The sequence below is a fragment of the Thunnus maccoyii genome, chromosome 13 (assembly GCF_910596095.1).
Source record: "Thunnus maccoyii chromosome 13, fThuMac1.1, whole genome shotgun sequence".
NCBI classification, from domain to species: Eukaryota; Metazoa; Chordata; class Actinopteri; order Scombriformes; family Scombridae; genus Thunnus; species Thunnus maccoyii.
In genome coordinates this window covers 12,772,515-13,024,759 of record NC_056545.1, presented here as the reverse complement: position 1 = coordinate 13,024,759, position 252,245 = coordinate 12,772,515, and the positions used below count along the sequence as shown (strand labels likewise).

At 38.7% G+C, this 252,245-nt stretch overlaps 3 protein-coding genes and 1 long non-coding RNA gene across 6 annotated transcripts; 2 read left to right on the top strand and 2 right to left on the bottom strand.

Moving 5' to 3' along the window:
• Window positions 1–28,494: 28,494 nt before the first annotated feature.
• gabra1 (gamma-aminobutyric acid type A receptor subunit alpha1) lies at window positions 28,495–56,898 on the bottom strand. The gene is made up of 11 exons (XM_042430674.1): window positions 56,875–56,898; window positions 56,592–56,724; window positions 54,135–54,240; window positions 49,916–50,028; window positions 48,800–48,867; window positions 46,753–46,973; window positions 45,058–45,140; window positions 43,698–43,841; window positions 42,849–43,001; window positions 29,509–29,711; window positions 28,495–28,856 (listed from the first exon to the last, which is right to left on the bottom strand). Exons 3-11 carry the CDS (start codon window positions 54,212–54,214, stop codon window positions 28,536–28,538), a joined length of 1,386 nt encoding a protein of 461 aa, XP_042286608.1. The 5' UTR covers window positions 54,215–54,240; window positions 56,592–56,724; window positions 56,875–56,898; the 3' UTR covers window positions 28,495–28,535.
• Window positions 42,878–120,532, top strand: LOC121909868. The gene is made up of 5 exons (XR_006099540.1): window positions 42,878–42,926; window positions 84,870–84,988; window positions 85,381–85,473; window positions 119,161–119,248; window positions 119,356–120,532. It is a non-coding gene; the product is annotated as an uncharacterized LOC121909868 (long non-coding RNA).
• On the bottom strand, window positions 100,837–138,849 carry gabra6b (gamma-aminobutyric acid type A receptor subunit alpha6b). Of its 3 annotated transcripts, none has more exons than XM_042430669.1 (10): window positions 135,815–135,866; window positions 130,672–130,796; window positions 130,198–130,265; window positions 128,859–129,079; window positions 128,150–128,232; window positions 127,452–127,595; window positions 126,808–126,960; window positions 121,831–122,102; window positions 110,352–110,608; window positions 100,837–100,910 (listed from the first exon to the last, which is right to left on the bottom strand). In XM_042430669.1, exons 3-10 carry the CDS (start codon window positions 130,198–130,200, stop codon window positions 100,898–100,900), a joined length of 1,146 nt encoding a protein of 381 aa, XP_042286603.1. In that variant the 5' UTR covers window positions 130,201–130,265; window positions 130,672–130,796; window positions 135,815–135,866; the 3' UTR covers window positions 100,837–100,897. The 3 variants fall into 3 exon arrangements, with proteins under 3 accessions (XP_042286603.1, XP_042286601.1, XP_042286602.1); XM_042430667.1 differs by lacking the exon at window positions 135,815–135,866 and adding an exon at window positions 130,943–131,104; XM_042430668.1 differs by lacking the exons at window positions 130,198–130,265; window positions 130,672–130,796; window positions 135,815–135,866 and adding an exon at window positions 138,720–138,849.
• A 4,404-nt stretch (window positions 138,850–143,253) lies between these two features.
• On the top strand, window positions 143,254–214,079 carry LOC121910887 (gamma-aminobutyric acid receptor subunit beta-2). The gene is made up of 9 exons (XM_042432273.1): window positions 143,254–143,932; window positions 144,080–144,177; window positions 144,859–144,926; window positions 174,719–174,939; window positions 190,721–190,803; window positions 202,485–202,622; window positions 204,997–205,149; window positions 207,548–207,792; window positions 210,995–214,079. The coding sequence occupies exons 1-9, from the start codon at window positions 143,850–143,852 to the stop codon at window positions 211,340–211,342; spliced, it is 1,437 nt and encodes a 478-aa protein (XP_042288207.1). The 5' UTR covers window positions 143,254–143,849; the 3' UTR covers window positions 211,343–214,079.
• Window positions 214,080–252,245: the final 38,166 nt, after the last annotated feature.

Here is a 252,245-nt window from a genome sequence, read left to right as displayed (position 1 = left end):
ACTCTCGGTGATCTGAAATTTTTTAAACCACATCTGAAATGCCACCAGACTGGATACCACTTTGTCATGAAATCGTCCTCAACAAAACTGATTCTAGTGTTTTATTTTCCTTGCCTGTTATTTTTATGCAATTTTTAAAAAATCTGCCTTTATTAGACCCCACTTAGAAATTACTCTTTTATCTAACAAGATGTCATGCTGTGTCATTTCGTGTTCTCTGCTGATTTAATGAGGGCCCCCATTAAGAGTAACATCTCTGCTTCTCTTGATTTGCTGCAGTTTGCTTTTACCTTCACGTTGCTAATGGTTTCTGCCATATTATACACATCATTTTAACTAGATACACAATCTAAGTGCAGGAACAACTGAGTGGACGTTTTCTTTTGGGAGCAACATCTTATTTGTATCATTATTGCATTTTTAACAGAATTTGCTCCGGAAATCTCATGTTACAGCATGGGAGCTTGGAGGTTTGCAGCTGAACAACACCATGTTATCACCATGGAGGATAAGAATTAGAATAGGCTTGCTATGAGATGCCAACAACCCCCTCACTGTGAACAGGCAGCTGTGGAGGGTGTGAACTGGTTCAGACTTGCAGGCATTCAGATCTGTCAACCTGAAGGGGGCACAAACCACCAAATCAATCACCTCTCAGGCACGATGGCACGCCTAAACAGACTAATACCCTCACACTGTTTGCAATTAACCTGGCAAGCTATGTGGAATTGTGGGTGGATCTCACTTTAAAGACAGGTCTTTAAAGACACGGTTTTAATCCTGTGCCCCTTGTGTTAATTGTTCAGTTATCTTTTGTTTTATGCCAGATAAATGTATGTTGAAATATCCTTTTTGAGTATTTTTATATCAAAATATCAGTATTTTCTCTTCCTGTAAAATGTTTTCAAATGTTTGATTTGGGGTGTATACAAAAATGTATCCAATCAACTGTGATTTTTGGCAATTAGCTAAATGCACCATAAAACCACAGCCGACTGCTTCTTAGTCGTCATCAGTAGCAGAGGAATATCATTCAAAGGGGGGATGTGTGTTTGGATATTAGTGGGCAGAAACTTTATTTTCATTTTCAAAAGAATGTGGCTGAGGTCTAATTTATTCATTTCTCCATCCTCTCCTTTTAGCGGTCCAATCAAAGCGGAAGGCTTTGATTTAAATCCCTCTTGTAATTGTACACCGCCCACATATTCCACTGGGAAATACTGTAGGTCACAGTACAGAAGATAACTCCTGAAAAATGCGTCTATGACTGAGCAGATGTGATTAATGATTTTAGGCCAACAGTAATGTGCAGTTTGCCAAGATAAGGGTTCAATTATTCTAGGACTCACAGTATAAACCTGTGTAGTGAAGCAGTGAAATACACTTATAGCTTCATATAAATATGATATTGTTCTTTTTTCCTCCATGTGTGTAAAACAGAGTTGGCTTGTGAAACAGGACAAATTCCAGATGGATCTGACAATAAAGTGAAATCTAATCCACAATAATCTAACTATGATGGGTGGATCTTTACTTTCAAAAGAAAAGAAAAGAAAGTCTTATTATTGCAGACAAACTTGAAGGGCCACTTTGGGACACGCATCATATAGTGTACATGTTTAGAATGGTGGAAAACCTTGGCTTTTTTAATTTCATTTTATGTAATGCACAATCATTGTACACATAATATAGACTATATATTTTAGTCCAATAACTCAAATTATTTACAGCTAAACAGTTCTTTTGGCAGTGAACATAAATAAATAAATCTCACACACAGTCCTCTTGGAAATGCAAACAGTGCAGTATCAAAACTGGAGCAACATTAGGACCTCTGTCGCTTCTCTTCCAAAGCAGCTTTCTCTGTTTAAATTTGAACAAACAACCTTGAAATCACAATGGGACTAAAAAAGTCAAAGTGAGAGTCAACCATCAATCAATTGGAGAAATATAGATAATATTAATTTTTCCCAAATTGTTGTAGATGAAAGAAAGTTCAAAAAGGCAACTAATGTGGCTCTGTCTAAATTGTTATGATCCAGTAAACCACCCATTGTATAAGGATTACTCAGAAATTCAGTTTGCCTGTAACAGTCAAGCTCAGTCATCTAGTTTCTATGAGGCTGCAATGTGGTGTGTAAGGCTCCTGCCAGCATCTAACCGCTCCACTGTGATTAGGGGGAAATTTAGCTGGCTGATTTCATAGCCTCTTTATATAGTATTTGGTCTGCTTGACGTTAAGCAGGTATAATCTCCACTCCCAAAGGTAGATCACAGGGAGTTTCTGCTTTCAGCCCTGGTATTATTTCAGAGGCTTTTATGTTCTCTTTAGGGTCACGGCTTTATCAAACACAAACCACAATTGAGCCCAAAGTCACTGATGCAGATACTACAGATTACGTATGAGGGGAAAAAATGCCAGAATAGAGGAGTGGTGCATGTTGCAGGCTTGAGTATTGCCAAATAAGTTAAAACAGTGGGATACTGGAATATGTGGAGTGTTGAACTCTTAGGAATATGTCTATTTTTTTTTCTATGACCCCTTTGTAAAGCAGACAAACTTAAGTGTGTGAAGGTGGCAACACAGAAACACTTCCAAACAAACACACACATACACCAGGTGCAGATGCCAAAATATTTATCTGCTTTGGGATGTACTTACAGTATGATACGTTTTTCTATCAAAAGTAAATCTCCCTATCATTACACAACAGTTGCCATCAAGATTAGCTGTTCCCCTGGCAGAATGCTAAAACCCTGAAAATTCCAGCAATGCTTTTAGCGCCGCTGAAAACAACTTTATAATGAAAAACAAATGTGTTTCTGCCTGTGGCCTTCATCACACCCTGATTTTCCCAAAATAAAGTTGTTCCCTTCAGCGCTGCAAGTGTCGCTGGTATTTTCACCTTCAAGGTGGCCTCTCCATTCTAATTCACCTCTCTTGTCGTTGAAGATGTGCCAGAGACCCACTTTGCCAACTGAAGAAGACTAATGCTCTGCCATCCCCCATTCATCTTCATCACTGACTTGAGTTTCCAAAAAAACTGCAAAACTTAGTTTTAAAATGCACATTATCTTTTCATTTGATTGTTTTTTGCTATACAGACACATTTACTTTTATCACAAATAAAAAGCATCAGTGTGGCTTGACCTCAGAAAGAGGATAGATTTCTAGCACTAAGTGGACAGTCCCAAGGCAACACTTTATTGTCACATTGACCATCAGCTATATGCTCATGTCTCTGTGATTTTTAATGACTTCCAAAGCACCACACCAGAGGAGGAGCAGTTTAGTCTATTTACTCTGGCTGCAGTACTATACATTCAACATCCCTGTAGATGCAGAGCACGTTACCTAAGTCATTAAGAAAACAGTGGGGGGATTAATTCTCAAGGCAATATTTTTTGTGTCTCATTTTGATAATATTAAAAGGGTCTCCTAATGGTGGCCTAAGGCTCTGACTCACCCCACTGTAGATGGGGGTGCAGAGCGCTGCTGTATCTTTAGTTATTCTTTAGCAACATGGTGCTGTCACACAATATGCCAACTTGATTGAAGTATAACTGTAGGAATGATGTGTTTGGAAAATGTGGACAATATTATGACTTTCATATAAAAAAAACGAAATTTCAACCAGTAGAAAGTGAATCTCTGAACCCACAAAATGACACACTGAAATACTGTTAATCATACAGTATTACCTATGAGGGAAGAGGAAGGAAGAATATGGCTTTTACAGGAAACATTATTCTCACAGGGTAGAGCAACGCATCACCACCATTACCATGACATTCAAATGGACTAGCAACAACTTTAATTCAGCTCGGCAGTTTTATTTTTTATGAATACAGGGCCTACCTCGCCTAAACAGTGTAGTACATCTTGACACACCCCAGTGGTTTTTAATGCCTTTGATTTAAATTCATTGCGTAGGAGAAGGTTTTATCTAAAGCTCATCACTCTTTTCTGCGTCTCCATCAGGATGCTTACATAACATCTTGTTCAACCCAAGGCCATAGCACTCATCCCATTGTGTGTAACAGGCATATTGGTTACTCACAACAGTTGATAATGTGCTCGACCTTGTTGTGTTCAGAGTGGATGGGGCCTCCCATTTTGTTTCTGACTAAGAGGATACCAACAACAAAGGCTGACGTATCCACAGAGTTCAGGGCCATTAACTCCCTGAAAACACCACAAAAGTGTTGAAAATATAATTTTAAACTTTCTATCACAAATAACAAAATAGAAGTACTGTGTAAACAAATTCTATATGAAAAGCTAAACACTTTCTGCTCTTGTGAGGAGACATGGCTGATTTATATGTTGCGCCATTACTGAGGTGGCAGAATCTAGCTGGTTTTGGGAGAGTTCACAGTTGCCCCCCCCCCCCCCCCCCCCCCGACAGATGAATGTAGAAATTATTTAGTTTAAAAATCCTAAAGTGAAATTAGCTTCTGGGGAAAAAAAAACATTAATATATTGCTTCAGTGTGGGTGTGAAAGTGCTGTGTTGAGTAGCTTAAACCCATCAGGAATTACTTAACACTGGCTTATCTTGAATTATAATCAGAAACATAATTTAATTAAGGTCAGAAACACATGATAGTTCAAAAGTGGAATTTTGGAGCCTCTGCAGCTTCTCTAGTTTCTGTTTTGATTTGTTTTTTTCCAAAGTTGAAGTTTTTTGTTGGAACAGCTGATAAAAGCACCCGATGAATGCAACACCAATATTCACTTTCCTTTTAGCTCTGTTTTAATTTCTCATTTAACCTATTGATATTAAAAAAAAAAAAAAAAAAAAAAAAAGATAAGTGCAGCTTTAAAGATAATAAATGGTTTTCACTATCATCACTGTTTTGCCTATTAGGCCTCTACTGTCTTCATGCTACATGTAGAATCAGCTCCAGTATATATACAACCCACTAATGCCTCTGAACCTACCTGTATTTGAGTACCCTGACTTGAGATTTGGCTGTAAACCTGTTGAGTGCTGGTCGTCTCCTGTCTGTGTCTTTTATCTCTCTCTGCTGAGCAGTGGGAAGTCCCTGGAAACATATTCCTTTCTGCTCCTCTGCTCAGCAACCTTTAAAGGCCCTGGCGGGAGCCCCGGTGCCAGCCCAGCTTGCTATATGAACTCGGACAGCAAAGATATAACTGTGTGTTGTATGTCTCTATGAATTGAGATCTTTGGGCACCTCACAGAGAAATACCACCAGAAGAGTCAACAGAGGTAAAGTGCACTGCTGGGGTGTTTGGAGACACACCAAGGACAAGACTGTGGTTTTTGAGATATGGAGTACAGGAAATCTGCCAGCAGCCCCAGGCACACCTGAAATATGACAGGGAGAGATAATAAGAGAGATACACAGTTAGAAACAAGCTAATAGGTAAAATAGAAGGAGGTGAAAATATGCAGGAATTGCAAATAAACAAGAGCCTTTGTTGATAGTTCCCCCTGACAATAAGAGATCACATCAGGAATTGCTGTGACTCCTCTGACACATCAGTTTTACAGAGAGTGCTTTGTTTATAAAGCAGCCAAATCTATTCTGGATCAGTGGGAGTGTCTTCATGTCTGTTGCCTCACCTAAGGCCATCCGCTCTTACCTAGGGAACTGAAACATGCTTTGTGTCTTATTCAGGGAGAAAATAAAGTGCCACGGGCTGAAAGTGATGCATTTGGTGAGTCTAACAACGGACATTACAACAGCCAGGAGCACTAATGAACCAAGTGGTATCAATGACCTTTGATAATGACCCCACAGTGGTTAAATACCTGGAACTCCCCGCCAGTCAGTTAGAACTTGGCCCCTTGGATGAGAGGTGAAATGTCTTGGTGAAAATGTTGTGTGTATGATTCAGCTTTGGGAGTATGCTTGAGTTCACAGTAAAACCCCTGGTTATGCTTTTTCTTTTTTTTCTTTTTTCTTTTTTTTTTACAGGCTTTATGTGATGAGCTGCTGCATTCACAAAGCCTAGTTAATTTCACTCTCACTCATAATTCTAAAGTAAATTCTTAAAACCTCCATATTGTCCAGTCCAGCACAACTCTGCATAAATATACAGACAGCCCAGAACAACAAACTGCAAGGTTAAAACAACCTTCTAAAGTAATTACCTTAATTAATATTTCGTTTTCTTTGTTAAAGCAGCTGAAATCAACATTTTATATGAATAATGGATCAAATGACTATTTGTATATGAAAAGGGTCAATGGTATTTAGGAACCCACAGAGAATTATGGCACGGCTCTGCAGTTCCCCTCAGCTCTACAGAGCTGTATAACCTCTTTCAGCTCATTGTTCTCATTTTCTGGCCCACAACTCATGCAGAGATAGTCTGCCTCTCTCCACGAGGGGAAAACATTGGTTTGACTTTAAATGAATTCGGAGATTAAATATGTTTCCAAAATCAACTAAAAGAAAAAAGAAAAGGAAAAACCAAAATAAATCACACGGCTCACAGAGGATATAGAACAGACCGAAAAATATTTGACACGTGTTGGTGAGTCACGCATCCAGCTGTTGTGTTCACTGTTGCTGATTGACCCGTACAGCAGCATGAAGCAGGGAGAGTACGGTGAATGCCTTACAGCACATTTAGTGCATTTGGAGTTGGTTTAAAACTGAATATTGAGGGGAACAAAACATGTTTTCAGCTTTTGGAGGGATCTAAAGAGACAAAACATGTTTGTTTTTTGTTCAATTAGGAGAATTTGTTGCCCATGTCTTACTCTTGCTATACTTATGTATTTAATTGCTAACTGTTTTCTTATCAATTATGTATCAAATCATAATTTTAATTCAAAAAGAGAACAGGCATGTTATTTAGATGTGAAAGAAATGTAAAACACTCCAAACCTTACTTGATTTTCAATTAATATTTATGAACAAGAACAAGTGAACCCCACAGCTAAAGTCTAGACAACCATGACTATGTGATCAGGTTCCCATTGCTGCCGCTGCTCTGCTGTCAAAGAATGGGGACCTGACTCTGCAGTCAGACGCTGTAGAATAATTGTTAGGTCTTTTACACCCAAATAGGTTTTATTTCATAAAAGTGCAACGAGCTCTGAACCAAAAGATGTGCCCATATCCCCAGAAAATAGCCTTGAGCACTGTCACACTATTCAAGAAGTTGGCCCATCCACAGTAAATGGAATAGCTCCAGGAGGTGTCGCTTGATGACATCAAAGATTTGTCAAAACTCTCTTGTGTATGACTTCCAGAGAGTTTGCAGAGGTAGACTGGATGAACCAAGGTCATAGAGACATATAGTGTACACTTTGACTTGAACAACATTTCATTCGGTCCAAGAATACTTTTGAAGGATGCAATTGATGTCACAGTATTCAAGGTTAAACTGACTAAACAGCTGTTTAGTTCTGTACAATGTGTGCATGATAGATCCTGTGGAATCGGACAGAGATCTTGCAGTTGTACACTATTGTAGTATGAAAAGTCTAAAAGGATTGTTTCAGCCTAAAATCTTAATACTATTGAAATATTATAATAGTCTCCCAGCCAAAGACGTGGGTGGGCAATGTGTGGGGAGTAATTGATATTGGAATTATACTTTCTGGGCGAAGTACAGAAACCTATCAAGCCAAAGAACTGGCCTGAAATGAAAATGTAGAGACGGTACATGAGTCCACTCCTGTCGATGTTCTACATTGAAAGTTGATGAGATTCAGTGTCCATTTATTTTTTAAAGATTTTCAATTATGCAATGCTCCCCTTTGATAGGCGTCATGTAAAGGTCAATTTTGGCTTCACACATTGAAGGTTTGAGTAATTCATTTGCTGTGGCACATTCATTTTTCTCACTTGCAGCAAGACGAATGAGGACTAATGTGGTCTGCCTGCAGTGTGTTGTAAATTCAGATTCATGCACTAGTGTGTTAAATACTATATGAGTTTCAAAATTATGCAAAGGGCCATATTAACAAACTTTTTGTGTTGGAACTGTTTTCAAGAGAGGATATAATTTTACACTAACTGTTATTGTGTGACCAGTTACAAACAAGTCATGAGGTAGCCACTGAGCAAAAGTCATCTGCTGATAAGGACCATGAGATACAATTGAAAGCCCCCCAATAAAGCTAGTAAGGGGACATTGAATGAGGAATATCTCATCAAACTACTTTCTTTCCGTTTTATTTTTGATCATTCTAAATTAAACAAAAGAAAGAAAACATAGTATTATGCAGAAAATGGTCTAATGATAACACTAAAAATAAACACACTAAAGAATAATATCAAAGTACTGTTGTTTTCATTTTTATATGTGTTGCAGCAGGGGAAACCTTGAGTTTGCCTGAGCCATCTCTGACTGAAGGAGTCAAACTCAGTGTATTTTTGTTCCTGGCAACACAGAAGGTCATTGAAAATGTTTCCTACAGTTCTGAAAACATGACCTAAAAGTATGTTCTGTATGTTGACATTTTTTGTCATTTGGGATTTATAAACCTGTGTCTGGTTTTATTTTCAACGGTCCATGAATGTCGAACGAATGTCATGCTGACTTTGAGAAAGGTACTTATCCTTCACAGGTGCCGGTGGTGCTACTCAGCAGAAGAAGAGCATTGTGTTAGGGAGCCTTTAAATGTATGAAAGTTCATCCCCAAGAAACTGAACACTCCTGAAAAATCACAAAAACAAAAGTCTGTCTTTAAAATGGCAGGCGATCACATCATTAGCACCACCATTGTTGTGACTGCATTTAATTTCATCAGTCTTAGTGACAGCCTCCTCTCATATTGTTCATTGCATTATCAATATTATAATCATAATCATCTGATTCAGACTTCATCCCAGGCCTTTCACTTTAACCATCCCCCATCTTCGGTGTCGGATGGGATAGTAGGAATGAGCATTCAGGGGATGGAGGTAGGATGTAGTTTTTCTAATGTGAGAACAATTACCTGGATGCATGATTTGATTTAGAGCAGAAAGGCAGCCACAACCTGTGAAGCATAATGGATTTAGCTAAGTAACTCTTAATGCTTTTTCTGGAGAGCATTCAAAACCTCTATTGGATTTTTTCATCCTCCCTCCTTCTCTTCCCCCCCATCTTTTCCCTGTCACTAACATTCCCTCCATCATTCCTCACCCTGCATCTCTTTTTACCGTGTCTCTGTCTCTGCAACACATCCTCATAATGAAACAACCACATAGGTCGATTGTACCTGCACTCCAGAACGACTCATAGGAGTGTTTCCAAGGTGTTTCTAGAAAAACCCATAGGAGCATTCTGTAATATACTTCTCTATCAGCAGTAATCGTAAAAAAATAATTATGTTTTATGGTGTGGTTAGGGTCTGGTTAGATTTAGGCACAAAAACCACTTAGTTATGGTCAGGGAAGGATCATGGTTTGGGTTAAAATGATCACTTGAAATGTGGTGTGGGTTAAAGTTACTTCCTTAAAGTTACACAACCTTCAAAGCAAAGTTATGGTTTTTAAAAAACTGTCCTGATCCGCATTTGGAAACATGACACTCGCAGTCGGAAACCAGAGGTGAACAGCAGTCTCCTGCAGCTAACTCCATTTTTTTTCCATCTATCTATCTAACCATACACCCGACCCTCCACCTCTGATTATGGAAATTTGTCACCTTATATTGACGTCATTTGAACTTCGTTATAATTACTATGGCCGCTAGATAGCATCTGTCACTCAAACATAACTATAGGTTGTTTTTGCTGGCTGAACTTTCGACCTATACTGTGTTTTTTATGTGAGGACAGGCTGGTCCCTGCCTTCACCCCTGCTTCCCTTGCTGCCTCTGCCTCTATATCATCTGGTCTCAAGGTGCCAGTTGTGTTGAATATGAAACTCGCTTGGACGGCTGCAAGACAGCATGGAAGTGTCACTGCAGAGGCAGAGAGAGAAGGGTATATGAGATAACGGTGGTCTTGCTATTCCATGCCAGTGGTATATCTGATATTCTGTCATTCACATGCTAACCTACCGTGGACCCTTACTTGAAATTCAGTGCATAAAGTACTCTACTGTCAGAATAGAGTACAATAGATTATTTTTTTCAGCTTGAGTTTGTTTGAGTATGTTTGTTTTCTGTTCCCAACTGTGAGTCAACAAAGAATTTTTCAAACGATTATATAATTGGGTATTGTATTGCATTGTAACCTTGATGGCTTTAACAAAGTACTTATTTTAATCAAAATCATGATTTATCCCCAAACCTGACCAACTTGTTTTTTTGTGCCTAAACCTAATCACACGTTATTACAGATTTAGCCTGTTCTGCTTGGCAAGAAAATTTAATTAAAATGTTTCTTCTTTCTGAAAAAGGATACAATAATACAATATTAATTTCAGATTAGGCTGTTTTCCTTTCAATTTCCTATTGGGCTGACATGGCTGAGAAAAAGATAGGTTAAGGAGTTTTTACTGTTTGGGAGAAAAATGAAGGAAATTTGCTTCTATTGATCTTAAAAGTAATATGTTTCCTGTTTTCACAATTTGCTATCAGATGGCTTTTTTGCATCTTGCCACACATTCACAGAGAACAACTAACATTCTTACTTGACTCGCATGACAAAATAAAGATTTAAAGAAACCCAAACACAGTATGAAAGCAAGATGCTTCCATGCTTGGTTCAGTGGCCTTTATCTGTCACAAACTGAATCTGTCACCTTCAGTGGAATTTACTGTAATTGGCACTTTGAATTAATGAAAATCAGATTGTGTTGACACACATGCATCTGTTTCGACATTTGGTTGCACAGCATATTCATGGATGACAATTTTCTTCGTTTATCTAATTGCATTTCAGTCAGAGGGAGTTTTTCCTCTCAGAACAAAACACCAACTTTTGAAAAATTCAAATGCAAGAACTTTATGCATTTGACTTTGAGACATACTTTGGAACAGAAAAGGCAACAGAGAGCTGGAGGCTTGTGCAGAAAAATAGGGGAGAAAGATAGATTTGTCAGTGGTCAGGTTTGAAATATAAGAATGATATAAAATCAAGATCTTACATGTGGCCAGCCTCTGAATGAATACTAACTGATACCAAAGGCACATCACGGCCTGCCTCTGTCTGGGCAATGTGTTAATAATAGAGACGAAAATATCACCTCAAAATTGCCACAAAAAATAATCTGTTTATCGTGATTTGGCTCTGTGACACAGAAATAACAAAATGCAAAATAACATCTGTTACTCTTTAAATAATAAGCTATCGGTAATGTAATTTGTGTTTCCTGTTGTGTGTGATTATTTGTCAAAAGCACAACAGAAGCAAAAGTCAAGTCTTAAAAACAAACAGGGAACTGGATTGACTACCTGCTTCTGTAAATAAGATGGTTTTGCTTCGATGAAGCAATAGCAACTTGAGCCAATTAGTGTCAAACATGTCAATTGCTTGAAACTAATGTTACATGGCTTGGCACTACATGACTGACTTATATAATGAAAGTCTAGAGAAAATTGAACCCAAAATTTTATGATGGAACATGGTGGAATTGCTGCAGGTTGACATCAGCATTCACACTAGTTAAATTTGACAAAGTTACAGCATACTGCTGTTCTGCTCTTTACTTATTTACAGTCCAGGTAACAATAAGGAAGTTGCTACAATTAGCAAAACAAGTAAATCACAGCAGAATTCTCTATGGCTGCACAATAACTTTGTTTGACTTCTAAATTAAAGCAATTACACAAAATATTCTCTGACATTGACAGCTAGAGTGGAAATGCAACGTACCACACATCTATAAAGAAAAAAACAGGACTATGTTTGGTTGTTTGCCTCCATTTCATTCTTGGTTTTCAAGAATCCTAAACAAGTGGATGCAGGTACTTTTTCCCACCACCCACATGCTCTCCATTCTCCACTCTCTCACTCCACTCTCATTAGATCACAAATCCCATTTGAACTGGATTACCAACTGTAAGTAGACAACTTCCCCGTGTCCCCAGACCATCAGGGGCCCGAGGGCTTCAGATTCAACCCATATGGCAATTAGTTTGTGGTAATTTGATTATTTTTGGATAATACTGTATGCACAACTAAAGCACAATAAAGATTTAATAAAAAAAAACATATAAGCCAAGCCAAAATGATAGAAGCATCTGCACTATTACATAATCATGAGGCCGCCTCTTGTAGAGGGGCTGTATCACAGCCACCCCAGAGCAGAAGATGTTGCTTGGCATTGGAAAACTTTAAAGGGGATGTTGAAAAAAGCAGGTCAGTAGGCAGGAGTACAACACACACATTGTTTGGAGGCTCATGAAATCAAGTGAGTAGATTCAGTGTGACAGAGAACCAAAATCCCCAAACCTTCCATTATTCTTTTTGTTCTGTGATGATGTCCACCTGCTGAGACACAAACATACAACTCTGTCTTTGTGTCTAAGTTCGTCCCAATATCCTGTTCTCTTCTTTTCTCTCTTCCACACTCTGTCCCACTCTCACTGCCTTCAAGACAGGCAAAATGTCAGAACCTCCCATGTGAGGGGAGACATTTCATGGTTTTTAACAGCTCTTTCATCGCCTTTCCACATGTACCTCTCCTCCAGCCAAGTGAGTTGGACTTGGGCACAAAAGAATAAGGAGAAAGAGAGAGAAAGAACAGACAAAAAGACACATCAACTCTGTCCATTCGATTTCAAAGCACCCTGTTAAGTGCTTGTGTAGTTTGTATAGCTCTGTCTAGGGATTGCCTCTCAGGTGTGGAGAAAAAGTTAGAAAGTGCATGTAATGTAATTGATGAATGTGCATGCATGTACTGTATTTATATGTAAATTGAAATGGGATTGTTTGTTTAGCTGGGTTTTTGCAACAGCCAGCCAGTAACCAACCAAATATTGCAACACCTCCCCCTGCTGGATCTACTGCAGTGAGATGAGCAGATGAATAATGGAGGCGCCCTCTCTCTATCTCATTCTTCCAGTCTCTTACTCTCTTACCCACTTAAGCTTTCCCTCTTTCTTTCTTTTTGTCCAAAGCCTCTTCTCTGCACCAACTAGTCAATGATTGTTTGAGTGTTTTAAAGACTCTTCCAACCAATCTATCTATCTATCTATCTATCTATCTATCTATCTATCTATCTATCTATCTATCTATCTATCTCTGTAGTTGTTTACATGGTGGGCGGGGTCAGAGTGCCAGATGACACAATGTGAAACAATAAGGGGTGGATGAAGAGGGAAAATGTATTGCCTGAGGGTGGAACAAATGTCAACAATAACAAATTACATCAGCATCAGCAGTGTGTGTGTGTGAGAGAGAGAAAGAGAGAGAGGAGGGGTAACACAACAAAAAACAAGTATTCCTTAAATAATTTTAAATATTTGTCAGTGTTTATGGTGACTAACCACATAATTATGTACTAGATCAAATTATGATAGATATTGAATTTATTTGTGCTCAAGGTGACTGTGTGCATGTGTGTGTACGAGGCATATGGGTCCATGTCAGTACAGTATGCTTGCACAGAGCAAAATGGAGAGATAGAACACAGTCATTTTTTAAAATCATACGGATCTTGAATGTTTGAAAAGGAGCCCCCCCCCCCCCCCCCCCCCCCCGCCCCAATCTTTTACTCTGTGGCCCACTGTATCTTGGACTCTGAATCACACTTCAAACACTGCAGTTGCCCAAGAGAGCTGATTTAAAAAAAAAAAAAGAGAGAGAATCAGATGAAACTAGTGACAAGGCACCATGCTGCAATAGACCAAAGTCTAAGTGCTCTCTATTAAGCCTGGTGGTTTTGCCCAATGCAGTTACAGAACTGAATATCGTACATCATTCCATTTACACTCGACGGGTAGTCTTCAAGTGTGAGATTCAAGTGTTTTTGGTCTTTGAAAGTTGACCATTAAAATGATTGAATGAATATTTTATATTCAAAGATGTGGCGATATTGTTTTTACACAGCTGAGACCTGTAGTGGCATCAAAAAAATGTGGCTGGGGGAGCTGATGGGGACCTTCATTTGTAAAAGAAAAAAATGTCAAATACATAAAATAAATACTGTAACAGTTGAGCAAATCACTTGTTTATCCAGTGAGAAGCTAAGCCAAGCATTTTCAAATGTGTAAAACACAACATAATACATTAGGATCACAACATTAACATTTCCATTTCAGTTAAATGACAACACTGGAACAGACTCTATATAACTTTCATTTCATAACCGTGACATTCAACAGAATGTCACCACCAGTGGCAGAGATGCACACTGACTATTTGTAGCATGACTATTTCTAGCTGCAAAACCTGCACTGACTAACTGCAGACATTGCTTGATATTATTGCTAATGGTCAAACACACAAATGACGACACAACACACACAAATGATCACACAAATATACGTTATATGAGCCAAACAACAACCATTACAAAGTTCCTTCTGCTGACAACTAAGTATCACTTACACAAGAGAACGATCTACCTGTTTCATGATTAATTGAAATGTGATCTTTAACAGTATTGATGTCCAGTCCTTCAGTTCTCCCACTCTTGCCTTGAAACCCATTCTTCAGTCAACAGTTCTGCTTTGTAGTAATTAATTTCTCACATTTAGCTCTGTCAGGTCTCTGCTATGGTTGCCTGACCAGTAGACCTTACGGTCAAACTACTTTTGTAGCATTCTTGTTGGTATGATAAGCTTCCATTCACACTGACAAACAGAACAATTGCTGCAAGAATTACAGCTAAGGTTTGAAGCTGCAATTTTTAACCTGCAGCACATTATCTTTTGACTATACTTTGAAACAACAACTGTTATTCAGTACGCTGGAAGACAGCCCCATATGTTTCGATTTGCTTCCAGTCTGATCAGGATCCATTTGCTTTCCCCAGTGTTTGCATTTAACCCCGCTAACTGTTGATGGATGCTTTAGCATCCCATGCATCCCTCAGGAGGTGATGTGAGATATGTGTCGATTCAGTGTACACAGTCTATCACGGCTTGATTTATGGTTCAGCACAGTGCAGTATGTGCTGCCTACCATACACAGAGCAGCAGATTGAGAGCCAAACCATACATCTAAAGATAAAAGGCTCTAAACAGGTTCAGGTTGGTTAAGATGAGTTTTGACATTGTGTGACATTATGTGAAAATGTAACAACAGATGTGGAGAAGCATCTTCTCTACATGTCTGGTTTTGTTGAAATGATTCTCCTCATAATTGCATTGCAAAAGCATGATGTATCTTGACTATACATCCAATTAATGTTTCCCTCTATGCTTCCTTGGTCTCACACCATGTTATCCTGTAAGTTATTTATTGATTTATGCTCTTGAGACTGGTCCCAAGAGCAAATTATATTTTGTACCTGTACAAGCCAATACATTTACTAAGGTTACAGCTGGCACAGTGTCATACTCTCAGGAAGTCAGTTTTGCAGGGTAATCCCTAGTGGGAAACACAGCAAAGCATTCTCTGAAAGTCCATGGTGCAATTATCTGGAGTAAGAAATTGTGATAAGAAGTGAAAATTAAAAAAACAAAAATGCTATGCTCTTGTGATTGAATTCGATAGAGTCTGTGCCCTTTAAGAGGCTATTTTTCCTCCCAGAGTAGACGGTTTCGAAGGGGCATGTCATGGTAACAAGATATGATTGAATGGCAATGTGTGGCTGAGCAGAAGTGAGCTTCATAGCATTTTGAACTGCAGAGCTTGTTAGAGATATGCACTGCAACTATTGGGTTTGACAAAGAACATCCGGAAGGCCTTGGAAGAGAGAAGGAAAATTGGGAGGGATGGGAACATACCGAGAGAAAGGGAAAAAAAGAGGAAGGGGAGGGTAAAATAATATTACAAGAGAGGAATGAACACAAGTGATCCCCTCTGAATCCCTGAAGGGTGAAACTGTGCTCAGGTTGAACAGGGCACAAGACAAAGAAGAACCATAACCAGGTGATGCTTGGGCTGACCGTGGTAAATGTGGGTTTATACTGTGATTTATAGGGGTGAAGAGGAGAGAAAAAACACTCTAGGTGGGACACACACAAGCACATGTACATTCACACATGTGCATGTAGCACATATGAGCATTGTATGCACACACAGGCACTCCCACACAGAAAACACTCATCATAGATACGAAATCACACCATGTAACTGGCCAAGGGGAAGCTATAAATCTATTAAGTTCGTCAGATTTATACTTACCTGTGGGCAAATGTGTGTGTGTGTGTATGTGTCTACTGCTCAACAGGCCTTCTGGCTGTGACAGGTGCAGTACTGTCGCTGCATGGGGTCAATACTGTAGGCTACATGCCCACTGGAGCTTACTGTAATACAAGACAGCTGACAGCACACACATTTCAATAATACCCAGAAAGAAAGTCATTTCCAAACAAAAAGTTGTTCTAAATAGCCCAGCACTGAACCAAGCAACATATTGTCCGCATTGGATGCAAGAGTATTTATGCTTTGACCTTCAAGAATTAGGCAGTGTTTACTGACTGTGTAGCCAACTAGCTTACTGCAGCAAAACTGAAGCCAGGGCCATTGTTTGGAATAAAAGAATTCAAAACCGCAAACGGGTCAAAATTTGTTCCACATAAATCCAGTTGTAGGCTATTACTACAAAGAGTGGATTGTATGCTGCAGATATGGTGTCTGAATCCACAAGCACCACTGTACACAAGAAGAGAGTGCACTGCAAATAGAGGTTATACACATAACTTTAATGATATTCAATTGGTGCATCTTCAAAGATCCTACATACCACAGCAGTTATTAAATGCCATTATTAAAGTTAAAAGATCCATTGTTTCATAAGTGCAAAATTAATTGGGCAGTGGTCTAACATTACAAGTGGCTCCATATGCCTCTATAATGCACTGTGTCTGTGACTCTCATTAACTGGTGTGGTTGAGGTAGTGTTTCTGTAAGCAGTCAGAAAAGTAGTTAATTCCACATGAAAGCCCTCACTTGCAATTTAATGGAACAGGGTGCATTTGGTGATGTAAGCCAAATAAATTACCCCTCTGTTGTCTGGTATTAAATATAACCACAGATTGCAACAAGCTTAAGACCTCTCTACATTCAGGATGCTTGGCTGGCAAGTGCAAAGCACACAAATGTAATCCAATGATGGTAAAACAGCAACTTTTAATTATGTTACGTAACTGTCATTATATAAGGCAACCCTACAAACAAATTGAATGTGTATCCCACGGAAAAGGAAAGCAATTTTGAAGATGACAAAGCAGCTTTTGTCCTATTAAAGTCCAGAATACATATTTAGAGGTGGAGGAGGAGGATGTAGTTTGTGATTTGGAAGAAACAGATGTGTCAATACAAACATCTAAAAAATAGGAAATAGGAGGTTGGGAGAAAAAGCTGAAAGAAGTCTGTGAAGGAAGGTGACATGAAAGGGAAAGAAAACAGTTAAAAATCTGATTAGAGAGAGACACAGAACATGATAAACCATCAACAATAATTACAATATATTTTCACAATAACTAGTGTTTTTCATGTGTTTTACACGTATCATACTTGATACTATATAATTGGCTTTATGTTTTACTACATCTCTGCTCTCTGATCATTCCTGGGTTTTTCTTTGCCCTTTCTCTCAACTCATTGTCATCTTTTTTCCTTCCTAGAGTATTTTTCTTTCTCTCTACCGCCTCCACCCATATCACTGTCACCCTCCACAAACCCCAAACTTCTCCCACTTCACTTTTCTCTGTAATTACCCTTGTTTTTCTCCCCCTTTGTCTTCTATTCTGTCGTCCTATTGCGCCTCCTTTTCCGTCTTATTTCCTTCTCTGACTTTTTCTGCCTCTGGACCCTCACTCATCCTTGTTCATCATCTCCTCTTTTCCCTTAATCTATCATTTTACATGCCCTTGTGCATGCTCCTCTCCTCCCACCCTAAGCCTATAGCTCCTTTTTTCTCGCCTCTCAGTTCACCTTTAGTTACTCAAGCTCTCTTTCTGCCGTACTTCATTTCAATCTTGGCACAAGATCACTCCTCCTTCTGGAGAGCAGAGCAACAAAACATCAATTGCAGTCAAAACTGATGGGATGGTTGAATGGGAGATCAATGGTCAGGCTGACCCTGGATGTCAGCTTCAAAACAGCGGGTGAGACAAGGAGAGAGAAAGAAACAAACAGAAAAAAACTAAACTGTGAAGATGAGGTACTGGCATTGTTCTAGACTAGAAAGTAAATTTAAAGATGAAAAGGAGAAGACAAAAGAAGACCTTATAATGAGATCTGGGGGAGGAATGGCAAAATGCTGATGATATCACAATGGCCTAGAGAGTATGTCCCATTCTTATCCCTACCATCTCCCAATCTTTACTCCGGACTGACGAGTCTTGCCTTTGGCTACTTCCAGCATCATTAGCTGATGCCCAGTGTTCTGTAGTGTTCAACCAAGACTTTAACGACTAGCTCATTTAGATAAACCTGTCACTGTGGTGGCTCTGCAAATGTTATGTTATATGACTAACATTACCCTTATTGCAAAAAGAACAGCTCGTGGGCTAAAGTCTGCATTGCTTTGCTTCGGCAAGCTGCCCGGGCCAAGTTTAGCAAGTCATTTTCTGTGTTCTGTGCAATATTATGGCTGAAAATGGTAACATACCCCACGAGGGACTTCTTTTTCTGTAGTATTTGCATCTAAGCACATTTGAGGTTGATGCTATCATCATATCGGGTTGCTTTGTGTCTCGGTAATTTGTGGAAATCTCATGCAGCGCGACAGAGCCCCTCAGGGAAATTGCTCCGTCGTCCAATGAGGCTGAAATGAACAAAACACAACTCTGGAGTTCAGTTTAGGGTTGAACATCATGAACAGATAACACAGCACAGGAAATCAAATCACAAGTGTTTGATGGATGTGATAACTTCACTTCTCACATTGTAGAACTGTTGCTTTTCCTTGGTGATGTAGCTTTTTTTTTTATTGTAACATCAGCCAAGAGTTTGTCATGCTTGGGGAGTAGAGTCAGTGATTGCAAATTATTCTCACAGCAGCAATGCAGAAATACATTAATTTTGGGTACTTTGTGTCCCAGTATTTAATACAAGCACTATAAAGAGGAATTATAAAAAGAAGTATTCAAACCCTTTGCTTAACATAATTTTTATATTAACAATGAATCAACTAGTGACTAGTTTTAATGTGAAAGAAATCTCTCATTGTGATGAACCCACAGGGAATCGCAACTCTGCTCTGTAGTTACTCTCAGCTCTATGGGGTGTTTTAGCATGTTTTGGCAAATTGTTCTGGTTTTACAGCCAACAACTTTAATATTCTGGTTGACTTTTAACAATCTCACTGACCCTGATAAAATAGGCAGATGTTGTTAGAGAAAATGTTCTGCCAAACCCACCGTACACAACCTGTCTATCATCAAATGGTAGACAGACAACATTACTGACTAGCTGGTGAATATAATGAAGTATTTTGTAACTGAAGAGTCAGATATTTCCCAAAAGGAGTCAGTGGAGACCAAACCAGAGCTAAAAAGAGAGTGAATATTATAGTTACATTTCCCAGGTGGCCACAAAAACAGCTCAAAATTCATGTTAATGTTGCTCTCAATCTGCTGGATTTGTAAATGGGAAATTGTAGGTATTGTATATGTCAGTGATGTGTTTATACTGTGGCATGTTTGGCTGCCCCCAAGTTGCGTAAAAAAAGAAAGAAAATGCTATTTCAAGTAAAAGTAGCAATACCACAACTTAAAAATACCCCATTACAAGTAAAAGTCCTGTATTCAAAAATGTACTCAAATGGAAGTACAATAGTAATAGCAAATTGTAGTGAAGTAGTAATGTAAAAGTATTCACTAAGCAGCAAAATATTATTATACATCATATTATTATTCCTGATTATAGAACTACTTTTACAATGTTGAGTTCTTCTAACTATTTTGCATATTCTTTGGTGGTTCAGTCTACAGCAATGCATTTTTATCTTTATCTTTTTAGCGCTTTGAGTTTCACTTATTATCATTATTATAAAGTAGCTATACTCCATAGCCCTAGCTGTTAAAGCAATGTTTTAAAGCAAAGTAAAAAGTACATCTGCAATGCAGTGATTTAGAGGTATACAGCATGTAGCATAAAATTTAGCTAAAAGTTAGTTCAAGTACAGCATCTCAAAGTTCTACATTAGTACAGTATTTGAGTTAATGTACTTTGTTACTTTACATCACTGTAAAGTTACAACACATGGACAGACACCAAATACTGCTTAGGCTTTCTGCTTATACCAGCCTGTCTCAAAGAGTCACTATAAAAAGGTTGGCACTCTGTGTCATAATACCACCCCACATTACTGCTCACAACATTTTTCTGTTATGTACTGGGCATTTAAATTTTATCGTATATTCTATCCAAGAAGCCTTCAAAAGTCCAATTCAATATTGACTCCTTAAGCCCTGTTGGAGAAAGTAAATGACTGAATTTTAATGGAAAAAAACAAAAAAATGTATTAGGTGGTTGGGACTTTCTATTGTATGTAAATGTTTTCAGCATGTGTACAGATGGGAAATAGTGTTTAAAACAAACAAACAAAAAAACAAACAAGACAATGCTGTCCTTGGGCACAACGCCTTTATAACAGAAACATTTAATTTCAGTGGGTGCACAACGTAAAGTAATTATCTTTTGCTTCAATTGCGTTTTCCTTGCTGTTTATGTATTCATTTATTCATTTCAGCTGAGGGAGAAAAACAAATCACAGATCCTGATACCTGGCCAAGTAATCTGTGGAGTCTTCCAAAGGAGTAATTGGGGAAAGAGAGACAGCGGGCAATGGAAGAGACTGAGAAGCTGAAGCAAAAGGACGGAAAAATGAGCAAGCAGGGAGAGAACTAATAGAAATCTCAGGAGACGTGAGTCCCTGATGTGGCTATTGCTTGGGAATTTAGAGCCTGGAGAATTGAATGTGGCACAAGGTACCTTTGATGTGTGTGAAAGACAGAGTGACTTTTGGCTGATCTGTAGCCTCCATCATCCAGATGGAGAACATTACCATTAACATGAGAAATCTCAAATTTATGGTAAAATACTCTGGGCACAGTAGTAGGCTGAATGTAGCACTTATTTTCATCTTTCCACCAGCAACATTTTCAAAAAGGATGCCCACAAAATTGTAATTGCAATAACATTCCAAAAACGTATCCCTCGAGTAGCAAACATTCACTGCCTGTAGGCTTGAAAAGTAGCTCTGAAAAGTTTGAAGTTTGCTCCTTTGCAAAAATCATCAGCTATATTCAGCTCTGATTCACAACAGTCAAAATGGATTCCAATGGGAGAAGAGGAAACAAAAAAAGGGAAGAAAGACAAATAAAAATGCATAATCACACAGCATAATCCACTTATCTGCTATTGTCGCATATGATCATACATCTAATATAAGTCAAACAAGAGTCTATAGCCATGCTAGCATTGTAAGGCGTTTCACAAAAAATGACAAATGTGACTGTTATGGTGGCACTAGAGGAAAGGTCATTGGATCATCTAAAGTCGTAGGATTCATCATCTGGGAACCATGAATGTCTCTATCAAATTTAACAGCAGTCCATCCAATATTTGTCAAGATATTTAATTAGAAATAAAAATATCAACCTACTGGTCGCCCTAGAGGAAAAGTCAGGGGATCACCAAAGTCAGTAGGATTCATCCTCTGGGGAGCATAGATATATACTACATTTCATGGCGATCCATCTGATAATTGAGATATTTCTGTCTGGACCAAGGTGGTGGAAAGACGACCAGCCGTCTGATCGACTGACAGACCAACATCGCTGTTCAAAGCCAAGTGTAAATTCAAGCATGCGCTATACAAAACGTAATATGAAACTCCTTCTTGGGGGAAGAGATGAATTTGAAAATAAATGCCTAACATACACCAAGGAAATGACACACTAAACTCCTAACCACAATCAATCAAAATCAAAGGAAAACAAAGCAGCAGTGTCAAGTATAGTCTACAAGAAAACAAAAGTAATTTACTAGAGATTATTAGGTTACCCAGCTACCTTTGGCCTTGGTATGCTTTTGCCAATATCACAAAGCTGGCTCAATTTTGACTGTGGTAAATCACCATTTTAACTTGTGCTGCATGGCAAGTCTGCTTTGGAACAAGTTCACCTCAGAGGATCAGATTGAAACATGTCAAAATCCCACTGGTGGAAAAAATATGCAGATCCTCTCCAAGTAGATCCACTCAAGTGGTACCACAATGTAAAAATACCATGTTACAAGTATTACCAGCAAAATGTACTAAAAGTATGGTAAAAGTACTCACCATGCATTCATTTCAGTGTTAGATAATGGAGCCCACAAGGTCCTGAAAATAAGTTTTGAGATGTTAGCCTGCTAGCCAAACTGTTTTTAGCAGGTTATGCTAGCTCATTAAATGTAATGTTTGATTATTTTAATCTGAGCACGTAGCATTTGTACTGAATTGAATTCTTTTGCTTTAAGAAGGGTGGTCACTGGTAATCATGTTTCTGTTTTGTCTTTTTCTGTGCAACTATTGCTTAGTATAATGTAGGAATTGGTTGAATTTGCATTTATTTCTGCAAAAACACGATTCATGGACAGACTGTTTAATGCTCTTCTAAATGGAGTTCGTCAGGAAACAAGAGACTAAGGAAAGGATGATGCTATTTTAAAAGGGAAAGGAGTGTTTGTACTTGTGAGAATAGCCATCCACGCAATGCTTTTGTGAAATTCAAATGCGTGTTTAAAAACACAGATTAAGAGAAAAAAAAAAAACAGAATATGCATTTGAGGCAGAAACAATTGGAGTACAATTCATTCTGTGCCTAAGACTGAGTGGGACATGTCCCCATGTATCAGCCCCAAATCTGTGCCTCTGAGGGAAAAAGTGACAGACAGAGAGAGAGAGAGGAGAAGGAGGAGAACCAGGCAGAGAGAAAGAGAAAAAGCCTCTCCTCTCTGCTCCTCTTCTGCCAGCGAGAAGCAGCTTTATTACATAACAGTCTCAGGGCTTGGCAGCTCACATGCTTTTAAGGAAGAAGCGCACGTTCCCCTGCACCTGAAATCTCGTGGCAGGGTGGGAGAAGACAGGGATGAGGTGGAGGCTTGAGAGCAGAGGCAGCAAGAGAAGAAGAGAAAGGGTGAGAAGAAAAGCAATAGGGAACAAAATACAGATGTCAGTTGAAAGATGTTTGGACTGACCTTTTCTTGGTGACTTGAAGACAGGCATTAGCCAATTACTATAACTCACACTGATAATAATTACCACAGCTACCTTTGCTTTTATAAATGTGCTTTTTTGGATTAAATATTTTGAGCTTGCAACTGTTGGACTGCAAGGTAATGCCTGGATCTTCAAGCTAGTTTCAACCATAACATAAATACCTACAGACAGATTAATAGTGACGGCTGTGGCTCAAGAGGTAGAGTGGGTCGTCCACTAATCAGAATGTTGGCGGTTCGATTCCAGGCTCCTCCAGTCCATGTATCAAAGTGTCCTTGGGCAAGATACTTAATCCAAAACTGCTCCTGATGGCTGTGCCATCAGTGTGTGTGAATGATTAATTCTTACTGATGCACAGGTTGGCACCTTGCATGGCAGCCTCTGCCACCAGCGTATGAATGTGTGTGTGAATAGGTGAATGTGGCTTGAAGGGTATAAGCACTTTGAGTGGTTGGAAGACTAGAAAGGTGCTGTATAAGTGCAGTAAATTTACCATATGTATTTATTATATTATATTGTATTTTAATAGTGAATTTCAATGTCACTGATTAACAGTAAAAAAAAAAAAAAAAACAGTAATATGAGATTGGATATGGAGTTAGGAAAGTTAGGAATATGGGGAAAATACTGCAGGGTTATGGGTTGGGTTGTTTGGGGTTAGGGTTCAAAGTCAGGGTAATCGTCCTGTTGCAGAAGCGAGGGCTCTGACGTGCAGAATATTAAACCCAACACCTAGCAAACTTAAAAAAGTGATGGACCTGCATGAGTTGCTTCATACACTGTTATACATTTATGAGAATATACTATACTCATGCATTTTATTAAACTAGAGATTACAAACTATGTGTCACCTGTAATGATTCTCCTCACCTAGATATTATAGGATGTTAGGCAGGTGGATGAGCATATGCGGAAAGAGTGGAGATACTGTACTGAAAAATTATACCAAACACCTAATTTAAAACATTTGTAACATCCCGTCAAATGGAGTGGAAATTTAATCATTTACTAGTAGAATATTAAGGTCACTAATACAGGCCCGGGGAAAGATGTAGTGTATAAACTCTGCCCTGGCATGTTTCAGGCTTTTCTTGTCCCAAATGACACCACTATTTTATGGTCAATGACTTTTACATTCTGTATATTTTATGTTGCCTGTCAACATAGCTGATTTATTTATTAATTAATTCCATCTTTTTTTTTGTATTCATCCGTCCAATGAGACTTTTCCAGCAAATCTTGACATCTTTTCACACGTCACATTAAATACCGGTTTCTGTAAACACAAAAGTGACACACATTCATAAACTGACGCATTTTATGATCTCTACTTTTACTACTTGATGATGTACAGTGCACTCGAAGCTCATACTTAATGCTCTGACAGATACCTATGTTTTCAATGAGTTAATAAATCCTTGTAATTGCCTTGAAAAACTGCATAAAGTGTCCGTGTCTGGTAATCCACATCACAAGGACAGAGGTATAGCCACGACTTTCATTTGTTTTCTTTTTATTTAAAGACTAATGCAGAGAATCAGATTCTACAGGGCCATATCATAACCAAAAGAAAACATTTACAGAAGGTTCACCATTTCATCTACATCCATCAGAACCCTTTCAGTATCAGTATCATTGAACTACCATCACATTCCTGTGTACTGCATGTGGATGTTTGTGTGCGTCTTGTAAGTGTGTGTTTGTTGATGTCCATATGTATACTGTCCCTCTCTAATTACTCTTACCCTAATCAACTTTTGTGCTTTAGAAAATTAGTTTATTTTTTACATTTCAGTGAAAATCAGAACATATTTTGCTTGATAAAAATACAAGAAAAAACTCCAATAGGTATCTAGGAATAACCAAAGACTCAATGTTGAAAAGCAAGTGCTGCTGAGAACTGCAATGGACCTTGCATCAAACATAATGAAATAAATGACTGATGTGTCTACAAATGTGATATATACATGTATGCTCTGCATATGAGTGTGAAGGTAAAAGTTGGAAGCTCATGATTGCACTGTGCCTCATATTTCACATTCTCTCCTTGGAGCATTAAATGTAGCAAAACCAGACCTGGCTCAAAAGCATTTGAAAAAGGTCTACTGTGTAGCATTTGTTTGATCCTGCTTGGAGTACAAGATAGGGGATTATTAAATATATTCCTATCAGAAAAGTTTACAAAATTCACTTTTACTTTGAAAGTCAAAACTTTCTGATACTCCCTGTAATATCTTTAAACTTTGGAAAGCAAAAGATAAACAAAATGATCCATTTAGCAAAATAACATTTTCACCTGCCTCCATTTTTGTAATGACAAACAAGCTCGAGGAATGAACAGAAATATTATTAATAACAAGGTGATCTTGTTACAGTTTTGCTCCTGGTTTTTCAGTTCAATCACTTTATTGCATGTCTCTGGAGAAAAAGTGCAATCCACAATGAAAGCCATTTTCCCTTCAACCACTGACAAATCCAAAGCGCAAACAAAAGAGATAATCCGCTGTTTTCTTTGATGTCACCCTGTATAGCCATGGTTTAATAAAAAAGCTAATGGGTGTGCAGCTGATATAAAAGCTAAGCTTTTTTTTTTATTTATTTATTTTTATAATAGCTTGTAAATCTGAAACACAATGGTCGGGAGAGAAGGTCAATGATGTGGTTCAAAGCTGTCCTTGCATAGCACGAAGCTGACTACATAAATGTAATGTTATTGTTCTTCTAAATGTGCAAAATGCATAACAATAGGTTGATAATACAAAACAATATTCATCATCATCTTAGCTAATATCTTCATTAATAGAATCAAATACTGTATGCATTATGTATTTTACATATGTATATATATATTTTCTTCATGATAATAAACATAAATACAGTAGTTTAGAATTCAGATATCTTTATACAACTCTTCATCCTGAACTTTGCAGTTCCTTGACCCTCTGCTTGTAGGTTAAGTGGTTGTGAACATTAGTCTGCCATTAGGGGATAGGTTCAGTATTGGTCATAATGATAATGCAAATAATAACAATAGCAACAACCACCGATGTCTCTTTCTATTCCCTCTGGTGATAGCATGATATCTTCACCCCAGTGCACAAACACACAGACAAGTCTGCAGGGATCTCACATGCCTTTCGGCCTGTTCAGTGCCCAGTAAAACATATTCAAAAAAAGCACACCCAGAGCCTATAATGCAATACAATGCACCCCCACTCCCCGACAAGAACTGTGGAGATTTTATGAAACGAGGTCAGAGTGGGAGGCAAAAGGCTTCACAAACCAAGATGGACACACAATACAATGCCTGTTATATCTTTGACCAAATCTAAATAATTCCTAGATTTACGTGTACAGCATACAGATGAAACTACAAGTAGGAGGGGTCAATGTAAAGCTACAATGGAAATCACCCCCAGACTGAGTGTCATGTTCAGGTCCTAAGAAAAGCCCTTGCTAATTAATATTGCTACATTAACATAATTTAAAATGGACTGTTCAGAAACTGTAACGTGCCACATCAGAGAAGAAGCATTTCCCCCTAATAAAATGTGTGTTTTTAGAAGTTGAAAGGAAAAAAAAAAAAAAAAAAAAGGAGCAAGCAATGTTCAAGACAAAAACAAAAGCATTCTTTTCACATTTGCGTTAGTTTCTGTTGGTTTTTCTCGGAAGAGGGATTGACATCATGCTACAAAAATATATTCATCTTCATCACTATCGTAGAACTACAAGACAAGTCCTCTGTGCGAAACACAGCGCCGGCTAAAGTAAGATTACAATGCCACTTCATCTCAACGTCTCCTTTCTCTTTTTGTCTCTTTCTGTCTCTGTCCCTGTCTCTCGCTGTTGCTCACCAACAAGCAGCAACAAATGAGTCCAAACGGGCATGTGATACTGAAGGCAGTGTAGCTGGTACTTTCTGAGTGTTATGTCTCAATTTTCAACTGAAGGGAGATGGAGACTATGGCAAAACAGGGTTAGGGGACACAGTGGGATGGAAAATACAGACGCGCCATCAATCAACAAAGTAGTAGCCATCACAGCTCCGACTCTGCAAACGGAAAAGGCACTTCTCCTCCTTCTCAATGTGCCCCATCCCTCTTTAGGTGAAGCTAACTTTACTTTGCTATAAATGGCGTTTTGGCAGACGAGGCCCCACCATAAATAATCAAAAAACCCAAAAACAAAACAAACAAAAAAGGTAAATAATGAGTGTTTAATTCTAAATGTAAAATGTAATCCAGGATTCAATTTGATGATTTTTACATTCTTACTCATGACTATCCAATATCAGTTTACACCGTTGATGTTGTTGTTGCTGTTGTTGTCGTCAGTGTGTACACAAACACACAGTTGAATAATATTTTACTTCAGTGTGAAAGCAGCTTTGAATGGAACGCTAACTTGGCAGGAAACAGTCACTTAAGCGTGAATTAGACCAGTATATACTCTTTTTTTTTTGTAGAAAGTATCAGAAACAGAAACAAAAATAAATTAAATAAAAAAAAATACTTTTCCATGTATTCAATAAACATACCCTTTAGTTACACTTTGCAAAGCTTAAACATAATATTGACATCTCTAACACTTGATAATATTTACAATGCTGTGAAAGGAAATTAACATTATTTTCAATGTTGAGCACAGAGATGACTGAAATTTTTTGTATTTTTTTTTCTTGATCCCTAAATAAATGGTGTGTCCACTGAGACGTGTTTTATTGCTATTGCAGAAACCCTAACATATTTTGAAGAATGACATAATTAATCTGATAAAACATCTACAGAGAATGGAAGATATTTTGACAGAGACTGAGCGTAGCATTTCACCGCTGATAACAAATAAACTAAGCCATCAGTCAATGTTGATCCGTATTTTGAATAAACAAACATAAATAATAAGATGCCCTGCCCATGCATATACACAAGTGCCTTTTTTACCATGTCTGTGATTTCATGTTTAAATAAAATAGAAAAAAAATAAATAAATAAAATAAGAAAACAAACATAGAAACAAAAGCCCCTAACAAGTTTGGGCTATGTGCAGTTGTAGAATAGCATTCTCTTGGCTATATACTGTATTTATAGTAGCATTTTCTTAGTAGCATCCTCCCAGACCTGAACACCCTTTCAAAAGTCTGTATCGTTATCATTCTTTTTTTCTCTATTTTGTTTTTTCAAAATCTTCAAAATTTAGGTAAACATAGAAGCAATGCAACAACAGGGAATTCAAACCAGCATGGACACCATGTTTGTCTGAAAATAAACACCTTTTTTTTTTTTTTTGGAGGAATAAGAAAGAAAAAGAAATAATTACAGATATAATTTAAAAGGAATGAAACATGGATTAGTGTGGATTGATCCCCTGCAATTTGGGCTTCTTATTCAAGTAGGTTGCCCAGTAGACCAAGTTAAAGGTTCCAAAGAGCAGAGGGAAGGCTATTCTGGCAATCCTGTCTATCTTGCTCACGCTGTTAAAGGTCTTCTTGGCCTCTGGAGGCTTGGGCTTTGGCTCCTCCTTGGGCTCAGTTGGGGGTGGTGGGGCGCTTTTGGCAATAGTGGCCAATCCAGGGTCCCTGGCAATATTGGGGGCAAAGGCTGTAGCAGTGGCGGCTGGGTAAGCTGTAGTGTTGTTCTTCTTCAGGAGTGACTCCTTCTTCTTCTTTTGCTGTTTTTGTTTGTTGGGGAAAGTAAAAAAAAGGATACAGAGTTCAGGTTACGGACATCATCAGGCGCTTGGACTGTGACATTCATTACTGTGAACAATGCTTGTTTAAAGATTTTATATCTTTTACACAGTCACTGATGTGAATGTGACTGCCTTGTGAATATTCAGTAAAATTAAGAATATTGAGTTGAAAAATATGAATTCCTGACAGTTATTCCTGTTAAATTCAGCTATCCATGAAGTAATATTAGTCTCTATTTTTTTTTCAAAAACAGCTGGAGATTGCAGAATACCATGCTGCTAACTGCAACATAGAGACAAGTGGAGCAGAAAGCACAAGATGAACACTAAACTATTAATGTTCATGTCATGTTACACAAATTGAATTTTCTATGAGATGAGCTGGCAACAACAACTAAATGTTCCCTGCCTGGTTCTGCTCTCTCAACAGTTATGTTCTAACTGCCCTTGTGCAAAAATGAATGATTCTTTAAAACAAGAGATTGATGAAATGGGGATCATTTATGTTTCGGGTGCCATATTGTCACCTCACAAACTGTATTAGGTCAAAGCTTTTGTCTATTTTCTCTATTGTTCTATTAATGCAGGGACTCCTTAGGAGCATAACTAATTTAAGACGGGCTTCAAATACCTTCTCTGGCACCACACTTTTTCCATCCCAGGCATATCCCCTCTTGGTGAAGTAGTTGACTGTGGCAAACTCAATGAGGGCAGAGAAGACAAAGGCATAGCAGACAGCAATGAACCAGTCCATAGCGGTGGCGTAGGCCACTTTAGGGAGAGAGTTCCTGGCGCTGATACTGAGTGTGGTCATGGTCAGGACAGTAGTCACTCCTGTAGGGAGACACACAGACAAGATCGAGATGTGAAATCTAATCAAATCTCAGATCATTCAGTTGCTACCATTACTCATTTGTGTAACATAAATATATGAAAAGAAAATATTTGAAGTATATTAATATTATTAATTATATCAAAAAAGAAGAGTGAAACACTCTATAAAATAAAAAATAAAATACCTCCTTCATGAATTTCATATATCAGAAAATTGTGAGTCATGACTTTTACTGATATAATCTAACCAATGCATTCTATATATGGACTATATTTGCTAATATGGAGCAATTTAAAGATGTCATCATATAGGGACACGACATGGAAAGTTATTTTTTTTTATATATACATATATTAAATGAGCGATCAGTTCATTCACATTGATCTATCTGAGCAGCTGATACAGTCTTGCAGCTTGTTCTTTTAATAGACTCAAAAAGGTAGAGATTTACACAGATGCAGCAAGAAGATGCAGTTGACCTCAGGGATACTGCTGCTGACTAACAGTATGCAAGAAAAATAGGTTTTCTCCCTAAATTTGACGTGCACACCAACGCAAAAGCAGTTACAATAAAATTAACAATGAAAAAAAATGTAACATGCATGTCAGCCCTCGAAAATCACTGAAAGCTCAGATGAGAATCTGTACAGAGAACGAGAGGAACTGGGTCAGGGTATATCTAATGATGCAGTGCTCATCACAGAACAGGCTACTGCAGATGTTTACACACCAAATAACATCAGCCCAAGCAGCAAACAATCCACTGATTCAGCCTGGGCTATCATGAGGGGAGCTGTAGAACAGCTGGCTTGTACAGGAATTATAAAAGATGCAGAGAGGACCCTCCCACACACATGCTGTATGTAGAGAGACATGTTTTTGTACAAACACACATGTGCACACACAAAGACACACATGTTTAAAAGAAAATGTAAAACCATCGTTGACTGACTAACTCTCAGACTAATCCTTAGGAAAGTCAAAGAAAATCTTTTGATTAAAATATGAGAAAATAAGGCCATGTGGGGTAGAGCAAATAACAGGAACAGCAACGGTGGGTTATAGGGTTGCAATTTGTCTTCCGGCAAGTTAAGCATCTGTTCCTCTTTGCCAATGTAATTTTATTTTGTTTGGTATATATTGTTATGATGTTTAAGACTTTTTTTTCACTTCATAGTCACTTCAGTGTGTTTGAAACTAATGTATTATCAAATCCGTGCAGCGACTCTCCAGCCTCTTTGTACCCCGGCAGTTGCTTTATGTTGACTTCAAAACACACAAATGAAAATAAAGTACCTCTGATAAAGCTGCTAAATGCTGTTAACTGGTGTTTAACTTTATATGACTCACAATTTTTAAAGGCTATTGCAGTTACAAAAATATTTAATAATATATATATATAATGATATTTAATATTGAATATTTAGTTATAAAGAAAGGAGACCTGCATTAGTAAGAGGGAATGGTGGCCACAAGGTGACTAAAGAATAATGATAGAATATTTTCTCAGTAAAATCATCAAACCAAAGCTTCAAAAATAGCTATTTTGTTTACTCAACACCTTTCTGACACATTATATAGCAACAATGGCAACAATTTATATACAGTAACCTTCATACATTTAGTATTTGGATTGGATTGCATCATATTGTACAGTGTTCCTGGTATTTTGTCCATGCCCTCTGAGATGCAAAAGCAGCTGGTACTGAGTTATTACATGTGTCCTGCAATGTTACTCTTTCCCCTCAGAATTATGAATTCTTCTTCTTCTTCCTCCTCAATTCTGATGAAGTGCTAAGTGATGAATCACAAACTCCTCATTCTCCCACTCGCCTTTCTCTTGCTTTTGGCATTGCTGACTTGGTGCTGTGACATGAAGCATAAAGGATGATTATTATGTTCTCATTAGTCAGAGCCAAATAAATGATTGGTCATTAGCCATAACTGAACAAGACACCTCTGATGGATTTACTGGATCTGCATCGTAGGTACACAGGGTGCGTGGTCATACATTTCTCATCTTAATTATGACTTGAAAGGGAATAACAAATAAGTGGGTCAACGTTATTTATTTTGCTGTAAATTATTGTTATTTCTGAGGAATATATTGCATGTTCTTTCATCAAATGTCCCAGATAAGTAATTTGTTGAATTGGACATACATGAATAATCAGTAACAGTAACTCCTGCCTAATTGTCACACATGGTGTGATTGCACTTGACAATTTGAAGGAAAAAAAAAAAAAAAACTACCTACAGTTAAACACAGACACTGAGATGTACAATATGAAAGCCATCTTTATACTAAGTGTATTAATACAGTTGTGTGATGTCATAAATCCACACATGACCACGTTATGCACTGTACCCACTGCTAAGAAGGGAAATTGAATGCTTTGTGGGAATGCATGGCAGTAGGAGATATGAAAATCTTAAGTGATGCTTAGTCACAATTTTTTTTACCAGGTTTTCACAACCTTCCAACTCAATTATGTTCATATACAGCTAATTTGTATATGCTAAAAATGTTTTTGTGGAGCCTGTGCTGCACTTTTAAGGACAAGTCCACAAAACATTCATTTTAAATGTTGGTGCAAATGTTCACCTGCCACATTTGTCATTTGTTTTCCCTAAAGGAATATAAAATATGTACATGGTGCTGGACTGCACATGAGCAAAAATCAATGCAGGAAAAAAAAGGTTCACATTTTGTTATTGTTGTGATCCTTTGTTTTCCTTGAAATATCTGCTGAAGGCAAGTTCAGCATAATTAAGGTGCTGATGTTTAGGCAATTACAGTATAAGCACTTGGTTAAGATTAGGGAAACACTGTCATGATAAATAAAAAAATGAATGCTAAAAGAATGAGATGAGGCTCCAATCAAAAGTCAAAAGACTTAAGTTATCCTCCATGCAACATCTCACTGTTGCATGCAAAAATAAGGTGTAGAATGAACACATACAGTGCGTCACATTCAGGTGTAATTTGACTGGAAACACCAGCTTGGTGTCACAGTTAAAAACTATAACAAGTTAAGAACAGTGTCTTGAGGTTCCCAGCGGTGTATGACTCTAGCACTAAGGTGTCACTTATGCTTATGAGGTGGGTGCCAGAACATTCTCCACTGGAGAACAGCCAGTGCAAAGTGATTTAGCCAGCAATCATGTACAGCCCCTCAGCTGGAGCTGGAGCACAAAAGAGTGGCACCTCACATCCTTTCCTCAAGATGGAGGGAAGGGAGATGAATAAGTGTTCAAAGGGACAGTTGTGGCTACGGGTAACAACTGCATAATCATAATACATTCATTGGAGGAGGATGAAGGCCTATATGCATATCTGGAGATACACGGGGTACAATGGTTAGAAGGGATGAAGGCAGGTAAGGGATGGTGGATGGAACGGTGGGTGGCAACAGAGTCTTGTCAATCTGTCAGGTAGTTTGTTTGCCAGTAAATCAGTTACTTTTGTGGGGGAGGATAAAGGCAGCACCACTGGGTATTACACAAGTCCTCACAAAAACGCCCCGATGCTTGGAATCATATATACTTTACTGTGTTTGACAAGCTCTGTTGTCATGGAAACAAGTCTTCCAACTCCTCCAATGTCTTACTACCACAAGAGAAAATGAAAAGAAAAAAATAAGAACATTTGGTGTAAAAAATTGGAACAATGCATGACTTTTACCGTCATAAAGCATTGCATTGTTGCTTGCATGCACTAATGTGTTTGAGGGTTGCATGTATGTCTTTGTTTACAATCATCTGCATGTGTAAAGGTGTTTGTGTGTAACTGTGCTAACAAGGTGGGCAGGTATGCATTTTCAATGTCCAGGAAGTGTTTCTGTTTAGTTATAGCCCTATTTAGGAATCATTTAGAACACTAGCAAGTTGATTCATTAGAACATGACTCCAGAGCTGGTTTTAAATGACTCCATTTGACATGTTGTAACTAATAGACTTGAGGCTTTGAAGGCTGTTAATGAACAAAGTCACTGATCTGGAAAGTTCTAACTGGATTAATAGTGGTGTAACTCAATTCTTGAGAGTCCCTTCCACTCAATTTAGCTCAGTGTGCACAAGCACTGACACTTGATTTATATGATCTTCTAATAAGGTTTTTGCTTCTGTTTGCAGACAGACAGACACACACACACACACACACAGGGAACAGGGCAATATCGAAATGTAGAAAAAAAAATGTCAAGATATAAAGAAAGATGGTGCAAGAAAGCAAATTGGAGGAAACTAAGTTAGAGATTTAAGGTGATGAATGACAAGGCAAGACGGACTATTTCAAGGTGGAAGAGCTATCACTGCTGCCTCAGGCAAGAAAAGGTTTGACTGCACAAAGGCAAACAGTCCAAATGGGCATTTTTGGAAAATGCGGAGCAGATAATGTCCACTTATTTGATCAGTTTCTGATACAACAAGGTAAACTTATAGAATTCAGAGTTAAGGTCTCTCAGTCTAATCTGTCTGATAGACTTTTAGTGCTTGACTGCCTGTAAGAAGCTGGAGATTAGAAAATAAATTGCTCCTGGCATGACAAAATATAAATTGGCTTTTTAAACTCAACTTTGTCCCTTAAGGTCAAATAATTTTTCAGCATAAAGTGCAAAGTAATTGTGTATTATTTTTTATTAATATTTATCAATCAATTAGTCAGACTTTATTTATATAGCACTTTTCATGCAAACAAAATGTAACACAAAGTGCTTCACACAATAAAACAATAACTACACACAAAGCGATAAATGACTTTGTAATCAATCACTCACTAGCTACCAGCACTCAATAAAAACAGGAACTGAGGAAACGCTATCATAAATCTCATCAATTTGCAATGAGGGAACACCACAGGCAGGATCAAAAATAAATAAAAACTCAAAATAGCAAAATAAGGTAATAATGGAAAAGTGAGGTATGAAATAAATAAATAAATAAATGAATAAAAACTCCAAACAAAGAGAGGATAAGTATTGATGTAAGTAAAACCAGAAATAAAAGGCAGGGTATTAAAAGGAAAACAATCCAGAAAATAAAGAATAAAATAAAAGGATTTCCCGAGAAGTAAAACAGACTAAAATACTTAAACAAATAGACAAATAAATAAAATTCAATTCAAAGCCAGACTGAAAAGTTGCTCTTGAATTTGCTTCAAAAAATATCAACATTCTCTGCTGCCCTCAGGTCTTCAGGAAGGCTGTTCCAGAGACATGGATCATAGTAATAAAAGGATGCCTCACTGTGGGTTTTTGTTCTGACATAAGGTAATTAAAAGGCCACAAACAGAAGACCTGAGGGTTCATAGGCTAAAAGCAAATCTGATAAATAGGTAGGACCAAGACCATTAAGAGCTTTATAAACCAATAAAATGATCTTAAAATCAATTCTGAAGCAGACAGGTAGTCACTGCAGAGACTTTAAAATTGGTGTAATGTGTGCACTCTTTCTGGTCCTAGTCAACACATGTACAGCTGAGTTTTTAAGTAATTGAGCTATATTCTTTTTAGGGAGACCACAACGCAAAAGTGTGCATTAGTGTCTCTGTGTTGGCTTGAGAGAGAAACGGTTCTTCAAATGATAAAATTCATTCTTAGTTATGTTTCTAATGTGAGGTTCAAAACTAAGATCTGAATCAAAGATAACTCCTAGCATTTTTTACTTGTTGACAGGGGTTTAAAGGTGGGGTCAGTGATTCTAATCCATACACTTTTTGTCAAATTCAGTGAATATCTCATCACGGTCCACTAGCTGTCTCTTCTCTGTGTGCGCTGAAAAAAAAACCCGGTGTCCAGTAAATGGGCATGTAAACATAGTGGCTCAGAGTGAGCCACACAACACTATTCCAGCCAATCAGCAGGGGACATTCATGCTCGTGCACAGGACAGGGGGAAGTCCTAAGAGCAGCTGTCTGTGTGCGGACATGACATTCTCCCGTCCCAGCATGGGATGAATGTTGGCGGAGAGCTGGCAAACTGGATTGAGAGAGGCAGTGACCAATTCACATGTAAAGTGTTTTCTCACGCAACAGAAATGCTTCTATTTTATTAAATGTATCAATACACAATGATCAGAGACAGAGTCATGTTTAGTGAAGAGTAATCTGAGTAGGCAACTGTTTAAATCACACAAATATTGCGCTGTATATGTGTTTTGAACTTATTAATTTAATCAATTAATCAATAAATACAAACACTGGCGATTTGTTCTCATGGAGCTGACATGCAAATTATTTTGGTTCAGTAAATTTCTGCTGTCAGTCACCCTGGTGAAGGCCAGGTTTGTCCGGCCACTGTCCTCTCAGCTTTCCAGGAGCTGCAGCTGACAGATGGCTGCTTCTATGGACAGACACGCAGAACACAGGTCGAGTGAGAAGTGATGAGGTCGCAGAGAGGCAAAGAGTAGGGATGGACTGTTGTGCTCACATGAGGCGATTTCTTTTTTTTGTCCGCTTGTGATAAAGTGTGAGAGGAACAGAAGTGATGCTACAGCTGACACTCTGGATTCCACCATATTTCTCTTTTGGTCAGTGCCTTGGCAATGCGTGTCCATGAATTTGGGGTGCGTAGCTTCTGAAGGAGCATGAAAGGAGGTGTGTATGTGTTTGGGTGTTTAGTACAAATATCAACAATCTTTCTCCAGAATGACTGACTCTACTTTTAATGCCAGTACTTGCAGTTTTGCATGTAGTTTGTCTCTCTAAGCTTCAGTACCAATAACCAAGACTTTAGTTTTGTCCTGGTTGAGCTGTAGACATTTCTTAGCCATCCATAACTTGATATCTAAAATACAGTTAAGAAGGGCATCTATTGGCCCTGAGTCATCAGGAGACACCGCAATGTAAAACCGTGTGTCATCAGTATAGCTATGGAAATTTATGCCATGCCTCCTGATGACGTTTCCAAGTGGCAGCATGTAGAGGCTAAAAAGTGTAGGACCTAAAATTGAACCTCCTCACATAAAAACAAAGGTTCTGGGGTATTAAGATTCATAGGCTGACATTAACATAAATTTGATCAAATGGTGTCTATTTTATCTATGAAGTGGACTGCAAATTCTTCACATTTCGAGTTGGTAGACATACTGCTAGACTCCATGAAAACAGGATTAATTAAATGGTCAATGGTTGAAAAGAAGATTTTGGGGTTATTCAGGATGTCGGTTATCAATTGTGAGAACTGTGCTTGTCTTGCATGTTTTATAGCCTTATTGTAAATTTCAGCTGTTCACGGAAAATTTGATAATTGACCATTCATTTATTCTTTCTCTGTCTTCTTTCTGCTGTCCGACAGTTTCTCTTTAATTGTTTGATTTCCTCATTTTTCTAGGGAGGTGTCAGATTAGAAGTGATCTTTCACAGTTTTATTTTTATCTTTCTGACATTTTATTTGCTCTGTTGCTGACTGGTAGTACTAACTTCAACACTTGATTGACAACCCTTGAATGACGGGCTTCAGCTAATCTGACCATTCTCAAACCGGTGAGTAAAACGTACTGCTCAGCCATTGGATCACAGCCAAGCCCCAGACAAATCTCTGTGGAGGAGAGTGAGCCTTCAGAAACAATGGCTGTGCTCTCTCTCTCTCTCTCTCCCTCTCTCTACTCTCATGCTCACTGGTTGCAGGCAGAGATTAGCTTCTGACAATGTTTTGACTGAGTATGCAACCAATCTAACATGACAACCAAAATGTGGGATGAGGTCAAAAGGACATAGTGAAGTGGGACGCCTGCTCACTCAAAGAATACACAATCCTTTAAATATGATTCAAATCGTATACCTAGTCAAAAGAGGGCTTTGCAATTTTTGTTGTTAATGTGCTACAAACTCTCCATCAGAATACACAACTACACCTGAGCAAAGTAGAGACAATAATTGTCACACATTAGCAGCAAAGATACAAAGATGTTTCCGGACTCCCTTCACTGGCAACATTTTTTTCAATCAAGACAGTCTGACATACTTATGCTGCACTAAACATAACTATAAGATGTTTTTGCCTGTAATTAATATTGTAGGGGAAACAAATGAAATACACTGACAGTGAATGTTTTGCAGATGAACATTTTGCATTGGCACTGAACAGTTTGAAGATATGTTCAATATACATGTTTCCTCATTATGCTGATAATAAATAGCATTTGGATGTCATTTTTGATACAAAAAAAATCATATTGCCATAATAGAAATAATGCAAATAAAATGTAATAAATGTAATTTTTAGAAGATGTAGTAGCTCTCATGTATATCACAGATCATTTTAGTTGTAGTTTATTTGCTCACTTACTGTATAGGAACCTATAGATCATCAGTTGGATCTCATACTAATAAATTAATGAGTATCAGTCTTGTGTAAGTTGTAAATACTGTTGATGAGTGAGCATGATTGTTGTGTCGCGGCTTGTCAAACAACTCTTCATATTCCCTAAACCAGTCCCAGGAGCGAACCTGTCTTTGTTGGATGTCTATCATCATCTCCACTGTGCAGCGGCTACTCATTTATTCATGCCTTATCAATAACTGAAGCCTTAGGGGGGGTCTGACTCAGAAACACATTACCTCTAGCATCATTACGTCACCTCTGATTTACATAAATGAAAAGATAAATTGACATATTGACTGGCAGGTGAGTTAAATGACTGTGCCATCACCACAGCTGTGAGAATTGTGACACACACACACACACACACTCACACATACAATGTTGTCAGCTAGTATTCATGAATTTATGAGCACCCACTGGCACACAACCAACATGTGCACATATAGCGAAGAAACACATACATTGACACACGCTCACACTTGTGTACATACACAACCAAACTACAATACACACACCCACATACACACTAGGTGTTATTGCTTAATGAGCAGATACATTAAACAGCGTCTTGGGAGAACCAATAAATATCCAGCCAATCGTTCTTAAAGAGGAGAGAAGAAAGTGAGCTAATCTTCTGAGCGCTGCTGTCCCTGACAGCTTAGAGAGAGAGAGAGGAGGGGGTGGGGTGGGTAAGAGAGAGCACCATATCAGCACTATCAGTGCCTGTTTCCTTTTGGTTTTCATCTGAACTGCAAATAAATCGCCAACAGTTTTCCACTACACCAAACTGGCTATAAACTAATCAGCCTCTTAATCGGCACAGTGATAAATAAGATAACTCTACCCACTGCTGTGTTTTTAAATTGCCTATTCATCTACAGGGCAGGCTTTAGGAAAAAAGATTTAGTGCAGAGGCTGTGCTTCATAGTCACATAATGTAATTTAAACAATGTTTTCAATGCTGCCTTTGCTCAAGTTAATGGGGTTTATGTGTCAGCTTTGGACATCTGTGTTGGAAACATAAACCTGATCATGTCTGTAGTAATAAGAGAGCAAATATAGTATTACGATAGTTTATTTATGCTTAGCATTGGTGCACTGTTTGATACATTGTGATTCTGCTCTAAAATGAAAATAAAGGGAAACCAAGTTGTGTATCGGGAGGAATGACTGTATTCATGCAGTATAGTCATTCCTCCCACAGTAAATATGAATAATTAGTAAATAATTGAATATAAACATTGTATTTTATTTTAATGATTTGGGGGTTTTGTATTCCTAGATCCCTTTTCAGACAAGGGATATGTAACATTACTGGCTTCATCCGTGTATCTGTTTAGGTAATGGCTTTTTTGTAATCTTTATGTAAATGTTCCTTACAGCTTTATTCAGACATGACAGGACATTAACAGAAAGAGACAAAGCTTGCGTGATATTTGGCACCTGGTGAGTGAGAGGGAGTGGTGGTACAAACAGCAATTAATTTTAAAGTCATGATATGAGTGGGGAGAGTTTTTTTCTGTTCGCTCACATACCGCATCAGTGATGGATGGATTTAAATATTTTGTCTTTAATATCATAATCAGTGACCACCATGGGCATGAGTGATGCTTGTCCCTGATTTGCACCCTGAATAATTTTTTATTTAAATCAAATCAATCATTTATTAGAGAATTCTGCAGCCTACTTTATGATTTTTTGCAGTGCACAAGGAATGGCAAGACGTGATGCTGGGAGTCTCAATAATTCCTATTTTCCCAGATGTTATATATAAAGCATTTTGCTGAATATTCATTCGTTCACATGTGCAATTGGAGGTAAATGAAAATCAAAAATATAAGGGGGCAGCGCTGGTCTGATTATCCTTTTGGTTGTATGGTTGAGTTTTGGCTCATTCACAATTTTGTGGTTTGTTAAACCAATTTTATTTTCTTGATACCTAAGAGATGATAAACTAACTGATACATGTATCACAGTACTCTTAATAAGAAAGAACAAGACATGCATTTACAGTAATATCTCTCTTTTTTACTTAACCTTGTGCTGTTGTAGCCTTTACTTTAATGTGACTGCATTCAGTGCCGTGTTGCAAATGTTACAGAAATGTTACTAGCGTGACCTAGTAAGATTGCTGTCATGACTTTTATGTAAAAGTGACTCGGGCGCTTATTCAGCCACGATACAGACATGTAAAATTACAAGCGCGTCAAAAAGGGGCCTGCAGTACATCCAGTGTTTATCGGCATTCTGAAACTGCTCCTGTCAAGCCTTCAGCTGCCTGCCTCAAAACACATCATACTCATTGAATGTACAAAGCACAATTTACAAGCGCAGCTTTCAAAATAATCAGTAAATACAACAGTATAAAGTCACAACAAGAAAAATTGAACCAGAAGTGTTGAGACACATTTCGCCCTGTACACAGTGAACATTGCATGCACTGTGACCTTACCAGACATTAACCTTGTGTAACATTAACATCCTATGCATTATTACAGAGTTTAAATTGATTATCACCAGGTAGCTTGTTGTTGCATATGATTCACTAAGATAAAGATATAAAGTATTTAAGCAATATAAGAACCTTTGTGACAAGACAGCTGAATGTACTCTTTCATCCTAATAGCACTAGACACGTGTACAATGGTTTGATATACTACATAAATCTTTGACTTAGATGATAGTGAAAGGATTAAGATGGCAATGAAAGATCATGATTGTCTGCTATGTCTTTTTAATGATTCATTTACAGCGATATTGACATTGTAACCTCTTTGAAGAACAGGCTCATTCATCTGCTATCTCAGATGATGCATATTAATCACACGAATGACCTACCTATACTGTGGTGCTGTGTTGGTCTGTGACTTCAAAGCATGTATATGTGTTTATTGAACTGCGTATGTTTGTGTGTGTGTGCATGTATCCATACGCAGCATGCATGTAATCGCATGAAGCAGAACCTGCAATGATAGCATGAGGGACACACATGCCCTAGATAGTTGTTCGAATCTAATCTAGGCCATCCTCATTTCCCCTCGACACATGACAAGCACTGCAGGTAGCTAGCTGTGGCATGCGCACAGACACACACACACACACACAGATACCAAAACATTGCAGGAATGTTAGAAAAACCTGCTGGAGACTGCAGAGCTGCAAAATCTGGTGCCTGTATAATGTTTCTGGGAAAGCTCTTTAAGTAGTGGGCCAGAGGAGACACTGACATCCATGAGAAGAGAGAGAGAGAGAGGAGAGAGCAGAAGCGAGAGTTAGAGCATGTGAGAGAGAGAGAGAGAGAGAGAGAGAAGAAGAAGAAGAAGAAAAAGAAGAAGAAAGAGTGTAGGGTGAGGTAACTCAAGGACATTCTGCCTGCTGCTGTGCTTTGCTGATACAGAGCATGCTGCAGACTAGCAAGAGCTTTCCTTTTGGGCAGCATTATGTAAGACCTTAGTGTGACAGACAGACAGATACACACCAGATACACACACATACACAGACACATACAAACACACATATACACATGCCCAGACACATGCACATAACACACACAGCCAATGTGTGTGAGTGCACACACAAACACGGACAGGCGCAAACACACACACACACGCTTGTAGACACACATTCAGAGCACGTAAATCTAAATTCACACTGAGCCTTGTGCTTCAAATTCTACTGCAGCCAGCCACAGCTGATTAAAGTTCTTGTTCACCTCATTGGTGCAGAGGCCGAATAGAATAGAATAGAAATATTGTACAATGTATTTTGGATAGAATATGTAATAGTTCAATTAATCTTTTAACATTTAATATCCTTCAAAGAAATGGTTCGACATTTTGGCAAATATGCTTATAGCTTTCTTGCAGAGAGTTTGATGAGAAGATCGATATCACTCTGTCGTCACTATGAGGTTGCCAGGCAACCAGCAGAGACTCTTGCAAGTTAATGTACCCGGCCACTGTGTGCCAAGAAATAGTTACACCATGTAGAACTACAACTTGTCCTTTTTCCATTTCTGTTTTTGCACAAATTAAATAATTTAGATAAGTGTTAATTAGTGAGATTTAGAGATGTTGTGGGGCCATTTTTGAGCTTTCAGCAAGAAATATTCCCCAAAATGTTGAACTATTCCCTTAAATGAATGATTATTTTTTTGTCCATATCAGAGAATCTGTCTCCAGTGATGTAAAGCGTAGAGTCTAGACATCACACTCTTCACTTTACTTTGATTGTTAATCAGAAAGTCATCAAAGTCAATCAAAATACTGTAATACCATGAATAAAAACAACGGGACGCCAACCTTTTTTGGAAGCAGCCTCCCTCACACAGAAATCATATCTTGTATAGCAAATTAAAATGCATGGTTCACATAGTAGCAAATACAGCAGAGATATGTTTTCAATCTTGGTGGAAAGAAATAAAGCTGCAGTCAAGGGTCATTGACTGCTGCTGCTGAAGCTGTATGTGGCTGAACTGTGTGTCTTACAGTTGCTTATATTGAGTCCAAAGCCAAATGGAACAGACATCACTCAGTAAAATCACTACAAAATGTTAAATTGTGACATAATTATGATATTAAGAGGCTTGCCATGTATTTGTTCCATTTTGAGGGACTTTTTTTTCATTTTATTATATCAGTTCAGCATTTTTTAAACAGCCCAGTTTGTTTAGTACCTTGCCCAAAGGCACTGTAATTTTGAGGGGCCAAATGTCTCATCATCATATCTTTCACAATGATTTTCCAAGAACAGATTTAATTCATTTCAATTTCATTTCTATTTGTTTAGAGGAGAAGAGAGCAGACGACTCACCAAACACAGTTCTGGCAGGGACGGACTCTCTGTTGAGCCAGAAAGACACCTGGGAGAGGATGACTGTCATGATGCAGGGTAGATATGTCTGGATCACAAAGTAACCAATTTTCCTCTTCAGGTGGAAGTGGGTTGTCATCACAACATACTCTCCTGTGGTTGGTAGACAGAGGACATTAAGAAGTCAGGGAGAATTAAGCTTTATTTAAATTTACTTAAGAAGTATATGTTAGGGGCATCTGTTGTAACTCCTCCTATAATGTTCTACAGAAATAAGTAAGTGGATCAAATAAAATAGTAATGAAATGGATTTTTAATGTGTCAGCATAGCTTATTGAAACAAGCCTGGTAGGTGCAGTCACATGTGAGAGTGTTGCCAATAAAGCAAAGCATGGATTGGGGGTTACGGCTGTCTTAAGAATTACTTTCTGCCTGCAGCAAGCGTGACTGCAAACAGGTCACCCATTTTATGCTGTCACTAATTTTTGCCAGTATCAATGGACCAAAAGGAGGAAGTGGAAAAAAGACGTAATGGCCAGTAGGGAAATTATGAATCTAGGACATGGCCTGTCATTTGTAAAGCGACAACTGATGCCACCAAAGATGCAGATGAAGTGATGCAGCTGTCAATTGTTTCAAGATAAGTGAGACTGATGGTTTTTTTGTGAGTGAGCAGTAAGAAAGTCTTACTTAAATCATTGTAACCAGATTTAATTAGGTAATACAATGCGACACATTAATGATTTCAAAATACAAAACCTCCCTTTACAATTTTATTTATTCATTTTTTTTTTTATTTTGCAACAAACAGTATAATTAAGAGCAAAATGTTACCAAACTGAAACCCACCTGTGCTTGACTGCACCACACCAGAATCCACACTCTGCCCCATCAGATCGTACTGGTTTAACCTGGACCCATCCTCTGCCACCACCACAGACTGGGCAGCCCCTCTGGTCCACACATATACCACCTCTGCTCTAGTGTAGGCATCTGACAGGGACGAACAGAGTGAAAATTTAGAAGTTATTTTGCTGCTGGTTGTCTGCCATCAAGTGTCGCCCTGCGGGTTGTATTTTTGGAGCTGTTAGGAATGCCAGGTGAAAAAAAAAAAGACAAATCTGAAATGAGGTCTCCCACTAAAATCCTCTGGTTTTGTCTCACCTCATCTAATTTTGTCTCGTCTTGTCTTCTCACATCTTGTTTAGTCTGCCCTCATCATTTGATATTCAAGCATTTTCTAAATTTCACCTTGTTAGTCTCTGGTAACCTCATCTCCACAGTTTCATCAAATCTTCTGTCTATTATCCAAGCTTATCCTGTCTCATATTTTATTCTAATTTTTTCATGAGATGTAATGCCATGCCATGTCATATCATGTTATGTCACGTCATGTCATTCCTCGACTTATAAGGAAACAAACAAACAACATCCCAACAGGACAACATGACCTTAAAACAGCTAAGTCAGTCGTTTCTTCCCTCTGGCCACCCAACCTGTCAAAACTGCAGTGTGGCTCGACCACTGCAGAGATGGCTCGACTGCAGACTGCAGTATAAGGAAGAGAGCTCATCACTGAAATATTTAGGGAGTGAGTTCAATTTTAAGGGGGTTGAGGCTCGGTCCTCTCACTCACGCTGTGCAGCTGTCTGAAGAATGGCACAGAGACAGTGTGATGTTCCCCATTCTATCTGTTTCACTTCTGCTGTATTTTTGCTCTTGTTTTCTCACTTCCTCTTTCCTCATTTTTTTTTCTTCACTCTAGTTTTTCTCTCATTATCTATTCTTATCTCAAACCTCCATCATTCTATCTCTTGTTGTGCCTTCCCAAGGATGATGCAGGGTAGGGGTAGCTGTCAGCGGTGAGCAGCTGGTGTTATGCTCTGGAAATATTACAGAGAGTGCTGCCTTGGATAAACACAGGTCTTCACGTTGCATGCCTGCCAGGGTCTTGCAGGGTCTTGCAGGGCCTGGCAGGGTTGAATGGGGAGACCAGAGGGGCCTTGGCGGACAGTTCCTCTGGGACAACAGCTGTTACCACACTGTCATCCCTTATCAGTGACTGGTGCCGGGGTCATGCTTCCATTTGGATTAGGTAGTGACAGTGTGTCAGAGAAGCCTGTGTGTGTGTGTGTGTGTCTGAGTGGTGTGTCCACGGACATTTATGTGCATGTATGTGATGTTGTGTGTGAATATAGAGGCCACTTACAGCTGCCAAACTTCAGCGGACAAGCATGGGCATCCATAGGGAAGTCTTCGAGGTGCATGGGGCACTCTGCTCTTACAGTAAGCCTAGAGAGATTCCCACAGACATGGACAGAGAATTAGAAAAACCAACAGCAAGGAAAATAAGGAAAACAGCATTTGGCACAACCGGAAAGAAGGAAAGCATGGTGACAGTGCTGGTTGAGGATTCAGAAAGAAGACAGGGAGAATTAAGGCACAACAATGACAATTAAGTACAGTGAGACAACAGGAACATGTGGTGTACTATTTATTTCCAGTGTCTTTCAGTGCCAAATACTGTCGAACTGCAGCTACTTTCTACCAAACCAACAGAAACACTCCAGTTCCCTGAGCTGTGGGTTTCTATTTTCTGACAGCTTGGTGAAAAACAGCATGTCAGGCCACCCGTGACACACTAATCTCCCATCCATCCCTCATCTCGCTCATCTGTGACAGCAATATGGGCTCCGCCTCTACCTCCTCCCCCTGCTACTGTAGTAAACATGCTAAAACAAATGTTTTATGATCCTTGCCTTAGACATCTCACATTAGCACCGCTCTGTGGTGTGCATCACGGTTTGTACTGTCTTTAAGGGTTTTATTTACCTGCCTTCTGCTGAAGGGTTCTAAGGTGCTACATGCGATCCTAAACTCAGCTCAGCTAGTCGTACACCTTATCTTCCTGCTTGCAACTGTCAGGTAGGATCCCCAAAGTGATAAATCACAACAGGATAAAAGAATTTTATTTTTCCTGGTGAACACTACAATGGAAAAATGACAAATTGTAGTGAAAATATATGTGGTACACACGGCTGACCATAATCTCTAAAGAACATATAAAACAATAAAATGAAAACAGAAATTTAGTACTGTGATATATCATTTTTTTATAATACGAATCATATATGGAACATGATGAAGTGGAGTAGTGTGTACATTCAGTTAAATGCAAAGATCCTCAACAAAGTTATTCATATTTTCTATGTCATTCTTATTGACAAAAAATTCCATGACATAACCACAAAACCAACAATGAATTCATTCTACATATTGTCTGTGTAGCTAAAGCCTTATATAGCTTATTCATCTGCACCATAGAGCACCGTTGTTGTCCAGAAATGATTAAAAACACATCAGTGAGTCACACGTTACAGTGGGTGGCATGTTCCTTCAGAACCATGAACATGGGTGCTGTACATTTACTTACATTTGAGTAATGTTGAGTAATGCTCAAAACTACAGTGCCCAGCTGTGTTAGAAATTTACTGAGACTTAATAAAATAAACTATACATTTGTGACCCATCTTTAAAGATTATTGTCTTCAATGGGAATAAATGGTTGTTGGGTCACAGAGTACTGGGAACTTGGAAAGCACTGAGAGACGCACACTCAACAAGAAATATATAGAATAAGGCTAGCTTTAACCTTTTAGCTGAAATCACTGAAAATGTAATGAGCCATGTTTGTATTCCTTTACAGTTTATTCATTAAATCACCCTTGTTCAATACAGATAGTGTAGATCTAATATGCCCTTAACTCTTCTTCTTCTTCAGCAAATGAATGTACACTAGTAGCAACATGACACAATGTCCCCGCTTCTCTTCTAAGCTCAAATACCTTTTAGTCTCTCTCTAAAGTACTTTATTGATCTGGTATAGTAAAACATGTCAGCCTACCTCATGGTGTATAGCAGTGTGCCTTCCTCTGTAATTCGCAGAAGCTTGTTAGGCATGGTCATATTGTGGGCCACTGACTTCTTGCCATTGTGGAAGAATGTATCGGGGGTCCAGATCTTGCTGGCCATCAGGTTGTTGAGACGCAGCACGGCCATAGGGCCTTTGAACTTTAATCTTTCATCCTTCCAGCTCTGTCTGAAGAAGACATCAATGGTGTACTCCTACAGGTGGATGGTGAAGAGTAAAGAAAAATGGTTAAATAAAGCCAGACCCCCACCCTATAGCTGCTTTCCTCCTTCTAACTGGCTTGGGGAAGATGCTGAGTAATCCGACATTTTTTTGCCTCTTTACCCTTTTACGTGTTCTCACTTTTCCCCTTCTCTTCCTCGTGTCACTTTGACTTTCATATGGCAGCATTGGCCTAGTTTCCATGCTGGTAACTGTCTCGTCATGTTAAAGGCTTTGGCAAACATGGTGGACGGAGGTGCATGGTTTTCTGCCTGGTATCTTTTCTAAAAGAATGACTCCATTATAGTATAGTCATTGTTCCCTCTTTAACACAGAAATATGTGTGGTTGTTTTTCCATTTTTCTTCCATTTTATTATTTATATAATTATGGTGTAGTCAGTTTAATGCACTAAATAAAAATGGAGCATCACTTGGTATATGGACATTTGGTATTGCATTGTTAGGTAAAGCACCAAAAAAGATAATTGTTAGAATTTATCTTTGGGGAAGCGTCTTTGCTCAGTAATCTAAATTATACTGGACACAAAAAGGAAGAAGTGGACACAAAATTAGGAGGACATTTCATTTTGAAGCCAGCTAATGACTATAGCTGAGAGCAGATTTTAATGGTTCCACATGACTACCCTGCAGAGTAAAGGGAGCCTGTAAAAATTACAGTGCAGCCTGTTTTTTTGTTCCCCCATCCCTCTTTCCACTCAGCCTGCGTAAGATAATTAGCATGAGTTGAAACAGAGATTCAAGGTAATAGAGGAGGAAAGGGAAAGGCTGAAGATGGAGACAATGTTCCTCAGCTTTTCCTTCTGGCCTTAACACAGCAGCAAAATAGTCCTGGCCTGCATGTCAGCCAGTGCAATTAACTGAGATTATGTCAAATAGAGTACACACACTTCACGTGCATATAACAGGAGTGATTTTTTTCAAGTGCTAAAGGAGAGGCAGTGAGACATTTGGATGAGATTAATTGGCTTCCAGTGCACGGGGCAAAGATCAGATGCTCATGTTTGAACAGCCCACAGATTTTTTTAATGTAGTATATTGAAGTAGACTAAAGAAATCATACAAATTATGTTTCATATTTTGATGTTGCATTTGAATTAGATATTTAGATTTTTACTTTGATGCAACCATTTTTTTTATTGCCATTTGCTCTCTATCATCTTATCAGACTGGAGTGCTTATCAAGAGTTTAAACAGAATCTGACAACAGCTTGACCTTCTCAAGCACAACTCATAACATGTGTGTAGCTATATTTTTTCATATGTAATTACATTTGAGGAGTAAAAGACAGATCAGCGCCTTAATCCGGTGTAAAAATAACTTCTAGAAAGCTGTATTTTTTATAAAATCAGTCAAAGTTGTTTCCGGGCTCCATATTTTTCAGTAAAGACAAATCAGAAACAAGATTGTTCTCAAATATCGATACTCTTACAAGCTAAACAGTCTTTGCTATCTATCTTTGCTATCTTTTAATATTCCCAAACAAATCAACGTAGTTTCTGGTTGGGGTCAGAGTTCATGACATATATCAACATGCACATAAACGTCACATGCAGTCATATTTACATGGGTGGCATTTGTGTAGAGTGGCATTAGAAACCCTGCACCAGCAAATACATATCACACAGTTGACAGTTTTATTAACACATCAGGAATTAATGGAATGAATCATCAAATTAATAGATATTTTACAGCTTAGACAGCATTGTGTCCAGAGAGGTTAGAAGACAGGGGTGATGGTAGAGGGGTAGACATACGGGGGAAACTAGTGACATTTACAGAGGGAAAAAGAGTCTTACCATGTCATGGTCCGAAACTGGCCCAATACTAGTCACGAAAATGTCAGTCTTGACTTCAGTTACACGCTCTGTTGAAGCAGGAAATTGCCAGAGAGAGTGACTATCAGTGGCATTCATTATCCCCTAACTACCTGTTAATACAAGACCACCTGGCTAAAGCCTCTGATCCATTCAATCTATTCAACATTATTTTTAACACTCAGACACAGCAACACACACATACACAACGTAAAAAAACAGCACCATAAAAATGCCCATTTCGGATGTCGATAACCATTTCTGTTGGTATTGGTTTCAGTGTCAGCTCCATTACCCGGACAGTGGTTCAATCTCTTAATAAATTCACACATTGCTGTTTTTCTGGAAATATGCCACTCTGGTCCCATAATACTGATAGCAAAAATGGGTCCACTGGGGATTCATTTGGAAGGGGTGGCTGAGACGATTAGTGTGTGTGTGTATGTGTGTGTGTGAGGGTTCGTTCTTTCTGATTCTGAAACTGAAATATGACAGCATGATTTATGAATGATACCCATCATAATCCATAATTTCTTCCCCTTGGCTGCTGAACTTGAAGCAGGCCCGGTTTTATTCGCCTGTCTGTTTGATGCCTGCTGCATCACAGTGCGTGATCCTCAGTGTCCTTCACACACCAATTTGCACATTATATTTCCCTCTTTTCTCTTTCACTCTCTTTATCTATTTCTCTGATTCTCCGTTTCTGGATTTGTATCTCACTCTCTCTGCCAGTTTGTTTCTCTCTCTAACAATGGACAGCTGACAGTAGAGTTAATAGGAACCCACACAATAAAATGACATCCACTTCGTTATATTACAAGTGCTGGCTTTATGACAATTCACTGTTTCACAAAAAGAAAGCAGCAGGTGAAGAATGAGTCTCCAATTCTTTTTTTAACAATCACACAAAAAATCGGACACTGAAAGCAAACCCACTGCCATAAGCTTTAGTTGTGTGGATATTATACTGTGTGGTCATGTGCATAGTAAACTATTTGTAGGAGTCACCAGGATGATATTTGCATATTAGCAATACGCCAATGATTCAAACAGTCACCATGAGGAGCAAAATACATTCAATGACTTGGGTTTACTGACCTCCCAGTCCTGGCCTGAGACGATTGTCATAGCCATCCAGAAGGCTGTCTAAGATCTTGGTGAACACTGTAGTGTTATCTTTCTGTTCATCTGTCATGCCGTTCTGCCCAGAGCTGGCAAAGCAAAGAAGAAGATTTAAAGTCACAGCTAGAATCCAAAACCACAGTCAAAACTGCCAAAAGTGTAAGAGCAAACTCTGAAAATGAATCATGTATCAAAGACAAAAAAGTGGATTTCTGCTCTGTAGTTAGCAAGACAGCTCTGTTGATGTACATGGTGAGCACAGAATGCAAAAAAGAAGAAAACTCTGTCAAATCCTGTGTGACACTGACGCATTTCACTGTTGTTGCCAATTTGCAATTCACAGTGTGTGACCATGATGTTTTAGATCATACTGATATGAGATGAAAAAGCAAGTGATTGTTCAGAGGTGGACTGGAGAGGAAGGTATCCCACAAAGCCAAGTTATCCTGTATCATCCCTTTGGAAAATATGTATGGCAATAAAGACAGGCTTGCAAGTGTTGAAGATTTTTTCATCAGAGGGATGTAAAACAGGGCATGCAGAGCACACATGTGGATACGTACACACACCCACACGTAGGCACAATCTCAGAGAGAGAGAATAGAGAAATCATAATACATTATTTATACCTTAATATGGTCTTTTAGACCACAAAGGCCTTGCTGAATGTGCTCTTTGAACAACATGAAACAAAATGCTTAGAGCAACGCCGAAAACATTCACAATCAGTAATTGTGAGCACAGAGTTGTAGCATCTCCGCACATAAATATTTCAACATACTCATAATCAGGAATACAGCCCCTAATTATACTGTGTATCATAAAGGCAGGATGAGACAGGAATGTTTAGAGAGTGTGTGTACATGTGTGTATTTGCATACCTGAATCAATACATATATGTACTGTGGGCTCAGGGTCTGTGCACATATTTAAGCCTGAGTACACATTCATCCATATGTTTGCATCTGTGTTTGTGTTGATAATAATCAGATGCAAGTCTCCAACAATGCAGTGTATCCGCTAAGCAATCACCCTCTCCCTCTTTTTATGCCAATAGCGAACCTCGCTGGTTTGATTGCATGCTAAATAAACAGCAAATGTTTGGAAACAAGCTATTCTAGCTGAACAGCTCCAAGGAGAGGGAGAGGTCATCAAGATTAGTTAGCAGGGACCTGCACTGGGAGGGAAGGAAAAGTAGGAGGGATGCTGGGAGGAAGAGTGGCGTCAGAAGAAACATGTGAGAAAATCTCCAAAGAATAAACAAATAAGAGAAAAAAAGATGGGGGATAACAGAGAAGGAGGAGGAGGAGATGAAAGGCAGGAGAAAGAGGTTGGGATAAGGTGAGGATATTGTTGAGTGAAACTGGGGAGTCAAGTTTTAGAGAGACACAGTTCATATTCAAAGCTGTGGGATTGAAGCAGATTGAATGTGAGCTGCTAAATATTTTGCTTTCTAAATAAGGATGCTCCATCCGCGTCACACATGGATTTGTATAAAAGGGTTAATGCGCATCTCTGTGCCACCAGTTTCCCTTAATTCATGAGCATCCTTCTATCTGCCAAAAAAGAAAAAAAAACCCAACTCTCTGAAAACCAAAGCCAGCATTAAATTGTAGAAACTGTGATGAGCAATTTTGTTTTGCATCATTCTTGAAGGTAACAGTTTGGAAATACTAAAATACAATACAGTAATTAATCTGTTTTGTTCAGGTCTGGGAAGCCAATTATGCATAAATACAGGAAGCAAAAATGACACGTTAGCTGAGTCTAAAATAAAACCTTCCCTTCCTTAATATTCTTACTTTCTACATGTATTTAGGCATTTCAAATTTGCCAGAGACATTAAAACAGTTGTTGGTACGCCCCAAGGGTTACAGTCCTCTTGTGATATTCTCCACCGACAAAGAAAACAAGCAAGCTCTTTCAAGTTCACCAATAATGAAAATGTATTCAATGTTGGAAAATACAGAGGAAAATGTGTCCTCATTAATAATCAGTGAAAGTGTGAAGGTCAAACTTTTTGACCTTGCCTTCCTTGAATGATGTAGTCTGCTTTATTTTACCTTGATTCAAGATACTGACAAGTCAATTTAGTCATCTCAACCTTGTAGCAGAATTACATTTTTACACGTTAAGAATGAATGGAACAATATGACACGTATATTTTTTTTAACACAGACATTTTTACAGTGCATACAGGGAAACATGGGTGGAGGGGGGGTTTGGGTTGTATGTCAAGGAAAAGAAAAGAAAATGGAGAGGAAAAAGGTGGTGTGGAAGAATACACATGTTTATCAGCCAGGGGCCACTTCCTCATAAAACATTGTACACCATCCCCATCTACAGGTCATCTGAACAGCAACAGTGCCGTTCACACTCACTCTGCCAATGTCTCTCTCTCTCTTTCTCCATTTTACTGTACGTCTCTCTCTCTCTCTCTCTCTCTCGTCATACTCGGATATCTAATTATAAGGCAATTTCTTTCGTTGGCAACATACTGTAGCAGAGTGCAAGGTCTTCCTGATTACCGTGTCTCGTTGGAATCCCCCAAGGTGTATATGCGCGTGTGTGTGCGATTCTGTATTTGACTTCAAAAAGGGGACTGGATTATACAGTAAATCTTTGGGTGATAATTACTTTGCAGTTTGCAGTGACAGTTCATCAGTAAAGTAATCAGTACTTTTAGATTTTCTCTAATGTGCTCAATGTACAGCGCATCAAACCCAGTAAATCAGACCCTCCATTTGCTAGTTGGTACATCTCAAACCTAAGCTATGGCTGTGATTAATCAGTTAGATCAAATCACTGTGCAAGTCATTGCTGCAGTGCATCATATATTTAAAATAAGACACGTTCCGTCTGTGTTGTGCATGTGCTCAGGGCGTGTAAGCTGAAACATGTTCGGTAGATTGGATGTGTATGTTTTTTGTGGTGTAGCTGTGTTGTCACTGAAAGAGAAGCAAGCTGGACCATCTCAAAACATCACCATTCAAGTCAACTGCCTGTGACAGCTCTACTGAATTATTCAGCCGGGCAGAAAAGCCTGATCCCTTCAGTCTCTCCAGGATTCACAAGAAGAACCACAGTGGGACGAGAGCTCACATGATATCATGCATTTGCAACATCCGACAAATTCCACTATTGTTATTTTATTTGTAATTGTTTAACTGGTCTGAAGTAGGGTTCAATATCAAAGTTATCCACAGTAATCCAAGCAGTGGAGTCAGATTATGATGTTTTGAGACATGCTACACATGATTGGCTGCCTAGTGTTTTCCATCATGTGGGAATTGATGGAGTTGCAGTCAGTGAGGGGGTTTTATTGCTGTCATCTCTCATCAAATCATTCTCTTTCTTCCTCTATCTGTTTGCCTGCTTCTGGTTAGGTGACATCCAACACCTCAATGTTGACATTGAGAAGTGTGTCTGTTCATCGACCCTACTATCCTGGCAGCCACTGTCAAGAACACATGTGCATGCATCTGTGCCAAATATCATGGCACAACACACATTATCTACTCAAGACAGCCCAGGTCTGGGAGCTAAAAATGTAAATTTGTGCATTGTCCCATAAGGCTAGTGAACCAAAAAAGTGCAACACTATGGTAACATGAGTAGTGGCTATTTTGGCTCCTTATCTCCTCTCTCTGTGTTGCACATCTTATTACCTCTATGCAATTATAAGCATGGAGGTGTCCTGTGGGGATGCCCCAGTTACGACCACAGTGAATATGCTCTGTGAGAGTGTAACCCAATAAACCAAGCACTAGGCAGGAAGACAGAATATCAGCTCGGCAGGTTTACAATTGGTTGCCCCCTTGGCTGGCTGACTGATTTACTGACATATTTACTAGCCAATTAACCAATTGGCAAGTGAGGCCAGCATTAAATGGTAATTATCCGTTTCAACTCAACTCCATTCAATATTTTACCCAATACATTGTGGTCCTGTTACCGTGTGCAACTATTGCGTTCCAATATATTCATTATAAAGGCAATATTTAGATATACAATAATGTCTGTGCAGCATTTGCATCAAACCCACAGTAAGGTTTATATATACAGTACATTAAAACCAATTAATATGAACAGTGTGAATGATATTTGTGGCATGCATACCCCAAGTTTGAATTTTCCATTGATCCAATGTAATACACCGCTACATGTGCATTTGTAAGGTAAAGTTTGCTCTTACCTTTTGCCACCAAGTACGCTGTTGGCGGCAAGCAAGCAAGCCCACAGACACAGAAAGGCCGTCCTGCTCCGTCCACACATAGTTGCAATATGAGGACCTTTCACTGCTGGAGGTCAGATAGAGAAAGAGAGAGAGAGAATGAACATAATTACCAAGTCATATGAGCCAGTGTTCACCATCACCCCCAACATTTCATCACCCCCAACAAGTATCAATAAACATGTAGCTAAAACAACAACAGCCAATGAGGAGTTGGAGGCTCTGAAAGAAATCTATGTTCCTATAGAGATGCTTTATGTGAGGTTTTTGGTCCTGGTTCTTCCCTCACAGATTTAACTGACAGCACATGAATCAAACCAAATGGCCCTGCCACATGCATTGGGCCATGCATGCCACTTGACACACGCAGCCCCTTAAAGATTTTACATCATCATTTTGAATTAAGTGTCACATTGACAGAGACATATTCTACACCCTATGTGGGAGACCTAATTTAAATAGCTGCCCAGCATTACGATGATCAGAAAAGAACCTAATGTATACACGACTTTCATAACTGACACCCAATATATGGCTGCATTTGTAGCGCATTATAATTAAGAAGCAATAACAAGGCAACACATCATCGACCACATAACACTCTGTGTGTGCTTGTAGCACCTGTACACAGCCTCCTCTAATACCCTGCAATGTGAAACGCGGCAGTACCGCAATATCAAACCAAATCCCCCTAAAATAAGAGCATTTGCGTCCTCCTCAATCATTAAGCTATGATGTCAGCCGGGTCATAAAGTATGTAAGCAATAGTCTGCGCTATTGTGCATGCAAAACACAATGCTCAGATTCACGATCAATTTATAAAAGCATAATCGATCTGCCCATGAAAGGACCAATTACTTACTTATAAAAAAAGCGCTAAACCACTATTTCTCAAACGACTACGAAATTCTGCCACTGACATACAGCCCACATAGACAATACCCATGCTACTTGCTTATGATGTTCAAGGTGCACTGCGAGCGACTGGGAGCCGGAGGACATACAATGCTCTGTTAAAATGAAATAAAAATAAAAATAAATCCTTTGGTTGACAAGGATTTGATAAATCGGGGATGATGCAGATTAACGAATGGAGGAGAAAATCCCGCAGAAGCACACTTTCTAAGTTATTCAGAGGAAAATGTCACCCTCTCCTCTGCCACATATGAATATATTTAGGTTGGATAGAAATTTTGCATGCAACTGGCATCCCTGCAAGGCTGGTCTAAATACATGCATGGCGATCCAATTCTTGCGTGGCGGAGTAATTAAGCAAATGTGCGTTGATGCTGTTTTATTCGGAACGCTGTCCGTGGTGCTGAAACCAGGCTGCCTCCCGTTAAAAACATCAAACGGCTCTTGTTTGCCATAAAATACCCGTTAAACGGTCTTAATTTCGACGGCAAACTCTCCCTTCTCCCCAATGAAACTCGTCTTCGATTCTAGCGGCGTCCAGCAACACAAACCATCCCTTTCTAAATCCGAGTGTTACTCCCTTCTTCCCTTCTTCTGCCTGACAAAAAGGCGAGAAAAATGGAGAAAACCACTTACAGCAGATGGGTCGTGGGTATATTCGGTATCCGCTGCCTATATCCTCAAACTTTTGTGAATATCTTTTCTAGCCGGACTGAATGAGAAAAATCCTCTGTGATCTCAGATCTGACGAATTTTAGCTTGAGGCTGGAGAAGCGGCTGCTGACGATATGCGCAGGTCTCTCTCACTGTTCATTGGTGGTGCTGTAGTGAGTTGAACTCTCTCAGTCTGTCAGCTACACAAAAAAAAAAAAAAAAAAAAAAAAAAATGTTGTACTAAACTACCACATCTGGTCTCTGTACCGAGGTTTCTATCGAAACTAGATGTTTTAGTTAATGAATCGTGCCTGTAAATAAAGTGCATGGAAAACAGAATGCGTCCAAGCGCAGACCATTTAATTTCAGAATAGGCTGTACCAACCTATTATAAAGACTAGCCCGCCCATTTTATATGCAGCACAATTTAACTTCCACTGCTCTCGCCCTAATCTCTTTTCAGTGGCTGCTAAATAAAAATCCTCTTACATTTTCAACTGGGAACCCTTGTTTTTCCCCACCGCGCTTTCCCCGTCTTTCTACCTGACTCCTACGTGATGATTTCCAAGGAGATAAAATTGACATTTATCAAAAGACCGTCTCGCAACCAAGACATCTTGGGCATCTTAGGAACAAGAGTAGCAATCATAAGACCCACTGTAAGTACTTACGATGAGGTAAAAAAAAAAAGAGAATAAAACACGACTGGATTACACAGCTCGGATACGCGCGCACACAAGCAGCGAACAGACACCTCCAAAAAATTTGAAGAAAATCGTGTTCCCTCACCAGCTTGCACTGATGAGACGAGTCTCTTTCTGCAATAAAAATCCTGCTCGAATCACTCACCGTCTCCTAAAAGCCCACGTTTCGCATCGAGACAACAGCACTGTGTCTCTGTTTACAGCCAAATATTCTGCTGCTACAGCCGCGCCACTCCAGACTGAGCACAGAACGGCGAGGAGCGCTGAGCTGCGTGCATCTGCAAGGGAGGAAAAAAAATGGGTTGATGATACCCAGCGTATATTTTTGTAGTCATCTGCGTATTTCAAGTTAAACTACAAATCAGAGGACATTTTCATCACCAAGGACTACAGGGGGAGGCATGAGCGGAAAACAAGGACATTCTTACGGGCAGTTTATTCACATCAGTGTAATTCTTGGTCTCATAAGCCACCTATAAACCCCAGCTGTTGATTCTGCAGTGCTTTTGACAGGGAAGCAACTCATTTTTCGCCTTCAGTTTTGACTGGGGGTTTATTTTCATCACAGCAGGCAGAGTGAGCTGGCAGTGTAGTCACGTCAGTCTGGTCTGCAGTGCAACGTTTCCTCTGTGAGTGTGTATGCGTGTGTTTGTGTGCGTGTGTGTGTGTGTGTGTGTGTGTTGCCTCCTCACGCGTGGTTAAAGTAGCCTAGTGCATGTGCGTGATTAGTTATGAGGGACGTCATGGGCTTATATGCCTCTGTATGCTCTGTCTCTCCCCATCTATTCATTCATTGTCAATCATTGTCAAGCCTTTCAGATACAACTACATTAAAATAATGATGAAAAATAACAAGGCGATTAACCAAATATTTGACAGGGACTTCCAACCCCCACCCCCCTTCCTCCCTCTTCGTGCGCTCTGCTCATATTCCGTCTTCATAACCTGATGCTGCAGGTGCACGCACGTATTTTAATAATAAATAAATAAATAAATAAATAAATAAAACCTCCACCTCCTTCCGTAGAATTAATGCTATTGTAATGCAAGTGGTGTATCACTTCAAGCTGCTTCTCTTCTCTCAAAGCGAGACGCCACCGCTGCATGTGACTCGATTTGCCTGTGAGCGCGTGCACGTGCGGGCATGCATATCCAACACGTGCCCGCGTGCGTGTAGTGTTGGCGCGCGCGTCCGACACGGATAGAGGAGAGGGAAAAAGTGCGACTCTTCGTTTCTCAACCCTCCTCACGTTTTTGAATAACCTTCCGTTCTGACAAAAGGAGAATTTTTCTTCGCGGGGCAACAATAGACAGCTTCTCCAAAACACTGCGAGTGATCTATTCAGCCGAATTTCCAGTGACGCCGCTCAAACAAATAACGGCAAGCAAAGGCGACTTGCCCACTCACAGCTCTCCCTGGGCAGGTGATGGGAACGGATAGTGAAGTGTGTGTGCGTGTGTGAGTGTGTGTGTGTGTGTGTGTGTGTGTGTGTGTAGAGGGCTAAACGGAGAGAGATGGATGACGGTAATTTAGGTGAGAGATGTGCAGGTTATGGGGAAATAATCACTCGCTGTGAACAGTGCTTTTGAATTTTAAAAGAAAGGATATTTTACGAACTACGCCCCTCTCCGTTCTCTGTTTGTGCATCCATCATGGTGCTGTATGTGGTGATAATTTGTTTCGTTTCACACAGTCTTAAAGTACAAACTGTCTCAAATTGACATTCAGAAGCAGTGCGTTGCAGTCAGTCTTTTATCACTTATTGACTAAAAAAATGACCTGCAGCCATTTAAGACCATGTAAACCACTTAAAAAGCAAGTGTGGAAAAGTGTGTTTGTCTTTCTCTGTGACAGTGGTGGAAAGTAACTAAGTACATTTACTCAAACACTAAACTTAGGTACAATTATGAGGTGCTTGTATTTTACTTGAGTATTTCCATTTTTTGCTACTTTATACTTCCACTCTTTTCAGAGAGAAATAATATACTTTCTACTCCACTACATTTATCTGACAGCTTTAGTTACTTTTCAGATGAAGATTTGACACAATGGATAATATAACAAGCTTTTAAAATACAACACATTGTTAAAGATGAAACCAGTGGTTTCCATCCTTTTTGGCTTTTCACATCTTACAAACAGCAGTGTGTAGTCGAGGTCAGATTTCAGATGTCTATGAGTTTTTAACAGCTCCACCAAACAGTGATTTTTGTCCCTCTAAACTTTTCACATGGTTTAATTTCAATAAACATTCAAATGATCCAATATTTCACCAAAATCAAAGATTAGAGAAAAAGTTAAAAAACTGAGAACAGATTTCTCTATCAGAACTTTGTTTTTTCTTTTTTCCTCTCCCATTAATCATCTCACGAACCCTCAGATTTATCTGGTGACCCTTTGGAGGGGCCATGACCCCTAAGTTGGGAACCACCGGACTACACTAAATATAAAATAGTTCAAATTAGCTCCATCTCCTGCAGATACAACAGTTAAATACTGATTAGACATTGATGGATCAGTATTAACAATCTCATGATGTCATATATAATATTATATCAGTCAGAGGGATGGAATTAGTACTTTTACTTTAATACTTTAAGCACATTTTGCTGCTAAAACATATGCACTTTTCTTTAAGTAGGATTTTTCATGCAGGACTTTAACATTTACATTAGAGTATTTTTACATGGCTGTATTGGTACTTTTACTTACGTGAATATTTCTTCCACCATTGCTCTGTGTGTTCAGTGTTTCATGTCACATGTAATATGTGGGTACACATTTGTGTCACTATATGTTTTTGTATTGAGTGAATGCCCGCAATCAGTCTTGAACATATGTGTTTTTAGTATTTGTTTGGCAATTTGACCCTTTAAAGTTAAGTTATCATTGTGGTGTATCACTGTGTTTTCATATGTGTGTGTATAAGTGCACAACTATTTGCTCTATGGGGTGTTCTGTGGAGCCTTTGTCCTCTACTTAAAGCACCTTAAGGCAGGATCATTGTCTCTCAGAGGAAATGCAGCCCTTTGAACACTCATGACACTGAGAGGTTTTGCTGACCTCTATTTAGTTTACTGTCTTTCAAACAATGTGTCAAAATCCTCAACACCCCCAGATTCTTTCTCAGCACTATTCTACAAGCACACAGACGGCAGCAGATTAAGCCTCACTGTCAGTTTATTTGTAGGCAGTGAAGAGCATTTTTTAAAAAGAGATGAAACCAGGACAGGTGAGAGAGAGCTTTTATAGCTTTTTGGAGTGCCCTCTTCACAAGGGAGGAATGTCTTAATTTGGTACATGATGTCACTCAATTGGTGATTCCTTAGGCTCTGTGATGCTCTATTCTCACGGACTTTTCTAGCCAGCGGCATGTTTTAGCTCTGGTTAGGTCAGGGCTGCTCCTCGGTGAAGAGGTCACTCAAGAACACTCTCTGTCCACTGGGCAACAGCAGGCAGGGCTCCCCTCGGGCTGCCTCCAACTGAGGCTGTAGCAGGAGAGAGAGCGGGATTAACCCAAGTGCAGTACTTCAGTTCAATTACTGCAGTAAAGCTTGATTTTCACTTGCCCTTTTTGCCCCTTTGGACTTGTGCATTTCACATTGCTAGAGGGTTGAAACTCTGCGACTGTTATGTCTTTTGAACTCGGACTTAGTGTCTGCTGCTGAACAGTGTCTCATTTCCCTCCTGCCCAGCTCTTGGTATCTGTTCATCTTTTATCCCTCATTCATCCAATATGGATAGGGCAGGCTAATTGAGGCTTCCCACAGGTGTGGATGAATCAGTGGTAATTTGTGAGGGGTTATCCACATGTCGAACCAAGAACAGGAAATCAAAGCTACTGTAGAGCTCCTCCAACAATTGAGAATGAAGAAAGGCTCCTACCAGAGTGGACCAGAATGCTCTGCTGACTGATAGCTGCCATTCTAACAGTTCAACCAGTGGACACGCTGCCTTAATTGTTAGAAACAATTTTATATAAGTATATTCAACAAGTTTTTAAACTGCAACTGTCAGCCACTTAGTGACTTTCCTCAATCAGTCATTCAGAGGAATAAATCAGGATTTTCTAGAAGACAAAAGTGCCTCCCCTCTGTGAGCTGCTCTCTGCAATCAGCCATAAACTGGCATCTCCTCTGACTCACTGTTTCAGGCCGTCCAGTGCAACACACACACACACACACACACACACACACACACACACACACACACACACACACATACACATACACACACACACACACACACACACACACACACACACACACATACACATACACATACACACACACACACACACACACACACACACACATATACATATATATACATATATAGACACACACACACACACTCATATATAAACATACATACAGACTGCATTTGCACACATAAATTCGGATGAACATACTGTATGTGTACACAAATAAAGACATTCATGTGTACTGCTGTGGAAAAGTTTACAACATAAAAGCTAAAGATGGCTCAGTGGTTTGATCAGTTGCATCTTAAATTAAGATTTCATTAAAATGATGAGGGGTTTGTTTCTTGTTCTTCAGCCAGACATTATTACTGCCTACATAAAATCTGGGTATAATTTTCAAGACATAGTTTTAAGAAACATGTTAAAGGACTTAAAAAACATTGGAATACAGCTCAGCATATTTTAGATAAATTTGTGTTTTTTTTTACTATTAATGCTGCCAACCTGCAGCATTTATGAATCACCTGATCCTTTCACACATGTTGTATTGTGTTACAACCTGCATGCAGGCTGGAGAAATCAGTCATTCCTGATGTAACATGTATATGTATATATCTATCTATCTGTCTATCTATAGATAGATAGATAGATAGATAGATAGATATAGATATATATAGATATTCAGCAGCACTGGAGAATATAATAACTTATTTAGGTGTTTACTTTTGTACTAATATTAAAACATCTGCCCCCAAAAATCCAAACCGGTGTTTAAGGGTTTGGTGGTGTGGATTGTAGATTGTATCTGTTTTAAAATACTGAATAAAAAGTCACTGAAGTAGAGCACTGCACTTGAGAAACAATCTTTAGTACTTTTGTCTCCCCTCATGCTGCGGACATCATTAAATTCTGTATTTCATCTCATCTTTCATAAGAGATTGTGCTGTACTTTTCTGTTGAAGCCACTGCCCAGGCAGTAAACACACTTGACTTCACACTTCTGGGTTTCACATCAGACTCTCTGACTCAACTGTTGCATTTGTTAAACCTGTTACTGTTACACTCATAACTGTCCCCAGTAGACAATGGCAGGTGGGAACTACAATTGCCCACAGCCAAGGGGACATGAAATAGCAACTTAAATGTTACACATAAACGTGACTAGTTATAGTGCTGTAAGTGACACTAAAATATAACACATAAATATAACAATTACATAAATAAAATATTATTTTAGATATCATATCTGACAGTTGCTATTCTTTTTTTTCTTTATCACATGGGACATGATTCCTGTAGCACACAGTAAGTTGAACAGCACACAGTGGACTGCCATCATGCTTTATCCACGTTCATCAAATTACCATGTACCTATATATTATAGAACTACCCATCAATATGTATACTGTGTATACGGCGTTATACTTTTATTGCACTATTATTAGTGTTATACTAGTGTCATAATGTATACTATATTATCATATTATGTTGTACATCTTAATTACACACTATAAATGAGTGAGGTAAAGGTAAGTAATTAAAGTAAACCAAGCTGAATAAAATATACAGTATACACACTAACAGATACATGCATATGCGTACATAAAGATTTTGTGCTCATCTCCATTTATATCCCACATATGTTTCACTATGACAAAGGCTCGTGAATTAGCTACAAGCATACACACACCCACATCTGTCTACACATCCATGCACAACACAATGCAAGACAAAATAAGAAAGTAAATCCAAAGCTAAAGTGAGAGATAGTCTGCAAATCTCTGCAGGCAGCTGCATTATGCAACCAGTTGATCATTTCACACTCAAATATTCATGATTGCCAATGAAATGCCATCATTTCTAAACACTATGTGAATGAATATCAAAAGGAGTACACTGCTCAGCTCCATGTTAAGAATACATATATGTATGTGGTAACCTGAGATAAAGGATACAGAGACCTCTCTGCTGCACCACCAAGTACAGATACTATTGATTTTCTGCGTACTAAAACACTCAATGCACTATTTTGTCATACTCCTCTGCATGTTAACTGTGTGGGTGTGTGCACGCATGCATACACTGTGCATGCATGTTTGTAAAAGCTCCTTACTTGCAATAAGCTTTTACTTCTCTTTTTTTTCCTCAGTCATATCTTTTCAGGTGGTTTCATAAACTGTGTATAACTTAATTGTCCAAATCTTACTTAACATGGATACTTTTGAACAAATTGACTCTCACTTTTCATATCACCAAATGGAGATTTGCAACAACTTTGTGGAAGCCAAAGGGAATCCCAGAATAATAAAGGAGATAATATTAAGAAATACCTTTTTGATCATATTTTTAGCTGTTTTTTTTCTTGAGACAATTCAGCATCTTCTTATCTTTACAGTGACACAGTCAGTAATTTCCCTGCCTGGTTAAAGATAACACAGCTGCTTCATGTTGTACAATAAGTTGTTTTCCACTCACATTTAGTAAATTCTACCTCAGTGTCCTGTATTGTCATTAATATGTACAGTTATGAGCCATATTTTGCTTAATTAGCTCCCATGCCAATATGAGGATGAGTATATGAGCTGCTGTTCGACATACAGTACACGTAGCACACTAAAATACAGCTCTAGACCCATGTGATTAAAAAAAAACAAAAAAACAAGTACTAGAATAGTTTGTTCAATTTGTATTCCACCACTGCGTGCCTGCATTTGATTGCACTCCTGTGCAAATGATATACCTGTCTTGTGCATATTGTTATGTTGGGGTTTTTCCCATTCATTTCAATGCAGCTTCTTGGAGCCAGCCTCTAGTGGCCAGTAGAGGTAGTGCCTCAGTGGACACTTCCACAGTTGCTTCAGCTTTCAGCTGTGGTGGCTGCTGCTTAATGATGGTCTTTAGACTTGTAGGCGACACTTAGATGTCTCTGTTGCACAATAAATATTTGAATTCCACAGAATTTCTAAATTTCTTTGTGTCTCTTCCTGCTCAGTTTCTCTGCCTCTTCCTGCTTGGTTTATCTCCATTTTGGCTTTATCTTCTCTTTCCCTCTCAGAAACGCAGATGTCTGCTCATGAATACACCTTTAACATATACACACAAACAGCACTATGGATGCAAGCAAGTAGGGCCACAGAGCGGAGGCAGATCACACAGCAGCAGCAGTGCTATCACTCGTCAGTTTACATAACACTGATTATAACCCTGAGATTTAGCCAACCAACGCGCAACAGTTTGGCCTGGGCATTAAAATCTCACTGACCATCTGTTCCACTGCTTAGTTGCTTTCCTTCAAATACTTTCCTTGAACACTGATTCTACCTAGTGAAACTGTTTAGCTGACTCTCCTGCCTCAGAAAGCAAAACAATTTCAGGTAGCTTTTAGATAGTCTTTTAGCCAGCAATGTTGTCCTGTCTTCAAATTATTTATTTATTTTTTTTATAACTATTGTGTTACTACTCAAAGTTTCTCCTTGTAATGTAAAAATCCATTGTTCTTCCAGAATGAAGCAACTTTATTTTCAATAAAATGTGGTTGAAAAGAAATTTGCATACCAGATTTGCATCAATGAATGTTTGACATAACCTAAGGGACAATTTTTTATATAAAGGGACAGTTCACAATATTTAATCATCATCAAAGTTGATCTGCAGGACAGATATACAGTATATTAGGAACTCTAGTTCTAGAGGAGGAGCTCAGGAGACAAACAGAGCTTGCAATATGATAGTAAGTTATGTAAATAGGCTTACGGCCTTCAATTACCAGATTTGTGTTTACAAACACACTTGCTCCTAAATCTGTATCCCAGTCTTACAAAATGAATGTTTAACAGTTAACACAGATAAAAAAAAACAGGTTTCTGGATGCTTTGTGTTAATATAATGATATGATTTTATAACTTCTACACAGCAAAACAGGTATGGTTGAGTGAACAGAGGCAGGTTCATATTCGTTCCATCTAGTAGGACATGTTTATTAGATTCTGACAAGTCATTATCCTGTATATTCCATTCATTCACCATTCCATTCATCTTTTTACGTCTCTTCATGGCATGAGTCGACTGTAGACATCAATGTTTATGAAATTAAACTGTTGCAAGTGTCACAAGGATACGGTCAGTGCTTCAGCTGCAACCCTGCTGGGCTGTGCTTCTCTGAGAATGCACAATAACTGATCTGTGGTTATATCAATGGTTGTTTGTGTTATGAAGATCAACTGAACATTGTTATCAAGAATTCCTCCACATCTGTACTTATGACTCAACCTCTCTTGCAATGGACCTCCCTTCCATACTGTCCTCCTTTTCCGATATTTCCTCTGAGTGCAGTTTACAAGTTAGAGTACTGACATTAATGGATCATAAACTCTCTCCTCTCCAGATGCAATGGAGAAATTGCAGTGTAGCACCATTAACTATGGCAATTATATGGAATGACAGTTCCTCTCAAACATCCCACTGATCCCAAAATAAAGACAGAGCACGATAGATAGATAGACAGAGAGAGAGACAGACAGGAGAGAGAGATGTTCTATGATTGTTAGCACAAGGTAATGAAACACTGAAAAGGTGACATTATCAACATGTGGGCTGAGAGATTCAGTGAGACTGTTGCTGCCTCTATTTCTGGAGGTGTAGGAGTATATGTGTATGTGTGTGTGTGTGTATGTGTGTGTGTGTGAGAGAGAGAAAAAGAGTGAAGAAAGAAGTGACAGAATAAAAAACAGAGATAGATTGAGGAGATGAAGGGGGAAAAAAAGATTTTTCACATATCTCCTACCTCATTAGAGCCCATCATTCAGTCATCATTCAGCAAAACTGTGCATTTGGATGAAGGCACTATTCTGGGTTGCCGCCACCCAGTTGTTCTTAAATTCCCAACATGCAGCCAAGCCTGGTAATATTTCTTTTTGACTCGTATTATTATAATTACAATTTTTTTATGATTGCTTAAGCACGATTTTGAAAACAGGGCCCATTTTGTCAAAAAACTACACACAATTCACACAACCACACACACAAGTAGCAGAACACTGCAGATGTTTTGCAAAATGAAAAACTTCATTCAAAACAATACAATAATTTATAAAAACCCAATTTTGTCACCTTATGGCACATCATACCATCTGATTCTGTTTGAACTAGTTACACCCTGCGGTGCTATATCTAAAACACTTTTAACATTTCTACTTTTTAATGATATAGTCTCGATTTGATTTTTTCAGAGTTATTGTTAGAGTAAAGTACATTAATATATTGACCAAACACAACACACAAGACTAGTACTGCACACTGATGAAAATATTTGTTTCTCTCCACATTGTCAAATGAGTCAACACATCCACTCATTTCTAAAGGTTGCATTTTGCACTGAAAATCAGAACAGAACATATTCTAAATAGAATATAGTACATAAACACAGCAAAAACATTTGTGGAGACAAAAAAGAAAGCATGAATAATAAAAAAAAAACTTTAAGCACCTTCTCCTCACCTAGCTGGATCTGGCCATAGCGCTTTGTCCACATCATAGGCTCTCGCAAGACAGTGAGGAAAGTATCATGAATGGAGAATCCATCCTTGCACAGATCCTGCATCAATTTGGTCCCAGGCCTCCTCCATGGCTTGAATGAAGGGTATCCTGACATAGGACTGGAGTACCTTCCACCGCCATGCCGGAAAAAAAAGAAAGAAAAAAAACCTCCTCATTGGGGTGTAGGTAAGGGAGAGTATGGTGGGAGGTATTGTAGTGAAATTGCTGATTAAACCAGTTTTAGACCAGAGCAGATCGGTGGAAAGATACATTGTCCCAGACGACAATGTATCTCATCTGCGCTGCATCCGTTTGGTCTTCTGCTGTGACAATGTTGTGTAGTCTGTCTAAAAATGTGAGTATGTGGGCCGTGTTAAATGGGCTGCACTTATATAGCACCTTTCTAGTCCTCCGACCGCTCAAAGCACTTTACACTTTACACACACATTCATACACTGTTGGCCACCATGCAAGGTGCCAACCTGCTCATCAGGAATGGAATCTAATGCATTAACGCACACTCACATAATTTGGGGCTCAGTATCTTGCCCAAGGACACTTCTGTTAAAAGAATTTCTTCGTAATGACCATTTAACAATAGAGACCGGAGCCGGAGTATCAAAATTTAACAGAATTTATTTTCTTGTACAAGAAGGAGCGTTTCGCAGTGCAACACACAGAATGAGGTTACAAAGAAAAAGGCTCCCAGTGGAGTGCTTATAACAGGGTTTTATACACCTTAAGTGGGCGTTACAGTTCTTTTCTTAACCTATCAAAATACAGACTTATAGATAACGTCATGTCTGTTTTCAGTTCTCCTGTCCAGGAGCCATCCTGCCCAACTGACCCCCAGATGACATGTCTCACCCTGTCTCCAACGAATTTTAATTTCTACATCTTCCTCTTTACAAATATAATGCTGAACTTCCTTTAACCTTAGCTGATGAGTCTGCTGATGTTGCAGAGTTGCAGTACAAGACAGGAACAATTCATCATGATCTAGGTAAAATAGTAACACTCATACACAGTGTAATCATAATTTTTATAACAACTTCGCTGACTGGAGGAGCCAGGAATTGAACCACCGATCTTCCAATTAGTGGATGACCTGCTCTACTTCCTGAGCCACAGACGCTCCTTGTGTGTTGTAATGACCTAAGTTGGTGTGGCGGTGAAGGACCCCATTCTGCATGATTGCAGCGCACATTGTGATGTTACCACCAAGTTGGCCAGGGACATTTTCTGTGGAGAGCTACCAACGCGAACTACAGCTCAGGAATGTTTCCATTGCATAGATGAGTACTTCACCCGGAATGGCCTGGAGGGGAAGAATTGTGTTGGTGTCTGCAGTATCAGTGCAGCATCAATGACAGGGAGACACAGCTGCGTCATCAGACAGATACTCAATTGGGCCCCCGAGACTAATTGGACACACTGTTTTCTCCATTGTGAAAGCCTTGCATTGGAAAGGATTTCACTGGAGTTCCATGACGTCATTGATGTGTTCGTGAAATCCATCAACTTCATTAAAAAGAATGCCGTGAACTTGAGATGTTTTTCTCAGTTGTGTAAGCACATGGATGCAGATCATGTCCAGCTGTTGTGCCACAGTGAGATGAGATGGCTCTCAAGAGGACTGGTCCTCAATCGCCTGTTTGAATTGAGGAGTGAAGTCTACTCTCTTCTTACAGAGAAAACATTCCCACTCTCACACCACTGTGTGGATTTGAAGTTCCAGGCTAAGCTTGCTTACCTCTCTGACATCTTTTCACTGCTGAACCAGTTGAACGTCACAGTCCAAGGGAGGAATGGCAGCATATTTTTGGTCAAAGCTTTCAAATGAAAACTGGCACTGCGGACCAAGAGGGCCCAGTAGGAGAGGGTGGACATGTTTCCACTCTTGAGTGAAACTTTGGAGAACTCCCCACAAATGAACATTACTGATGTAGTGTCCCAGTACTTCCCCGAGAATCCCAGAGAAGGAAATCTGTGGATTTTGGACCCATTTTCTGTGGAACCTACTGCAAATTACATGGCTCTGCCCACAGATTTGGAATAACAGCTTCTGGAAGTTTCAGCAGACAGCAGCTTGAAGTTGCAGTGGGCCAAAATAGCCTTGGCTCTTCCTGGATCACTGTTTCAAATGACTACCTTTGCCTAGTATTGAGAGCTGTGCATCAGGATTCTCAAATGTGGCCACAACCAAGACCAAGGCCCAGAACAGACTAAGAACAACCCTGGAGGTTACCCTCAGAGTTGGCCTCTACCCCATCCCACCCAGAGTGGATCTTCTGGTGTCTGAGAGGCAAACTGCAGATTCTCATTGACTACTGCCAACATGCATGAAATTAAGTACTAACTTAGTTTAATAAACATTACTATACAGTTCTATTATGAAAATCTTTCAATGGAAATATTGTATTTTTGGTTTGTGCTATGGGTTTATGTTTATCACAGATATGGAGATTAACTATTGGTATTGCCACACCAAAGATGAAGACTGCTGCAACACCTGTTCTTCATTTTTAACTCTCCTGCCATAGATTATAAAATTGAATAATCCTTATTCTATTGATTTACACAACAACTACTTTTCTTCATCTTGTTCATTCTATTATTTTATTCATTAGTTTGAATTAATAATTGATTCACAGTGATCTTATTTATGCATGTTTGAGTGTTTTGTATCCACTTGTTTTGAGTGCACTTCCTGGTTTTAATTACTTACTTGTTTGCTGTGGCAATTATTGAATCATTAGTTATTGTTGTGTTACAGTAATAGGCCATACTCCACTTCGTATGATTAATCCCTTTTGACTGAGAATGCCCTGCTTTATGGTTTTATGTTGGATACATAAAAAATCCCATACAGTTTTAAAGGACCTCAAGGGCTCCCACCTGTATAACAGGGAGTGGTGTTGTTATAGTTCATTGATACACTTAGAATAGATTATTAGATTAGATTATTAGAATAGAACAGTTTAGCCAAAATATATTAAATTTTTTATTTTATTTTTTTTTATGGGCCCTGGCCCGTTTGAAGTATGAATAGGTGGGCCTTGAGGTAGAAAAGGTTGTGAATCCCTTGGATACATTGTATTGATTTTACTGTAGCCAGTAGAGAAAAGTTGTTTTTCACCTGTGCTCTTGTCAAAATGTCCCAATTACTGGGCTGAATTCTCTGTCCAGTCTCAGTGTCAATCCATGGTTTACAACATGGTCGACCAATGTTGCTCGAATCTCATTGGATAAATTCAGTCTTCGTCTTCTTTGTCCATGTCCTCCTCCAGGTCTACCTCTACCTCTTCCTCCACGGGCTCCTCCTCTCATCCTCACTCTCCCTTGTCCTCTTATTGCAACGTTGCCCTCCATTTTTGTTATAGACAGGTACACTCACCTGTTGCTTTCTTATAGTGCTTACGCCTGATTGATGAGTTTATAATTAGGCACCTAATTGTCTGTACACCTGATGGCCGTGTTTGATCAGTTGGTTCATAGGTGTGGTATTTTGAAAGGCGGTGCCTTGAAATGGCAAAGAAGTGACACCATGTTAGATTTCTGAGTCTAATGTAGAGAAGTGTGTTTAGTGTTTTGCAAAAAGTATGAGGCTGAGAATTTGCTTATAGTTGTGCACATCTGGGCTGAGGTTTTGCTCCTTGAGTGTCAGTTTTCACTAACTGTGTGTTATTTTTAATTTTAGTGTGTAAGCAATTTTAAACAACTGTAACGTCTGAAACCGTATTGTTAGCATATGTCAACATGTCAAATGGTAAGATGGTCAGCTGTACACAATCCTATGTCAAACGAAGAAAGCGTACATTGCATCAACATCAATTTCTACAATTAATTTGTCTTCTTTCTAAAGATCATGGTTCTGTGCTGAATTGCTTTGAAACAAGCTCAGATTTCCTCCCCCATTGACTCCCTTGTTAAAGTGTGTGGAATTAGGGATGACGCTTTTGCAGTTGTGCATTGCAGTATGCTTTGAAGCCTCTCTTGTTGTTAGGTCTCTGTAGGAAAAGGAAAATCCTGCTTATATGGGTTAACTCATGAGAGACAAATTTTACATTACTGATGAATTGAAATGTATTCTCTGTGTAAAATCAAATCAAATGCATGTACAAGATTATTCCAAAATATACTAAAAAGTATTAAAGCAATGGTAGGTAATGTACAGTAGTTACTGCAATGTAATGTAATAAAAAACTGATGAGGTAATAACCCACCTATAATTTCATAAATGTTGAGCACATAACTTTTTTTTTATGTTTAATGTTACAATCTTTTACATGTTGTGATAGTGTTTGCAGTTTGTTGCAACAGGGTGGCCAGTTTAGATTGCATAGACATATTCAGTGGCTAATTTTGTACTTATGTTATTAATCTAAATTAGGAAGTACAGTAGGAAAACCAAATAAAAACAGGTTATTCAGCCCAGCACCAGTATGACTGCATATCCTTCCCTGCTTATTCAGTAAGCTTTTATTTAAGTCTGAACAGGACTACATATTAAGGAGACATACAGATTGGTTCCTCTCTTCTACAAGCTACAACCCATTTTCAGTTTCTCTACATTTTCACAGAAACAATTTTTGCTCTTAACACACACTAATTTTCACACTAACTTACCTCAACCCATTCCCCCAAACAGGACATCATGTCTTACTGGCTTGCTACTAACAAACAGTGCCTTTTGTGTTGGTTAGAATGTCTGGCCAAGATACACTTGAGGTCCTGCTGCCAGTAACTGAACCCAGGTTTCTGCAGTGGTGGGCCACATGGACACTACTGTGGTTTGAAATGTACAAACCCATGTTTTTTCTAGCTGCACAATAGCACACACAGCTGGAATGCTTATCAAAAATGTATCCATGAACTCAATCATTTTATATTGCTCATTATTACACTGTGAAGTTATTATATTAAGTTATTATATTTGTATTTACAAAATTGTCACTGAAATCAAAATGTAATAAGTTATTGCATTCGATGCAAAAATGTATTACATTGTGTGCTCAACATTTTTACTTCACTATAGTCATGTTATTGGATAATCATTTTTTATTAGATTTTTTGTATTACACTGTCTGCAGTGATTACATCAGCAGTAACTACATCATCACTTTCTAAGGCATTTTGTATTATTGTCTAAAGCAGTGGTTCCAAGACTGGGCCTGTAAAGTGTCTGATAAACAAGTTAACACCGAGTTATACATTTAAAGGTGCAGTGTGTAGAATTTAGTGGCATTTAATGGAATGGACTTGGCAGAAATGGAATATAATACTCATAAGTATGTTTTAATTAGTAATAATCACATGAAAATAAGAGTCATTGTGTTTTCGTTATCTTTTATATCTACAATTGAGCCCGCCATGTTGCTCTGACATGTTTGTAGAGTAGCCCATAACAGACAAACCAAACACTGGCTCTAGAGAGGGCCTTTTGCATTTTTTGCAAGTTTCAAGGCCATTGTACGTTCTTCTACATGCTTGCAAGGAGAGGGGGATATTCAATTTGTTGCAACCTCACCGTTAGATGCCACTAAGTTCTACACACTGGTCCTTTAATCAGACAGTTTGTGAAGACATAGAAACAGAACAGATATAGAGGGAGTTAAACAATGCTGATGTCATAGCCTCCAGATATCTGATTATCTGGCTTCTGTTTTTGCCATACTTCAGACATGATCACCCATGTGTTTTTGTTGCTGATGTGAGCAAATCTAACAGACACAGACCTGTACAGAAACACACACACACACACACACACACACACACACACACACACACACACACACACACACACACACGCACACACACAGAGTCATATTTGGAATAACAGCAAAACAAGTGTCTGCTTGTGTGTCTGCCTCTCATCTTGCCACTGTCAAATACAGCTGCTGGCCTTTAGCAGCCCTACTTACATGTAATTAAAGTTAAGGTAAACTGTGTAAAGTGGAAAGAGAAACAAAGTTAATATAAGCCAAGAGAACATGATCATTAGACTGGTGTGCACCTTTTTTAAAAAAAAATAGTTGTTATCTCCAGTTTCGCTACATAAATACTGCTCATTGCAAATGTTAAAAAAAATAACAAAAAAACCAAGAACAGCGCTCACCTTAAAGCTATGCTGTCACTTGCTGCTACTATACTGTTGCTATCACTGCTGGTTCTTGCCTCCATCCTTGCCTACATCCTTGCACCTGTAGGCTCTGAGTCTATGGCTCACCAGGGTGGAAGTTATTATTGTTGCTCCCCTGCTGTGCTAAGCTTGGTGTTTACTTGTGGGGAGTGACGAGGCCTAGGCTTCAATTATCAAAACTATACTTATTCTACATTCCCATGATAATGAATTCCATGTGAATTGGCAGGGTTCAAAAACCTAAGCTCAAGATGTTAACTGGAAGGTCGACAAACTTACCAGTGATTCCATTACAGCATGGAACAAGCCATCGACAAAATGGCTGCAGTGAAACATTGTGATTTAAGGATAGGTCCAATCATTAACTAACCAAAACCAAAAGTAATGGTGTTAATAAAATGTCTCCCATGATTCAGTAACAAAGAGTGCAGCCAGTGATTCATGGGAAATGAAAAGTCACACTTTTGCTTTTGGCTGACTTTCTCAGCCTCTGTGGAAAAAAAACCTCAGTGATTGTCATGAGTACCATCACCTCAGAGAGAGCTACCTTCATCCATGACCCTCAGCCATGTGACTGTTTTGAAGAGCAGGAGAAAGAGGAAATGTGAGGTAGCAGTGTTTCGGATCAGCTTGCAGGATAATAATGAGGTACATGTCATCTCTAACTGTGTAGATATCAGTAACATAAATGTGTTACATAAAGAAAAAGAGTTTTTGAGATGTTCATACACATATTGCCGTATATAAATAACAGCCTTTGCTCCCTAATTTGAATTTATGAGAAAGTCAGGGTTGACCTACTCTTGACCCAGTGGCAGGCATTTGGAAGCATAATATAGAAGCAGTTCACAAATGCGATTGAATGAGACTGTTAGATAAACCTTAGAAAACTCCTCATACCTGCTATAAATGATCTCCTGATTGTAGGCACACGATTTCTGTGTTGTCTTTTAGTCTTTTAAACAAGATCATTTTTTCCACTGTTTTTTAAGAAGGATGGAAGGAAACAAGCTCTGCTGCTGTGACATAAAAAGGCACCATTACATATACATACTGTATATGGACAGAAATAGCTGCATGCATTTTCTGTTCATTATTCACCTCTACAGTAACACCTGGTAACACAATCACACACACATACCCACCCATCCAAGAGCACAATGGCCCTCTAGCTTTGTGCTAGGCAATATCATCCATGCTTCGCCGGTCACATCCAAGGTCAAGAGCTTAATGAAGATTGATGTTGGTGTAATGTGGACCTAGATCGACAGCATTGACTGCACAGTGTTTTGTGTGTGTTTGTGTGTAAACATACATGAGGAAAACCTGGAAAGTGAGAATGAAGGACAAATGTTTGTTTTACTACATCACAAATTTAAATGAAATTCAGATCAGATGTCGTAGGTCTGTAAACAGTGCTTACATGCTGTGTGTTTAGACCATTAGCTTGTCCCAAAATGCTTTTCAACACCCACCAAGCCTCCACTCAGCCTCTATAGCTAGTTGACCATGATTGATGAAAGGCACTAGACCACATTGGTGAGGGAGAGGTGACCACTGGAGCTTACAGAGGTAATAAGGTGTGATGGTGGTTGAGATGGCTGCAGTGGATGTATTAGTGCCACAAACAGTAGAATGTAGGTTCACATTCTCTTAAGCATCAATCCCCTTTTGGATAAAGTGCTATGGCTGAAAAGACCTTACAGAATAGGGCAGTTTGAGAATCATTTGGTTTTATTCAAAGAGCTTGTCATTCATTGATGATATGAATGAAAAGCAGTTACTCTGCAGGTTATTAATGCACAAAGAATCCAAGGTCTTGGTCTTCAACATAAGATTTATACACATATGTATTAAAAATATATGGCAGTATGCCCTCAATCAAATTGTTATTTATCAGCCTATGTAAATCATATTTGAGTGATTTGGTGTATCTGTGATGCTGTACAGTACTTGTGGCCTACACTTTTAATAATGTAGTCAAGCTAAAAACAGCCAGACAGTTTATATAAAAAGGTTAGGATAAGCCTCCAAGAAATTAATGTAAATCAATGTAATGTCCTCTGAAGTGATGGAAAGATGTGTGTGTGTGTGTGTGTGTGTGTGTGTGTGTGTGTGTGTGTGTGTGTGTGTGTGCATGGGTGCGTGTGTGTGTGTGTTGAGCTTTATAGTGCTTGCTGCAGGATAATTAAGTTGAAATGGGGTATAACATACAACTGTTCTGAGTCCCTTATTCCAATTCTAATCGATCTTAGAAGTGAAGAATTCTTCTATGAATGTGTCTGCAAACACCTCTATGAACACTTACAGAAATGGTCTTGAATTTCTACACACTTTTTCCAAAATGTGTAAAGCTTCTAAGACCGTCTTCACCGCAGACCTCTGTCTGAGGTACTTAAAGGATCACTGTATTGATCTTCATATAATAACTTTTCTGTGTGTTTTAGACCATATTTATTTTAGACAGAGTGTTCAAAAGCTGTGAGATTGTTTGTACTTTCTGGATACTGACACATCAGCAGTTCATGCAGATGTTGTCACCCAGCAATCAGATCAACATGCCTATATAAGACCTCAATCAGCAAGCGGAAATTCTCTGACAGAGAACAGCAGTCAAGACAAATGGAAGCAGAAACTAAAAAGGCTAGATTAACATCATTTTGGGGGAAGTGGAGGCCAACAGATACAGTTTATTCCATAGATTTAAAGGTGGACACACAAATAAAGATAAGATGAAAGTGTGGCATGACATTATGAGAAATATATATATTCTGTAAAAAATAAAACTGAGCCTGGCCCATCTTCCCCCCTCAACCTCAACCTGAAAGTCCCCATGCCCCACTACCAGGGCAGTCCTCACCTGCACCAATGTCCTGCACACCACCTACTCCACTCAGCCCATCTGTCTCCTCACAAACATCTAATACACAACCACCACCATCTGCAGCCATGTCCTCCACCCTATCATCAAGCTACCTCTTCAGCCAGACAGCGAGGGTTTGCAAACATCTGTGGCCGTAACTAAGACCTGACACAGCTAGAGAGGGACAAGCATCATGTTTTGAGGGACCTCAGGAAGGTTAAAATATGTAAAAATATGTACCCCTTAATCTTATCCAGAACCCACTTCAGCACATGGCGTAGGAGCGGCAGGGTCCATAGGTAGAGGGCTCTGTCTTTGCCCATAGAACTAGGGTTACAATATCATAATCTTTGTTCTGTTTCACACAGGCTCCACCCTCTACTGGATGTGTTGGATACAGTAGGCAAAGCCTGATGAATGTTCACCCTGCCACAACATGTCATCAGACTGGCTCACTGAGCCTGACCAGCTATAGGTTAGTCACCGTGGCCCTCCTACTACTTTATAAACCCAGCAACCCAACCCAGTAACATGAACATGAAGTGGGTGAAACCATGGCCTAACCTTGCAGGGGTCACAGGTCAAACACCAGACACCCTGCACACCCCATTCCCTGAGTCATCTTGGATCACAGGACAATGTAGGCGTATAATTCTCCGGGTTGGGGGACCAAGACACTGCTGTGCATATGTCCTTGACACTCATCCCTCTGAACAAGGCCATCGATGCTGCCACACCACATGTGGAATGTGCTCTGACCACAGTGGGGGGGTCCTCACCTGCCTGCCTGTAAGAGATCCACTCACAAAGCCAACTAGGGAAAGGGCATTACCATTCACTCCCTCTCTATAGCACACAAACAGCTGTTCAGTGCGCCAAAAGGGGGCAATGCATTCAACATAACATGCCAACGCACTTATGGAGCACAAGAGGTGCAGTTTTGCCTCCCTGGTGTCCCCATGGAGTCCGGTCTGAGAGTGGCACCACTGTGGTCACAGTGAAGCAGCAAACAGCTTGATTGAACTGATAGGGCGCACAATTCACACGCTCTCTTAGCTGAGGTCAGTGCAAGCAGCAAAGCTGTCCTGAATGACAACACTTTTAGAGAGCAGTGCTCCAGAGGTTCATAGGGATCACTCATTAGGGCCTCGAGCACCAATGGCAGTTCCCACCGGTGGTCTCCTAACCCTCTGTAAGAAATGTTTCACGAGGGGGTGGGCAAAGACAGGTCTGTTGCCAAAGCCCTCATGATAGGGGGAAACAACTGCTGCATACACTTTAACAGTGGCATGAGACAGCCCCTTTTCCACCAGATGTTGTAGAAAGGAGAGAACCTCTCCCACTGCACACATCAGGGTGTCCATTCTCCTTTCCTCACACCAGTATTGGAATCCCAACCACTTAGCTTTGTAGCAAGTAATGGTGGAGCCCACTCTTGCCACTTGGATGTTTTGCATCACCTGTGTAGACAGTCCAGCCCGCATCAGCCTGTCCCTCTCAGGAGCCAAGACCGGAGAGGTAGGCCCAATGTGGGCAGCACACTTAGCAAGCCCACCTCTAGGGACAGATCCCTGTCGGGATGGACGAGGGCTGGGCTGCCAACATCTGGATTATCTCTGCACACCATGGCATGGCACAGAAAGGCGATCCAGGGCTATCAGGATGACCAACAGTCTCTCTTTCTCCAGCAACGGGGGAATGAGATGAAGAGGCAAAAAGCAGTCTCCTTGGCCATGACATGTGTGCAAGCATGTCCACCACAAGGGTGGATTGTCTTGATGCATCAGCGAGAGCCAGAGTGGACAGTAGATGTTGTTTCGACTGGCGAACAAGTCCACTTCCACTCTCCTGAACCAGTTCCAAATCTGCTGTACCACCTCATAGTGCAGCACCCACTCATCTGCCAGAGGGCCATCCCTTGACATGAGGTTGGCACCCCTATTCGCCAGACATAGAATGTGGGGGGCCTTCAGAGACAAGAGGTGTTCTGAGGCCCACACTTACGGGTTCTCTGCCATCTTCAACCGGAGTGTGAACTGGATTCCACCCTGCCTGTTGATGTAGGCAACCGTGGTATGGTTGTCTGTTTTCACCAATACATGTATCCCTTGAACCAGAGTCAGGAAGTGCTGGAGAACCAGGAGCACCGCCTGAAGTCTGAGGAGGTTGATGTGTCGGTCATCCCCTGAAGGCCACATCACCTATCGCTCTGCCCAGACAGGTGTCCCCACACCCCATCAGGGATGCATCCGTGAACACTGCTATGTAGGAGGTCACTAGACCCAGTGGTGATCTCGTCAACAGATGCTTTTGGGACCCCCAATAATGCAGGTCCTCCTGTACTGATGGGGGAACATTCACCATGCTGTGCTTGTGCCTTCTTGGATCCAAGAGCAGACTGACTGAGTCAAGCACGACTCCCAGATACTCTGCCTGCTGGCTTGGCTGGGGGGTGCTCTTCTCCCAGTTGATGGCGAAACCTAACCAGGTTAGGTGCAGTACTTAGGCTGTGTGGAAAATGGCCCATTCTATGGACGTGGCAATGACAATGAATTCATCTAAGTAAAAGAAAACCCTTATGCCCTGGTCGCACAGTGGCTGTAGCTCCGTGTCCACACACTTGCCAAATGTGCAGGGAGCCAGGGAGTAGCCAAACGGTACCCTGTTGTACTCATAGGCTATCCCCTGAAAGGTGAAACGCAGGAACTTCCTGTGTTTTGGTGCCACCTCAACATGAAAATGAGCATCTTTCAGGATGATGGTGGTGAACCATTCGCCTGGTTGAACCAGTTCCAGCACTCTCCTGATGGTTAGCATGTGGAACATCTTTTGGGTGATACATTGGTTCAAGATGCAGAGATCCAAAATGGATCTGAAACCCCTTGTCTTCTTGGGCACCAGGAATTATGTGGAGTAAAACCACCTCTGTCTGTCGTGAGTGGGAACGATCAAGACAGCCTGTTTCAGTAACAGGTCCTGGATCTCCTTGGAGAGAGAATCTGTCTCCTCTTGGGAGGATAGATTTATCTCCTTGATGCCTAAGAATGGAGGAGGGACACGGTAGAACTAGAGAGAATAAACCAGTCTCAGTGTCTTGTCCATCCATTCCGACACACAGCTGTGATGCCATGCCTTGTAAAACTGTATCAGAGGACAGGTGGTCAGCTGGAGGGCAGCAGCCAGAAAGCTGTGATATTCCGATTCGGCCCTCTCTGCCGCCAAACCTTTCATAAATGGAAGATTGGCTCATGGGGGGCCAATATTGAAAGGGCTAAACCAACAGTGCGGTCCATGAACGCATCACTAACAGCTGCCTCAGCACATCGTTAGATGTTATGTCAGTGCATCCGTCATCCTTCGTATTTCCCACAGAAATAACCGGAGAGGAGCAAAGCAAACTTGGTGTCTCCTCTCCTTGGTCTGTATGCGGGCCCAGGGCACTACTCTCTAAGGAGGAAGTAATGATGCCAGATGCACTAACATAGCCCTGAGTGGTCAGCTGTATATGCTGGTCCCATGCAGGGCAGCACAAACATCAGGAGACAGTGCTGACACTAAGCAGACATTTGGCGTCCTCACTTCAGTCAATGTGTGGGTCTGAAGCTTTATTCCTGTGTGAGGATATAATGCCACTCACCACCTCACCGTTTCTCAGGGAGATGCGCCACGCCGGCTGGTCCGATAAATAATGGTACCAGCAAGCACAGTCTCACCACATTGCTGTGGGCTGTTGAACATAGCCCATGCCGATGTGATGCTCCCTACCGCTGACAGTCATTTCGGAGCCGCTGACTATCCCAGAGCCTAAGCCAGCTTCTGCAGGGGTTTGTCCGCGCTCCTCACTCCAGCATGGGCCACTCTGCGGTCGATGCTGCAGTGGCTCTGTCAAGGGGGGGTCAGGGGGAACCCAACACAATCCGCTGCCATGGCCATAATCTTCTGGAAATCATCGCAAACTGAAGTTGGCGGCAGGTTTCCAAAGGTCAGTGGAGTTGCAGAGACAGATGAGAAGGTTGTCGCCATCATCCATTGGAGCAGCTGCATGGAGAGTCTCAGCTGAGGCATCAAGCTCAATATCGAACTCAAGTTCGCTCTTGTAGCAGCGGAGTGAAACATCACAGAGCTGAAAATGGTCCCACTGTCGCTGGTGTTGAATAGGAGGGAGTGCCCAGCAGTGCATGCAAGGTGGTGTCTTAATCATGCTGCTCTCTGTGTGGTCCCGTCTGAGGCACTCGAAGCAGAAGAGATGACTGACGGCGGCGGTGATGAGACTGGGGCACGACAGGCAGAAATGAGCTTGGAGCAATGACTCTATCTACGGAGAGGAAAGATCAGTGAGCTGATTTCACATCGCTGAAGAGAGATGGATAAGTGAGCGGCAGCAAGACACTGCTTTAGCTACTGGGTGAGCCACATAATCGGTAGGCAGGTCCTGATTGGCTGGCTACGTACATGCAAATTTCAGTGGGTGATTGGTTGCATGTGATTGGAGGAGAGTATAAAATCCAGAAGAGGGCGGAGCCTGTTTGAGATAGAACACTCAATTTTCTGTAATAAAAGTGCAAATCTGGTGTTTTTTAATAAAAAAGGGATTGATCTAAACTAGTCATTGGATGCCTACTGCTGTTCTGTTTGCTCTGCTCTTTTAGAACAATCCATATTCTAAGAACATTTGGGCCTGTGAAAAAAAATGTGTATTCCCTTTTTCAGAGGGTGATTCACCATATATCACATTGGCCCTGAAGTCAACATGGTAATCCTCTTTTTGTCCCCTGTGTCCTGTGTGCTTGCTGCACCTGTGGCATTTCTCAAGCTATGATTTGGAATTGTCATATTAATGCTTTTTCTGACCTCCAGGGCCAAGACATCAATCTCTGAAGAGGGAATAGAATTGTGTTGGACACCTGGAGCCATTCACTCTGCTAAGATAACCTGTCCACTTTATGATGATGCCATTTGTGTAAAAAGAGGTGGTAAATTCCAGGACATAAGGCTTAGTTTAGCTTCCCAGTTGATAGCCTGCTTCTCTGAGGCAGTGTTGTTGGAATTCTCATTGCTACTGTATAGTTGTGGTTATGTTTATTCTAATTTACTCTGGTTTCTTACTATATTTTGCTTTTTACACCTTTCTCAAGTAAATGTAGGTTTTAAGGCAGAGGATCCTAACCCCAAGGCCGCAGACCAAAATCAGGTCATGGGCCTTTTCTACCTCCCACCACTCTGACATTGCTGTAACAAGGAGGGGATTGACCCTTGTATCTCTTTCTTAAAGGACCTCACTGGAGAGGTGGCCTCCCATATGTATTTACATGTTGGCATGCAGCTGATTCTCTCACCTTTTTAAAATGGGCAGGGAATGGTCTACTTCAATGACAATACAACAGAGTGAACACATTAGCTGCTGAGACAGCAGATTGGAGTTTTAACTCTACAAACAGACAGAACTGTTCTGGAGGTTAAAAAGCAGTGCACAAAGGGAATGGAGGCACTACTTAAATCTGGAATTAGGTAACTCTAATTGCAGAGATGAAACAGCTCTGGCAAGATAATTACTAATAATACTGCAAAAAACTGTACTTTTAATTGTAATGAATCAAAATCTGATAACACAAAGAGTCACTTTGGAGTTTTTGTAACTCTGAAAAAAGATTTCCATTCATTGTTTTATAGCTGAAAAGTGTCTCTTTTGTAATGACTGTGTGTGGGAAAAGTGTTTTTGGACCAGTGTGAGTCACATGACCAGCAATTCAAACTGTGGCCACTATGCAAACATTGCTTCACAATCCAGCACTGTTCCTGCAGGTTTATTAGTAGCTAATATTTTAAAAGTGGCACAAACAGATCAGGAACTTAACAAATCATTGATCAAACAAAGCATTACACTTCATATTTTATGTTTGTGCTATCCTTGTTCCCGGCTATTTCTTGGCCATTAAGTTCCTCTTGAAAAAATGTTTAACTAGAACTCAATTTTATGCTGAAAACATCAAACCTGTGACCTTTATGTTAGCGAGTAGTCTGTCTAGGTTAAATTGCCTGGAATTTCATTTTCAAAGGATCTATTGTTGGCTGAGGTTTTGTGGGATGACAGCTGTGCTTCCGATGGCTATAGGAAGAGGAATGTTTTCTTTTGTTTGAGTTGAGTGTCTGGCCTAAAATGATATATGCTGATGTGAAATGTGTCAGCTCAACATCGGCCTGAAGGTTCTCCTTGGAGCAAGTATTTACTTGAGCACTGTCAGCATATCGGACCAGGCTGTAAATTGGTTGATGTAGAATACGGCTGCACAAATCCTGATGTGTATTTCTATAGGAAGCAATCTCCAACAAGCAGGGCATCTATGCTGGGAAGAAAGAGAGCAGAGAGGTTGGATTTTATGAGGCACGGCATCATCATCATCATCATTGTTATTGTTATTTGCCAATAAATGTCTACGTCTCAATGCTTATTTTTTGTCACACGTCTTTGCCTTAATCAATTTCTGTTATCATTTAATGCTTCCCTCTCCCCTCTCACTTATCTTTTCTGCACTTTGGCTATGTTCAGATGCCTCCCTTCTCATTTCTTGTCTCTGGCAGCCCCTTTTTTTCTAATTTACAGCCTTCATCCATCCACCCATCCAGCCATCATCCAACATTTATCCACCCATAAACATTCATCTGTCCTTCCAGCCAATCTCTTATCTCCCTCCTACAGTGTCCATTACATCCCTCCCATCCCTTATCCTAGGTTCACCTGTGCTGCTATATGTCTCTCAGACTTCTGCTTCTTCCTTCTCCCAAGATGCTAATTCGTCTTCTTCCAATTCACTCTTTGCCGAGCCCTCTGCCTTACTAAATTATACTTGCTCCAATATTTGTTTCCCATTCTTCAGCTGGTGTGTCTTCTTTGCACCATTGTTCAGTCCCTTCCCGCTTTCCTTCTTTCTTTCCATTTCACTGGAAGGTGATTTTTTATTTCTCCAGACTGATTTTTCAGTTCCCTTTTGCTTTTAGTGTCCTGTCACTCTTATAACCACTTCCAGTGCTTTTTCTCTTCTCTTCTTCTCTTCCTTTTCCTCCCTCATTCCTCTTTAATCCCACTCCCCCAACCTTAACGCTGGTCCTGCCTTGATCACTTTTCCCCACATTCCCTTGCTTCATTGCAGGCTGGATTTTGCTTTCTCCTTCCCCTCTCCCACATCTGTTATACCCATACCCTTCTCCTTCACTTTCCCATATTCTTTCCCTTCACTGTGGGTGTTTTTCTCTCTTCCTCCTGCCCTCCTTTTTCTTCTTCCCTTTGCTCCTTTCAGTGCCCTGTCCCCGCTAATGCTTTCACCTTTGACGTTTGCTCATGTCTCCGACTTCCAAATATAACTCTTCATCATTCGGCATCACCCCCCCATTGCCTCTCTCCCCTACTTCTTTCATGCCAACACCAGCCTCTAATGGGCAAGTATTTCTCCCTCATATTCCCTCTCCTCCCTCCCCCCTGTTGTCCTTCTTCAACCCAACATGCCCCATGCACTCAACAGTCTCATTCAGGGTATTATTTACAGATTTTATAACCCTGTAATATAAGTAGGACAGCACATTTTTAAATAAATTAGAACTATAGCTAAATTTAAAAAGGAGAAGACTGCTTTTTGTGCTCATCATTACAAAAGGACTTTAACCAATCTTTTTCTCTAACCTAACTGGGGAATGATTCATAAATTTGCACATGAAAAAGCCTGTTTTAAGAAACTGGTGTTAATTGTGGTACAGTATTATCACAAAATGTTCTGTTTTTGCCTCCATCAAGCCACATTATATCATAGCCTGTCACACAGTAGAGAATGATTATGACACAGGCAATGTATTGCCAGGAAAAAAAGCTGTTTAATTAATGTTAAGGGGAAAAAAATCAATCTTACTCATACTGTAAGCTCAACAGGGATTATTTAGATTTTGCTTTCAGCTTGGTCATGCAAAACCACCCACCAGTTGGAAATACATAGCTTTTACATAAGATCGACTGCATAGCCTGCAGCAAATATTCAGGAATCAGGGATGTTATTGATTGAACTTAAGTCACTGGCATACACTACATTCTTTGTGCATAAACCTTAATTATATTAAGTCTACAAAGTCTTTAGAGGGATTATTAGTCAGATTCACACCATCATTTTGCTTCCATAGGTAATGGTCAAGAACAAATTAGCATACTGTTTTGCTTATGCATTGTAGCTGGAACAGGAATACACAATAATCATAAGAAATACAATTTATATTTCTGTTGTGTTTTTAGTTTAGATTGTAAGAACCTTTACTGTACTTTGAAATCATTTAATTAAAAAGACATACTTTTGATTACCCTGTAGTGTTTATGGAACATTGTTCAAATTATTTTATGAAGTCGTTGTATAAAGGAAATCAGATACTGCTGAGTATGTTACATTATGGTAGACAGCAGTTCCTCACAGATTCTTATCATTACCCCAGTCTACCTTAACCAGGGGCATGCCAATAGACAGATCTACGTTTCTGTTCCAGGCAGCGGTATGTCTTGGTATGGTTGTGAGTTCCAACACAGTTGAGGGTGGGAAGTCAGTGGGGGATCAGGGCATTTACTTCAGCAAATTAAAAGCATTTCTCAAGAACACATTAGTTTATTTTATTTATTAATTTAGCATGTTAGCATGCAAAAATTTGTTAATAAACAATAAACCTAAACTACTCAAAGTAGTCCTTTGTTTTGTAAGTATTTGGTCATAAACCAAATATAAAGTATTTACTTTGTTACAGATTTTGTGCCAATTCATTGAGTAGATGTTGAAATATTTCACTGGATAGCTGAAAAATTTGACCTGCTGGTGGAACTGGAGGAAAAGTCAGGGGATCACCAAAGTAATCAGAGTTCATGCTCTCAGGACCATGAATATCTGTACAAAATTCCTTGGCAATCCATCCACTAGTTATTGAGATATTTCAGTGCAGACCAAAGTGGGCCAACCAACCAAATGACAGACAGACCAACATTGTTATACCTAGATGCTTCTAGCACACCAAAAATTGCAACAGAGGAGTGGAGGTAAATATCCGTTTGTGGCTTTGTGGCTACTGTGTGTGTGGACACTGTTTGACCATAACTGCTTGGTGGAAACATAGATAGCGATGTGTTTCATCACGGTGCCAGTATTTAGAGCTAACCAGCCATGAGCAGCTACTGTCAGGCTCTCTGTTTCTCTGCTAGAAGTGTACAGATGTCTGCGGCGCATTGACAGTCACTAGAAGCACATTTATTCCCCTTTGAGACAGTCACTTTGTTGGTACTTGTGTTGTATCTGGGTTAGAGGTTCTCCTATGATAGGTTCTCCCAGTGTTTGTGGGAAAATGCAAGTACATAATGGTAGTGGAACTGATTGTAATACAGTTATCTTTTATTTTGACCAGTCTCATCTTTTGACATCCCTGCATTTAGTTTTTAGCACACATTACTCAAACAGGTGTAAATTAATTTGAATTTGATTTTCAGTCACTGATTAAAAAGCACAGGTGAGTATTTACAGCACCAGGGCAATTGACTCAAAAAACGTCATTATTAATCGGAAGCTAAAAGTTGATTAATAACTGTCTGTTACATTTTGGACAGACTGCTAATTACTATTTCTCTTGAGATTTTTGTTCTTTTGTTTTTTTTTCCCATTTCATCAGGGCAAGGCAATCACGAAAAGCTGAAAATGTCCAGGCAGACAAGAAAACCATTCAACCAAAACAACCATGCCTTGACCCATGTGACACAACTCATCATTCACTTGAAGGCTTGCTATTCAGTAAGATGTGCTCTCACATATTTGTATTAGGCAAGGTTGGCTCAGATTTTTCAGATCGACTGCCATCTTGACATTCTCTCTTCGTATTATATTTGTATTTTAAAGGAGACAGGGAAATAATTGTTATGACAAAATTACCTCCCCCCCTAAACAGTCCATGTCATTTTGGTTTTCACAATTCCTCGATCTCTGAGCTAAAACTATCCAAGACATCCAAATAGGCATAAATCCATCCATCCATCCATCCATCCATCCATCCACTCAGCCAGCTATATCTAGCCATCTGTTATTTCCTCAACTTTTCCCTTGCACCCCACTCTCCCTCTATTTCTACCTCTCTCATTTTTTTCGCCCTCTCTCTCTATCTTGCTTGCTTTCTCTCTCTTCCAAAGCCCATCCATGAGATGAACGTCCCGCTCCAGTGAGCAGTGAGCTTTTTCCCAGACATCCTGACGGAGAGAGACAACCTTGGCAGAAGACTTTATGTAAGCAGTTCATTAGCTTCTCAGCTCTGGACCCCCCACACTCACATGATAATCAGAGTGTCCGCCATGGTGAGAAATTACCCAGAAAAATATCCATTTGACATACAGACTGAAAACACCCCAGCTGGCCATGTTATGCAACTGTGACCCTGGTCTCTTTGCACTGCAGGAGAAAAGGCATTGTGGTTCACAGAAGGCCAGCCTGTCGATTAAAAGTACATATTAAAATTTCTTTATCTCACTGCCCTTTTTAACTGACACTTTTTTGTACAAGAGACACTTCCTAAACTCACGTCTTGGAAACTAGCGCTGTGTTTTGATACAATTTATTTCCACAACAGAGGGTTGTTATGGTACCTCACCTGCCACTTGCAGTGGAGCAGTCGTGGTTGAACAGACTGTGTGTTGCTGAAATTGCCTATTAGGGGATTTATTATTGACTCTGGGTGCACTTACTGTGCTGTGCTGGAAGATGCTTCATATGGAAGCATGCACTACTTTTTCTGAAAGTTTAGAAATTAATGTTCTACAGATAAACACTGTCTTTATTTAGCAAAATGAGTAAGTTATTGTGTAGGTAAAACTGAGGAAGCTTTAACTTTCACAACACCTCTCCCCAGTATCTCACAATACATACAGAAATTGAGTTGGTACAACTGCTTTAATCATTGGTATCACAATCATTAGTAACTTTAAAAAAAAGCATAAATGATTTAAGATGATGTGTATGATTTATTTTTTAAAGAGATCAATAATTTGCACAATGTGTGCCACCAATACACACACTACATGTGAAATTGGCAATTGAAAAAAAACTAATAATGCATCCCAATTACCAAATTTTCAAATCACACTTTATCTTTGAACCAAGAGCTACTAAATGAAGACATCTTACTGCTACCACTAATGGAGTTAACTGGGCACAGACTATCATCACCACAGGATTCCAAATAATGAAGCTAAGTTTTAATTAGATCTGATGTGTTGCCTTAATATAAGATTAGTTGAATAACTGTCCATCATAATTAAACCATTTAGGCTATATGAGTCTAAGGTGCATAACCACATTAACCGCAGAGAACAATTTCCCCAAGATAGCTGAGCCAAAGATTGCCCCACAAATATCAAAACAAAAGGTACAGCTGGTAAATGGTGAAAATCCACTGCTCACAAACATGCAGGAGAGAGCAAGACAATTGTGTTTCTCACACTTCACAAGCAAAGTGATATAGGATCTATGATCCTGCTGATTCTGCCAAGGTACCAAATAAAGGAGCAACTGTATAATAGTTTAAAAAAATGTGCTCAGATGATATAATAGAATAAAAATAATATAACTGATTAGATCTATATGTATTGTGTTTCTTGAATGTACATATTGGTCTTACTAACAAAGACAAATTAATCCCTGATACACAGACAGGATTGTTGACCTTTATGGTGTGACTATTTTTTCTCTTTTGTATGATAAATGTCAAGGCTGATAATTATGATCTAAGAATAATATAAAAGTTATTACGGCTGGCTAAAACACTGAAAATAGTAATGGATGAGGCTATAGCAGAAAGGTGGTTTAAAGCATGAAAGTTTATTGAATTAAATAGGTGAATGAAAAGTATATACTGATCACCACAAAGGTGATGCTGCAGCAGGGTGGAGAGGGAGCTGAACAAATGGCTTGCCTATATAGGTTCGGCCCTCATGCCAACACAGGTACCTGCCAATCAGATGGCCAAGCTTGAGCTGTTGACAGGAAACACCAAAATAAAACAGAATGTAACATGGGAATATTCCAAGGTTATTCATAAAATAATAATCAAAATTCACACATTATGCAGCCAGTTATCCTCACTGCTATAAGAGAGTTGGCACATTTCTTTTTATTTGCTCCTGACCTCAACTGTGTTTTGGATTATCAAACATACATGATATTTTTATCAGTAGTATTCTAGTGAACCATCCTTTGTCACTCACTTATTTGCGAAAGTGCATGCTTTTCAACGTTGAGACAAAAATCCCAAATGATAAACATAATGACAAAACATCTTCTAGGCAGTCTAGTGGGCCTTTGACATAGACCATTTATTGCCCTCCTCTCATCAAAAAGGAAGCATTTTTTGTTTGTTGTATATAACAATAATCCATGTAATGAAGGAATGTCTTCTTTTTCTGTTTTGCATTTGTGAACACATTCTTCAGAAATGGATTATAGTGTAGCACATGATGTTGCTGCTTGAGTGAACACGCAGATCCTGTATGACTATAACAACAGCAGCTGGTATGAGGTGTGGGTGAACCAACTCAAAGTTAGCTGAGGAACAGATGGACCAGCTGGTCTCTTCTGGTGGGTTACCATGGTAATGTGGATTTGACCTTATTTGTGTCTGATATTTCTATTGCCCCTCCACCACCACCTCACCACACCAAATCCTTTCTCTAATAAGACGGGCATATATGTCTATGTTTATATACTCACATGAATACCCATTTGAACACACATTATGTAGCCATCAACCAAAAAACGCACTGTTTGCCCACACACATACAGCATGTACACACCTTTTTCCAGCAGAATCAGGCAGCACCCGCTGTGCTTAGAGTCACAGTTGCCTCTTCTCATTCAGCTTGCTTTCTAAACCCAGGGGAGGTCTCCCGTGTTCCTCATTAGCATAGGTTCTGTCCACAGCATGAGGCCTGCCATCAATCTTCCACTTAAGATATGCAAACGTGGAGCAAAGAAACAGGAGAAAAAAAAATCAGAAGACAGAATACTGTAGGTCACTTTTACAGTAGAGTCTAATCCTGGTTGGCAGAGTATATCTGAGCTGTTTCCATTATTTTTGTTGACCACTTTGTGTTTTATATAGTCCACAGGAATTTCTGGCTAAACGAAAAGAAAGGGGTGAGTTTGCAATAAAGTTTCACCTCTGAATGGTAAGCCACAGAATTTATTGCTGCAATGCATGTTAATGCTGCATAAAGTTATAAAGGAGGCATTAAGTGCTATTCTTTAGAGGATTTCTCTGTTCACTGCAGCTTGTGATTTGGTTTGATAAAGTAGGTGTATTTACATAACCTGTGCTGTTACTGTTGTTGTACAATGAACCGTCAGCCACCTCAAAGCCGAGCTGCTTAAATTTGTTAACGTTCTTTCTCAGCCTGCCTCCTTCATGGCCTGTCCCAAAATGCCTGAAAAATTAAATGCTAAATGCATTGATTTCAACAAGGAGTTCCAACTGCTAAGAAGGCAGATTTTCCTGCCAATAAAACTATTTTTCCTCTCGGGTGCTCGGTGCCAGGAAGCCCGGTTGATGTATAGAGATGTTTTAATGCAAAAATCATGGTGCCTAATATACTGTTGTCAGGTATAAATTGCTTATATAGCTGTTGATATACTGTAAGTGGCCAGGTCAGAGGATGTGTGTATATCAACATACTTTTCTCTCTTTTTTCTATGCTGCCTCATGTTAATATTTTTCTCATTGTTAAAACAAATACAAAAAAATATCCATGTACAAACTATGTTAATATTTTACACTATGAACTGTTCAACTAGTTTCTCATTTCATGTTAGGTGGATTAATGGTCAAGCACACCCACAGTACTGCATATCTACAGTATAATCTAGATGTTGAGGTCACACCAAGCTGCTTAATAGCACTAGCTCTTCTGTAAGTACCGATCGGCTTTTCCCATCACCCAGTATGTACTCTCTCTCTCTCTCTCTTTCTCTCTCTCTCTCTTCCCCCCTGCTGTAATCCTCACAATAAATGTCTTTTGCTTAAACTGCAGTGGACTAACACTATGCTTCACACCCTGATGAGTGTGGGATTTAGATATACCAGTTAGCGGACAGGAACAGGGTTAAAACATACATGACTGGACAGCTGAGCTACCAGCAGTGCTGCTCAGTTGTGTAGTGGGTTTGGTGTTAGTGTCTGAATACAATTCTGACATTTAGCGATATGGTGTATGCCATAAATACAGACAATGATTAATATTTTATTAGTCAGTCTTTTAGACAGTGTCAGAGACTTGAATCAACTCTGTGATCAATTTGTAGGCCACAGTTTGTAGTAGTGGTGTATTGGATTGCATCATATTGTGGTGTCCCTGTCAATTTGTCTACCAATGTATATGAGTCAGTCAGATTAGTGCCCTTGTTGATTATTTGAGTTAGTAATTTGAATGATTAATAAAAATAATTTGAAAGTACTACTACTACTAATGATAAAATTGGAATGACTATTTAGAATGGGTTACTGTTCCTGGTTAAAATATTAAAATAACACATAGTAAAGAAAATAAATTAAAACAAATGAAAACATGAAACAATAATACTACCAATACTAGCACTACTAAATAGAGATTTTGACAAAATGTTCAATATGTTAAAGCTACAGTCCCTGAGAATCAATAAAAGTAATCAGGGTTAGATGGTCCTATCCTCAGTACCTCTGCGATCCCCCCCCCCCCCTCCTTTAAAAGACTGACAAGGGAGAAACCCATCAGGTCTGTTTTGGATGGCATTAGACACATCATCAATATGACCCATCAGGCTTAAAACACTCCCCCTTGTCCCTTTAACCCAGGCCTGTTTCCATGTGTGAATCCACAGTGGCAGACTAGTAGTTTGTTAACAGTAGGTGAAATCAGACAGGAAGACTTTGACCGTGAGGATTGCAAGTTTGTTCCTCCCACACATGAGGAGACTGTCCTCCCTGAAAAATGTCAGAATCAGTTGTTTAAGCAAGTGCCCCAAAACAACTTATATTTACATTCAAATTACTGAAGCCCTCTAATGACCATAGTAATTATGACAGGAGCAATGTAGGTGACAAATACAGAATACAGTGACAAAATCTGCATAGGGTAGAGTTTGGGGTCAATGGCTTGGTCAACAAAAGATTAGACTTTAAGACAGGAGGATGCAAGTCAACACTTACCAAAAACCATAATCACAATCCACTTGGCATGACCCTAGTGAAGTTGACTTTTTAGTCTTGAGTTGTAGTGGGCTACACTGCAATTAGTAAGGAGAGGTGAATCCCCACAGTGTGACTGTGTGAACAGATTTTTCTTCCCATAATGTGGTCAATAAGCACACACACACACACACACACACACACACACACACACACACACACACACACACAGAATGCACATATGCTGCAGAAGCACAAATGCTGGTTTGGTCATTTACAGCTCCCTCATTGACTGTGATCATCTTCTGAAAGTTCCTCTGTCACCTCCTGCAGCTTGTCAGTGGTGACAGCAAGTGTTTCAATTTGATTCCTGTATACAATTCATTAAAATGCCCTTTCCAGCCATTTCAAGTGGATTGTGGATTGTTCAAATTTGAGGTGTTTGACAGTTTTGGTATTTTATCTTGTATGTAGTCCAACACAAACACAGAGAGATGGTGTTCGGAGCCAAGATGTGTTCACTTGTAATGTCTTGTTTGAATAAGACAGTTTTGATTAGAATTCAGTTGGCTAGTCGCCTAGGCCACAGAATCACATCTATTAATTTCTCCTCATAAAAACTGGTCACAGCAACTGTAGCAACTTCATTATTAAGCTGTAGCTTTCAACTCAGATAAATCTGATACACTCTGTAACCAAATGCTATGTTGCTACCCTGGCACACACGGGCTATTTGTCATACTTTAGGTTTAATTAATTGACATAGTAGCATGCTAATCTTATATTTGTGAGTTGTACTCTCAGAATGAAATATATGAAAGGTGAAACTGTGGGGAACAGATAAATCAAGCCGGTCCTCATCTTCATCTTGTGCAAAAGGTGTTGGTGAAGGTGATGAGAGAAATAGCAAGAACCAAATTAACAAGTATGAATGTTGCATAAATGCATACAGAGCTACTGAGTGACAGCTATTGAGTGGCAAAAATATAGCTAGGTTGTAAGGAACAAGAAACAGATGTGTCCTCATGAGTAAATGCATCATGATGCAGAAGTTGAGATGTGACCTTTCACCTGCCAGCGTGGGAGCCCCAGCCGTTGATACCCTGCCATCTTTTTCACAAGCTCTGACTGACCTCTTGCAATGAGAAAAACTTGGTTGCTATGGCATCAAGAGGGATTTTAATAATATGCTTGGAGGTGTTGCTATGTAGAGACTTTGTGGAGACTGGTTTAATGCTGCCAAAGATTGCACCATATCTTCATGCCTACAACGGCAGTAGGTTATTTGAACTGCCAAAAGTGATTAGAACAATGCTTTGTTGAGGCGGTGGTGCATGTTGCTCTCCATTTTTTATGGGTATTGCTCAGAATAGCATTAAGCCAGCCTGATTAAGCCAGATGAATTGAGGACAATAAACATATTCCAACACTGGTTTTATTGCAGAGTTAAAAATATTTTCATAAAAACAGGACTCTTAAGGATTGTGCTCTGTGAACAAATGCAAACAGGATCCGAATGTCTGCAGTAAAATTTCCTTTTCTTTTTTTCCTCTTCACCTGATTAACATCATTTTCCACAGACATCACATCACTTTTTCACTAAGTCATAACTCAGTCAAATCAACACACACAGACATCACACACACAATTTATACAGTAGTGGCAGGATCTCCAATGTCCATTGAGGTTAAGTGTCTAGATTTGTTTAGAAATCATAATGAAGGCGTTCCTGCCAATTTAATTATCACAGACACTTCAGAGCAACTTTATTTTCATCTGGGCATCCTCTGATTAGGGTATATACTGTACCCAACCCACAGTTTATAGAATCAAATCATGCAATAGCCAATAAAACTCTCTCACTTTCATTTTGACTAACTTTTTTTAGGTGGGTCTTAAATACAGTTCATTCTTCATTATTTTATCAATTTAGTTACATAGAGTAAAATTATTTTGTATATTTTGTGCGCAGCTAATCATAGATATATGTACAAATAACAGTAGAATACAGTTTAACACATAAAATGAACCAGTGTAGGTGATTTCTAATTCAACTATTTCTATTTTTTTTGGTTCAGGCCCTGACCACTTGTGGTGTAATTCCATAAATACAGATACAAGTATGCATTACTGTGAAATAAACAGATACAGACACAGATAGTAACTTTGCTTTCGTCCCTACAGTACGAGACAACATGAGGCACTGAGTCCCAGTACTCAACCTGTTGTATCAGGCCCCCTTGATTCACAGGGTGTTTGTCTAAAAATAATTAACTGGCAGCAAGCAGCCAAAAGAATGGAGATGCACTGAGTCCCTATGATCTTGTTAAACTTTCATAGGTTCATAGGATTTTTATTCTTTTCAAGTTTAAAGTTTAAACCAAACTTTGTCCACCTGATCAAATAAAGCTGTACTAATACACAGCACATGGTACATGCCATCACATTCAAAGAGATCAACAGACAAATCTATTCATTGTAATCCATTCAGAAACTGTTTTTGATCTTGCATCAAATATATAGTTGAAGCTCCTCATCTGCTTGGTGTTCCTGAGCGCATGGAGCGCTGGAGTGTATCGAAGGAGGTCGTTTGTCACTGATTCTGTGGTTATTTTTAACCGTCCCCTGTGTGCAGGTCTAATCAGAACAGGATGTTCCTCATCAAATTAACCAGGAAATATATTTCATGAAATGAGACTGGGTCTGTATATACAGTATACCCTACCATGATTTAGCAGACTAAGGTCAATTACACTGGGGGGTTACTGGGGCTAAATGCAGATCAGGGTTGAGTTTTGCAATTTCTCCACTAATGGCTTAAAATCAGAAGAGGTTAAGCTCATTAGTAACTTCATAATGGGGCAATCATCCAAAGACTAACTCATATTTGAAACTAATAAAAAGTCTGTGCTTCTTTTTTTTCTTGTTTCAGCCTTTTTTATTGAAACCAAGGAAATCTGTAAAAATGCTATAATTCTATTTTTCACAAATGTATCAACGCCAGAGCTAAATGTTTTCTCATAGATTTAAAATAATTACTTGATGGAATACAATCTATGAATTGTTTTCTCAGGACTCTGAAGTCAGGGAAAGCATGAATTCTTATTTTTAAACAGATCTTCAGGTAGCTACATAGTAAGAAAATTCTGTATCGTCTCCTTTTTGTCAGTCATTAATATTTGGTAGACAATAAAGAATGACTTTGTTAATGATACAACTGAAGATAATACAAGGTAAGTCTTGATATCCATCTTTATTTTAAAGGACAATCTGGAAGTAAACACAGAAAGTAGCCCCCTCGAATGACATTTTCAACATCTCATTGCCGTATTATTCCCTATATTCCACAACTACTAGTGTAATCACATTTAACAGACATCCTCCCCACTGGTGTATAAGCATTGTAAACCTCTTGCGGTACCTACAAACTCATATCTTCACATATGTGAAGTGAACAGGTACTAAAAGAAAGACACATTATTAAGTTTTCCTCAACGTAAAGAGCAATCTCTCCCTGCTCAAAATGATTTTGCAACAAGTGACAGAGAGTCACTCCAGCTGTGATGAGCGTCTTCAGACCTCATTTACATTCCACACAGCGATACATTGCATGATATTAATAAACACTGAGGATATTCTCCTCTTCCTATTCTGTATAAAAGACAGACTGAAGGACTGCAAGAGCCTTACTGGATCAATGCTCTTTAAAACACTTCAGGCTCATATTTTTCCATATATTCAACAGCTGAAATGTGATATGCCTGATAGTTCCATCCAAGATACTCCACATCAAGTGAAACCTCCTAAGCATTGTTTCACGCGCTGTACTGCCACTGAGCAGCAAATGGAATTGGAGATCTGTGTGCATGACACCACATTACATCCTTCAGAGGGAAAGGAGATGGAACGAAATGAAATGAGATTCAGCTGGCACCTCCACACAAACTACCACCACTAGTGTTTCTGTGGCTCTGTCACCGAGGGAGAGACAGAGAGAGTCTGAGTATGTTTCCCATCTGTGTGACACTCAGTGTTCCCGGGTTATTGGCTGGTTTGTGCCGTTGTGTTTCTTCTTGAGCACCAGCTTGGCATGTCAGGCACGAGAAAGCTGGAGTTCTGCTTGTGTGCCCATTTTATTTATTCGTCTTTTGTTCGAATCTTCTATCCCCCTCCCTCTTACTACTTATTATATTTCACTTCTTATGGTTCTCTCCAGTATCAATTTCTCAGTTTATTCCTGACTTTCCTCTTCCCTTTCCATCATGCCCCTATTTATTTATATATATGTATATGTGTATATATATATATATATATATATATATGCAATATCTTTGCATCTTACCTCTAACCTTCTTTTTTCAGTCTCCTCTTTGCCCCCTCCCTCCCTCTTTCTGTCTGTCTATTTTCTTCTCTCCTGGGTTGACAGTGTGGAAAGTTGATGAATCAGACTGCATGTGACAGTCTGGCATTTGAGTGAATCTGATGTGGTTAATATGGTGCCTGTTGACAGCGTTGTGGAAATCGTTCACAGTAGAGGAGCACTAAGACACGGCTACACTTTGGCCCAGCTAGCCTCACTCACTCCGCTGCTCTCACTCACTCAAGCGTCTGCGTAGGGGGAGCATGTGTTTACTTGTGTGTGTATATGTGTGTCCTTATTTGTGTGTGTGTGTATAGATTATTTTTCTCAGGGGTCAAAGGTTAGCAAAATAAGCTGCCTTCCTTTTTCTCTGCCTACACGTATCATCGTTGCTCGAACAGTTATCCCTGCAAGAGTTCACATCACCATAACAGTGAAAGCCAGGGAACTTCAATGTATAAATTAAAATCATTATCACATTCACCTCTCATACTTACTGTTTATGGTGGATAAGATAACTTCTTAAGAGGTGTTTTTCTGTCTAAACTCTGTTCACCACAGCAAATAATGTGCAAAAGTTTGGCAGGTCAAGATATACTCGTCTGCTTCCCTCCTCCTTATTTAAACCTCCTCACCTAAAATTGATATTTGATTTACAGTGGCACTCACCTTAAACTGAGCACTTCATTGATATTTTGACATTTTTTGGCCTTTCTGGCTTTATGCACACTTGTTTCTGTCAGTTTGATACATTTGAATTCCATGAAAATGTATTTTTTATTTTGATTATATAAATAACAATTAAAAACATTAAACCAGGAGAATCACTATATGTACCTTTGGCCCATTTAGTTTCCATTATTGTATTGTAATTCAATCTTCAAATTCAATAAACAAACAAATAAATCAAGATCCTTCATAGTGAGTAGGTTTATTCGTAAATAACCAATAAATCTTGACATACAAAGTTATGCTAAATTATTGAAACATTCATTTAAAAATCTGGTTGTATTGTTATATTATTCTTGCTGTATTATTCAGATGTTTAACTGCCTGTAATGAATTTGGTGACATTTGGTGAGTTGTGAGTATTTTTCAGCTTTTGCATTTGTATGATTTTGTACATATTTGTGCATGCATGAGCATCTGTGTGCCTCCTCACATATATACACACACCAAAATATTTCTACATGTCAGTCTTCTGTGTGCGTGCAGTAACACTGTGCGCTCAAACTGTGTGCGTGTGTAAAAACATATGGTGAGTCAGTGTGTAGGAGTTGAGTGCCAGTGTGTCTGTGGGAGGAGGGAAAGAGGATAGGTGGTGATGGAGAGGAGAGAGGATTCAGGTTGTGCACCAATAGGTGGCACTCTACCCTTTTGTGATTGGCTACTGTGACCCAGACTAAGACAGGTCTGTGTTTGTATCCAAACAGAACAGGAAGTTGGATGATAAAACTTCAGATTTTGTCAGTCCTGTGGTTATTTCTGCCTGCTGGCTGCTCTTAACGTAGAGGAATGAAAGCAGAGTGAGAGGAGAGAGTGATGGGGGATGGAAGTGGAAGTTAAACCACTGTAGGTGGATGAATGGAGAGTTAACACTACAAGGGTCAAAGGCTAACTTTCCTTTACAGCTAAATGCATGCCTTTGTGGTGTTTAAGGTTCAAAAAAATGTTGGACAACTGGACAACTTTTCATACATGAACTACAGTATGTGTATGTTTATATATAGTTGCATACACATGGTCGTTTTGTGTATATAAAAGTGTCACTGGATGTCAACCAGCGTTCAGTGTCATAGGCTGTAGTTTACTGTAGTGTCACCCATTCACAGAGTAGAACATATTGAGACTGAATTACATTACATTGTATGATTCATTGACTACATGTCTACAAACTACATATCTACTGTTCATAACATCACATTGTTACTATAATCAGTGGGAGTGGTAAAGCAGTCACGTTTAGTGTGCAGTTCATGTGCGAAATGAGAATTATTGGCTTCATACTGTGTGGTTGAAAGTAATAAATGAAACCAGTTAGATTAAACCATTGTAATATTCAACATGAAGACAGGCTGCAATATTATCCAGAAATAAAATTTTGGGCATCTGTTAGGATGAAAAAGCATCCCACATGTTATGCAATAATAATATCACAATAGTAATAAGAAAAATGCCCTGCTAAGAAGGGCTACAAAGACTGTATCTTCACAGTCTTACAACAAAGATTGCATTTTCAAAATCCCCAAATGAGCAGAACCTTAAGGACTATTTTAAGAGTGTATCTCTCACTACACAGTGGTCATTTTATACAAACTGGAAGAGAGAAATAATCTGGCTTTATTGAACATAGTAATATACAATCCTGTGGGAAAAGTGAGGAGGAGTTCATTTATTAACAGGGGACAAAAGACCTGAATATGCAAATTATCTTGGTTTTTTTTTCTGTTGGAGTAAAAACACCATCCTCATGACAATAAAAAACTAATGGAGAGCAATGTGTACAAGGATGTGGAGGAACTGCTAAAATACAAAAGCTGTTGTCTTGTCATTTAAACCAATACAAATGGTTAACGCAGTGCAGCTGATCATCAAGCAGGGTCATACAGTCGTAATACAAATAGCAACCTACAGAAATACTTAATCATATTCACAAAATATATACATAAAATAACAATGTAAAGCATTCATTGTCTTCTAAATTGTGTCCCACAATTTCTAGGCAAATGACAGTGTAGAAATTAAAAAAAAAAAAAAAATTAACACTGACTGAATGAAAGAATCAATAAATCACATGCCTGTGAAATGAAACAGAACAACTAAAGGGCAGTTTACGTCTGCAGTCGCCATAGCAATAGAATTCTATATTCTATGGAGTTCACAACCTTCTACATTCGACAACCCTAACAAGCACATAAAGGGTTGGAGGTCATGCAAGTGCAGTTTTCCCAATGGTGCGATGGAGCTGAGCAGCTAGGCTGGGGTCAGAGGGCAGATCAATTGGGTCACTGCTAAAAGCAAACAAGCTCAGTCATATTTAAAAAAAAAAAAGAAGCACACTCACTCACGCATACACATATACTGTACACAACTCCCTCTCTGCAGTTTATTTCTGTTTGATTATTCAGTTGAAGTTTTCTAAACACACTCAGTCACTGCTGGAGGTGGGAGGTCGTCAGTGGTCTGAGGATCCACCAGGGTTGAGCCAGCACTTCTGTAGCAGTCTGAGTTCACTGGCAGTCAGGCTCTCCCACAATAGAGCCTGACATACAGGACAATAAGGGCTGAAATGCCTTGTCTCTTCAGCATCTGCCTCAGAGACAGAGGGAAGGAGGGTGATGAATGAAGTAGTGAAAGAGGACGGATACAAAGACAGTCCGTACTGTACAGTCTGATATCACTGTTCCTTTAGTCCTCTGGTGTACATGTGAAAGAAAAAAAAAACATGCAACAACAAACCTTCAAATGAACAAATCTTTTACTGTCCATTTTTGACAATGCTAGGCTATAGTTATACGTCATTTCACTGTCAACCGACCAAAAATTCAAAGTACACTGTCATGTGTTCAAAGCTAGCACATCAGATTTCCAGGCAGGAGACCAGAGTTTGCATCCTGTCACAGAGCTGTAACCATGATCTTTCCCTGAACAGAAAGTCTTTTAGTAGTCAAACCATGACCTTACCTTAATAATACCACAGTTGCCAAGCACAGATATTGTATCAAGCAACAATTTAAAATCCTTGGCATTGGATGTAGTCTGGGGTTTTGCAGAATTGTCCAATATCCGTGTCCTTGTCTGGCGATAGAGCTGCTTGATTGCAACCAGTTCATGAAAGCTTTGCAACTTCAGAGTATGGTTTTAGGCAATGGACGCAACCTTGGGGGGTTCCACCAGAGCCTATATTGCATTTATTGCTGCATTGCATATTTTTATCCTTGAAAAGCTAATGTTTGAGATGCAACGATTTAATCATGCATTATTGATTTATTATATCAATGTTGTAGAACTGAGCTCTACCATGCTGGTCTGTTTACAAATCAAAGTACTCAAAGTAAAAAAAAAAACACTAATAATTGCACCAAATGAAGAGCTTCCTCCTGGAAGGAGATCAACTCAAAATGAAAGAAAATGAAAATCATGTTCTTTTGAATGCTCAGTAACTTCTTAAGTCCTCAGTATGTAAGTAAGAACACAAGGAAAATTTACACCAATTGTATAGGGTTTTTTTTTTAACATAAAACAGTTTAATTTTCAAAGCAAGTGCCTAATTTTCATATATACTATGATCTGAGGAGGTGCAATGTGCAGGTTTTTCATTTCGAAAGGTGCCTGTGTTAATAAGAGACACTTTTAATGAGAACATACTCATGGATGATGGATGTCATGAGGAAGCAAACACACATCAGCTTAATTTTAGACACCACATGGCTTTACCACGTTACCCTCTCTACTTAATTGGAAACGGTGCATAATCATATGCAAATCCACACAAGTGGATTGTTAATGAATATGTTTTGGCATTTCGTATAATTGATGATTATAGGTTTAGTTTTCTATTTTTGCTCCTTTTTAAATGAAAACCAGACACCATAGCTGTTCTCTCAATTAATAATTGGCTACTAGTGTAGGGATCTTTTAACACCAGTTAAAATGGCTACAATAAATAGAAACAATAAAGAGGGAAATGATAACAATGTTAGCATTTAAGGCCTTAATCTTCTCAGGGGGAAAGATAGGTTGTTGCCAGGATACATGACGACCGTATTGCATGAGATGCAAGCAAATATGTATACAGAACGTGCAGTCGCGAGTTAACTGTAAGTGTTCTTGCTTGTTTTTATGAATGTCTGACATACAGTAAGACTGTGCCATACATTCCATTAATTATGTTTACATTTATTGTTGCATTTAAATGTCTTATGTGCTATTTCTTTCAACTAAAACCAATTCCTCTGGTTTGCATGTGTGGCAAACTTGAAGATTTGTTTTTACAACAATTTTTCAGTGCCCGCTTCTCTTGTTCCTGTTGTTACTGTGCGTTTCCGTGTTTGTTTTTTCCAAAAATGTTACCAGATGGATCATAGCTTATAACTTTGAGCTGTAATAAGTCATTACTTGTCATTAAATCATGCACAAAGTTTATTTCTGTCCATAGGAAAACTAGGACATAGACTCCCGTTGTGTGAAAATCATGGGAAACAAAATGCAAGTGTGTGGCATGTGTGCACGTCTTAGTCTTCTGTATTATTTCAATATTTGCATGTGCACGTTTCTGCACCCTCATGTGAATGTGACAGTGAATATTCAACCAGGCCAATGTATCTGTGGAATGCACCATAAAAACCCTTTGAAGATTTTGCCTCACATCCTCTGTACTTCATCAGCAGAGGGAAATTAAGCCAATGAACCAAAAAATAGTGTTGTGCAGGGGGTGGGGGTGGGGGGGTGGGGAATAAGAAGAGCTGGGAATGGGAGAGTTAATGTGAGTCAGTCACACTGGATCCAGTCAGGACAACGGGTACACTCATTCCCTCAAGTGTGTTCTAAATATCAGGGAAGGGAATGTGTCATTTCAAACATACATGCAAAATCACTCTTGTGTGGAAATGCATGCATGTCGCACTCATACAGAAATACATACATACAACATAGTAGTGCCTCTGGCTACAGCCTAGCTAGCCTAGCCGTTACAACTTGAATAGTCCCATCCACTTGGGAGAGGGATACAGGAAAGACACTGAAAAAGTGTCATAAGATGTAACTTTTTTTAATATTGTGAAGGGGATATAAAGAAATGAGAGAGACAGAGAGAGATGTATTACCTGTTTGAAATGATTCCAGAGCCTGGGGCCCACAGGCTGTGAGCTCCCATGTCAAGTTGGCAATAGAAGCTGGTACATTGGCTTTCAAAACACTCACTTTCCAAGGGTGTATTTAAAAGAAATACAATGCACTGAGGCGGCATAAAAGAGCTTGACAAGCATCTGTCATCTATTTGTTGTGTGTATATATATATATTTATGTATATATATATATACAGTACATATACAGTATATATATGTGTGTGTGTATGTGCATGTGTATAACAGTGAGTGTGTGTGTGTGTTTGTGATTTCCAGGAAGATGAACTCTGGGCTTAGACGGTGTCCCTGTAAAACAAAAAGAAAAGAAGGAAAAGGAAATAGAATTAGTGACAGCAACAGCAACTGTGTGTGTTTGAGAAAGAAAAAGGGGCACCCTGGTACGCTGCCCAGAGTAAATAAAGGTTTCCCCTTAGATTTATGTAATATATTTTATCATATTCAAACATACACATATATGCATACAGACACCTACACATGCACACCCACTCCATTTCACATCCGTCCACATTTGCCAGCACACAAGCACAAACACACATTAGAATGATGTAACAGCGTACTCTGGTTCAATCTTGCTGTGAAGGCTGGCATCCATTCCAGGCTGAATTTAAATTTTGAATTTATTCAGTCCCTCACTGCCAATGTTGTTCACAAAGACCTTGTGAAACTTGTCTGGGAACCTCTGCCAGGTAGTTCACACCTCCACCTCCTCCGCCTGATGTGTTAAAGCAGGAGACACTTTTGACAGCACTGAGAGCCATTTTCAGCCAGAGAACTTGCATGGCCGTTGGCAAACAAAAGGCAGTTTTCTTTGTGTTTTTGGTTGGTAGGTGGGTGAGGGGGAAGTATGGGTTAGAGTACATGTAGGTGCTGTGTGTCAATGTCCTTTAAAAGGAAAACACGGAGCCACAATTCTGCTCAATTTGATTGATTTCTCAATTGAATACTATTTCTAACATTGTACTGAATGCAGATTTGTGTTTGTTTAGGGAGGCTGTGTACACTGACATTCCAATTTAGTTTAAACCCATGCTTGGCCATATGGTGAAGGAAGCACTTTATGTTCTAGTCCGACAATATTTCACCGTACTGTATATGCTAATTGTGCACTAATTGTTAGATTTGAATTAAGCATTTTACACATAGTACGTATACTGTATGTTTTCACCGTAGGAGGGCGTGAACATTTCAGATGAGTAATAGCATGGCGATATGTAACACGACTACAAATTAGATACAAATATGTGTTTGTCCGTGTCAATGTGACTGCTTCCAAAAAAAGCTATTAGTGCAAATACAGCATTATTTAAATTCATAGAATTATATGCCAACAAAAGTCTCAAAATCCAGCCAGTGCTAACACAACAAAATGGAAGAGGTTCAGTCTAAACTGACAAGAGTGCAGACAAAAACAACTAAAAATTTAAATTAACATTTTAAATCTTCTTACTACTTTTTTTTTTTTAGCAGTGTGAGAAGAAATAGCAAAAACAACTTCATTTTTAAAGTTAACAACAGCAAAACAAATCTTAATATTGGTTTTAAGATAAGGTGTCCTTATAAATGCATGAACATAACATACTACTTGGAAGGAAGAAAGTTTGTATTGAAGTCATTAACATTTTAAATATTCTTTTTTGAGTTAAATGCATGGACTGTTTCCTCAGTGAGAGTTAACTGATAAAGCAGTATACATTATAAGTATTGGTGTTATCATTACCAGCAGTTTACTTATTATTATGCACTGATTGTAAAAACAGTTGACTCGAACATTATAACGATTTGAATGAACCCTGCCAGCCAGTTAGAAACAAATAATTTGCACTTTCTAACCATTACTGTTGATAAAAAAAAGTTATAAATATATTTATCTAAGAAAAAGCCTCACTTGCAAGTAATAACTTTATCTATAAAAGAACTGTATCCAGTGTGACTGGAGAGTAGCGTTCAGTGTCTTGCACTATAGGGTACACTTAGGTCATACAGCTACTGACAGACTCATATTGACTCTTGCAGAGACTGAACTTGTGACCTTATGGTGACAGGACTATTTCTCTTTAGATGAGGCTGCCCTGCTACATTAACTGTATTTGCTCAAGTAACCAGATGGCCAATATGCATCTATACAGTCGGTAAAGAAGACTGATAGGCAAGACATTGGTACAGTCCAACAGAGACAAGATTCCTCTTTTGCTCTGAAATGACTGGATGATTAATGCTGAGTAGATGAGGCAGAGGGACACCACTCTGCTTAGCCTGTTGGGCTGTCCTGTCTTATCAAAGAGGAGGCAGAGTACAGGCAGCTCAGGGAGAGAGAGATGGGGGGAAGGGGCGTGCGTGTGCATGTGTGTGCGTGTGTGTGTGTGTGTAGAGACAGGGAGGGGGTAGCAGAGAGAGAGAGAGAGAGTGTGTTTGAGTGTGTTTGAGAGATGGAGAAAGTGACACTGAAATAAAGTGAGAAATAGAGAAATCAATTGAGTGTGAGGGATAGTAGGAGAGAGAGAGAGAGAGAAAGAGAGAGAGTATCTGAATAGGAAAACAGAGAGAGGGAACAACTTTCTTGTATGAAAACAATTTATCTTCTAAGGATTTGTAAATGTTCACATTTCTCTGCTTGAGTGTGCACACAGACGTCCATTTAAACACAGGTAGCTGTGTGACAGATGCGCTCATGCAAGCACACACAAAGCAGGTGACAAAGGCGGATGTAGCAATTCCCATGGGGCCACGGAGAGAAATATGATAGATAGGGGATCGCTGTTTATATCGGTCTTCTTCGCTCCCTGTCTGAGTGGCCTGTAATTGAATGATCATTACACCAAAGTTATAGCTACGGCCTGCAGTCGAAAATAGGAATTGAGTTGGAAACAGCATTTAGTGGTTTTGATTTATGAGCAACAATAGGGAAGTTGTTTTTCAAGCCTGGCACTCTGATGGGCAATAAAGAGGAGCAAGGCTTATCGCCTGCTGTACCCACTCTGACACACATACACCAGTCAGCCTTCCAGCCAGCAACCAGTCAGTCAGCCAGCTGGGGTCCTTCATGGAAGGAAGTGTTTTCAGCAAATTTGTTTCCTTCATGTCTAGCCCTGAATGGTGCTATTCATTAAAATAGCCTCCAGTCGGTAGGCACTGCTGCCATGGCACATTTATACACTTGTTCGCCTGTATCCTCACAGAAGTAGACACACACACACACACACACACACACACACACACACACACATCCACCTGCACTCACACTCACACAAACACTCCATTCTTCTGGTGCCTGCTATAATAAAAGCAAAGCTACAAAGAGAGAACGGGGTCTGTTGCATGCACTGCTATCTGCTTTCATTTAACTGTAGCTGTATATTTATCACTCTGGAGTGAAAAGGAATGCCCGCTTTCATTTAATGGATGTGATATTTGAATTAAGGTGGATCTAACTCAGCATCAAGGGGTCACTAGTGTGGGTGGCACTGCATAAAAATAGCCATGAAATGTAAAGCCTTAGCTGTGGAAGTGTAAAGCATTGTACAAGGATTGTGATTCAGCTGTGGTCCATATCACTGAGAAGGAATGCTTTCATTTTCACAAAAGCAGGTGTCTACAATCGCTCTTTTCAGACTCACGATTCAGCTCAGTCACATGTGTGTTACTGTAATCTTAACTTTCATTTCCAACATGCAAATTTGTTGGCCAGATCTCAAATCGGATTTCAATAAATCTTGGTTCTCCCAGGCTATATACACAAATCAGGGCAAGCCCTACTCCAACACAGAAGGTTTTGGTAATGCACTAGAAGCTGTTTTGCTTATCATCTTAGGCTAGTGCTACTCCCTAAGCCACACAGATCACTTCTCTCTCAATCACACAGATCATTCAGCGGTTGCATTGATCAGAATGTAAATTATATGTCACTGACTATATGTGACTTCATATATGACGGGAAGAACGCTGGCTAGTTTCAGTGTAATCTAATTTGTAAAGGTTGACATTTTATTTGTGGAAGGCCTGTTGGCAAGATACTGTTTCCTGATGTTAATGAGGGACTTCTTTCAAGAGACACATAAAAATCCAATTTGATCAAGACTGCATATGTTGTGACCGACTTTGGGACCACAACAAAGGAGGGAGACACATGCCAAACTCAACAATAAGAAACTGAAATTTATAGTAAGCAATAACAAATGACAGCAATGAGATGTGAAGGTCACTATCAGTGATGTTTCAAAGTTTATGAACGCAGTGACTAACATGAGGAGTGTAAGAGATTAGGGGTGGGCCTGCATACCAATATGTTATTTGGCAAAGCACAAATATTGGGTTTTTTACGAGCATTTATTTCGCACAAATATTTTAAAAATTATTCGTTTTCGGGAAGAAAAAAAAACAGGTCAGTTACATCACTATCTCAGTCTCTCTCCTCTGCTCCCCTGTAACGTCCATCAGCAGGTCTCACTTAGGGGAGTCACATCAACCTGTTACATGACACACATTTCCTTATTTGGACATCACTCCCAGAGTTGGGGGTGCTCGCTAGAGATAAAGCTGAGCTACTGACACAAGCAAAGTGCTTACAAGGGGCTCTCCATAACCTGTTTTTCCCCATCTCCTGTCCACAAAGTGAGGTTGTAAGAAATAGGCAATAAATGAAAAGTGCAAAGCAAGAATCGCCTTTGAAGTTCTTCTCTACATGTTACACACTGAACTGTCTCTGCGTTATGGGTGTGTAAATAAGTAGAGGTCTGTCTGCATGTTGGCAGTGCAGTTAGTTTTAGCTCAGTAGTCAGCACAGTCGTCTATAATCTGGGATACTCGAGTTTGAGGCCCAGTATGGGGACCTCCTTTGTAAGAGTTTATTCATAAACACTTATTTTAATACTTTAATATCCTAAAATTAAAAGAGTAATGAAAATAAAAATTAAAACTGGAATTTTGCACCTATTTCAACTTTCATTCGAATACAAATAAAAATATAAATAATTTTGCTGCCTCTACAAATATAGATACAAATAAAAATACTGGGCTCTCCCTAGTAGGGATGTCAATGGTTAACTGTTTATCGGTTAACCGCCGAGAATGTTTTTGACTGGTTATGCATGTCGGTCTATAGGTTAATTTGCATACACTCTCCGCTAACAGCTAGACAATTATGTGTTCACAACATCAGATATTCTTTTTGAATGGATAAAGTACTTCTGACTCCAACTCTGACTTCTACACAGATTGTTGCATTGTGGGTTGTTTGTAGCCTTAATGTTGCTAGGCTAGCAAGTGTCTTAAAGTCTGCATAGCGAGTGTGTTAACTTGCAGGAGTTTCTGAAGGCTCGTGTAACGTGTTTTTCTGCCACAGAGGAAATAAATTCATGACAAGTGAAAACGAGTCCAAAGCGTCTTCCGACGTCTCTACTGCAGATATGGAATATGTCAAGCTGCCAATTACCACTGTTACAGAGGATAAGAAGCTCAAAAAGACAAACTAACTGCCAGAGAAAATAAGAGCCTGGCAGTAGAGTGTATGAGTATGTAACTATACTACGATGTGAATTATATTCAAAAAGTAATGTTATTTTTCCAAAAACAGCTTTGGGAAAAGGGAAGGTCATCTTATAATCAGTGTTGTCTAATATTCATATTATTACTCGTATTTGTACCTCGAGTCCGTGTACATTATGCCATGAAGAGCTACTGTGACAAGACACATTGAAAAACACTTTGAGGAGAAGGATGAGCTAAAACAAAGATGCCAAAAAGGACATAAACTTAGTTAAAATGTTCTCAGGCTTGTTGGTACAAAGCCATTTTCTGAGTTCAAATGAACTCAACTGGAAATTCTACCACACCATCTGCAGCCACAGCATTAGGTGATGGGTTTCATTCATGTTAGACATCTTGACATTTACAGTGAGGGTGATGTAACCACAATCGATCAAAGTGACAACCTGTGGTTGTACATGTTCTTTGCACTGGCTGGACATCTACTGGTTCTAACACCTCTGGGATTTTCAGCTATCAGCCCTGGGGCAATGTGTGTTCTATCACCTTCTCTTTCCTTTCATCACTCCCCCTACTCACTGCACTTGCTCAATAATACACTTGAATGTTCTGTATGTACAGACAGCCCTGTGTTTTGCACATAGTCACAGGCATAAAAATTCATACAGAAACATGTTATTTCCCTGGTCCTCCTCTCCTACAAGCAGTTTGTCAGGATCTGCTTTCTCACTTACAGTCCCAATCAATTAATAGAAACAGTTAAGAGAGTGTCACTAAGAGGGTTGGTCTATCCCGATGTCTGCCAACACTGTCATGTCATCTGACTTGTCTCAGCTCAGGCCTCAGGGCTTTTCCCTTTTTAGAGAAAGAGCAAGGCAGGGAATGAAAGGAGCTGAACCCACACAGTTAAAAACCCTTGGAGTCAGGAGTAGTGATGCGCATCGATAGTGTGCACATAAATGCACAACCAGGCATATGCGTTTATATAGATCATATGTTAAGACACATCAGACACAAACTTGCACACAGACATGCATCATAAACAGCTTTCGCCTTCAACCAGTATAACCCTCAGCATTCTGTCAAAGTGTCAAACCTTACAGGCTCCATAAAGGTGATGTATAAGGGCAACATACATCTCTGATGTGATCAAAACACTGCAGTGTGATTTCATCTCCTGACAGACCAAACCAGTATCACAGCAGTTTGTGAAATAGTGACGGAATTTAATCTATAGATTTGTGCACATGGACACAAATTTTCCTTTTCTTTGTGACACTCAGTAAGACTTTCAAAGTAATGTATTTCAATCGGAAATAAGTTTCGTGCCTGCACCATGTTTTTTGGGGGGGGGTTTTTTCTGTCAGTTGGGACTTGGGAGCACAGAAGCTGTATTGTTTTTTTCTCATTTGTTATTCAGTTTTTTAACTATACCTGCTACATTACTCAAAATTTAATCTCAAGATTTTATCCTTGTTTTTATTTCTTCATTTTAATTTTGTCAATGGTCCACGTTGAAGGACGTGGCTCACGGAAGGCCATTGTGTTATGGGCGGACTTGACGCATTTGACTCTTGTTTTGGCTGAAATATCTGAAATAAACCAACATCTTTTTCTTAACAATGGATCATCTACATGCAGTGTATCTTATCTTTTGACGACTCTATTTACAACCCAAAACTGGAAAAACTACAACTGTGATGCTGATTTGTATCAAGCTGCATGGCGTGGCCCTGGGGAATTGTAGTTATAAAAATATTAGTGCATTTCCTAGAATTGGATGTTGTAAATACTGAATTGAGAGCACACTGAGGAATTTAAGGGGATGGTAAACACATTTGTGTTATCAGATTTTAAATATCTAATTGTTAAATGGGTATAAAATAATTAACCACAATTTACCCATATTTGACAGTGCCCCCATGTGTTGACTATACTCACATGATAGATGAGGTCAACAGCTCTCTATAACAGTTGGTGCCATGTCTGTTGCCACTTTTGCTGCTAAATTATAAGCCTTCAAACATGCTCTGACGTCAAGGTTCAAAGGTCAGTTTTTCAAAGCAGGAGCCATGTAGAATCTTCATACTAATATATGTTACTCCTCAGGTCGAGACTTTTCCAATGATGTATTTAGTTTAGCTCTATGACAAAGTTTTTATGACTATTGTCATTATTATTATTTTTTTTTACGACAAAGTTTTATTTTTTCTCATTTCATGGACACAAGTCACCCAAGGCCTTCTTTCAGAGAGCACTTTGAAGGCCCAATATAAAAAATTAAGCTTTTTGTTTGTTTGTTAGTTAGTTGTTTTTTTTTCTGTGGAAATAGTGACAAAATTAGTCACCTTCAGAGATTACAATACTGCTGACAATCTAGGGCATTACTACAGAAAAAGCAAAAATGTCAGCTTCAGCTATACATTATGTTTAGTGCGGATTAGTAAATATTACCTTGCTAACATGCTAAAGCAAAAATATTACCCGCCAGCATTTTCATTGTGACCACATTAGCAGGCTGACGGTGAGTTCAGCCCAAAGCACTGCTGTGCCTTAATACAGCCTCACAGAGCCGCTATCTACTTGCACACATACTGAATGCATATGGGTTTCCTTACCATCATTCATAGTTCACTGTATATGGAAAGCAAAGACACCTACAGGGTGTGATTACTGCAGCCCATTTGCACTGTACAGTGCTAGACACACTGAAAAAACACTGAATGACAAATACAGAGCCTGCCAGTGTTGCCTGGTGGTCTTGTATCACAATTATAACCCACCTCCTGTATCAAGCCTGTGACCACGATTCAACTCTGCTAGCATGTTCGAAAAAGCCATATGGTAAATAATTAGAGCTGAGAGGGTAAGAGCTTTGTGTGGTTGCTGAATAATATATGGGCTCTTGAGCAAGTAAAGAAAAGAAAAAAAAAAACATATAATAGAGACAGATACATATTGCACATTCCCATACCATCCCATACCCCATGACGCACATATATACTCACATGCACACAAAAAAGAGAACTAATACACAAAGTCAAGGACAACTGCACTGTACAGCCTGTGAAATGTACATTTGATCTACCATACAACATTATCTGTGAGTGCTGGGGCAGTTATGTGCCCTGAATCAGGTGGTGTGATTTAAAATATAGCTTTAAAAGTGATCATTGTGCTCAGGATTTTACACATACATTACAGACTCTGTGCTATCTATTATACTGTATGTAATGTGGCCCTAAAAGTACTCACATATACATTGCTTACCTACTGCAAGGAATCTTCCTTTAGACATGTTAAAGTCCACTCCACTCAAAAATTAGTTTTTCTACTTGTTCCCTCTGTTGAATGTTTGAGCTCCACTGTGCAAATATGATGTATGTGCAGAGTTTGACACTAGAGGACTGTTTTCACATTCATCTGCGTGCTCACTGAAAATCTTAGTTAAAGGTGTGTGCCTATGTGCACAATTTGTGACATCACAACTAGTTTGGAACCAATCACGGGCCAGTATTCAACTTACATAAATGTAATGTGGAAAGTTGAAGTAGAAGACATCTTTTGTCCAACAGTTAAACTTTTGAAATTAAAAATATTGCATATTCATAGATTCTTGAGTTTTTAATGAGGGAGAAGGAGGACATGTCATTTTAGGGGTTCGAATGAGATTACTGAACTTTTTTTGTAAAAAAACATATTAGACACTAATTGCTATTCAAAGCAGAGTATTTTATACACATCTTAAAACATGTCTAGAAGGGATCTTTAATAAAATAGTTGACCAATGGCGGGTTCCAACAATTTTGATGAATTCAGACAGCTCATCAACATCAGCACCAACTTTGTAAGGTGACAGTGAACTACATGTCACCAAACATTGAAAACTTTTGCGAATTTCACCAAAACACTCAGTTTCAATCGCTTACTGTAAACATAAAAGTGAAAAGTAGGACATGTGGTTGCCTGTTTTGACTAAGAAAAGAGTTTGTTTTTTCAGTGGACAGTACTGACCAATCCACTGGATGTCTAATTGAATATACACACAATTACAGGATTTGTGCATATATTTTGAAGTAGCCTGATTGACGTTGTGCTCAGTTTAATCAAATTAATCATAAAGAGGTAGTGGCATAAAAATAGTCCCACCCCCACTATTTGTTTTAAGCAGCAACACCACCCTGTGCTCCAAGTGCAAAAAAACAATTGCTGGAATTATTTGTAACAACCATGCCATCTGTTCACCTGGACATCTCCATGGTGTCCTTGGTGAGATAGACAATCCAGTAGACCAGGTTAAAGGCGCCAAACGAAAGAGGAAAGAGGATGCGTGAGTATTTGTCAATGATGCTGGTGCCAGTCAGAACATTGTTGGCTGGTACAGCTGAACCCTGCTGCAAGAAGGCTTGGGCATTGACGGGTGGGTTGGGGAATGTTTTGGCAGGGCGGTCAAACAGCGGGGCAGAGTTCATCCTCTTCTTCAACACACTACTGGCATCCACCTTGGACGGGAAAAGAGGAGAAATATAGAAACCGTAAGAGGAAATTCACATTAAAGAGAATATTACATGATTTAACATGAGGGTATTAATAATAAAACTGGTGCTGTGCTGTTGTACCCACAGAGTCATAAAATCATATCTTATGTGCTAAGAATGTTAATGCAACAGTACAAACTGAATCTACATGTGAAAGGACAACACGTTATAGTTGCAAAGAGGAGGTATCTTATAAAATCAACACAATATACATAGAATTGAAAAAAGCAAAATGAAGTAAAGAAATCAAGAAAAATCCATCTTGATGTTATTTCTGCAGCTGTGAGTTGATCAGTACATGTGGGAATTTGTGAAAAAAATAAAAGATGTCTAGAATGTCAATGAGTACCACAGTAATTAAGCACAACAAAGGAAATCAATGATGTTTTGTTTTTGATTTGATGTGATTTCAATCAACCCGTTCAATGAAGATTGATGCAGTTGTGGGAAGCAAACAAGACACATTAAACAAAAGAGGCTCACAGTATATTGACACATGGTTATCGCCATGCCTCATCAACTTTCAGTAAACCAGTGTGATCTCAGCACATGCTCCCTGCTCCAATAGTTGTAAATCAGATTCAGTATGTGTACAAAGAGAAAGGGAGAGTACATCTGGGTAATAGGTTAAAGAACACCGTGTTGCCTGTAGGTAGAGTCAGAGAGGGTGAGAGAGAGAGACTGAAATAGAGTGCAATTTCCTTTTTAAACCAAAGAAAACAGTATAAAATCTTTTACACAAAGTACCACAGAAATAGAACAAACAGCCTCTTCTTGATGGCTCAAGGTAATCCCGGTATACACAACGGTAGCTCCACTGAATTATGATATTGCTGTCATTGAAATTAATGCATTATGGGCCTTTAAGGAGAAAATAATACAATATTTAACATGTCCCATGAGAAGACGTTATGCTTTATATGGATGTACAATGCATTTTGCCTGTGATTACAGGTACGACTATTTTCAACCAGATTTCATACTGAACATCATTATTTACTATTCATTTGCTAGTTCAGTACCACATTTGCAAATGTAGTTTTCCTAAATTATATCAGATTCTGATTTTGTTATACAGTGTAAATAAACTAGTTCATTGACCAATTAATCTTCCAGCTGTCACAGTAGATGTTTTTTCCAGACTACAATCTTGGAGCAAAACTGAACTTGTGAGATTTAGGCTGGATTTGTGATGTTACAGGATTACATGCCCCTCTACAGGTTGAGAAACTATTAAACCATTACAATCCTCTGCTGAGGGAAACCCTTCCAAAAATGCATGGTGGCCAAGCTCAAAAAAACAAAATAGATTAGTCTGAGTTATTAGTTTCACAAAACTTGACATACTGGCAAATGCAGAGTTTTCACCTAAGACAAAATTTACAATTAAGAATTGTACAGAATGGTGTAATGTAAATAATTACACAATGTTGTAGAAGTTTGATTTGATGTTGCCTTTGTCTCCAAAACAACCTCATCGGTCATTCCATGGCAGCAATCTTGAAATGTACAGTTCATATGACCATTCAACACTGTGGATTTGATTAAATTGAACCATTCTAATCATTTCAGCTCTGTGGAAAGCTCTGATGTCAGGAGCATAACCATGGAAACATATAACAGAAGAAAAAGGGTTTTTTTCATATTAGAAATGAAAGTCTAAGGATAGAGGGTGCCATATGTTGTACAGATTGTAAAGCTCTCTGAGAACATTTTATGATTTTGCTATATATACAGTAAATTCCCTTGACTTGAATTGACTGTATATTAAAGTAACAGACTCTCTTTCGGTCTAAAAAAATACAGAATAATTTTCTTCCTCACTGGTAAACCATAAAACTGTAAACTGTGGTATCTGCAAAACACAAGATCATCTTTCACTGTGGTAAAGTACTGATAGTTGCTAAGTACAGAGTGTGACAGAGAGAGATAGAGGCAAGAGAAAGACTAATGCTGTGTTATGATCAAAAAATACGAAATCCTTAAATTCTCTCCAGGCTTCATTAACACAGTACATTTCGTTAAGGGACAGCAATTGACAGTAAAACATTCTTTTCAGCATTCACTTTGAAAGAGATGAGGGTGAAAATGTAATGGGGTGCTTTAAAAAGGTGTATGGCATGGAGGAAGGTATAAAAAAGCATTGGATCGAGATTTGTAAAACACCATAGCAACATAACAGCAGGGGGAGGGAGTGGTTCTAGGTGATCTAACAGCTCGTCATCACATCTTTAAATCCAATCATTGCTGAATTACAATATGTATGGTATGTTTCATCCTCTTGAATCACTACTCATTTGTAAGGTCATTGACAATTTGAAATTGAGGATTTATGCTCAACAGGAATGTGCTCTTGAAGGTCTATTTAATTTCTGTTGTCAATGGTTGGTGTCCAAAACTCTAACAACAACAGGCTGTGTCTTTAAATGTCAGCTACCTATCACTATAATGGTTTCTCTTGAGGTAAAAGAATATGCAGTGAATACATGTTCCCTGCATGGTCTATGTGGCATGTGTGTGTGTGTGCGTGCATGTGTACTGTACGTATGTGCAGCTGATCCGATACAAAAGCTATTTTTGATAATGACAACAGGCTTGCTTGGCTTCTTTCTGGTCAAATCCCAGAGGGATCAGCTCCTCTTCTCTTTATCCACTGCACTAGATTTCAACAGACCGACTTTGACACAGGGAGGATGGGCACTGACTGATGGATGTAGGGATGTTGTTTGGGTGTGGGAATGCATGTGTGGGGGTGGGTGGAATCTACATGTAAGTGTGTTTATGTGTAGGTGTGTGTATGAAATTAGGTTACACTAAATGCACTCTACCAATATGCCTTGCATGGGAATAAGTGCACCGAGGTTCATCTCTGTGGGTGTTGAGTGGGTGTGTATACGCTTGTGGATGATTATTAGGAGGTGGTGGAGAGGGATATGTGTATGTAAATATAGGCTACTTTTTTATGTTAATGTATGTGCAACAAGCCAGTAAGTATCAGCCATGAAGCCATTTTTACATTGTTTAGATTTAGAAAGTAAAGAAATGATTTAAAAAAAAGTTAAGAGTTAAGGTTATATGATATCACATGTGCTGCAAGAAAACAATGAAGCTGATAAGTGGTAACATACACTACTTATTCATCAGTTGCAAATAAAATGTAATTTTTCGCTTTTACCGTACAATGTTCTCTAGATATCACAACACATTCTCAACATCTACTGGAAAGTACTGTTACTGGACTGACATATACAAGAAATCAACACCTCAAAAGACTTCTTCTGATTTATGACTTCAAATCAGACTCTCCCATCTCTTAGTTATATAATTTTGCACTGAAACTTGATCAAACCAAGTAGCCAATGGAATGCTATGTGACCATTGCTATTGCTATGAAAAGCAATAAAGCTTTCAAACATGCTAGTGACACATATTGTCACATATTGTTCCTCATGTCAACCTTAGAAGAAATGTAAAAAATAGATCACAGATGTTTTCTTGGAATGATAATACGATTACTGGAGGTGAAACTAACACATAAATCCAACATTTCCACAGACTGAGCTTCTCTGCTCTGCTCCTTTGCTTCACTGGACATACAAAATATTTGATTTAAATGTGATGCAAACATTTTATCATTCTGGACAGACAGAGGATCACAAAAAATAGCTTGCAGATACAACCCCGCTGCTGGTTAACAGGTAAAAAAAACAATGTTTTGATGTTTTCCCCTAAAGTTTGAGTAGGAAATGTTACAGTATGTGACTGCGTGCTAGTCTAGCAAACGCACAAGGAAACACATGAATGAGCAAGCTGTTGACGTGATACACATTCCTGCTGTCTGCAGAGGGCGTTAATGTAAACATGCAGTACATGCAAACCATAAATCACAAAGAAAAAGACGACCGCGATGTCCAATATGATATTAAGTGAAACTGGCATCAGCCAATGTCTGTCATGGAAAGTGGGCCTCAGTTTCATGCTATTCCACTGATCTACAGTTGGTAATGATAGCATGCCAAGAAACATAGCAATGTGCCTGCAAAAGGCAGTGAGTGGAAGACTGCAATGTGTCAAAAATATTTAAAAAATGAAAAAAACAATTTTTATTTTATGAGTGAATATGAATATTTTACGAGGGAGGAAATGCAATCAACAGATTTGTCAGGACTCAAGGATACACACAATATGTCTTGGTGTGAAACACTGAATGTAAACATAAGCCTGTTTGTAAGAAAACTCTGCAGGGTACCTTTGGGTACACTACAGGACATCTCTCATTGTCAACAATCTTGCCTGAGCTTGAAAATCATAGCACTCATTCAGTCTAATTATTAGGGCACCAGGTCACCGGGACAAATTCTTGAAAATCAGAGCTGTCCTGATTTAATCAGGATGTCTCTTCACCCAATCAGTGATCACCACTCCTATGACTGTTGGCACCTCTGGCTTGGCCCTAAATAAAGGTCCTCTCTGTCTATCTCCCCTCTTCTCCTTTTTCGCCTCCCACAAATTTTTTATTTCCTGCACCGCGTAATGCACCACCTACTCACACACCAACGACAATTCACATATACACACAGATAAACACCCCCTTCCCCTTTATGTTTACAGTTGTACATTTGATTCATTAAAAGAACCATTTGTCTTGTTGTGAGGTTTCCTTTCCTGCTTTACCTAGCAGTCATAACAGGTCGTAATGTTTTAAATCGTGACTGGTGGATGGCTATTTCTATTCCCAGTGATACACCATTGTTTTTTTCCCTTTTCTCTGTGTAATGTAGAGTCTTCCCTCCTACATATTTGGTGAAAGCAGTCATTTTCTATGATGCATCCCTCCCACTCGCTCTTTCTCTCAGTGTAACACTGTCTCTCGCACAGAACACAACACAAAAACAAATCACACTGGCCTCTCACATCCCTCTCTCCATCTTGCTCCACCAAAACGGACTGGGCCAGCTTTCTCAGCCTCCACTCCGCTTCAGTGTGGTGGCTGCCCTCCTCCTTGCGAGCCTGCAGTGATCTGCTGGATATTCCCTTAATCTATGGCTCTTACATAATCTGCAGCAACATCGTTCACAGAGCCACTGGCTGTCTCCTCGTGTCACTCTCTGTGGTTATCACACAGTTACAGGGCAGAATAGAGGACTGGGAGAGAGGGATGGATGGATGATAGATATAGTGTAGATGGATGGATGGATAATACATTGTATAGATGGATGAGTGCATTGTATGGATGTAGGGGGAATCATTTGCTACAGATTACACGTGTGCATATATATGCGCCTGTATACGTGTTTAAGTGTGTGCTGCAGATTATATGTGGATGTGTGTAGGACTGTGAGGACTAGCATGAATAAAGTGGAGATTGTGTTTCTGTGTGCGTATATATGGACAGCACATTCAAGCAAAAAGAGAGGGAGAGAGGCAAATGAGAGTTGGTAAAGAGATATGCGTGTGCATGAGACAAGACAGGGAGAGAATCTGTGAAGAGAGAATAGAGGGTATAAATGAAGAGCACAACAGGGGACAAGAGAAGAAACAGGAAAAGTGGAATAAAGTAACATGTTGGTGCATTTTTGTATGCGTGGAGGGATGGAGGTATAGATGAGACATGAGCGAGGACATAATTTTCTCTGGGATGACGCAGAGGATGGAAGATTGTATATACTGTGCATTGTTTACATTGCATATGTATGACTGAAAATAAGCACAATGGTAAACAGTGGTGGGAAAGCGATATGTTGAAAAAGCTTCCTGGTCAAGTCAGAACGTGAAAAATTATACATTAGCAGTATAAAAAGAATGTAAACCATCTAAACCAGGAAGCACCAAACACAATGGCATAGAAGGCTCTCCTGAGTAATCAGTGTTATGTGGATGTTGAACCACTGGGACAGCTGACTATGACCTTCACCACAGTGACCAGCACAACCAGTCAACCTCAGAGCCACATACCAGTCTCATTCATCAGAGCATTTTGACAAACACCTTTAAAAAAAAGTCCAGTAAACAATGGAGCAAAGAAAACAAATTACACAGCAAACTGACTGAAAACCAATTCCTCAACAGAGCAATTCAACTGCCAGAATATCTCAAAATACAAAAAACTGAATGAAAGCAAAATACAGAGTACACAACCATCAACTGGTTCTGATTCTGAATAAACAGTTTTGCCTTCACTTAACAATAGAAAAGTATTAATTTGTGCAACTTGTATAACTAGTGAGCATCCTTTAAAAGCAGAAAACAAGACTTGTTTTGCTTCCACAAGAGAAAGGAGGGGGAGAAACCGGGAGAAAAGGGGGATTGCATGGAATATCATATAAGGCTATGTCATTTGGTGAGTAACTATTTTTGCTTTGTTTTATTCACAACAGCTACTAACTCTATCACAGTGCAAAAAATCATTTTTACACAACAGTGAAACTGAAGTTATAGCTTGTCCTCAGATAGTTCAGTGATGTTAAAGTTGGTAAATGTTTAGCTAGCCAGTGTTTTCACAGTTAGAGCGGCAGCCGAATGACATTAATTGGCACTAAACTTCTGTAGACTTAGTTGTAACACTGCAAAGGTAAGAGAATAAGTGTATTGCTTTGTCCTAATTGAAAATTGGCACTACGTTGATGAAGGTTCGTGGGTGGGCCGTTTGTCATTCATGACTAACGTTTAAGGACCAGTGTGTAGGATTTAATGGAATCTAACGGTGAGGTTGCAGATTGTAGAAACATGGCAGCAATGGCAGGCTCCATGGAAGAGGACCCGCTCCCTATGTAGATGAATAAAGGGCTAATTCTAAGGTAACAAAAACACAATAATTCTAATTTTCAAGTGAATATACATTAATGAAAACATACTTATGAATATTATATTGGATTTCTGCCAAGTCTGTTCCGCTAGATGACACTAAATACTAAAAATTGCACCTTAAACCCGTAACAAATGTAGGAAACGACACATGTTTTGGTTTTAAATCGATGTATGTTGATGTTTAAGCCCTTGAGTTATTTTAGTGTGAGGTTAAAGTTGGTTAATGAAGCCACAGTTAAAGAATATTCTGTGTCCAAATGCAATCTGCAAACACAGGCTGTTGTAGAAACTGATACTTAAGTTTGCACAATTGAACAATCTTGTAACATTTTAGAAGTAATTTTTATAATTAACCATATAGGTATTACAACATTTATGAAATGTTTTTGTTTGTTTGTTTGTTTGTTTGTTTGTTTGTTTTTTATTTAACAATAGCATAATGTGTGATAGGTAGACAGCTGGCACATTTTGTTAAGTTGGCAATCAGTAAAATGGGTCTGTAGTCACCACAACTTTTCTCCTTAATTTCACATTTTTGGTTAGTACCCAAACAATTTGACAGACTTTTGGAAAGATTCATCAGTCAGCAACATGTCGAGACAACAATACAAAATACAATCTAAATATAGTTTAAAATCTTTACATTTATTTCATAAGTATCATGATGACACTGTAGTTAAAAACGTTTGAATTTTTCTTGCAGTGTAGTTTGCCATTAATGTGCCATCTGAGGAAAGCATAAAGACAAAAGCCCATTTCTGTGCGATTTTTGCAAGCGGATTTTTTTCTTGTTTTTCATCTTCAACATTAAAAAACACAGCATCATAGGCAATATAACTTATTGTAAGAATCAATGAATTAATTATTTGTGCCTTTATTTTTAAACAAATAAATGAAGAATTCAAAAAGATCACTACTGTTAACCTGGAGACAACAGTCATGGCAAACATGGACCAGTACAAGTAGGTGACGTTGTTGTTGTTGTAGCTGACCATGATTTATACATTATCTCAGGCTATGGGTGGTGCTGTGCTGGTTAAGTGTCGCTGGAGAGTGAATATTGGGCTTAAATTTGACAGGTGGGCAGAAATACAATGTCAAATGAACACTTACATTTCTTATTATCTCCTGGGTTTGTTAAAAGGCAACTGTTTGAAACCCTAACACTTATAAGTCAGATGTTGTTTATGGCTTAGTCCTCTGCTCCCAAGTGGCTAAGAAAAAAAAACATTAATTAAAACCACAACTATAAATACTAAAGTGGAAAACAAACAAATTGTGAGATGGAACATGAAAGGCAGAGTAAATTTGATAACAAAGTTAAATTTAAAAGCCTTCTTAAAAATTTCCACATCCAGCCATCATTCAGCACTTGTTCCAACAGAACAGAACAAACAATAGTGAATAATTATTAATTAGCAAATTTAATGTTTTTGGGGTTTTTTTTTGCTGTTTTTCCTCTTTTTCTTCTTTTTTACTTGGAGTATTATAATGCATAATTGAAATAGAAAATTCTAACTAATTAATCGAGTTATAATGGCTTTCTTTAAAATTATCAACTTATTATTATTTGATTACACAATAGAGATTGGTAATTGGTACAGTCCAGGGCTCATAAACCTCATCCTTCAGTCCTTTTTCCCAGTAATGTAATTATTAAAAACCCATCCTCATGGAGGAGCAGTTTAACATTTTTTTCTTATTCACAGGATGATTCTGTGGAAAGGAAAGTTTGCTATCCATGGCTTAGTGGTGTATCTTAGGGTAAAGGAGGAGGATCACTTCAAAGAGCAGTTGGTAGGTAAATCAATCACTTAAGTTCAGACACACTATACTTTGTGTTACTCTCGTTTTAAATATAATGACTTAAAACACTGACATTGATTCTGACCTACTTATCCCAGGATTGTGGGGATATAACCAATGAAATGATGAAGGTTGTCGTAACCAGAGGTGCCATAATGTCTGATCCAGCCAGTGCAAGGATCGTGATTCAGGGAGCAGAAGTCCTGGAAGACCTGGACGTACCCAGAGCCTGTGCCTTGCTAATGGGGCTGATATGAGTACTCAACCTCAGCTACCAAAAAGAACTGAAAAACGCTTTTGAAGTGTGTCAAAAGATATTCCTTGAGCTGGATGGTCTGAAAGCCAGTCTGAAGGTAATGTCTGTAAAAAATAAACTGCAGTACTAAAAAATGTGAAGAATTAGGCTGTCTTCAAATTCAACAGGAGATGTTGCACTGTTATATATTTGTAAAGTTTTGTTGTGCAACATCCAGCAGTTGTATTGTTGACAGTTGGCAGTATACTGGGTACACCTAACTAAAACTAATGTAGTTGAATACAACAGCACTGCAATAAATCCTACAAGCATGAATGTTACAATGGTCAGTGTTTTGAGACAGTTTTATAGGGGTGTTAGTTTAACTTTATGGTCATTTTGGAGGCTGCAGTTTGCGATGTTTAACTGTATTGTGTGCTATTGGGGTGCTATCAATCTTTAGTCTTCCCCCACTGAAATAAATGGGGTGGACTAAACAGTGCCACACCAGTATAATGCAATATAGTTTTATAGCATAAAGCAGAATCTATACAACATCAAAATGACAATAAAGTTGAATCAACACCTCTCTAAAGCCGTCTCAACAAAAACTCAATATGATTAACCCTCATGAAGGTAGATTTATTGTTAATAAACTGCATTTGATTTAGCTAGGTGGACCCAATAAACTGGCATTTGAGTGTATGTTGATCAGATCTATTTCTGATATTTTTATGTGTTCTTTTTTGGAATTATTGATATGTATCAGATATGTATTTATTATGTATTTGTAACTTGGAAAACATGCTTCTTTATTCCCATTGAAGCATGTAGCCATTTGATGTGTTTCTGCTAACACCAGCAACATTAAATTTATGTATTCCTTTTCACATAGTGTGTAGTGTTATTTTTATATTGTATTCTTAAACATGCACAGAGAGTGAAGCACCGGATTCAGTTTAGGGGACCGGTCCTCCAAAACCCACATTAATAATTTGAATATGTTGTTGTTTTTGTTTTATCTTGTTTAAAGGCAACTTCCTGGTAAAAGCCTGCAAATATTTAACTTAATGTGTTCATCTGGAGCTCCCAAATACACTGTTAGTTTTGGTTAAAACTCATTTGGGTGTTGATTTATTTATTTTTTTGTTCAAGTATTGTTGGAAGTGGGCATTTTTATTTTGTGCACAGATAATGGTATGAAAATTGTTCACGGTTAAAACATTCGTACATAAGTTGACATTGGTTTTACAATGAACAATTTGATCATAAAACTGGAATTGCTTTGTGTAATTTATTCTGACTGAAGTTACTTTCTAATACTAAAAAAAATTAAGGTAACAATTTGCACGGACATTTCTGGGTAGAATGGAAGTAAAATAAAGAAGTTAGAATAACTTAAATTAAGTAATTCAACCACTTAATAACACCAAAACTTTTAAATTAAAAGTAAATTGGTTCAACTTAATTAAACTTGTAGAGAACAAAGCAAACAATGTTGGTGGTACTAAACTAATTGAGTTAGTCTAACTATAAAGTCTCATGGCTAAGTTGGAATTACTTAAAAAGATCCATACAAGAGTGTAAGATGCACAGATGCAAGCAAATTGAAAAAGAATAGAAATTGAAATTGTTATATAACACTGTTTTATATAAATTGTTAAAGATGAAAGCATATTTGATAAAGTGATGTAGATGCATGCAGTCAAGCCAGGTGAAGTCTTTTACCTATACTGTGAGTGAAACATTGGCTCTGATCACCATTTATAACAGCAGCTCAGTGCAATTTGGCAGATCTGTAGTAGTACACAACAGTAGTAATTCTATCGCTACATATATCCTACATGCATAAGTTCATTGTGACAGTGTGCGTGTTGAAGCATTGTAAGGATCCACTTTAATAAACAATGTAATACAAATTTGCACAAGCATAAAAATATGTTGGTATAAGTTGGTTATGTCTCCACTTATTTGTGCAGTTACAGCCACCTGTTACTAATAGAAGAATCATTTTCACACAGTGAAGTCTACAGATTTTAAATTAGAGAAAAAAGTGCATCGGTATTGGATTGGTACTCGGTATCAGCAGATACCCTGAGTTTAGGAATTAGAATCAGTGTCAGGGGATAACAAGTGGAATCAGTACTTTCCTAATTTTGTATCATATTTCCACCAGATGTCAAAAACGAAAGTAAAGAAACTAAGTTTACACCTGACAGCAACCTGTTTAAGATCTGAGGCCAGCCATCTTCACCTGGTTCCTTTTCTTAAGTATGAGTTTATACAGGTTAATAATTTAGTCAGAACACATAAGTGTGAAACAGTGAAGCACACTTACTGAGGAAACCTCTCCGTCGTTCCCTGTGGCTGCAGCTGGCGCTGCAGCTGCTGCCTCTTGAGCTGCTGCCTTCATGGCTGCTGCCTTCCGCAGCTCCCGGTTGGCTTGCAGGGTGGAGAAGTAGTTGACAGCCGCAAACTCAATCAGGGCAGAGAAGACAAAGGCAAAGCAAACTGCAATGAACCAATCCATGGCTGTGGCATAGGAGACTTTAGGGAGTGAGTGGCGGGCGCTGATACTGAGTGTGGTCATGGTCAAAACAGTGGTGATACCTGCATACAGGAAGGAGACAGAAGTTAGGAACATGCTGCTCTGGACATCCTGTAAAACCACAACTGCTCATTTTTTATATTTTTCTTTTTGTTTTTGTGAGAATCACACAAAAGAGATATGACATTTTAATTAATGAGCTTTGGAGGTGCTTCTAGGTGCTCCCGGCCACAGCTCCACACTTAGCACAGTGAGATGACGACAGTTGTATTGATCTTCTCATCTCAATTTTGCCAAGAGAGCAAATGAGCTCATTTCCCAAAATACCAAACTATTCCTTTAATGCTGTTTAGTTAAATGGCTCAATCAAGCAATGGGCCATTTTTAATTAAATATTTTCTTTCCAGTTTTCTTTTATTGATTTTCTTTTCTTTTTCTTCTGTGAACCCTCTGTTTTGAGAGTAATATGAAAGTCCAAGATTATCATTCACATTTAAGAAAAGTATTACTATGACCAGTGCAACATTTCATGATCCTTCACAGAATAAACAGGTGCAGATAATACATGGATAGACAGTGTTACTGTATGTGCTAACTCATGAACATATGTGCAAATGAAATAATTGTGTGTCAAGGATATTCTCGATGTGTTTTTATGTTATCTGTTTCTGTGTTTCTGAGAAGCCACCATATAACTCAAGCCACCATATAACGCCAGGGAATGTGTGTGAATCTAAAACAATGTAGAGGCTTGATTATGCGAGACCATTGCAATCAGTTTGATTTGGAAACACAAACACCCCAGACGCTGAAACACACACACACAAACTAATGTAATGTTACAGTATATACCAGAAAACAACTTGAGGTGAAATAGCTATCATTCAGCCTGCCATTTGACTTCAGAGTGTCTTTTCTCCAATCCAACAGATTGTAGATATTTTATTGTTTAAGTGGCAAACTAAACTGCATCATCTTTTTGGAAATTAGCATTTCAACTCTCTTAGAAAATATACCATCTGGCAAATAGCATCTGCGATCAATTCAGCACACTGTGGAAATGGTAGCAGTTGAAGCACTCATGTCTTCAGTATTTATTAGACCACAAAGCATCAGAGATGATACAGATAGTTCCTAGCAAGGTCTTAGCATGTAGTGAATAATTGACACAGAGGTCTGAAAGCTGACAAAAGTGATCTAAGTGTTTATTTAACCCAAAATGTTTCTGTATTCCTCACCCCTGAAAAGATACGTCTCAATATGTTAATGAAGATGTAAATGCACAAGATACATAGTGCATGAAACTCAGATCTTACATAAAGCTCATGGAGATAGTTTGGGAAAAGTAACTTTTGCAGGATAATACACCTTATTAAAATCAACTATTGATCTCAATTCAAATTTATAACATGCATGTTAGTGCTTGCACAGAGTATTGAATAATATCAAATGACTTGCACACACTGAAAGTTATGATTAATCAAAGCTTTGAATGCAAATTATTAATCACTTATTAATCACTTGGATGGATGGATAAAATAAATATTGTTGTTTCTTGTCAAATTACTCATAAAAAAATTATATGACTATGTATTGCAACATATCACATAACAATGTGCAAAAACTGCTGATACTGCATCATACATGGTAACAAAATCATGAAAAATGCCAATGCATTGTAATGTGTACACAACTGATTTTCCCAAGGAATATCCTTGACTCATGGCATCAGCTCTGTTTCATAGCATATAACTAGAATGTCAAGCCATGTGGCATTTCAGCTCAGTAAGGTTTGCCAAAATGTCACTTCAGGGGATACTAATCTGTCCACAAGCAGACTAACCCGTGCCCCCGCACTGGCACACCAATAAAAGAGACCAAATATCTGTAAAAATTCTGGCGCGAGCCATCCAGTATGATGACCAGACACAAGCCACAAAGCATTTGCTAATATGTGTTTATCTGTTAATAAGCATTTCATAATATGAGATGTCAGTTAGATGATAGAAAGATGAACATAAGAAAGGGGGGATGCGTGTGTCTGAATGTGTGGAAAGATGAAGATAATCCATGAAAGAAAGAAACATGGACAGTTGTATTAGTCGTTATTGAAAGGTGTGAGAGTGAAAGCAACTTGGTTTTTGAAAAGTTTGTCTGCTGAAGTGAGACTGCTCTATGCTTTTTAAACTATGTCAGAACTTCTAAACATCTGGCCACTGGTTTAAGATTGAAGCATACACTGCCAGGATCCCTTTGAGCACAGCCTCCAAGTATAGAAAACTACTTCTTCTACTACTTCTGTTGGAGATTTGACAGTTTGGACCACACAAAAGGTCCACGGCAGGTGCATTTTAGAAACACTTTTTAAGTGTCAAACTATCAAAACATACCAAAAAAATAAATATGAATTACAATCTTGCCTTGAGGAAAAAGCCTCTTGATCAGTGGAAACAGATTTTCTCTGTCCCACCCAGATTCCATCCTTATTAAGTCAGATAAAGATGCTGACAATGAACATCTCTTTTAATGGCCCATTAACAAAGTACATATCTAATTCACTTTCATCAAGCTAAAGCAAGCAGGGAAAAAGGGCCATTGAACACTGCTGTCCATGTTTTTACCAAATGTGCGCTGTAGTTGTGCACATTTCATTAGCAGCCTAGGAACTTATGGGGGATTTAATGTGCCTAATAATGTTGCAAAAGCATTTTCTACACACCACTTCAGCAGTGAAAGCTAACAACTCTCAAATAGAGCACAACCTCCTCCGATAGCCACCCAGCGATGACTGTCTATAGCTCAAGCACAAGTTAAATGATTGCAAAGGGGAGGGGGAACATGGGAAGAAAGCCTGTCAGGGTGGGAGGGAGAGGCAAGAGAAAGGAAGAAAGAAAGAGTGTGGGAGGGATGAAATATAAAGACAGGATAGAAATGAAATGCTTGGGGCATTTATGAGCTTTTATAGGAAAAAGCAAGGTACAAATTAGGCCACACTCAATTAAGTCTGTGAGACTTGTGCTCAAGGGACTTTCAGCTTTCAGAGAGGTTGTTGACAATCCAGTGCACAACGTACTATGGCTTAATGTACTGTCAGGGTGGAGCACACCCATATAGCAATTTGTCTTTTCTTCTCTTCTCTCATTTTCAACCTCCTATCTCATAAACATCATCCACAGCATTAATAAAACTTACTCAGGCAATGGATTTGTTGATTATATTGCTTGCTGTGCTTTATACCAGAAAACTATGCAACTACATACTGTAACTCCAAGTTTGAGCTAATAAGCAAGGGACTTTAATCTAAGAAATAAACTGCATCACAGTTTGAGGATAAAGCTTGGGCTTTTATAATAAGAAATCCAGTATATGGTAATCTTTTTTTATATGTATCTGACATCTAGGATGCCCTGTGTTCACCCAGAGCTCTGTTTTAGCAACATATCAATCCAGAAAATGGGCAGTTTTTTTTTTTAACCTATACCCAATATTGAGTAAAATGAAAACAGCAGGACGAGTGAAGTTAATGAGTCACCACAGATGTGCGTTCCACATGGGTCCTCAACTTCCACGCTAACACTAATGATTTGGATCTATTCTCTGAAGAAGTGTGCAGGCTTGTTGGAGCGCTGGCTCGCTTCCAGAGACAAGTGCAGACCACAGAACCATAATCTACAAGGACCAGCAGTGTTACTCTGCTCAACTCCAGTTTGTCAAGATTTATCGCGAGGGAAAGGAAATTATAAACGATAGGAATGTGTACACACTTTCACAGACTTTCCCAATTTCATTCTCTCTTTGCTTTGTCTCTGTCTTTTTGTCTCTCTCATTCCTCTCAGTCTCTCTCGCTCTCTCTGTCTTTCCTCAGTGTCTCTCACCCTCTCTACTCCTGAGGCTAGAGCTTGGTGGCAACTGTAGCGTAATGTAATGTGAGCAAGCGGAACCTGTGAGTGCTCGGAAGCGGGCCAAGTAAACATCCTCCCCCTCTCGGCCCTTGCATGACCAATTTCAAAAAGGACATTTATTCCCAATTAATTCAGCCCCACCACAGTGGAGGAAGAATATAGATAATGAAGAAAAGTTAAAACATACTGTGATGGCTGTGTCTGTCTTTGTTCTCTTGCAGAAGGATGCATTTTAGGGAGCACTCTGTGCAGTTGAAACCAATCAGAGTGCAGTAAATGGAGAAAAGTATGCTTGCTTAAAGTTTACACAGCTAGACTCACACTGGGGTCAAGTAGTGGGTGGTAAGTCAATAAATCTTGAGAATTATCATTTGAGTTTTAGACACTTAAAGAAAATAAAGAGTCTTGAGAGCTGAAAATGCAGTGAGAACAAAAATTTTATATAAATTCTTGCAACATGTAAAACTAAGACTCATCAGAAAGTGTAAGATATGTCACCAGAGGCATTTAGTAATTCCTAACTGATTGGTTCTGTTCAGTGAATTGGCATGATTTACATTTTATTCCCACATTATAATCCACTTTTAGGTAATTGCTATCATCGAAAAATGATAAGTGAAAGGAAAGCTTTTATAAGACAAAATGCTCACTTATCTGCAAGACCATTTCTTGCAATCTTTGGCAGCTAAAATGAGAGTAATCTTGAAATTTTCCAAATGATTCCAATTGAGGAAGAAAGTGATATGCAGCATGTGCACTTCCATTTTGCTTCAGTCTGCATCCGTGTCCTGTTTTGGAAATAAGCTTGAAACCATGAGTGGAACTTCTACAGCATAGGAGTAAAGTGGAGTTAAATAAATCTTACCAAACACAGTCCGAGCTGGAACTGATTCCTTATTAATCCAGAAGGAGACTTGGGCCAAGATGACAGTCATTATACAGGGAATGTAAGTCTGAATCAGGAAAAATCCCATTTTCCTTTGCAGATGGAAGTGGACGGTCATGATAACATATTCACCTGAGAGAGTAAACACCAAAGACATTTGTGTTTCTATTGGTGGCAAATCAGCAATTCATAGACATAGTAGTAAGTCTGACTTGTAAAAAATACTCTTTTGTGCAAAAATTAATGATGACTGTTTTTAAAATGTTTTAAAATTGCAAATAAGTGCATAATATTTAAAAATATTTCTTTGGCACAAGTCATTTTATAACATTTATAACAATATTTTAAAGATACTTTTAAATACTTTAGATATAATAAAGATTATTTGGTTGGAGTAAAATATCACAGTTACTACATAAGGTATCACATAACCTCAGAGAAACATGCTGTCTGGCTCACATTCTTTAAAAGAAAACATGTCAAACATCATGTTCAAAAGTTGAAACCTGCCAGTGCTGGAACTTGATATAGGATAGGAACTTGAAAGGGTTATAATCTCAAGTCATACTGCACAATGGACAGGATCCAGCACGTAGCACACTTGATCCTGGCTCACAGCTCACCTGTGTTGGACTTTAGCCTCTCGCTTGACACTGTCTGCCCGATGAGATCGTACTGCAGCAGACTGGATGATTCCTGTGGCACCTCGACAGAAGACAGAGGGCCTTTCTTCCACGTGTACACAATCTCGCTGATGGGGTAAGCATCTAGACGAGATGGATAAAGAGCTTTGTTAAAACTTAGACATCTACATCTCACATAAGTGATCATCAAGAAACTTTGACACTTTGAGGAGATAACAGGGAAAGGTAAAAACGTTCCCCGGTTTCTGGCTTAAAAGCATTATAGTTTGCAATCTCAAAGGTATGAAATTAAGTAAATAAATAAATGAGTAAGCATACAAAAAATAACAACAACAATAGCAAAAAACACAAATAAAAAAACCCAACTATACTATGTCTTTTGAAAAAAAAAGGTTTAATGCCACCAATTTTCACGCATACAGATAACCTTACAGAGATACAATTCTGACATTTTTGCAGGACTGATCTTCTATACGCTTGACACATATTGAATGAAAAACTCTTGGCATAGATATATTTATTTATTTTACAGTTCCCCTAATGTACTGTATACGTGACATTTCAAATTGAAATCTTTGACTATATCTTGTCAGGCAGTCAGTTACTCAGTGACAGAGTGATCATTTGAGAGTGACACCATCTGTCAGACCGGCGAGGCTTAACAAAAACAAACTCACAACTCCCAAACTTGAGCGGGCATGCGTGGCCGTCCATCGGGAAGTTCATCAGACGCATGGGGCACTCTGCATTTATAGTTAATCTGTCAGAATAGAGAAGGGTTTGAAATGAGTATTTGATTTATATTTAATGCAATGTTACTGGCAAAGTAATGACTGCAGTTTAAATGGATCCAGTCAGTGTGGCGCGATGCTGATATTACAGCTAAAACAAAAAAAGAAAAATTTGATGTACGATGGATTGATAAACTCTGTAGAACAAAATATATAATGGTTTTTGATATTTTGGCAATATATCTTATTGTTAACTGTATTTCTTGCAAGGGTAATTGACCACTCAAGTTCAAATAATAAATAATATGGAGAAAATATAGCATCATCATCATTTAATAAATGAAGATGATCCTCTTAGATAATCCAATCTAAAAAAAAAAAATCTGTTTCTGTGCCATCAGTTACTCTAGGGGAATTTTTTTCATGCTATGCATATCTCCTCTTGGAACAAAGCTGGAGTCATTTTTGTTTGAATTGCTTTCCAGGCCTGTTTTCAGTATCAGATGGCACATGTCTTGTTTTGGAATGGCACTCTTCATTTTTTTTTTTCATGTCTGTGCATATTCTTGGATGCTTGTTTGTTTGATTTGCTTTCCAGGTCTGTGCTCTATTCCGGTCTTGGCTGAGTTTGGTGCTCACTGTCCAGCAATGTTACCTCATGGTGTAGAGGATAGTTCCGTTCTGCATGATGCGGAACAGCTTGTTGGGGGTGGTCATGTTGTGAGAGATCGACCTCTTGCCATTCCGGAAAAAGGTGTCCGGCGTCCAGATCTTGCTGACCATCAGGTTGTTGAGCCGCAGGATCTCAATGGGGCCCTCGAATTTCAGCCGTTCATCGATCCATGTCTGACGGAAGAACACGTCCATGGTGTATTCCTGGACAGGGTTTAGAGTGTGGGTTAAGGATTTATTTACTACTACTACTATCACTCCTACTGCTGGTGCCGCTTCTGCTCCCGCCGCTACTATCTCCACTACCCCCGGAGAGAATGGCAGATGGGTTTGTGAGCCATGGTTTTACTGGAACCTGCTGGATAGAGTACTGGCAATGTGATTATTAATATATATATTTTTTTGTTTTCATTCCGGAACGTTCTACTACTGCTGCCAGTACTAATAATATTTTAAAGTTGTGTTTGCACATATTTATACATTTTATAATTAATATGTTAAACTATTGTTTTTTGTTTTAAATGGGTTAATATGATTTTTATATCAGTTAGCTTTTAGCAGGTCCATGCAGAACACACACATACTGTAACCTGCCCTCAAAAGAGCTTCAAGATTGTTTGACAAGTTTGTTTATGTATATTTAACAACAGACAACTCTTATACACTCAGACATCTTATATCTTATTTTTAATGGACTATTGGGTCTGGAAATGCAGTGAATAAATTGGTTGATTGGTGATAAATTCTATAAACATGGATATAGTTTATTTCATACTGAGACAATATGAAGTCTTCAGTATGAGTCCATCCTGGATGCTTTTAGATCAAATGGATGGCCTTGCTGCCCTGAAGAGCCTTTCTCATGCCTCTCTATAGAACTGCCACAAGCTTATCACATGGCAGTTCGAGTAGGCTTTAGATGCTGTGAAACAGTATCTAAAGCCTAAAGCCTAAACAGTATAGAGTACAACACACATACAGCCCTCAGCCTATCCCATGTCAGGAGTAGCCAGCCTATCCCGTCCCAACATCAGCCACATCTCTCTCATTCCATCTCTGACGGGGGGGATTGTCAACCAGATTAAAATTCTAAGCTGCACTAATGACATCCTGCCCAAATGCTGGAATAATGAAGGCTGAGAGAACCATGACTTGAGGCTATATGCACAGAGTTACGGAGAAAACTGTGCATATTCTTTATTGTGTTGACACAATGGCAGTGACTTTGTTAATAGATGATGAAACACATGCATGTGTATGACAGTCAGTGAAGTAGCCTGTAGCTTGTGTCAGTGTTTCAGTGGTCAGTGGGGTTTACATACCATCTCAACATCTGAAACAGGTCCAAAGCTGGTGACAAAGATGTCAGTTTTGACCTCTGTAACTGGACCTACAGCAGAAGAATGACTAGTTGCTTTTATACTGACAAACAACTTTGGATCAGACATTTAAATGTTTTTATGTAAATTAATTAAAAATATATATTTTTAATGTATAGTCTATACACAAAGCAAAATGGCCACTGAAAAAAAAAATCGTTTAAACAACAAAGAAGAACATTTTTAATCTTATTTGATTGTCAAACTCAGTTTCCGGTTGTAAGTTGTTATTTTGGTCGTATTGCATAAAGAGAAACTCTAATATTTAACCATTACAGTACAAAAAACCCCCTAAATGATCATGAATCACACACAACTACTGGAGTAAAACTTTATCTTCTGAGAAAAGGAACATCAATCCAATAATTTATGAGGCAATATGGTATAAAATACAACATGGCACGGTCAGTAGCATACCTCCAAATCCAGGTCGCAGCCTATTGTCATATCCATCCAGTAATCTATCCAATATACGCGTGATGTTATCCAAATAGATACTTGTCTCACTGTGCTGATTTCCCCAAACACTGCTGGCACTGTAACTAGAGAACATATAATCAAAGCTTATTTCAACAGATACGAAAATCGCTGAAAATATAGAGTTTCTCAAATGTGCATCCATCCACAGTCTTTGGTTGCCGTGCGTAAAAGTCCGAGAACATGCAGAGAAAAGAGTTGTCATACTCACCAAGACAGAAATAAGCAAGTAAAAAGGAAAGCCATGCCTCGCAAACACCCCACAACTAGAAATCCCTGGTCAACTTTTAAAATCAGCATATTCCATCATTTAAAACCATGATTAGACGCGGGTCAGGTCTTCTTTTAGTTGTGAACCGTGCGAGGATATCGCGCCAGTCCAGCACGACTTGACTTCCCCTCTAGTGCGGTTGCGCCCGCCTCAGCCTGAATCGCTCAGTTGGAAAAACCTGAAGAGTTTTTAAGAGAGTGGAGAGGAGGGACGAGGGGGGCCGAACAAGCCATTTTACAAGGAATAAACTCGTCTCAAGTGCAATTTGGATATTTAGATAATGTTTCTGTTTGATGGAAATAATGTCCGTTACTGTGCTTATCTGATAAAGAAGGCTGGAGAGAAACGAGCGATGGAGAGAAAGAGAAAGAGAGAGAGAGAGGAGGGAGAAATGGAGGAAGAGGGAGAGAGCTTGAAACAAAAACAGCACTATCATATCAATGGACAATATACCCAGTGACCTTTTGAATACAGTATAATTTTTAAATGATATCCTTTTGCTATGCCCTCTCAGCATTTGTTACTTACAGTATCTTTCTGTGCGTGTATGTGTGTGTGTGTGTGTGCACGCGTGTGTGGCTTGGGCATACAAAGACAAAATTGCTACTAGAGATAAAGCATGATGAACTGTGATTCATATAGTGGTTGGGTGGTTAAGTGGAGTGGGCGGTAGATACATTTAGTGCAACTTCAAACTCACAATATCCATAGACCAAGAACAAGAGGGAAATACCACACTGTCAAAGTCAGCTATCCCTGCTGGGCTGACATGAGTTTATTTCTGTTGCAAAAACACAATTGAAGATATTGCATCATTTTCACTGGTGCTCAGTAAAGTTGAGCTTGCAGTGGCACAACTATCAGCTGATGGGTTATGGCACAGAGGCAAAAGAGGAAAGCACAGGTTAGACGTTACCGGCCAAGTGCAAAACTAGAGTCTATCACATGTTTTTAATTATTGTGGTTTAAAGGTTCGGTGAGAAGAATGGCACCAGTGGTACATAGGATCGCTTGATCAAAAGGTTGGGGAACACATAATAGTTAAAGCAAGCACTTTGTAGTAGGGATCTTTTGATTGGATTACCATTTGTGACTTAAAAGCTTAAGATTTTTACAACCTTTGCACTGATGATAACTAACCTTAAACTAACTTGAACCTTAAACTGAAAGACAAGAAATCCTGCAATAGAAAAAAAAAGAGATCCAATGTTTACTGACATTCCAACTTCAGTGAGTGTCTTCACTGTGTTATGTCTTCATTCATCAGTGAGCTAGAGTACCAGCACAACATTATTTTTTCATTATAAGTGGTATCATAGTCATATTATCAATAATTCATGTCGGGGAGAAACATATATTATATTCTTCTGACAGCATTAAAATGTGGAGACTGATTACGCAACATAATCCTTCAACTCTGGTCTCTTTGTGCTCAAAACACAGGTTATATAATGATCTCGAAATATGTTTTGAATCATATGCAAACAACAATGGATCACCAATAGATCAAGTGCAGATCCAGAGTTAGCCCTGTTAAAGAAGATTAGACTTATTGCACTGTATCTGATGACTGTATCTTGGTTTGAACTGAAAATCTCTGATTAATACTAGTTGATTTAATTCTATAGTCATAGTAAAAGTATAGGTTCAGTTGGATTTCAAGTTTTCCATATGTTCTAAACAGATTGTACACATTTCTTCAGAGAAGTCACAGTGACACAACCTCATGTGGTGCAGCGCCATAGGTTGGTATTGTTTGCTGTTCAGACACATAATACATCTAACCTTGCAGTGTTCAGGGGTTCAAACCAAAAATATTTTTAATATTTCTTCTATGTATCCAACTACTCCAATACTACTCCAATACTCCAACCCACCATCCAAGAGTTCTAGCAGCAAAAGAAACAGGCATAGTAGCAGTAGTAAGAGTAGATGTGGCAAGTGTAACAATAATATATGAAACAACAGTATAGTGGTGATACAGTAGGAATAGGAGGGGTGGTAGACAAAGTATTAGCAGTAGCAAGAAACAGCAGTGACCACAGTATAAACTGAAGTAGCACTGCAGTAGAAGCAGTTCTAGTTGTGGTAGACAAAGTCATCAGACCCTGATGCTGTGTTGATCTTATCATCCATGAGGTCAACTCATCACACCAACCACAACGCACTGACCATGAAAGGCTCCTGACCTGATTCACTTTGCTGGCACTAGCTGAGGTTGTGGATGAGCTGGGACAAGAAGTGAATTTATTCTGTTCCTCACTGATGTGCATGTGCTTAACATGCAATGGCCTCTGACGTCACAAGCAAGCAAGGGCCCACATGTACACACACACACGGGCACACTCACATGACGCAGACAAGGGCATTACTCTGTAATCCACCTTAATAGCTGTTTGCTTTAAGTATCATGCACTGGACACACCCACACAGACATTGTTAATCTCTCTGCTTTTTAGGCATGTCACACATTACATGCATACAGCCTGTTCAGTATTAGCACAAAAATTTGCACACCACAATGCTGAATTCATATTTCACACAGAAAGGGCTCTGTTGCCACACATTGTTTAGGTTAGAGACGACTGCCTTACGGGTCTCAATCAGGATTCTGTGAGTGCACTCACATGTGTGCTCTTGCATGAATCTGTGTCTCCTCTGCCTCTTTGCCCACCTGATTTCCTGTCAGTATAGCGTTTACTTTCCTAAATATACAGGCTTGCTGGCTGGTTAACTGTCTGACTGGCTGGCTAAATGGGTGATTGATAGGATGGCTTGTTAACTAGCTAGTTACTTAAATGGCTGGATGTCTGACTGACTGACTTATAGACAACTATTAAAACAAAATGCCTGTCTTCCTGAGTGGATCACTATCTACCTGGATGTAAAGTTGTGTAGCAAGTGTGCCCTGGAGTGCAGGACCAGATAGTTAGACTGGTTAAATTGTGTGTGTGTGTGTGTGTGGGGGGGGGGGGCAAATTACTATATGAACCAGTTATTAATCCTACAATTTGAGAGTCAATTGAGATAATAATCAGCTCCTCCAAATCCTTTTATCAGAGCCATATTGATTATCCTGCTATAGCCAGCATGTTCTGACACCTCATTCTCTATTCCGTCTGGACCAATTCATACATTCTCTGTAATTGGTCATTAGTTTTTAACGCCCATGTCAAGTGAACAATGTTAAATAATTGGAGACCATTATATCTAATAGACAATATTTCCACAAAATATAATCACCAAACCATTCATTAGACTTAAGGTCTGAATTGAGATGAAAAAGGCACAGTGATAATGATGGTATGTTTCATTCCATGAGAACAATACACCTCATATGCCAGGATGGGTAGAAATTCAATTATGTCATTTTAGGAAGTACAATTACTTGGGAAAGATAAGAAGACATACTTTGAAATTCAGGGTGTTTTGATGAGAAAAAAATGCTTTCAGTAAGAGTTTGTTAATTAGTTCATTATCCAACAAAATATGACTTAATTAAACATGTCATGATATGTGCTCTGTTTTTGATTCTTCATAACACATATCGCAGCCTCTCAAACAGCTGGGTACAAAGCTAGCAGTTTATTGCCAGAAACTTTCCAGAACTCGCTGACCTTTTGAGGCAAGAAGAGCTCTCTAATGGCAGAACAAAAGTGTTTTTTATTGTTATTATTATTATTATTAAACTGTATGCCCAGAGCTGGTCATTCAGATTTTTCTTTGGAGAACAGACTGACACTGACACACAAAAGAGCATGCTGTGAGGAAGAGAAAAAAACTGCAGTAACAGAAGACAAAGAAAGAAGGTAAGGAAAAAAAGACCCTTCTTGCTCAAGATCTGATTATTCTGAATGCCTTACTGTAGATCTATTGTTCAGCAAGTACTACACACAATGACAATTCAAAGTCAATCCTGACTTACCAGTGCACAGTACATTAAAGTCGCTCTTACACACTACAGCACTTCATTGCTTATTACCCCCTAAAAAGCATATTGTCTAAACTCATTTCTGGCCACACCACAGTGCTTCTATAAATACACAATATCTCCCACGTGAGATGGACCCACTGTACTTCATGAGCCTCACCATGTGGTATCTATGGTAACCACTTACAGTAGGAGAAACTCAGCATGTGTGGTGGAATGTGTGTGTATTTCTAGACTGTTAAGAACTAAATTTGTTGGTGTGGATAGAAAGATGAGGAATTTCTGGTCATTGCTTCTAAAGGTGACTTAATAAGGTCACAACATAGGTTTAGGGTAAAGTTAGAGTTATGTGAAGGTTAGTGTATGAGTTCATTCAGTACTGTGTGTGGTAGCCAAAAAGGTCTAGGGTAAGGTTTGAGTTTAGGGATGATTTTTGGGTTAAGATTTAAAAGTTAGTCACATGGTGGAGAATACTCACAAATGTGTTTTTATAAGCAAGAAGTTATGTATCGGTTGTGTATGTGTGTGGGTTAGTAGTTGAATGAACATACAGCATGTTTTTGTATGTGCCTCCATAGAAACATTAGCATCCACTTTGCTTAAGACATTAAACTTAGTGGTTTGAAAACTTTGCGACTCAGCCTGGGTGTCGACTTTTCTTTCTCTCAACCCCCACAGCCATGCATCCACAACGCTGCACACACAAACAGCAGTTCTTTAAAATCTCTGCTCCTTAGACATGATGTGCTGCAGCACCTCCAGTGGGTTCTACATGAGGAAAAAAAATGCCCTGCAGTTTCCATGGAGACACAACCACATCATAGTAAGATAAAATAAATGTTGATTTTGAGAAAACAGTTGTCCTCACTGCCTCAGCTGACCTCTCGCCTGACTGCAGCCAAAAGCTTCCCAATAAACTGTGCTGGACAGCTGCCAGCAGCCTGCAGTACAGAGAAAAGCAATAAAGGCAGTTAAAAAACACACACAACAAACAAACAAAACAACAACAACAACACAGAAACACAATTCAATAAACTTTATTGCCTCAAGGTTTGTGTTTGTGGTTGAAATGTAAATGTTATGCATATAATAATTGATCTTTGAAGTGTCAACACAACACTTGGGGTACATCTTTCTGCAGAGACACCAAATTTTGCACAAACCCACCAACACAGACACAAACCTTACAAATATGCATTATTAATAGTTTGCACATGTACAGTACATATGCACATACAAGGGAATGCATTGCACAAACATATTACATGCATAACAGAAGCAGATGAAGCGTGGCACTATTTCTATGGTAACCAATCCATTTTCATTGCAAGACAAAACTTTATTGTTTTTCTGCCTCAGCTGACCTGTAACCTCAACGTCAGAAAAATGCAAGAAAACTTAAGCAGCACAAAACTCAACCAACAGCCCCCAAGAAATATAAAGAAGGCAGAACATAAGTTGAAATGAACAATGACAAAGTACTTTAACATAAGCACTTTCATGACAATTACAGTTTTCATTGGGTTTAGGCTATAGAGTTATAGATAGACGTGTTGTGCTTAGGCGTTGTGTTAAATGTGCTTGTGCATGTAGTTAAGTATTCAGCAAACTATTAAATTATATTTGTACTGGTTATGAAAATATTGGTGGGTATTTGCAAAAAGGTGTGTATGAATGTACTGATTTATAAACATATTTTGTGTGTATCAATTAAAAATCTATTTCAGATGAGGATGAAAGGCTTATATACATTTTTTTTCTCAATTAGTAATTAACTCACTGTTTTGAAACACTGTTGGAGCAGTCACCACATCAATTTATACTGTGCATCACAACTCTTTATTTGTCTTGAAAAAAGCTGTCACTCACAAAAAAAACATTTAACTTCTGTCAAAATTCATTGACAATGAATCAATTCATTAATGAGGGAATCATTGTCACCAAAATGACATTTCCATTTCTCATTGCTTAAGTCAAACTTAAGTTTTAACAGACAGTCCACATTTACTGGACTCTCATTCTCAGTGGGCATCTTCTGTCTCTATTAACAGTAAGAAACTTAAAGTAACAGTTATTTTAAGTACAAAAATATAAAGCTGTTACAACATTTTACAGTGAAGACAAACGTCTCAGTAAAACAAGATCATACAAATTAGAAACTTTTGTAGGGATGCTCCTGGCATGACTCAACTATCCCACCTACATGACTCTGCTGTGATTTCTTCAGAGGCAGCATGGAGGGTTTATCCTTTATCGCCCCCTCTGTGCCCACCTCTTTCTCTGACCACACCACCACATACTGTGCTTTCACATCTTCCCCTTTATATGAGAGGGCTGTTGTCTCTCATTCACCTGAATACATAGAGAAGATATCCTCCTGGTCCATATTCAGCATACCTGTGATACTCACTACATAAAACTTATTATGTGTGATAGTTTGCATTAAATTTTGAGAATAAATATGTCACTAATTGAGTTTACTGGAAAGATTAAAGTGCTATCAATTATTTAGATAATAATAGTGGATCATTGAACATATGAAATATTAATGTTTGAAAGGTATTGAGAGCTCACTGCAATATTTTGCATTTGAGGGTTTAAACAATGAGCATGTTGATGAACACAAGAAATGCATACTGTTGTAAGGAAATTAACTGTGGTTTTGAGAATTTTACATCATGTTTTGAGTGAGAATTATTATTTTCATTTGATTATTGTACTAAAGCAACTGAGAAAAGCTGTAAATGAAGATAGAGCCCCCCTTAAATGGCCACGGTGACCACTTCACAGAAAACACCATCACTCTGAAGTCTGAAACTCAACCTCAAAGCTAATGAGGGTAACAAAACTTAGACACACATACACATATATACCAAATGACAAACTTCCAGGATGTGCATTAGAGAAAGCATGCATCCTTTGAGTGAAATGTTTTGTTCCTCCAACACACTTTTCATTATGTAAAATACACAAATCATTTAGCTTGATGCTGGATTTGTCTGGAAATTCTGAAACATTGCTGTGCATATGATACTCCTCATTTAGCAGATGTAAGAATAGAGATTTATTATACAGTCTCTATGGTTACCAGTTGTAGTTATGGAAAAAGAATCAATGTCAAGTTAAAGTCAGTGAGCCTGCAGGGGTGGTAGTTGGCCAACTCTGCAGAGCTGTGTCTTCAAACTGAGTTGATCCGATTAAGCTTGGCCTGGTCAAAGTAACACCTGGGTGTCTGTGAAGGTTGTAATTCATTCTCCTGAATACATAGAGATGTTGGTTAACTTTATGTTAAAAAATCTCACTGAAAATTTTTTTTATTATTGTAATCAGTTGAGAATTGGTCATTGGTTGCATATTTGAAGGAAAAAATAACACTTAAAAAGGAGTTTTTAACTATAAATTCCCAGTAAAAAGTTTGTGAGTAGGTCTCAGTTTTATACTATTAACATAGCACAAATAAATGTATTCTATCAGAATAGCTCTTCCTTATTTAAATAGCTCATATCCCATATTGAAACTAAAGTGCCACTTTGAACGGCCTCAAGTGTATGCCTCACTGTGTTACAGTAGCACTTGATCTGCAGGTGGCATGGTGGAATGGCGACACTAGAAGCCAACGACTGCGTTATCATCCTGTGTCACCGTCTAAATCATCACTTCTGATGCCAGCACTCCAAAAGAGGGGCTTTTGGCAGAGGCCCTCAAATAATCATCCTATCCTTCCCTCCTTCCATCACTCCCTCCATCTTCCCTCCCGTTCCAACTGTGGCTAAAGCTGACACTCACCCTGGACTCCTGTCAGCAGTTCTGGCAGTGATGACCAACGTCTGTCAGGGGCATAGCGAAAGACTGAGAGTGAGATGAAGGGAGAGAGCGAGTAGAGGTGGGCAAGAAATTGGCCAACTATCTGCCATTTTGGTGGTAGCTAGCAGGGAAGGACACCGCAACCTTGAAGAGATAGCAGGTGGCGCCTCCTCTGGTAGAGGGAGGGTAATGAGGCATAAAGGTTGGCTGATGGACTCCGTTTGTCCTGCTTATCTACACTTCAGAGGTCAAAACCACTAGTGTGACATTTTGGCTGGGACAGGTGGAGATCCTGGTGAACAGCAGCCCTCTGGTGGTGCCAGGGCTTGCATGGAAACTCAACACCACCAGGGTCCTTCTGAAGCAATGTTGATGGGCTATTTTGCCTTCGGTAAAGGTGAACAGTGATGGATGGAGTGCAGCTACTGTACATAGCACAGTGAACTATGGATCCATGGTGACAAATTCATGAACATAATTGCTGGTGAACGAGATCATCACAGCCTTGGATGCAGGAAAAAAAGCCTGCTGGTTATTTAGTGGAAGAGTAATGTGTGTGTTTCTGATTTAATAAAGATAGAATAACATTTGAATGAGCTGGGAAATCATAAATACAAAAACATCTGCTATTAAGCATGGAAAGTATCCTTATTCCAGTTGATATACTGAAAACTACACTAGAGGTTATATATCAACCAGATGCCACAGCACTGCAATGGTTGAACGTACTGTACGTTTTTCGTTGTGCAAGAAATCAGTTCTATACTCTCTGAGAGTATGCTGAGATCTCCAAATCCTGCAACATCACTCAAAAAGTAGTGCAACAGTCAGACAAGTTGTAAACAACCTGACAGGTGAGTCAAATGTTTTTGAAAGAGAGAGAGAGAGAGAAAAGCAAACTCTAAAATCACATGTCAAATTGTCTATTTTGAACATCCATCACACTAATTACATGCACTCATGGTTGTCCTGTGCAATTATTTTTAGTGGCATTATCTGTGCTCTCACTTTTATGTTTACCTCCAAATAAAGTGGTTTAGATAATCTGGCTAAACTGTCCACTTGTTTACAACCTGCCTGATTGTCTGACCACCCAGGTTTGAACTGATTATCTGAGCTATGAGAGTAATACCCAAGTTGTATTAAACTGCAGCTATCCTTTAATTTTAAAGTACTTTAACTCTACAATAATATGACACTGACAGAGGCCGCTGTAATCAGTACTTTTACTCTTGATTAACATTCTGCTAGTAATACTTACATACTTTTAGTTTAGTAAAGTTTTGAATGCAAGACTTTTACTTGTAATGGAGTATTTTTTTCTTTGTGGTATTGCAACTTGCACTATTGCCAGTATTCATTTAGGTGTATTTCCTATCCAGAAAAAACATGCCTTGAACAAAAAGTAAATTAAGTGATAATAAGAATAATAATCTTAGTCATTTATAATTACACTTAACTTTTGCAAGTTGTCTGTTTTATGGTTTCTGAATTCTTTTATGTCTCACTGACCCAAAGAGCTCACCTTGCCAACAATTAGAAGGCTATAATTTGAATGTGCCTTCTACAGGTCTTAAATAGAGCTCTCCTGCTGAGTTAAGGAGCTCTAATCAGCAATGTCAATGCTGTAATTGCAGTACACATAAAAGAGAAATACAGAGAGGTGTTTTAATTACAGGGAAAGGCAGAGTGCAATTTCCATCTCTGGATGGCAAATTGTGTTTGATTATGCTATAAATGTTATGTATGTTAACCATGAAGCCCATGCTTTTTGGTTTTTTTGATCCAATAAGTGAGCTCAAATGCACCTTTATGAGTTATTTCAAAGCAAATAAGATATACACATGTACGTAGATAAAACCAAAATACAAAACCACAATTTATTTATATATTTCATGTCTCTTCACAGTGCTGATGGTTGTTTCAAAGTCACCATCATGACAGGAACTGGGTGAAATGATGCCATGGTGTTTTGGCCAGGTGCTTTGGCATATTGCCACTCCATCTCTGTGGGGCTGGATGGATATCAGACAGTCAATCCATGGGAAGTGTTACCTGCTAAGACCAGACCAGGTGCAAACTCCACAGTAAGACCACAAGCTGTAGAGGTTTATTAAGCACTGCATAGTAATCCATCCTCTTCCCTTACCACCTTCCCTCTGGACATCCCTGAAATGTGTAAATAAATAAAAGCTGATCTCAAAGGCTTTATATGTTTGCCAATATTTGGCAAGGTCTTACAATGGGTTTTAGCAAGATTTAATTGAGGAAACATTCATAGTGTGCCATGTGGTGGGTAGAGATAGAATTATAGGCACACCACTTAACACGGATAAACCTCATATCATAATAAATATGAACCTGTTCCTGTAAAAAAAAGCTACTTTGTGCTTCATAAGAACACTTATTGAAACATTTTACTTTTAAGATTTTAGAATTATGTAGTATGTATGTGTAGTTCCTTATATTACCAACAATATAGGGACACATTTTCCAAAGTTACAGCGTGGGAACTCACCTGCCATTTGTAGACAAAAAGATGCCCCCCCTCAAGGTAAACTATGACAAAAGATGTGTGTGTGTGTGTGCGTGTATGTGTATACAGTGAAAAGCTAAAACTTTTGACACTGAATGTTATGCCCAACTAAACACTAATGTGTGACATTCTCTGCCCGTATTTGAGTTTTTCTTCATCACATTGTTTATTGCCAAAAGAAAAACTAATGTCATGGCAGACGGTGCACTGAGATGTGTTATCTGTGTATTCAGGCACAGAGTCCTCACTAACACACACATAGACAGAGAGAGAAAGAGAGAGAGAGAGAGAGAGGAAGAGAGAGAGAGAGAGAGGGAGAGAGAGATCACAGGCTTCCTCTATACACGTACACATTTCCAATCATCTTGCCAAGATGCCAGCAAACAAACCCAATTTTACTGACATGAAACATCTCAAATGCCTTTTTTCCAAAAAGACATTCTGAACATCCTTTTTTTATTCATCAGCACAGGACAACCTGAATATTGCACTGGCAGAAATACATGGTGTTTCACTGAGGGGCTCAGAAAAGCAGTCATTATATTCCTCTTAGTGCAAAGATACAAAAAGACATTTGGAGATAGAAAATAGGATAGAGGGTCCTTTTGGGAATGTTAAACAATTCAGTTAATCAGGCCAAAATATGGGTTTGCTTGCATCAGTGCCGGTTTCAAAGGGATGGGAACATCCACCCACTGACATTGAAGGGTTACAATACAATTCAGTGCTTTATACTCACAGTATTGTGATTGGCAATGCACTCTATGGTTCTACCATCTGTTCACCCTCTAATGAATATTAGTGACATACAAAATACATGCTCAAAGAGGTCATGATAGGTAAACCCTAGATTGATAGTGATCATCTCCTAGATTTGCCACAAAACCAAACTTATGCATTACTTAAATAGATTGACTTGCTTTTCAGCAATCACTAAAATCTGTGCGTGTATGAACAACAACAATTTTGAGTTTGATACTCTCTCAGCCCCTCCTGGTAGATTACACAACGATGCAAAACATGGTGGCAGTGCAGATAAACTGCCTATTTGTACAATGGGACTGAAAATATACCAGCAATTATTATCCAATTTTAACCTGTGTTTAATTTGACTTTTAAATTCTTCACAGTTTACACTGAATTTCAATTACAATGCCAGGTCAAATTGGGTACCAGAATTTTAATTTTCAACTATAGAGTGGATTCCAATATTAAATGTGAAATTTGCCTTAAGTACGGATCGAAAAAAATCTCAACATGAGTAGATTCACATTTATGGCCACTAAATGAAAGTACAGTAAATTCAGCTTTTTCCTGATATGATCACTTTTGCTCCCCTCCTCTTTCAGGCAGTAGAGCTACTCTAGGACTCCTATACAGGGCTCAATGCTCTAGCATCCGCCTCTGATCCCACCATATCCATGACGATTCGTGTCCGACTTTACACAGTGGCGCACATCCTGCTTACCAGTGCGTGGAGCCACAAGCGTGCATGGCTGCGAGAGATGTGCTGAGTGTAGGCTTCAGTGCATACTGCGCTGCTTCATGTATCCCGCTTCCAACCCTGAGGCACTGCATTGGCACCGCGCCTCTCAGAGTATAAAGCCACGCTTCTCATTTTCGTCAAAGGCCCAATTGCGTGGAGATCGATGCGTGAGCAACTGTTGGTGCAAGGATTCATTTATAGCACGGAACCGACCCCCCTCCTGCGTGTGGCGAGAAAGATAGGGTCAGAGGGGAGCACATTCAGCACAATGGTCAGAGTCAGGGAGAGGGGGTTGACTGAATGCACTAAATTCAGCACCATGGACAGTCACCATGAACAGAGTTGTGTTTGTGTTTTTGAAGGAGTGAGCACAGGTTGAGTCTGTTCTATTCCCTGGCCTTGAGCTGTCAAGCGCTACTACACAATATTGATCAATACTTTTCAATAAGCAGAAAATGAATGCAGATATAGCATATCAATTGAAACGCGCTCTTCATTGGTTTCATTATCTCACATGCGCTGTCACATAATTATAAAGTGGAAGTTTGAGTTGGTTGTCAACTTGAAAACCCAGGCTATTGAATCGACTACAGTAAAGCTGATAGCTCTCTCCAGTCCTGTTGTCACGCTGAAGAAGTTACGCACATTTACACTGGGGGCTGTCCAGTCTAGACTTCCGCTGGAGCCCCGGAGCAGCACTACTGGAGCAGCGGGGTTAAGTGCCTTGCTCAGGGGTAACTACATGGTTGTTGACGGGAGTCTGAAGAGCGAACGGAGAGAGAGACAAACCCACCCCCATAAAACTCCCGTGGATTCGAACCACTGACTTTCCTGTTATAGTTGCCGCTTCTCAAACAGTCACACCGGGAGACCCCCGTATGCCCCTGAGTAACTCGTACTCTTGATTCTCCTTTAAATTTCCTCCGTGGCTGGGTACTACCTCTGCCACTACCATCAGCAGCAGCAGCGCTGCCTCTTGATGTTGTGGTCGGGAATACGCATGCGCCCGGCATTGGAATTACTGCACTGGCAAGAATAAGTTGGATCTCGACTGTCTTCACTAAAAGAAAAAAAAAGACTAAATAAAAGTATGGCAGTGTTCAGAATAAGAAGAATGAGGTGTTTTTGCGTCTGGTTGTTCCCCCTCGTAGTGGTCGTGGTGTGCGCCCAAAGGTAAGTAAACGGGTCGGAGGATGCTCCACTCATTTTTACTAAGTGTGACTGTGTTACAGACGGCATGGAAAATACTTGGACACTTTGTGGTCCAAGAATGTCTCGTATTTAAATGTACTGTGCTCCTCTCTCTTTTTTCTTCCACAGTGCCGGTGTCAATGACCCTAGTAATATGTCTTTGGTTAAAGAAACGGTGGATAGACTGTTGAAAGGTTATGATATACGATTGAGGCCAGATTTCGGAGGTAAATGAATTGCTATTATCACCAACTCTGTTCGAGTTTGCGCCTTGTCAGCCTGTATAATAGTAGTGTTACATTTACGAGGATAATCACCGATAACTCAACTAGGTTTGCAATTTCGAAAAGTAAAACCGAGAATTCTTATCGGCTTCTGCAGGTGCCACAGCTGTGATATTTCATATGATACAGTCGAGTCAATGTGTAAAAACAACCAACAGTACCGATATAATGGGAGAACACATGAGTGATGTGGTTCAAGGATGAACGTGGACGATAAGATACACCAGTTCATTTATTTGAATGAAAAACCACTACAGTGGAAAGGTGGCCGTCTACTCTCAATGCATGTCTGTTGGAATTTTAACAAATAGGTACCCATTGTTGTTTATATCCATGCTCCAATTCAGGTGTTCAGTGCGACAGAAGCTAGATGATTTAATGTCAACAACTTTTAGGGGAATTACCAGCACTTTCACCGCAGCTCAGTGCATCTAATCCCACCCGAAATGAACACTGCAAACTATTATCCGGCTGACAACAGCTAAATTCATAAGTGTTAATCTGTGTTTCCATCACGCACACATTAATGACCGTTTCTTGAAAAAAATATATGTAAATGGTTAATACAGGCTGCACCTGATGTACTGTATTTCTATTGCTTACCGTTGTTTTGATCTGTCCCAGGTCCACCGGTTGGAGTGGGAATGAATATAGACATAGCCAGCATAGACATGGTATCAGAAGTCAATATGGTAAGTAGGCCATTATCACCTCTGCTTTGACAATGAGTGACCGTTTTGGATTAATGTTCCCTGCTGTGCACAAAAGTATTGGCTACCAGGGGAAATACCCTCCCAAACCACCGGGGAAACCCCTCCCAATGCAGGTTTGTGTCGTTTTTTCTGATCACTCGCATCGACTTGTGGATTTTGAGAGCTCAAAGGCAGTGATCGTTTTGTTTGAGGGCTGATGGCATGGATTAGACCTCTCTGAGGTTTTGAAATTTATGGACATAGATTTGTCGTTGTTTTCATAAGCTGATTACTGCTTTTATGAACAGATACACAGCCAAGCATCAGTTACTTCACAAAATCAAGGATCTAGGGGAAATAAAAGTTCAATCTACTCTGACCTGCTTAAGGGGAAGTTATTGTATAAACCCAGGTCTCAACCCTGGAAATATTTCTGGCTAGACAATATGTTGCTTCATGAGAAATACTTTAGATTGTTTGTCATAGCTGGTTTATAAGTGCTTTACTAGAAATAGTGGCAGTGAAAGAACTTCAGAGCTGTGGATATTAGAAGTGGAGATTAAGTTTTGCTTCATACAAGTGCACCTCCTAGTGGTGAGATTTGAGAACTGCACCTCAGTTTACAAGGCTGCATTTTATCATCATGGAAGGTCACTTTTGACACTTACGGTTGACAGGGTGAGCAAAAATTGATATTTATGGTAATATACATGAGATTCTGAAGAGCCCATTGTCATCTTTTTTTTGTAATATTGGTTGTGTCTGTGGTTGACCTCCTCTATTGGAGTTGACAGGTTGTCATTTGCAACTTCTTTTTTGAATTGTACAGATGTGTCCTGCTGTTGCTGCTATTTTGGTGTTAGCTTGTTAGCTGTGATATGAGTCATGTTGCGATGTCAGGGAATGATTATGCGATGGAATATTTTCGGCAGCAGCACCCAAAGGCTGTTGCTCATGTTGTTATCTTTGTGTTCCTGTGGACTATGTTGATGAGTAGAGATGAGATGAGAAAAAACAGATGAAGACAAGTCTATTTGCATGTATTTACACAGAAGACCTGCACAACCATTCACACAAACACACACACACACACACACACACACACACACACACACACACACACACACACACACACACACACATGGATACACAATGCAGGTCTATAGAGGCCTCCACAGTGGCCTTGAATCCTTAATTAAAAGGCACATTTTCTCTGTGTAACTAATGCAAGAGCTTGAAAGCTGCTTTACATTGTGTTTGTGCATGTGTGTGCCTGCAAGTAGAGAATATACTGTATACTTGAAGTATAGACATGAGACATGGATGTTTTTCTAGGAATCAAATACAAGTATTATATAAGATGTTATTTGTATCTGAACCCTAATTACCTAATGCATAAAACCTACTTCATCCAATTTATATGTAGGTTTTCTCAGCTAAAGCAGGAAGGAAAGGCCTTTTTTAAACTTAAATGACAAAATAATGATGTTAGGCAACACAATTCTTATTACTGGTCCATCATTTTGAGTCAAAATAACAATATTTAGTATCAGATTTGATGTTGAAGTAAGTATGATGAATTCATACTTTTTTGATAACATGCAGTAGAGAGTGAAATCCAAAAGAGAAACAGGGAAAAGGGCAAAAAACATTTTTAGCCATGGTGTTGCAAGTGTATGATATTTTGTAGTACGTATATTCTAAGCCAAAAGGACACTCCAAAGTTTGTTGTGCTTTGTTTACTATTATTGTTACTGTTGTCTCAACCGCTATCTCCAGGGGGCTACAAATTTCAGCATGGCCTGAAAAAAAAAACAAAAATTAACAAAAAAAAAACAAAAAAAAAAAAAACATAGAGTACATCCCAGGTTCATTTATTCTTGTTCAGAAATACATCTGGGTGGGGGTTATATTCACACTCACACCCACACACATGGCCAAACAAATAAACCCACTCCTCATCCAAATGCACAAATCCAGTGCCGCGCAACTTCTTTGATCATCCCATTCCTTTGTCAGGTTTGGCCCAGTAAACACCCTCTAATGTGAAAGGGGAGTCATTACCACCTGACCCACTGGAGTGTCATGAAAAGAAGAGGCCACATGTGTGCATAATGGTTTCAGTATCTTTGATCTGCTCCCCTTTCCTATAAATGTAACCACTTTTTAGGACAGCAGCTGGCTTAGAAGCATTTTCCTTTCTTCCATTTCCTCTTGCACAACTGGCTCTTGGTCTGCCACTTATTTTGGTGCTGGGATAGAACCACCCTGTGTACTTTCTTTAGAAAATAGATAAGGCACAAGGATGAGGATAATGGAAAGATGTCACTGAGGGATGTGTCTAACAGTGCCCTATTAGCCATTACAGCAGAGCGGGACATCCACGATATATTCTTCTACCACCCACCACTGCTCTCTGTTGAAGGCCTCACATTAAAAGCAGTGACATGAACAGGTGATAACATAGTGTATATACTTGATTTTACCACAGGGACCATTAAAATAAGGAACTGCAAAGAGGTTTGTCTTAAACCATCTGTTTTAGCCCTCTGTTACCAATGTCACAGAGCAGAAACCCATTTAGAAATAGCATAGGGCTCTAGCTCACTTTAGATGAGTCACCCAACTAAGTATGCAAGCCTTCAAGCGTGACTGGCCCAGAGGACATTAGGTCCTCTCCAGTATTTGTCATGTAAGCAGTTCTGATGTCCAAGTGCAAAACCTGGACTGTTGCAAGGCCTTATCCCAAAACCCCACCCTAACCTCCCTTAAATTGACAGTTAAAGTCAAGCCACTGCAGGTAGCACATGTTGACTAATGAGATGTTCAAAGGTTTTAACTATGTGACAATAACTGACTTTACAGAGTCATATAGCATGTAGAAAACTACATTACATGCCATTTAGGCCTGGAGCCAGACATGGAATGAGGAGGCTGTGGCTGGTGTTCATTACATACCCATAAAAGGTCACTCGTTCCGGGGTGTCAGAGCCAAAGTCCCAAGCCTTTGAGGGTGAAAAGGGATAGGATATGAGTGTGTAAGACCTAGGGGTCAAATTTATCACCTCTGTGTATGTGACAGGAAGAGACAGAGAGAGAGAGAGAGAGACAGAGATAGATAGAAGAGAGTACTCTGACATTAACAAGTTACCATGTGGAGAGCCAGCAGCGGTGCTGATGTTGGAGGGAAGGTCATGTACCTAGCACTGCTGCGGGTTCATTCTGCATGACTCAGAGGTGAACATACAAAGACGGACACACACACTGAATACCAAAGTCATGTTAGACATTCAACCCAAGGCAGGTAGCTTGGCAAGCCTTGATTCATGCACCAGTCAAAGGAGAATACAAAATATGTAGGCATGTAGAGGCATTAGTTGGTTTCTTTCTTCATTCTGTCTTTTCCCAGCAATTCTCTTTTTTCCACCGCCATTTAAGTCTCAATATTTGCTCTTGTTTGAGCTCCTCAGCACTTGAATCTTAAGCCAACATTTTTCACAGGGGAAGAAATACTCCTGTCTGAGGATGAACTAAAGTTCTTATCCTCCTCCAAAAGGCAGAAATACCATTATTGATGCACATAAAGGTCAAGAGGAGCTTATTGATCATTGGAGAGGGCCTGTGAAATTCAGAGCCCCTCATTTAGTTCCCAGTGATTTCCACCTCTCATTCACTTAACAGTTCAGCAGAAGATATCATTGATGGGATGTATGATATAAATGCATCAAGCTTTCACTGAAAACTAAAGGCCTGTAGGATATATTATCCATCCATCCATCCCGCTTTCGTTGCTTATCCTGGACCAGGTCTCGGTGGCATCAGACTTAGTGAGGAAACCAGACATCCTTCATCCCACCAATTTTTTTATTGTGAACTAATATGTTTTGCACTGTGGACCAATGTAGCTATTACAGATTTTGATGTGAGTCTGGGTTGTTTGTCCAGTATATAATGGCAATAATGAGGAAAACATCACCTTAATAAGCTCATTGTACTGTTAATGATACCCATCGATGGATGGATGACATAATTAATCTTTGAAGATAATGAAAGCAACTTAATTTTCTTGAAAGGCTAAAGTGACACTATTATCTCTTTGTCACTGCTCATGCACCCTTTTTGCCAACCCAGGCTTTACACAGAGGGGTTGATCACTGCAGTCTTTGTCAGTACTCAGATTATCTCTAAATTATCTCCTGCTTGATAATGGTTGCATAGTAACCAATGGGAGCGAAAAGCAATGTGTGAAGATTCACAGACTGCACCATATCCCAATCTTGGAGAAATATATAAAAAGAAATGTGTTAAACTCAATTAAAATGTGCAAATTTATGAAGACATTCCAACTTTTTTGTATTACTTCTATTGTAAAATGAACTGTCACACTATTCATATAATCTTCACACTATATTTAAAACTCATAACAAGCTAATGAGAAAACGGGGGTTGACCTTAGTCCCCAGACAAAATCTTGGGTGATAAAGTATTAAGTGGACAAGTACAGTTTAAGATATTAATGTAACGTGTATCCAAGAGCTGTAGTTGGTTTGGATGTTGTGCAGCTCAAAGAGAAGCTCAAAATAAAGATGAACACTGGAGAACTCTTTTAATAAGTCATTAAAAGTTTTAGTTACCGGAAGTCCTATCTTGCAATGAAAAAGTGTCCCCTGCTTATCCACAGTCTATATTAAGCCTGCTAGCATATAGCACAGACATGGACATACTTGTACACTTAGGATGTCTCTAGTGAGGATGTACATTCTCTTTCTGTCCCTCATGTACATACACATATTCACAAATCTTAATCCCCCACTAGTCGCCAGTCATTTTTTCTCATAAACTGGTATGTTAATGTAGCCTCCAGGAAAGTAGCAGTTTGGGTTACGTAATGGACAAAGCAGAGACAAACTCAAGCAGGGTGCACGAGGATTTGACTTGGTGCTGTAATGGAGTCAGCTAGAGTGAATATAATGTATGAGGAAAGCCAGTCTATAACAATATTTAGATGATATATCGGTCTGTCACCCTACACTCATCTCAGAACTCCTGTTCCAGGACAATGTCATTAAAAATTAGCCTGAATTGAATTTGAAATATATTGAAGGATAGCAGCTGACTTATGGTGTAATGCCCTACAAAAAGGCTTCATTGCATATTTAGTAACTTCATGTCTAAAGTTGAAGTCAGGATGGAAGAAAACAACAGGCAGTTTAGACATCCGAACATTTGAACACGCTGAGACGCTTTAAAATGAGATTACAAGTTAACCATATCTTTCCTGTTAGCAGCATCAACTTTATATAACCACTGCACTGACTCTGCTGTTAAGAGAATGTAAAACAGTAGTTACACAAGAACAATCTGGCAATCTCAGAGGAGGAGACTGGATGCAGGTCATTTCAGTCATCTAAATTTGCTAAGCAGAAATGTATTAATCATCCATGCAGCACAAGTATGAATAATGAAAACTTGTGTTGATGAAACCTACAAGCTTAAAGTAGTATTTGATTCTGATCTTTTGGTCCACATGGGGGCAGTGGAACAATTTGTAAACACAACATTGACATATTATAACCTTATATAATTGCAATGCCAAACGTGCCATTGCAACTCACCAATCCAATGAATGTGAGTCCAGTGTTCACTGTCCTTTTAGCCTTGCTTTGGTCTTCACCAACTCCTGGGAAATATCTGACTCACCAGTTAGTTACTAACTTTGTCTGTGTGCCATTTGATGCTGGGCAGTATGCCTACAGTGGGTTTACCAGGGCCTTTTCTTTTACTGTAAACAGGTTCCTGCTGCACTTGGAAACAGGGTAGTGTAGAGTGGCGAGAGTGAACCAAAACAGTGTAAAAAAAGAAAAACAAAAAAGACACCAAGAAGCCTCATAAAGCTCAGGTGAAGTGCAGAGTTGGGTGACAATCCTCTGTGGGTTCATAACTATTATTAGTACAGCTTTCAGCAGTCTGATTAAATAGATGATATGTAGAATTTTTTATTTGTGTGATATGTTGCTTTCAGCCCAATAGCAGTGTGCATTGCAGTCTACCACATTTTCTTTTTTGATACCAGGGGTATCAATAAAGAACAATAAAGGACCCCCCTCATTATATGGTGATTCTACTATGGATATTCGGTAGGGTGTAACCATAACTTCTTCATGGTAAATTAATTCACTCTCTTTAACTCTTCTACTGTCTGATGCAGTAACTTTAACTCCAGCTCAACTGGAGGTCAGTGAACAAATATCAGGTCTGATAGCAACAATCTTGGGGATGATGTATTCCCTTCACTCATAGTACCATTAATATTTGTAGAGAATTTTTGTTTTTGACTGTCTATTTTAGTCTTTTGATTATTTGGTGTGTGGTACCCCCAGGTTGACAACATGTGTGTTATTCCAGTTATTCTGTCATTTTTCATTTCATTTCATTTTTATAACCCTTTCATTTAGCCTTGTCTTTTCCACGTGCCTTCCTCCTTCCTCCTGAAGAGCTTGGCAGCAACCTGCTATGCTTAACAGATTCAGCAAAAAAAGAGAAAAACACGAAACAAACACAGGAGCTGCATACATTACATACAAATACAGAAAAGCTTGCGCAGAGGAATGTCACAAGGGATGGTGGATGGAGTGAGGGTGGAATGGATGAATTGTATGAGTAGAGTGCTGAAACAACCCATGCCCCAACTTGCATTATTCATGCTGGTAGGTTTCCATATACCTCCCTATAGAGTTTTAGCAATCAATTTAGATTACACTCATGTGCCACTTGAAAGCAGCAAAAGGACAAACATTAAGAGGATTGTTTGTTTGTATACTGAAAAGAGGATTTTTATGTTACCAGTGACAATACATAGCATATGGGTAGGTGTTTGATTATTATCAGAACCAATTAACGTAATGTAAATAAAAAAGGTAGGTGGTGGTTGTGTTGCTGTGATGATGGTGGTGATCATGATGTTAGAATAAGGAAGGAAAATCTTTTTTTTTTATAATCCTTGAATGTGGCAGATAAGAAACAAGAAAAGGAAAACTAGGTTACAAAAAATGCAGAACGTATCCTAAGCAATAACAAATTGGCATTTTAAAGCTCCCCTCACATGAGAATGACTGTGCACATTAGATCAGTGTGAGCAACTGTTTCTGCCACCGAAATGCTGATAAGTTTGACAATCAATGCTTTTAGCGTGGGCACAGCCATTAGACTTTCGCATTTTGTTGTGTACTTCACAGCATTTTATCTATTTCCCAGTGACTTGGATGCAAGTTCAATGTTTAAAAATATGAATGAACAAGAATGTTTAAGAATGATGTCTCAGCCTGTGAGTCAGACTCATTCTGTAAAGTTTTTATTAAGGAAAGTCTAGTAGCCTGCAGCAAGTCGCGATCTGCAGCAATAGTTTCGGCATCTGATCTATTTTCTCTGTGCGCTGCAAGCAAATCTGTCAGGATGCACAGAGCAGATCAAGCCGGGAAGGAAGTCAGACACAGGAACAGCATAGAACATCTGGTCAGTGTTCAAAAAAAAAAAAAATAATAATAATAATAAGGTTATTACTTAGTCTGCAGCTCTGTTTGCCAATGCTGAGCACAGTCTGTAATAAGAAGTTACACTTTTGTGTGCCTACGCCTTTGCTGTGATTTGTTTTTACTGTATAAAACATTAAAATCTTTTAGTTTGCTGTTAGCATAGCACTAGCCCACTAGCATTGGCATGTTAGCTCGTACCTTGGCCCGTACATCTGCAAAGATCAGCTCTACATGTGATTAGAAAAGAGCAGAAAAAAAGGAGCAGAATCACTTGTTGACTGGCACGGAGAAATGTGTTTCTAGTGTGAAGAGCCAGACTCCTGCTAGCACAAGAATTGATGCTTTGCAGCGCTTCCGCTTATGGTCTGAACCCAGCATTACAAAGAACTTGGGTACTGCAGTTTCGAGTAGATCCCACATACCTTGGTGTCGTAAATACTCACTGGGACACTAAATTTGTATTGATCTGTAACTAAAAATATTCCCCAACAAATACACATCATACTCCGGTTTGAGTAGTATTTGCTAAAAACTACAGTGCTAAGCCATTTTAGGAAATTACTGAGCCTTATGACAGTTTCATACCAATGTCTAATAGCATAAGGTCAAAGATCAACCTCGCGATGACATCATAATGTTCTGTAAAAACACTTTTCTAGCCATTATTCAATGTGTGCTTCTATATGTATATTTTTATGTTTCTGTGTAGATATGTATTCATGTGTGCATATATTTGTTTTGATCTGTTTCATTTGTTTTTATCTGTTCTTACTGGATTATATTATATTGTTTTTATTTGATTTCGTCACATTTTTGTTCTTGATCTACCTCAGCCCTGTTCTGTCTTTATAGTTATTCTTACTGTCTCTGCTTTTATTCTGTTCTGTTTTTATTGCCTTGTGAAGCACTTTGTAACATTTGTGCTATATAAATAAAGATATTATCATCATTATTATTATTATTATTATTTTTATTATAGGAATAGTTTTCCAAATGCACTTGACTATGGAGGTTTGCTTACCACTGTAGCTGAGAAAACAATCTTGTGATGAATGGGTGAAGAGCCAGGGCTGACTTATTCACTACAGTCATACATGTCAATATAATGATAACTTACATTTCGCCACAAAATACACTTAATACCTTTAATTACATTCCTTCAGAGTCCTCACTACAAATATTACATGAGTCTGGAGAGACATGGATGTAAACTGCAACTTGACTGGGTTTCATGCTGAGTGCCACAAACAGGTGATTGTGAAACAGACTAACAAGTTGTTGGGTTTGATTGCTGGGAATTGTTGAGAATAAGAAAAATATAGAATAACACTGTCCTTTAAGATACATGGAAATAAACAAAGGCATATATCTCTGAAATGATAATCATCAGCTTTGAATAACTAATAAATTAGCATTCTGTCTAATGCAAAAAAAGGAAAAAAAAAGAAAAATAGAAGTACCAAAAGTTATTCTGACACAAATACAGTGCAACAATCAACCTACAGAGAATAATTCCAACAAAAAATTGCAGAATTTGAACCCAGAACTCAGGAGATAAGAAAGTCTTCACTTGGTCAATAGGCAGGATAAGGAAACAATGTCAATCCGATATGGGAAACAAACCCAAAACAGTAACAGGCAGTGAATCAAAAGACAAGCAGATGGCCATATATAAATAGGAACGGACAGAGAGAACAGAGTGAGGGCTGAAACAGTAAGGCAACAAGACAACACGGACAATCTGGCAGAGGCTAACTGTGAGCTATAGACTGTATAGACTGGAGCTAATTGTAGGTGAGGTGCAGCTGGGTGAGCAGGTGACTGGATTAGGTGCTGAGCAGGAGCAGAAAATTCAGTAGCAATAGATTGCGGGTAGGTGAGGAATGGCATATCTTAAACAACAGGGGTGGCTAGTACTCAGAACACGTATTACTGAGAAGAAGCAGAGGCAGCGGAGGGAGGAGAGGTAGACGGAGCAGCTGTCGCCATGACAAGATTACCACAGGTTTTTGTGCAGTCAAAATCTCATAAGCTGTGTGTACAAAGATGTCTGGGTAAATGGTGACTGACACCATTATTTCTGTTTTTACTGTAGGTATCTCTTTAAATCTCATCAGTAGTCTGTTCAACAGGTTCCTGAAGCCAACCAAACTTTTTGGCTTTTTATTCTGTGAATACTCTTTAAATTTACTTTTCCTCGATGCTCTAGCATAGTTTACAGCTTTGTTGCACTCCCTCTCTTATATTTCTATATATTTTATTTTATATCTGTGGTCATCTAACTGTTATCTAGAGCTGCTGTGAAAATGTATCCACAAGTATTGGATGGATTACCTTCATCTGGTTCAGACATTACTTACAGGATGAATTGTAATAACTTTATTGATCCTTGACTTTTCATCTAGCTCTATCACTAGAATAAAATTTCACTTAGTTCAATACTTTGGCTCATGATCAAATACCTCTACACTGTGAAGGAAATCATGACAATTAGAAGTGTGCTGTTGGAGAAAATACTGTATTATTAAATTAATATTATAATGATTATTAACGCAGTGTAGAAGTGTATTCAACTGATCAGTTTTGTCTTTAAACAACATGATGCACTCTTGACCCTATTGACCTTTATATGTTGTAATCACATTGTTCTGTTTTAAGCACATTGTCTCACCAAGTTGTCTCACACCTTGTTTGTGTAGGTGAAATGAATATCTCGTTTATTAGAAAGAAGAAATAGAAATGGTTATCTGAAGTGCGTGATACACAGTGACCCCGATTCTAACAAATGATTGTTGGAAAAGGGGAACTAAATGCAAGAACTGGAAACTGTATAAGACAGGCATGACTCCATATATGGAATTGTTATTAATTATCTTGCAGGAAACAGGGTTGTGCCGACAGTGAAATGTGACTACCCATGAGGTGCTTGTTTTGACACTTGTGTTGGACAGAAGCTGAAAGTATAAAATGTTTGTGTGAGTTGATCAATGTGCTTCTCCCTTGCTACAGAGCTTGGGAAGACTATATGCATATACTTGATTTATTAAAGGCAGTTGGACTGCAGGGAAAAGGCTGTGTCTCTGGTATTTAATTACCTTCATCACCTAACTAGACAGGCTGACTTTTCAGCTGCAACAACAACACCTAATGGCATCACCATCAGTCTCAACTGCACCTTCTGTTTAGTGCTAATTAGCAAATGTTAGCATGCTAATATGCAGAACTAAGATGGTGTACATGGTAAACATTGCCTGCTAGCATGTAATTGTCATTCACTTTAGCATTTCACTCACATCAAGTACAGCCTCACAGAGCCTCTAGCATTGCTTAATTTAGTACCCATGTGGGTTTTTTCCTGTAACCGTATAGATACAATGTATACAGACAATGTGGGGAAAAACAATTGTATTAAAACTGAAAATTCAGCTATGACGTGGGTGTATGCTCACCCCCTGGCTCCGTAGAAAAAGCCTTTTCTCAGTTCTCTTTTCCAAAACATGCTCTCTAAAACATTTATAGCTGACTCCATTAAGCTATAGTATACCCTGCAGTAACGCTTTTTTGTGTGTGAAGTAATTCTTCATGTGTTTGATCATGGTCATCTGAGCACCTTATTAGTGTTTTTTCATGTCTTGGTTTATTAATCAAATTGGTATATCCTTTGAGCATAATCTGCAATATCTAACACTGATAAATGGATTGACGTACTGTGCACACACATTCTTAAATCACTTTTGGGGTATTTACATAGACTTACATTAATTTCCTGGAGACTTACCCTTACCCTAACCATAATATAACCTAACCCTCACCTTAACCACTTACCCAATTGTCCCCAATTGCACAAGTCGTCCCCAATCAACTTGTCTTAAATCTGGTTTGTGTCCCTAAAAGTGACTGAAGTCATACCTGCACACACACACACACACACACACACACTACATACACATGCAGTCAGATACTGCTTAGATTGTTATTAATGTTGCAGACACTGCTTATTGTACAATTAGTAACACAGCTCTAAATGTCAGGGGAAGGAAGGCGTGTAATCAATTCCCCCAGGTTAAACAAGCTCACTAGTTAGGCATCTGATTCACTGTTGCCTGTGACAGTGAATGATGGGGTGGATGTTTAGCCATCAGACAACAGCCCATTCCCTGCAGCTGTAGGTCTAGCTGTTAAACAGCAACATCTTGTTTTCTTGTCGGTGGGCAGAGTGTGTGGAATTGACAGCATGTTGCCGTTGTTCCAGTAGCTCATTGCAGGTCAATAATTTCCACACCTGTCCTGTGTCAAAATGATGTTACTCTCCTCTGATGTTTGCTCATCCTCTTATTTCTCTCTCTCACTTTTGCGTTCTCTCTGCCTGTTTGATAATGACACAAGGCTGGGGCCCTGCTGCAGGGGGGATTAGACAGAGTTACAAATCGAAGTGGGTTAATCGGCCGGCCTACCATTTCGGGAGGCATTTCTCAGTTCACTGGCCCCACTGCTATGTTTGTTTGTGTGTTACCAGTGACACTCACCTGTTGTTAAGATGAAAACAATACAAGTCAACTTATAAGCTCATTATAAGCTGATATATCGTCAAAGAAATGTAATAGATCTACCATCTTCGTAGACATATTGGGAGTGATAACGCAATCTAAGTTACCTTCAAGAAACAGTTCCAAAATGTCACCTGTGGCTTATAAAGCGATAAATGTTCAAATCTGATAGCCAGTAGTTACTCATGCATCGCATTAAAAAATGAAATGAGGACAAATTAATAGCCCTCATATAATCATTGTCCTACACAGCTATTCCTCAGGGTTTTCATAATAGTCAAAAAAAAGAAAAAGAAAAAGACATTTTGTGGTGTTTTGTGGTGTTACAGCAAAATTGCAGTCAGATTTATTTTCACTTCCACCTTGCTGCTAAATCTCTGACCTGGCAGGATGACAGGTTATCTGTGTTCCATATCCAAACTTCTTGTAACTGTTTGTGCCATTTCTTTGAGCCCCGTTTGATTGGAAGTAGCAATGCTCAGTACATGTGCGAATTAATATTTAATATCAAATCCTCAAGCTGAACTGACTATACTATAATCACTGACCAAACCAGTAGCTTTTAGTAGTGGAGCTCCAAACACCATATCAGCTCCATGTGTCACCATGTAAGTCACAGAGACAATTATGATTTGATAACTCTGTTGCACATAGGTAGTAGTTGAACCAGTAACCTTACAAACATTGTTTTTATAGGCATACTACTGTACTGTACTGAACTGACAGTTTGGATCACAAGCAGACAGAACTTACTACTGAACTATGGACAGTCACAAGCAGCACTAAACATCACAGCTTTATGAACAGCCATGCCATTGCTTACTGATGTATGTAATGAATTGTACGTGAAAGGCAATTGCTGAGGGTAGAAAAAAAAATTAACAAACAACATAGTCAGTGATAATGACTCTTTGTGATTGCACCCTGATTATTTGTTTCCAGCAGAGGAGATAGAGTTTGGATCATGGTGAGCCCTCATTTTCCTTCATTACGATACAGACAGACTCATGTAGAGTGACCAGAAGTGAGTACTATACACAAAAGCACTCTTTTGTGTTTTGAGGTAAGACGGCAGTCTGGCTAGATAATTGATTAGAGAGGACAAAGAGGTAACAGGTTTCTTGAGTACCCAAAATTGCTACATGCCTCAAACCAAAGGCTTGACAACGTTTAATCAGTGTTAAATGTTCACTGACAACTATTTAGCACTGGCACATGTTGACTGGATTATTTTTGTCAATCATGGAGTTGACATGGCTCCAGGCCAGGTGTTTATGTATTAAAAGCAATACATTTTCTCTGACACTTAGACTTTACTGTGCACATGTATCTCCAAGGATGGGAACTGGAAACTGCAATAAGTCTTTGTGTCTTCACAGGTGTGTATCATTATTTAGATGTGTATATCTAAAGGGATTTACTGTAACTCTACAGTTTGCAGATGTAATGCCACTTATGAATATATGTATTCGTTTAATGTAAATTACATATTGTATGGAGGGATTATGTGAGGATTGGGGACAGAGGAATCATGAAAGAGTCATGAGGATGAGGTGAATCAGGGGCTGACTTTATTTGTTTTCAATCTTAGCATTTATTGAGATATTATATACAATGGATCAGTTTAATGAACTACAAAAGTCTATAAGCATATTGTTTCGTTTCGTTTCGTTTCATTTCGTTTCGTTTCGTTTCGTTTCGTTTCGTTTCGTTTCGTTTGTTTGTTTTATCAGAAACTCCAAAACATATTGTTTCCATAACATTTAAAGATCCCCTCTAGACATGTTGTAAGATATATAAAAATTCTCTGCTTGGAATAATAATTTGTGTCTAATATGGTTTTTCCACCAGAAAAGTCCAATTGCATCATTAAAGTGCTTAACATTAAATATCATATATTATATATATGCAAATATTGTTAATTTCAGAAGTTTAACAGCTCGTTGCAAGATGTGTCTTACTTCACTATATAGTCTATTGCTAGAGTATGTGTACTGGAGACGTCATGTTTCCACATCACACTTGTGTAAGTTGCATACTGGCCCTTGTTTGGCTCCAAACTAGTTGTGATGTCACAAATCATGCTTGTAGGCACATGCCTTAAATTCAGATTTTCAATGAGCACAGAGAAACTTTCCCCCTTCAGCAAATGAATGTGTAAACAGCCTTCTAGTGTCAAACTCTGCACGTACTGTACATCATTCTGCACTGTGAAGCTCAAACATTCAAGAGTAAGAACAAGTAGAAAAACACATTTTTGAGAGGAAGGGGACTTTAAACATTCTGCTACTCCTGCCTTGAGTGTGTAAGCATCTACTCAGTGTGGTGTAGGGGGGATAACACTCATCACTGTGTGGGACCTATTTTTAGATTGTTAATCAAGGTAACATGTTCAGACTGACACACTCAGTATGATATCCTATAAAGTGTGAGTAGAGTGAGATTGCTTCATTTCGGCTCATCCACCCGCAATGACCTAACAGAGGTCAAAATGATGTGTGTGCATTAACTGTGTGAGTGTGCATGCAGGTGTGTGTATTTGGTTTAGTGTTTGTTGTCAAACACCAAAATAGGGTCTAATGTAATGTAATGAAGTGCTACAATCTGCATCTGTTTGTGTATCAGTTTATTACATTTATTTCACAAAAATATGTGTATTTCAATTCTGTCTTGGGATTTATTTCAAAAAGAGAACTAAACTGAGAGTAAATAAAAGTAACTGGTAAAAATAATGTTTTTCTGAAGCGTTTAGTATAAAAAATAGAAAAAAATAAGTATAAATTAGCCACTTAGCTAACATGGCACAAAGATGTGCATGCAATAGGAGGAGGCTCAAGTGATGTTGGTTTAAAGTGTCTATGAGAAAAATCGGAAAAGCTCTTTTGGCCATTTTGCATGCAGCTTTAAAATGGCATCTAACTTAAATTTATCATCTTCCCTTCTGCTGTCGCCCAGGGTGACAGGCTGCAATGTTGGGTCATGAGGCAAAAATAACACCTGTGCAACATCTGTTAAGCTTTATCCTGCACTGCACAATAAAACATACAAATGTTTTACATGTTTTCAGTGAGGATTTATGGAATTTATTCTTACTGGAAGCAAAAAGTGACCCATGCTTATTCCAAAAGTGCGTATATGATATGTTTCTGGGTTTGCTGATCTGACTGAGAGAGAAAGGGGTGTTAGTTTGAAGCAAAGCGGGTCTGTCAGGTGACAAGGGGGAAAAAAAAACATTGCATAACTATTAATGCACAAATTCAGATTCCATTCACCTCTGTTCACAGTGTATTATCTGTTCATATTTGAATAATATTTGGTTCCATCACTGGTAAATTATTGCCAGTTTTGAAAAACATGGCTGGATGCTTCACTTGGTCTCAGCTAGGAGAACCCTTTGGTTGACTTCAACTCTCACCCTAGTGACTTATGTGTAATAAAGGTTATTACACGATACATGTATGAAACAGTGATTTGATAATGATTTGATCAATGGCATCTGTTCACACACATTAATAATATGCATGCAGTCACCAGCAGCATAAACATTTTTCAGTGACAACACCTGTATCATTTGCAATGCTATACTGACTGAACAAATAAGCATTCAGAGAAAAAATGTGGAGGCTCCTTAACACTGCAACTGTGCAGAAGTACTTTTCCATGTGTATGAGGACTGAAAATCATATAAAGTAATTTTGTATAACCCAGTTTCCCCATTGACACGAGACCAGCAATTTGAAAGGCATCGACATTGGAGAGCATTTGAAAAAGCTCAGTTTTGGGATGTTGGATAGTGCCAGCAAAGTATGGATAAAAACCCTAAACAAAAAGAAAAAGATGTTTTTTGAAAGGTCTATGATTTATTAAGATGAATATGTTGTTTTTTAGAATAGATAGATTGTATTTGTCTTTATTTAAACTTGAAAATCATTGAGGGCAAAGCCCTCATTTACAATGACATTGGCAAGAAGAATTTACTCACATGGTTCAGATTTTCTGTCTTGTCATCATTATAATTGGTCTTATGGATCACTGTGGTTTGGCTCATATCTGACACTAACACATAGATTTCACAATGGGTGGAAACTCATACTGCCAGCTGTCAATGGAGCACAGAACTAGATTCTGCTTTATCAAAGCTTGTCAAAATACATAAAGTTGATAATGGCTATACAGGAGAGACGGCAGGTGCGGATTGGTTTTCACAGTAGCTGAACATGACACTGAGAGCTGATAATGGGATAGCACCGAGAGGGATAATGCAGCAATTGCTATTGTTTTGAATGATACTTTTCCCATCACTTCACTTTCTTTGGTTGTCTGCATATTACTTCTATTTTATACATATATAACAGTGTTTTAACAGTGTTCATTTTGCAAGTTACAGTTTGAGCTTTTAATTGAAATGTTTATTTTTTACAGTGCAAAGTCAGAAAACAGAAAAGAACAATTATTTGTCTTCACAGCCTTGTTGCGAAGGGTCTTAGGTAAGAGCTTCCTTTGTACTTCTCTACAGTTGATAAAATGAAGCCAATAATAATAAAGGGAGTTTTAGATCAGCACTCATAAGATGAAGCCTGAAACAGCTTCCAGTTTTTTTTAATTATTCAGCCTTATATTGTCAGCTGTGAGAGAGTATCCAGGGAAAAGATAAAGAGAAGAGAAAACCTGGATGAGAGGTTAGCCAGCCATATACAGTATACTATGTAACTAAGTGTTTTGAAATGGTTTCCCTCCGGTTATTGGAATTTCTCCTACTTGTGCATTTCCCACTGAGAGAGACTTGATGCAAAAAATATGTGCCCATCTTTCTGTACTTATGTATGTGGTCGTATTCTGTACACTGATGCACTGTGTTCCAAGAGCTTTTCCTAAGTGTGTTCTACATGTCGATGGTATTGTTTTTCTAAGTGTTTTATTGTCTGCTAAGTACTGTGAGTGCTCTCCAGGAACAGGCAGGGGGAAGTATTCAACTCCTATGTTTTATCACTCTCCTTCTGCTGAGGAGTAGATAGTAGTGTAAGTTATATTTCTGCACAATATCCAGCCATTCTGCCCTCTATTTGATTAATACCAAACTTTAAACAAGGATTACAAAAATACTTTTTTTTGTCTTTTATTCGATGCCAGTGGCAATGAATTGAAAAACAAGTCTATAATCTTGATCTCTCTCACCAGTTAAAGAGGTCAGATAGAGAGAGGAACAACTCCCTGGAAAAACAAATAACATTGCAAGGATTAGTGTTGAGCATGATGTATGTGGGGGTTTGTGTGAGATGCACTTTCATTCTGAAGTACTATGGGTATTAAGGCTTCTTGATACTCACATCAAGTTATTATTACTGATTGTTGCATGTATGAAACCACATTTTTGTGTGTCTCTCTCTCAAATACTTTATCTACATGTAAAGGTTTAACATAAAATACAAACAGAGGGTCTTTTGAATTGAACAAAAATATGAAAATATTATTTTCATCATGCAAATAAAAGTGTTGATTGAACTTAAATAAACATGTTTTAAACATGTACACTTTCATCAGGTCACAGTGCAATTTACCAATGAGACACAGCTCAATAGAATGGAGGTCAATGCAGTTTCATTTTTGGTGTTTACAAAGCTCAGGAGTGACATTTGAAAACTTCAGTAAATGTCAAATGTTCCCATTATGGACATTCCACCACCATGTCAACAATTTCGTCTGTAAAAATTTTGGATTTGATGCATTTTGGCTTTTGAAACCCAATTCTAAAAGTCAGACTTTTGGAATTGGGTTCCCCTGGTAAATAATGACCACACTGAACAAAAATACAAAGCAATCTGTTTCCTACAGTTAAAAATGAGAAGAAAAAAATTGTTATTTCTCAAAAGCAAGAATGGCTCTGCAACCAGCTAGCAACTATTTTATGTCCGTCACATAAATATTATTTTTTTTGTGTGTGTGTGTTATTGGTGTAATACTGTGAAGATGGATTGATTTTTTTTAAACTATAACATGGATCTATCCCTATCCTTGTATGCCATTGCCGCACAAATGCGCACACACACACACACACATTCTGGAGCTGACACCCTCCTAAAGCACCCCTGTGTCTCTTGTAGGTCAGTCCAACTGTGAGGAGATATTGCTTCTTCGAGGGTAACCTTGCTCAAGGAGATACTGTATGCAGGCCATCAAATCTGGACTCACACAGCTCTGTCCATGGACAAAGAATAAGACATACACACAGACATACGTGCCTAAAGTGGATTTGTGGTTCAGATACATGTTGATAACCAGTTTACTGTACTCACTCAGGCTCTATACGTGCCATCGATCCACAGATCAGTCTGTATTGCATTATCTTATTGTTGACAATGTGTAGATGTGGTGTGTGCTTCTTGGTACTCTGTTTGAATAGCAATCAGCCTCTTCTACAGTTCCCCGGACTTCCATAATGCATGAGGTGTGGGACTCCTCAAGTGGATAAGTGAATTTGTTTGTGTGTTGTGTATGCAGGGTAGTCAAAGGACAGTTGTCTAAAGCTTTAGCAGCAATGGAAAGGCAGACATTTGGCATGTTTAGTGAAACATAAGTACAACTGTACATCTAGCTAACCAATGACTTCAAAGCATCTGAAAAGCAGTGTGTGGAAGTATTTTGGGTTCTACACTGTAGAAGGCAAAGTAACTAACAAAGATAAGGCTTTGTAAAAAGCAGCTGTCTTACTCTACAATGAAAACAAATCTGCAGACTCACCTGCTGCTTGCCACCCAAGTAGGGCAGTGGAGGCACCACAGACGAGCAGAGCAACGTCACATGCAAATGCAACGGGGACACCATTCAGGAGATGCAAGCTTACATGAAGGAGACTCCTCTCTCTGCAGACATTAACCCACTGCTTTGGTGGTGAGATACAGGGTGCAATATATACCTGCAACTCTAGAAGCTGGCTCATAAATACCTGTGTGTACCAGGAACCTCTGTATGCTCTGAACAGGTGTTCTAATCATCAGGTAATATTGTAAATAAAAAAAAGAGCTGTTCAGCTTGCCTATCAGTTCTATATTTTACCTTGTTGCTACATCTTAAGTTCAAAGCTATCGGCATTCTCTCTTGTTGTCTGTGATTTGACATGATGTGTTGATACAGCTGTTAAAAAAAAAGTTAACATTCAATTGCTGGAAGAATGTGATGTTATACTGGTGTAATGTAAAGTTAAAAAAAAATATTGAAAATATAGTTGTTGTCGTTCATTGTTATGAATATAGTATGCAATAGCAATTAAGTGGGGCCGTTCAGCTTGCCTATCAGTTCTGTGTTTACCTTGTTTGGTAAACAACAAGGTCAATTTTTAGTTCAAATCTATCGGAATTTTCTCTTGTTGTCTGTGATTTGACATTTTCTATTCAGGAAGGCTTTTTCATATTAACTCTTATTACTATTTTCTTTATGTTGTGTGTTATATGTTATTAATACTGTAGCACTTTGAGTTTCACTGTGAATGAACAGTGTGGTACAAATTAAATTTTATATAATATTATTCAGTTGCTGGAGGAATGTGATGTTAGACTGGTGTAATGTAAAGTAAAAAAAAAAAAAAACAGAAATAATGCATGTATTATGAATGGGGGCAGGGGGGAGACACGCAATTCATTAGAACGAATTGGGTGTCATTTCAAATTCATTCAACCTTCATTTTATGCACACACACACACACACACACACACACACATACACACACAATCTCTTCAAGCAAGAGAAGCAGTAAGTGGGACAAATGACGTGGACTGAGACAGACTAATTTTTTCCCTCATATCTTTGGCCAGCTAACCTTCCGTCTAGTGTGACAGCTGAGATTGAAACCTCCATCAAGTTTCCCCATGCCCTCCAGAGGGATTCAAAAGCACCCTAATAATCTGCGTCCTGCTCTGCCCTCTCCTCCCGGACCCTTCCCCACCTATCCCCACCATTCCCCTTTCCGAATTGCCACTCCACTCCACTCCACTCCTCTCCAGGGATACAAAAGGGCCTGCAGATGCTCCAATCGACTCTAATAAATTGTATGTCGTCAGTTAAGCTGCACGGCTGCCAACTGGCAAAGCTGTGAACCTCTGCTTTGGGAGAACTTGAAAAAAAAGGGTTCCTCTAAATATGATTCACCTACAGCAGCAAGCTCTCTTGAAAGCTATGTCCAGGCCAAAGTAAATGATAAAAGAGCAGAGTATGGAGGGAAAACGGGGATATATACAGAGAGTGTACGTGACACTGAGAGAGGGAGAGAGAGAGAGGTGATGGAACCCTTTCTATTACCCTTCTCTAGACAAAGTACAAGTAAACAAACAAGAGGCTGGACTTTATTGAAATCCGTTTCCTAGTTTCCGACATGCCATAAACTAAGGAAATGGTCTGAAGGGGAAGAAAAACACAAAAAGTGTACCTAGTCTAAGAGCTTTAGATCAATGTAATGTCCTTATGGGAATTCAATCTAGAGACCTTAACAACACACAAAAATGTGTGCACTCACTCTACTAGTTGACCGGTATTTTTTGTTATCATTCCAAAAACACACGCATGCATACACATACACACATGTACAAGTATTTCTTAATTCTTTTCATATACCCAATGGATAATCTATTAATTTTGAAATTAGAGTTCAACTGATGCTAAAATTTTGAAGCCTATTAAATTTTGGTTTAAAAAATACAGTAACAATCAATATTTGTTTTTTAGCATAATCATTTTTGGCAAAGATAAAGGACATATTATGCTTTTGTGATTTTCTGTTATTTATATACTGTAACAATGTCTGATATTTATGCTAAACATGGTCAAAGTTACAAAACTTGAGGTTAACATACAGTATGTACCTGCTCTGAATGCTTCATTTGTTTTTTTATACCTTGCCACCTGCCCATTAACAGCCATCTGTTCTGTAGCATTTATTGCTGAAGTTTTTCTGTGTGTCGTTTGCATTGTCCACTCTCATATTTCAGATCGGATTCTGGCTCATACATATATGGATTTATTTGAGAAGTTGACATTTTGAGTAAAGAACGAGAAAAAGTCGTGAAATCCTAGTTTGTTGCATGATTTGTTTACATAGCCTCCAGAGCTGGTGGAAGTCTCCTAAGGGGCAGCTTCCGAGAGCTGGTCCATCAGAAGAGAGTGGGCTCCTTGGGAGGGGGCCCTTAAAGAGACAGGAGCTGAAACGGCCTGTTTCAGACAGAGGCTGAACTGAGGGTCAGCATGAGTTAGTAGAGCCCTAGAACATAGACCTATAAATGTGCATAATATGTCCCCTTTATATTTAGTTATTAAGGACTGAGACCGCACTATGTATTGAGTAGGACATTTTACAGTAGAAAAATAAACTAGTAAGCGCTATCTGGTGGACAAACTTCATAATGGAGACACTGTTTCTAAATTACCCCAAACATATTGTATCTATCACAGTACTTTGGTTATAGATATTTTCTTGTTTTTTTTTGTTTAGCTGTCAGTCTGACTGTCATACATCGGTTCTGTCAATAAAGTGGTTTAAAAATATCAACATTATTCATTCTGGAGCAAATGGGCCAAATGAAAGCCCTGCAGCAGTATGCTTTCCTGTTGCAGATTTATTACATGCAGTGCACAAGCTGTTCCAGCTACAGAGCTGAAACCCAAGGACTCCATACACAGATCTCTTGAGACTGGGGAATATATGTCACTCAGCTCTGTGGGGATCAGCATGTTTATTATTAGGCCTCTTTGGAAATGCTGTGCCCTATGCCAGGTTCCTCATACCATAAACCCGTCGCTGATGGCATGAGGACAGTGTGAGACAGGAAAATGAAAGCCACTTGTTGTTGGAGGGCTTTTTGGAGAAACTAAAGTAGCTGGATGATAGAATGCTGTATGGACATATGGCTGAGTGGTGGTGGAATCACATTTCCTCCCCGCTAGAGGTATTTCAGAGAGAGTAGGAGAGGAGAAAACGAGACAGACACAAAGAGGGAAGAGGCACAGGAGGCTTTGTAGTCAGGCTACTTTAGGATGCAGTCCCACTCCTCAAGGTCAGTGCACTATAGGAATAATTTAAAGCAACATATAACTGTTTCAGGTTTATCATCCTTCAAAAAAATAATATTTGTGGAATCCATTTTTGACAGTCAGACATATGATTGATTAGGTGCTCTTTTACAAAAATTAAAAATATGTCAGTTTTGGAAATGAAATACTCCCCATCTTCATGTTGGCGAAGTTTCAAGAGATATTCAAATCTGAATCCTTTACAGGGCCCTTCAGAACCCATCTAGCACCTCAGAGGCTGATCCAACACCTGTCATGTTCTCTAGACGGCTCCCTAGGCTGTCTCTGTTTAGTGGTAATGATCTAAGCCATTCACACTCGCCTCAAATGTGTTCCCGTTTCCCTTTTTTTTTTTTCCTACCACATGCAAATAGATGCAACAGGAGCTCCTCTGAGATTGAGATGGATGGATGGACGGGTGGAGAGGGAATATAGGCGAGGGGGGAAGCTATAAGGAAAGGTAGATGGGAGTAGATTCATGTAAAGAAATGAGAGAAAATGGGATAGAAAAGAAAGAGATGGAAAAAAGGAAGAGATGGGGCAGATGAGGAGAGGGATAAAAAGAGGGGGGAGAGAAAGTAGCAGAGGGAGGTCATTGCCGGTGCTGAAATCAGAGACTGGAAGTGAAGAGCTGTGAGAATAAAAGCAATTTGCATCACTGCTCCACTGAGTTTTCCAACGCCTTTCATTTACCCCCTCGAAAAACCCTCCCACACCCCCATCCCTTCCAGCAAACTCCCCACACCATTCCACAGCTCTCCAATGGAAAACTGGCTTCAAGGGTAGTGGGAAGAAAGAGATATATAACCAGTACATATAACCAGTTTAGTCATCCACTTTCTGATCCCTCTCTCTTTTCTCTCTCCCAGTAGACCTGTGCCTCCATTTTCCCTCCTCTATCCTCGTACTTCTCCCATCACACCTCATTACTGCCCACATTTTTCATAACCTTTCTCTTGATTTTCTCAGTCTTTTCCTCACTGTCTTTTCCTCCTCTCCTCCGTCTCATCTTTCTCTTCATCCTCTTCCTTTTTGTCTGTTCCCATTTCAAGAAACTGTCCTCTCAGGAAAAAGGGAGCATCAGTCATTTGTTCAAATGCTTAACATGACCCTTGTTCATGTTTATCTGCAGGACCTCTTGCTGCTGTGTATATTATGACTCCTGCCTGTCAGGAGTGAATGTACATCTAATATTCATTCTCCTTAGCTCTGTTTTGCTCTCCGCCAATTCTTGAAACATTGATTGACTGCCGTCTGGTGTTAGTGGGTTTATCAGAGGTTTGTTCACTGAAATCAGCTTCCTGCTGCTGAAAACAGCGATATGAGAGCATTAAAAGTGAACCAAAACAGTAAAACCAGATGTGGAGCTGTAGATATGGGGGACAATTTTATTTGTTTCCATCACAACAAGCATCCCTTTTCACAGTACGCAGAGTGATTTGATTCATTGTTATTATGAGAATATTGTTTATAGTTGCTTTAACTAAGTCGTTTTTGTGCCTAAACCCAGCAAAAATTAAACATAGTGGCAGGTCAGAAAAAGCTTTTTTGGAAGTTAATGACTTAATAGATATACAAGTAGGGCTAGTAACACATGTCCAGCAATATAACTCTAATATTAGTTCTTCAAGCTGTTGAGAAGAGAAGAGCACACGAAGAGAAGCCGTGTGGTGCAGGGGCAGGGAAGGGATGTGAAGGGTTAGTGGACAGGGCAGCTCGCAGGATGAGTGGGGTTGATGAGGTCAGAGTGGGCAGCTGGAACATCTTATTTTGTTTTGATTTCCAATAGTTTTTTGTTCTCCACAAGTTCATACTGATCTTTGCTTCTGAAAAACACTCAACATAAGGAAGTTGGATTTTTTTGTTTTTCTATAATTCTTGGAAAGTGATTCTACACATAGACGCTGAGATTGTATTCAAGGTCAATGTGTAGCACAGCCAAGGCCTGACAAATGTTTTAATTCCCAGCAGCGGAAAGCATGTGATTTGTTATTCATTTGAGAAATGTGAGATGCTTACTTACTAACACTTTTGGCATTCATGAGTCTCCCTGGCAGTCAAATCAACTCGAACTGTAATATCCATGGCATGAAATGCCAATATGAGATTTTGCACAATTTGGCTGCCTGAAGGGCTGACTGACCAAGCATATACTGCAGCATTGTCTGAAATCTTTACCTCTGTCTGAGAAATCTGCCCACACTCTGGCTGTAACACGTGCCCTTTCAGTGATGAAACACAAACTTGAAGTTTGCAAGAGTACTTTTGGGAACACATCATCTGCATGGGGCTATAAAGGGTGGGCTGGGCTTTGTCACAGATTGTTTGTTTGATGGAGAAAAATAGAGTTACATAAGCCAGAGCGTTAATTCAATCGTGCCACACAGGTGATCAGGTGATCATCAGTTGACTCCCTGAGTGCCAGTGCCCACCCACTCACATGATAGAGTGGTGCATTTTTCTTACATAGTGACAGTGTAGACAGGAAACTAGGGGAGAGAAATGGGGAACGACAAGCAGTGATGTGGCACATGCACATGAAGTAGTCACTTTAAACTTAATACATTTAACTGTTCTGTATTACAAATATTTTACGAAGTAAATGCATTCAACACATTTGTTAGACATCAAGGACACACACACTTAATGTTGGTGAATAACACTCAATGTAAACAGAAACTTTACAGCAAAACTCCACAGAGAAACTTTCAGTAAAACTCTACCTCACTTGAAAAAAGGTGACTCTTACAGCAATCAATTTTCCTCATTCAATGTGTTCTTTTCAGTAAAAAGGCTATACCTTAGACTCTGATTTCTGAGTTTAGTTTTCTGACTGAAATTGAGTGTTAGATGGGAGAAAGTTTTATCAGCCTTCATCAAGCTATGTGATTTAGTCCTCAATAAAAGGGGCCAGAATAACTCAGCAGCCGAGGCGACCTGAGCTGAACTCAAACAACTTTAGAGGACAGTTTGGTCTAAATATTACATTTGCCAGTACAACTCAATATTGCAGTGTGTAAACTCTATTTCTGCTTTGCAACATTGTGTTGTTGTGTTGAAAAAACAACTCGGCTATAGCTGCAGTCAAAAAGTTTACATCTGGCACAACAATAATGTCTCATTTTCCATAACAGTGCTAGACTGCCCAAAAAGGCTTTCACTAAGGACGGCTAAAGTTGTTAATTCATGTTTCACTTTCCACATTTAAACAATTAGTTTAAATATCAATTGCAGGCTCATATTGAGAACAGTATGCTATTATATTAGACTTGAATCTGGTCCTTGTGACTACTTGAGGCTTGTGGCTTGGGGTATGATGACTTAATATGACGAGCAAGTCAAAGTGGAGTGGCAAATAATTGTAGCCTGTTCAATTTGCCTATCACTTGCTCAGATAGGTACAAGCTATTGTAGAGTGGTGATGAGAGTACCTCTCTCAGTACGGCAGTATATGCCGGCGGCAGGCCAGGTGAGCAGTCAGCACACTGTAGAAAAGACCTTACATTATCAGATTCTCCCCTAGCAGGTGAGCACACTCATTCAGGCTTTTGATGGTGTTGTCGTATATGGTGCATGTGTCAATGTGTTGAGCAGCAGTATCGACTGTGCTTTGTAAATGTTTTGTTTTGTTGCCTTTATTAAAATCCAATGCATATGCAGATAAAGGCAAATAATGTATGATACAATAAAAACAAATGGGTAAAAGAAGAAAAACCTAAACCTACAGAACCTATGTATTCAACTTTTTTTTTTTTTTGTTTGTTTTGTTTCTTGTCAGGGAGTGTAACTTTCAGTTATATAAATTATACTTTTGGATTAAATGATTTGAGAACAGAGAGTAATAGTTGCAGATATGCACAATGCTGATCATAGAGTTTGATTATTTGATGAATTGACTGACTGACCAATAAATAAATTGAATATTCTTTGTGTTTGAGAAGATCAGTAAGAAATGTATTTAACAATAAGAAATCATCAAAATGAGGAAACATTAACACAGTAGGAAGCATGCTGTGGAACTGGAAATTAGTTATAATGGATTCTCACATTCTGTAGTAGCTTCGAGTGTGAGGGTATAATGATCACTTTGTATTGTCCTCTCCTTGGCAGCTTGGCAGCACAGCATATTCTGCACTCATAAATTCAACATAATTCTTCCTGTATCACTCTCTGTCGCCTTTCCTTTCTCTTTCCATCTCTCTCCCACTCTTTTTCTCTCTCCAACGTAGTTTATGTAGTGATGCTCATTATGACTGTTGTTATGACAGCCTCCCTTGCACCTACATGCGTGCAGCCACTGCAGTTATTCCGGTGATTTACAACCTCCTCCTCCCACAGAGATAGAAAAAAGAGGCACACTATAGCTGTCTTTGAGGAGAGCTTTATGTTCACAGTAAACTTGCCACAGTGGCACCTCCACAGGGCCCGTCCCACAAAGCAAACCACAACTTCCTCAAGTAGATAGGCCTACAATAATTGGCTCTCAGGGATGGCAATGGAAACATTCACTCAGTTTAATAACTACACCCCACGCCACATAACATCCTCCTTACTCCTTTGTGACTGTCAGTTTTTCATGTCAATTTAAGGGTAATTCAGATTCAAAAAGTGAACTCTGTAGTTGGGGGACTTGTGCATATGCCAGAATGGCTGAGGGCCTCTACAAATGAAGCTTATAATGAGTGCTAGCGCCACTCATGATGTAATACACAAGATCATGACTCTTGTTATCTAATCCCTGCTGTTACATATTGCAAAGGGTTCTACTATATAATGACGAGAAAGCCTGTACAATCCAAAGTGCAAGGTGAAAATCACATTGTTTTGTCTGCCTCTCTTCAGCCAGAGAAAACACACACACACACACACACACACATATTTATACAGTATAGTAAAGCAGCTGTGTCAACCCACATACATAAGATGTATGGTTACATACATGTACACTTACAGGAAACAGTCATACTGTTTAAATATGTTGTGCATGTATAATTTCTTAATGTAGTATCTATGGGGGATGAAACAGACTGCAGATGTCAATTTCAGTGTCCAGATTACTAACAAGATAAGAAGAGATATTGTGTGTGTGTGTGTGTGTGTGTGTGTGTGTGTGTGTGTGTGTGTGTGTGTGTGTGTGTGTGTGTGTGTGTGTGCACAAGAAAGCAAATTAGAGAAACCTCCCTAATGTTTAACACATCACAGTAAACCCTTCCGCTTGATGGTCTTTATTGATGAGATAGTCTAGGAGGAAGACATGGCAAAAAGCATCTCTTCAGCCACACGTGCTGTGGTGCAAAGCGTGCCAGAGAGAGCAGAGTGTGAGCTGTTACATAACCGCCAACCAGGGATGGAAGTGTTGGGAAAGCAGCACGTGCAGCCAGGGATTGGTGCAAGTGAAAAGCCCCTCAAATATTAGACCTCTACAGTTATTTTATTGTTGTTTTTCTTACTGCCTTGAAGTCATCACGGATTCTACTATTCACATGTTTTTATGGTGGATGCCTCATTTTTTTGTCAGTTTCAAGTCTCTGCAAACCAAAACTATCCTAAATAAGGCATTCTAGTGTTGCTTCCTGATTTGAGAAAAAGCAATCCCATACAGTTTTTGACCCTGGATTGACTCAGATCTTTCTATTCCAATTCCAAGTCAAATTATTGTGCTGAACGCTGGGATTGCCACTATGTCTTTGAAAAACTAAGTTCTCAAACTCGCGGTTGTCAGCACCCCAAGCCGAATAAGGTACAAACAAAAACAACATGACAAAACCCATTTGAGTCAAACAAGTACGTCACTGAGGAAAGCTGCTCCCGTTTCCCTGACTCCATCCAGTCAATATCCAAGCCCCCTGTCCCCAAGGTGCTGTGGGATGTCAGATCTCTAGCCGACGGACATATTCAAAAATGCATGTTTAGCCTCTTTGCCAGGAAGTGGATGTGCCAGTCATGACAAAAAGATGCCTGAGACAGCAAGTTTATTTAACTTAGTTTTTCATGGATGATTGGTAGACTCCCTACTTCAGTGAGCTATACATGAGCATCTGACTGCTGGCTTGACTGTTTTATTGTGTCCTAGATTTACCATCTGGGATTTTTACTGCAACTGATAAAACTTCCTCTGTTTGTTTATAAATTATTAACCTACTGTATGTGTTTCAGCTTTTGAGTGTATGCATGTGTCTGATATCATAACAGTAGAATCTCTCGTTGTCTGGTGTAATCCGGAATTTAATTGCAATCGATGCTCTAAATTTTAATTTGAGTTTTCTTTTGCACAAAGTTATGTTCAAATTGTGTATTTCTCACCAAAAGAACATTATGTGTATTCTAGATGCCTAACAAATTTGTTAAATGCATTTTCTCCCTCATAAAACCTTTGCAGAGCTGCTTTTTTTTAAATATTTTTAAAACCTGCATTGTTTACATCCATATTTTGTAGCTAGTTTTCTTTTTCCACTTTTTTTTTTCTAGTGCAAGGTGCTACCAACAATGGATCAGCAAAATAGCATGAAAATATAAGAAGGAATGTGCATTGCATCACCCACATTTATATGTGCATAGATGTGCAACCTCGCATGCAAGAGATACAAATAAAATTTGAATCTGCTTATAAAAACATTGCTTTATAGAATAACTAGCGGTAAACACTCTACAGGGTACTTTTAAGTGTCCAAATAAAATATGTACAGGCTTAGCTCAGTACACTGTTGCAAGGACAAGCTTCTTTTATATCTTTCCCATGGCTAACAAGAAATAAATAAAGAATATTGCTCATGTTGTTCATATAAATACATTTCTCCTTTTTAAGAAATGTACATATTATATACAACACACTTTAATGTCTGATTTACACATATACAGTCCCTCAAAGGCTATTTGCTGTCTGTGCTGGACTTGATGTGATGTGAGGGGATAAACCATGCTAGTCTTGTAGGAACACACAGAAGAAAATGGGTGAATATGCAAGTACAACATAGTGAGCCCATTTCGCAAACATTACTTAATCCCAGAACGACAACTTCTTACAAAGCAAATAAAGCACATAGGACATATTTTGTAAAAGATTTTTGAAGTTGCTCAGAGATCATTTTCATTTGTCTGGAACATGTGGTCTCTCTTACTGTCTTTCTCTTCTCACACATGTATGCATGCACAAACTTACAAGCACACACAATACACCAATTGAGCAAGCCATGCACATATGCTATACCCTTTTATCATATATTAACAGACCCAAACTGTCAAACACACTCACCAAACCCTTACCATCTGTCTCACTGTCTCCGTTCCCCTTTCTGACACATACACACTCTTTCACACTGTCTGTCTTAACCTCATGTTTCTATGAACAGAAGGAATTCCCCATTGCTTTGTACTGAGAGTTTTTTGGCCTGTACTTCTACTGCTTTTAAGCGAACTTCATCCAATATTGAAGCCCAGTCTGGTCTAATCTGAGAGCTTGTTGTGGAAAAGTATTAGAGTAGCTGTGTAAAATGGTTGCTTTTTGAAGTAACTGTCTCTTCTCCCTCTTTTCTCTCCATATCCATCTCTCTTCCTCTGTCTCCTGGATGCTTTCTTTCCACTTCACCCATCTCCTTCCCTTCTGTTTTTCTGGCTCTTCCCCTCTCTGTCCTCCTTTGCTCCCTCTGTGCACTTACAGGACTATACATTGACAATGTACTTCCAGCAGGCCTGGCGAGACAAGCGGCTGTCCTACTCTGAGATTCCCCTCAACCTGACCTTAGATAACCGGGTGGCTGACCAGCTCTGGGTACCTGACACCTACTTCCTCAATGACAAGAAATCGTTTGTCCATGGTGTCACAGTGAAAAATAGAATGATCCGACTGCACCCGGACGGTACAGTACTGTACGGTCTAAGGTGAGATTTCAACCTCTTAAAATAACTCTTCACTACACAACAAGACTGCAGGGTTTGATATTTACATTTGTAAATAACCAAAAGAAAAACATGCTGGGGTAGTACGGCAACAGGGAGTACAGCAACAGGGAGTACAGCAACAGATAATGATAGAGTGTGCTTCCAAAATTGTAGTAATTTCCACTTCATGTTGTCAAACACTTCACACTTAATCTTTTGTCAGTATACTTTCTTTCCAAAAATCAAACAACCTGGGAGGGAAAAAAAAATCAAACTTCTCTCAACTTATAACAATGATTGCCGCATTGGACTCAGTCAGTAATTACTTCATTAGAGCTAGATGAAGAAAATTATTGATGTAAGGTGCAATATTGCCCCTAAGTGAAAATTATAATGTTGATGAAATGACCTACTTGTGTCCTCATTTACAGGATATGTGCACATCACCAAGTAAAAGCTTCTGTAGCACTGAATTAAACTATTTTTTAAAGTCTTTGCATAATTTACATGACCAAGAGTGTTAAATATAGTATATACAATATATAATATAGCATATGTAGCAAAAACCTTAGAGTCCAACTGAAATTAAATTGCGAGTTTGTTTTTTTGTTTGTTTTGTGTTTTACTACTTCATATCCATATATCTTCTCTGTCAATCACATTTTCTCCTTTGAGAGCTTTTCTTTTCATACATTCAATCAAATTGTTTCATTGTAAACCGTATTTGCATAAAGAAGAAACATCATCCTTCTATCAGTGGCAGACAGTCTCACTGACTGACAGCCAGAAAGCAGTCTGCTGCACAACCCAACACAAGAGCCATAGACTTTGAACCACAACCCGTCCTCCTTATCTAACTTACAGACATGGACACATTTGTGTTGCATCTTGGTTTGCTGAATGAGCGAACATATAAATATCCACCAAGGAAAATAGGTAGCTAGATAACTAATTAGCTTGTCAGCTGGAGCACTTTAAAGAGCTTAAAAAACATAGCTGACATTTTACCAAAGAACCTTTTTCTTCCTTTCAAAACAAAAAACAAAAAAAACAAAAAAACTAATTATAAACACTGACATTTTAAGACAGCAAAATGGGATCACAATTTAGATTTCAATTGGACTTTGAATGTAATCTTGTCAGATGACTGAGACAACCATTCATCTTAGTCATTGCTTCCTATCCAAAGAACAATAAAAGAGCATATGGTTGCAATTTTGTGATAATGTAAATGAGTTTCTCAGCTTTCAGCATTTAGTGAGTTTGTTGACATCTTCACAGCTACTTTTACATCAGGTTTGATCTTTTTTTTTTTTGTAAACATTTTTCGGGGACAACACTTCACTTGATATTCTGAACATTTCCCCATGCTGAGACTTTTGCATATTTGATATGTTAATATGACATGTCCCACCTGTTTTCCAATCGCCAAAAACAAACCCCTCATTGTACCATATAAATTGATTGACCATTCCACTGAGTTTCAACCTCTCAAAGTTAACATGATGACAGTGCATTTCTCACACCTCACTGATGTCTCATCAGTTCATTTTGCAAGTAGGCCTCTGATGCCCAAACTCCATAAAAAGTTATTGAAAACCATAACATCTTAATGGCCATCATGGCAGCACATAGGCACTGATGTGGGAGAGTGAAATTAAATAGAGAGGGAGATAGACAATGAGACAAAGAAGGAGGGAGAGGCGTGTCTTGCCGATATTGCTCTCGTTGGTTTTCTCCATCAATGTTGTCTGTCTTCCGTACTCACTCACTGCCCTATTACAGTATTCAGCATGTTCTACAAAAGGTTTCATTATGTTTCTTTTGCTGCTGTCATCTCCACCAAACAAACATGTTGGAAGTAACTGTATGTGTTGAGGTAGTTCTGATTGTTGGTGGATGTGATGAATAAAAAATGTTAAATGGCTGCATTTATATAGTGCTTTTATCCAATGCACTTTACAATGTTTCTGCTGGTCATTCACCCATTCACACTCACATTCACGCACACACTCACACACTGATGGCGGTAAGCTACCATACAGGGTGCTGGCACAATCATCAGGAGCAATTTGGGGTCAGTATCTTGCCCAAGGATATTTCGACATGCAGACAGGAAGGGTCAGGGATTGAACAACCGACCTTCTGAATGGTGGACAACCTGTTCTACCTCCTGAGCCACAGCTGCCTGATGAATGCAGCAGGATGAGAGGGGGAGGAGAGAGAAGAGCAATCAAATTCTGTAGAGATGGAGAAAAGCCGTATATAAAGAAAGCGACAAGTATTAAGGAGGGAAAATAAGTGCAGCGGAAAATCCAGTGGGCAGCTACTTGCCCTCTAAACATTACTAAAATCCTAATCTCTTTCTCAGTCACAATTTACTTTTCATGGAACAAGTGCTGAGACCTTGAGATTGTTTTTTTTAAAAAGAAAGCTTTCAGAATGATACTGTTTTATATTCCAGAATTTCTCTCTCAAAAAAAAAATCATAACCACTAGGGGACTTTTCTGTCAAACAAAGACACAGTAATTGGATCCTTACTGTATTATTGCAATTTTTTGTATTCTTATTAATTTAAAGTCATTGGCAGACACTTCATTGAATGAGGAAGCTAAATATTACATATCAGATTTTATATATTCCACTATATTCAAACCAAAATCTGTAACAATTCTAAACATACTCCTATCAATGTCCCAATGTGACATCAACGTGACATCTAGTATCACTGCAACCCATTGTGTTGAAGTGCTTCTCCATGCTTCAGAGTGAATTTGCTCATTGGCTGGACAAAAACACATAGAAGAAAGCTAGAGAGGCACCAATAGATTGTGATGGTCAGATCATACTGAAATAGAACTCAAATAGTACGACTCATCCCTGCGTCAGGTCGTTTGAGTTAAAAATGATAATCTACAGTATCAACCCCACCACTGAATTCAATATGCAAATGAAAAATCCATAATCACTTGGAATAGGGTTTTGAACATTTCCCAAGCACAGCAGACGTTGTGACACAAAGTCAGTGCAAATATTACTTTGGATGTAGTAGGATTAGATTGAAACTGGGAGAAGAAATCCATCACCCTTGACACTCAATATCATGTAAGTAGGATGACCAGATTTTTACAAATCCTAAATTGGGTCATGGGATCTTGCACATGTCAGTGAGTGCACTCATATCCAGGCAGCACATGCAGATACAGCATATTACTGTTCCCTGAAAGCCTAATGCAAATTATGCAGTTATTTAATTTATTATGCCAATTAATTAGAGTAGACTACATGAAAGTTTAATGGTCCCTGTGACTGAAATTGAGCCAATTCAGAAGCCAGTAGTAAAACCAAAGAAAATGAAGTATGATCAATAATAGGGGTTATGCAAATGATAATTCCTATACTCTGATATGGGAAGGATACATATATGAATAAAATATTTGAAATCATGAATACATATTTCAGTATCCTAAGTCAGAGCCAAAGTTGGTGTTCAGTTGTGACAGTTCTCTTTACTGACATGCAGCTCAGCACAACAGCTAACCTCACATCCAAAATGCACTAATGCAACTGACATTTCCATATAAGGATCAACTCTTGTAGCAGAACACACATTAGTGTCCCAACAGTAATACTTTGTCACTCATTACACAATGACCTAAAAAACACTAACAGCAGTTAGCATTACAATATCTTTGAAGTATTTATTCATTTATTTTGCATAAACCAAGATTCCATCACAACAAGAAGCATGGCACTTCTTTATTGCATGGGTTATGCTACGTTACAGTATACAGTATGTCAGAAATGAATCACAAATGCTGTAATATGCTTCACTAGGCTTTCTTTTTTTGCCATTTTTGCATCAAGTGATACCATTCTTCTGCATTAGTGTCGATGACAAAAAAAAAACAAAAAAACATTTGTGACAAAGCCATCTAGTGGCTGTTGGAATTATGACTTTATACAGTAGAGCCACAAAGTCTGCAGGAAGGAGGTTGGGGGAAATTGGATGGGTCAACAAAACTTCTTTAACATGGGGGGCTGTTTGTTTCCTATTTCCTACCAATAGTCAATGTTAGTTTTCTTTCAACCATGACCAGGCTTGTTCCCTAATCTTAACTAAATTGTTATTATTGTAACCATGGCAACATAGCTCCCTTTACCTCAAAAAAGTAGCAATGTTAACCCAAACTATGATCCTGACCAAGTGGTTTTTGTACCTAAGACTAATCAAACCTTAACCATAGTGGTGAAAGATCAGAGCATGGTTTTGTTTTTGAAACTGTGATTTGTAATGTTTCGGAAAATACTGACAAACAATATCATCCTGGCAATAGTGGCATCAGATCAGAAACTAAGTATGTAATTATCTTTTGTCTATCATGACAAAATTCTGAAGTTACTAGGTGAGTATAATAAGAAAACAAAGGTTTGCCCCTAGAATCACTTCTTCTGACCTGTGGTCTATACTGATGCTAATAGTAATCTGTGCATCAAAGTTAATAGTTCATTTGTCACAGAAATACAATATGGATACATTAATGAGGAAATAGTGGCCACATTATCTGTATACACAAACAGTCTGTGGAAAGGAGATTCTTCTCATTCAGGCTGTTTATTGGAAATGAAATTGGATGCAGCGAATCCATAGATGCTGATAATAGAGGAAGCCAGACACAGAGAATGTACAAACAGCTGATGAATATTCAGACATGCACTTACTGTATTTGCCATTGGACTATAAATTCATCCCAGGGATTCATTATGGTGGCTAAAAGGCAAACAGCACCAACCCTTTCTATAGGCTGATACGCATTCATGTGCACACATCTTTTGACACACAAACTGGTGTTATTTTTTTGGCATAAATTGTACCAACCCCACATTGATCTTTAAAACTAAATCCATAATTTCAAAGGCAGACTTTCACCTGTGGGGAAACAACAACAAACAGCAGAAATTGACTTCAGGAAGTATAATAATAATGCAAAAGCAAATGATAACAAACAACAAAAATGCCTGTCTGTATTTCTCAGGCAGGTTAGGTCTGATAAGGCACATATAAAGGAGGGTCTTGCCTTTGTTCTTCATTAGGATTATTCGCTGCTAGATAGGCCTGAATATTCTTTGTTCAACTGACTAGTGTGTTCATTGAGGATTACTGAGCACAACGAGACTGCAGAAACAAAGAGCTTTTCTGTCAAATAGAGTAGAAGAATTAGCATACACAAGTAAGATTTGAGTTAAATAATGATAAAATAATAATAATTTGAACCATACTTTTTATTCATAGTGAAACTTAGAGTGCTACAGTATTAATAACATAGAACACAAAACATAAAGACAATAGTAATAAGACTTAAAAAAAGGAAGCCTTCCTGAAAATAAAGGTTTTTAGGCCTTTTAGGCTTTTTAAAAAGAGACTAGGGTCTGTGCTACCCTCCGATGGTTTGATTATTATTAAGACTATTCAACAAGCATGGTGGAGCAGAGCAGAAGGCTGGATCCCTAACTGCTGCCGGTAGATCTGGTAGATCTGAGTGTGCGGGTGATGGTTTGTGGTATGATTAGATCCTGCAGATAGGAAGGTGCATTTCCATTGATGGATATGTATGTGAGTAGCAAGACTTTGTAGTCAATCCTGAAGGAGGCAGGGAGCCAGTGCAATGAAAACAGAATTGTTGTTATATGTTTGTGTTTTTGTACTCTCATCAGGATCCTGGCAGCATTGTTCTCAATATACTGGAGCTTCTGGATGCTCAAGCCAGGAATCCCTGTGAGGAGCGCATTGCAGTAGTCCAGTCTTGAGGTGATGGTAGAAAGAGGTTTTGCAACGATGTCTTATACGGTCATCAAAAGTCAGCGGAGGGTCAAACCTAACACCTCGATTAGTGACTGAGGATGAAAGAGGGATTTCCTGGCCGTCAAACGTAAGATGAGGTATGGGGGATGACTGAATCTGGTGTGGAGTGCCAATTAGGAGTTTAACTGGAGGAAATATGTGTTTATCCAGGCTTTTATCTCCTAAAGACAGGTGTTGATGTATGACATGGCTGCAGAAGGGCTTGGGGCAGTTTCAATGTACAGCTGGGTATCATCAGCATAGCAATGAAAAGACATCCCATGTCTGCTGATGACATGTACAAGGGGGAGCATGGAGAGGGTAAACAGGATGGGGCCGAGAACCAATCCTTGCGGAACACCACAGGTGGGGCTGCCAACTCTCACACATTGACCGTGAGACTCATGCAATTCACACTTTTCACGCTCTCACACCACATGTGCATTTCCTCATGCAGTGAAAAATAAATTCATAACTGATAATGCAGCATACCTAGAGGACACTGATCAGGGGGAAAGTGAGAAATATACACAGCATAGTGTCTCTCCCTCTCCTCTCACACTCTGTGTCTCTATTTCTCTGAAATTTTCTTGCGATTCCCAATTATATACTGTTCTTAATGCATTCTTGGTTTTCATAGTAATCTAGAATTCTATACAGACATACTCAATCCTACCGGAAAAATAGGACTGAAGCCACTTAAGTGCAGAGTCTGGCAGTCCAATGATGGTGAGGAGGTCCTCTAAGAAGATGGTGTGATCTGCAGTGTCAAATACAGTGCTCAGGTCAAGGAGAATCAGGACCCTGCACCAGTTGCCATCAGCAGGTCATTCACAACCCTCAGCAGAGATGTTTCAGTGTTGTCTGCTGAATGAAAACCTGACTGAAATTTTTCAAATAGATTGTTGTGTTTAAGGTGGTCCTGAAGCTCAGAAGCAACCACCTTCTCCAACAACTTGGACAGGAAAAGGAGCTTGGAGATAGATCTGTAGTTGGAAAGAACTTCTGGGTCCATTGTGGGCTCCTTGAGGAGGAGGCGGGAGACTGTGACCTTCAGACCAGATTTGACACTACCAGTTTAAAGGGAGAGGTTGACACTTTGGGTGATCAGGGGGCTGAGAATGGGGATGTATGATTTGAGCAGAGCTGTGGGAATGGGATCAGGGCACAGGTGCAGGGTTTCATCTTCCTGAGGATTTCCTCAGTGTGGCTCTGTCTGACACAAGTAAAATGGAGTAGAGATGGCAAGCTCCAAGTCAGAGAGTCAATGACAGGAGGAGGCAGAGAGGAAGAACAGGACATCAGATAGCGGATGTTCTTGACCTTGGCTCTAAAAAAGTCAATGAAGCTGGTACATCACTCCTCTGTAGCCTCAACTGGGGAAGATGATTGTGGCTTCAGGAGATGATTTATGGTGGCAAAAAGATGCTTAGGGTTGCCAAGATTGTTATCAATTAGGTTGGAGTGGAACTGTGACCAAGCGTCTTTAAGGGACTTTGAATAAGTCCTTTGATGTTGATGGAAGGTCAGTTTATGGACAGCGAGTCCAGAGAGTATGAAAATGTCATTCCAGGACACATCCAGCTGTTTTTATTTTCAGGTCATGAGTGAACCAGAGAACAGAGCATGAAAAAATGACCTCAGGCGTCTTGACAGGGGCATGAGGATCAAAGACACTGCTCAGAGAGCAGTGCCATTAGTTCATCCACTGATGCAGAAGCTGGGCAGGTGATGTGCTGGAGGTCCATAGTCATGATGGCTGGGTCAATGCTTTTCCAGTTCTGAAAAAGCATTTGACGCTTAGGTTTAGTAGGGGGTGACTATATTTTGCATTTTGCCTGGTGTGGGGTAGTGTTGTGATGTTTCCAACAATGACCTTTAAGTTTTTTGCTTCCATATTCCCCACTGAAACCACAGTGCGAGCCTTTATGGATGTAACAAGTTATGTTTCTTAAAATCCCAAACTCTTGGCATCGGGGTAAAAACTCCTTGTTGGGTGTAATTAGGAAGCTGCTTAAATTCCATAGCTGTGTGGCGGTGTAGGACATCATAATTAAAGCAGTTGCGTCATTTGGGCAGAATTGCAGCGTTGGTAACAGCCACAGTCACCGTCACACAGTGGAGATCATTACAGCAAACATGAGGGGAATTCCAGTTGAAGAAAAACCCCAGTCACTAGAGTCTGTCATTGATAGTGCTGATAGAGAGTGCACAGGAGCAAGACAGGATTTTGTGGCACACCCGAGCTGCCAGGCGGCAGGAAGACACAGCTGCTGTCCTCCGGAGAAAAACAAGTCTTGAACTTTTGGTTGCCGTGGTGAATAATAATCAATATCCAGTCGAGTAAACATTTACAGTAAATGACAAACGTTTTGCCTTCAGATTTTAAATAGCATCGATTTTTTTGTTATATATGAATTTATTGTTACAGCATCCAAGTGATTCGGTGGTATGGGCATCCAACTCCCTATGTTTTCTTGGTAGGGTGTAGGTGGGAAGCAGCTTGCTATGGGGGTTGAGTGCTCTATGAATGCTGTCATTATCTTAAATATCAAGTAATGTGGCTCTAGCACACAGCCCATTTTGTGTCTCTAGATGAAAATGATAGAACTCTGCAGGCAGCCGAATTGATGTAATTCAGATCATTTATCGTATAGTGGCATTACCACTATGTAAAACAATACTCCATTCCAAGTACAGGTCATGCATGAGAAATTTCACTTAAGCCTGCAATAACTGATTTTTTGGCCAGTTTGGAACAGAAAAAAAACATTGACATATCATCATCTTTTAAGCTGATACTTAGTTGAATGTGTTAGTAGCAGATGCCTACTTACACATCCAGCAGTTAGTGAGCAACATTTCATTTATTTGGAGTTATGTTTCTGGCTACTTGAAGAGCAACTTCACACCCTAATTTGAACTTGAACACGCCCCTTTTACAAATTCAAAAAATACACTCAGACCCAGACACACACTCCTCCCAATTGTCTGCCCCCCCTAATACTCGCACATATAGACCCAAAATGTCTTTTTTACTGGCCAACATGGACAAGCAACTGTAACTTCAGTCATCCTGAGTGTGAAATTTAACCCTCACCGTTTTCTTGTTGTTCTGGGTAACACCACTGGCTTGTCACCTTTTTTTCCCCTTGATCTTAAGGGCAGCATTATTTGATTTTCTTTGGAAGAAGGCAACTGCTCTTGTTTTGGTCTGTCATCAAAGTGTCCCTCAGCAGTCATGAAAAAGTCTTAAGAAACAGGTTCATCACAAAACTCATTCACTGGGTGAAAGACAAAATTTAAAAATTTAAAAATGGAAAGACCTGAGGAAGATTCTTTTAAAAAGAAAGTGAAACAAAATAGATGCAAGACCTTCTCTCATCTTGATTTGGTCAAAATATGCATAGACCATGAGTGTGTGACAAACAGTACACACATTTACTTGGCTTGAATCCCAATGACTGCTGGAAACCCTTAAGGCTACTTGGCCCTGATTTGACCTCACAAGTTTCATCCATCCAGGAAGAGAGTCTTTGAGCGCAGTCTGGTAAATATGGAGGGTCACTGCAGGTGATGCAACATATGGGGCTCGGTTGGTGTGGCTGGCAATGTCCTCAGGCAGTAACCAAGCAACCAAGGACCGTACTCAGACTGAGAGAGAAATGCTGCTGTGCATCGTTTGGGGACAAGTGAGAAAGTATGTGAAGGTAAACGGAGAGCCAGACAGCTTCAAACACAATCAGGCACTTACAGACACACACATCCACAGAACGACAGCAACATAACAAACATGCACAGAAGCACAAGTGCACACACATAACCACACACAAACATGCATAACCTTTACCTTTCCCACGCAGTCTTTTCAAAGACTCTGCCACAGGCTCTTGCTCTTGGTTCTACATCACTGACTCCATCTTGACACAGAGATCAGAAAGTTGCCAGAAAGTAACCGGCAATTTACTCCTTGGTTAAACACTTGGAAGCTACAGCCCCATCACCAGCAGCAAATCCATCAGAGAGAAATAAATGCTGACAAAGACTGGGGACAAGAGAGAAAGAAAAGGAGAATCCATCTAACCCTCTTACTCTCAAACAACCTTGCCGTTTCACTCTGGGGGGTGGATAACCCCTGAGGTGTGTAATATGAAACAGCATGTTAATGCTAGAACTCTTCCCTTTGAATTTCTTTATTGCTATTAAAAGGTGCTGTTATGATGGTCCCCCTCTCTGTCTCACCTGACATCCTCTGGCCTTGAATTTTCTCTCATCTCTTCTCTTTTCATCATTTCACTCCTGTGGTCTCTTTTGCCTCACTGCCTTACCTTGTGTGGGTTTTTAGAGAGCCATAAACATCATATGGAAACAGCAAAATAGACAGTTTGTCAGTAAAAAAATATTAAACCTGTACTTAGAATCATGGTTAAAGTTTGGTTAAAAGAAACTTACATGGGAGTCTCCCTATTTTTAACCCCTTCTCCCGCTGTGCTCCCGATTGGTAATTACTCCCATTAATCTCCCGATTTCATATTCTTTTCCTTTTCGTTATCACAACCTGTTCCTGGCACTGTACAGCATGTGTGCGCAGCTGCTCTCTGCGCAGGCAGTCTTTCATCCTGTCCTCTGCTGCTGATGTGATTCACTACCTGCAGATGCCGCCGGTATAGAGAGAGGAGGTACTGGTGTGTCTCAGCCAGTAACTAAATTTACAAGAAATTGCCAAATGTTAAGATATGTGGCAAACTCAGATAAACAGTTAGGCTATATACAGACAACTTTCGTTGTGGTGCGCTGTGGTTGTGTAAAGCATACTGGCAGTGGATGGGACACTGCTGGCAAAGTAGTTTAAAATATCGCTTTTCTACATGTTTACGCTTGTTGAACAGTTGGTTTGATAAAGTACTTATTGGCTTTCTACTCACAAAGGTTTTGTTGCACTTATAGTAACGAGTGTATTGTCAACTCGAGTAAAGCGATATCTTTCACTTCACCGCCCCCTGAAAAAGCCTCCCGATTTTGAAAACATAAATGTTGGCAGGTATTCCAACGTGACTGTGAGTAGGAGAAGGGACGTGAGTTGTTGAAGTTGGAAGCTTTGCATTGAATGTAAACATAAAGTCTTTGAACAAACAGCCAAATTATGCTTTCGATTTTTTGGAGAAGACAGCCACCAACTTGCCAGAAAAATAAACATGCTATTAAATCCATTTAATGACCAATATAGTTATTTTTTCTCTTACTGACCACAACTTGTAAACTGTATGTTCCCAACATTTCACTTAGGATCTACTGTAGCTGCTGTAAATGTAAATATTGCAAATATGAAGCAGTTTAAACAGCATTCATCCAATCATCTTGCAAACACAGGATAATCACAAAACTCAAGATAATCCAAGAAAGCTACAATAGCAGAAAGACAGAGAGTAAAAAGAAAGAAACTACAGATAGGTCCGAACGCTCAGAGATCATGACATTGAGGTCTCAGTCATACTTATTGTGGAGGAATCCTAATTTTCAAAATGTATGAAATTGTTTCCTGCTATCTTAGATAGTATTCTTCAATTTATGATCTTCACCAAACTTGATTATTTAGTCTCTTTTTGAATGATTCTGAATCATTTCTCCTTCCATCCATCACAATGCCAACACAGTCAACAGGTTTGCACGATAAATGTGCAGTTTACCTCAAAATATTTACTATTTACTCTACTATCCATTCTGTGTGATTTGTGGCTATAGTCAAGATGTGTTAAGACTGGCTAGCTACTGGTGTAATTACATTTCTGGGACTGAAAGTGCAGTTGTTCTACTTCAGCACACTTGGGTTATGAGACACAAAACCCAATAGGGCCATATTTGTGGAGGAGGCTAACAGGGACCAGTGCTACCTTACTAACTGTTACATAAACACAAATATAGACACAACTGCCCTTGAGAGTGATATTATAATTTGGTAATCCTTTAAACAAACCTTCAAGCACTGCAAAATAACAAATCTTTTTTATTTCCCTTTGTTTTTTTTATTGCTTTTGGTTTGACCTCGAAATTATTGAGTATTCCACAAGGACTGTTTTGAACTGGGTAGGAGTGGTCCCACCTGTCCACCATATGGTGCCTGTGGTGAGCATGGTTGCTCGGACATACTATGATGATTTATAGACAGAACGGGATGCCTCTCAAAAAGGCATATGAACAAATATGAAAAAAGACCACAACAGCTTTGTGAAAGTATTATCATTAGTTCAAAAGCTTATTGTCAAATCGTATCACATACAATGTGTCATGTTGCTGTTCAATATGCAAGAGCATGAATCTTGCATGGCTTGGATTTTAGAAATACAAAGATTATAAGATGCAAAAAGATTGCCATTGCAGTGACTGTTGGTCTGAATAATGGAAGAGTGAGAAAAAGAGCAAAGAGAGTGGAGAGCAAAAGAGAGCGAGAGAGGCGCAGAGACACACAGGGTGATTATCTCTGCTGTATAACACAGAGGATTGGACTCAAGATGAGCTTCTCCTCTGGCACAAATTTATCTATGTTGTCAGGTGTGCCTAGACGATTACCCACCATGCTGTGCTGCTCTGTGGCAACTCCCTCAGTGGGAGTCAAGTTCTCACACAAGACCAGAGCCAGGGAAAGAATGGCAGCCTATTACTCACAGCCTCGTCCTTATGTTCCCTTCACAAAGTCTGATGGACAACATAACCTTATCTATTGACTCATGGTTGGCGGCTGTTATTATCCCTTATTATCCATCCCTGTGTATTTGTTTTGATAGTGATTGGAACACTAAATGCTGTTATGCTGACATGTATACACAAAATATGATAGGGGCAGTACAGCAGAAGGCTGTTTGCACCTGTTATCGAAGCATTTGCCATGCTAGAACATTTGTTTTTGAGTAGTAGATTCGGTTTATGAGCATTCATGCTATAAATTATCCAGATTTAAACTGCTTTGTTTCATTTGCATTTCATTTCACACAATCCATCTATGTATGCAAGCTAGAAAATGATTTCAAGTAGAATTATAAAGGATGTGGTTTTGATGTTGTTACTCTTTGTCAAAAAATTCACAGTTATATGTTTGAACTAGCTCTTAATAAATAAAGACAGGCTCAGTGTCAAAAAATTTGCATGATGCTGATATCATTTATATCAGTAAGTTGGAAATTTTGATTACATATGACATGTTTTTCCCACTAAAGTAGAGAAAATACAAATAGAGATAAATACTTGATAAACAAAAAGAAAACAAATCAACACTGAGTTTCTTCCATGCTAAAGAACTAAAGAAACCTGGTTCCCTCTCATCACTGATTATATCAACTTTGAGTTTACCATAGCTCGGTTGATGATATGTTTTTATGTCAAAATTGTATTCTGCCAGAGGAAAACCAAAATAGTTAAGTCTCAGGTGTCAGCTTTATGCTCCACTCTCCCTTCTGCCTCAAACTCTTGTATCTGTCTATAGACTCACCCTTAAGGCCATCTCAGCTGAAATGAAGATAATAATCTACAGATTTATTGATCCTTTTTTTCTCAACATACTCCATAGAGTCAGGTAGTGTTGATTTGTGGAGATTAAAGCTAGATCCCTTTCGAAGCTACTACATGGTAATATGATTTACGTTTATCATTTTAAGTACCTTCCTTGGATGATACTTGTTATCTGAATGATAACTCTGAGACTTGTTGTTAATGAACAATGTTGGGATGAGATACAGTGTGTTATTAGCCTATTCCAGTGGCTCCATGTTTTACACATTAAAAACAACTCCCTTGATTTACGTAATGTTCAGAGAAGAACATCCCTGGGCTTATTTATGTGTATGATGCATCATATATTCTCTGAATGCTAAAGTAATTAAACTTCATCGGTGTCTTGAGATGCAGAGGAGAGATAAATTCATTAGCTTAGAGATCAACACCTCACTATAAATCATCTTATATTTTCCGTGTTCTTGTGGAGTTGTGGCAGCACCTTATATATTCTTCCCTCTCAAGTGAAACTTTGGGGTTTAAGGACTTGAAACATGACAAGCTACAGACAAACCCCTAACAGTAACACAGTGGTACAGAGAATTATACAAGGTTTTACCAATGGAAAGCCTCTCTGCTACTTTAAAGGGGAACAGCACATATTTCTTACAAATATTGCAGCCAGTTTTAGTTCATTTACCATATGAAATTTTAGACTTAGTCCAGAGCAGTTGGATTAACTTTCAGAGTGAATCCCATCTCATGAAAACTGGACTGAAGTGAATTAAAATTCCCTTTTTCTTCTCTTTTTTATTTCCTATCCTCTTTATCTGAAAACTAGTGGTACTGAAATATATTAGATCTCTTTTTTGTGCTATTCTGGTCTTTTAATGTGTGTTGTTAATGTTGTTACATGGTTGTGATTGTTGATTTAGGTGCTGTCATGATTTTTTTGCTTTTGTTTGCTTATTTTGTTTGTTTTTTGTTGTTTTTTATGTTTGTGTGTGTGTGTGCATTTTGAAAATCAATAAAATATATTGTTTTAAAAAGATACATGAAAAGCGCTTTGATTCTAAGTGAAGACACATAAAAGAACCCCCCACAATCTCTTAATTATTGTTTATTCATTCACACAACTTTTCACGCTCAACAACAGTGTTCACAAAGCAAAGCACTGTCAGTCAAATTATCCAGGAGGGAGGGATGGAAAAAAACAACAACTTTACACTTTACGCAAATCACACACTTAAATAGGCCTAAAGCTTTGTGATATTGGAGAGATGACACGTAAGTGAAGGAAAATACAATTATAGTGTGATCTCTTGTATTTTATATAACAGATTTGTTGTAACAGTTATTTTTAAGAATACTAAATATTTTTAAAATACTGTAATTTCTTCTGTTGCTTTTCTGTAGTACTATTAGTGGTAGTAGTAGCAGTAGCAGCATTCAATACAAGCAATAATCTTGACTTGAAAAGTCTTTAGGATGTCATTGAGATGTAATGCACTCCCTTTAATCCCAAATATTTCATGAGGGTATGACATGCAGCAGTCAGAGTACAAACACTACTACTGTTATCTCTGGCCAATTGCTGTCACCACTGTCCCACAGTGTTTGATCCTTGCAGTGACTCACATCTCAGGTAGGGTCTAACAGAGGACTCACAGGATTATCCAAACAATGCTAAAACTGGGACATAAGGATTAGCTTTGGGCCTGTAATCCCCATGGAGTTCCCACTTACATCATCACCACCCCAAATTCCCAAAGGCTCCTGTAGAGGTTTTGAGGATTTTAAGTCTTGTTTGGTTACTCATGAAAATGTGGATAGTAAATATTCATTGTATTCATTGATGATTGATATTTATTTTTGGAGAAATGTTATATATTATAGGGGTTTTGATAAATGAAGGTAAATTGTACTCACATTTTTCCGCAGACATTTGTAAACTTTAATTCACGATTGACGGCCAGTGTAGGTCCCATGGTAGATGGGGGTGGGTGGTGAATATATGTACTGTATAAGGTAGATTTGGGACAGCGGTCAAAAATCACTTATCACTCAAGGCAACACCAAAGGAGCTTTAAGGTTTTGTCCTTCAAAGTGTAAGTGAAAACCCCCTGAAAATCTTGTTTTAGCTGATCTCCAGTGGTTTAACTTCCAGGTTAGGGTTAGGTTTTCAGTCTGATGATACGTTAATCTTTAAGGTTTGGTCCTAAATATATCTAATGCAGAAAATTTCTCATATAAATGCAATCCAGGGTTGGCTATGTTCTGATCACTAACATATGATTATCAGTTATTTCATTAAGTTTGTCTACATCTGCTGACAAGACAAGATGCTGCAGTTATTCTATTGAAAACAGCAGATATTTAATTTGCTTTTTATCAGCTTCTACCAAAATGGCTTTGAATGGAACATGATATATCATTGTTTCATGTCTTTTCAGGATCACTACCACCGCTGCTTGTATGATGGACCTGAGAAGGTATCCACTGGATGAGCAAAACTGCACACTGGAGATAGAGAGTTGTGAGTAAATATTTCCTTTATTCATTAATTTTTCCTTGCTGTTGTTTATTGATTGTTTTTCTCTTGTCACTGATGAATTATATACAACTGGACTCCTGAATGTGTTTCATTTTACAGCTTAAATTTTGACATAAATATCTAGCTTTTTCAACTGTCTCCTTTTCAGTCTGCACCCTTATTCACTGGCATAGCCACAGATTTGTTCAGTCAGCTGTCAGGAACTTTGTCTAACCGGGCCTGCACTGGGTCTGAAGAATGTATGCTTTACTGTAGCACAAGGATTTACTCAGAATTTTAATATTTTCAACATAATCCCTCCCATCCGGTTTTCCAGTGTTTCCCTTGGTAAAAGTAGAAACTTTTTCCTTCCTTAATATATCCTCAGCTGAGTTTGCTCTTCTGGAGAGAATGTATTGTACCAAATCAGATAAATACTATAAGGTGTTTTTTATTGCACAAAAAATGGTTCAAAGTGCATGGACTTTGTGTTGGTGGGAATTTGGGTAAAACGATGTTAATCAGCCTTATTTGTGTTTTGGTCCATTCCTTGTCTCAAACAGTTTGCTCTGAATGATCTGTGATTAATACCAGCTAGCCCTCATCAAACGAGCTACTTGTCATAGCCCAATGAGTGCCTCCACCTTCACCAGTGCTGTGAACTACTACTACTACTGCTGTAATGTATGCTGTCCATGGTGCTGAAGTGATATAGTCACACTATTTCTAATGCTCACAGCTGTAGCCTAGTTTCAAATGATATCAATTCATGGCCAGTACATCATAAGGAGTGTCCACCTACCATTTAACCACAACATACTGAATTTTAAGGTTTTATACATCGCAAACCCTTTGTTGTATCTCTTTCTTTGTTGTGAGTTTTTCAAGCACAGCTTTTCATCTAAGCACAGCTTTTCATAACGGCAAAAACTACACAATGTCTGTAGTTTCATTTAATGTACCCTAATGGTATTAGGAAGGAGATTTAAATTTCTCAAATTAATGACTTCTCTCTTTATGACTTCACTTTTACAGTATGTTTTCCCACACAGTTGACAGCCCTGATGCTAGCTGCTGCTCCTAATGAAAAAAAAAAACTTCCTGAGTTGCTGGCACACCAGATGAAAGAGATGAGGTGTAGAGGTGACAATTACATTTTCTTGCAAACCAAAATGGTTTAACTTGCACAAATGTAGTGCAAGTGTAGTGTAATGCATCCAAATGTCCATGACTTATAGACATGGCTAAAGAACGTTACATTCAATTGTGCAACTGAACTGTAAGGCCTATAGCTGATGCTGGTGTACAAAGGGACATAAAATATAAAGAGCAAAGTTTTTATGAACTTGAGAAGGTACAATACAAAGGATTTAATTGTGAGGTTTGGCAAAAGCTTAGCAATGTGCTTATAGTAACAGTACCTTCCTTGAGAATTTTCACATCACTGTTATCGTTAACTCTGATCACATAACATCAGTTCAGCTCTATCATCACAGAATTGCAATTATCCCAGTGCCTTCATGATCACATTCTCTAGTAATTTTCTCTCTCCACTAAATGTGACAGGTGTGTGAATTTGGAGAATAAGACAAGGAACTGTATGGCTTAGCCACTTTACAAAATATGCTGTTCCCAGACACAGGCCATTTGTCCGGCAGCAGCCCGTTATGACCAGTTCTACACGAGAATGTAGTTACAGGAATGCATGAAATTTCCACTGTATGGTAGACAGCTAATGGACGAGAATGCGGTTTGCCTGGTGCATGATGCAGATATAACTCTCCTGTATCAAATTCTATATGGACACTCTCTATTTCCTGTGAAAAATGTTTGTTGATATCAAATGGCAGATTAAAAACAGATTATATCCATTCTCAATAGGAAAATTTGAGGCCATCTGGGCTCAAGGTATAAGTAGTTAGGCTGGTTGCTAGAAATATTCAAAGAAACTAAGATGGAAAAACTTAGGATGGGAAGAACAGCAACCTGGAGGGAATTGAAATAACTAGAGGGAACCAGGAGGTGCAAACCAACAGGTTTGACAAGGTGACTTCAGGCAGCTATACCTGCTTCTTCTCCTTTACTGATGACAGTACAGTTGGCATCACTGCCCTTTTCCCCTACCCATCACTGCCACTTATTAGCATGGGTTTAGGAATGCTTTGTGCAAAAGAGTGTTTAGGGTAAGCAGCTGTCTAGTACCAGAGGTTCTCCTACTGATGAACCACCTCCTAGAGAACCTGAAGTAAGGATCCACTGTCCCTAATGATCTGCTCACAATGAGGACCTGTGAAAGGATGCTCATCAGGTCTCTAAAATATTCTTCATGTTCTTGTTCCACAGAGGAGCTTTTTTTCCTACAGTATATGGAGAGACCTCTAGTGATAATGACTTTCTTTGATTTACCGAGAGGTTTGAACACCCTTCAGCCCTTCCTGTTTGAGGGGGGATGCAGACATGCTGCAGTGTCAGGATTTCACGGATTACAGATGGCTTCACAGGGTTTTTTCCGAAATCCAAAGAGGATATTTGTCAAGGCAAAAATAATATGTTTGTTGCAAATATTTCATTTTTTTCAATCTTTTTGAATTGTTCAGTATCATTTCTATTCTGGGGCCTATGAGGAAATAGTGACTGTTTTTCCATATTTACTCTGACAAATCACATACATTGTTTACGTTACTAGAACATATGTAGCACACCATAAAGGATATAAATATCTGAATGTATATTTTCTACCTTCCATTGGGTTCCATTCATTAGGGTGCAGTACAACAATTAACTCGAGGAGATAATTTCAATATACAGTAAGTTACCTTATCTTTGGATGGTAATGAGAAAACTGAGAACTGTGTAGTTGACTCATGGCGCATTCATGTGCAAATAAAGTACACATAGAAACAGTACCGTCTTACATTTCTCATTCTCAGACACCCTCAACCGATTCTTTTTTTCATGTTAAAAGTGTGTTACGATCTTTTTTTTCCCTTTTATTCATCATAGCAAACAACCGTTCAGCTGGTGAGAAAAAATACCTGACCTTTTCTGTATGGGGAAAACAACATTCTCATCTTCTCATCTAGAAGAAAAAAAGGAAAGAAACCCTTGTGCCTCATTTTCTGATTTGTCATATTCCAGGGCAAAATCAGGAAAGTATTGAAGCAGTGGTGTGTTCACAATATCGTTAAGAGGATGACCTTCATGCTGATATTACTGTACACAAGACTGCTCACTTGTCATCTAGTGTTACTCTTGTCAAAGGGACCAATGAGCAAAAATGTCTTAATCAAACCTAATTGGGAACCTGGTATGCCTCTGGTGAGATGGTGTAGGGCTTGTAACTGCAAATGCTACCTCCTATTGTGCAGTGTCCATTTTGTTTCAACATAGATCAGGGAGTGATGGTGGGCAACAGAGGGGGAGTTGGGGACATTGGCTGTTTACAAAGTGAGTGTGCTTCACAATACAGCAAGTCATCAGTACACCGAGCACTCATCCTTCTCTCTTAATTCGGTGACAGGCTTTTTCCCACTATGTTTAAAACACACTGGCTGTGGTGTAGTAGCTGTGTGTGTGTGTGTGTGTGTTTGTGTGTGTGTGTGTTTGTGTGTGTGTGTATGTGTGGATGCGTGTACATATCAACACCCACATATAGGTTTTAATGTGTGTGTACATGTGTGCACACCACAGGCACTTGGAAATGTGATGTACCAGGCAGATAAAAACTTCAAACCAAAACATGCAAGTTCCGTCTTTTGTTTCATCTGAGCCCTGGGAGTTGAAGGGCTCATGGAACAGCAGTATGAAGGGGATCTCTGCTGGTTTGGACTATTTTGGATCTAGTGTTGCCTTCGATGACGCCACTCATTGGGTTTTTTGACTGTTTTTTTATGTAGCTGTGTTCCCTCTCTAACCCCCTGAGTGTGTCTGTTTATTTCTCTCTCCACTTGTGCTTGTCTCTCTCCCCCCCTTTGTTTCTTTCACACATTTGCCAATGTCAGGATTTCATTCTCTGCTCTTTTTCCATCTTTTTCTTGTTTCCAGTGATTTTGAGTGCTCTGACATCTCATAATATCCTTGGTATTGAGCCACTGAAAGATTCCTGTGATTTAATAAGTTTTGACAGGTTGAATAAAACATCCAATAACTTCCAATTATGAATCAGTATTTGATCCCTTCATGCTGACCCTTCCTCATTATTTTAGGCAAAAGTTAAATTGCTGACCCTGGTTTAATTACCAACTTCTTATCACACAATAACAAGCTGTTTCAGCACAGTGGTTCCTGTATCAGCATGCTTATGAGTCACTGTGTTGTTTTCATTTCCAAAAGAAAGTTCATTCATTTATTATCATTATGAGGTTACCATGCACAAAAAAATTCTAGATTATTATATAAATTTGAGTATTAATCATGTTGAAATTCTTTTTGTTTCCCAGCTTACACAGTTCTGTCACTTTTTGAATAAAATGTTATTAAGGAAATACTACAAACACTTCTCAAAGCACGCTGGAGATACAGCTATGAGCCTGGAGAAGACAACATTAAATGTATTTGTTTACTGGCAGAGTTTCCATTGTAAATGTACTGTTCAATATATTTCTTTGCCCTTTGCCAACCAATTACTCCTTGTAGCTGTATAATTTTATTCTTATTTATAATTTTCTGTCCTGAATCAAATATGGACTTGATGCATAGATAAGGATCATATCCTATAAACTCCTCATTTGCAGCATGTCTGACATGAATGAGAGGTTCACACAAAGGGAAGGAATGGAAAAAGAAAGTACATGTTTATTAGAAGGTATGGAGAGTTGTAAATGGTTAATTCTGGGTACCACAGGGGGATTTTTCCTACTCAGCCTGTGACTAATAGTTCAGTGGATTCATAAATTGCTCACCCATATTTTGGGTCATAAGTTTATAGGAATAAATAAAGGTTACGCTTTATTTCACAGGTCCCTTTATTTATGGAAATGTTCTATGTAATTTGCATATAATAGGTAACTTTTACAGAAAGGGTGGTGAAATTTGGTTTGTTAAATAATTGTTAAGAATCTAATTTATTATTTATTTTTTGCAAATTAACAACTATGAACCCATATATAATAAGTAGGTACTTACCAACTTCCCTCTACATTTTTCTAATAATTTGTTCTAAATTTCCCTACCCTTTCTGCAAAATGTTCCAAAAAATACCTGTTAAATACCTGAAAATTACTTCCAGGAAATTAGTATGAAATTAAAGGACCTCTAAAATAAAAATTTGGTTTATTTCAACCACGACGTCAGTCTTTCCTTAACCTATATCAAGTAGTTTTGGCTACATTAAGTCAAACCTTACTATGATTCAGAAATATGCTCATATGAATTATTTTTGTAATGGTCTGGAGGATAGTCCTGCACAGTCAAGATATACTGACTGGCACTGAAAAACTTAAAGGGGATTGTAGTCTGTGCAAAAAAGGTGGCATTCATTAACAAAAATTAAATATAATAAAACTTGGGCAAAAATAAGTGACATTTTATCTTCTCAGACTCACCTTACTGGAATTTACCACCTGAGATTTCTCAGTCCCTCCTCACATTAAAGTTTACCTATGGTAACACACTGAATCCTTCTCCCACAACTTAACAGTGTCCAGTCACTCACAGTTTAGAAGATGTAATGATGCAGATGAGCAGATGATCTCCACCAAAACCATAGACAGGACAACAAAAAACATCATACAGCTGTAAGGGTAACCCCTTTAACAGATCATAACCCTGTGGAATACAAAAAAAATGCTACACAGATTAAATAAACCTGTGTTCTGTTATTTACAGCAGGCAAAAATTAATGATTAAATTAAGTTTGTTAGTGGGGAAACGGTATAGTGAAACAGGAAGGAAGCATTCTCTTCACACAGCATACTGCATTTTATTGTTTGGGTATCAGGACTTGGACTCATTCTGTCATTCCAAGTTTATCGCTCAGGTAGAACTTCGAGACGGTGCGTTAACTCTTTGCTCATAACTCATGTAGAGTTCTGTGTTGGCTTATCTATAAAAAAAGAGGCCATTACTAATATAGGTACAACTGATAAGAATTACTACTCCTGGGATATGAATACATGATATGATATATAGAAGGCACAGAAAATATTTCCTTGTTCCTCAGACTGTGCTGTTATCTTTAATGCTGTTACTGCTCCAAGGACTTCATAACAAAAATACACTGCAGCAGCTGACTTATTTCTATTATGAGGCAAGGTAAACTTACTTCGGACCTCTGACTTTAATATAACGCTATCACAACCTCATGTTCAGCAATAGCGGATGAGGATTTGGTTTATAACCTTTCAAGCCAAGCCCTGTCATCCTGCATTTGTTTTGTTGCCACTTGCTCAGCATCTCTGTAATGCATGCGTAATCCAGGACTACTAGTGTAGTAGGCCATACAAGATTTTACATCGGTGCAAGGAAATACCATTACATCCATTATTTAAAAGGGTTAAACCCCGGATGTTCTGGGTCACTGTTACACTATACAGTACTATATAGTGCTGTATATGCTGCTCTACCTTCACAGGAAGCTGATTCTAGTAAATGATGTAACATTGACTTCACAACAGCAGCTGTGCACCTTTTCAATAAATCATATGAAGTGTAGGGTCACTCATCCGTTTAACACTGAATACTACACAGAAGCATGTTTGACCTCTTGTTTAGCTGCTTTAGTTTTAGCATATGTGTGACTGCAGATGGCTCTTCAGGTGACAACAAAATGATGAATTTACCATAAGTGCAGCTGCTTAAAAAAGCGCTGACAGAGAATAACTACTCAAACGCAAATTGAGGCAAAGTTGCAGTCACTGATACACTCATATCCTTACATATGCACGCTACAACAAATGGACACATCCTTGTTATTTCTGTATACACTGAGAGGAGAGTGCAGTTATTTCACACAGTTGCTGTGCTGTCGTGATGAAACTATCATTTCATTACAGCATCTCTACCAAGTAATAGTTATATTTTCTGCACCAGCGATCCACATCATATGGACAGAGCAACTTCCACTCTTTCTCTATTGCTATCTCTGTCCATCAGAACCCATTTTTAGAAGCTGCATGCACACATTCTCTGGAGTGTGAATAGTTTCTGCACTTGGGCTTGCATGGCTTATTTATTTATCTTATCTTTAGATGTTCCGTCCCTGTCCAGGCAGTCAGTCAGCTGCAGCTTGCTGTGTATTGCAAAAGTTTGAAGACATTTTTAATTGGACACCAGGAATAACATTAAAGTCGCTTTGAACTGTGTGGAATCAAAAATTAATCTGAGACATATTTAAGAGTGGAATAGCCTTCTCAGCTCATGGGGGAGAGTGAGGAACAGGCAGTTGTTCAGGCGGTTTGATTTGACATGTCCTTTTGTGTGTGTGTGTGTGTGTGTGTGTGTGTGTGTGTGTGTGTGTATGTGTGTGTGGGAGGATATTTTTGTGTGTCCATGCAAGCAGGTCATTATGTGTACGCATACAGTATGCATGCATGTTTGCCTGTGTCTTTGTACATTTGTGTTTACTGGTGCACCACAGATTGTTATCTATTAATATGTATTAACTTGGATGCATTTGTTCCTATAAACCCAGGAAAGAGACAGGCTTCCCAAACCATTAATTGTTAAGACTACAAGTCTGGTTAGGAAGTGTGTAGTTGGGTCTTCAATTATGTTTGGTGATGCAGCATTCAAAATTCCCAATAATATTTTTCATGGTGAATAAATTAGGGAGTTGTAGCATCTTTTGATTTTAAGATACTGGTTCTGAAGTTTGTAAACACTGTTTGCATAAAAAGTCATCTGAATAAAATGATATAAAAGGATATTTTGCAAGGCCTTCAAAATGTATGTCACAATGACAGGGGTGTTTATGTTATAAACTGTGCTCAATATCTAAGTTGTATTACAGGTATATGATGTTTCACACCATTTAGGAGTAAAAAAAAAATTGTTATTCCTGATCATGTTTTGCCCAGAGCCATATCAAAGCCAATGTTTTATCTCCCTCCAAAATCCCCCTTTGCCCATTAAAACAAATCAACTGAGACATTATTTCATAAGCTTGATAAAAAGGCCTGGAGTCAGATTTGGTCAGGGAGATATGCCAGAGTCCCAGTTAAATAGCTTTAGTATTGTATTGCTATCTCCTCTGATGCTATCGTGAACAATTTCATTTATTTTTTGGCCTGCCAGTGCTCCCAGACTTTGGAAACCATGAGAGAAGCCTTTGTGCTATAGCATAAAATACATATTGTCACACCCAAAGATTTTTTTTTCTTTCTTTTCTTTTTTCTTACTAAAATGATGAGTTTGCATCTCGTGCCGTTGTGGAATTAAGGAGCTAATTTCCTCTCCTCTCATTTCATAGTTTCATAGTTAATAGATATACTCTGGACCAACTCTCTTGTATGTGACGTATTGCAGATCATGTCTTTTTCTTGTATTTTGTTTTCTCACTCTCTCTCTCTTCTTCCAGTTAAGATCTGATGCTCTTATCAGTATGACAACATTGCTGTTTCAAAAGGAAAAAAAAATGTTGACATGGTACGGTAAACGATTGGTTAGGTTTAGACACAAAAATGATATGGTTAGAGTTTGGGAAAGATCATAGTTTGGGTTAAAATAATTACCGTTTGCATTGCAATCTTCCCGGTAGATGCTGAGATATATTTTGTGAAAAGTTGGCATTCTGGCATGATGTTGTGTTAAAGGAAAGCTCACAGAGTGTACAAACTACAAAGAGTTCATCCTCTAGGGAGAAGGATTGTTGTAAATTTAATGGCAACCTCCTTTTTCTGTGTTCAAGTGGGAATTTGTCTCTGGTGGTGGCACAAGAGGAAATATCAAGGGATTACCAATAAAATGAACAATAATCCTCTGCAGACGATCCTCACTGACTTAGATTCAAACTTTGTAACTCAAGTAGAGGAGGTTATTCAGCAGTGGTTTTATTGCTTAAGAAATGTATCCAAAATTAAGTTATTTCTGTCTGCCCCTGACCTGACCTGCCTTTATTTCATCCAATCTCAACTAATATAATTTGCTTATACTCTGCACTTAGTATAGAAGCACTTAATCGTCTGCAGTTGGTTCAAAATGCAGCTGCCAGGTTTTCTTTTTTACTGGAACTGAGAGAAGAGAGAGAACACATTAATCTCATTTTACCACCCCTCCTTTGGCTACCTATTGCCTTTGGAATACATTTTGAGATTTTATTGATTATCTTAGGTTAGAAGATGATGATGATGTGATATGACTACCCAAACTATACTGTACATAAATTGAAATACAATATTTTTTGAGAGAAAAAGCAAGCGCATATGAATGCATCAAGGGGAACAAGAGATGTCAGAATGTGAGGGTGTTGAAAGCAGCCACTGAAGAGTCTTCTTTAATAATTCATAGCAACTAAATAGGTCACACAACTATTAATTAAGGAGAGCAGGGTATGGGGGAGGGAGAAGAGTAAGGAATAAGGTAGACTGAAAGATAGATGGACACATAAAGGTAGTTATGGCAGAGCGATTAAAGACTGAGGGGACAGGAGGAGAAGAGCATAATCAAATGGGAAAAAGTGAGATAAAAACAGAACAAGTTAAAGAAGAAGAGTGTGAGAGAAAATGAAACAAGACCAGAGGAAAAGAGAGGAGACAGGAAAGACGGTGTGTTATGAAGGTCTGTATTTTATGAACTAATCAATGAAACAGCGGGGGAGTTCCTTCTAAATTGTTCTGTCAAACAGGCTTTCATTCGTCATCCAGCCCATGCCTGTCAGCACCACCATCCCACACACACACACATACTGAACATACTCATGCAAATCAAACATGTTAATTCACTTCCGTGCTGCTAAATCTCCCTCATCATCAACATGCAACAAAGTAATGGTCACACACATTAATACAAAGAAGAGAGTAAACTTCCACGCATGCAATCAAAATGATGTAACAATAATCGCTCAACTAACATGCATCCAAATCCCCGCTGCAGCTAACATGCAGTTGTAACAACTGTTGCAACCATCACAAATGGTTATTGTGTTATTATGTTCTATGTTGAGATCTTAAAAAACATTCCCGGTTGTAGTTTAATCCACCTCCTGCTGTTACCTAAAATGGAATACTTTGCATGCACATTAGGAGTGAATGAACTTCTTTTTTTGTTTTTGTTTTATGATGTAAGACTACAGTATTTGGTTGTTTTTTTCAGGCAACAAAGTATGTTGCAAGTCTTGGCATTCTCCACCTCAGTTGAGCAAGTTCACACTCATGATATATTCATCGTGAGGAATCGTCCCACTGCTAGCTTGCTATGTAGAAAATATAGCATACTAACTGTGTTGCACTATAAAAGTAAGCTTTGTTTCACTTCTCTAGCCATAAAGGATGCCAAGGTGGAAGAACGTCTTGATTGCTCTGTTTTTTTTACTGCTTTCTTTCTTGGCCTCAAAAAACTTCAGCACTATTGAAAGAGGCATTTAAACACATGCACAGAGATTCACATGGCGAATATATAAATAAACACTTCATAAATTACAGGTTTAACTGTGTTTTATGTAGTTTTAGCAGCCTTTCAACCCTTCTAGAAGTGTGCGCTAACCCTGGCTGTCTCCTGTCTATCTTCGTCTTCGTCTCCTCCTTCTCCTCTCTCATATGCCCTGAAGTCAGCAGACATGACAACTGCAGACAGTAGGCCATGGATTATGCAACAACCAAGTTTCATGGTCTAATGAAAATTTCCTACTTTTCTTCTTGCCTTTTTTAACAGTACTTGTCTTCAGCTATAACTACAGAGTACCGTGTTACTCAATGATTTATTGCTCCTGCCCACTGGCCGCTTTGCTGTCCATGTCTCTACTGATTTGGCCAAAATGAGAGCAAAAGAAGGAGTAGCTTTGGTTCAGATTAATATTAATGGACATGTTTCTTGTCCCTTTACAAATTTTAGTGGGTTTTAGCGATGAAAATGGATGCCAAGCTTGGCTATTTAATCATTCTTGCTCTAGGTATTAATAATTTAGTTGCACATGGGACATAGACAAGACATAATAAAGTTGACTCATATAGTTACATATATAAGGGCTCTCTTCAGCTACTATGTGAAATATAGTATGTTTAACTTCATTTCATAATTTATAGTTAACAGGCATGTGCCTTGCTCAAGAGTACCTCAAAGGTGGATGTTTAGGGGCATTTGAACAAGGCATCCAATTGTCTAAACCCAAATGTGCACCTGTGGAGTCATAGCATATGCCTGGTTTACTGACTTCCTTTCATTATTTCTTCAATTTAAGTAGCACCTTTCCTCATGTACAATAAGCAAGAAATTGTAAGATAAATAGATCTAGCACCACCTAGGTGAGTAAGTAGTTGTAGCAAACAAGCAAATGTTTTCATAAATGCATAGACACAAAAAATATGAGCAGGATATAAGAGTCATTTTTCCTTTTGATAACCACATGTTTTAAGTGAACCAATGACCAATTACCATATCTGCTGCCAGTAGAATGTAAAACAGTGACAAATGCAAACCTAATCATGCTAAGTGATTAATTAACTAGAGATCCAGATGGGATGATTGTGAGCATATCTGCAGATGATTAACAGTCCTCAGTAATTCCTGTGCTCTGTATCTCTCTATCTCAGATGGTTACACGACAGATGACATCGAGTTCTACTGGCGAGGAGGAGACAATGCTGTGACAGGGGTTGACAAGATTGAACTGCCCCAGTTCTCCATTGTGGATCATAAGCTCATCTCCAAGAATGTTGTCTTCTCCACAGGTGATGTTCTGAACAGGCTGAACTGCATGAATTACACCAATCATAAAAAGGGACCAAATTAGGCTTGTATTAGTTGAGGGTTCATTGGACATGGTAACACCAACACCAGAACAATATAATGCATTCAAATATTATAAGACCTTAAATAATTATCTTTACAAATTTTATGATCAGTGTTTGTATATACATACATTATTGTTATTACTTTGCTTTTATTTCCAATTTAAAGAGTCATTTAATTATTTTCTGGCCCTAGAGTTGTTATATTTCATTATCATTATGCTATTACAAAGAGGGCAATATAGCCGTTCATAAATATTGATTCATTTCATTGGTTGCACTTATTGATATGAAAATAGCATCCACTAATTGCCAGAAATGCAAAATATTATGTAAATGAATGAACACACATTCAAATGTTTGCATCAGGCGCTGCCCTCGGAGACAGAAGACACCATAACTTATTTAACAGCAATAAACAAAAAGAATGCTCTGATACAATGAAATATTCATCTCTTCAGCATTTTCATATTCATGAATTTGTCATGCAAGCAAGCAACTGTAAGCGGGACAGTGGTTCTGCTGAATATTGTTTCTGGGGTAGCTACTGTATTGGTTGAGAACGGAACACTAATACAATAAGAATGTAGAGACTCCACCAATGAGGGGCCTTGAGCTGTCTGCAGGGGTTACACATTCCTCCCAACTCTATTAATAACATAATGCTTCCTGATGAATGCACAGTGTATGCCTGTGTGTGTGTGTGTGTGTGTGTGTGTGTGTGTTTGTGTACCATTAACAAGCATGCAAGTAAGTCTACTCAAGTGTGTCCCTGCAGTGAGCCTGATTGTATTACCTTATACAGAGATATGGAAGATGGGGGATTCCCTTTTAACGTGCTGTCTATTGCCAAATGGAGGGACCAACCCTGGGGTCACTCAGAGATGCAAACATCAGCACAAGTGCCTGGGCATTTATCCAATACAAGTGTCATGTTTCACTCAGAGGATAGGCAATGTCATTGTTGCCCTTATGAATAATAAATGTATTTTCTACCTAGGCTGTTTCCTCACTTCATGAAGAAATAATTCAGTGATTCTCTTGGTGGCTCATGCTAAAGTTAGCTAACTGAAATTGCAGAGTGACAGGGTAAGTGGTGACATTAACTAAAAGGAGCTGAGCCTGGTGTATAGTTGATGCTTTCATTTAAAAGGTTTAATCCTCTTCCCTCGCCGCTCCTCTGTTTCTGCATGACTTTCGAATATATTGTATATTGCAATGTATTCTAGCTCTTCTTCGGTTGTAATTTGGTTATGCAAGTCCAACCAAAATACAGCCAATTCCTTAAGCAGAGAAAAATGTGTGCTGATATGATTTGCCTTTACCAAGACCCTGCTGCAGGCTTCATTCAAATAGGGCAAAGATAAGCAAAAAGAAAGAAAAAAAAAAAGACAAACCATCAAACCTCTTGCAGTACTGTGTATGAACACAGGTTGTGGAGAACGGGAAATTTTGAAGAACACAGATGCTTCAGTCTAGTGGAGACAACAAATATGGCTTTTTACTGAGAGCTTCAGAGTTAACAAAGTTAATCAATTAAATGTTTTGGTCATTTATCAAGCCAAAGTGCTTCTGAAATGTAAGGCTTTGCTGCTTTTCTGTGTTTTATATCTGATGTGGGTGGTTGAAAGTAATTTGAAGATGTAATTAAAATGATCGCTAATTTCTATGATTTCTGAGAGAGACTTCTCATCAGAAAACCATATTGGTCACATTTTAAAGAATATAACGCTTACGTTCAGTGACAGAAGAAGAGGTCGAATGATGTTATCTTGCTGTAAATGATAATAGTGACAATAATAATTACAATATCCACCTGTGTTGGACTTTTGAACATCTTTATCTGAGCATTATCATTTTCTGTACACACTTGGTAAACCTTAGTTTACAAAAGTGTACAAAGTGTCTGACTTCAACACTGGAGACTAGCATTCTTGCTTCATCTCCATAGGTCAACTTTAATCAAGTTAGTTTTAGTTAGGTTTAGCCATACCTTTACCATATGGGGTGATCAGTCCAAGGCCATATTTCCCAAAAGCATTTTGATGCTAAGAGACAGTGGTATGGTCATTTTAAGAAAATGAGGCCCTGTTTCATTGTTTAGGTAGGACAAATTGTTGTCTGAACCTATGCTGAAGTCTGATGGTGTTCTAAAATATGCACTGCAAGGGAAAGCTCCAAATTTCTCTCTAAAATAACATAATCAGAAAACATAATGTTCTGGAGCCCTCTTATCTGTGGCAAATATTGTGGAAATACATCACCTAACACTACTTCTAATTGCTATTTTTCTTCCCCTGTCCCCTCTCTGCAGGTGCTTACCCTCGTCTGTCCCTGAGTTTTAAGCTGAAGAGAAACATTGGGTACTTCATCCTGCAGACATACATGCCTTCTATCCTTATCACCATTCTCTCCTGGGTGTCCTTTTGGATCAACTATGATGCTTCTGCTGCCAGAGTGGCTCTAGGTGAGGCCTGCAATACAAACACAGATAGAAAGGTAGACCACGTCAAAACAAGGGTGGACACTTAAATGAAGATTACACTGGCACTGAAATAGGCTGACCAGGGAAATTCAAGCGAGAGCTATGATTTTTTTTTCAATTTCACCTCATTACATCATTCATTTGAAGGGCAAAACAGACACGAGCGAAAAAAAAACAAAAAACATAAGAGTCTACAGCCATGCTAGCGGTTCTGTGAGGCCACATGCTGATCAGAATGATAATCCCAGTATGTTTATGTTTACCATGTTTACGGGGTTAGTTAAGCATGTTAGCATACTAACATTTGCTAATTAGCACTAAATACAAAGTACAACTGAGGCTGATTGGAATATCATTGCAGGTATTTGATCATAAACCAAAATGTTGGACAATTTCAGGGGATCATGAAAGTCAGTAGAATTCATACTCTGGATATCAAGAATGTCTGTACAAAATTTCATGACAATCTTTCTAGTTGTTGAGATATTTCAGGCTTGACCAATTGGTGAACTGACTGACCCACTGACCCAACTACAGATAGAACGTCATTGCCGCCAGCATAGCCAAAAAAAGATAATACAAGACATTTCACATTATGTCAGACAAGAATATCTGCTTAGTGTTAAGAATAACCTTAACACTGAATATTCTGAATATGCTGTCTGTGGTAGACCTGCTTGACCTGTGTCTTGTATGGAATATATTGTTTTAGCTGTAAATATAGTGAATAGGTAAAACTTTGTCTACAAAATTAATCTTCACAGAGATGCAGTTTGTATCTTAAAAATGCTCATCTTATGTTAAATGTTTACCCTTCCAAATTCATTCATTAATTGCTGTGCTTTGTGTCAGTGACATTTACTCATTTTAGACATGATCACCATACATTCCTTAAAGAAAGCACTGCACTGATCCACAAATACAGTATATTTCACTTCTTTTACAATCACTTTGGATGTTAATAGGATCAAATATTCATCCCAGAACAACAAAAGTTGCTGTAGTCCACAGATGTATTATGATGAATGATCAGGTTGATTTGTTTCCACTCTGATTCAAGACCGTCTGTGATTTTCTGGAAATCACAATTTGCCCTTGATTACGTAAACCCCATGTAGCCCATGAGGTTTGTATTGCGATTCTGGTTTACTCTGTGTTTATCGGAAGCTCCCTGTCTTCTTTTCACCCAACTCCATCCACCCAGCTTCATCCATCCTTCTACCCATCCCTCGCTTTAGTCGACAAGGCAATTTCGCTGATTGAAGACTGAGCTGCATTTAGTGATCCGGGGGGAAGGCATGCATGGGATTTAATGGAAAAGAAGGTAATGCTCCATAATGGGGGCGGGTCAACAGAGTTGGGAAATGTTCGGTCACCCCCCAATCTACACCAGATTCAGGAACTACTTTTCTCTGACCTGGTTTAAGGCATTAAAATAGACCTGTAATGGTTGAATCACATGGCCACTGTGCTGCAGAAATCCTTTGTTGTTATTGTTAAGCTCTTGCAGCAACAGCTTGGGAAAATTGCCTGAATCCTATTTTGAGCGATGGCTTTGTGACAGCTGTATAATAATTTAGTAATTGTTTACTGAGACTCTCAATAGAAATGGCCTTAAATAATCACACTGTGTGTGCTTTCAAAGTAGAATACACAGGTGCATGTGGGTGGATTCGTGAGCGCTATAGGAGCTGAGAACACAATTATTTAATCATGCATGGAAAATCATGTTTAAGCTTTAGAATCAGGCCTCTCATGCCATTTATAATTCCTGCATAAAGATAATACCACAGATACACACTATTGTAAGCACACAATATTCAAGAGCCTGTGCTATACTAAAAAAAATATTACTACAAGTCTACAAATTACTGCAAGAGCTAGCATGTCACTCATAATAAGCACAAACTCAACGCATTGATATGCACAGTCAGTCTAGTAACCATCCCCATAGCTTGCTGGGCAAGGCTTTTGAAACTGTCTATAACTTTTCTCAGTGGGAGTTCTCTGCTAATGAACAAGACCATGGTTGACATTTGAATTTCAAATCGCTGCACTGCTTCAGGTATACGTCTTTAGCTTGTCTCCCGATGCATGGTTTGAAGTCATGGGGGTAAGCCCCTCGGTGTCATTGATCCTGACAGGCTTAATAAAGCACAGACATGGTATCAAGTTGATCACAACGATATCTTGCAGTCAGAGGGATTAAAACTGTCACACACAAAGTTAAGATGCCATTCTTCAACAACTTAGAGAATTTTCCTCAAAACATAGTCAGAATATTATAAAGAAATACAAACTCTTACTTACTTTTACGTATAACATTTTTGATTTTTACCACATCTGTTATATTCATATGAATATGTTTTTTCTCTACCAGGTATTACCACGGTGCTCACTATGACTACCATTAACACCCACCTGAGAGAAACCCTCCCCAAAATCCCCTATGTTAAGGCCATAGACATGTACCTCATGGGCTGCTTCGTCTTTGTCTTCCTGGCTCTGCTGGAGTATGCACTGGTAAACTACATTTTCTTTGGACGGGGCCCTCAGCGTCAGAAAAAGGCAGCTGAGAAGACAGCTACAGCCAACAACGAAAAGATGAGGATGGATCCAAACAAGGTAGGACTAGCTTAGCTTACCCCCATAATTTGTAGGCATTTTATTTGCATTTAGAGAAGGCTGATTTTCCCAAGGTTCAGATTATTTTTCTTTCAAAATATGTACAAATTAAAAGAAATTTCTTTATATATGGAGGTGAGCTCCCATACTGCATGTTCACATTAGCAAGTGAAGGCAGTTTTCTTTGCTCTGGATACTTGCAATTGCATATTTTCTTTACTTTGCCATGAATTTTAATTTAATTATTCATAAAGCTGTCTAAGGAGCTCAGAATAATTATAAGCAAAGAAAAGAAATGTCACCATTTCAAATGAAGGGTTGACCTAATGTTTCCTGCCTTCACTGTGCCAAGTAAAGGAAGTCTAATAAGCTTGTACTATTCCTGTTTGAAATCCAAATGAGACATGTTGCCAGCTGAAATACAGGGTAAGAAGGTCTCAAAGTCACTTGGCTCTTTGTCTAGATAGAGAGAGTTGCCTTCATTTTTCCATTTTGTGTTCCCAGCTGACTTGAACCAAATGTTCAGCATTCAGCAGAAATGCAAAATGGCCACCATAACATCGGTATGCTTATATCAATTAAATACACAACACTGACTAGAACTGAGTAGAAAGATGATTGCATATCCTGTAACATAAAGTTAAAAAAGGAGGGAAGTAAAAACTGAGCGATGTTTGAAAACCTCTGATAAAAATATGCTTTAGTTAAGAGCAATGGTATGGGATTCATGCCCACACGCATTTGCAGTTACTTGTGTACAGTGGGATTTAATTGTTTCATAGAACTAGCGCAGTGCCTGTTCAAAACATGCCTGTTTCGATTGCTTATTATTTCTCAAGAACCCAATATGTATGTATCAATTGACAAATGTATTAAATAAATCAATAAGGAACTAATATATTAAATGGTTTAAATCCAGACAGAAACTTCACCAGTGAGACCAAACTGAGGTGGAACCACAGAAGAAGTTTATGGCCTTCCATTGGTTGATTCTGGTGCCAATCAAACATGTCTGCGCTCATATTGGCTAGTTTTACTGCCTCCGCCGCTGTTTTTTTCCTGTGTATGCTTGTTCTTCTCTCTCAGGCAGTTTAATTGTGCGGGGCATGTGCTTTTGTCTGGTTCAGCAAATCAGAGCCCAAAAGCCCCACCCCATTGTGATGTGATGGTGTTTATATCAAACAGCTCCCACTGCACTCAGACATGGAGATGAGTGGCTCACTGTTCACTTGTTTATTCAAAGTTAATTAAACGTGTCACGTGTCCAAAAAACTTCACACTCAACACTGCACTTCCTTTGGTCCTCAGCAGTACACCTGCCAAGTGTGAAGTCAAGTCAGAGCACAGAAGCCCTGCCCCACTGTGATGTGACGGTGTTTACATCAAACAGCCCCCATTGCACTCAGACATGAAGCTGAGCGGCTTGCTGTGTGCTTGTTTACTCAAAGTGTATTAATATTAAACGTGTTGCGTGTCCAAATTGCACCTAATTCGACACTGCACGTCCTTGGGTCCCCAGCAATATACCTGCCGAGTGTGAAGTCGATTGGATGAACGGTTCTTGAGATATTCAAAGAACAGACAGACAGATAGAGATTCCTTGCTTTTTAGTTAGATGAACTAAAGTGCCCATTCAAAACATGCCTGAGACATCCTGCAGTAAGTCTTGAACATACATGCCAAGTTTCATTCACACTACACAGTTCAATAGTAGAGCTTAAGTCTCTGTCCGTGTTTCCACTCGTTGACTCCACGGGCAGAAGAAGAAGCAAATCAACACTTTTTATGTGGTATTTTTGCCTCATCCAAACAACTTCACAATCGACACGACACTGCACTTCCTTGAGTCCCCAGCAATATATCTACCAGGTATGAAGTAGACTGGATGAATGGTTTTCGAGATATGTGAAGGACAAACATACATACAGACAGACAGATTCCTTCCTTTAGATACAGAGATGTACATTGTTGCCAACATTGCTGCACCCACCTACACAAATGCATTCTCATTCCACTACTTCTCAGTTGCTCAAGTAACCATGGTGATTCTGTGTGCTTGCAGTGGCTGGTGGGGAATGTAGTTGGCAGAGATGATACTCTGTATGCAAGAATGAAACAAAGGGATCTCGATGGTCATGACTCTATGTGGGAACCAATCTTTGTGGATGACGCAGCAATTGGACTTGGTGACCAAAAGAATAAGGTACTACAAAAACCTGTTTGAAAAATGCCAAACTGGGTTAAACTGCTACTATACATTTACATCATTATTATTGTTTTTTGTTTGTTTGTTTGTTGGGTTTTTTAGTCACTTTGGGGCAGTGGAACAAGATGTAAACACAATATTGACATATTATGACTTTATGAAGGTCATATTGTGTCTGTGTTAGCAAACACTTGCCTATTTACACATTCAGTGGACACAGGGCCATTGATTTGGTGTCACACTTTTGACCACCAGGTGAATATAAGTGTATTATTCACTTTCCTTTTAGCTCTTTTTTGGTCTTCACCACCTCCTGAGGAAACTACATGGCTCTCTAACTTCTATATGCTCCACTACTTTAATGAGCTAATCACAAAATTTGTCTGTCTATGGTAGCATAGATTGAGTTTATCAAAGTTTTTTTAAATTTTATTTTGGCTGAAAACAGCTGCTTGCTGCAGCTGGAAACTAAGCTGCTGAGCGTGGTAAGACTGAACTAAAACAGTAAAGTTGAAAAGATATTAAGATGCCCAATAGATAATGATAATTCATTATTAATGATAATACGTTTTTCAGATTACACATTGTCATTTCATACATTGACCCTAGAGGGTTAATATAAGAATGTTAAGCAGCTTTGGAGCACCCCAGTAGCCGAATGGTTGCTGCGCATGCTACATAATTGCAACGTCCCTGGTTTGATTCCAGCCAGGGAACTTTGTTGCATGTCCTTGTTTCCTGTCTACGTATTACCCACTAATGACTGTCAAATAAAGGCAAAAATTAAAAAAAAAAGAATATTAAGCAGCTTTAATTTTTTTGGCCTCACAGACTGTGCATCTTCATCAAACCATATAGACTCATCAACAATTCCAAACTCAATTCCAATATATTCTTATGATCTCCACCTTAATGACATATCACTTTTATTCATTTTTTGGTAAAATGTGTTTTATTAGAGATACACAGACAAACTTGACTCCTTCTCTTTGACAGATGGACGCACATGAAAACATCTTGTTGGGCACCCTGGACATCAAGAATGACATGGGAGTTTCAGAGCTGGCTTTGGGTCTGAACGACCCACGGAATACCATGCTGACATACGACAGCTCTACTCTGCAGTACCGCAAAGCGGGGCTGGCCAGGCACAACTTTGGCCGAAACACACTGGAGCGCCACATGACTCAAAAGAGGAGCCGACTACGGAGGCGAGCCTCACAGCTAAAGATCACCATCCCAGACTTGACTGATGTAAACTCTATTGACAAATGGTCAAGGATGATCTTCCCAACTGTCTTTTCCTTTTTCAACATTGTTTACTGGCTTTACTACGTCAATTAAAAGAAAAAAAAAGGGACATCAGTGAAGGCAAGAACAAACAGCAAAATATGTTGCTCATTTCTTGTTTGTATCTGGTTTGTTTCATTTTTTGTGATCTTGTAACACTGGACTTAATTACTATATTCAGGACTGGATCCATCATATCTTGGAATACCACATTTGCTGGCTAACACATGAAAACCTTATAGAAGAGAGATTACAAACATATAAGGTGCCTGTTTCGAAGTCATTGTTTAGAATTTTACACATTTTGTGAATTGTGTTTCTTTGCATATTTTTAATGTTTTTATTATGTTAGATTTACAGTATATATAATTCATTGCCAAATGAATATCAATTATATACAAGTTGACATATTGGTTTTAAATGTACTTTCACTGAGACTGCTTACAAGTGCTGAAGGAAGCCTCAGGTCAACTGGGTTTTCTAAGATAAATTATGTCAAGGAAACAAAATCTCTTGCTAACAGAATTAATTTCATACTTATATTATAAGGGCCTGCAGTTCACATTTTACAATATCATGTAATGTGAAAGAAATTTCAGATTCAACCTTTTTCTACCTTAAAATATTGGGAGACACTTTATAATTTATTTCTAAGCATTTTTCAGTTCATAAACTATATAATAAGGTGGCATTAAATATTACCAACTAAGACCATTCCAAAACTTCCAGATTTTAATTCAGAGTGTTCTCAAGAAGCTGATTGAAGGTAAAAAATGAGTTAATGTAAAGAAGCATAAAGATAAGATATATATGTGAATTTTCATAATTTTGTTTTATCCACTGTGTCAAACTGATGAAATAGATAAAAGAACAGAGAGAGAGAGAGTGAGAGAGAGAAATATGTCAGGAGAAAATATCAGATATTTGTCTTTAGCCAAATTGGCTTCAGTTACTCAAGTATTATCATTATTGTTATTTTTGAATTTTACCCCAAGGCACATGTGCACAATATGTCTTTGGGGATGACTGTATCTGAAGAAACTAGTTTAGTTCTTAAGCAACTATATGTAAATATCACCTGTATAGCATTTATTGTAGAGGTAATATGACCTACAAAATTCCCTTTTCAGCTCTCTGTTCACAACTGCTATAAGGGCACTTTATTATCCATGGCGATTCTTTTGTGGTTTAAGGAAAACATAGATGGCAAAGCTAAAAGGACTCTTTTGGTCCACTGAAAGGCCAGATTGCATAAAAAGCACAAAAACCATAAAATGTTAGCTATTAACACTATAATTTTATTTTATTTAAATTTTTTTAGTGCTGATCATTTTTGTTCTTGTTGCCAATAAGTCTGTATATTGTATTTGCCTCCTAAGTCAGATTTATATAATTATGATAGGTTGAGAACCTTATGCATTGTTTCCAGAATGAAAAATGGGTTGATGACCATAAAGGAAAAGATTAACTTATTACAGATTATTACAGATTATTTACAAATGATGCAGTGCTTTTGGCTGTATGTACGCAAAGTAAATTTTATAAAACATTTTGCACACAAATTCTTAAAAGCCATATTGGCTGAACCGTAGTTCTTCTAATACCTGGTGCTTATGGAGGCTGTATTAAGATGAACTTCATTGATATGACTATGATCACATTTTATGTTCCACCAAGATTAAAATGTAAAAATACAACTGGGGCTGCAGTACACAAGAGTATCATATCCTGCTATACTCCTCCCCATAGATTTGCCACATTGTCCATATGAATGAACTCTGTGTATACAGAGAAGAGGCCATAACACCAAAGTACCAAATCATATATTTAAGAGTGAAATGCAAACTGTCTCTCAGAATTCAAGTCAGAGGAGCCAGTGTGCAAAGTTGATTAGTTTTGCTGTGAGTGACAAAGGCTCTTGTGAAATTCTAAGGTAATTCCAAAAATCACACTGAAATGAGGCCTGGTAAATTGAGCCTTTTACCCCATTTACACCTGGCAATCCATAGCTGGATACATTATTTGGATAAGGAATGCATTTCATGCATATGCATTTTAATGCAAGGGATAAATTCATTGGGATAGGAATGTGATCAGCTTAGCAAGTCCACCTTTGGAGGTGGTCAGGCTCGCATTGTGATCGATCTCAATCTGTGCAGCATGACCACATTCATCGGAAAAGAAAAGTAGCCCAGCAAACTGAAAGGTCAACTACCTCTACCTCTTTGAGATAGCTTAAGCAAGCCCTGCAAACGTAGCTAGCAAGTCTTCTCCTGCATAAATTTGATTTTGAAATGAATGATGTTTGTTCGTGGTATTGCTTTCCTTGATCTGGGATGCACCATTTGTATTGTCAAGTCTGCCAGTCATTGAGATCGAGTCACAAAATGGGCACAATTAAGATAACAAGAACACATTTTAAAACCATACTGGTATAAATGCTAAGACCCATGGATTGAATGTCATTATCCATATGATGTGTCAGGTGTAAATGGGGTCTTTATCTCCTTTGTCTCACATGCTTCTTATGAGTTCACCTAAAACAACAAGGACCTAACTCAAAGGGTTAATTTCTTCTGATCTGTCATTCATTTTGACTGTGGATGTGTGAGTGAAAACATTAGTGGATTAAAACATTAATATTCTAATTGTCTACTTAAAATGTAGCCATGTTTCACTGCATGCTCTGTACAGTAGTAACTCCTGATTTTTGTTTCTCACTCAATTGTTTCATTTCATTGGTGCTTTTTGTGTTTTTAAGTCACCTCATAAATAAGCATACATAAGTATGTAATTACATTTTGGTATTGCAGATATTGATAATGATGGTGATGATGATATTAAAAATATTTACCTTTTTTTTTTTTCCTAAAAAGCATTTATGTAACAGTTATGACTGTTAAAAGAATGACATGCATTTTCAAAAGCACTGCCTGATAACTGACACATAAACTTTGAACAATGTGCACAATTCTAACTTACAACAAGTCAAGTTCAGTTTGAGCCTCAAGTCTTGGACTTTCACCTGGTGTTTACATGTTACTCATCGGAACTAATCATATTCACACTGTGTTGTTCAAGTTATTGAAACCTGCACATAATAACTAAGCTGTTAATTTGTCTGTTTGTTTGTTTGTTTGTTTGGAGGAGGAGGAGGAGGGGGTGATAATTTAGTGATTATGTCAACAAAATTCTTCTTATCATTTTTTGTTTTAATATACCTTTCTCTTAAACTCAAGTGTTTATTTTGTAAGTAAGTTTAAAAAACATTTACACAAAAGGGATCCAGATAGATTCTGAGTTCTATTAGAAAACTGATTATTGGCATTGTAAATTTTGTTTTATATAAATGAGGATGACTTGAAGTCAAATTTGGGATCATGTCCCAGAAAGCATATTTGAATAAGTATGTACAGTATATATCAGAGAAACTATTATTAATCATCAATTGGAACATATTATTCCTGTAAATAAATACATATGAGCTTTCTACAGAAAAGACAAAAATACATTTTCAATATCATTTATACTGTAACATAAAGAGAATGCAAAGGCTGGTGTGAAACAATGTAAATAGTCTCTTTTACAGTGTCACTTGATCACTTTTTTGTTTCCTTTTGCTCTGTTTGTCGAAGCACATTTCTTTGGTTTTGCCAAAATTTAACATGTATTCATGAATGTAGTTGATATTCTTTTGCAGCATGTATGTGCTGTAATGTGTCAGCAAAAGTAACAGTTTCTTGTACCAATGATCAGCTAAATACAGCTTAATGTAAACCACCTTCTCAAACACAAATGTACACACACACAAAGGGCAATGCGATAAAGATGCTGGTAATGCCTCTGTATCAGCCCAAAATTCAACCATCTCAGGTCAGCACAATACACACCACTGACAACACTACAATCACAAACTGCAACTTCAAACCCAGAATTGTACTTATAAGGAAAAAGTACCTTAGTGAGCTTGTTTCAGATGTTTTATCTGTAAGTAGCTGGCTTTCTCTGTTGAGTACAGTTTTATTCCATGATACCGTATACAGTACATAAAGTAATAACAGTATGAAATACTTTTCTAGCATAAGCAGAATCTAAAAACTTAAAATGTCTTAAATCATTAAGGTACTAAGTCCACCTCAGCCATAAACAAGTCTCAACCTACCCAATATAAATATATTTCTTAATCTTCAGAATAATTATTACTATATGTAGTATTACATGGTGTATTTGAGTGTGAGAGTGTGTTGTGGATGTATGTCGGCCAGATAGTAATGTGTTTCCAAAGCACACTGACAACTGGCAAGAAAGGTCTGCTTCATAAGTTCTACACTTTGAATATGTGTTTGTACTTCACAGCGTTTTGTTTCATATATTTTTATACTTCTATACTCCTGTGTAAAAAAAACTGCAAACACTGCTGTTTGGCAAAACCTTGTAAATCCAATTTTGGCAATTTTCACATTTATACTATACAGAATTATTACAGTGTCCTATAGGGGTTGTGAAAACTTAATGACATGTATGCTCATGAAATCCTTTCATAATCCCCTGTATGAAGTTTAAAAATACATGGTCATAAGTGGTTTGAAAATGGCTTTTCTCTTCATTCCTGGAAAGTTAAAGTTTTTGGAAATGCAAAGTTTTCATCAGACGGCAGAGTCTTCTCTGGAGAGCAAGGACAGACTGACATCCTAAAAGCCTAAATGACACATCTTGGTGACAGTGTATGTTTGCACACACTCACAGAAGAAGCCTTAGCCTCCTGCTGCCCTGGACTTCACTCCAAGCAGCATCAATCCTTCTTATCCTCGCAACACCCTCCACCTTGAAAAATCCTTGTATGTGCCACTCACAAGAACATTCCCAGAAACCCAGTGCTGTACCCTTCTCAAAGATAAGCCCTGTAAAAGTCAGTGTCTGTCTTTACTATGAAAAACATATGGAAATGAATACATTGTCAATAAATATTGTATACAGTTCTAAATTTGTGACGTTTTTTTTGCATTTTATTTGAAGAAACTGAGACAAAGGAAAAATGTATTTTTATGATGGATGTGATGTCACACCAAGTTTACCTGTTTATCCAAACTTTTTTGGTTTATGTGAGTATACAGTACAGTTTACAATATATTCAACATTTGTTGTTCACCTAAAAACTAATAGCGTGTCTAGATGTATGCAGACACGTTAACAACTATTATTTCATCATGCTCGAATAGCAGACTTAATTGGGTAAGCTTCAGCTGAGACTTACTAGTTATCCATGTGTTCAACTTGTACAAATACCATAAAACTTAATTCACAACGTAAGTCACAGAGAAATCAATCTTTTGTTCCCCTTTTTCCGTCAAGTCTTTGCCATTTTGGGATTAAGTCCTATCAAACTTCTATCCAGTAAATTGGTTTGTATTTAGCATATGTGACTTTTGTGTACAAGCTGTGCGCTTGTAATTTTGACAGTTAATTAATGAATTAAATTAAATTAATGGTGCAGATCATATTATGAGTTTTTTAAGGCGTTGTTCATTTATGTTATTTGGGAATTCAAAACTGATTAAACACATTTGTTAGATTTTCAAACAACTTTATTCAAAAGCTCAGTAGCTACAAGGTCATTTTTACACTTGCTGGCACTGAGCGGATACATTTTCCAAACCACTACTCATGCATTTGCACTTTACTTTCAAGGCTTCACATCACAAAGATCAGTATTACACATTGTGGCAAATTATGCTTATCTGGAGTTGAAAGATGCTGCCGTAGTAGTTGCCGTGTACAGATATTTGCCATGCTCATCATAAAATATGTGCTACATACGTACATCACTGCCTGGGGAAGCAATTCAAAAGTAGTTTATGGCAAAAACAAATTTTAAAAAAGTACATTTATCACTATCACTCACTCATTCAATGCATCAAGGTTGCTGATCAATTTTTAGTTGTCAGATTTATTTTATAATTGGTAAAGGGGCTGTGACTGTGAAAAGTGACTTATACCAAAGGCTAAATAGTCATTGTCATGGAATTTTCATACATTTTCATAAATATCATATATGAAATACTCCTTAAACTAATCAGACAGAGAGGAGCAGCAGGCTGTCTCCTCTTAGGTCATGCTGCCCTCTCCTTGTGGTCATTGCCATTAGAACCCCGGTGCCAAAGTAAACTATCTTATAGCATGGTTTCTGTGTTGTGACTTAGGGCCAATCTGCTAGGCAGAATCCTCCTCTCTCTCCAGAAGTGTGTTTACTGGGAGTTAAAGTGGATGGATTGAAATCTGTAGTAATACAACATTTGATAACACTGGCTTTTCTTTCTGTGAAAAGGATCATTCTCATGAACTGGAAAGTAAGGAAATTAAATTGTTTTTGTTTGAATCACTGGCTAAAGGACTTCATAGAACTGATAACGATGGAACGTGCAGCCTCAGCCCTGCAGGGGCTTTATAGAGACAATGGCTTAGATGGACCATGGACACTTATGAAAGACTATATAAATAAGAGACTTTTAAGTTAAGTGTTTTTGATTGTTAAGAATAAAACCAGCACAATTAAATAGAAACCTGATCCTTGTAGGTAGAATGGAGTAGTCCTGTTTAAGAAGGATTGGCGATTGTAATGATTTCTTAAACAAGTTTATTATATTTCCTTTGCTTATTATCTGTAACCTCTGGTGTACTGTTTTTGTATTGTGTATGTGTGCTGTGTTGGGTCTGTTTTTGTTTGTTTTGTTTTTGTCCTTCTTCTTTTCTTTCATAATCAAAAATGTAAATAAAAAAAAAATAAAAATAATTAAAGCTGCAAGCAGCATTGGTCGGGACCTCGCACTCTGGCCCATTGGGATCAGATCAATTTGCTTTTTAAAAATGAGGGATATTTCATACAAGTGTGGTGTGCTTTCATTTTGAAAGTTTGATTGAAATGTGTACTGTCAGGTGTGTAGAGACAATAAGTAACTGCAGCTGGACACAGAAAAATACTCATATATTTGAAAGGAGAGTGTGAGCGACCTACAAATCTTGAATCTACATGTTTTTACTATCTTTTACTGTTTTTGAGATATTAGAGTTTGACTTTTAAAGTCTTTTCTTGCTCCTCCTGTGATTTTATAATGAGTGTGTATTGCGGAATGTTTTACAGCACTGAGGGAGTGACATCACCAGGAGCAGTTGGAGAGGAGGATTTTAGAGAAAACTTCTTGTGAAATATCCTCATAAATCCCATGACTTTGGCCAAATCTTACATTAAAAATCATTTCATGGCGAATCCATTGATACAGGTTTGAAAGTGGTCAGACTTTTAGTTTAGACATCAGAAGCCTCTGTTTGACACAAAGTTCATGCCCATACATTGTAAGGTGTAATGTGGCACTGCAACTTTAAAGGCTTTTAAATCCAAACCGTTCAAGTTATTACAAAGATTCTAACAAATTTTTTTCAGCAAATTGTCATAAGTCACTCGTTTGTTCGGGGGCCAAAATTGGGGCAAAGTCTTATTTTGAAAGGCTAATTGCGGACTTCCTGTTGGATTTAGGTCAGGGGTGTCAGCATAGGATTTGTAGGTCTTGATGAGACAAATAATTGAGTTTTGGTTTGATCTCTCTACGACATTCCTACGGGCCATGGCGGCCATTTTAGTTACATAGGTGGCGCTAGAGAGCACATTTTGGCACTTTAGGGGTTAATTTTTACATTTTACCAAATTTTTCACCAGACCTGATGTGTGTGCCAAATTTGGTGGGTTTTTGAGGGGGTCAAATTTAGGGTTTAAGTGGCATAATAATAAAGAAACAAACAAACAAACAAACAAACACACGAAAAACAATAGGGTCCTACTACTGTTCCACTGTTTTACAGTAGTCCTCTGCCTTTTGGGCTCGGTCCCTAAAAAAAAAAAAAGAATCCTCTTCTCTCGACATGGGATGGGCATTGCCAGGATAACTAGGTGCGGCTCAGCTCTCTCCTTCAGACTTGGGGTAGCATTCACCTGGGTGTCCACCCTGTGCACTTACGACTGTATCCCAGTGTCTCCTTGGTCGATCAGGCTGTCAATAAATCTTTTTGCTTCAAGACATCCAAATCTCTTGGTGTTTCTGAATTAGCAAGATCAATATTTCAACAACAAAATAGTTGGGCACCGTTTTAGAATTTTCTTATATATCATATATGAAACACTCCTTAAACCAATCAGACAGAGAGGAGCAGCAGGCTGACTCTTCTTGGGTCAGGCTCACCTCTTCTTGTGGCTGTTGCCATGAGAACCTAAAATGAACTATCTTATAGCAAGGTTTCGGTGTTATGACTTAGCAAGGTCAAGATTTCTACAACATTCAATGTACTTTTAAAGAAATGTACTGTTAAATGTCAAAGGAGCAATGCAGCTTTTAACAAAACATATGTAGTGATTTCAGCTCTGAACATAGGGTCTTGTCAGTTTCATGAAGGTTTTAACCAAGCAAAGATGCCTTTCTTCCTGGTTTGTTAAATGTGTAAGAAAGCAATAATACTGCAGCTGCCTTTTCAAGGTCTCAATATGGAATGGCAAAACAACAATTTGCCTATTTTATCTTACATACACAGCAGGCATTCTAAAAATGCTCATTTGCACAGGTGTACATCAAAGGGTAAAAAATGTGGACAGAGAATATCCATCCAACTTTAAAATGCTCCTGAAAACACATCTAGATGAGTCAGTATCAGTGTTGGTGCTTTGGCACCAACAGTTAGTTGTTAGTGCTAAAGCCTTGAGCTAATGTCACTTGCAACTTGGCTAAGGCTCTTCTCATACAAAATTCTGTAATTCTTTGTGGTATTCTAGTAACTGCACACCATCTAAAAAGTTGTTTTACATTTACGTACCAATACTTCAGGAGCTTCACTTTAACACTTTTTATAGAGGTGTAATGGTAAAGAAAAATTCACAGTTCAGTATGTAGGCCTACCTCAGTCTTGGGGTCACATTTTGGTACAATTTCGGTACAGCAGAAAAAAAAGAAAGGTAGAAAATAACATTTTGGTCCTTTTGAAAAATGTAAACATCCAACAATGGCTCATTGTCTGTAATTGCTACAGAAACTGTTTAGATGTGCTGCACTGGAAAAGGAAAACAATCTTTCTGTTTCTGCAGGAAGTCGGAACATCTGCTGACAGCTGTTTCATGCTGATTTATGGTCTAACTGTGTATAAAATAGTTGAAACTAGCTCCACCTCCAGCAACAGTAACATGCTGCTTACACACTGATGCTTCAGCACTAACCTTCTAAAACCTACATGAAGTGCCTGGACATAGTTTTCAGTGAGTGTAAAGTGTTATACATCATATGATTCAGGGGAGCCTGTCCTTTCTTTTTGGTGCAGTGTAAAGGCTTTCAATTAGGGAATTTTTGTTTTTTCAACATGAACAGTTTTATTTAGGTATTTTGGAGCGCCATGTGAAGTTTGGTGCAAATCTGCCTTTTCCTCAGTGAGTTACAGCCATTTATTTGCATGTTGTCCAGGGTGTTTTCTTAGTAGACAGTGTGAGAATATATAAATTCTGGCGCTGTCTTTATATAAATATATAAATCAGCCTTGATGGTCATAAAGGCACTGTTTAACGTGCCTCAGAAAGCTGATAATCTCACAGTTCAAAAGAAAAACTTGTCGATATCATCCAAAGTTATTTATTGTGTTGTAGAACATGGTCTAGTCAGTGTAGCATTGACGCCACATTCAGTTTCAGATGTCATATATAATAAAATATATGGAAAAATTTAAAGCCATGTTAAAAGTCCATGTAATTGGGAATTGCAACTGCCTTATTTGAGCTGGATTTATTTTCTAGTTTCTCAAGTGGATTATTAAGCTATTTTGACAGTAATTGTTCGGGTCACAGAGTGTATTCTTCATACAACTGCATGCAAGGAACTGTAGCATCTGTGCCTGGATGGTTTGGGATGAATACATTCACTGTTGCACCCCTACTTTTTTATGATCAGGAATATTGTAGCCAAATAAGAAGCTGATCCAAGCCTAAGTGCAGCCTCATTCATTTAAAATTGACTTAAAATCATGGTTAAAAGACAATCATGTGACTATACTCTGTAACTTATTCAAATAACCTAAAGTGTGCTTTGTTTAATGTATATTGTATTGTTGAAAGTATTTTATGTGTACTTATGAAGTGTGCTCTGCTATGTGTACAGTATTGCTGTTCCTGTTTTAATGTATCTATGTGTCTTTTATAGCTGTTATTACACCTGCTCAGGGACTGCAGCTGAAAATTAGCCAAGATGGCTAAACTGGCACATTTACAGAGATGTTTATTAATGTGCAATGTCCCTGTAACTTTAAACTGTATAAATAAATCAATTTAAAGAAAATTTTGAGAACAAAATGCTGTTTAATCAAGTCACCTTATACAGGCCTGTGCATTCATTATAGCAATATACACAGTATATAGTCAGTTGTCTAATACATAATTCTTACATTACTGGTGGTGATAGCTCTAAGGCTGTGCTAATATCAAGACTGAAAAATTCACCAGTATTCCACAGCCAAATAGACTAACCACAAAAAGTTTCTCACTGTGCTAAATGCTAAAACTGTTGGCAAACAAGGCATCCTCCCTCCTAATTATGTGGACATGATTAAAGATTCCCAGTATGACAAATGGGAATGCCGTATCACCATCCACTGTGCCTGTTTTGGCCCCAGAACGTGCCATGTGTGATCACTAGCCTGCCGGTCTTGTGGTGGAAGAGACAGACAGACATGCCCAGAATGTCCCTAGTTCAGATCGTGCAACTGACATTCCTGAGAGCATAGGAAACTGTTAATGAGACAATGTGGTTTATTTCTGGAAGACAGCTGTCACTACTGACTGCCGATATGAAGTAGTGCCACATGATTGCATCCTTATATCTGACGGAATGTCACTTCTAAAGAAATAATGCTGAGATGAATGAGATTCCACAAAACAAAAACTGTGGTGCCCTTGGGCAAGGCACTCAAACAAAAAAGTTGCAGTGGAAGATCTTTGTTCGCAGATACTGTGCCATCTCCAGCTTATAATGTGTGTGTTCAAAATGCATACATAGCACAGTGTAAGCCAGCTTAATCAAAAGAATCTGCATCCCATGGCAACACAGATCTTTTCAAATCTGCATTGCCATTTTTATACGAGCACAGTGTGATGCAAAGATTTGAGACCGAGCCAAGGTGATTTAGAAATAGAGTTCGGGTGGCTCTGGATAGTGCGACATGAGTCATGACACAGAACTGTAGGCAGGCCTGGCATTACAACAAAGACATATGAGTCTGATGCAAAATGCTTCTTTTCATCTGTCACCCACAACACCATTTTTGGTCATCACAGCCTGTGTGTCTGTGTATAACCCACGTTGCTGTTTTTTTATTAGATCATCCAATGTTTCAGATTCCCTTTACAAAGGGAAGCAGTGTTTGTTCAGCCAAGATAACATACCAGCATCATTGTTAAGGGGTGACTCACCTAAGAAAGATACTCATATTTTAAAAGCAGGACTTCATGAGAAATTTCATCTAAATGTATGTGAGTATGTTTTTGCTGATATAAAAAAAACCTGCTTTCCACTCTTCCAAAGGACTTGTGTGAATCATGTTTGATACTACAAGACTTGCTCCAGCAAAACTGTGTCACAACATGACTGATCAATTAGTGCTATACCTTCCACTGCAGCGTCCTCAGCCACAGCTAGCTTCCAAGGACTCCAACAGATACACAGGGAAATCAGTAACAGAACCAGCGGGTTAGTCTGGCAGCAGTACCAATAATGGCAGGTAAACATCCAGAGACAAATTGTTTCCTATGGCCACACATTCTATGTTATTTGAAGCCCCTTTGTTTGAGAAACAAGTCTTCACTTTCAATCTTTTTTTCTTCTTTGCTCCAGCACTATTGTCTTACCTTTTCCACTGAAATCAATGTTTTTGTTTTTGTTTTGTTTTTTTCCTTTAAATTGGAGTGCTAGTTTCAGTGAAGCTAAAGGTCAGTCTATAGGCAACATGAATGAATGGAGAGCATGCACTGATGGAGAGCCAATCTAACATTAAAGCTTCAATGTTCCAATGTCATTCAACAATGACAGAGAATCTGATCTGAAGATATCTCAGCTTGTTGTTGTCAGTATATGTGAAAATTCAGACTGACCAGTTAACAAAAGTGAATATATATCGAAGTTCAACAACGCTGGCATTATCAAATGACTCAGTGTGTCCCCACTAAACTTTATCAATATCACTCAATAGCAGATAACAGAGAGCATTTCCAATGTGCAATTTCATCCCACTCAACAATATAGCAATAGATAGCTGTCTTATCAAATTGACTCAGTGACTGTTTCTCATCTATCTCATTTAATCTCAGTTTAAAATGTGGACCTATTTTACATTGAATTTAGAAATATTTCTGCTGTTAAACTTGAACAGTTTCAGAAAGGATCAATAACTTTGATTTAGTTTGTGTTGAGCCCCTGGATTAAAATACTGTAACTGTCTGTATATTGTACCTGTACCTGAATCCCAGCCTGCACCTCAACCTGCTAGCTTTGGGCCTGTTAGCCTTCACCCCGCACCTTGGACTGCTCCCAAGCAGCCTGTTCTCCAGTCTCTTAGGCTTGGGTTTGTGAGCCGGCTACCTGCCTGTCCTGATTCTGCATTCCCTGAACCCCATGAGACTAAGGTGGAGCAGCTGAGGAGCCACCATGATGTCCAGCAGCCACCCTTTAAAGGGACTCACCATGCCATTTTCACGAGGTACTGTGGAGTCTCCAAAAGGAGGCATGGTCCCCATGGCTTGTGACGTCACTGGCTCTCTCAGCAGCCCAGCACAACAGAGTCTCCACAGAGTCACGCTGCCTAGTGTCACAGAGCCCCAACTGCTGACACCCAGCCTCTTCCTGCAGCTGTCTCCTGATCCTGCTGAGCTGCAGCAATCCCCTGTTCCTACTGAGATATTCACACTAGCAGGCTAGCACTATCATCTGTTTCATTGTGTTTTCTGGGTTTTGGTTTTTTGTTTGCCCTGTGTTTCTTTTCTGTGTTCCTATACTGCTTTTCCCTCCACACCTGCCCTGCATCAGCCTTGTTACCCCTGTTCTGTTCCCAGTGGTTTCACCAGCTATTCAGCTCCTTTCGTGTTCTCCTGTTTCAATCAATCATTCCCCTCACCTGATCTCTCCACCTGCACCTTATGCCCTCGTCAGTTTAGTTTGTATTTAAGTGCTGTTGCTCTGTTCAGTCCTTGTTGGATCATTTGTTCTGTTCAGTTTTATTTTATCTGTATACTTGAACTCCTTTTTTTCTATGGAGTGCTGCCTTTTTTCCTGCCTTTGTTCTGGAGAACATTATATCTATCTATTTTTTATGTTATTTCTTAATCCAGCTACTTGCAGACAACAAAGACCCTGCTGTTAGCAACATTAAACTTCCAATATCCATTATGTTTGTTAAGCATTTTGTGTGCCATGATGTCTACATCTGTAAGGCACCATGTTAGTTTCATGTTGAGCCAGAGAAAGCACTAATAACTGGATTTGATTGGAGTACTATTCATCCATCACAAATAGAGCTCAAGCACAAGCTCGCATAATAACAAAACAAACAAAACAAATTTCATATTACAAAAAGTTCAAGTCATGTGCATAACATATAACATAGCAGATAACAAATAATAGGATGACAAAAGTGACCAATTTAGCATTAAGGTTAATTCTTGAAATTGAAAATAGTTTCTCTGTCTGTCTGTTTCACCATATTTGCAACATGCAAGATGTGACTTGCAACATGAGATCATTTCTACTCAGGTTATGTTTGACAGGTTTAACTAATCAAAAGAAACACCATACTACACCATGAGCATGCCAGATGACTGTAGGGCTATAACTGCAATTTGCAGGTGATGATCATTTATGAAAACCAGGCACTGGCACTATTTTCGATCTGTGTGTAGGCAGTTCTGGCAAATCGCTTTTGTGAAACGTACCCCAAATCATTACTCTGAACAGAGTGCTATAATGATAAAACTTAATTTCTGTTGACTTGGTGGGCAAAGTCTTTGCGCACCAAAGCTATTGAGCTGAGCTGAGCTGTTTTTTCTGTCAGCGATGGAGAACGGGGTTGACAGATTAAAGCTTTACTTTTGTTATTCTGCTTTGTTAATTTATTTTCTCATCTTACGAAACTTCAAGAAACTTCTTTAATTTCTCTGTCTCTGTCTCTCTCTCTGTATTTGTGTGTCCCTAGGTAATTAGGAGGAATATATGTTAATGGGACGCTGCTAGCAGACTAATTAAGATTCTGATTAGAGCAAAGATACTGTCAGCAATGTGAGCGACTGTGTGATTGTGTGCGCTTATATGTGTGTCTTGCTGCTGGCTTGCTTGTCGAGGAAATCACCCCAGCTCCAACATGCGGTGGATGAACAGATTACACAATGTACTGTATCTGTTTATTCACTGGTTAGAAAATGAAACAGATTCTTTGCTAGAATGGTGAATTACCATTTTATAAAAACACAGAGCTTGATTAATTTACTCAGCCAGAGAGTGTGGAGTTGGATTTGTTGAGTAGAAGGTAGTTGTAAACAGGGTGCAAACTCCTGATTTGGGTTTGCAGTAGACCACATGCTGAATTTAAGGCAGGAATACAGTGATCCATCTAATAATGGGCTTATTTGTGTGTGTGTGTGTGGGTGTGCATATGTGTCTTTCTTTCTGTCTGTGCGTGTGTCTGTGTCCCTTTATTGTTTGTGGCTGTGCTGATATCTGTGTGTTCTGCCACTTTGTTGTGTTGCAGGGCATCACTTTGAACCTTGCATGGTACAATGTACAGGCAGGCTATGTTTCTTCCTGCTGGAGGAAAATCAAAGATTTCTCCCTCATGGTGTACATCCACCATAGCAACAGTGTATTGACAAGAGCCAAAAAAAGTCATATTAACAATTCCTTTTGTCTGTCTCTGTCTTGCCTTCTTCCCCTCATTTTCTTTTCATGTGAGTCACACTCCCTTTCTGTCTCCATTTCTTCCCCTCTATTTATTTCTCTTTAACACTCCCTCTTCATCCTCGTCTTCTAGCTTCCTTGTTTCATCACAATTTTCTAATGGAATTTTTTCCCCAGTTTTCTATCTCCAGCATTGCCCACATGCTGTGCCATGTGCATTGCTATGATGAAGGGAGAATCCAGCAGCTGTAGGTTGTAAGAAAGAGTGACACTCATCTGGTGCAGGGAGCTCCTCTGCATAGAGACATGAGTCAAAGTTTCACCCTCTCCCTTTACAAATGACTTACTCATACAGTATGCACATTGTGACTGATGTGAGCATTGATGTGTGCATTGAAGAATGAACTGGAAAGATGAGATTAATTTATGACAGAGAGAGATACTTTGCTTGAAGTCACTTTGATTATACTGAGCTTCATTAACCACCGCAGAAGGAATAAAATACATTCATGTTGGATGTAGCAGGGTGAAATGACACTTTATGATTTGACTCAGTAATATGGACAGACCATTATTTGACGTGAGATGTGAGTGTTTGTTGAAGACTGAACTGTTCTAAATCGATCAAGGGGGTAATCTATAGCTGCTCTGCTTTGACATTTCAAATGGTTACAGTATAGTGTGCATGTTGCAGTGTTTTAAAGTTTTCTGAAAAGGTTAGGGGCAAGTGATAAGAAATTACATTAAAAAGTTATACACTTATGGCCTTAGGTGAAGATTAATAAAAAACTTTATGATGCAATGTAGGCACCATTCAGGGCCATGAGACATTTAGCACAGATTAATGTCATGACCAGCAGGTGCTGTGGCTTTAACCCCATGAATTAAAAGAGGATATTGTGATAAAGCCCCATAATTGTGACAATACTGTGGAGCCCAGCAGGTATCAAGGATGAACTGTTTGCTAAATCTGATCATAAAATATTGTAGTGCCTCCATCCCATCCAAGATGGTGACTGAGACAGAATGTTCTTTGTTTGTGGAAGAGCAAAGGAAGCCATTGAACTCATTCCCTTAGAATCCTTCATGTTTCCCACAATCCTCCAGGTATTTCACATCTGGATGATAATTCTGCCCATGCATCCAATGTCCAGCTAACACTGGTCACTGTGGCCTGTGGCCTATGATCATCGTATCAATAAAAGTGGTGAACACACATTCCTGTCTCTGTGGGGTTTGCAAAGCCGATACCTCATAGAGATGTCGCTGATCAGACAAAAGAACAAAGGAACAAAGACCTCCTCGTGTTTCTTACCTTTACCAGTTGGCCACGGTTTAGAGTAAGATTTAACTTAAGCTTTGTTCAATACTCAAATAATTCCTAGTTTACAACTGGTTGATTTTTAATGCAAGCCACGCAGTTGTTTCTTAATAGTAATAAGCGATCAGTTTCCCCATTATTTTTCTGACATTGACATCTCTTATCTTCCCCCATTGTTACACACATTGGACTCATAGATAAATACCCCTGACCAGCTGACCAGCCAGGACAAACAGGATCACTCCACCACACTGCTGGATCCTCTCAACGCCATTCAGTGAGAAGGATGGACATACACATACATCTGGTCACTTACTAAGATGATCATTACATAAGGCTGACACCTGGGAAGAGGTGGATTTAATGTAAATTAAGTCCTACTGTTCTGATTATTAATTTTTTTCTGATACCCAAATTTTATCTGAATAACCCTGTGATCCCTACAATATCATATTGTGATCAAATGCACAATACAAAATACATTCAGAAATGTTATTTTACTGAATTGGGCCCTTGAATTAGGCTTAGTAAAATTAGGCTAATACTGTTACTAGAGGTTGTTGGAGCAGTGAGCTTTTTATGGTTAGTTACAATGAACCCAATGTTTCAGTCTTTAGTCATGCTCAAAAGAGTGAATTAATTCCTTCAAATTAAAAGCATTTGGTTATGACATTTATTTGTCCTTTGTCCATCATACAGTTGATACAACATGAAAACCTCAAACAGACAGGCATACCTAGACTCCATAGTAAAGTCCATTGACCAAAGATGAAATGCTGTTTCAAAGCCCCAAGGTTTCACATGTAAACGCTTTTTGTTTGTTTGTTTGTTTTAATAATTGAAACATCTCACAGAAGTGGCAAGAAGCTTGAAAGGCATGTTTGATCTATTTAAAAGACAGAGAGTATCAGAAAAGCCTTGGGTGACTGCAGTGACACTAAGACTGATCTTTGCCTTTCATAAATACAATACATGTGTTGGGCCTAAAACCACGAGGTCACACAGAGAAGGCCTACATGTAACCTGTGAGGCCTGACCATGAGGTGCTTTTTCCTTTGTTTCCCCCGAGACAAAGGAATAGCGCCAAAATGCTGCTTAATAATAATTATAATTAATAATAATAATAATAATTATTGCAAATAAACTGTGTTCCTCACAGATCCAACAGTTGGTGCCCAAATTATTGATTAAGGTTAACAATATCTTATTTCCATAATTCATAATTGTCTATGATAATTATGAATTATTGCTAATAACCAAACGCACTACTGCCCGTCCCAACACATGCATGTACGCATGCACATACACTGGAATGTACTGTTTAAAAACAGGCTGGAAGAAGATAAGTACATTATCAGAGGCTGTGGTGGGGGGATGCCATTAGTCATGAGCTGTCAGAGCAAACCTTTTTCCTACCCTTTAAAACACTGCTTTGACAGTTTGGTGAATGAAAAACAACACTTTAATGCAGATCTGCCACAACCACTGTTGTCCTTGTGTGGGATATGCAGAATTACAATGAGTGAAGATAAACCACCTTAAATTTGTTTAGCCTTGGAGGAGAGAACACATTTGCTTTATGCATTGCTCTGGTCCTAGAATAAGCATTAAGAAACAACTCAGTAATTCTAGGCTAAAAGCCAAACAAACACTGATAGTAGTATTGGTAGCATCACTCCCTATATTCCCAGGATTTTTCTCCATAAATGAAGACTGACTGTAAAAACAAAGGTGAAGGAGGTGTGTGGAGGCCAACAATCCTCTACAACTCTGTTTCTCTCTATAGGTTCATATCACACTATGTTCATTAAACCATTCACACCTTCTAGTGGTCCAATTAAATCTGAGGGATTTTATTTAATTCCCTCTTCTAAGTGTACAATGCCCACATATTCCATTTCAATAGGAAATACATCACAGTACTATCTTACAGTTTAGGACTAACATTATCACCCTGCTTGATGCTACCACATTAAGTAATACACCAGCCAACATGGTGTTTACTATTTTTTTTTCCTTAAACCTCTACCTACTCCTGATGATGGTTGTAAAGTAAAACTGAAAGCTTGAAACCTCAATATTGCTGCTGTTCTTTTTGGAGTAACACCACTCTTGATTGGAAAAAAAATCACAAACACATATTCCATACAGGAAATAAGGGCTTGCTGAATGGTTTCATGAATAGGACATTAATATCATGACCACCACAGCTACCAGATCTCAACCCTGTTGAACAACTGTGGTAGATTCTGGACCAATGTTTTAGACATGGCACTCCACCACCACCAAATGATGAAATATCTTTATCCATAATGGTGCAAGAGATTAGAGTTTAGAGACTATGACAAGGAGCATTGAAGCTGTCCTGGAATCTCATGATGGCTCAACACCTCAAGGCATTTTATGTTGTTTTTTTTTCCATTTAATTTGTCACCCATCAATATATCAATTTCAAGTTTAGCTGCACATTATTCAGACACGATTTGGTGAACTTTTGTTGTTTTCATGTGTATAGTACATAGGCATATGTATACATATCTTTTTTTAAATATTTTTACATTTAAAACTCAGATCTTTTATGTCAATGAGGTTTTTATCTTGATGCATTTGTGTTTTATTGCATTTTGTGACCTTATCCTGAAGAAACAATGTTTCATCTCATCTGTATTTTTCATGCTTTAAATGCTGGTGAATTTAAATTTGAACATGTTGTGTTCATGCCATAAAAATAGCACAGAGCACAAATGTGCTTTGCACAACACACATTTGACCTGCATACGCAGGCAGTTCAATAGAAAATCTCTGCAATCCTTGCCACCAACATTGCACTACACTGCTTGATGGTTACTGGCAAAATCGCTATTTCACCTCACAGGAAGACCAAAGTACAAAATGGGTGTAGGTGAAAAAAAACACAGAATAGAAATGTCACTTTGTTTGCACAAAATCAAGCCTTCACAAAAACAGAGCCAAGTCACACGCTGAGCCTATAACCTTCCAGGAAACATTTTCCATGGGGAAGCAAGAAACCTCTTACTGTCTATTCTCTCATCATTATACACCCTCCTCCGACATCAAATGCTCACGTCATACAGACACACACACACATTCATCCAGTTCTCTCTAGTTATCCAACAATGGATTCCTTCTGTTTAATTCCACTCAGGAAACAGGATTGAAGTCATGTTGTCTGTCACCAGGTTGCCGTCACAGCCATTTGAAATCCTCTGCTCATAGCCATGCCTCTCATCTCCTCCTCTTGCTCATTGAAAAAGCTGCTTCACACTTCAGACTAGCAGAAGGATTCTCAATAGATGATGAAAAAAACATTTCGGTAACCCTTCCTTTTACAGTCCCTGAATCGCTAAGTATTTACCCAATAAATACATGGTAAATTATGGTATATAATTGGGTAATTACCACTTGTAATAAGTAGGTATATACAGAGAAACTGCAGCTGAAATACTAAGAAAAAGCTCCTCTGTTACCCATCAACTCAATTAATTACCATGTACTTGTGACCATTTTAGGTTGGTAATACTTGTGTACTTCCTAGGAAAGTAGGCAACCAATTCTTAGAAACACCTCCCCTATTACCCATAAATTCAAGTTACAATTGTAGTTATCCAAGCTTTATGTTGGTAACAGCCCAAGTTTCATTATATACTATCTAGAAATTTAGATATTACTTTCCAATAAATTATTTTTTCTTATATAGTTATTGTTCATGGATACACCCATGTATGAAGGGCTTATTAGATTTACCTTATACTTACCTGGTAGCAACCTCTTCAATCCTCTTCTTTAAAACTGGGTACTTTCCTGCAGAACGTAATTCAGCTGAAACCATGCTGTTAAAGAAAATCTTGTTTGTTTCCATGGTATTACCAGGCTCTTACCATATAATTTGTAATAGATTATTCCCTTTTCCATGCAATTGACACAAACTTGTACCATATATATTCTGCAACATTACTAAGTTAAACATGAAAAAAATTTACTTAGTAAGCAAGTTGTAACTGTACTGTAAAAGGAAGCCTTGTTTGTTTCCATGGTACTACCTTTTTTTTTGGCTTATCATTTGTAATAATTATTCCATTTTCCATGCAGTTAACAGGAACTTGTACCATATATGTTCCACAACATTATTAAGTAAAATATGATAATTTACTCAGTAAGTAAGCAGAAACTGTACTGTAAAAGGAACCCTTGTTTGTTTCTACAATACTATCATGTTTTTGCCATATCCTTTGTAATAATTATTCCGTTGTCCATGCAGTTAACAGGAACTTGTACCATATATGTTCCACAACATTACTGAGTAAAATATGATCATTTACTCAGTAAGTAAGCTGAAACTGTACTCTAAAAGGAAGCATTGTTTGTTTCCATGGTATTACCAGGCTTTTACCATATAACTTGTAATAGATTAGTCCGTTTTCCATGCAATCATTACAAAGTTTTACCTTGTATGTTCTGCATGTTCTTAGTAAGTAAGACATTACAATTTACAGAGTAAGTAAACTCAAACTGTACATTGAAAAAACAATGCTTATTCCTCTGGTATTACGAAGTCCTTACCACACCCTTTCATCAAAATGTTTTTTCTCATGCAATATAAACAAATGTGTATCATATGTTCCATAATGTTACTAACTAAAAAAAAATATTTAATAAGTACACTGAAACAGGAGAACTGTCAAAGAAAGTAATGCTTAATGACATGGTCGTTACATTTTTCCGAAAATAAGTGTGTTTGTAATCATAAAATAAATGTGATAATAAAGTGTAACAATATACACCAACACAACTACTGTGTCAGCTTATAATAAAATACTTACTGTGACTATATAACTGTAACAACTCACAATAATTTATTTAGGCTCTGGTAGCAGTTTACTACTTATATCCAGTTATTTGTATGAATTGTTGGTTTCTGCAGTTATTGTTATTATACTTTGGATGATCACAGAATACCCTTATCCTACTTCCTTACATACCTTATAGACATGAAATTAAAGGAAACTTACACTTCCATTAAAACAAAAATGATAGGCATGAATGCAAAATAAATTGAACCTTGGTATTTTGGACATATACAGTGTGTCCAAATGTATTTTATTGGATGTTTTCATGATAATATGTTGAATGTAGTTGTGCTAGTTTAATTTCTGTAAGTTATTCTGCTTTGTCAGATCCTGTTTAAAGGGATTATAATTTTATGTTATATGAGCGATGTGGGAAATGTATTTCATTTATATGAGCAACGCTTTGCTTTACTGATACAAGATGAAGTTAATTTTCTAGTTAATTTTTATAAAATTAAAATAAAAATCCCAAGAGAATAGGGTTATGAAATTGCGTTTTGAGGAAGTGGATGAGATCTCATTTGGAAGTAGACTGTATGCTGATTTATCTGATTTATTGTGTACTGTATATGCAGATTGTTTTTTTGGGGTTTTTTTTTGTGATGACCCTGGATTTGTAGCTTGGAGTTAACTCTTTGGTGGAATATGATGGCGAGCCAGTCTCAGTGGTGAAACATTCCAAGGGAAACCTGGAAACGGTATGGCTAGCTGCTTCGGATCACATTCTACAGGACTGACAAAACAGATGCCAGATAAGAATTGGTCATCACACACCAATTTATCCATCACACTTTCTTCCTGAGTCAATTGTCAAAACATCCACATGAACATACCTAGTATTTAAGAAGACGTACCATGACACTAGAGGAAAACTGTTCCTGTGGAGGTTGTTACCAGGTAAATATAAGGTAAATCTAATAAATCCTTTATAATTTTACAATAACTATATATGAAAAAGTAATTTATTGGAAAGTACTATCTTAATTTCTAGATAGAACATAATTAAACTTGGGCTGTTACCAACATAAACCTTGGATAACTACAAGTATAATTTGAATTGACGGGTAATAGAGGAGGTGTTTCTAAGAATTGGTTGCCTACTTTCCGAGGAAGTACACAAGTATTACCAAACTAAAATGGTCACAACTACATGGTACTTAATTGAGTTGATGGGTAATAGTGGAGGTTTTTCTTAGTATTTCAGCTGTAGTTTCTCTGTATTTACCTACATATTACCAGTGGTAAATACCCAGTAATATACTATAAGTTACCATATATTTACTGGGTAAATACTTAGTAAGTAGGGCACTGTAAAAGGAATGGTTACCAATGCTTCTTATGGACCTGAATACCAATATGAATTTCAATAAGGGTAATCTGGTCTGTTCTAATGATTCAGACTTCAGTAAAAGCAATGCAACAGGCCATTTCCTACATGATCGATGCTTTTAGATACTCATTTGGAATATCCTCTTATGAATGGATACCAGTGACCAAAGCCAAATGTCTATTTATCAACCAAAAGCCAGAAGAACTACAGAGCAAATAACATACACATGGATACAAACACAAAACATGTTTTATCCAGTTTCCCATTTCCATCACTTCCATAAAACGTTGGACCCCATTTGCTGTCTTGGTCATGCATATTAATCACATGCTCTTTGATGTTAAATATTTATAAACAAACATAAATGTAACAGCATGCTTAGCTTTATATATGTGCTGCCACCCATGGAAGATTGTTCCTCAGTTTATGTAAATAGGTCATTCCTGATGAAGCAAAGAGAGCGAGAGAGGTGCATATAGAGAAAAATAGAGTTAAATGTTCCCTAATGAGTGCATCCACACAAGCAATGGCAATAACAGGATGAAATGTAGTACAGACACACATATTAGTCAGTTTCCCCATGTCCAGATTGTAGCTTTTGTTCATTTTTTGAGACTTGACTTGATTTACAGATGTCAAAACGTAGTTTCTATATGGCATGGACTAATTAGTCTTGAAGCTAAACCTACATTTCCAGGATCAAGGAACCCAGTGAGGCTAATTAAAGGAAGGAAAGTCAATTGAAGTCACAGTTTTTATCTTGAATTTTGAGGCACACAGGATGGAAATTACTGTTTTTTTCCAATGTTCTTAAATTGAATGATAGCTGAAGAACACACACAATTCCCCAGATAATTCCACAGTTTGACTGTCCATAATGAAATAAACACCTGCTTTAACAGTGCAAACATACTAAAATTTTAAAATGAAATGCCCTTCTGTGATCATCATCATGTGATCTTAAAACAACACAACCTTAAAACAAAACGAAATTTTTCCATTTTATTACCTGCAACTTCTAGTATGTTCCCTTCAATGAACCTTATTTATAATTCTGACTGCTCTCTTCTGTAGTGTACATAATTGATGTATATGAGTTGGATGTGTGCGACCCATGTAATAAATAAAAGTAAAGTATAATGTTTGAAATGCCTTGTAATCCAACACGTACTTTGCTTTGTTCAGAATTACATGCTCTGTGAGGTTTCCAATAGAGCTTATGGTCTATAATTACACCAAAACATTTGAATTTCAAGACTCAAGATTTTTAACCAAACATTAAAAAAACTAGTACCACATAAAGTAATACACGTATCAATGCACATTAGGAGGCATTTTAAAACACAAATAATACCCACACACACACACACACACACACACACACACACACACACACTAACACACAGAGAGTGGAAAAGGATGTCCAGATTGTTTCTCACATCATCCCACCATCTGCTAAATTCACCCACACAAACACATACCTTCAGGATCAGTGCACCCACATTTTTTTTTTTGGAATTTGGCAACAAAAGCCATCGGCAAGGTTAAAGTCTGGCACAAGTAAGGCATGTTATTGTGGTGTGTCAAACTGAAGATTATGTTACTTCAAGGTCCATTACTTACTTTACAGTACAATAATATCGTGTTTACAATACAAGGCTGGCGTTACAATAAGGTTTACATTTGCTGTAGTTTTGAGTATTTAAGAAACTAAAGAGTCCTCCAAATTAAATGACAAAATACTCCAGAATGACATATAGAGGCATTTTCTAATCTGACACCCTGAGTTATTAATAGGACATCATTTGTCTGAGCCTCCCAGAATCACTAAAAAATATTGCTGAAAAATGCTTTGATTAAGGTCTGGTTAGATTTAGACACAAACATGAATTGGTTAGGTTAAGATTATGATTTGGGTTAAAATAAACACTTTGTCAAGGTTAAGGGAACTTGTCATTTAGTCAAGAGTCACATGTCACTTTGGCTTGTACAGATGTACATCAAAGGCTTTTTACAAATCAAATGGTACAGGTGTGATCAGATTATATTACAGGAAAAGTATTTGCTTATGTTTGTACATATGTGTGTCTATTTTTTCTCTGCTCTTCAGGGTAATTTCAGAACATTGAAAGATGCTTTCATCTGAAGTGTGGACAGTAGTGATGAACATTTTAGTATGTTGCTTCAAAAAAAAAAGGGACCAAAAAATAGCACAGATGGAAAATTGCACATAATCATCCAAAGCCCCCCCCCCTTGCTCTGCTTTCTAAAACAGACGTCAGTGATGATATCATTCATTCACTCGTGTACAGTATACAGTATAAAAGCCCATGGAGTATTGGGAGGATGAGGTCATCATTTAACATGACCTCCACTTCCTGTAAGTAGCATGTGTAGAGGAAGAGAGGTGCTGTGAAACCCACACCGTGGGCTGTATGCGCCAGGTGGATCCCACAGGGTGCCCTAGCTGTGCACAAATGTTGTAAAATTACATGTTAATCTGCCTGCATGGATAAGAAATACAAGTGAAGGAACAAGCTGAAGCTAACAGACTGGACTGTCTGTCAGTCAAAGCAAGAAAACGGCACATTAGCCACATTAGCACTAAATTATATGGCTCGAGATGTCCGAAATAGCTCCACTTCCACTTAACAGCACATGTGCACCAGGCAGCTCTTTTGCAGAACATTAACACCATGAAAAGGGACATTAGTTATTGACAAGACAGATGAACACACTGATTTGGTAGCTTTTGAAAGTGTGTAATGACTATTGAATATCTTAACCAAAGCATCCATTTGTTAGGCTGCAGTTACAGTATAAATAAATCTTTAGAATAGAGTATGAATGTATTTCATTCTACTGCATGCCACCTTGGAATTGAAATGTGTTCATTGATTCTGTTTAGTGAGCTGAAGTTTAGTGAACAAATGGCTTGAATAGGATCATCCACAAATATAAACATCAAACACACATGCATTCTTGTTTGCCCCTAATCTTCCAAAGAATTTGAATGCAAGTATTGAACATTATAAAATCCTTTAACTCTGCTATAAATACATTTCAATAGATTGTGCCTCTGATGGATTTCTTTGACAAGGGCGAGGATAAAAAAAAAACTAGGAGTGGGAGAAAAGATTCACAATCTCTTTGTATTAGCAGGACTTTTAGAATCTGAAGGCGTAATACAAAGCACAGTGGACATATAGACAAAAAATGATTATTTTCAGTTTGACATTTTGTGGTACAACGTAAATGTATGAACATGAAATATTTCTGAAAATCCAATGGCTGCTCTCATTGAATTTTGTCTCCAAACCACCAACACACTATCTTTTGACTATCACTCATAGTTTCTCCACAAGATAGCTAAATAGAATATCTGTAACACTATTGCCTGCAGTTGTAAAAGTTTGATTAGATAAATATGAAAAATGCATCTATATGTACAGTACCAGTCAAAAGTCTGGACACACATTCTCATTCAAGTGAATGGGAAGGTGTGTCCAGACTTTTGACTTGTACTGTATATATACATATACAAATATACATATACACATGTTGTACGAAACAAAAATAATTCAAATGAATTTACACATAGGTACACATAGACATACTGTATAGTTGAAAAAATACTGCAAAGGTAAACAAAGATAAGCAATAAACATATAACTATTATGCACAGGAAAGTATGTCTAACACTGTCTGTATACAAATCATAGCATTTCTTTAATCTGTACAGTAAGCATTGCAAATAGTGCAGGAGGAGAGGAGGAGTGCAAAGAATACTGGGATAACAACTGTATGCATTATGTAATAAGTTCCTCCATGCACATACAGTAGGTGGTTTATGTCAAGTATATACATACATAGATACAGTAAATTTATATTATACACACTGTTGCACAACAGGTATATTACTCTGCTTATGTGGCCACCAGAGGGGAGAAGTTTGAACAGGTTATGTCCAGTATGTGAGGGGTCTGCAGTGATCTTCCATGCCCATTTCCCGACTCATGAGGTGTTCAAGTCCTGGAGGTTGAACATTTGATGACAGAGATCTCCACAGATCTCATTGTCTTGTTGAGGTCCCATCAATAGGCTGATCCAAACCAGAATGTGATTGATGGGCAGAGAGATTAGACTAAAGGATTGCTGTGTTAAACTGGATCAACAGATGCTGTGGCCGGCAGCGTACTTCTTGAGCTGGTGCTGGGATACATTCTCTGCTGGGCCTTTCATGATGTAGTCAACGTTTTCAGGTCCTGGGTAATTGTTAATGTCAAAATCCTGAAGGTATCAGCAGACACAGAACTTTTAAGTATGGTAAGCAAGGGCAGTGTTGGGGGGGCTCCTTCATGGAGAGGAGCAAAGTAGAACATCTTAGATCAACCTTTCAACTCTACGGGAGGTGAGTATTTGATCCCCAAAAGATTGGTTTTCAGTAGAGAATTCCTGTAAAGGATTTTTTTAAACGAATATATTAAACAGAGTGGGCATGTGGTGTTTATTTGCATATAGATATAGTTAAATGAGCAATACAGAAGGATATTGTGGCACAGCATGTCACTTCAGTTATACAGTGCTATCTATAAGCAATGAATAAGACATGAAAGAGAAATATAAAAACACAAAGAGATTTAATCGAGAATCTTTGATGTAACCGGTTGGCATGTTGTATTGCACAATGAATGTAGAATTTAAAAAACATTGACTACATATCTTACAACCCCTATCGTAAACACATTTGATAAAAAAAAATAAAAAAAACGACAGATGTTTCTTTTGTGGTTTTGTGAGACATTTTAAATACACTTTGATAGTGTTAATTCCACATGAAATGTATCTATAAAGCTATTCACTGCTTGGAAAATAGGCTGCTTTCCAGATGCTAGTGACTATGGTATGTTCCTTCAAAACTGCAGCATTGCCCCTACATTATTAAAATCATTCATAAATGCATTGATGTGAACATGTAACAGTATATTGCTTCCATTTCATTTACCTTATCATGTGGAGCTTGTGCATAATGCATGGCAGCCTATCAGCATTTGATTGAAATACAATAGAAATTAAAGTATTTGATCTCAGACTGTACACTAGATTTGGACATTCATCATGTACTTGAGAACAGTTGATATGGCAGAAGTTTGGCATTTCTTGACAGTCTGCCAGCATGTATGTTATGAACACCGATGCCTTGCGTTTTATGTAATACTATTTTTCATTATTAGTTTCCAAGCAGATTCACATACTATAGCACTTTCTGAACACAGGCATTGATTTTATTGGTTTTGACAGTATAGGAATTTTCCAAGGAAAGAGCGCGGACATGATATTAAAAGTAAGAATGAGCACAATAAAACTGATTTTGTTTCTCTTTTGAGATTTATTTCATTATTTTGATTTGATGCTTTGGCTTCCTCTGGCTGTATTTTGATGTCCATGATGATATTGGGGGATCATGTTTTCCTTCTCCTACACCAGGGTTCTGATTATACCAGCAGACATGACAGATAACAGATGTAACATGCTAGAGTTTCATCAAATAAAACATCCACATTCTCCAACATTTCCATTTCCAGGAGAAGAAGAAAAGAGCAATGCAGTGGAGTAACAAATAGGGTGATCAAACATATTGAAATACTGACACCTCATCAGATGTAGAGATGCATGCACTTTCTAAGCAGCTCTGAATGGAAGCAAAAACCAAAGCCTCCGTTACTGTATGTATTACATTAGTTTGCAATAATACCACTCCTTTCATAGAGAGAAAAAGTGTTAAGTAACATTAAACACTTAACAATTAATCTTATTTTTCTTCTTCTTACCTCTCTTCATTTTTTACTGAATACAGTACTCCAGTGTTAGGAGTCACCCATCACATATAAACATCTTAATTTGCATGTAGATGATTCAAAGTCAGTGACCTTTCCTGCACCACGTGTTGTAAATGATTCTCATAATATTCACTCCATTGCTGACATTTTACTTAAATAGTATATAACTGGGGGTTACTGGTATTCTATATGCAGTCACGGCAGAGAGTAATACGATATTTATGGAACTACTCTATCTTAGTTCTCACAGTAGTAATGCCAGGGTTAAAAAAAAAGACTGAAACATATGAGCACAAGAGACTGGAATTGGAATTTGTATTTCTAAGGCAATGTTTTACTGTCATTCAGATGGAGAAGCATATAGCACTGCAACATACTGTAATTGCAGAGACAGAGGAAATTATTTTATTCATGTATTTAGTATAACATATTAAATGTCCCATGAAATGAAAAATTAACATTTCCAACTTTTTAGCTTACACCCCTGGAAGTATTGTTCTGCCATCTACTGTATATGTCCAAATATAACATTTCATAATAATACGACATGTTTGATGTCTTATCCTGCACCCTTGGGTGGAGGATGCAAACATTCAGTCGATGCATGTATTCTGGGGTTATTGAGCCAACCCTTTGCATCATACAAAAATCTGCAGTTTCACCAAGTACTATTAGCATTAGGAGTCTAAGGTATTCCATAAATGTTAGTTTGCAAAAAACATTTCCAACACCACCATACTATTCCACTACCATTGGCTCAATATGTTACTGGGCATTAAACACTTTCATCTTGATCAGCTTCATCTCTATCCTCTATCACCTTAATTTAAGGAGATAACCCCCCAAAAGCTACTTTATGTGTCCATTTTCTGATTGTTGTTTAGCCTACTTTTAATCTCATGAGTCCTATTTGGCTCTAATAGTTTTTTTGTGTGTGTTGTCATCATTCATTTTCCTGATGCAAATTAATGAAATTTATTAATTGTATTCATATGATATGACTCATACTTTAACTGCAAGATTCTGAGTCCTGATGTGACAGCACCGTTGGTCTGTTGAACTAAAAAAAAAAATACAGTGGTGTCAAAAGTGGTGTTCCTTTCCTTCAAAAATGTATCTTTGACCAATTATAAACACTGGTGTGCAGAGAGCACTTTAAACTGATCAATGCATAACACATTAATGTTGCCAAAATGAAACTTTTGGCAACATTAATGTGTTATGCATTGATCTTTGCTGATAGGAGAGAGCGAGGAGAGATAAAAGAAAAGAACTGATCACAGTCATTAGCGCCAAGGCCCCAGATTCACGTCTCAAAGTCACCAAATATTTTTCACATTCACACACTAATTTTCATTTATATGTGCAGGCAAGATTCTCACACTGAAGGGCCTTGAAACAGTTGCCAATTTATTTTTACAGCACAACATCTAGCATGTAAATTGTCAGTAATTCCAGTAACTGGCCACTGCCACCCAGTGCATGCTGATTGTCTAGCAGTATGTGAAGAGGTGTGCCTGGTCCATAAGCTGTGCATGCATGGCTATGTAACAAATGTGAATGTTAATGTGCCTCGCATCCCCCCACAGCATGAAGCCTCATGTTTGTGTGCTCTCTGATTAAACCATGTGGCTGTGCAGGATGAGTCATTCTCTCGGTCAGTTAGCCAGCCCATCTTGGCTCCTTCTGAAGGCCATTTGGTTACTGGGTGCCTGGCCATTTAACTGGCCAATGCTGTAATGGCGCTACAGCACAGACGGTTCCTGCTGAGTGCCTCCTCTTAGCTCATCAGTGGCAGCAGGCTCACGTCAGCCATCACTTCTCTACTCACTCGCAGTACGCCTGCCTCCAGCAGGCAGTGATTGCATTATGCTGGGTTTCGATTATTGGTTATTGCCTTTTTATATGGAGATTCTGGCCTCCACCAGACGGGGTGCATGCTGCAGTGAATAAGTCAGTCTAGAGAGCATAGAAATGATCATTTGGGAGGAACACTAGAATCATCCGCAGTGCAGTTTCTGTTTATTTGCACAGACTAAAACTGCTTCTATTGCATTTTATTCCTCTCATTCAAGTTATTGATATTATTCTGGGAGAACTTTTTATGAAAATCTCTATTAAATTATTTTTCTATGAATCTGATCATTTCTCTGTGTATATAATGCCTAAAATACGTGAGTATATGAAAACAGTATTTAACTAAAATTGGCCCGAAAAATCCTTAAAAGGTTTATAGCTGCATCTAAAATAGGTGAAGATGAATAAACAAATATCTCAGCACAATGTAATCATGAAGGTAGTAATACCACACAGCCAGATGTCATCCATGGTTTAGTGTAGTGATCAGACGTGCTGCTGTATTTTCTGGCTAGACTGGAGCTGCTGTTCAAGGGCTTTACTGAGTTTTCTACTACTGTGTCTACAGTATCAGCCTTTTATCAGTGTCAGTGGATGTGGACAGAGGATGGTAGCTGGTGATCTAGACAATGACCCTTTGGATAGATCGATGTGTTGGGAAATACCAAAGCACCAGGGTTGATCTGATAAAGTTCTGTGATACTTTGCAGCCCAATGGATTACAGGAGAAATAATTAGGGCTGCAAAGTACAGAGACAAGGGGTGCATGCAGCCCATCCTCAAAAGGAAAACAATAGTATAGGTCTAAAATTCAGCCAGCAATAACAACCTATAGTTACGTTGGAGTGACAGGTTCCATCTAGCAGCCATGGTAATAATGAACCAGAGAAGTGATTTTCTTTTCTTTTCTCTTTGCATGTTTCATTCTTTTTTTTTGGTTTAGGCTATCCCCAAGTTTTCCATACCTGTCAATTCTTTACCATGAATAGGTGTCATGGCTAACTCTATGCTGTAAAGAGACATATACTGTGTAATTTTCTCAGTATAGACCCTATGTAACCGTGAAATTTTAAAAATGCAATTGCAAATGCTCTCCAGAGGCAGAATGTGACAAATAGGCCTCTCAGTAAGGGATAGTCAAACCAAGCCGTACTGCTGTGGTCCTGTTGGCAGCAGGGCCGACCACGGCCAGCCCGTGGCGACCACCCCCTGACATACCAGCTGTGCATTGTGCCACTCAACACATGTGGCTATCCTGGAGATCAGAAAGAAAGCTGTTTTAAAATTCTCTGTTTTTAGCTCTCAGTACTTGTGTAGCTTCTAGCTGACTCTCTGTGGTTTGGAGTTCAGTTTTTATCTGTTACTGCTGATGAAATCCCAACGTTTCCTGCTGCTGCTTCAGAGTAAAGATGAACTAGCAAGAGGCTTTTATTGTGAATAAGTTATAAGAAATGAAATGTATTTATCACTGAGTTAGCAGAGCTATTCATAGACCTGTTTATATTATAATAGACCTGTTGTGAAGACCTGGTCTACACAACAAGATATGGAGATATTTATTTGAAGGGAGGAATAGTACAAGTAGAAACAGCCACAGTTAAATGTTTGATGAAGAGCTGCAGACAACAGCAAACCAGCAGACTTCCAACATGTGCTCAGGGTAAACAACTTATTTTACCTTGCCATGCTGTGCCGTGGAAAAGCACTTTCGCCATGCCAGCACGGCTCAACTGCTTACAGCTGTTGACAGCATGGCTTGTCACAACTACACCCAATACAATGAAAAACACCTATAGGTGCAGACCTGTGTTTCACCAGGTGAAATTCACTTGCTTGGTTTGGTAAAAAGCAGGTAAAAAGCAAACAGTAAATAGCGTGGGTAGAGTTGTGGGCTAACAAAAGGATTCCACAAAGCTGTAGCTAAACCATAATCATTATTAACTACCATTTCACTGCACTTTGTGCAGAGAAGCAGAATCCCTTCTTTTCTTCTGCTGTTGTTATTTCAATGTGCCGTTTTATCAACATAGCATACAGTATATAGTGAGTGGCAAGAGTGCAGGCAGGTGCTGATCAGGTGACTGAGGAATGGCGGGAGGAGTGGAGGACAGGAAGGGAACATCATGGAGTAGAATGACAAAGGAAGTTAGAACTGGCATGGAAAAAATAAGAATAAACCAGGACAGAGGTGCTGCCATGACACAGAATTAAAATGCAGGTGGAATTCTTACTTCTGGTGATTTTTGGTGTGCTAATAATTATATTTGAGTATATTGGATATTAACATACAATAGTGGCCATCACCAACTTCAGTCTAAAACTACTGATATTAGTATACAGCCTCCAAAAACCCAAGGCAGCTGAACCTTGCTAAATGTAATGGTGTCTTCCTCTTCTTTTTTTAGGTTTCCTCAAATAATTATCCCGACCCCTCTCCAGCGTTTAACATTGTAATATAATATTGTATAATTTTATTATATTATCTCTGTCAATGAACAAAAAAAAAAAAAACACACACAAACACAGGTGTTTCCTATTATATAACAGGTGTTAATAATCACTGGGCAGGTTCTTAAGATGAATCATCCGCCACAATCAATGGGCAGCATATGGCACAGCAACATAATGGCAGGAAATGACATGAAACCTCACAGGATTATGGTCATTATATGACCCTAAATTAGCAGAGATGCTAACATTTATGGAGCAGAGTATTTCTTGAAAGAATCACTCCTAAATGTGTTACAGTGCCATGACCTATTTTTACTGCTGTGAAACAGTGGAACAGCACCAGGCTTCCCTTTCATTCTCAATCAAGATAACTCAACACTGATATATCCATCACAGGAATGATGTTGCTGCTACCCTACTTCATAATGACATACATGCATATGTAGGAGCAAGCTCCGCCAACCTTCATTGGGACGATGATGATGGAGAAACAATTCAGGAAATTGAAGTATTTCAGTTAAGTCTTTCATGTGTCCTTATACAGAACCAAGAAGAGAAAACAACAACTCATCTCCCAATTTTAGTCTAGCTAGTCTAGCTTGAATTGTAAAACTATGTTGGCAATATTGTATTTGTTCTTTGGTGTGTCATGGGAGTCTGAAATGAGAAGTCAGGAGAAAAGCTTTCAACAAGACGTCTTACACAGAGTAAATCCCTTGTGTGGATTGTCAGAAAATTGAATCAGAGCCCACATTTATGGGCTAGCACTATTGAAATATTTCTAAAGCATTATGCATTTCTAGCAGCATTTAAAATGCAAAGGAGCCATAGTTGCAGTTCTCGGAGGGCTGAGGTGGAGAACTACTTAAGGGATCTATGGGTTTTAATGGGATCCGTCACATCCATCCCTTGTTGTTTATGTAAGCAGTACCAGAACAGCCTTATTCACAATGACAGCATAACACATCCTGTAAGCATGTAACAGCAGATCTTTATGGTATCTCCTCACTTACATGCAAGAGAACCAGAAGAGTAAAATGTTTTATTATTCAGAGAAAAATCCTCAAATTTTTGTTTATTCAGGCAGAGTGAATACATTTTTAACCACCAAGATAGATAATGTGTTGTTATTTACAAAAGATGACTAAGATTGTTTTAACTCAACTTAAAAATGTAACAGGTTGAGTTAATTGAAAGAATGTGCACATTTAGCAGAAATCCACTGCAGTTCCACTCAAAACCAAAGAGCAGTGATCCTCTGAAAGCTCCTGCAGGGTATTTAGGTTACTTACGGGCTTTGTCACCATTAGAGTCATCGCAGACAAAATGTTTTATTATTTTCTGCTACTAGTAATGTTAGATGACATGTAACAGGCCAAATAAAACAGTGGACTTTAAGTAACCAAACGTCACAGAATCCATCATTCCTTTAGTGTTTTGTTGCATGAACCTAACCACTAACCCATAATCCATCCCAACCACCTCCCTTGATATCTCAATTTTAACAGAGTTATAGCCCATCTTTTTTTTTTTTCCTTTTCTCTCAAGTGCTGACTTTGAAAGAAAGGCACACAATGTCAGTAGACATATTAAGTCAAAGAATAATTTGTGCTTGTTGGCTTTTGTAAACTTTTGACTGAGCAGATACTCTTGAAGCAAATGTAGAAAATTCCCTTTGTGCATAATAAAGTCATTTTAGTGTTGAGAATTTCAACAGTTACAAATGATTTTTTGGTGTTATTTTTCTGTTTCTGGGAGAAAATTATGAAATATGAAGTACAAGCAAAATGTTGAAATGAATGATTGATAGTGTGAAAAAAACATTTCAGTTGGTAAAATTTGCATTTCATTGTATGAAGTGATTCTTTCTGACCAGCCCTAATGGAACAAAAAATGAAAGAAATCAGGCCTAGTCTAATTTTCTATTGTCAGAAGGCTTTACGAAACAAAAGGTGACCTTCAGCTTTCTACATTCTCATCTGTCATTGTGTTCCTAACTTCTCCCCATCTAGATAACCAGTCATTTGATGACCGCTAAACACAGACTCCTGTGACCAGGCTTACTCCTTTGGGTCGCATAAAAGACAAGATTAGTAGTCTGGACAATAAAACACAGACCTACCTTCCTGCTTTTGTACAGTCACAGAGGTCATCAGCACAATTTCCTCAGCTTGAAACAAATTAAAAAGTCATTTCTAGTGTACCCCTCACACCTCAAAAAAGTGAGTGTAAACTATTCAGTTTTTTGGCATATTTTTCTTGCTATCTTACCGTTTGAATATTTCATTATGTCCTCCCATAGCAGAATTTTGCTTAACTGCTGCTTTTAAAATGAATTTTTTTTGTTTCCACAGAAAAGCAAGTATTCAGAAGGTATACTCTGGGACTGAATCACTCACTGTGCCTTTTCAACCTGGTCTCGAACAGGCTGAAAACTCTACTGGGAGAGCTGTGCATGTCAAAGTGTAGCAACATCAGAAAAAGGTTTACTTGGGAGGTTGTGGTGTGGGAATGTAAAATACCACACAATAATTCAAAGGGACTTGTTATTTAAGTATAAATATATTTCGAGTAAAGAAGATCACCAAAAGATGGATCTGCAAGGCTTGAATTTAACCTTAGGGGACAAATTAATCAAATATAAAAGCCAATCTATAAGCTAATTATAACATGTAACCTAGCTCAATGACACCAGAAGTGCTATGCCGCAGTACAGCGCTATGTCGCTATGTGTTTATAAAGTCCTGCCCTCACACCCTGCGCGCTGTTATTGGCTGGGGGCTACACACCCACTGAACAAAGGTTGACACCCAGAAATGTCCTGTATAAGAAAAAAAGAAAATAAAGGCAGGATCTCTGCAGATACAGAAACCACCACACACTTCTAGTGGGTCATGAATGATGATTGAAAGGCATTATTTTTACATTGTTTTTTGGGAAAATCCTACGAATTCTGCCTTTAAAGAAACATGTCTTAGAGACACTTTAATTAAGGCACATGTGATGGGAAATTCATCAGTCTCTTATAGAAGCATCTAACTTTGATTAATTAGCGAACTCCTACTTTTTTCCGTAATTGGATTGTCATAAGCCAAGGGGGGAATGTTTGCTACTAAGACAGAGTTATACGCACACTAACAAACTGCTTTGGTGTAATGGGATGTTTTTTAGTGTTCAGCATCATAGATCATGCTACAGCACCTTGACCAATATAAAAAATCGTGATATGATGCCTCAGAGTCTTGTGGATTATTCTGTCCCTTACTGTTGCATTTATTTATGAACACCAATTAAATACCAGCATCATTAATCAGCTAAGCTGGAGCCCAGCCAAGGATGCAATAGTCTATTCCCCACCATCCAGCAATGTGTTGAAATCTCATCAACATGCAAGTGCACACATCTGCACAAACACACACATGTGAGCACAAGAGCCTATCCTCCCAAGAAAAACGACACTATAGGTCATAATATCAGTCACCAATAATGACCTAAAGGCGCTGTTTATAACCAGCATTAACATGCATTTTGGGTGATCCGCTCACAAGTGGACAGCTCTTAGTGTGTCTGCTCACACCTAGCATTAAAGGGGCCATATAACTCACTTTTTCAGTGCTTGTTCATATGTATTTTTGTTTCTGATGTGCCTTCTAACAAACAAGCTGTGGAATAAACACAACCCAGTCAGTTTGGTGTGGGCTGGCTTGCTCTGTACTCATGTTATTCAACAACCCATTCAGATTTGATGCCCCTTCTTACGTCACATGGCGCAAATAAACACATACATCATTTCTGTTTTCAAAGACCAAATCTATTGTTGTTTTTAACCAGTGGGAGGACCTGGGATCTGTGTACTCGGTCCAAAACTGTGTTCAACTTGTTTGGAGGATAAACAAATATACAATGCATTGTTTGCCCTCTCATGAAAATCAAATGCCCGTCCTATTGATTTACTCTAGCTCCATGTCTGAAAATATAGATACAACAAATATAGAGTTATATGCTGCAATCTCCCCACAGCTGTGTCTCCCTATTGAGAGAAGCTGTGCGCATTTATGCACGAGGCACAGCAGCGTAACTTCATTGATTACTTAAATCTCCAGACACACCAACAGGATCGGTCAGGATCTAATGTTAATTAATGTTCTGTGTTCTCTTTCACATACAAAAGTCAGCTGTTACATACACACAGTCCAGGTTCATAAAGTGAAATTGTTTGGAGTAAAGCAGCCGTCTTCCTTATAAATCCTGAGCTACATTATGTCCAGCAGCGCAGCAAAACTAAAACTGCAGTTATCAACTTGACAGGACAGAAGGAACTATCCAGGAGAAACAGATTTAAACGTTTAGCTTCTGAAATATTTTTTTTAGACAGACAAGCAAAAAAACAAGTTATTTTCTGGCTTTGGTTTAATTTCTCTTCCAGTCGCTGATTTGAAGACGAAAACGGGTTAGGGGAATGGGGAAAAAAAGGAAGTGGATTTTGTTTTTTTAATTCACATGCATTTCTTTATCCTGTTATCAAACAAATTGAACACAACTTTGGACGGAGGATTCACGGACAAGGAGGCAGCAATGCAATTCCTGTGCCTAGTCTGCTGGAAAGTAGAGAACGCCAGTTGAGTAGGCAGTCCTTCATTGTGGCCCAGGACACATTGCATTCACACTGCTAAAAGAATGTGGCCACATGCAGCCCAGACGACCTCCGAATGCGGCCTGAGTGATTGGATCTCAATGCATCCTCAATGCGTCTTGGGTGTGTTCAAACCTGTACTTATGGCTTATGTACTTGTGATTGGACCACCTAAGATGCATGTTAATGCCAGGCGTGAACAGGGCCATGGTTATGTTTGAGTGACAGATATCATCTAGCGGCTGTGGTAATTATGACCCAGAGAAGTGACACAGTACAGATGAAGTCTATATAAGGTGACAAATTTCCATATTCTGAGGTGGCGGGTTGGGTGGCCGGTTAGATCCTAACTTGCCAAAAGTGGACTTTGCTGCAGGAGACGCTGTTCGCTTCCCATTGCCAACCGCAAATGTCACATTCCTAACCGCAAGTCAGGACAGTTTTTTTTAAAAAATGACTCCAATTGTCATAGTGTTTACTGTTGCAATTATGCTAAAGGTCTGCCTAACTTTAAGAAAGTAGTAACATTAACCCACACCATGTTTCAAGTAATCATTTTAACCCAAACCATGATCTCTCCCTAACCCCAACCAAATGGTTTTTGTGCCTAAACCTAACCAGATGTTAACCACAGCGTTGTCCCACCATAAAACAGTTTTTTTCACAGTGATTTGTAATGGTTTTGGAGAGCACAGACAAATTATGTTGTCCTGCCAATAGATGTGCCATATTAGAAAACGCTCCTATGGGTCATTCTGAAGTGCATGGTCAAACAACCTATTTGGTCTGTAATTGTTAATACAAAACTTTTTAATGTTGAGTAGTTGATACAATGATGTGCATTATTATAAAAACCCAAAACAGAGATCAATCAGATTCATAACAGCTAGAATACCTTATATTAAAACTAGTGCCTAGATAGCTTGAAGTTCAAAACACCTGTTTTGAACAAAGCTGTTTTAAAAATATTAAAATTTATTTTGCTGGGTAATATGTGGGACCAAAACGTAAAAAACAAGAACCATTGCACTTAAAAGAAAAATTTATTCTATTTATTTTTGTAGATTTGTCTGCTAATGTTCTCCTAATTTGTTTTGATAATGACCTTGGCTACCTCCTGCATAGTTTACAAAGTAAATATGAAGCTAAATACACTGGAGCGTCAAAGTCACAGTATATTGTCTTTATGAACCAGGTCATGATCTCCTTTAAGACATTATGTCATCTGTAAAACTAACTGTCTTTCTGTTTAAAACTCCAAAGTAAAATCAATTGTAAAATGGGTCAGTTGGCCAATATAAGTAAAATGGTGTCTAAAACTCTGGCAAGTCCATTGATAAAAAAGGCTTTAAAATGTGGTCAGTATAGGTAATTTTCACCGCATGGCGTGACATTTGGGATGCCAAGTTCATCCTGTTCACATGATCCCATTCGGGCACTGTTGTAAAAATCTGAACATTCTCCTACACCTCCTCCCCTCCTTATGGACCCCAAATCCCTCAAGCAATTTGCAGATATGAATACTAACAGTGCCTTGGCTAGCAAGGTGGTGTAGAAAGTTAAAACCCCACCTCTCATCTGGACAATGGGGTTACCTTGTCCTAAAGCCAGCAAATGCATACCCTGTTGAAGTGTCCTTGAGCATGACAATGAATGTCTACCAGCTCCAGGCATGTTTTTCTTCCTATTTAAGGAGCTAACATTGAAATCCTCAATATTTCTTGGGACACAGAGCCCTGCTGATATTAATTTCTTACAATGGGTTGCTGTGACTCAGGAGGTAGAGCGGGTCATCCACTAATCGGAAGATGAGTGGTTCGATCCCCGGATCCTCCAGTACGCATGTCGAAGTGATATTCAACCCCAAGTTGTGTGTGTGTGTGAATGCATTAGATTCCCCTCCTGATGAGCATGTTGGCACCTTGCATGGTAGCCATCAGTGCCATCAGTGTATGTATATGTGTGCGAATGGATGAATGTTGGCATGCAGTGTAAAAGCACTTTGAGTGGTTGGGAGACTAGAAAGGCGCTATATAAGTGCAGCCCATTTACCATTTACAGTTAAGGGCAATATGTGTATGTGAACCAAGATCGTGGTGCCCTGTGGAGTGCAGCTACTCTAACAGAAACAAATTGAAAAAAAACTGAACAAAACAAAAACAAAGATGAAATTAAACGAAAATGCCACCAAAGAAAGCTAGTAATGCAGTTGAGGAAGAGTTGGAGAACATCGGGAAATCTCTGAATTTCATGTCGGATGAGATGAGCAAAGTGGCTAAACAACAAGCTATGCTACTTGATCTGGGGTCCGTTTCACAAAGCAGGTTCAACAAACTCTGAGTCTAATCCTGAACTCTGAGTTGATCTACTCTGAGATAGGAAACTCTGAGTTTCTGGTTCCAGAACAGCTGATTTGAGTCAGTTTATTCAACTCGGAGTAGTTTCACCTGGAGTTAAGCGCGTGCACCACAACTATAAAAAGCCAGCATCAATGGAGCCCCGATTCAACGAGTCACCATGGCAACGGGGAAGAGGAGGGCGGTGTTTTTCACCCCACTAGAACTAGAAATCTTAATGCGATAATACAGCGAGTTTGAACATGTTTTCAAAAAGAAGTGCAACACCGCTCCAGCTGCAAAAGAGAGGGAGACGGCGTGGGAGAACATCGCTGCTCGGGTCAATGCGTAAGTTTAAATGTAGTCCTTTGCAATCACAATAATATTACAGAGGAAAACTGCTTGATTGGTCACCTATTAATTTATTTCATTTAGGTCCAATCCCGCGAGGGAGAAGCGCACTAGGCAGCAGTTTAGGATGAAATATAAAAACATTGTCCAAACAGGTGAGACCTCGGCATAATCTCATGGGGTACCTCATTTTGATCATGTTTTACATTGTAAAGTAAATATTAAGTGGCTGTTTGACTGAGCAGCTGTTTTATCCCCAACATAATGCTGGTTTCACACACATAAATGTCTTCTCATCTACATCATTTTCTTTTAAATAATTAAGCCTATTTAAACTAACACAGACTTCTACTCAGCCAACAGAAAGAAGGCAGATGCCCGTAAAACTGGTGGTGGCCCAGCACCGCCACCTCTATCAGAGGCAGAGGAGCTGGCCCTAAGCCAGAATTTGGGAAGGCCAGTGGCTGGCTCCGACATTGTACAAAAAACTTCCGTTTGCAAAGAAACGCAGCGCAACACACAATATCTGCTGGGGTGTTAGAGTATGACTACGATTGGTAATGTTGCAAATGTAAGGACGGATTAGGTTGTGTATGTAGATGATGGACTGTGATGTGATACGGTACCGCTCAAAAAGATAATTGTCTGGAAATGCTAGAACATCTATGCGCAGTCTGATAACCATCTCTCAACGAATATTTAATTCTCTGCGCAGTAATGCTGCACCTTCATCCACGGGATCGTTATCAAAAGGACATGCCATGTTAGTGAAAAATGTTACTGTGCCTGTTACTGTGCCTAATGGACTTCTAATATACTGACTCTGATTTTTTTTTTTTTTTCTTTTTAATGATTTTTTTAAATGACAGACGGCAGAACTAGGCTACGCCAAAACTCGCCTGCTGACTGAATGAATGAGGAAATCAAATGGAGTGTGTGGCTCTGAAAGAGGGCGGAGACTGAGAGAAACTCGAGGTTCATTGAGAAAAACCTGGTCCCGACCAGGTTAGGTT

Excerpts from the sequence above, each read along its gene's own strand:
- LOC121910887 (XM_042432273.1), top strand. The coding sequence starts at position 143,850 with ATGGCAGTGTTCAGAATAAGAAGAATGAGGTGTTTTTGCGTCTGGTTG. Across the intron at positions 174,940-190,720 it reads ACAGTACTGTACGGTCTAAG|GATCACTACCACCGCTGCTT; the intron begins GTGAGATTTCAA and ends ATGTCTTTTCAG. Across the intron at positions 205,150-207,547 it reads TGCTGCCAGAGTGGCTCTAG|GTATTACCACGGTGCTCACT; the intron begins GTGAGGCCTGCA and ends TTTCTCTACCAG.
- gabra6b (XM_042430667.1), bottom strand. The coding sequence starts at position 131,031 with ATGCTGATTTTAAAAGTTGACCAGGGATTTCTAGTTGTGGGGTGTTTG. Across the intron at positions 130,797-130,942 it reads ACTTGCTTATTTCTGTCTTG|TTACAGTGCCAGCAGTGTTT; the intron begins GTGAGTATGACA and ends TATGTTCTCTAG. Across the intron at positions 122,103-126,807 it reads TCCAGCTCGGACTGTGTTTG|GTATCACCACTGTTTTGACC; the intron begins GTAAGATTTATT and ends TCCTGTATGCAG.
- gabra1 (XM_042430674.1), bottom strand. The coding sequence starts at position 54,214 with ATGTGTGGACGGAGCAGGACGGCCTTTCTGTGTCTGTGGGCTTGCTTG. Across the intron at positions 48,868-49,915 it reads TCTCAGGCCAGGACTGGGAG|AGCGTGTAACTGAAGTCAAG; the intron begins GTCAGTAAACCC and ends CTGCTTCAACAG. Across the intron at positions 46,974-48,799 it reads CAGTTTCGGACCATGACATG|GAGTACACCATTGATGTCTT; the intron begins GTAAGACTCTTT and ends ATCCACCTGTAG.